Raw genomic sequence first — 288,358 nt, forward strand, 5'->3', positions numbered from 1 at the left:
CTTAATCGGTGTTATCTTCCCAATATATTTTCCTTCAAAAAAGGCAGCAGCATCATTTCTCTGAATCCTACTTTTACCAAACCTGGAAGTATCTTAAGAGAAGCTAATTTTCTGGAAGCATCTTTATCCTTCAAGGAAAAATGTCACATACCTTTTTGTCTTTGCATTCACTAAAAGTAAGTATGATCTAATTCGGGTTGGAAGCAAATACATCTTCTAAGACAGACGGAACTAGAGCTAAGCTTACATATTCCATAAAAAGAATGGAAGCAGTCTTTAACAAAGCAAACTGATAGCAGTTAAATACCTTATGCTAACAAAATAAGTGTTTAAATTAAAAAAGAAAGAAAAGTTTTGCAATTGTTTCCTAAGGTCAGGTGTTAATTATATTGTGATTTATTGATAAAAATTGATAAAAATTGTATTTTTTTCTCTAAAGCTCTGCACAGTTTGATGAGTTTTCCCCACAATTTGATTTATTTCTTAAACTGATGATTAAATGATACCTGACACTTCCATTTCTTCTTGAGATTAATGGCATGCCATTAATTGACTAATCAATAAATTAATTAAGGAATCAATTAAAATGGCATATAAATACAAAACTTCTATTCTGTTTAGTGAGTAATATGGTCTGGTTTTAAGCCGACAATAATGTTAGCCTCAATTTTGGGATAGCTAAAAGAGAGATTCAAATCATGAAGACAAGCTCTGATATTACTATACTTACAGGAATACCAATAATTTGAAGTGATTGAAGGAGGTAATTAGAGTCAGGAGAATTTTTAACATAGATAAACAGCATTGTTGTTAGTAAGGCTTAAACTATTTCCAAATATGAAAACATTTTAATATTTATTAATAAATAATCACTTTAAAAAGTCTATGACTTAACAGGGAGCTATTCTGACTTCTCCAAGATGTTAAATATTTGAAGTGTGAAGTTCCAACTTTTATTTTGGAAAAATTCAAATGGTATTAGTCATTTTGTCACTATATAATTAAAACCAACTGACTTATTTCACTTAGCATAACATTTTCCAGTTCCATCCATGTTGTCACAAAAGGTAGGAGTTCCTTCTTTCTTTCCTTTTTTATAAATGCAGATTGATTTTATTTATTTATTTTTTAAACGTCAAAATCCATTATAAAATATTAAAAAATTTAAATCTATTATAAAGTCTCAGCAATTAAAACAACATGACACCAGCACAGAAATAATCAAGTAGATCAATGAAATATAATGAGCATTGTAGAAACAAACATATATATCTGTCTAACAATGTAATGTATAATTGAACTGATCTTTCAAATAAATGGGGAAAATAAGGCTTATTCAACAAATAAGGTGCATGGACCACTATTACTTGAAATAAAACAAATATAGAGCCCTATTTCACACATTATACAAAAAAATATCGAGGTGAGTTAAAAATCAATATGTAAAATATGAGGAGTTTTAGGAGAAAATACAAAATAATATTTTTCTTACCCTGAAATAACATATTCAAACCCAGAAGCTATAAAGCAAAATATTGACAATAGGACTAAATTAAACATTTAAGACTATATAGTAATATACATATAAAAAAAAGGTAAAGGACAAGTAATAGAATAGGAATAGCTTTTTTTTTTTTAGGGAAAATGTTGTACAAACATTTAATCAAAAAATGGATAAAGAGTACCTTAAAGTCATTTAAAGCTTTTTAAAAATAATAGAAATAGGCAAGAAATATACACAAATAAGTTTAGTTTCAACAAATAATAAAGTAACAAAATAACATATCATTGTCACAATCAGATTAATAAGTATTAAAAATATTGGTAATATCAAGTATTAGCAACTCTGAAAGGAACTGGATATTCATAGACTCTTTTTCTTCACCTTCTTAAAGCAGTCCCTTTAGCATATCTTGCAGTGCTGGTTTGGTGGAGGTGTATTCTTTTAGCCTTCTTTTGTCTGGGAAACTCCTTATTTCACCTTCCATTTTAATTCAGAGTCTTGCTGGGTAGAGCAGTCTTGGTTGCAGACCTTTGCTTTTCATGACCTGGAATATTTCTTGTCATTCCCTTTTGGCTTAGAGTGTTTCTGCTGAGAAGTCAGCTGCTAGCCATACCAGGGCTCCCTTATATGTTACTACCCCTTCCTCCCTTGCTCGCTTTAGGATTCTCTGTCTTTGATATTTGCCATTTTAATGATGATGTGTCTTCGGGTGGGCCTCATTGGGTTTCTCTTGAATGGGACCCTCTGTGCTTCCTGGACTTGTGTGACTTTTTCTCTCCTCCAATTAGGGAAGTTTTCCATCATTACTTTTGCAAACAGGTTCTCTATCTCTTGCTCCTCCTCTTCTCCTTCTGGTATCCCTATTATGCAGATATCATTATGTTTCAGGTTGTCCTGCATTTCCCTAAAAGCCTCTTCATCCTCTTTGAGTCTTTTTTCATTTTCTTGCTCTTTCTGGGAGCTCTTTCCTATCTTATCCTCTAGTTCATTGATTCAATTCTCTGCTTCTCATCTGTAAGTGGAATCTATTCAACAAAATAAAGTAATGTACAAAATAAACCACAGCCATGGAAACATGGAGCAGACTGAAAGTGACCAGAGGAGATGGAGAAGGAGGACAATGGTGGAAAGAAGGGGAAGGGATTAGAGAAAGAACATGTATGAATGACCCACGGACATGGACGATAGGGTGGGAATTGACTGTGGGAGTCAAGGGTTGGGGGGTGATAGGGTGGGTGGAGGAGGGCAAAGGGGGGAAACTGAGACAACTGTAATAGAATAAACGTGATTTAAAAAATAAGTATTTGTTTAACCAGGAAAAAAATGTAGATAAAGTTAAAACCACATGGAATTAGCTAGAAAGAACAGAGTTTGAAGACTGGAATGGAGAGTGAGGTAAGAATTTTCCTTGGAAGGTAACTTTTTAAATTTAACTAAAACATTCCAAGCTATCACCATCATAATTTAAATGGAAGATCCCAAATTTGCCATATTTTGGTGCTTCGGAGTACTTTTTAGCATAATGACAGACCAATGATATTTGCCAAGAATAAAACGAGGGAGTAGGAAAGGAGAACTTCATCAGTCTCTAAATGAAGCGCCATTCCAGTGCCAGAGAATGGCAAGTCAACACCCAGTTGTACTTTCTAGTAAGCAAGTCATGACATTTCAGCAGCAAGGCAGCTTTAGCTGAAAGAAATGTCCTTTCTCAAAAGGCCAACAGCACGGTCCCAGGTTAGGCTGTATGACCATCAAAGGATTCGAAGGTAAAGCTCTGAAAATGTGACCTAGAGTGCTTCAGCGCACTCCCCAGACTACTGCCACAGTAAAGCATTCCTGGACCATTAGAAAGTGAGGGAAGCAATTCACCAGCGTAGCTGACAAAATTCCCCATCTACTTCCATAGAGCCCTGCAAAGAAAGACGCTTCACCTTCACTTTGTATTTTCTGGCAGCTCTGAGTTTATCTCTACATTATAAAGAAGTTATCATGAATGTAAATTAATGGCATCATGTTCCACAGATTGAGAAAGGAATTTAGAAAAGAGGTACCCCTCTAAAAAGGTTGGAATTTCTTCTTTCTTCAAACCAAGCTCTATTTCTATGCATATGCATATTTTGGGCATATTGTCTTACCACTCCATATTATGGTTTTAGCATATGTCTAAATTATTCACTAGTATGCATAAATTTTAATTAAATAGACAGTTGCTTTTAATATTAGACTTAATTTCAATGTAACATAAATCTTGGTCAAGTAAATATGTTCAGACATTTATGGCAGATTCTGCCACATAGGCTTAAAGCTTCTTGAGCTCTGTTTTGTGGGAGTGTAGCATCTGCTTACTATCAAGAGACAAGGGAATGCATTTTATGATGACTGCTTCCTGGAGAGATAAATAGAGGGAAAAACTTAATTTTTCAACATCCATTCTTTTAAATATAATATTAGCAGCACTTTTACAACTAATGATTTGGTTTTACAATGATAACTTGGAGCTGGGGGAAATGTATTTCCTTTACAACCACTTAAAAGTAGCCGATCGCCCTGTTCAGATATCTTTTGGTGTTGGGATGGCTTTTCAATCTATTCCCAAGGTAAAACTGATTTAAAGGCACTTGAAATGGCCACACCTTTTCTAACATGTCTGATTCCTAAGTCTAAATCTAAGTACTGCTTTATAGCATTGTCATGCACACACAAAAAAAGTTAATTTTGTTACTTTCAGAATTAAACCAAATCAAGTTTTTCCTACCTAAAAAGGTCTGAGCTCAGCATCTAATTAGCAGAAAGCTGTTCTTTGGTGGTCTCCTGGGCAAGTATAGGGATATATCCAAGCATTTAAAATGAGGTCATCTGGTATACAGATCTTTGGTTCAGTTCATTACTAAAATTTAGTCACTGGAATCATGGATTCTAATCCTAGGATAACTTTTAACCTCTCAAGAATAATTTATGTTTTTTGTGGATTGCACTTGGGCAATATTCTTCTCCTGACTTATTGTACATTAAGGGATGCTATGTGTAACTGTACAACACACATTTTTTTATTTTAATATTTTAGCTGAAAACATTGTTAATTGCATAATGACTTCTTTAAACTAATATTTATAAAGTGTGTAGTATGATACCAAGCACTTTTTCCACATTACCTCATTTAAACATCTCAACAATGCTGTGAAAAAAAGCACTTTTATACTCATTTTCCAGTAGAAAACAAAAGCTTAGAAAGATCAAAAGACTTTCTCATGCTCAGAAGCTAGGAAATAAAAGAATCAAGACTTGAACCCAGTTGTCCTGATCTTTCTCCCCTTATGCCCTGCCACCCAGCATCCCCACTCCCTCAGGTAATTCCCCCACCATTGTTCATGTCCATGGGTCATGCCTATAAGTTCTTTGTCTACTCCAATTCCTGTACTGTACTTTATATCCCCATGGCTATTCTGTTACTATCTATTTGTACTTCTTAATGCCCTCACCTTAATCAATAGAATATAATAAAAATAAATAAAAATAAAAACAAAAATAAAAACTTTAAAAAACATTAACCCAGGTCGATCTGATGCCAAAGCCAACTGTTCAGTATACGAGATCCTCATGGGAAATCTATCTTGGCCTTAGGCATCCAAGGAGATGGCAGATAAGGAAACCACAAATCTACATTTGTTCCCTTACTAATTTGACCACTACTAAAAAAAAAATTCATTGTTTTTCTTTGTAATTACCCTTAGGGAAATGTCAAGCTATTAGGGGAAAATACAAAGTGAAAAGTTTTAAAAACTACAAAATTCTAATACCCAGAAACAACTTATTTCCTGAAAATCAGCTCCGAAAGAGTAAAGTAACTGATAGTAATCAATGTTGGTGAGGGAGAGATAAGACAGATACATTCATATCATGCTAGTGCAAGATAAAATAGAAGAAATCTTTCTGGAAAGCCATTTGGCATTTGGCAGCTAACAAGAGTTTTTAAAAGTCTGTCCCTTTGACTTAGCAATAGCACTTCAGGGACCCTGTCCTAAACAATCAGGAAAAGCAACAAAAATTCATAGAGTCTATAACTTATGTTATAAATGTATAAACAATACTTATTTATAAAGAATAAAAATTAAAACAACATAGACACCCAAAATTAGACAAAATTTTAAATTATGATACCTAACAACAAAACTCAGACTTAATTAGAAATCAAATTACTTCTTATATAATTTAAGTGAATAAAGCAGGCCATAATATAATAATTATTATGTAATAGTATTATTTTAATAAAATTATTTACTGCAACAATAAATATTAGGACATTGACATCACTATTAATATTAGTAATTAATATTAACATAGCAATGATATTATCAGTAAATATATTATTCAAATAATACTGATGTTATATGTATATGTTGATGTTAATATGTTGCTATTGACATTACTATATTGATCAAATATTGATATGTTGATATTCTATTTATATTGGTTTCATAATATCTAACAGTAAGTTGAGTTCTTCCCCACTGTGCCAGACCCTGTGTTAAAACCTCTTTTTTCATCCTTACCCAAGGATATGTTTATTGATTTTAGAGAGAGTGCCAGGGCGGAGGGAAGGGAGAGAGAGAGAGACATTGATCTGTTACCTCTCATACACACCTCAACTGGGGTTCAAATATGCAACTCAGGTATGTGCCCTGATCAGAAATCAAACCTACAACCTTTTTGGTGTCCAGGACAATGCTTCAACCAACTGTTCCACCCAGCCTGGCCCTGTGTTAAAAATTTCTATTTAGCATTTAATTTAATTTTTATAACAATAAGTACTCTTATTGTTTTTTTTAACTTTAAAACCTATTTCAGAATAACTTCTCACAGAGAATTTACAAGAATACTACAAAGTTCTCTATCCTTTACTTGGATTTACTGAGTAACATTTTGCCACATTGCTTTATCTTTCTCTCTTTCTGCTTCTCTGTCTCTAAACATACACATACATTTCCTGAATATCTTGGTAAACTGCATACATCATGCCTCTTTACTCCCGAGTAAATTTCCTTAGAACAAGACCATTGTTTTGATTCTTTGAGAGTAAGTATATATACACCACCTCATCAAACCTCCACCTACTGTTATAATATATTTGTTTAAATCAGTTATTATTTATTTTAATTTTTCAATTACAGTGTATTTTCAATATTATTTTGCATTGGTTTCAAGTGAATAGCATAGTGCTTAGACAGTCATGTACTTTGCATAGTGTTACCCCCAATTTTTCCATTACCCAAATGACAGCATACATAGTTATTGTAATATTACTGACTATATTCCTGACTGTAATATACTGACTATAAAGTATATGCTATACTTTGCATCCCTGTGACTATTTTTTAACTATGAATCTGTACTTCTTAATCCCTTGTACTTCTTTCTTTCAGTCCCCTCACCTCCTCCCCTCTGGCAACTACCAGTTTGTTCTCTATGTCTGAGTCTGTTTTAATTTTGTTTATTCATTTACTTTGTTCTTCAGATTCCACATATAAGTGAAATCATATGGTATTTCTGTTTCTCTGACTGACTTATTTCACTAAGCATAGAAAATAGAAATTAAAACCACAATGAGCCGTCACCTCACATCTGTCAGAATGGCTACCATCAATAAATGCACAAATGACAAGTGTTGGCCAAGATGTGGAGAAAATGGAACCTTCCTGCACTGTTGGTGGGAATGCAGATTGGTACAGCAGGTATGGAAAACAGTACAGAGTTTTCTAAAAAATTTAAAAATAGAACTGCCTTATGACCCAGGAATTCCACTTCTGGAGATTTAACCAAAGAAACCCAAAACACTAATTTGAAAGAATTTATGCACCCCTGTGTTCCTTGCACCATTATTAACAATAGCCAAAATATGGAAGCAACTAAAGTCCATTAATAGACAAGTGGATAAAAAAAGTGCTAATACATATATACAATGAAATATTACTCAGTCATAAAAAAGATAAAATCTTACAATGTGTGACAGCATGAATGGACCTAGAGGGTATTATAAATCAGTTATTATTACAATGGTCACAAAATGGTGATCTACCTCTATGATTCCTGGCTTCCTCTTTTAATGAAGAGATTTTTTAATTTAGTTAATTGTTTTATTGTTTATTATCATTATGAACTCATAATTTCTACTTTAGTGAGTTATAATCAATTCAGATATTATATATTTTCTTTTTTTCATAGGTCCTGTAATGGTTAATTTGTTTATTTACTTGCTGGGTCACAGGCTGCCCATATATTTGGGCATGTATTATTCTGGGTATTTCTGTGAGGGAGTTTTTTAATGAGATTAACATTTAAATCAATAGACTGAGTAGAGCAGACTGCCCTCCGAACTCTGGGTGGGCCACATCCAATCAGTTGAAGGCTTAATAGAACAAAAATGCTGACCCTTCCCCAAGAAAGGAGAATTCTTGAGGAGAATCAAGATGGCAAAGGAGTGAGTCACACTGACCTCCTCCCAGGAACAACCTGGAATTACAACTAAATTGTGGAGAAATCACCTGGAACAAACAACTGAACAACAGCGAGCGAGAAGCCTTGTAACCTTGGAGACAGGAAAATCAGCTTTAGCTCAACCTAACTGGTAAGGAGTGCAGTACAGGCTCAAGAAAGCGGGCAGAGCACCCACGGGTGGCAGCACAAGAAGGATACTGAAACAGCCACTTGGATCCCCCTGAGAAGAGCAGGGTCTAAACCAAGAGCGGGGTCTAAACCAAAAGTGGGGATCTCCAGCCCACAGCACCAGAGCCCAAAAGATACACAGAAAACAGCCAGCTGCGAAAAGTGGCAGGGTTGCTCTCTGCCAGAGACTGGCAGCTGAAGACTCAAAGAACCATATAAAGGGCCAACACGTACATTTTTATTTGCAGCCACTTACCCTGGTCTCTGGCAAAGGTGGGAGCAGAGTGGGCTGGAGATGCCTGAGGAAAGACTGGGAAAGGAGGCTTTGGGGAGAGAACTGAGAGAGTAGCTGGTGGGATCCCACTGCTGACTCTTCCCCCATATGGCAGCATCCATCTTGCTCAGGCAGAGACCACACCCCCTTAGCGTCAGAGGACCTATAGAGGAATCGCCCCTAGGTGGAATTCCACCCCCCCTCCCCCCGTGCTGTCTAAGCTGCCTGCTGAGTGCAGAGTGGCAGCCACAGATGGTAAATCCCTGACTAAAGGGGGCACAGAGAGGTCTAGAACACTTGAGGAGAGACTGGGGATGGAGGTTTTGGGGAGAGAATGCAGAGTAGCTGGCGGGATCCCAGTGCAGACTCCTCCCCAATATGGCAGTAGCATGAGAGAACCCAATAACCCCGCCCCCATGAGGGTCTCCTCCCCACCCTGAGCTTGTCTAAGGTGACCTGCTGAGTGCAGAGTGAATAGATTAACAGCTGAAGGAGACAGCCACAAACTGAAGATTCCTGGAAGTCTCGAATAGACTGCCTAAGTTCAGACAAGGATGACACCTGACATCATCAGAAGCAGAACCAGAAAGTAAAAACAACGGTCTTCAACCATAGAAATTCACACCACAAAGTCAGAAAATCAAGACAGATCAACTTAAGAAGCAGAAGCAAAAGAGGAGAGTCTCACACATAATGGGAAGACAAAGAAACACCCCCCCCCCAGTTGAAGGGAAAGGAGGAACCCCCACAAAAAGAACTATATGAAATAGAGGCAAGTAAACTATTAGATATTGAGTTCAAACAGCGGTTCTAAGGAAGCTCAACGAGCCCAGTGAGCTCAGAGAGAATGACCAAAAACTACAGGGAAACTATGAGGAACTAAGTGCAAACTATATCAGCATGAAAAAGGACATAGAAACCATCAATAAGAGACAAGAGGACATGACGAATACCATTTCTGAATTGAAGAACACAGTAGAAGGAGGAATCAAAAGCAGGCGAGATGAAGCTGAGGACCGAATCAGCAAGCTGGAGGACAAGGTAGAAAAAAGCTCCCAGAAAGAGCAAGAAAATGAAAAAAGACTCAAAAAGAATGAAGAGGCATTGAGGGAAATTCAGGACAACCTGAAACATAATGATACCTGCATACTAGGGATACCAGAAGGAGAAGAGGATGAGGAAGGGATAGAGAACCTGTATGAAAAAGTAATGATGGAAAACTTTCCTAATTGGAAGAGAGAAAAAGTCACACAAGTCCAGGAAGCACAAAAGGTCCCATTCAAGAGGAACACAATGAGACCCACTCCAAGACACATCATCCTTAAAATGGCAAATATCAAAGACAAACAGAGAATCCTAAAGCAAGCAAGGGAGAAAGAGGTAGTAACATAAGGGAGCCCCAATATGGCTAGCAGCTGACTTCTCAACAGAAACACTCTAAGCCAAAAGGGAATGACAAATATTTCAGGTCATGAAAAGCAAAGGTCTACAGCCAAGACTGTCCTTCCCAGCCAGGATGTCAATTAAAATGGAAGGCGAAATAAGGAGTTTCCCAGACAAAAGAAGGCTAAAAGAATACACCTCCACCAAACCAGTACTGCAAAATATGCTAAAGGGACTGCTTTAAGATGAAGAACAAGTTTCTATGAATACCCAGTTCCTTTCAGAGTTGCTAATACTTGATATTACCAATATTTTTAATACTCATTAATCTGAGACAATGATGTTATTTTAATTGTTACTTTATTATTTGTTGAAACTAAACTTGTTTGTGTATATTTCTTGCCTATTTCTATTTTTTTTAAAAGCTTTAAATGACTTTTTGGTATTCTTTATCCATTTATTGACTAAAGGTTTGTAGAACTTTTTTCCCTAAAATAAACAAACAAAAAAAACTATTAACCCTTTTTTTGATGTGTTGCAAATACTTTCCTATTCTATTCCTTGTCCTTTAACTTTCTTTATATGTATGTTACTATATAGTCTTAAATGTTTAATATAGTCATATTGTCAATATTTAGTTTATAGCTTCTGAGTTTGAATATTTTACTTCAGGTCATGAAAAATATTAGTTCTATTTTCTTCTAAAACTCCTTAGATTCTACATATTGATTTTTAACTCACCTGAATATTTCTTGTGTAATGTGTGAAACAGGGCTCTATATGTGTTTTATTTCAAGTAATAGTGGTCCATGCACCTTATTTGTTAAATAAGCCTTATTTTCCTCATTGATTTGAAATATCAACTTAATCATATATTATATTGTTAGATATATACATTTGTCTCTGGAATGCTCATTATATTTCATTGATCTACTTGATTATTTCTGTGCTGGTGTCACGTTGATTTAATTGCTGAGACTTTATAATGGTTTTAAATTTTTTAATATTGTATCATTAACTTTGACATTTAAAAAATAAAATCGATCTACATGAAAGAAAGAAAGAGAGAGAGAAAGAGGGAGGGAGGAAGGAAGGAAGGAAGGAAGAAAGGAAGGAAGGAAGGAAGGAAGAAAAGAAAGCAAGAAAGAGAGAGATGGAACTCCTACCATTTGCAACAACATGGATGGGACTGGAGAATATTAAGCTAAGTGAAATAAGCAAGTCAGTGAAAGACAAATACCATATGATCTCACCTACTAGTGGACTCTATTCAACAAAATAAACTAATGAACAAAATAAACCACAGGCATGGAAACATGGAGCAGACTGAAAGTGACCAGAGGGGATGGGGAAAGAGGACAATGGGGGAAAGAAGGGGAAGGGACTAGACAAAGAACATGTATGAATGACCCATGGACACGGACAACGGAGTGGGAATTGACTGTGGGAGTGGGGACTGGGGGTGGGATGGTGGAGGTGGATAAAGGGGTAAAAATTGAGACAACTGTAATAGAATAAACAGATTTATATATTTTTAACAAATAAAAAGAAAAATGTAAAAAAAGAAAAAGAAAGGAGAATTATTCCTGCCTGATGAATATTTTTTCATATGTTTAATCACTATTTTTATATTTTTGGTGAGTTATTCTTTATGTCTTTCACTTATTTTTTTCTATCAAGTTACTATTATCAACCCTATTTAACATATGAGATAACAGACTAAGAGAAGAGAAGTAACCCAGCACCATACATGCAGGAACTGCTAGAGCTGAAATTGGATATTAACCCTAAAGAAGGAAGCATAACACACACACACACACACACACACACACACACACACACACATCTTTTTAAGATAACTCAAGTAAATTTTTATTGTTATTTAGATCTTTAGACTTAACTCTCCAAATTTTCTGTCATAATAAACATATATTATTGTGATCATTAAGAGAGGAAATGAAGTAAGGTTTAAAAACAACAAGAACAAAAGAAAGTAAAAGAAAAACCAGCTGCTCCTGTAGTCACAACAACTTGCAACAATCTGCCAACATAATCTGTACCTTGAAGGTGGGAGCAGCCAAGCACACAAGCTGCCAGCTGCCAGAGGCTATAGGAGTTTGCCATATTTGTTTTAATTTCAAGTGAAAACGTAAAAACAAGGAGAAATAAGAAGAAAATATTGATAAGGTAGCATTTCAGAAGACTAATACTGCATACTGAAACCAAGAAGCAAATGGACCATGATAGGTTCATTGATGACTTAATGATAGGTACATTGGTGATAGGTTCTCTAAAATTGGTGACTTAAGATTCATAAGAGAAATGAGAGGGGAGGAAGCTCACCCACGAGACATTAATCTTAGAGACTATTTCAGGCTCTCAGATGCAACTAGGATGAAGTTTTCAACACAGAGAAGAATGTAGAAGCAATGCAACCAAACTTCCACCTCAGAAAACTGAAGAATGGCAAAGTCTGTGGAGGTGAGCTATAAATTAGTTTTTCTGCTAAGCCATGGTTGTCAGTCCTAAGAGCAAATTAACATCACCAGGGGACATTTAAAGCAAGTGGATACCTGGGCCCTGACTTTAGAAAATGAAATCAGAATCCCAGAAGTAGAATGCTGGCATCTAGTTAAGAATCAGAGGTGTAGCCAATGTACAAGAGGCATCTTCTTGGAAGTTTTCAAATTTTCTAGTGAGGATAAGAGAAAGAGATCAGCGCTATATTTAACTCAACAGGTCTCCATCAGTACATATAAAAAGATTATGTTACCATGATCTTCATCATTATTACTGCCCATCACCATCATTGTGGATCCTGTATAGTGAATAGTACGCCCCAGATCCTATGCCAGGTACTTTATACTCTTTACATATCCTAATATTCATGGCAACTCCTCAGGGTAGATAGTATTATTTTTATTTTAGAGTTGATGAAACTAAAGTGCAGATGGATTAAAATATATACTTAAGTTTAGTCTTGGCATATTTTCCATCCAACTCAGTTTTGTAATTGTACCGCATTGTTCACATTTATCAACATCACCGCTATACTTACTCTATAATACAGCTATTCCACTTCTAGATATACAAGTATACCCAAGAGAATTCAGTACCTGTATCCCAAAAAAAAAAAAAGATTTATACAAGACTATTCATAGTAACCATGGCAACTCTATTCATAATAGCCCCAGAGTAGAAACAACACAAATGTTCATTAGCAGATTAAAGGATAAAAAAATTGTGAGATAACCACATCAAGCAATACTACTTAGCTATTAAAAAGAAGTGACTTTCAAACTAATATACAAAACAACATGGATGGATTTGAAGAACATTTCATTGAACAAAAGAAGGCACATAAAAGAGCATATACTGTATGATTCCATATACATGAATTTTTAAAGACAAAATTAATCAATAGTGCTGAATTAGAATAGTGGTTATACTGTTCAGGGGGGGCAGATATGTGGTCACATAATTGTATACATATGTAAAAATTTGTTGAGTTATACATTTGAGATCTGTGCATTTTATGATATATAAAAGAGACCTCCGTCGAGCACAGTAATTTTAAAATAAATTTGAAAAAGCTTACCCAAGGCTACAAAGCCAGTGGTTGAGCCAAAATCAGAACCTTAAGCTTGTCTGAGACAAAGCCTATGATCTATAAATAGGGCATATTGTTCCCCTAAATGTATATTAATTGTCCCTATTCAAGTACCGTAGTAACTCAACAGAACTGAAAATAGCCCAAATGCTTAACCTTAGGAGGATAATTGTGTTATTCCCACATAATAAAATATAATTTAGCTGCTAAATGATGATTTTAAAACAATAAAAACAAATGGTTCTTATATAGTATATGTGAAATAAAGCAGGATAGATGAGAGCATTAAAAATTCCTAATTTGTTACAACTGAAGGATTGTGGGTGATTTTTTTTTCATTCACTATCCATTATTGTTACAATACTGTCTTAACAATGAATTACAAAGGGTCCTTTAAATCATTATGTCATATTTCCAGTGAAATAAACCTAACAGTTCTTACCTAGAATAGCCAAAACCCTATTATACTATCTAGAATTATGCTAGGGATGAATGGGGCTGTCAAATGTCTCTTATACCTCCAGGAACTAGTTTCTTGGATGGGACCAATTTTTGAGCCAGTCTCTCTAATTTGGGAGTTAACTATGATATGCTATGATATGTAATTATATGAAATTAAAAGTAAAAACAAAGAAATAAGAATCAAAATGTTAAAAGGGCTATTCAAAAGGTCTCCAGTATATTATATATAAATATAAAATTTTAATAAGTAATACCAGTATGTCATTATTTATCGCTTGTAATTGTAGGCAGAAGACAAGGTCAATTATTCTTTTTTTTAATATGAGCTCATTTTTTTATGTTTTATCAAGAGAAGCATAGCATATCTGTATTATTGATTTAAAACAATGGTGTACATTTGGTTAAATATGGCAGGTTGAACACATACTTTTCTCTGCTTCTTTCCCAAATCATATAAAAATGTCAATAAAAAATTAAAAAGACACAGGTTTGCTCAGCCAAACAGAATACCTGTAGTAAGATAACAGCAGATGAGTCTATCAACTGATGGATAAACAAAATGTGGCATACCCATACAATAAAGTATTATTCAGCCATAAAAACATATGAATAATAGAAGCATTATAGAGGGTATAGTAGTGCAGCCTCCAAAATTGCTGAATTAGCTAACAAATGCCTAGCTTACTGATAATCATCACAATTATTATTTACTTATTGAGTTAGCTCTGGCAAGCATTATATATGTTTTAATGATTTTACTAGAAAACATGCTATAATAAAACTAGGAACCAGTAAATATTTCTCCTGCTATACAAGTGAAATTATCCTTCTTATAGTTAAATTAGTAACAACTCCCTATTATGAAAAATACAAGGAGGAGCAAAAATAACCTGCTCAGTCAGTAGGTCTTGCACACAAATTGAAAGAATCACTAGCAGAATTTATGAAATATAGAGTCCTTGAGTCACAAATTTTAAAAGTTCTTTCTGATAGGGACAACAACAAAAACTATCAAAAGATTATAATTTGATCTCCATGTAGCATAAGCTTGAGTCATGTATGCAATTACACAGACAGTGTCAGAGACCTTTTAGACATGATGATGGATGTGATCTTGGCTCACAGTCTTTTTCATGACATACAGGGTTCCCTTGCTTCTAGATGCTTGTACTCTCCTAATTGTTTTGCCATTCAGTGAGAAAGGGTACACTCTGTTTTTAAAAACTTAACTAAGGTAGGACCGACTGAATACCTGAATGAGGGATATCCAGACTCTTTCCCACCCCACAGAATTTCATGTAATAGTTGGTGTTTGGGGGCACTAAGTACTGCTAGCTTTGACGGAATATGGGTGCATATTTTTCATTACAAAACAGGGTCTGTGAACAAACTGAGTTAGAAAACATAAAAAATAAAATGTAGACTTGCCAAAAATCCCCACTTCTTCACTCAAAATGTATTTATGTATGTACATATGCATGTCCACCTTCTTCCAGAAGGAATTTAATGTATCCTTGACATTTCTCCATCTGTACAAAACAATTCATCCTAAGTTCTTTCCACAAACTGCAAATATTTACTTGTATCTCCAACCAAGGGAAATGTGACAATAATATCTAAATCTTCTAGAAGTTTACTGTCTTGGGAGAAAATGTTTTGTCTTTCTAAATAAAGAAATGCAAAGAATGGAAAAATTTGGAGATGTGGAGAATGTTGGAAACATTGGCTACTACTGTGAGAAGAACCTTTGAAGAAATTGGAAATTAATAAGAGCTGTCATTAGATTGATACAAGACCCTTACAAAATTTTTAAAAATATTTTATTTATTTTTAGAGCGAGGGGGAGAGAGGGAGAATGAGAGGGAGAGGAACATCGATGCGAGAGAGAATCACTGACTGGTTCACTGTCATGTGTACTCCGACCGGACGCTGAACTCACAACCCATGTATGTGCCCTGACCAGGAATCAAACCAAAAGGCTGCTGCCTTTTGTTTTGCAGGACGACATCCAGGCAACTGAACCCCACCAGTCAGGGCAAGACCATTACAAGTGTAATGTGTAGAATCTATTTCCAAATTAAATATACTATGGATTCTACATATGATTAGATCATAACTATCTTATGCTTCAAAAAAAATAAGGGGTTTAAAGAAAATAATCCCTGGGAGTTAGTAAATATTTATGGGAGAACTTCAGACCTCCAAAGGCTATGGAAATGGTGGTTTACAAGTCTGTATCTTTAAGGAGTGAAGGAGAATCAGCTAATATTTGGGTTTAGTGGAATACAAAAAAAATACACTAAGGTATGTACATACATATGATCTACTGAGGAAAATAGGGACGACCAGGAGAGGGTGGGAAGATCTAGAGACCATGAACTGGTGCTGGGATCTGCTACGCTGGATGATAGGATAGGTGCCATGGTTCACAGTCCTCTTTTTGTCCCCTTGCCTACACTCAAGAGCCCTTTGTAACTGTCCCGCAATCCTGTGATGTGGGCCTGGAACCTTCGACTGCATGCGTCCTCTGTGCCCTGTCTTCTGAGACAGCAGTGCTGGTCAGTTAATGGAGAATGTTGGCTGGTTTCTTCTGCCTTTTGGCAAGTCTTGGGAATTTGGTTCCATCCTTTAATTTTTGTGTGGAGTTGGGGTCTTCTTTCTGTCTTCTGATTGCATTTAGTGGAATTCAACATTTGAAAAAGACTATGACACCAATCACATAGGGGACTTCTAGGTGCAGCTCACGGAAGAGACTGACTTTTGATTTTTCTTTCTTTTCCTTCTAAGTTTTTAAATTATTTTTTAAACTATCACCCAAAGATATATTTATTGATTTTAGAGAGAGAGGAAGGGAGAGAGAAACATTGACCACTTGCCTCCTGTATGCGCCCCAACCAGGAATCAAACCCACAACCTAAGTATGTGCACTAAAACCTTCTTTCTTACCTACTTAAAAAAAAATCAACTACTGAAACAGGCACACATCAGGAATGGGACCTCCAAGGACAGATTAGGACAGGGCAAGAGGGAGAATGGGGACCAGGGTTTCTTTCCAAAGCTTGCAGGCTATCTACCTGCATGTTGTAAGGACTCCAGAGTAACCCCAAACACCATGATTCAGGGACCATAGACTGGCTTATTAGGAGAATTCAGGACATCAGCCCTTGCTCATCAGCCATCTTCCCACCTCAGGTATCCCTGAGCCAAGGCTCCTTGTTTTGTTAGGGCTGTTTTGTGAGCAAAGCTGTTGTCTGATGACAATTAGAAAAAGAGACAGAAGGAAGAAAACACTAAAGAAAAACATAGTAAATTTTTTTCAAATCCCCATATAAAACAGTGACAAATCTTCTGAAATGGGACAAAGCAGTTGATGCCAACTGCTGTGGGAAGGAGAGGGAAGGGGGAAAAAAACCATGGAACCATCCAGAGAAAATAGCATTAAGTAAGATGTTTTCCTACCATCAATTGCTAAGTTAACAACCCAACTGCTAACCAAACAGCAGAAGCAGTTTCTAAGAAAGACTGACTAATAAACCAAAGAAAAAGAATAAAAAAGAGAGATGAAATATAACTATATGGGCTCCTCCAATTCTTTGCCCCATGGTTTCTTTTAGTCCATGGAGTGAAATACAAGACATTTTAATAAGGTTCAACTGAGCTTCCTGCCTGTTAAAACCTCACGGCCTTCACCAGAACTTAAGAAATCCTCCAAAACATTTGGCCTCTCTGAGGGTTTCAGACAGGCTGTAAAGCAAACCACGTATCCTATTTCATATTCAGTCACAACTCACATAGATCTTTCACAGGTGTTAAATCTTAGTATTTTAGAAACTTCTGACCAGAAACAGTCTTTTAGACATGTTGCCTGGGGTCAGGATAGAGTGCCCACTCCCTGTCCAGCTACTTGCTCCAATTTGTTTTAAATGTCTCAGGGGATGTAATTTTTTTTTAATCCTCTACTTTGAGATATTTATGCCATCAGGAAGAACCCACTGCCAGGGGATTCTCTGTAATGCTTGCTGTCCGCTCTTAATATTCTAATACTTTTCTCAGAGACAGAGATTCCCCACCAGGGAAGAGGAAGGAAACCAAACAACGTGGCCACAGATTTTGGAAAGAACATAGAAACTGGGGGCCAAAATATGCTTGTGAGTAAATGTGTTGGGTTTTCTCCTTGTTCTCTATGTGCCTGACACTGAGGCCCTCCTGCATCAGATCTTCTCACCTTCCTACTCTGTGCGGCATTGTTCTGTGTATTCCTGTTCGCCACCCAAATGTAAATACAACATGTACTCTTATCACATGTGTACTGACATACCTAGCAAAGAGCAACTGAAATTCCTTTATTATGGCCAAGAAATGACCATCTGGGTTTTGCTGTGTGATTTTTGGTTTCTAGAAATAGAAAGAATGACTCATGTTGGAATAAATATCCTTTCATGGGGCCAGGCACCAGAATGGCGCACTGGTTACCCAAAAGTTAAAAAGAGCCGCCCATTGTTCTGGCTGGAAAGATGTCAGCAGCTGTTTGGACTGTCCCAGCCCTCGAGCTCTGACTCTTCAGACAGATGGGCCAGGATCTTCTCAAATCACCAACACTCCGGCCTGGCTTCGTGCATCAGTGAGGCAACAGAAGCGAAAAGATTAGGTTTCCAACATCCCTTCGCCACCAAATCCCCAGCCTGCCTGGACTGTGACTACACTTTGTTCATTTGTTCCTGTTGAGAAAGTATCAAAGGCCACTTAGCACTGGGGGCAGGATCCCTTCTCCTCTTCCCCTCTCAGAACTTCATTCCTTCGGTGAGCTGCGCCTCAGCCACAGAATCTTCCTCCCTCATTCCTACAGGATCATTCTTGTCGGCATCCTCCACATTCAAGTGTCGCCCAGTTCACCACATGTATACAACAAACCCGCCTTGCCCTCACATGCTCTGAGCCCCCAACCTCAGCAGCTGCAGCTCTCGGAGAGGTTGCCTGCAACCCTTCACTGCACTTCCTCACCTCCGCGTCTCTCCAGCCTTCTCCACATCACTGGAAGTCACCAAAGCCCTTCCTTCTGTCAAGTCCAATGAACAATTATCTTCCGGAAAAACCACTTTCTCCTCCATGACACATTCCTTTGCCCCCTTGTCCTCTCTTCTGTTTCTCCTCCTGCCTCCAGGCCATCCCCAAGTCTCCTTCGCTGGCCCATCTCTTCCACCTGAAACTCCAGTTGTCGGAGTGGCTCAGGGCTCCATCCTATGCCCATTCTTTCTGACTCTATACCTTGTACATTGGTGATTCCATTCAGTCTGTGACTTTAAATAAATATGCTGACAACTCCTAAATTTCTTTCTTTAGTCCTGATCCTCTGGGCTTCAGAATCATTTACAACAACCCTCTAACATTTCCACTAGTATCGGAGATACGGTAAACTTAAGCCCTACAAAAGAGAACTCTGATTCTCCAATTCTTCTCCCAACACTTAGTCAACCAAGTTACTCCCCAGCCTTTCCTCTCTGAGTAAATACTCCCCCATCTTCCCAGTTTCTCAAGCCTTTCTTTCCAGCTGCCCATGTGTAACTCAACACCATGTCAGGTTGATTCAATATTTAAAATCTGTCAAATTCTTTCCATCCTATAGCCTATAAGTGGCCTTCCTACATCTATTCCTGTTTCCTCCAATCCATTGTCCACATATCAACCAGGCTAATCTTCTTTTAAAATATGACTAAGCCAGTCCCTGTTTCCCATTGTATTTTGCATGGAATCTAAAGGCCTTCATGTTGTGGTCCCATCTCTCTCTCCACTCTCCCCTCACGCCCTGCACTGCAGCCCCACTGCAACTTGGATCCTGTGGGCTGACTGCCCAGGCCCCCGATGTGCCTCCCTGCCCTGCCTCCCTGTCCTGCATGACAAGAAGCTAAGAACTACACTTCCCAAGTACCCCTTGCAGCTACCAGCATGTGATTCAGCCATGCCAATCACAAGCAGTTGTGAGAGATTTGACTGTGGTCCTCAGTTAAGAAGGGGAGAGGCAGAGGATGAGGCACCCGTTTCACCGTTGCAGACTGGGCCAGACTCAGCCTGGCGCTGTGGTCACTGGCTCCAAATTTGGTGGTTTCCTGCAGCAGCAGCAGCAGTTCTCCCAATCACAGAAGAGAAGAAACAACAAGGAGCAGGAGGTTCTGCCTAGACTCTAAGCGCGAAACCTTCTCCTCCAGCCCCTTCAGTGATTTTGTAAACCACTAAGTACCTAATAAGTCCCTTCTTCCTTAAACCAGCTAAGGAGGTGTCTGTTATCTGCAACTGACCCCTAACAGATGGATAGGCCAACTTTTTGTTATTTCACTGCATCAAAATTATGGTTTAAAATGTGAGTTTTTGGATCATCCTGCCTGAATTTGGAGCTCCAGTCCAACACTTAGATATTATATGACTTCTGATAAATTACTTAATCTCTCTAGCTTCTGTTTTCTCATTTGTAGAACAAGAACAGAAATAGCATCTACCTCAGAGGGCATTTGAGGATAAAATGATATAGTACTGGTAAAGTGCTTGGTAGCTGGCACATAATGGGTTCACAAAATGTTCACTTTTATAATTACTACAATTATTATCATTATTCCCTTACTCTGGGCCTTAAAATTTCTCTTTCCTGTGTCGGCAATGTTTTTCTGCCCGCTCTGCACTCAATTAACTCCTATTCATTCTTCAAGCTTCAAGGTACAAATCACTTCCTCAAAATTTACTTTCTGTCCCAATTTAATTATGTCTACCCTCTTGGCTTTCTCTCATAATGGCATTTTTCCCTCTTTAAGCACTCTTCAAAAATTTCAATTATATATGTGTGTTTCTGTTTGTGTATTGAATTTTAACCTTCCGCATGAAGGTATGAGCTCCATGAAGACAGCAGCGGTGACTGCGCATGCCCCATCGCACAGGCGGCGCCCAGCATTCTGCTCGACACATGAATGAGATCAGTAAATGTTTCTTCAATGAAGAGCCCAGTTATCTGGTGGCAAATGTAACAAAAATTGTTGAACACGTGAAGCGCTGTGTCACCAACAAGTTCTAATATATGGAACCCAGGCCTGCTTTGGCATAAAACAGCCTAAAATGAGTTTGGAAATGTATCCGTAAACTTTCTTTATAACATTAAGTGATAATTGATAGCACTCTACTGTTTCCTCAGCACTTTTAGATATATTAATTCTTTTTATCCTTACCATAATTCAATAATTATTTTATCCCATCTTACAGAAAAAGGAAATGCAGTCGCCAAGGTGTCTGCAACATGTCCAACATCACGCAAGTAGGAAGCAGCACATTTCATGCATCACTGATTGCTAAACATGAGTTCCAACCATGGCTTTGCCACTTCCTTACTGTGTGACTATGTAAGTTCATCTGTCTGAGTTGGTTTCTCACCTGCGAAGAGGAAGGAGTACATGTGTTGTTGAGATGATATGTTCATCTGAAACGTACATTGGGTAATTAGCAGATCATTCACATGCTATCATCATCCTCATCATCATCAGCATTATTAAATCATTCACTTTTACTCAGCAAAGGCTGAATCAGACTTGGATTTAAGATTGCTGATACCTTAGAGTGCATGTTAATCAAAGCTGCAGCATGAATTACCCCCCCAATTTTATTAAGAGTGAGATGTAATATCACACATATCAGGCACAGACACACAAGTCTAGCTTTCCTGTGAGCTTGCTCCATCTCTGCAACCAGATTGTATCTCTTTGATTGAAGAGACTAGAGCCTCCTTTTTCTAGAATTCTTTGGACATAGGTTTTGATTATTTGTCAGTGGATTAGTAATAACCAAAAAAAAACTATGAGCAAGGAAGTCCAAAAAGCCTCAAGAAATTGACCTACTTCAGAAACATTTCTACCAGGCAGATGATTCAAATCAGAGCCAAAGGCTCCTGGCTCCATACTCAGAACTTTTTTAAAACTTAGGACAGACAAACCAAATAGCCCTGCATCCTGCTTCTGGAAGGAAATCAACTCTCTAATGAGTAGACTGTTAGGCAGAATGCCACAAACAACAGTCCTGGTTTTTGTTCTTGTTTGAGTTGACCTGGTCAGGACATCGCAGAGCAGGTATGACCCTGTCCCAGGGAACTCAGTGAAGTGAGGAGGACAGATGTCAATGATTAGGAGGCTGGGTGACAGCGGTGAGACCTGAGGTTTATGTTTTCATCATAAACCCTAGATGCTATCTGCCATAACCACAAGTAAATTATATATAACCAATGCTTTCCACAGGGTTATAAGGGTTCCCAATCTCTCCTCGGGCTATGGCTTCAACATCTTGAATATCTACATTAATCAGGATCCCTGGTTTTAATCCTATGAGATTGACCACATCATTTCCTGTTTGCAGCTCAGCCGAACACAATGGCTGGGATTCAGAGCTCTGTCTCTCCCACAGCAGCAAGTCTTGTTTTGACTACTCCTCTCCTTGAGGTCCCTGGCCATTGTGTTTTTACAGTGACAAGTGAAACGTCTTTCTCATATTAGAAAGGTTGCTCAGATATGGGGGAGGCACTAAAAAAACAGTGAATTTGTGGCCAAACTGTAAGTGACAAGAAACCAAGTTTATTATTAAATCAGTCTCTGTAGTATTGCTTCAGAACTTCATGTCTTAATCATAAAAATAACACCTGCTATGCTGGAGAAACAGCTAATATGTCTTGAAATAATATAGCCAATATTTATTTAACTTACCCTTTGGCAAGCACTGTGCTAAATTTTGGAGAAATTAACTCCTTAATCTTACCATAACCACATAAAGTAGGTACTATAATAATCCCCATTTCACAGATGAAAAATAGAGGCTCAGAGAAGTCAAGCTACCATTCTGAGGTTACACAGCTAGTTAGCAACAGAAGGAATAGTCAAACTCAGATCAACCTGCCTGAAAGCCATCCTTACTGTAGTTCTATACAAGGTCCTTTTGCTCCCCTAGGTCACCTATCCCTAAGGTCAGCTCTAAAGGGATCGCGTTCCTCTTGTCTTTTCATCCTTCAGGTGTCAGCTTAGAAGTCTGCTCCTCCAGAAGCCTCCTTGATGTCCCACCTGCTTTAGGCTCCCTCACATACACCTATCACACTCAATATCTCTTCGTTACAACATCTGATCGTTCCCGCTAGACTGGGGACTCACCGAGGGCAGGGGCCAAGCCTGTTTTGTTCACAGTTAGAACTCCAGTGGGTAAGAGAGTGTCTTGAGCCTCACAGGTGCTCAAGAAATGTTTGTGGGACATGTGGGTTCCTGAATAAAAATGACATCCCACAACAGTTCTTTCTATAATGTGAAAGTAGAGGATCTCACTCCATCTCTTCAGAACTTCCTTTGTCCTGGGAATTAGAGAAGCAGGTAAAGCTGGAGGCATGCTTTTTGCAAACGCTGTCATCCCCTACTAATGCTGATCCTTTGATTTTAAGGAGCTCCAGTTTGTCCGTGGCATGTGAAAACCAGCTATGTCCTACACACACCGCACAGTAACTCTGTTCTGGCTCTCTCACAGTGGCAGCAGCGGGAAGGAAGTTTGGTGTCCTAACACACATTCACAAAGGTCAGTTTTTAGGGCGTTAACCATCATGTTGCTGTCAGGAATGATAACTGCATAAGAAGACAGCTCTAGGAAAAAGCATGGTTTTGCCTATTTACAGTGAAGCGGAATCAGTTACAGGATGTGTGGGACCCAGTGCAAAATGAGCATATGGGTTTGCTTGTTCACAAATTATTAAGAATTTCAAGACAGTGGCAGCAAAGCATTAAACCAAACATGGAGCCTGTCTAAGCACAGGTCCCTGAACAAATGCACAGGTCATATACCTACAAAGGCTGTCTTGTGACTGACACTTGCAGAACTCTTACTAAGTTCTTCACTCATTATTTATATTATTTCATTTCATCCTCATGACAGCTGCATGGGGCAGATACTTTACAAACTAGACATTTTGGCACCAAGGGTTTTTTCCTAACTGAACAGTGGGAAGGGACTAACAGTAAGGGTAGACGAGGAAGAGAGAGAGAAGATGGAGACAAGGTGCCAGAGATATCCCTGTGCCACTCCGACCAGCCCCAAATCAAAACTCAGCTTGACCTTTCTTTCTCTCTTCCTTGACCTTTGATAGGAAAAAACAGATTAAACAGAGTTAAAGCTATCAGATAGTTTAACCCAAGGAAATAATTATTAGCCCAGCATAGACGATAGTAAGTATTATCAATCCACTCCCTCTATTTTTCAAGAAGCAGGCCCACTGAAAGTCACAAGCACTCTCCCCAGCGGCTGGACCCGCCTCTTCTCATCAGCCTTTTACGATGCGGGTAAACGTCACTCCTCACAGTTCTCTACGGCCATCATGGCATTAGGCGTGGATTCTTGAAAACTGGATGAATAGAAATGAAGAAAACACAAACCACTTCTCTCTGGCCACCATGTCACTCTTCACACAGCTGCATGGCCTCCCTCTTTCTCAGCCAGAAGGTGAACAGTGGGTCTGAGCAGGGCGGGGAGGGCACTCGCCTTTCCAGGGCACTGCACCTTTCATTAAAAGCTCTAGATTTGGCAGGAAAAGCCCTTAAGTATTTGAAAAAATAAGGACTATTTCAAAACAAGTCCCAGTCTCATTTGTGATGAGATGTACATAGATTCATAAGTTTAGACTAAAGAATAGTCACTAATAAAAGACACAGAGTACTACCCAAGATCTCTAAAAGTTGTGCATTGGCCTGAACTGGAATCCTATATTCGTAAGCCCGAGAAGAGCTAGCCATCCACTACCGTGTTGCTCCGTCGCCTGTAGAATACTTTCAGTAAAAGACTTCTAGGCTACTTTTTTCATTGCAAAATATTACCGTTACCCTTTAGGTTAAAAAGTGATTAGAAAGGAAAGAGTCCCACAAAGATAACAACCCTGACTTCACTGCTTCCTGGCTTTATGACTTGGGGCAAGTTCTTTCACCGCTGTAACCCTTAGTTTCCTCACCTATAAAAATGATATAATAATTAAAATAGCATAATACCTCCAAGGAGTATCATTGGGATTAAATAAGATAATTATGTAATGTATTTTGCCATGTATAACGCACCTTTTTTTGCCTACATTTTTGAGGGGAAAAACAAGGTTGCACATTATACATGGGTAATACTAATTTCATATCTATATAAATGTTTCTAATTCTTTTATTTCTGCTTATACATTAAAAGTGTAACTTTAGAAAGCAGTAACAATATCTGTATGCAAAATAATAACCTGGAATATGATCATCGGTTTTGTTCTAAATATAAATAAATAATTGAATTTAAAAATTAAAATGAAAGTTTTCTTTCTGGAAGCCTGGGCCAAAAACATGGGTGCGCATTATACAGAGAAGCGCATTATACACAGCAAAATACAGTAAAACACATAGTACAGTAGCGAGTAGGTAAAAAGCACTGGTCAACAGTTATCTATTGCTATCATAACCATGACATTAAGGCTTCAACTTACAGTTTCAAGGTTGATTAATTGTCCCAAAGGCAATTCATCTCTCACTGTTACCATATCCTGTTGCCTAGGACCCAGAAAAGAGTCTGTCAATATTAGACATTTAATACATATTTAGTGAATAAATGATTCACTAAAAGTAAGTGTTTTTACAACACTAGATTTCAAGCTTAACTGAGATTGGGACCAAGAATTACCCATCCATCCATTTATTCAAAACAAATTCATTAGATTTCTATTGTGTTCCAGGTACTACACCCTGTAGTATCTATTTCAGACAAAGTTGGTCATGAACACAATTTTATTTAAGAGAAGACCTCTTGATCCTGGCTCTAAAACGCAACTGCAACACAATGTTAGTCCACACTTTCAAAAGCCTTGCTGGGGTCTTTTACATGTAGCCCATGATTCTCTGGAATTCTTCATTCCTGAGAAACCAAAACTCTGCAAAGAGGTCTATGAAATAATTTGTTTTTTCCAGGAAACGTAGCCCTTGAGTTAGGCACTGCTGTACCAAAAGTAAATGGATGCTATTTGAAGATAGGGATGTTTGGGAGGAGAGGGGAGGAGAGGAGAGGGGAAGGAAGGGGAGGGAAAAGTTTCACAAAAGGCAGCGTATTGTGGTGTAAGAAACACAGACTTCAGAATCAAAACTCTGGACACAGATCCATATTCTGATGCTTCCTGGTTATGTGACCTGGGCACAACTCACATGCTCTTGGAATGTGCATTTCTGCTATAAAAAACAAAACGTAGATACTAGTACTGAGGATGTAGGGCAGTGTTTTTGAAAACGCTAGTTGCTACCCTTCAGCAAGTCGTAACATCAGTTTCAGTTACAACCACTATTTTAACAAAATGGAGTGGTATAGCATATGAAATATCAAGAGTGCATCATATTTCATAAGGATAAGTATTATTTCATGAAATGTTTGCTTTAATTTTCTATATGTATATAATTACATATTATATGTACATTCTATGTACATATACATAATATTAAATGTATTTCTTGCTAAGGGTCACAGGCAAAAGTTTTAAAATAATTCTTGTAGGTATTACAAAGAGGGTGTGTATATAAAAGTATCTAGCATGTAGAGGTGTTCTGTTATTAGTAATTTCCTATCAAGGAGAAACTACCAGATTTCGACAAATTTGTTATAAAATCACAATTTGTTACGGACCGAATGTTTGTGTCCTCTCCCCTCAAATTCATGTATTGAAAACTAACCCCCAGTGTGATGGTGTTAGGAGATGGGGCTTTGGGGACGTAATTAGGTCATGAGAACTCCACCTTCAAGAATGGGATCAGTGTCCTCAGAAAAGGAACCCTAGGCAGCTCGTGCTCATGCTCGCGGGCTCGCGCTCTCTCTCTCTCTCTCTCTCCATTATGGGAAGATACAAGAAAAGAAATGACAGTCTGCAACCCAGAACAGTGCTCTCAAAAGAACCCAACCATGCTGGCCCCCCGAGCTCAGACTTCCAGCCTCCAGGACTCCGAGAAATACAGTTCTGTTGTTTATAAGCCACCAGTCTGTGGTGCTTTGTCGTAGCAGCCCAAATGGGCTGAGATACTATTTTTACGTACATGCCCAGAGTTTCTCACTTTCTTCCTGTTTAGCACAAGCTGAAACTTTTAGCATTTTGCTAAAACTAGTTTCTTTGAGATATGATACATCAAATTTTTGGAAAGACCACTTGAAGAGTATTTAGGAGGTAAGTTTATAGAATGAAGCGCCTTGCTTTAAGAAAATGTCCCTGTCATTTACTGTGGATGATTGTTAAGAGAAAATCAGCTCTTGTCAGCTTGTCTTGCCTAATTTTCTGGATGTTAGCTTTTTTCCTTTGAAAAGAAAACCAATATTCATAGTATAAAGGGAGTTTCCTGAGCCTTTCTACAGACCAGACTCCGTAATAAGCCCTTTTTTTTACAACCCTTTGAGGCAAGGTACTGTTTTTGCCTTTGTACTCGCGGAGAAACTGAAATTCAGAGGAGCTAAGTAATTTGCCCAACATCATTCAGCAAGTGTGTAATGGAGCCAGGATTGAGGCACAGGTCAGAACCAAATCAAATACTATGCGTTTCTTATTCACCAAGTAATGACCATAACCCTGCAGTTCTCAAAGCAATCCATTATTCCCTTTTACTCTTAGAGGAAGATGGCTTTTGCCCACGAGAGTGAGGAAGGGATTCCACTGGAGGCCAGACTTCTGTCTACAGGCTTATTTGCACCGATAGTGGAATTATTTCTTCTCAAAAACAACCTACCAGTATGCCCATGAAGAGCTGCTGGGGATCTCATTTACTCCTGATCACAGGAAGACTCTTTACTTTCTCAGCCCTCTCATCCTCTTTATGAATGAAGTGAGAAATTTCCACCTTACTCCCCAACTAAAATATTCAACTGAGATTTAAAGTATGGAGAAATCAAAGACCCCCACATACACATATACATCATGCCTCCGCTATGAGCTCTTCTCAAGGCGCTACTGCCAAGGGGCATAAAGAAAGTCAGCCACAGTTACCTCACATTTGACAAGGGTTTGAGTGGGCTGTCTTTTCCGGACAAAAGCCAGGCCAGGCAGTGCCCAGAATGGAAATGTCTGTAAAAACCTGTGTCATGAAAATAAAGTGTTCTTATCACTGAAATGTTAAGGGATTAGAAAAAAAAAAAAAAGAGAATCCTGACTTAGCTCAAAATACCAAGAAAACAAAACACTGTAGAATTCTGAAACAGTTCAGGATGGAGCACTGCCATAAATAAATCATTGCATCAGGCTGACCCCATACTATGTCTAGATCTAAGGGGAAAAACAAGAACTTACCAGCAGAGTCAGGTCCATTTGATATCTTCAATAGGAAGGGGATGAAGTTTATCTCCTTAACCTCTCATCTGCACTTTTTCTGGTCATAGATAGTTTTGACTTCAAGATTTCTTTTCTCTTCCTTCTATCAAAGCTAACTCTCAAAGAAAGAATATCTGCATATTTGTTTCCATTAAGTAAAAATTAATGAGATGGCTCAATATGGCACTTATTCTAGGGGCTTCTGCCTCATAACCAGAGAAAAATACAGTGGTTATGGATTTTTAATTGCCTCTGATTGTGTTCCTTTATGGAGAAGCTAGTTTTTCTTCCTGGCCCCCTTTCACCATGAAGATAATTAAGCCAGGAGGCAGGGAAGAAGAAAGAAATAACAGAGGCAAAGCCCCAGTCAGTCAGAGAGGAGAAGCACGAAAACACCCATCCTTTCTAGATGAAGGCCTAGTTAGAATATGAAGGGAAGGTGCGAAACTTAGGCTCCAGATGTCTTCTCCTCTTCTGCCAGTGACAGTAAAGAGGAGGTGACTTCAGAAACATGCAGAACACTGGGGCTGCTGGCTCATCTCACTCAAACATTGTGTTGGGGGGACCATGGGCCCAGAAAAGAACCACATCCTCCACAGCTATGCATAATATCTAACATAGTGCAGGAAAAAGGGGAGGCTCGGTTGAGGCCTCAGTACACTCGTACAGACCCAGGCATAAAGAGACTGTTTAAATTATTATACCAGCTGAATTTTCTGTTGGGTTGGCCATAAGAAGGTATCAATAATCATCACTTTTGACCTACAGCAATCTTGAATAGTTCTACCTGAAAAAATGGAGTGAGGGTTCATAATGAAAATGAGGTTAGTTAAACTACATTTCATTTCTTTGTACACATGTATAGCAAGAGTAAGTGATTAAACTGGCTACATAAAGGAAAGGTACAGAGGATGTCTTTGGTCCACTTCTCCCAATCCACTTTCCCCTCCTCTCTACCGGCTCTGCTGCCAGGGAAACTGACCCGTATGGGCTATGTCACCGGGCACCTGCCCTCTGGCTTTCTGTAGGCAACATAGGCAGAAAGATGACAGTATTTATTCCCATTCCCCTTTCTTAAAGGTCATTTAGCTCTGTGCCTCCACTATAGGTCACTGGTTGGCCACATTTCCTACAAGACTCTCTTCTGTGTAACCTTGCCCTCCGTTTAGCCCTTCACACTTGGTATAAGCTCTTTCTCTGCTGTTATTAGCCCCGCCCTGAGTCCTGGACTGCCCCTTGTAGTTCTCTTATACTCTGCTCAACTTTGTAAATTATCCTAATTTCAGCATGTCATCTGAATCTTGCTGGGACTTAAATTGATACTAAAAGGGGAACTAAAATATTTTAAGTGATGCCTCCGTATCAAGCATTGAGTTAGGCATTTTACATGTATCACCTCATTCCCTCTTCATAACAGACCAGTGAGGCAAGTATTATTATCCCCACTTCTTACATGAGAAAACTGAGGCTCAATGCATTTAGGTCACTTGCCCAAGGACACAGAACAAGTGAATGAATGTGACTGGTTCTAAAGCTCATGTTCTTGCCTCTATTTCCAAATAAACTCCCAAGGCAGGTGAAGAAAGTGATGTCTGAACTTTCAGGATGAAATTTTGCTGAGTGTACAATGATAGAAATGGAAGAGCATTCTAATATGAAGGAACTGTGTGTACGATGGATGAGAAAATACCCTGAGTTGTTTGTAGTCTAGGCAAATACCTGTGACTTGGAGTCCTATGTGTCCTTGTGTCCTTGTCATATAGTCAAATCTGAAAACGATCAGCAAGTGCCAAGGGTCTGCTGCCATTCCGTGTGAGTGGGCTGTAGAACGTGCCCAGCAGTGTGGTGAGGCGAGCATGGGCTGGAGGAGATCAGGAGGAGCCTGTGTGCCACGGTGGAGACGGCGAACATGGCTGCGGATCAGCTGGGGTGTGGTTGCAAGCAACAGGAACCAAGCTGGCTGACAGAAGCAGACAAGGAATCTGTCAGAAGGCTATGCGGGAGCTCCAAGGGTGACAAAGAGCTGAAGAACCACCACAGAGTGCCAGGCCCATGACAGTGGGGACGTATCTGTCTTATTTTACACAAAATCCCCTTGGACCACAAATAATGCCCAAAAAATATTTATTGAATGAATGAATCCAGGCTCCAGGGAAACTGAAACAAACACTGCTCAGGTCTGGAAGAGAAGATAAGAGACTGTCTCTTCTGGGTGCAATGCACCCATGAATGAGCTCCAACCATTTTCAGCTTCTGGGTTCCTTTTCTCAACATGCAATTTCCCATGAGAGATCAATATATTGGCCTTACATCACATGCCCCCTCTTTGTCTAACAGAGGTCCGGTGCTTTAACTCACAGTCCCATAAAAGATATGTGATAAAAGAGAGATAATTCTCCAAAGCAAAATCAGGAACCTGTTATTAGAAGTAGGGAAAATGGATACTGGATTACAATTGCAAAGACAGCCCTCATACCCATCCCAGTTGGAACAGGTTTATTGAGGAGCATGAACATTCACAGTACAAACAGGACAGAGGTTAATTTCTTTCCGTAGAGGCCCCCTGACTGTGTTGAGCTCTTTCCCCACTAAGCTATGGATCCCTTAGTGACATCTAGGACAGATTCTCTACCTCTTCAATCACTTTCCCTTATTAGAATATCTTTTCAGTCTTTAAGGCTTACTCCTATTCTCTTTACTCCAATTCCTAATCTCAAACTTAACACAAGTTTGGATTTAATTCAAAAAAATGTTTATATGAGGCTTCCACTGTGATAAACAATGAGAACTCAGAGATGACTAAGGCACTATTAGCATCCTATGATAACTTGGGGTAGCTGAAAAAGACAGGCAGGAAACAATAAAAAAAATCTGGCCACAGAAACTATGTTCAACATGCAGAGTTTGGGTAGGGAAAGTGGAATGATTAGCTCCTTAGAAGGGAGCCAAGGGGTCAGAGGGGCCAGCTCTGGAAGTAGTAACATCTGTGCTGAATGACCAGAGATTAGTCAGGCATTCACACAGAGAAAGACATTCCAGGCAGGGCTGGTCAGGAAAACAAAACCACTCTGGGCATTAAGTTCAAATAACTTCACAGAACAGCTAAAAAAAAAAAAAAGAAGAAGAAGAAGGAACAATGTTTCAGAAGCCAGTTTGAGAGAATACAGGGATAGTCCTCATGTAATTAATTCTTTTATTGACTCAAAAGCCTAGCAAAGCAATGCTCAAAGAAGGCACTTCAGCAGGGATCCCAGGGGAAGGAAAATTCCCGTGCGTTGTTTTCAGGTAACCTCGCCCAACTCAAGACAAGACACGGAGAATCTCAAAGCCCTAGCCTCTTTCTCTTTCACATTAACAACTCCTCTTAATTTTGCTTTCAGAAGACAAACCACAATAAATAAAAGTGCTCTCTGGTGAGCGCCAGGAAGGCACTTGTTCAAGCTCATTTCAAAATATAAAGAGCATTTGGCTCCTGTGGCCCCATGACCTAAGCCAAGAGTAGGGAGAGTTTCTTCTGCTCTTTTTCAAAACCATTTCCATTCATCTGGGTGCTAAGGTGCTCAGGGTGATAGGTGAAGAATGTTCGCCTAATATGTCACATGGTTAAGTGCTTAAATAGCTTTCAAAAACCCTTTCCAATCTAATTAGTTGATCATAGCTAAGATGATTTATGAGAAGTAATTTTCCAAATTATATATTTCCTTGGTTACATACAATCCTCATTAATGAATACTTATGGATGATTCTCACATCATCTACTAGATATAATAACTACGAAATTTATTAGACCTTAACACTAATAATGTCTTATTTCTTTTTATGTGACAACAAAGATTATAACAATATCATTTTTTGAGAATTAGAATCTTCATTTATTGTATTTTGTTATTGTGGGCACTTACATGCATTTGAGCTGTTTCTTGTCTGTCTTCTCCCAATAGAATGTAGTCTTGGGGAGAAGGGGTCTTTTCTCCTGTTAATATATCTCTAGTACTTGGAACAGTACCTGGACCATAATAGAAGCTTAATAAACACCTGTAATTCAGCTAAAGAACAGTTATGGTAGAAATATAAGAGATTGGGCTATAGAGTCAGGATCATGACCCAAATCCTAATCCCACCATTAACTAATAAACTGTGTAAATTTGGATAAGGAAATAGTATCTGGGAGCCTCTGTTTTTCCATCTTTACTGTGGGTAATATGTTTCACTAGATAATTTCTTGTTATGTAAAATAATGTACAGAAAATGCTAGTAGAAGATCAATAAAAACTAAAGGACCCGAAAACTTAAGCAGTGCTAAAATTACTATTACCTAAATACAGCTCCAAGGTATGGTAACCTAATAACTTACCATGACTAAAATACCAATTTATATTGTGACATAACAGTAGATCTCAAACTTTGATGTGCCCTAGCCTCTTCTTAAATGCAGATTCCTGAGTTCTGCCCATGAAGATGTGCACTCATTAGGACTGGTATGAAACCTGGGACCCTGCATTTCTAACACGCACCTTGGTCATTTGATGTAGATGATCTATGGACCGCACGTGGGGGAAAAAAATAACAAACACAACCAACTAAGGTTAGCAGCATAATTTAACCTGAAAAAAATTAGAATAAGAGGTTTATAGCTCCATAGTCAACGTCCACCCTAAAATAAGAAGGGCCAAACAAGCAGGAGAGTTTGCACCGGCACCCTGCCCTGCCCCCAACTCATAGGGTTGGAGGATTGCAGTCAAATGCCAAGATTGTTCTAAGAATGAGGACACCTGTGCTGCTGGGGCTATAACTGACCTAAAAACGTTGCTAAGTGTTTTGAAGTTTAAAAAGCCCAAATGCATTTTTCTCTCCCTCTCCCTGTGCAACCGCTACCACAGACCAGTCTTAAAGCCATGTTTACTTCAAAATAAATCTAATCCATATGTTTGTCTTGTTTAGACATGAGTCAAAAATGTTTTTAGTGTTAATTTGTAAGCAAAAGAAACCCTTTACCATGAAAAGAGCTAAGAGGAATTAGTCTACCTTTGCTAAATGACAATAAATATTCAGAATTAAAGAATAGGGGTTAAAAATGGAGAAGAAGGAAGAAAAAGGTAGCAATTCAAAAGCAAGTAAAAAGTATTTTTCTAGTGGTGCTTAATGTTTAATTCAGTTCAAAGTCAATGTTCTCAACTTTGAACTGAACAATTTACTGCTCTCTCGTACCCACCCTTCCACTACGGCTCTATAAAAAGGGCACATTTTAACCAAGAGTGAATTAGTTTTGGTACCTCATCAAAATAGTTGTATTGCTTTAAACTATTTTTGAAATAAACTTTTTCATGCAAGAGACTTGTCTTTAACCACAAGCAAGTCATAATGCTATTTCTGTTTATTTCTTGAAAATAAGCCAAATATATTAGGGAAGTAGGCCATCTGTACTGCCCTGTAGATCTGAATTTATTTTTTTCTTTTTTCTGTTTAAATTATTTTATTGAATTTATTGGCGTGACACCGATTAACAAAACTGTACAGGTTTCAGATGCACAATCCCGCAACACACCGTCTGCGCACTGTACTGCATGGCCTCCGCCCCAAGTCGAGTCTCCTTCATCACCATTTATCCCCCATACCCTCCTCCGCCTCCCCACACCCACCTCCCAGTAATCACTATGCTATTGTCTGTATCCATGGGTATTTTTCTCTTTTTTTCTTTTTTGCTCAATCCCACCACCCCCAAACTCCCACCCAGCCCAAAGGTCTGACTTTAGTCACTGCTTTTATATAGTTCTTTTCACAATTGAAGATGAATCATGAGTTTTCTGGCCCAAAGACAACTGAAGTATCTTTGTCACCGGGGAGAGAGAATGGCTACTTGCCCATTGCCCTAAATGGTACTCTATCCTCCACGAGATTTTAGGAGCTGAGGAGAGAGCAGCACGGATCTGCCGAATCCTAGAAGAGAAGAAAAGCCTGTATGCTGTTTTATTTTCCAGGCTGCCAGGAGGAGGCAGGGCAATGCAGTGGGGACAGCACAGGTTTGCACACCTGAGGTGCTAGGTTGAAATCTTTCCTCCTGCCTACCAGTGTCCTTGAGTGAGACTCTTAATCTCTTCCAGGTTCATCTATAATACAGGGTTGACGATACCTTATATGGTTATTCTAAGTGATACAACAGATAACAGATGTAAAGCTTAGAATAGTGACACACCAAGGCGGGTACTGAGATGAGACTTACACCTAAGTGCAGGTAAAAAGAAGGTGAATTATCTACAGAGAATTTTAAAACAATAATAAAACTGGGTAGAAGTTGACCTGCTTTTTACTATTAGAATACACAAACAATTCTTGCTCTGGCTGGTGTGGCTCAGTGGATTAAGTGCTAGCCTGTGAAGCGAGAGGTCGCCAGTTTGATCCCCAGCCAGAGCTGATGCCTGGGTTGCAGGCCAGGTCCCCAGTTGGAGGTGTGTGGCAATCATTGCCATTTTTCTCACACATCAATGTTTCCCCCACCATCTTTCTTCTTCCATTCCCCTCTCACTAAAAGTAAATAAAAAATAAAATCATTGAAAAAAATACATGAACAATTCTACATTAACGCGGTAATTAAATACTTCTCCCACCAGAGAAGCCAGCTCTCACCATTCCACACCTTGGTGCAGAGCTGGCTTAGTGACTGGTGCACAGTATGTCCTCCAGAAATGCTGGTTCTGTTTTTGGTGAAAATGGGGGAAATCCAGGTGAAAACAGAAGCAATATAAGAGAGGAGCCTTTAAGTATAGATCCTACAATAGCTCAACTACACCCCAGTTACAGACAGTGACAAATGACATTTATGGGATATTACAAAAATGATTTCTGTAATCCAAGTGTTGATTGACTTTACATGTTGTCTCTATTTTCACCTTACACTTCATCTCTTCTACAATAAACAGACTTCCACCCACAGGCATTATTAGTAAGCCATATGGATTTTATGATTTCTCAGTGGAGATGGACATAGTTTATATCACACACAAAATATTTCTCTCCAAAAATTACCATTATACATCTCCATTTCTCCAGAGTTCTCCTCAGCTGCCAACCAAAGAGTCACCTCTCTTTATACCCTTTCCCACGGAGACTCCAAACCTCCTCAAGCTGCAGCCATGGCTCACGGGTCCTCCTCGGGGCCTCTCTGTATCTCTCCCATTTTAACCAGAGCAATTTAGGTCCGTATCAGATCCTTTGTATGATCTTCAAGTGTGAAAAAGACCAGCAAACATCAGCTCCTTCAGTCACCATGTGTTGAATTCAGTTAATATTTATAACAAACACAATACCTAACTCTTTTCTTGTTCATATGTGAAGTATTTTTACATTCTGCCTTTGTGATCATTGACATCTAGAGCTAACCTGCCCAACAGAAAAGGAGAGGAAAAAGTCACATCATTAACTTTATAACAAATCACCCAGTTGGGTTTTAATTAAGAAAATTCAAAACATCAAATTAAAATAGTTTCACAGCTGCTAAGTAGCATATTGGTACTGACTCAATTTCCTGTTCTTCAAACTTATCCTCTCAAAAGACACCCCCAAGAAAAACTAAAAATGCAAGCCTAATAAATCATTGCTTTTATTTTTTAAAGAGGAAAAAACCTCACAAAAAAATACATATTGATGAAACAGAAGTAGCATAGTAATAGAGCAGAAGAAAAGATCAAGTAATCATGAAAAGGTCTAGCCTTCTCATTTTACAAAGCCAGAGTTCATGGTTGCAAACAGTAAAAGTTACATAAGCAGAAAAATTATTTATAGGAAAACTATTGGATAGCCCCTAGAAGCAATGTGAAGATTAAAAAACAAAGCTGAAAAATAGGGAGGCACCAAGAGAGGTAGCCAGTTGAGACACCGCCAACATCATTACAAAGGAACTGCCTTGGACTTTACCACTGGGGCACCAACACTGGACACTCTTCGTCATACCACCGCCTCTAACCGCCACGACCAGGTAAATGATCACTGGCTGCGCCCGCGTCTCTGTGCCATGCCTTCAACAGTCAAAGTCCCAGGCGGGAGTGCCTCAACTGGAGCAATCCCAGGTCACGTCCCTATGAGGCAATAACTTCCTCACCCTAACAGGTTACATATGCGTGAATGCCAAAGGGGCCCCTGCAGGGGTCCCAGGCTGCCGTCAGAGTCCCCAGGGTAGGGAGCAAGAGCTGTGTTACATGGGCCCAGGTGAACTGTTCTCATGTTGTACCTGCAAGAAGCTGATCAAAGCTCACACGACTCTGGTCATCTTATTCTAACAGTGGCCAAGAAGACCAAGAGGATTTAAAGTGTGAACAATAAGACCCCATATTTTTTAGGACTTTGTTTCCCACCCTTTGACACACATGTCTCTCTCCTGGCGCATAAGTGTCTTACCAGAACATCCAGGGCACCCCCTGCTTCCCCTCCTCAGGTCTTACCAGCGTGATGTCATCAGTGTAGGGGACCGATATAACGTCCTGCTGAAGAGGGAAAATTGCCTAGGCCCAAGTGCCCACTCACTATAAAGTGTCATAAAGGCATGATGCTGGTATCACTGGAGGCACTGTATCTGAAGTTTATTCCAGGTGAAAGCAAACGTGTCCTGATATTTTATGTTCATGGAATGTTGGGAAGAAACGCCAGTTCAGTTGTTAAATCCAGGGGCCCAGGCAGGGTAGTCAATCTGTTTCAGGTTATATTTAGAAACAGCAGTTGAAGTTATCTCCTAATCAAGATTAAGAAAATCTAGACTTAGTCTCTCAAGTCCTTCTGTCTTCAGCATTGTCCAAACAGGAAGTTCAAAATGGGGATGTGGTAAGACCGCCCCACCTCTTTCACATCCTTGATGGTGGTTCTAATACCTGTGGTTCCCCAAGGGATGTAGTATTGCTTTTAAGTTATTTATTATAGGGAAGTGAAATACCACACGCTTTCTCCTTTTGCTCAAGACCATAATCGCCTTTATTTTAAGTCTGGGAGCCAAAGTGAGGATTCTGCTATTTGCTAAGGATAGTTACTTAAACTACCACAGGGAAACTAGAAAATTAACCATGAGATATAATCAGGGTCCCCCTGAGTCCACTGGGAGATGTCCTGGTTAAAAATCCATGTATCGTCCAAGTACGGGTTTCACAAACTCCCACTGGCATTCTGTGTCTCGGGTTCCAGTATTGTTTCAAAGTTGTGTTCAGTAATTTTTAAAATTTGAGGTATTTGCCTCTTCTCAATGTGCAGGAACCATGGAAAATGTCTGCAGGTCCCTCTGCAGATGATTAAGAGAAATAGTCCCCATGTATATCTGGGATGTTATTGAGAGTTTCTTCCTCAAGTATACCTGCCTCCTTTTCAAAGAGTTCTGAGTCTATGAAGTGACTCCTCCTAAAGATTAAGGAACAGTAACAATTTTCTATATCATTGGTTCAACTCAGGCAAAGTTCTAAACTAAACCAGGCCTAAAGTTTTTAATTATAGCAAGCCGAACTTCGTAGACTAACTTTCAATTTAAATGTTTAGGACTCTGTGATCAAATATCCACATTAAAAGCCCACTGTTGAAATGAAAACCAAATAAGAAAAAGAACATGATATTTCATTCCTAAGTACTTCCTCAAGCCATACTAAAAACAAAGGCCATTATCTTACAATACTATTCATTATCACATCTAACAAAATTAACAATAGTTCCTTATTATCATCCAATACCTAGTTAATCTTAAAATTTCCTTTGCCTATGTCCTAATTACCTTTTTACAGTGAGTTTATTATATTGTATTATATTACATTGAAATATATTATATCTTATATTAAAATGCATTATATAGGCTTCTGGGTTGAGTTCAGAGAGGTAGAGAGCTAGAAAAGGCATCACTCATACCCCTACAACAAGAAAAAAGCTGAACTGCAAGTTATCAGCTTTCCCTGAACCCACTGGACAACTGAGGTCACACAGCAAATAAGTACTGTGAAATCCGGGAGTGACAGGCGCCAGGAGAAAAGCCATGTACGTCAGTAAAAAGCTTCAGCTAGACACCCAAAGAATAAAATAGATATCTATGAGCCCCTAGTGATGCAAATAGATGATTGAATACATAAGTAAATGAGGAAAAGGGACAGCTCTTCCTTACAGAAGAATTCCGAGTAATAAATGCAGGATGAATGATAGAGTTAATCATCATAGAACACCACAATAATAATAAGTACGGATAAAATTCACTAATGAATGGAAAACGATGACAAAACTCTTACAGGGAAATGGGATATTCACACAGCCTCCAAGCATCTTGCTGAAAATATTTGTTAATTACTGTGGTGGTTCTAACATTTGCAGAAATTCTTGGAGAATTTGCCCTCCAGGACAGATTGGTAAGTGCCACTTGAGAACAAGCTGCACTTAGTAACTTCTAAAGAACAGACTATGGAAAGGGTGATATGATATGAACCTTACAGTGGGGCAACCTGGAAGCACCACCTTATCCAAATGACCAAAGTTAACATCAACAGTAAGAAGTTGACATAACACAATGAGGAAAGCACTTTCCCTCTGTGGTGCCTTTTCCAAAAATCCATAACTCCAGTCTAGTCACCGAACAAGCCCAAACTGAGAGATTCTATACAATACCTGATCAATACTATTCAAAAACATCAAGATCACTAAAAAAAAACAAAAACAAAACAAACAAACAAAAAAAAAAACACCCCTAAGGGAAAACTAAGAAGCTCTCATAGGTTGGAAAAAACTACGAAGACAGGACAACTAAATGCAACATAGTATCCTGGAAGCAAGAAGGAATATTAGGTGTGGAAAGTCCAGGGACATCTAAATAAAGTCAGTAACTTGGCTAGTGGCATTGTACCAAAGTAAATTTCCTAGTTTTTATACCTACACCATGATTATGTAAGATGTTCAAACTAGAGCACGTGCTCAAGGTTGCGATGGCCAAACAGCGCCCATTGGTCTGTCCATGCTCCCGGACCCGGAAGAGCTGGGCCAGTGAGCAAAAGCGCTGGGGCCTGCGTCAGAGGCCATGTAGAAATAGTCAAATAGGTCTTCAAAACACAGTTTTATCCACATAATAACAAAAAACATGACTTTATTACTCCTCAAATGCTAAATGGTGGGTGTTTTATATACTCCAGTAATAACTTCAATAATACTGAGTTTTTCAAAATATGGCAAGATCACAGGAGGCCCTACTGGGTTTTGCTGGCCCTTTCAACAACTAAAAGCAACAGATCCCACATCAGTTTTTATAAGTATTAACAACAAAAAGAATTAGAAAATGGACATGGACAAAAGGAAGAAAATGAAAATGATCGCTGGTAAATATTTTTCATTTTTTTCTCACTCCATTTAAGTTATTAAACTTTGGCTAAATATGAATCATAGGCAGAATACAATGTTTTAATGGTCAGTGGATTGACAGCTACAGCATTTCAAATGGTTAACTATAATAACAACCAAAATAAGGCTTCTAAGAGAAGAAATAAAATTCATAGAAAAAAACTTCACTGCTAAATACCTAATTAAGCCACTTAATGAGCTCTCAGACCCTCTCAAAGGGCATCTTTGCACAATATCCCTTATTCACATTTACTCCACCCTAACCCAGGAAATTCCACACCAGAGAAGAGTCACTAAAGAATTAAAAATTTTTTTAAAGAATTTATAACAAATTGCTACATGCTGAGTTACTATACTAAATCAGATCATTGACTCTCAGCTGCTTCCACAAGCTAAATCCCAAATAAACATTTGGTGACTCATAAGTAAAAGGCTAAGGAAGTCAAGAAAGAAACCCATGACTGGCTTTTGGCTGCACAGCTTGAAATATTCAAGGGGAAAGGAGGATCACATCAGTATTTCTCTATCAGAATATGGTGGAAAATTAATATATGTAAGACTATATGTATGCACTCTGTTTTGACCTTCAAAATAAAGATTGATTTTTCTTAATTGCAAGATAACTATTTTTTCTAATCCTCACCCAAGGATAAACTTCCATTGATTTTAGAGAGATTGGAGGAGATAGAGAAACACTGATGTGAGAGAGAAACATTGATTGGTATCCTCACATACACACCCCAACCAGAGATTGAGCCCTCAACCTAGGCATGTGCTCTGACCTAGGATCAAACCCGCAACCTCTTTGGTGTATGGGATGACACTCCACCAACTGAGCCATTCATCCAGGACACAAGATAACTATTAATGTCAATAGTAATGAATGTATAAAAAATAGAAACACAAGACAAGGCATATGTATAAGGGAAGCTTACACAAAGAGTGTCTCCATGGAGGTGCATCCTTGGAAGCACATGCTCTGTTGAACAAATCATGACAAATTGTTTATGCTATCTAGACCAATTTCAGGTACAGTGGATAGAGAGAGAGGGTGATGAGACTCAACTGGCCACACATGATCCCCAAGTAATATAACCTCATACACCTTATGTTAGAGGTAGTCATAGAAGTTAATCATTTCAATGACCCAATTGAGGAATCCACTTAATAAACCCTTATTCACATATTCATAGAAGTCTCTGGAAGAAAGAAAATGTATGTTAAGGTTTAGCCTAGTGAAAAGAGCTTAAGATAGAGAAAGTAGAGCTCTTTTCCTATTTCCCCTGAGGAAACCAGCAGCGAATGGTTATATAAATAAGATTCACAGAGAAAGATTTTTACAAAAAAATGGAACACCATTCAGTCCTGTGAAAAGATAAAGACAGTGAACTTCAAGATTTGCCCATAAACCACCTCAAGATACAGTCAGTTTTCTAAATACCCACGGAAGCTCACAAAAGGAAAAATTTAACTAAAAAACCACCTTATTCTTTTTCATTTTATTTAAATTATAAAGCAGAAAACTGTTCCAAAAGGGCAAATGTGAAATAGGCTACTGAGGGAATGCAGCTAAACTCACTCATCCTGGAGATGTTTAAAAACTGGACTAGTTTAGCCTGAAGGTATGAACGGCTGCAGGACTTCTGCCAAACCCCGCGTCTGGCATCACACACACTACAGCAGAGTCCTCACAGAGTCTTTCCTGTGCCTAGGGGGAAATTCAGGAAGTCCAGTAACGGCAGAGGTCAAAGTTAAGGAGTCTAAGAATGCTGCAGCATAGCCAAGGACCTCAGAGTGTATTAATAGTTTTTAAGGATGGAGGACAGAGAAAAAGAAAGGACTCTGGTGAAGGCTCAAATTCTTCCCAAACATTTCTGTAAACTTTAGTATTCCTTTCCTGTTAGGTCTGAGGTTTGATTTTAATTTATCTACAAACAAATTGATTAGCCTGTTGCTGTTGCATGGATGCTGGCAGAAGAAACAAGATCTCTGGGTGAGAGACAAAGGACTTACTCATGGCACAGCAAGCAGCCTGAGCATCAGTGTGTTTACATCAGCTGCACTTGCCCTCCCAGTCCACAGAGGTCCTGTGGAGGGCTAGATGGATGCCCACACAGAGTGGGTGGCCCTGTAGGAGAGACACACTGAGCCTGGAGAACTCACCATTTCATAGGAAACAATAAGCGAGCCTGCTCTTTGTCCCAGGGAGAGACATACTTCATTCCCCAAGGTTGTTAACTGCAAACACAATCCTGAGAAATGACCTGGGTGTAAAGCAATGTTGACCTTGCATTGTCGGTGTACTCGGCAATGTACAGAATATCTATGGAAAACTGTCTCTCCTATCATTTCCTTTCATTCTCCAATTCTCTTACCTAACCCCCCTTTTTCTCTTGAGAATATAGGGGAAACCCCAGCAAATGGACTCAGACACTTCCTCTAGCCTAGCTCATCACATCATTGAAGTCTGTAGCAAAGGTTCTTATGCCAAAGGTTCTTATACCAACTCAGAGGTTCCTATACCATTTCAGATTCAGAGAAATAACTATGATTTCTCACAGGATATTTTCTATGACCACTCAGGCAGAAAGATGGCTGTTTCTCCTACTCCTGGCTTCCTCAAAGACTAGCTGCCCATAGGCCTGGCTGGGTGGCTCAATTGGCTGGAGCATTGTCCCATGCACTGAAAGATTGAAGGTTTGATTCCCAGTGGGGGCACATAACTAGGTTGCATGTTTGATCCTCAGTCATGGTGCACATGGGAGGCAACCAGTCGTTTCTCTCTCGCACTGGTGTTTCTCTCTCTCTCTTTCTCTCTCTCTCCCTTCCTCTCTCTCTAAAATCAATAAACATATCCCCAGATGAGGAATTTAAAAAAAAAAAGAATAGCTGAACACAGTTTTAATCTGCTCTTTCTTCTCTCTCCTGTTGCCTCCACAGGACTAGAAACATCTTACACTACACCATACACAGGACCCCCCTGCCTCCAAATACCCGTTTTCTCAGTTCTATTACTCATCAAACACTGGGAAAGATGTATTTCAGCAAACAAAATATTGACTTATTAAAGCATTATAGTTCTACTTGAGAATCAACAGAGACCTGACACATCCCATCTTCTGCCTGTTTTACGTTTATAAAACTGTGCAACAGCCATGACCAATCAGGTGTCTACATCTTGGGTCATGGAAAATTCCCACCCACCAGCCACACCACCCTCTTTTTCTTCGACCAGGAAAACATAATAAATGCAAGTAAAAGTGATGTCATTATAGAGAAAAAATTGAATTCATTCTCATCCGTATAGTTAGAAAGCAAATCATTTGCTGGCTTGACCACTTAACTACTGCTGATGTTATTCCCACCTTGCCACCAACCCTGCTCACAGCTGATAGCGGGCTCCACAGGGGAGATCACTGACCTGCTGTTAAGAACTATTGAAACCGTTACAGGGTAGCCATTATAAGGGTCCACAAAAAACTCTTTTTTACTGAATCAGTTTGGGTCTCAGTATTTTTAGTTTAATTTGGAGAAAGTACCTATAAACTAACTGAGATATTTCTAAGTTTTGGGGTCATTTCAAGTATTACTAAGAGAAGGGTTTGATTCTATTGTCTTAGTCACACACACACCCATCATCTTGTGTAACCCTTACAGTTGAAAGAGTTTGTCACATTTGCTTGGCTTCTCAATCAACCAGACACTTATGCAGTGCTTGTGGGAGGCAGAATAGGGGTAGGCCCTCTTACACAATGTTTTTGAAAAAAGTTTTTTCAGCAAATAATAGGGCCACTGTTTCTTCTTGCGCTATATTCGGAAGCTCCTAAATTTAGTCACTCAGCCACCAAAAAGGTAGTCTCTGTGCCCAGAGGTACAAGGTACATAGACCAATTGGCTGTCTCTTTCTCCCTCTCTCTCAGTGTCTAATGTTCTTTCATCTCTCCGATTATAATATCTCCAGATCACACTCATTACCTACAGGTCAGGTAGAGGGAGAAGAACCTCCTTAAGGGCTGCAGGAGCTTAGGCTGCCATTTATCAGGATTGTACCACAAGCAGACCCTATGCCACGTGTTCTATCTGCTTGGATTCCTTTAACTATTTCTTTAATGACCATCCTCTGAATGCTTTGCCCGTGGACCTGACTATCAACCGCCGAAGCCCACTCTCTGTCCATAAACTATGCTATAAAAAGGTCAAAGGCCGCCTAAGGGCTATTTTCTAGGTCCTGAACCTCAAGGAAATCATTCTCTACCTGTCCTTTCTGCTAAGGCTCAAACAAAAAAATACAACTTTAAATTACATAGACAGAAAGTTTGGTAGACAAGTTGATAATGATCCACTGAAACAGGCAGCTGGGAAAGAGTAGACCCTCCATCCTTAAGAGCACTTATAAAGACAACAGCAAGTGCCCATCTTAAAGAAAAGAATTTCATCTTAAATTGCTTAGGAAAAACATGATAAATCTTACCTCTTTCAAGGTCAACTTCTGTAAAGGGAAAAATTGAATCAAGGAACTACTAATCACTAGCATTTAATATAGTGCTTTTTGGTGCCAGACGTTATTCTAGTGCTTCATACAATATTTGGTAAGAAAACTAAGATCAGGAAAAGCAGAGCACAGTTTTTAACTTGGAAAAATAAACATTTTCCTCAAACTACTTTTATACTACAAATAAAACTCTTTCACAAAAACCATCCAAATAATACTTCAGCTCCATGGAGAGTTAAAAAATGGTGGGGTAGGGGGAGAAAAGGGAAAATAATTAGCAAAAGAGGAAAGGGGGGCGGCCGTGGGGAGGGCGAGAAGCGAGAGTGTGGGGGGACGAATGTTTAATGGTGGTGGAAGGAAGGAAACAAAAGGAAGAACCAGAAGGAGAGAACAGGAAAAAAAACTGAGAAGCAAATAGATAAAAAGAGAAAACAAGGGAAAGAAAACCCTAGTAAGATTATTTTTACATCACACTCCGCTATTCAGTTAGGTTGTGAGTAGATGTAGGCCAAGATATCAATAAATTACTTCCTTTTATGACGCTTAGTTAACTGTTTAACCCACTGTTCACAGGTCTCCAATATCTCTTAAGTTTTCTGAATCTTGGCTCCAACCAGTGTAACCACAGTACCTACTGAGCAAAATTATCCTTCAGGCCACTCTGCAGGTAGCCAGGGACTATTGCTTCCACACCGAACAAAATCAAAATAAAACACAAATTAACCCTTGAAGTCCAAAACAATTTTACCATCTGAGGAAGCAGACTGGGCTACATGATTTATACTTCAGTTCCATGCCAAAAAGTAAAATTCAGTAACATCTCACTAGAAGCATTCTCAACTGAGAAAGTGCGTCTTTGGCTGGACTCTAGGTTTCCTCCCTCTCGAGCAATCCTTTGCTGCATCTGTTTCTCCAGCCAGTCATCGCCTATTTATCTTCCTTCTACTCAATAAGTTCTGTTGGCCAGTCTCATCACATCCTTAAAGAGATTCTCTGGAGTGTTCACCACATCATAACAGCACGTAAAGCGCCTCTCCTAGCCTCCTTCATCCTAGCTTTCCATCAGCGCTATTTTCCAACCCAGCTCAAGTGATTGAGGAGTAGTAGCACATTTTTCAAATGAAGTTGAAAATTTTCCAGTTCCCTAAGTCTCTGCAGGCAACCTAGGGATTTGTATAACACAAAATGGAACTTTGAAAGCAGAGTGAGGCTGTTTTGGAATAGTCAGAAAGTCACCAGATGTTGCTGTTACAGAGAATATAAAGTGCTTTCTTCTAAATGTGCAAGTGATTAGATCTTGGGTAACTACTCTATCATTATAGTAATGTGGATATTTTTTCTTACAAAGTTGCATTTTTCCTGCTCAAAGTCTCTTTTGACTAAATGAATTTCGTATGTGTAATCAAAGCATTATACATGTCATTGTACTTGAAGTTAATTTGAACAATTTCTGTTAAAATTTACCCACATGGTAAAACACTCTTTGAAAAGAATTTCATGAAAGGGACCTTTAAAGTTATTATTTTAAACATAATCATCCATCTTTACTTTAGTGGCAATATTTTTTCTCTTGGACTAAATGGGTATTTTAAGGCACAACATGTTTCTTTATCAATGTAAGAATAACCTTTTGTTTCTTAAGCAATAACTAGAAGGTTTTATAGTACTGCATAGAGAAATTTTAAAACTTCAAACCTCTTATAAGAAAAGGAGTTTTTTAAATATGATTAATAGTGAAAAATTGGAGATAGTGTCAATAATATTCATTCATTTATTCATCCAACAAATATCTCATGATGCCCCAATCCCCTTCAAAGTGGGCACCTGGAGACCTCGCACAATTCTCCCAGTCGCCATCAGCTGCCCCATCATATCTTCCTGAATCTCCTCGGTGGTCTGAAATCTCTTTCCTTTCAAAGGTGATTTTAATTTTGGGAAAAGCCAAAAGTTGCAGGGCACCAAATCTGGGCTGTAGCAGGGCTGAGTCACCTGGGTGATTTGATGTTTCTCAAAAAACCGTTGCACAAAACGTGATGCATGAGCAGGCATGTTGTCGTGATGAAGCTATCAATCACCAGTTGCCTAGAGCTGTGGGCTCCTAAATCATCTGAATAGTTTCCATAGAAGAATGTTCAAGCTTAATGCAAAATATTATGCAGATTCATTGCTTTACTTGTTCATTTTGAATGCCACGGCCACACGGTACAAATGCTCACTCAACAGAGTTTACCTCCCCCACTGACTAGTACAGTGAAATTATCATTGTTCACGTATGTGCATTCCAGTTCACTCGCCTTGGCTTCCAGGTTACATTGAGTCATGCAAACCATTCTCATTATATTAAGAATGTCGGGACTTTTTCTGGACAGACCTCATATATATAGTACTATGAGAGCTAACATTTACTCAGATTTTACTATAGGTGGGCATTCTTTTAAGTACTTCATATAAGTTATTTCATTTTATCCTCACTACAACTCTGGGCAGAGTTTGGGGTTAATATCGTTATTAACCCCATTTTAAAGATGAGGGAATGGGGATTGAGGTACAGCGAAATTAATTAGTTTGCCTAAAGTCACACAGCTTATTAGTGACAGAACTGGCTTTTAAACCCAGGTATTTTGGATCTGGAGATGCACACTTTGATCAGCACACTGTTCGACTCATGTGCTCTTGGACTCACACTGTGTGCTTTCAAACGCAGGCTAAGCTACTAGTCAGTCATCTGTTCTTGAGGAAGTTATTTAACCTCCCTAAACCTCAGCATCTTTCATTCTAAAATGGAGAAAACACAGTTAACCTGTCGCACAGTATTAACATGTGGATTGAGTGAGAAAATCCACATAAAGTATTTAGCACAGTGCCTGCCACACAGTGAGTATTCAATAGGTGTTCATCATCCTCACCTTTTTCTTCTTCCTCAAATTCTGGAAGAATATATGTCCAAACATTAACAATGATAATCTCTGTGAAGTATAATTACAAAACACTTTTTTTCTATAATATATATGTATTAGATGATTAACAAACTATTGGATAAAAAGTAAAATTCACAGTTCTCAGTTGTCACTTACTATAAATATAATAATTTCTGTAAACACAGGACTAACAATGCTAAATTTTCATCAAGCGTATCCTGTATATCAGGAACCATTTTGGGTGAAGAAAACATGAAAATGAATAAGAAACAGAGCAAGCTCTGACAGAGCTTACAGTGTAGTAGGCAGGCAAAATGTGAAGGGAGAGCTGTAGTACAAGGGAATAATTTAAAAGACACATGTGCACAATGGTATATAAGCCCAGGAGAGACTGGGAACCTGCCCAGCAAGCAAGAGAAGGCTTCATGCTGGAGGGGAGGGAGTGGGAGTCCCCTGGGATCAGGAAACCGTGTCCCAGCTTCTCAGAGGAAATAAATTATAACTAAATAGCAGATTCTCAAATAAGGTTTTTCATTATAACATTGATGAGATGCTGTAAGAACTTATCTTTTGTTTATATCAATTAACCTATAGTAAAACTGGTTTTGTTACATGTTGTTTCACTTAGAGTCACAGAACCTATCAACAATGTTAATTAAGGACTCACTATAACATGATAGAAATGTCAGAAGTAATGAAATCAGCTGCATAAATTGTGAACCATAAGTCACACTTCTGTTTATGTAAGACTTAAAACTTACCAGTACCGTATCTAAAGACTCTGCACACTCCCCTAGCAATGAAACCACCTCTCATCATGCTTATAGGTGACCCGTTAGCTTGAGTTCTAAGGATGAATAGGAACTTTCTTCTCTAATATGAAAAGGTTGGCATGCTTGATTAAAATCTAAGGATGAAGTCTGATTACCAGTGGAGAAAGTCGACTTTGAATGTTACTTGGATGCTGTTGCTCATATAATGTTATTCTTCTAATTCTTGAAGAGAGGATGTTTATCTTCAATAAAACAAACAAAATTTTCATATTCTCCCAATGAAATAGACACAAAAATCGCCTAAGTTGTCAGCTGAGCATCTCTCATACTGACAAGAGTTAGAACTACAGTAAAGACCCGATACAAACACTAAGACAAATGGGAACACACCCAAAAATAAAAAATGTAGAAGTCTTGAACATGTCATTTACACACACCAAAAAAAAAAGTACAAATGGGTAATAACATAAAAATATTGCAATACTCCTCACTAATAGAAGAAATGCAAATTAAAACAACAATGAAGCACGATTATTTTCTATCACATTGAAGGATACTTTAAAAAGTATAACAGCCAGTAGTAGTGTTTAGGAAAACTTGACAGAACAGTTTGATAATATGCATTCATAAATATGCATACCCTTTGATCCCACATTTGTACTTCTGGGAAGGTAGTATAGGGAAATAGATAAGAATATACACAAAATTTATGACAAAGATGTTCACTACAAAGTTATTCAAGAACCTAAAATTTAGAAACAGTCTAAATGCCCAAAAATCAGTGATTAGTTGAATAAATTATATCATTTTTTAACTTTTTATTTTGAAATAATTTTAGACTTATTGAAAAGGTATTTTAGCAGTACAAAGAGGTCTTTTAATAACTTTGGAACAAATTCAAATGGAAATTACATAACCTAGGCAGGCATTTTGGTGGGCGTTTTCTAAGTGGCCAAGGGGAACTTGTCTATCAATTCTGGACCTTTGGGTGCACTTCTGTGCACCAAAAACCCAAGCTCAGAAACCCAGCAGCCACATTGACCGTGAGCAGGCGGATGTAGGGCTGGCGGCCTCCAGACTGCTTACGGCTCAGCTAACACAGCAGTGCCGATTCCCCATCCTCTGGGACGGTGCCCCCTGGAGAGGAATGTGATCAAACAATGTCAAGATACAGATTGTTGACAGTACAACCCAAAAGATTGACAAGCAATGCACAGGAAAACTTTAGAATTGACTGCCACTCAGAATTTGGAAAAATTTAACAAAGAAAGTAGCATTACAATGGCACACTATAGGCTCATAAAAATGAGTCCGTTCAGATGAACATCCTTGGCTTTTGTCAAAGGGCTCCAAGAGTCATAGAACAAGAAAATATCGAGATCTCATCAAAATATCTTATGTCTTTTTTGGATATCTGTGTCCAGTCACAATTTTTCCCTTGGCTTACAAAGCGCCCGTCACAGTTCAGTCAATGTCCGTGTAGATGTAGCGCCCACTCTCACCTTGTTATCGCTCCCACAATGCCTCCATATTACGTAGATCCTAAATAAGTGTTTGCTGCATTGATGAATAAATGATGCCACATTTTTATTTCCTTTGGAAATCCTAGTGAACTTCTCCATGGAAAGTTAGTTTCTGAGAAAAGGTCCTAAAGATAAATGCAAACAAAGGGCTCTAATTTCCTTTAACAGAAAAAGGAAAATAAATTTTTCTTCTCAAGTTCCTAGATGAGAATAAATCATATTTCACCAGGTCAGGCAAGGTGAATCCATTTATTGGTAGCTATGAAACAAATACTTGCAGTTCTCTTAGATTCAATCAGTCCACGATTCCTACCTCCTATACCTTTATTTCCAAACCTAATATCTGAGTGGTGTTGACCCCCCTCATTCACCCTAATGACCTTGGAAGTCAATTTTTCAGGATAATACAATTTAGCATGATCTAAACTGTAATGAAATAGTGAGAAGGGAGGCACATGATATAATCAGCTTGGGTTTCACAAATCTAAGAAATATCTTGCCCTCATTTGAATAACCAGCTTAGTTAGTTTCTCCTCATTTGCTTATTCTGTTCTGGATTGAAATTCAGTCCACATTCTGATGTGCTTTCATTTCAATAATTCTAACTCTATACTAGAACGTAGAAGTCCTGATTTTTCAACTGCCTTCCTACTGTTTAAAAAATTTATAGAAGTGGAAGTGGAAGGGAGGGAGGGACAGGAAGAGGGGGAGGGGAGGGAAGAAAGAAAGAAAGAAAACAAGAAAACAAACAAGCAAGAAAAGAAGGGAGAAAGAATGAATTCAATTCCTTAAATAAAAGGAAACAGCTAATCTTCTTAAATGTTTAAGTGAATATATAAATTACAGGTAACTCCCACCATAAACACAGCTGCACTATCTCGTCTCCTGACATTAAAGACAAACACTCTTCTGTCAGAATCTCAGGAAAAGCAGCAGAAGTCAGCCTTTGTATGGAGCAAAGTAAAACACTCCTGTTGGCATCCCCAGAATGCAGTGCGTTTGAAGACAAGGGCAAACAAAATCCTCCCTCCCTTCCACTCTGTCTGGCTTTAAGATAAGTAGGAACGTTTCCTTTAAACAGCTTCTACATGAAAGGCAAGGCTTTCCAGCTGGAATGGAAGCCTGTGTGTCAATGACAAACACATGCACTGAATGTCAACAATACAACAGTTTGAAACATTACAGGAAGTTCCTCAAATGACTCTGTTCGCTGGAGGCCTGGCTGGCCGTGCTGTTGAGATAGATGTCCCTACAGGGAGCCACAGGCTCAGCTCTGGAGCTGGGCCCCGTATCAGAAGAGACTGGACTGAGCTAGAATAAAGAGACAACAAAGTAACTCCTTCTTAAATAGCCCAGATAATTTCAAAGCACCTATGGGCAAATAAAATAAAATATTTTGTATGTATTTTTAATGGACTATGGTTTTGACATCTCTAAATGGAATAGCTGAAAATAGGAAGGAGGGGGAACAGAGGAAAGAAGAGGAGAGAGGTAAAGAAGAGGAGGTAATTCTACCAAATCTTGGGTTAGAATCACAGAATTTTAGATCCAGATGGAACATTAATGATGTAACCCAGTGGTTCTTAAGCCTAGCTGCACCTCAGAATCACCTGGGGAGCTTAAGAAAAGATGAACAAGATGGATAGATAGATATAGATATAGATATAGATATAGATATAGATATAGATATAGATAAAGAGAGAGACAGAGACACCCCATTCCTCACCCTCAATACTCTGAGGAACTTGAGCTAGGGTAGGGCTAGGAAAACATGGGTGTATTCTAAGTTCTCAGGCAGAAGATTCTCTAGTAATGTCAGAGTTGATAAACCCTTATTACACACATACACAGAAAAATGTGTGTTCAGGGCCAGAACACCAGAGGTAGGGTGCTATGGAATCACAGACAAGAAACCTCTAACCCAGTTTGACAGGCTAGAAGGAAGCTGTGACATGCTGCTTTAATTGAACCTCAGACAAATTGTCAGTCAAAGAAGAGAGAGGCAGAAATAAAACTGCACAGGTAGGCGAGGCATATATATTAACTTGCTAAGGAGTCTGGCAGTTATCCAAACACATGTGGGAATGATTCCAGGACTTGAAACATGGAATGTCATATACATCTGCTGTGTTTGCCCACCAAGGCTCTCTTTTCCCCTTCAGCAGAAGGAAAAAAAACAAAACAAAACAAACAGTCATGGGGCTTGGGTTGGGTTGACTGTCCTCCAAGACATAAGGGATATGGAGGTATAATCCAGGTCTGCTCAAACAGAGGCCTCATGGCTCCAGCATCAGTGATTGATTCACGAATAGACCTGGGACTCTCCTTGGGACCATTCTGCCAAAACCCTGTGGGGAAGATGTTCTATTTTTGCTGAGTTATACAGCTGGTAGCGTCTGAGTCCTGGGCTGCCAGTGACAAGCAGTGGGTATATTTGAAACTCTTTGTCAAACTGGGCCTTTAATCAGACCCATCTCTTGGATTTCCAAGTAATGTGGGTCAATAAATTGCCAGATTTATTTAATAAAATTTGAGTTCGGTTCCCTCACTTGCAAACAAAAATACCTAACTGATACAGGAGCACTACTCCTGTATTTTAGGAAAACCAAACTAGTTGCTAGGTGGAGAACGCCGCACTGTTTCAGAGGTGACTGCAGCAACCCAGGTGAGAAATAATGAGGACCTGACCTAGGCCGGGGTGGTAAGGATGGAGAGTGAGAGGGGTTGTGGGGGGAGAGAGAGAAAGAAAGACGGGGAGAAAGGAGGGGGGAGGAGGGGGGAGAGACTTATTACCTTAAGCAACTATAAATTAATACCCAAAAATAAAAGAATCAAGATGCCCATAGATCTCATTTCAAAAACATAGAGGGAAAGACCATTCATGCCTGTCCTTAGATAAATCTAACAGAAAACTAATTGACAGCAGTATTAGGCATTTATAAAACAAAAAGCCAGCTTGATATGGGAATACGTTATTTAAATTTCTGAGGTGTTCCGAGAAACCTTTTTCACTGAAACACAAGCAATTATCCATGACTGACACAATTAGAAAGCCTAATACAATGACTCAGAGAGACACCAAGAGATCTAAGACTGTGAATCAAGAAGATAATATCAGTTTGGGGGCCCTGACAACCAAATATCCAATTTTAGATAGTAAGTTCCTACAAGCTCAATGGGCTCACTGTACCGATCAAGATGTAAAGAAGTTGCCCTGAGGCTGACAGGAATAATAAAACACTGCAACATCGTACATATTTGCAGGAAATGTTTCTTCGACATGAGCCAAGCCATCTCCATCGGTGTTTGATCATCAGTGTAGAGCATTCGATGTGATTTATGGAGAAAAACCCAAAAGAAGTTACTCTTCTCATCTAGTTTCCTCCATGCATCTTCTGGAATTTAGTAACATAATGTCAGCCACTTTCTGGATAGGAACAATAATCTCTGACAAACTGAAGATGTGTTCACGGTATAATGGTGCATTACAGAAAATAAACAAAAACCTCTGAGTTTAGCTAGATCCATCAGGTTTGTGTTGTGCAGCTGAGGTAACTGAATATTATTTTTTTGATTGGCTTTATTATCTCTTTTTTAAGTATTTTATTGATTGTTATTACAGTTTTTCCAATTTTACCCCTTTGCCCCTCTCCACCCAGTACCCTCCTCCCTCCAGCAATCCCTCCTTAGTTCATGCCCATGGGTTATGCATATATCAGCAAGTTCTTTGGCTTCTCCATTATTTAAACTATTCTTAACATCCCCCTGTCTATTTTGTACCTACCAATTATGCTTTTTAATCCCTGCACCTTTTCCCCCATTCTCCTCCCTCCCCCTCCCAACTGATAACCCTCCAAATGATCTCCATAGCAATGATTCTGTTCCTTGTCTAGTAGTTTGCTTAGTTTTGGTTTTTTTAGATTCAGTATTTGATAGTTGTGAATTTGTTGTCTTTTTAATGTTCATAGTTTTGATCTTCTTTTTCTTAAACAAGTTCCTTTAACATTTCATGTAATAATGGCTTGCTGATGATGAACTCTTTAGCTTTACCTTGTCTGGGAATCACTTTATCTGCCCTCCCACTCTCAATGATAACTTTACTGGATAGAGTAATCTAGGTTGTAGGTCCTTGCTCTCCATCACTTTAAATACTTCTTGCCAGCCCCTTCTAGCCTGCAAAGTTTCTTTTGAGAAATCAGCTGACAGTCTTATGGGAACTCCTTTGCAGGTAACTCTCTGCTTATCTCTTGGTGCCTTTAAGGTTCTCGCTTTATCTTTAACCTTTGGCATTTTAATCCTGATGTGTCGTGGTGTGGTCCTCTTTGGATCCATCTTGTTTAGGACTCTGTGTGCTTCCTGCATTTGTATGTCTGTTTCCTTCTCCAAATTTCTTTAATTATTTTTTCAAATAAGTGTTCAACTTCTTGCTCTTCCTCTTCTCCTTCTGCCATCCCAATAATTCAGATGCTGGTACATTTAAAGTTGTCCCAGAGTCTTCTTATACTATCCTCGTTTTTTTGAATTCTTGATTCTTCTTTCTGTTCTGGCTGAAGGTTTATTTCTTCCTTATGTTCCAAATCATTGATTTGAATCCTGGCTTCCTTCCCTTCACTGTTGATTTTCTGTAGATTTTGTTTATTCACTTAGTGTAACCTTCATTTCTTCCATTATATTGTTAGTGTAATCAGTGAGTTCTTTGAGCATCCTGATGAGCAGTGTTTTAAACTCTGCATCTGATAGGTTGGCTATCTCCATTTCATTTAGTTCTTTTTCTGGAGTTTCATTATGGTCTTTCACTTGGGCCATATTTCTTTGTCTCCTCAATTTGACCACTTCCCTGTGTTTGTTTCTGTGTATTAGGTAGAGCTGCTTCGAGTCCCTGTCTTGTAGACAGGACCTATTGTAGAAAAGACACCTGTAAATTGTGTGGACGGAGCCTTAGGTAATCACCAGGATGGGGCAACCCACTCTACTGCTTTGTGCTCTGTGGGGGGAGGATTCGGAGAGGGAACTGTACCACTGCCTGGCTTCTGGAGGTTTTCCTGGCACTCGCCCCATTTCTAGTAACTTCACCTATTACCCATATGAAATTGGCACCCTTCCAGCTGTTGCCCTGGTGTTGAATCCCAGAGTGGGTGTGTATGCATATGTTTTAAGACTGCAAGGGCCCCTTTAGTGGAATTTCCTGAAAATCCAGTGGTTTCACCAGCTGCCCAACCACCACTGATTTTTATAGCCAGAAGTTATGGGGATTTATCTTCCCCACACTGGCCTCCTGGGCTTTGCGATCTGGCCCAGGGCTGGGCTCACTCACTCCCAAGGTAACCATCCTGATTTTTACCCCCCACACGTGAATGTGGCACGGCCCATGCCAGACTGCTGTGACTGCCACCCTTCCCCACCACACCAGGTCACCTCGCCTCTCCGCCCCATCTCTGCATCTCCGCCCCTCCTACCTGTCTGGCTGAATGTGGCTTCCTTATATCCTTAGTTGTTAAACTTCCATACAGTTCAACTTTCTGACAATTCTGGTGTTCCTTGTTTTGTGATTTAGTTGTATTTTTTTTTTTTTGTGGTTGTACAAGGAGGAGAAGCATGTCTACTTATCTGGTTTTATTATCTCTTATTTTATAATTGCATTGCATTCTGAAAGTCTTAGTTCTTCTATTAATTTTTAGATTCCACATGCAATGATCATGAATCAGAATCCTTTACCAGGTTCATAGAAACCCCAGCATAGACAACCGTAAGGCAGCTGCCTCCAACCTTTCTTCTAGAGTAGGAATCCCACTCACGTCTCTATCAAGCAACTTATCTGCCTCAGTTTAAACACTTCCAAAGATGAGACTCTCTCCCATTCACCCTATATTCTGAGTCTTACTTTGACATTTTGCCTTTGTAGAACAAACTCTATCCCTTAGATACTTTGCAGAAAACATTCATTCTCTCCAAGAGGCTGCCAAGTAAATTCATACTCTTTAAATCTCCCCTAGCACATAAGATCAGCTTGCTCTTATCACAGGTATAATTTGAAATATACAGCCAGATACCCTCAAATTGCTGAGGCAGATCCATCCAAGTCCCCACTTCCCAAATGAACCACAGTTCCTTGCAGCTTTCTCTGGAAATCCCCACTGTGAACTGCTGGGAAAACTGCCTGTGTCTGTAGCTTCTCCCAGTCACCCTAGGTTGAAATTTATTTTCTACCTGCTTAACACCACATTCCAAGTGCCAGAATCAGTAAATTTACCTCTTCACTATAGATTCTTAAAGAAATACTGATGCTTCATACTTTTCATCTTAATTCTCGTAGAATTCACAGAGGCATTGGTTGTTCGCCAGGGTCAGAGATGACTTGATAATCACTTAGTGCTTTGGTTCTTCCACTTCTGTGGAGTCCTTTGAGAGCCTATGAACTTTACAGCCTTTCTTGCCAGAAAAATGCACAGACCTCACATGTGATTTTAGAGAGTCAAGGGGGAGGGCCACAGGTAAAAACTGCTGATCCAGGACAAGTTTTACACTTGAAAGAAGAAAAATAAGGAACAGGGGAGACAAATTACTTGTTCAAGATCTTAGAGCTTAATAGTGGCAAAGCCTATATTATTAGCCCCTGGGTCTCTTGATTCCTGGTTTGGAGCCCATTTTACCATTTCATGTCATTGTTTCCTATGTTGGAGCCTAAATTATTATTAAAAATAAGGCAGATTCTGGAACTGCAATTCAGTTACAACAAAGGCCTCCGCCGACCCTATGAGGAACTCTGGAGGTGTGGTGGCCAGGCATAGCTGTCCTGAGTTGAGGAAGGTTGGAGGGTGAGATGAAAGGCCCAGGCCCATATATTCCCATATTGACCAGTCAACAGATGTGGGCTGCACAGAAGACCTGTGACCTTGGGCCAGGAAGATGTCATCCAGACCTCAGCTGAGAGTCACCAGGCATCAATATTCCCAGCAGGAGAGTGGAATGAGTGCCCCTGTCCTACGGAGACGGGAAGGGGGGCCAGGCACCATAGCATCCACTGCAGTGGTCAGAGCCTCCTCTTCCTTCTCAAATAACCCTCAAAATTTTAAGGTAACATCTTCCTCTCTTTAAGAACTAAAATCAGCCCATAGATCAACAAAAGCAGGAAAAAAATGTAGCTACCGTGCCCCAAACATATCCGAGCTAGACTGAGGACTCCTCTAAACATTGTAATGACGATTGACCTTGACAAAATCAGAGAAATCCATTTCTGAAAATAGTCTCTGGGGCATCCCAAAAGTAATGGGATGAAATTGATCGAGCAGTGCACTTTTTCGCTTTATAGCCTTTGCATTTGTCATACAAATTATAATGAATGCTTATGTCTTGATTTACATTTCGGCCTTCCCACTATTTGCAGCTCTTGCCATGTTTACATGCACCATCTGGAAGAACTAATGAGCCAAGGCATGCCAGAAATTATAACTTGCTTTGACTAAACCTAGAAGATTTTTACTGGCAATAAAATGATTTTGCTTTTTTTCTTTTCTGGATTTGCAAGGGGATTGAAACATGAATTTCACTGAGATCAGGCAGAAATATGCAAGGCTAATTTTAATAGAATGAACCTGAAGGCATCTGGTATTCCTAATCCATTCAGAATAATTTAGTCATGACAGCAATAGTCTCATGATAGAAAGCCTCTTCTGACATTGAAATTCTTTAAAACGATCACCTAGTCTATACGCAAATATTGCAGTAGGTCGCAGTGGGCGTAAGAGGAACACACAGGACTTGGACTCTGGCCTCTCGTGGGCCTGGGCCCAGCCCTGGCACTTACCACAGTTATGGCTCTGGGAAAGTTATTTAACCTCTTTAGATATTAGGTGCTTGTATACAAAATAAGGATAATAATGGAAACAACATAACGGGGTTATTGTGAGAATTAAATGAGATAATACAAGTAAATTACATTGAGCTATTAGGGCATGACACTAAAGAAGCACTCAATGATCATTAGTAATTATTGTTTCCTGTCTTTAGAGTGTTTACAAAAATAAAAACTCTTCTTTCAAAGCAATTTAGTCCCTCTTGGGTCAAAGCTACCCTGGGTAGAGAGTAACTAAAGAAAACATAAATGAATTAAATACATCCATAATTCAATCCCATGACAGAGTGTGAAGGTCTTCTCATTCTATCAAAGTAAGTCTAATGTACTCCAGGAGATGTAAGTGGATATACAGATGTGGCCAGCTGCTTGGGAGACATTTCACACTCTTGTCTTCCTACAAGTTAAATTTAGAAAAGGAAATTCGTGACTGTTCTAATCATTTCTGTTGCCATAGCAAACATCGCCCCCACTGGCAAAGGGAAAAAATGAGGCAAATATTTAGGACTATCCACTTATTCTAAAAAGATGTTGTTAGAGTTCTTGAAAGGCTCTTCTAAAAATAACACTTAGCATGTTAACAATAAATTTTCATGGTTTGTGTAAAGTAGTATTTGTTATTTATAGTTATAACACTAACATTGCATATTGTAAAAAATACATTAAATTTTTTAAGACAATGACAAAAATCACCCAAATCCCAGTTTAAAAACTTAACATATTGATGGGTTTCCTTCTTGTTTCTTTCCTTTGCAAAAACAGCATTTTTCCAGAATTGTGATCATACTATTTAGTAGTTGACCCTGCTTTTTTAATTGAATAATCCTATAAACACTTTTTAGTGTCTTTACCCTTTTTTTGAAGATGTGATTTTTAACAATATGTACTATCCTTTTACATAGATTCATTCTATGAGTTGTTTTTAACTTTTTACTCAAAAATGAAGCTGCAATAAACATCTTTGCACATTAATCTTTGTCCAAGTCTTTGATTTTTTAAAAGATAGATACCTTACCTAGAGGTGGAATTACTGCAAAGACTTAATTTTAAGCCAATTACTGCCCATCAATTGCTTTCCAGAAAGATGATACCCACTTACATTCTCATGAGCAATGCCTGCGCGTCCACCTTACCAGCCCTTTGCCCACACCAGGTTTCAAAACTTCTAATATTTTAGAAATTTTAATTATCTAAATTAAAATTTGAAAGTTCATGATGAATGGATCAAACTTAATTACATTATCTATTATGATGAGCCTTGTGATTGAATTATTTGTGGATTCCTTTATCTGTCGCCTCAGCCACTATTTTATGAAGCTCTGGAGGGCAGCAAAGCGTTTTGTGCACCTCCTGTGCCACCTAATACGGTGTCTGTACACACTGCATGCTCAACAATTATTTGTGGGATGGAAATGACTGTGCCATCAAGCCTTCATGAGGATTTCAGCCCATATTGTGAAAGAAGGACATATAGATTACAAACCCCAGAAATACCTCCCTCCCCAACACCATAATCTTATTTGGACAAGAGAAAAATAAAAGCAAACAATGGGAAAACAGCTCTACGGTGACAACACTGGCACATTTTACGCTGGAGCAACAGCTTTCAAACTTTTTTTGGCCATAGCTACAAGAAAAACATTTACATCATGACTGAACAGAGAAAGAGAGAGATAATTAAAATAAATATTGCGCTCTTATTTTACTACCTGTGATATGCTCTACTATTTTCTATTTCATCTTAATTTTTAAAGAATGTTCATCACAACTCACCAAATAATTTCACAATATATGGTTTGGAAAGCAGTTTGGTAGAGCAAGATCAGAACTGGCCACCGGCTGCAAGGCAGCCTCCGGGGCGTCAGCTCCATCCTTGCCAGGGGGTGGGAGACCTTCCTGGACTCTCCACGGCCCCAGCCCGCAGGAGCAAGCCCCGAGGCCACAGAGGTGGTCTCCCGGTGTGCCCGTGCCTCCTTAGACCACAGATCCAGGCATCAGCTGGTAACCTGTCCTGCCACGGCAGTCTGGCAGTTAATTCAAGGCAGTCAATGAGGACAACTCTTCAATAATTAAATGTAAAACTTGTGTAATGAGAATGGATGGCAACTTATAATCAACTGAAAAGTTGAAAACCCTTCGGAAAGAGCCGTGGTTTTCACATCAAGTCCTCAAATTCAGTTAATTAGTTTGCTCTAGAAATCAGAGCAACTCTGAAGTCTGAGACTCCAGCTTTATCAGATTCCAAATGTCAGCTTCCATCACAGGTTGCTGAACGCCACAATGCTCCTCACAGTTCCCAGAAACTGCCCTCTTTCTTCTTAGAAGCTCTAACAACCATTTTCTGATTCTGACATTGATAAGCAGTCCGTTAACTCCACTTCTTATTTTCAGACACTGCAGTTCCAAATTATGACATTTCTGATGTAGGCTACAAAGGAGGCACTTCCTAATGGGACAAAGGGAGAAATGGCAAAGATGCATAAGGATGCAAGACCTTCAACATCCTTCACGAACACCTCAAGTCTAACTCTTCATGCCAACAGGTAAAGCTCTAAATTGATGCAAAAGGTAAAGGCATCATTTTGCCATTGTGATACTGTAAATCAGCTCCTGGGGATAAAGCTTTAAAATAAATATGCAAGGGGAAAAAAAGAGTTTAGTGAAATCTACTCAACAAAAGGCAAGGATCCAAGTAAACCTACATGTTTTCTTTTACTCACACTTAGTTGAATAGCTGTGTCCCAGGACCCCGCATTAAAAGCTTTATAAGCATTACCTCATTTAAGTTTCATAATTTTATGAGATCAAGCTCACTTTTCAGATGGAGGAAATGAGACATCTTAACTGTAAATAACTCGTCAGTGGAAAAGGACAGTTGTGCCCTAGCATTCATTATCCTCTTTTTTCCCGGGACAAACATCTGAGTTTAGCTGAGCACATAGCCATCTGACTAAAGAAAACATTTCCCAACTTCTTTGTACGGCCATCGTCTCAGCCCAGTTTGCTATAACAAAATACCATAGACTGCGTGGCTTAAACCACAAAAATTTATATCTCACAGTTTTGGAGAATGGCAAGTCCAAGATCAAGGTGATCACCAATTCTGTTTCTGGTAAGAACCCCCGTTCTGGCTTGCAGATGGCTGTCTTCTTATTGTACCCTCACAGAGTGGAGACAGAGAGTAACCTCTCTGGCCTCTTCTTATAAAGACCCTAATTCAAGCATGAGCTCTGCCTCCTAACCTTGTCTAAACCTAATTAACTTCCAAAGGCCACCTCCTAATACCATCACCTTGAGGCTTAGGGCTCAGCATATGAATGTGGGGGTGGGGAGGGGTACAAACATTCAGTTTTTAACAGCTATGAAATTTAAGTCCTGGTCAATGGGCTGTGTGTTAAAGTCACACGTGTGACTTCTATATTGTTCTCTTAAAGGGGCTTGCCCTCAGTTCTGTTTTTCCCTTCCCACCCACTGGAATATAAATTTGGCAGTGGGAGCTGGAACAACCATCTCAGACCACAAAACAGAATATGTTGAAGATGGCAGAACAACAAGAAACTGGATACCATGAATCGTCACACCAGCTCTAGAGCATGCGCTGTGTTATACGTGAGGCACATGCTTCTCTCCTGTAGAGGCCGCTCCATTTTTTTCCTTTGCTGCAATAGCCAAATGGTTATCATAACTGAGGCATTATCCAGGTCGCATCACCGATAAATATTTAAACCCAAATCTGTGTGACTCTGAAGCCCAGTCTCTTCCTGGCCATGCAGTACTGCCTGCAAAATCCAAAAGGAGCAAGTATGCCAGAAGTAGGTCAAGCTAGCATCCAGAGAAGGTACTAAATGAAAATAAAATTCAGGTCTTCAATGCCTCAAGGAAGCCTGCACCACCCGCATCAGAAGCTCAGGCCTCTTGATCTTGAATGAAAATACCAATAAACAGCAGGAAGGACAACGGGGAGTTTCACAAACATCACTATACAAGCACAATTCCAGACAAGGGCAGATAAGGGCTGAATTCAGGTCCCAGTGAGAAACAACCAGTGTAAACAACCTGTGGAGATAGCAGCATGTCAGTGATGTTTCCCAGCTGAAGTCTCCTGCGGCAGAGCCAAGGTTCTTTGGTTGTGGTCACCTCTCACACTGCTCCCCAAAGGCATTTCTAAAGCCCCTCTCCCAGTAGCACCCTGGGGCCCAACGGTGGAGTGTCATCAGGCCAAAATCTACACTTTGAAGGAATCATTAAGATCAATTCTGACCCAAACGTCAGAACACAGGGCCACATGTCACAGCCAAGCAACAAGGCTTCCAAACTGCATCAGTCCAGCTGTTTGTCCCTGTGGAAGAATGTAGGCCAGAATGGTTTCCAGCCTGCCTGGGGGCAGAAACAGAAATCCAACACCCCAGGGAAATTGTAAACAAAGAAAGGAAGAACTGTTCATTACAGCCACTGAAGTCTTTTAATATCAGGCTCCAAGTATGTCAAGCACACCAAACAAATTTAGCTTCACCACCTGTTCCGGAAAAGAAACACCCATGCCAAAATCCCCCCAAAACCACATAGATATTCTCAGTGTGGATAAGCTGGGAGTTGTTTCAAATATGTTCTATATTAGAGTTTGTAAACTGGGCACTTGATGTACACCACATGGCTGCTGTGGAGGGCATACAAAGTTTTCCTCCTGTGCCTTAAAAAAATCACATTCCTTTGTGCCGCAGTTATTAGAGAAAATTTGACAAAATGGTAGGAAGTCCTAAAAAAAAAAAAAAACCCTACCCACCTTGGGTATGACCTCTGAGTTGGGGTCATGGGGAACAAAGAAAGAAGCCTGTAATCTTAAAGGGAAAAAGACACATACTTGAAAAACTCCATTATTGAAGAGATATGCCGGAAAGCATGGTTAATTGTCCAAACAGTGAGCTAAATAGTAACTGATAAAGCACAGATGTGTAAGTACGTCAGTGCCAAGAGGTATAAAATGCCATGTAATAAGCAGGTAACAGAAAAAAATAAGAACCCAGTTAAGCTGCACAAAAGGGTCCAAAAAATAAAGGTAGGGCAAAACCCAATGTATAGTTCCACTCAACGTTTATTCGCGGAGCAACTTCTGTGCTTTCTGATAGAATGAATGAGATAACGTCTGTAAGTGTTTAGGAGAACATTCACTCACCTACAAAACTTCCAACACATGCTGTTACTGTGACTGCTGCTGAGATAAAACTATGCTCCCAGGTATGTTGTACCACCCACGAACCCGTTGAACGCCTAGCCTTCCCTTAAGACCCAACTCAAAACTCGCACTGGAAGCCTCCCTCCTCCATCACTTCCCTTCCCACAGTGTTCAGAGTTACTCTGCCAGCATTCCCAACACACAGTCTTACATACACAAATCCTCTCCTATGAATTCAGGAGTAATTTAAAATTACAGTCCATAGACTTTTCATGGAGGCATCCGACATTGAATTTGAAGCATGCTTGAAGAATGCATGTGCCTAAGTGCTAGGAGTAAAGGAGTCAGGGAACCCGACTGGCAGAAAGCCCCGAATGTTCCCCACCTCACCAGCCTATGGATGCACATGGGGGTCTTACTAATATGAGGGGCTCAGTGTTGAGAGCACCAGCCCATCCATGCTGCTCAGGCAGGAATCCAATCTCTTGCAAAGTTCCTCCAATCACTTCCGCAGTTCTCCAGAGAACATCTCACAAGCCAGTTCTCACCCCCACTGCCCTTTCTCCTTGCTAAACCCCAGCCCCCCCCTTCCTTTATGACACCTCTGCCTCAACAGCAATGCTGTGGAACTAGGACAGCCCTTTGCCCGGGCCCAGATTTAGCACGAAAATTCTGGGACTATCTCTCGAGAAGTAGGAAGAGAAAGCAAGCTCCCTGTCCACCATGTGCCACTCTAGGTGCTGGTCTGGGGCTGACGGTGGGAGCCAAGCTAAAGGGCCAGGCAGGTGAAATGGGTTTTCCAGGTAACGCACGTGCAGCCGATTCTCCCCCTTTCTCCCGGGAGTGTCCATGGGTAATCAGAGTAGCAGAGTCGGAATGGGAACAAGTATCAGCCCCAGAACCCTCAAAGCCCTCTTGTAGGGTCTGAATTAGGACTGCAGGTCTCTTCTTCCTCCACAGGAAACTCTCTCTCACCCCCACCCCCCTCCCCAGGGATTTTCTTTTTATCAGCTAGGCCCTTGAGACACAGCACCCATGGACTGTTAACCAATAGTTTGTAAAAATGTGGAGACCTAACACAAACCAAAAAAGGTATTTATTTGTTACAAAATATTTTTTAACCTGTAAAATGAAATATTTAACTAAAATGTTTTCCAAATGTAACATTACATCAACTCAGATGATATATCCATGTTAAGGACATTTATCCTAGAACATGAGTACATTTTTATTTGTTAGGATGGTATGGGATGGGTTTCCCAAAAGTAAGAGCTCTGAGAGCCTGTGAAGGTCAAAACAATCCATCAGAAGGTCAAAATAGGCTATTCCTCCCCGTAATCTGGTTCCTCAGACTATCTCAAGCCCCTCGGTCTGCCAGACTTGCTTAAAAAGACAAGTACACTTCAATACTTAAAAAAAAAAATTGCTATAGAAATATTTGAATATACGCAAAAGAATAGAGCAAGCAGAAGAAACTTCCTCCATAAGATGAAGTAAGTGGTGGTGGCTTCACTGGCACCAGCACCGTCATTGGGACTTCAACCTGATATACTGTATTTTGCCATGTATAATGCACACTTTTTTGCCCAGATTTTTTGAGGGAAAAATAAGGATGCCCATTATACATGGGTATAATGATTACATACCATGGGTATAATAATCCCATGTAAAATGCACATAAAACCACAGTGCACATTATACATGGCAAAATCCAGTAATAAGCTGCATAAACCTGCTCCTCTTGAAAAGGAAGTTTTTCACTGTGGTACATTTACACAATGGAATACTATGCAGCAAGAAGAAAGAAGGAGCTCCTATCCTTCACGACAGCGTGGATGGGACTGGAGAGTGTTATGCTGAGTGGAATAAGCCAGGTGGTGGAAGACAAATACCATATGATCTCACCTGCAAGTGGAACCTAATCAACAAAACACACAAGTGAGCAAAATAGAACCAGAGACATGAAAATAAAGAACAAACTGACAGTGACCAGAGGGGTGGGGGGAGGGGGATTGTGGGGGAAAGAAGGGGAAGGGTCAAGTCAAAGAACATGCATAGAGGACCCAGGGACAGAGTCAATGGGATGGGGGCGGGGGCGGGACTGAGGGTGGGAGGTGAGCGGTGGGTGGGGCCCGGGAGAGTAATGGGGGCGGGGAATGGGGACAGCCGTAATTGCGCAGCAATAAAAATATTTCAAAAATAAAAAGTTACTGGAATAAATTGTTATGGCAAAAAAGTTTTTAAATAAATTTCATTTCAAGGGGCAACTGGCAACTGAGCAGACGTAATGAGACAAAAATGTTACAGAGTCCACAGATATTTTTATTTTAATCCATGTTATACAAAACAAATTAATCTGAAGTTCCCTAAAAATTTTGTCCCTTTACATTGTTCTCATTGAGAAAGTAAAAAATTGTTTTCCCTCTTTCTGCTGAGAAGGACCTATAAGCATTGTGTAATCAAATGAAAACCTCTGCAACACTGAAATGTATTCATAGTTAAACAATTTCATCATTTTTTTGTTCTTTGTTTATAGTCATGTCTGGCACCTTCTTCCTCTCTGTTAGACAAAGTTCAGTCTCTTCTACCTTGAGCTCAATCAAGGTTAACCCTAACTGCCCTCAGTCGTCAATATTCCCCAAGAAATAATAGTCTACCATGGATCTCACCCCCTTTAATTCCTCCCCTTCAGTCAACCCATCCCCACAAATGCCAGCCAAGTGTGAGCTTTGCCCAAACCCTTCTCCCCACCTAACATGCCCGGCCTCTCTTCCTTGGACGCAGCTGAAGTTCCACCTCCCTCTCATAGGTTCAGGTGGATCAAACCATAACAATCTTCCCTTCTCCAAAACCCTGTAACATTGAGCTGTACCCCACAATGTCATCGTTAAATTTAGGCACTTTCACATTATCTAAAAATTTCTTTTGTGTCTTATTCCACTACTCAGATTCTCAGCACCCCTGAAGGACCCGTGACTCACGCCTCTTTTCCACCCGGCATGGTGCTGAGCACCCGGCAGCCACGCAGTGCTTGCTATGTTAAACTGCTTTGAAATGTTAGGTCTAAAGTGGGATCTGTCATTTCAGCTACTTGCACACTCACGAAATGGGATTTGATAGCTTCATAAATCTATATGTAGAAATTTAGATGGGTGATGTCGTGACAGTACAGTAGAGCAGCATCCTTTCGTCACAGTCGATCTGAGACCTGTCCATTTAAATAAATTACCATTGACATTTTGACCAATTCATTGACTGGAACCAAGGAGGGCTATACTAAAGTATGAGCTGATACCATCGTGTTTGTCCAGTGAGCAAACGCTGAGCTGTCCCTTTTGTTCTCCATATCAACATAGGCTAACCTGCTCCTAGCATTCTATCCAATGTGCTTCAAAAAGCGAGAAGAGAAGGGAAACAGGCATTTTGTAACCTGACTTACCATTAGGTAACAAAGTAGAAAAAAGTTGATTATTTAAAGTTTACCATACCTTCCTTGGAATGGCATATTCTCTGGAAGATACTTCAATAAACACTTGGAATATAAATTGAGACCTTGAGGATCTAACGTTCAGGGAAGAGCTTCAAACTGCTGTGAGGGAAACAAAAGAATTTCTTTGTTGTTTCAGAATGAGTGGGGGAGGGGAGGGCAGAAGATGAGCAGAGCCAGGAGCATACGCTGGGAATGGGCCCTTTCCCCCTTTTCCATGCGGAAAAACCCTTGCCCTTTTCTAAAAACCAAAAGATGACCCCAAGAGGATTTTAGAAAATTTAATATGGACTTTTTCGGTTTGTATACTTACTATGTGAAATGTGACCCCTATTCCATATGTCACCAAAACTTCTCCAAAATTATTCAATTCATTCTCTGCACAATTCTTTATAAAATGCTATCTCTATACAACCCAGTCTCTTCTCAACTCAGTCTCTACTTTGCTCAGTTTCTACCCAAATCAAATTCTTCCCAACTCAAGCTACACTCAGTTAAAACCTTTCTCAATTCAAAATTTGAATCAGCTCAAACTAAATCTAATTCAAACTCTACTTAAGTAACTCTGTTCAACTGAGTTCCCTGAACTAAATTTAACAGCTTATAGACACTTTGTGTGAGTGTAGTTCTCTTGTGGGTTTGTGTTTTTTTAATCTGAAGAGGTCTGCATTTCACATCTAAGCTGCAGCAGCAGCGTGGGCCAAAGGAAAACATGAACGCAGTTGTCGCAGGAGATAGTCAGGACACGACTTCGCTGTGAATTTGCAGAAATCCTGCAGAGGCTGTATTTCAGGCTGTGGTTTCCAGGCGTTCCAGTCAACTCCTGGGCATTAGAGGAGCAAGGTCTCCTAGACGATGTGGCATTTACACACACTGTTGACAACTTTGAATGTACATATAAAGACTACGTAAAAGTCAGAAAAATCCTTCAGAATGGTTCAACTACAAGGTAATATTCAATGTCTATGTTTCTGGGAAAATTATCCCTAGCTCAGAAATGCAGTCGCCCCCCCTTGCCCTTGGGGGGAACATTCCAAGACCCTCGGTGAAACCACGGACAGTACCGAAGCCTATCCATACCATGTTTTGTCCTATACATACATACCTATGATAAAGTATAATTTATAACTAGGCACGTAAGAGATTAGTGATAATAACTAATAATAAAACAGAATGACTATAACAGTATATTGTAATAAATTATGTGAATATGATCTCTCATTCTCAAAATATCTTACTGTGCTGTACTCGCCCTTCTGATGATGATAATGTGAGGTGATACAATGCCTGTGTGACAAGATAGATGTGGCTCTCAGAACAGCATGCAATTTAAAATGTATGAATTGCTTATTCCTGAACCTTTCCATTTAGTAGTGAAACCATGGGGGGGATGGCTACTGTAACTCTTCACACCAAGAGAAGTAGAAGCCACCCATGCATCATCTGTGATCGCCATGCAATGCCACTGGTGCAACATCTGAAAAACAAAGAACTCAGAACCCAGGCAGGACCCTGAAGGCAGGAAGGCACAGGCTGGACAGCCGGACACGGCCACCGAGCAGGTAGAAAGGGAAGTCATTATCAGGTATCAGGTAGTCAGGGACAGGCATTTTACAAAGTACACGGTGGATAGCAAACCTCCTCAGGAATCGCAATCATGAAATATTTTTATTTAAAGGGCTTTTAAAGGGTACAACTGGCATAACAGGGCAAAATGGAGTCCTGGCCCTGTAGCTCAGTTGGTTAGAGCGTCACCCTGATACACCAAGTTGCAGGTTCAACCCTTGGTCAGGGTACATACAGGAAGGAATCAACCAGTGAGTACATGGATAGGTGGAACAACAAATCAATCACTCTCTCTCAACATAAATAAATACATAATTTTTTAGAAAGAATGAAATGAAGAACTGTAAATTTCCACACCTTTGAAATGCCATTGAAATAAATCAAATTAATTGTGAATTAAATGTGCACAAACACACGAGAACAAAGAAACAAAGAGAAGGAGACAACAGCCCCGAGACGCTAACAAATTTTCAAAGATGGAAGGCAGGCAGGGAGTACGACCAGCACTAGCGAAGGGGAAGACTCCAGTACCTAAGACAGAGAAAAATGATTTTTTAAAAAAGCAAAGCCAAATCTCGCGCAGCACCATGGCAAAGCTCAGGAGTAGACACACCAGGAACAAGAAAGAGGGATGAGACCTAGGAAAGAAAATCTGTATATAAAGTAGGGAATGATCAAGTCCTAAGGACTCTTTTCCTCAATTCCTTGTAACCATGCCATTGGCCTTCTCTCCATCACTTAGGAGACTGGAAATTTAGTATCTAGGGGAAAATTAATTGGACCAGAGAAACTCAAAGGTACCAGGTAGTGAAGAGTTGGACTGAAGCTCAGAACTTAACATAGGGGATGAAGGAAAGCCTTCATAGTAAATATTAGGCCGACATTCCATTTTGCTGCTGCTGGGAATCATATGCCCTGTAGGAAGGATGTCAGCACATTCTTGTCTAAGGATATTCAACAGCATGAGAGGGGGAAACACTCTAAAGTCTCTCAGTGAAAATGTCAAATCACAGCCCAAAGTCCACACACTCTCCCACCAGATTCCAATTCACTTTTAAATGATTATTGCTTTATGGGAAGATAGAACATGATTCCCAAACATTCAAAGTTAGTAGTCTTACACTACTTGACTTTAAGACCTATAATGAGCTGCAGAAATGTTTGCGTATAGAACCATGAAACAGAAATGGACTCACATATATATGGTCCATTAACTTTTGACAAACAGACAAGTTTACTCACTAAGGAAAGAATAGTCTTATCAACAAATAGTGCTGGAACAATAGAATGTCCCTATGGATAAAAATTAACCTCATACTATGAATAAAACTAACTCATAAAATACAAAACTATAAAACTTCTAGGAGAAAACCGAAGAAAATTCTACTACCTTAGAGAAGGAGTGGGCAAAGATTTTTCTTACACAAAACATAAATTTAAAAAAATAAAAGCAACCTTAAAGGAAACTGATAATATGTTTGAAGTTGCATTTTTATTTCTTCTTTTTGGAAGAGTCATTAATAAATGAAAAGGTCAGCCACAATTTGGGAAAAAACATACAAAGAACTTGTACTCTCCAATAAGGCAAACGACCACTTTAAAAAAAAATAGCAAAATATTTTCATAGGAAATTCTAAAAGGAAGATATACGAATGACAAATAAGCCTATGAAAATATTTTGAATATCATAAGTTATCAGGAAATTGCAAATTAAATTCTCAGTGAGATACTGCTACATACTCTGGAGAGTGGCTGAAATTTAAAAAAGTAACAATGCAAAGGGCGGACAAGGACACCGAGCGCCCAGAACTCTCCCGCATGGCGGGGCGGGGGGCGCGGGCGGGGCTCTAAAATGACGCAGCCACACGCCAGTGCAACATGCACTTTCTAAAGTGAACCCTACACTTACTGTAGAACCCAGCAATGGCTCCCCTAAGCATTTCCTCCAGATAAACAAAAACATACATCCATACCAAAGCTTGTATGTGAACTTGATTACAATTCTGTTCCTAATATCTCCAGGCTGGAATGTCTTAATCACCCGAACGTCCATAGGTAAATAGATAAGTGCAAGTGGCATATTTACATATTACTCAGCAATAAAAAGGAATAGAGATAAGTACAGCAACAAGTATGCATCTCAAAAATCTTATGATGAACAAAAGAAACTAAACATAAAAGACTACATAGTGTATGATTCCATTTATATGAAATTCTAGAAAAGGCAAAACTAATCCACAGTGACAAAGAAAATCAGTGACTGCCTAGACTGGGAGGGACAGGCCGACCGCAAAGGAATACGAAGGAATCCGGCGGGGAGGAAATTTTATAAACCTGGACTGTAGTGGTAGTTACCCGGGGGTCTATATTTGTCAAAACTCATCAAACTGTACATTTCACAATAGGTGCATTTAATTGTATGGAAATTATATTAACAAAATTGCTTTTTAAAAATCTCTTGACTCCACCTCTTCCTCCAACTATTCCTCCATCCTCTGCTCCTTCACGGCTCTCCTCTCAGAAAGGGTCATCTGTACTCGTGAACTATTGCCTCTCTGCCCATTTTTTAGTCCATTTCAAATCAGGCTTATGACCACACCACCAAAGACATTGTTAGATCACTAATGACCTCAAATTCCTAACTTCACTATCAGTTTCATACAATCCTCACTTCCATGATACACTTAGACACACCGTTCTTTCTTCCTGGTTCTCCTCTTACCTCACTAGCTTTCCCTCATTTGTCTGCTTTACTGGTTTCTCCTTGTCTTTCCAGCCTCTAGGTGGAATTTCCCCATGCTTAGTAATCTTCTGTTCTCTCTCTACACTCATTTGCTAGCTAATCTCACTCAACCCTGGCTCTGTATATTACACATAAACTAATGATTCCCAAAACTGCGTCTTTACCTCAGACTTCTCCCTTAGCTCCAGACTCACAGCAACTGTCATTTGACACTGCACTTGGATGACTTAGAGCTATCTCCAACTCCAAGCACGTATAGTAGGCTGAATGTTGGTCTGCAGCGATACCCAGGTTCTAATTTCTGGCACCAGGAAATGTTTGTATGGCAAAAGAAATTTTGCAGATGTTAAGGACCTTAAGATGGGGAGAGTATCTTGATTATCCAAATTGGCCCTCAGTGTAATTAAAAATGTCCTTATAAGAAGGAACTAGAAGGAGAGTTGATTACAAAAGAAAAAGGCAATGACATATTGACTAACGATGACTAAAGTAAGATGCGAGGCTGCTGACCCTGAGGATGGGGGAAGGGCCGCAAGCCCAGGCCAGTACGGAACACAGTCCTAGGAGCTGGCCAGGTCATGGAAACGGGTTTTCCCTGAGAGTCTTTGGAAGGAGCACATGCCACTCCGCACTCACCTTGATTTCAGCCAGTAAAAGGGATGTTGGACTTCTGACCTCCAGAACTGTCAGAGAGTAAACTTCTGTTGTTTTAAGTCACAAAGTATGTGGTCTTATGTTCTAGCAGCAATAGCGAACTGATATAATGTCCTAAAGTGAACTCCCAGACTCTCCCCTCCGAACTCCCCCATCATTCTCATTCTCAGTAAAGGGCTCGAGCCCAATATTCTTGGATACACATTCTGTGAGAGCAGAGGCAGTGTTATGCCTTACTGTATCTCTAAGCATAAAATAATACCAGACACATAGTAGGTATTTAAAAACCACCTATTGAATAACTAATTGAATAAATGCAGTAACAGACTATAAGGTCAAAGGTTAAAGGTAAATAGTGCATCCATGAAACATGAATGAAAAATGTAGTATTAAGTATCAAAAATCAAAACTGAAATTTGGTAATCACAAAAAAGAGGTTTTGAAGTCGAAAATATCTTTGCTGAAAATTTTAAAAATTCAACATAAGGGTTGGAAGCCTAGAATGAAAAAGGAGAGGATGATAGAATAGAAGATAAGAAAATCAGGATTGATTCCTAATTCTAATCCAAAATTAAAATTGAGACCCATGATCCAACTAACAGAAGTTCTTGACAGAGAGAACAGAGAAAAGAGAAGGAAAAAACTTGCTAAAAATTTTCCAAAACTGAAGTGCATGGTCTTCACGTTGAAAAAACCTGCATGTGCATATAAAAATGAATTATAAAGGAACATTACCATGAAATTTTACAATACTGAACATAAACAGAAAATTTCTAAGGGATTGTACACATTTAACAACAATAATAACAACAATCTGCTTACAAACAAAATGGTATTGGAATAACACCTGATTCTTAACAACAAAATTAGATTAACTTGATAAAAGAATAGAATTTTTCTTATAAAGAAAGGTAAATATGTTAGGTGAAAATGTATTAATTAACTCAATGGGGAAAACCCATTCACAATGTACACAAATATCAAATCATTACATTATACGTTTTAAATATCTTACACTTTTGTCAATTATATCTCGATAAAGCTGGAGAGAATAAAAACCTAGACTATCAAAGACAGTGAACAAGGCCTTCAAAATCCTGGTAGATGGGAATAGAATTCTGTATCAGTTACACTACTAATTAATCAAGATGGGATGTAGAATAAAGACTTTTTCACTGCCCAAAAACTCAAAAAATGTGGCTCTCAAATTGGGCCGTGCTTCAGAAAACCAAGGGGTGGACAGGGCAGGGACCCAGGAAACAGGGTGTCTGGGGCTGGAGACGTCCCACCATGAGCCCCGAGCTGCAGGCCAGGAGGAAAACTCCCCAGGACGGGGCCTGAGTCAGAGGGCAGGGAGGAAGTGGACCCATGGACTTTGTGTGAAATTGGTTTGAGTGTTTAAAAAAATTGACAAATATTTGACAAACTTGTTTGAGCATTAGAAAACAAGTTATTAATAAAATTATTAATGCATACAATGAAAAATAAGGCAATTTTAACATCAAGATTAAAAGGTAAAGAAGAAAAGAAATGCAATTGTCAAGCATTACTTGATTCTGAAGTGAGCAACTTGTGTGGACATTATAAAATAAATGCTGATCACTGAGTTAATTAAAAAAACTTGTATATAGCCCTGGCTGGCATGGCTCAGTGGATTGAGCGCCGGCCTATGAATCAAAGGGTCACCTGTTCAATTTCAAGTGCAGGGCACATGCCTGGGTTGCAGGCCTGGTCCCCAGTAGAGGGCCCATGAGATGCACCCACACACATTGATGTTTCCCTCCCTTTCTTTCTTGCTCCCTTCCCCTTTCTAAAAGTAAAGAAATAAAATATATTTTTTTTAAATTGTATATAACTAGATTATGAGGAAGGGCCCAGGAGCAGGGAAAGCAACCGGACAAGAGGAGAAAGAAAGGTAGCTGAAGCCTCATTGGCTATAAAAGGATAATGTATAAAACTGGGGGGAAACATAAAATATCAGTGTAAGCATATTAGTTAGAAATAAGTACTAAAAGAAACAGCTAAAAGAATGTAATGTAATCACTTTCAGAGAGGCAAGGACGGGGGTGTGAGGAATGGGACAAAGGCCTGCTATTTTTCTCTGTAAGTTTTTCATCCTATTTCATTATGTTAATATATGTACATGTATTACTTTGATACATTAATTAATGCTGAAGTAAAAATGAATAAAACTAAATGAAAGGCTTGAGTAATTATAGATATAAAGAAAGAGAAATTCAACCCACTCCTATAAGGCCAATTAATCTATAAGAAAGGAGGCAAGATTATACAATGGAGTAATAACAGTCTCTTCAATAAATGGTATTAGGAAATCTGGACAGACATATGAAAAAGATGACACTAGGCCATTCTCTTACACCATATATAATAAGAAGCTCAATATGGATTAAAGACTTAAACATAGGACCCAAAACCATAAAACCTCTTGAAAAAAGCAGGCAGTAAACTCTTTGACATTGTTCTTAGTAATATTTTTTTAATATATCCCATCAAGCAAGAAAAACAATAGAAAAATAAACAAGTGGGACTACGTCAAGCTAAAAAGTTTTTGCACAGCAACGGAAACCATCAACAAAATGGAAAACCACGTACTGAATGGGAGAACAAGACAGTTAAAGGAGAAAGTGATGTTAAGGGTTAGATGATCCAAAGAAAAATTCCCATGGGAAGTAAAATTTTCACTGGTGGACCAGACTTCTGGAGGGGTCACAGCAAGAAAACGGAGTGCATTTATTTTCTAAGTAAGAAGCCTGAGTAAGTGGCAACAATTAGTCAAGGTGTGAACTCAGAGGAAGAGTGGTCTTAAGTTAGTGTGAGGCCTGTGTTGTTATTCCAGGCAAGTCCAGGTACCAGATGTGCCAGTGTTACGTACCAACTTCTCCGTTTCATAAAGCAATCAACTCTCACATATTCTTGTTAAAGAGAATGAATCCTGATCAATATGCTCAGTTTTTAAATGTCTTTGTTTTCAATTAGCAGTCCACCCCGTTTCTAAAAACATTCTCCTTCTCAATGTTTTTAATGATGAAGATCACTACTTAAAATCTTAACATTATCATCATCTTGCAAAAAAGAAACATTCCGTACCAACTTTGAAAATGGAACCTTGATTTCCCCTCATTCTTTGAAAACTAAAAAATAAAGAAGAGCCTTTTTTTCTTTTTTCTTTTTTTTTTTTTGTATTTTCCGATCCTCCAGCATGTGAGGGCTGCAAAGTGGAATCACTTAAATGGCAACTCATTGTTTTCTCTCACAAAACAATAACAGTGGGAACATTTTTTGACTCCAAGGGAGCAAATGTTTCTAATTAGTGGCAAGATCGGCTGAGGTAGCTGCTCAGGGCGTCTGCGCCCCTCATTAGGCATACTGCCCTGTTGAGCGAAGCAACATGGCCTGAGTTCTCTTTGTGACGGTTGCCACCTACTGAAAACATGCAGTACTACAGCCGGCTTCAAGGGGCGGAGGAATGACGGGGGGAATAGGGAAAAGGCAAGTAATGATCCTGGGACGGGGTGAGGCTTCGGTGCCAAAAGAAGAGCAGAAGGCGTCATGGCGCTGACTTGGCACGGTACTGCTATAGATATAGAGGGGTCAGGTTGGAAGGTCATGTGGAACAGGTACTTACTGGGCCTGAAGGAGTCAGTCGGGATTAGCAAAGGAATGAGGGTAATAAGTGAAGTGAAGAAGGAGTTTGGAGACAGACACAGAGGTGGAAAAAAAAAAACCATGAGAACAGGATCCAGTGAGGAAATGAGTCTAGCTGTGGAAGAGTGTTTGTCCTGGGAATTTGTAGAAAATGAAATTGGATACTGAGGGCCTTGGGTGGGTGGGGTAGGATTTTTCCCCCAAAACAAAAAGAAACCCCTGAAGATTTATCAAGACCTAAGCAAATGACTTTCAATTAAGAACACTGTGGTGATCACTTTACAATATGTGTGTACAATATATCAGATCATCGTGTTATACAACTTAAAATTTATAAAAGGTTATTTGTCAAGTATACCTCAATAGAGCTGGGAAGTACATATATGTGAATAACAAAAGCATTTTTTTAAAGAACCAGTGGACTATTAAAACAGTTCAACTATAAATTACTGTATAGGTGGTAAAACTCTTAACTTTTTGGAAATTGCCTCAAAGGAAATTATTCAGAGTAAATATGGCCATAATAATATGACAGGTAAAATATTGATCCTAACACCGCCCGGGGCCACTACCCTCTGCCCAGCACAAAGAGCGACAGCACTTGTGGCTACCCCCCATATCTGTCAATATCAAAGCCCCGACCTGCCCCCAAACACAATGAAGCCCCATTCTGTCCACACATGCACCTGTGCCTCCATAAAAGCAATCCACCCACGTGTCTACTGTATTCATTTGTTCCAAATACATTAAGTGAGCCCCAACTGTATTCCTGGTATCGCCATTAACGGAACAAAGATAAGGGAGACGTGGGTCCCTTCTCTCATAGTACTTAGGGTCCAGCGAAGCTAGAATAACTACATAATGCTAGTATACAGTAAAGAGTACTCTAAATTCAAGGCTATGAGAAACTAAGAGAGACAACTGAGCTACTCTCAGGGTGGAAAGAGATACATAAGGAGACTCGTATTGAGAAAACAGTATTTGGTCAACATAGATATTTATGGCCGCAGTAGTGTCCACTGCTGCCACAAGGGGGCAGGCAGGAGCACAGGGTTTGGAAATGAGAACACTGTTAACCATTTCATAATATATAGGTACAGTATATATCAGCTCTATTTTTCTGGACATCACTTTAATTCTTAGTCCCAGTTTGCTCATGTATAAAATGGGGAAATAGTGGAAATTAAGTGATAAACTCCACAGAAAGAGCTTAGCACAATGACTAGAACTTAGTATACCTACACTAAATGTTAGTGGTTATTTTGGTACTATGAATCCTCTCTGCTTTTATGTTGGGGTGTGGAGAATGAAGAAGGAGAGGGAAAGGAAGATTTGCACTTAAAGACTGAAACTGCTTCCTGCAAGTTATATGTAATATGTTATTAACTTTTAGATTCCAGACAGATCATAGGATCCATTATAATACAGAAGCAAACAAAAACTAGTAATACTATTAGGCTATTAGGACTCTCTCTTGGCTATCTTGCTGGAAATTGAACCATTATGTTTAATATCATTTATCTGGGAGTATGTGTTCTAATCCAAACCAAATTAAGCGAAACTCCCTTTAAACACAAGACATCTATAAATGGTAACTGTCCATTCTTTCACACAGAAGTACTCTGTGGATATGAGCAATGTTTTCATATACAATGGAAAGTGGCTGAAAGATGGGGTAATGCCTTCCAAAGGCTGTTAGCTATTTACCTGGAAAGCATCACAGGCATACCATGGGCCACGTCCTCATCACACCTGGAAACAGTCACGGAAATTACACAGTTTAGCCAGTGACAGGTAAATGCACCTGGGGGCTAAAGCCTTAATCAGTTTTCTTTCCTTTGTCCCATTAAAGTGCTGCCCCTAATGAAGCGGACTTTTTTCTCCCCTATGCCTTTTGTTATGTACACAGGACCCACCTATGCTGTAAAAAACAAAAACAAAAAACAAAAAAACCTAAAACAAGCAATTTGGAGAGTTTCTGATCACTCCACCTGTTTGAATATTTGTGTAATTCAGGCAGATATCTAATTTGACTTTTTAAAATAAACTTCCATGGATAGTCTACATAAATTGAAGTCTGGGGTATTAAAATGTTTTAACTCTGCTCAGAATTATTCACAAACATGTGAGAAAAATCTATGCATCTACAGAAAAGATTGGAGGAAAATGTATTTAAAGTGTATAAAAACTGGTTGGCTTCCTACTTTTAATATTTCCCCTATTTTTCAAATTTTCTTCAATGGGTGTTTAATTTTAACATAAAAAGAAAAACTTTATCTACATAGGGCAAAAAAGAAAGAAAAGGCATATAATGAACCAAAAACATGAAAATCCTTAGAGCTGGGGGAAAGGATATGCATTTCCCACAACTCTCAATAATTCCTCCTTATATTCAAACATCATAGAAATGCCAGAGGAACTGGGGTTCATGTTTTTATTTTTTTAATTGTATTTTCTGGTAGCAATCTAATTCACTAACTATCAATTCCCAGAAAACTATTTCAGTGACTTGCCAACCTGACGTAGAGCAAATCGGTTTTCTAAATAAATAAATAAACCTAAAAACCTAAAGCTGCATTGCTGAATTGTTTAAGAAATTTGTGTTATAAATAGCCATACTGGCAGGGAGCACACACAAATTCCATCTCTCCGCATCTCCTGAATTTAATTGTTTATTATTTACCTGAAGAGTTCAGTGATTTCGAATACCATTAAAGTGTTTAATTTCACAAGGGCTCCTAAGAAAGTAGCTCTTTTTCTTACTTTGACACTGAAACAATACACAGGATTGGATTCTCAAATCAGAGATCTTGGCCCACGTTAGGTTTTATGGAACAGGCAGGGAGAGATCCAGACCTGCAACCTCACTTGCATCATTTTGCAATTTAACATATGCAGTAATCATTTTCACAAAAGAAAGCTGTTTCTGTCATCAAACATCTCCTTTTTTATAATCCTATGGTTACATATTATAGCTGTTGGTTCACAAACTGGCCCTCAAACACGGAGAGCAGGAAGAGATGAAAGAAAGAAGCAGACCACCCCAGATGGGTAAGTGGCGGGGTCAAGAAGCAAGGAAGCTTTCATACGGGACTTGCCTCCAGCAGCTGCGAGATCAGTGAGTCTCTGCACCTGCCCTACAGAATCTTAGAAGTTTATACAGAGGCCTCACCTGGGCTCAGTCACAGGTACCATCCAGTCTCTACAACACTTCGCTTTCTCAATGCTGTGTCTTTGAACCGCCTCCGGCTATGGGAACAGTGGGCTGAATGACATCCAGGGACAAGGAGCCCGTGAGGAGCCTCTGACCAAGACCAAGCCCCCAGGTCAGCTGGCGGTCATGTCCTCTCTATGACCTCCCCCAAAACATCTCATGTGACTTTTATCCAGGGAGCCATGGCCCATAAATCCATAGATTCCTCATCTATCCACCATGATCAGTTCTAGACAGATGAGATACATTCTGCTATGCTGAAAATATTCCACAATTAAAGCCATTAATGTGTTTGCTAAGGGGCATTTATAAGGAGATTTGACCAAGTCATCTTTCTTTCCAGTGAGTCTCTCAGTGAAAGGAAAAAAATGGATTGCAGGCCTGGTGTTATCACTTTCCTTTCAAGCCCACACAAAAAAGATTTTATATGTTTTTATTTGCTTCTTTTATTAAAAGCTTTTTTTATCATTTCAAAATAAGACTTGAAGCAAAAAAGGACAAATAAGCAAAATAAGACTTTAAATCAACATAATTCCCCATCCAGAGATTACCATTAGTAGGTTATTGTATATCTTTTTCATTTTTTTAATAAATGCATAGTATTAATGAAGTGGCTGCAGGCTAATGGTCCTTGAGACACATTAATCAGAAACAAGAAAAGACGATTGATTTCTGGGACAGATGTGAAGAGCTCCTCAAAACTTCTCCACAGCAAAACTGTAACTAACAAAATTTCTTAAAATAATTCTTACTAAGCCTCTAGAAATTCTCCTAAGGGCACACAGCCCTTAAAGAGCCCTTACAGAAATAATTTATTCAATAAAATCTACTAAATTTCAGTAAAACGACAAAAAATTGGTGGCACTTCCCCTGCCCGGAGCCCAGCATGATGCAAGTATTAATCCAGGCTGGGCCGCTGGGCAGCTGGGAACACGGGGCGCCATTCCGGACTCTCAGGCGGGGCTACGGCATCAACCCCTGACCCCCCACCCCGCCGCGTACCCAACCCCGGGAAGATCAGGCCACCAGCATTTTTCACCCCCCGCCCCCAGCTTCAGTTTGCAGAAGCTCTATTCCAGGCAAGCATAGCTGAGAGGTCCAGGGCTACCTTTCCCCACATCTCATAGGACAGAAGCTCTGTCCCAGGCACAACAGGAGAATACTGGGGCCCAAATCCCCTTCACCGCAATCTACCTGTGAGCAGAGATTTCATGCTAGGAGAAGCAAGCTGGGAAGACCATGGCTATACCCCCTCTCAACACACTGCATGTCAAGCAAGAGGGGCATTCTGAAAGGAATGGACTGTCATCCCTGCCTCAAGCTTTAGAGCAGTGGCACGGAGAATTTGTCCAGCGGGAGAGAGAAGGCATAAGAACAGAGAGCTTTGAATCCCTCCTCAAAGGAATGATTCTATTTGAAAAGGGTGTGAGAAAGTTTAAGCCTGAAGGCACTATTGAAAACAGTGAAAATTTTGGTGGTAAGCAATAAAGGAGGCTGGTAGCTTTACAAGAATAAGCTAAATTGTAGACCAATAGAAGTTTAACAGGGAGAGCTAGGTGAAAAACAGCTTGAACAACCTTCCTGGTTGTTTAAAACAGACCTCAAAGACAAGTCTCAAAAGTAGTCAGGTAGCTCAATTGGTTAGAGTATTGTCCCAATATGCCAAGGTTGTGGGTTCAATCCCTAGTTAGGACACCTACAAGAATGAACGAATGAATGTATAAATAAAAATATTTTTCAAAAGAGAGTAGCCTCAAAGACTTTTATTCCTGCAAAAGGGCCCAAATTTAAATAGAAAAGTCTGCCGAGCAATTTATGTCCCAGGGCATTGTTAAAAAATAATAGAACAGCCAGCTGGAAATTAGTAGGTACTAATAGCTGGGTGTGATACCAACAGAGGTGGACAAGCTCATAGAGAGAACAGGGAAAGAGAAAATCAAAGCAAGCCCTGCCACAGCCACCGTTATTCCAGGTGACCGTGAGCATGCCCGTGGCTGCACCCTCTAAAGCGCCACAGCAGAAGCTTTATCCTGGGGGGCAGAGAGGGGAAGGACTTCCAGCCAAGTCACTGAACAGATAAAAAGTAAATGACACAAGAAAGTAACTTAAATCCATAGGGACAGGAGGAAAGAATAAGAAAGGATATACAAAAAGGTTAATATAACAAGCACTATGGGTGAAGGGTTAAAAGTCCTTCTCTATGAAAACTGGCCCTTCGTTTAACATTCTCGCACTCTCTCCTGGAGACCTGATGAAGGTGGCGCGGAGCCTGGTGTCATGGGGGAAACACAGCCCTGGGGAGCAGGCGCCTCTCTTTGGCCTCTTGCCCTGTCACAGGAAGTGAGTAACAGCTGAATTGTTATTCTCAGTTTGGCTCATTGTCTTAAAGAGATCACCTGACCATCTAATTGATCAACAGGTGGAACGTTCACGGAAACTAAGAGTCTTAATCCATTCAGGCTGCTATCATATAGATACCATACATAGAATAGGTAGCTGATACGTAGAAATTTATTCTCACAGTTCTGGAGGCTGGGGAGTCCAAGATCAAGGTGCTGGCAGACGATGTCTGGTCAAAGTTCACTTCCTAAACTACCATCATTTTTGCTGTAACCTCACATGGGAAAAGGGGCCAGAGAGCTTTCTCAGCCTTCTTTTAAAAGGGTACTAATTCCACGCATGTGGGCTCTGCTTTCATAACCTAATCACTACCCCAAGTCCCTAGCTCCTAATACTATCACCTGGGGAGGAATTTTGCAGGGACACAAGTATTCAGTCTATCAGCATTAAGCCACATTGACAATTATAAAGATGGCCGTTGGTTGATCAGTTGCATCGGAATCGAGAGAGACTATAAATGAACTATGAAGACCTGATTGGACAATGTAGCTGTGGATCTGAGTGAGATGGTGACTCTTGTACCTGGAATGTTCCTTGGAGACCTGGAAGCCTATCAAGGTGTTACGAGAAATATTTAGCTACTCTGAGATACGCAGCTTCCAAGCCATGGCAGCTCTTGCCCAGCCAGGTATTTCTCCCGTCCCTGTGCCAGAGCGTGCCGCTGGGAGGACTCGAGAAGGATTGCCTGATGCTGCCCCACAGATGAACTGTGCCTCCTGCCTGACACCCTCCCCAGCAACCTGGGCCAAAAGTATCCTCTGATAGTCTGTCTGAGTTTCAATGTTTAATGACTCTAACAAGGCCCCCTGGTGGACATTGCAGACACACAAGCATGTGTTTCCCTATTACTTTACAAGAAGTAAATCATAACATATAGACTGCTTTTATCTTTTAAAATATCATGGCCATCTTTCTGGTATTAAATGCTCTGCATTACTTGCAAAAACTGTATAATATGCACTGAATGAATATACCATAATTTACTAGGTGTTGGACATAAAGGTTTTTTCCAGTTTCTTGCTTTTTCAAACCACACTTTAAAAAAACAGGCATGATACCAAATAGTTTAATATATCCATAATTATTCCTGTGGAACCTGAGAAAGTACATGCCTACTAAGAAGGGCTCCTGGTGGTTAACGGAGCTTAAATAAAAATAAAAATAAAAGTTAAAAAACTCAGAACCTAACAGCCATTTCTATACAGGGGCCTCTCAGGCAACCTGCACTTCAGGGAGAAGCCTGCGCTGAACTGCCTGACTGCACTGTGTTCCTGCCATCTGAGCCAGCCCTTTGAAAGAATGGAATCCTATTTCAATCAACAGGACTGAGGCATTCCCCACCCAATAGGAGCTGCACAGCTACAGCCAATCAGAGTGGCTCTATTCTGACAAATCAGGATAGTTCTTTTTGGACCAATCAAACTGCAAAGATTTGGAGACCTCATTTGCATGAGGAGAGACCAACTGGGGGCCAAGGGTAAGGACTTCGAGCCATATAAGCCAGCTCCCCTCTGGCTTGGGGAACGCACTTTCCCTTTCCACAGAATGCTGAGGACTGTAGACTCTGCTTCCCTGGCTAGACCTAAAACACTGACCTCTTGCTGCTGCAGAGCAGAACAGAGAGGTAGACCAGACAAGAATGGAGCAGAGCAAAGTGGAGCAGACCAGAGCAGAGCAGAGCTGAGCTGCCCAGGCAAAGATGGGCCTGGCCCCCGGGCCACCTCACAGTTGTGTTGTGTCACAGTTGAGCTGTTGGCACTGAATAACGTTTCCTTCTTCACCACACCCCAGACTGGGGGTTCCTTTTGGCATTGAATTTGCGCCAGTGACCGTTGGTTGACATTCCAAAGATATGTTCCTAGAAATGAGAAAGTCATATTTATTCTGCCTGAATTCAGGCTAGTCTTGTAACAAAAACCCTCTATGACTATTTCTATGAGGGGAACACTCTTTTTTCAGCTCTTCAATTCACTAGGTCAAGGCCTTACCCATATCTATTTTTCAACTATCTAGTACTATACTTACAATATTAACTAGGTAGTAAATATTATTTTCCAGAAACTTTCCATTCAATAAATCCATTTGATCAAGGCAAATATACTGCTTAATAGCTTTATAAATGTAACAGCTATGGTTTGGGGGCTAGAGTTAAAGGAATAAAATGAGTTTCTAGCCTATAGATTTCTTTTTTCTTCCCAGCAATATTGCAACTTCCCAGAAACCAGAAGTTTCCCTGGTTTCTGAAGCATGTTTATAAACCACTTCTAAAAATTGGAAGTAATTTATGACTGACTGTTCTGTACAATACAGCTGTGTATCCATATGGCCCTGGTGCTTTATTACCTGATATGTCTTGTAGGGCACTCTTTGAAAATTTCTTTTCATCCACAGAGCTTATTTAATTTCCCTTTGCATCTGGCCTCAATAATTCCAAAACGCTATTTCATCCTCATGGAAAACAAAATAAATCCCATAATCCAATGTGCTATCTTCCAGGGGTCATGTTTATAAGGTCCATAAATCAAGGAGAAGATTTGAAAAGGATCGTCCTTAAATTCTATTTAGAATTTGTTCATTCTGTGCATGAGCAGAACTTTTCCTGGCATTGAGGTTGGCTTTTGTCCCAAGTGGGGATATGCCTTTTGAGAATCAGAGATCTATCTGCAAAGAAGCTGCCAACATCCTACAAAAACTCCTTCTCAAAAACAAGACTGTTTCTAAGAAATTACTCAATATTTCAAGGGGCAACACGAGTCAATACTTTAATAAGCATTTATCAGGGTTTCTCTGACTTTAGACCTAATAGTAATGAGCAAATAATGATTGTCTTGGGTTCCCACCAGGCTCATATGGAGGAACATCCTGGAAAGAGCGGGAATCCTGAGCCAACGTCACTGGCAGGTGTATCAGAGAGGACCACTGTGCAAGTCCTAGTACAGGCCCCTGAGATGGCCTTTGAAGACCCTCATTCCCACACGCCATGGCATCTGAGACTCGAGGGCACAAGCATGAGAGAGGCAAAGGGGTGAAACTACTCTTAATGTCTTATGTATATTCAAATAAGGGGAGCCCCATATCCATTGTGAATGCAAAAGGCAGTATACTTGTGAAATGGCATAACATGGATATTGAACTCAGGCAAAACCTAAGAAAATAGCACTGATTACCTTGGCGAGGTGGCAGCGCCAAGTGAGAAAGTGGGGGAAAGACAGTGATCTGCTGGGGTCCCTCCACCATCCACATCCCCAACAGTGACACCAGATTATCACTTAGTCTTCATACCTGGCAAGTGAAGTGATCCTCTCACAAAGCAGGTGCATTGCCTGAGTTTAGGAAGATGTGGAGAGGCGTATTCCCTACATGGCTCTATAGCGCAATGTTGCCTATATTAAAGTAAACCTTAACCACCAGATTAAGAGCCACCTGTTTGAGGTTTGTTTTTAGTTTTATTAAATTACAAGGAAAAGAAGTTTGGAAGGTCTATATATTTTATAGTGTTCTCTTCAACTCAAAGCATTTAACTAAATAGCTAATAATGCCTACCATTATTTAAGGCTTACCCTATTCCAGACACAGTTGTAAGTACACATTAAAAAACATCTCCTTTACTAAATATCAGAACTAATAGAGTGTGAGTTAAGTAGTATAAGACTGTAAGATTCACCTTTACATTTCCTTTTGAAAAAGAACTAATTTCTTATACATCTTTGCATCTTCAAGACTGTGTTGGGCATAGAGTGGCCATTCAATAAATATAAAACTAAATGATTTAAAGGTATAACTATTTTAAACAGTCAAAATTCCTCCAAAGAGAAGAGTCTTGCAATTTTGTAATTCAGTGTTTATTTTTCATAATGTAAATGACATCATAGAAAAGTTATATCCCATACATATTACTCTATGTGCTTGTAATACGACATTTCAGAGTTCAAAAATCAAAGCTTCAACCTGTTCCAGAAGAGGCATTTGTGTTTGCTTCCTTGCTAAGGGTGGACTTACAAAACTTCCCTGCAGTAGAAATAATCCCCAAAGTATATTCCACAGAACAGCAGTTCTACAGGTCACTAGTAGACACTGTGTAAAATCAACTAAAGCATAATATCGGTTCTGTGGTCAGATAGGAGTGGGTAATATGAAGCTGAGGAAAGTTAAACTAGTTTTTTTGCTGGACTACATATCGAAATCTTTACTGCCATATGAACATTATAACGCTCCCAAAAGAGGATGTGGCCTGTGACCTTTCTCAAATTCATGCGCATGGAACTGTTTTTTCACGATACTGCTCGGGAAGTGATGATGCTATTTTGCTGCAACCACTTTGGAGGCACGGGGCCAGGTCAGCCGGCCTCTGCGCCTCTGTCCCCAGAGGCATTCTTCGGGCTCCGCTCTTCTACCTGTCCATCCACTCTCAGGAGCTGGGAGGCTTCCGCTTGTAGCCTAGCATATTCGGAGAAGAAAAGGCAAAAACCACGTTCCAGAATTGTAATTTCTTGAGCACCAATTGCTACTGATGCAACTAAGAAATGGCTTTGGCAAAGATGACAGGGGAACTCAGGCCAGGGGACAAAGAGGAGAGGACCTAGAGGAGAGGCAGCAAAGAGGAAATGAAGACAGCAAAGGAACACACGGGGAGGAGTCTGCCGTTAAGACAAACGATTAACACCTGTCTTCCACAGACCACCACGATCCCAGCGCTGAGTTAGGTTCACGCCCTCAGGGAGGGGGTGTCCCTGCAGGCTCGCTCGCGCCCCGCGGCCTGAGGAGCCGCCCTGCGCTCTGCCCTCCGCCTCCCAGCCTGGGCGCCGCCCCAAGCGAGGCCAGCGAAACACCGAGCCAATCTTTGCCATCACTGTGACGAATGCTTAACGTTTCTCACTAGCAGGGCGTCTGCTATTTTGAATGTATACTATACCATTTACTAAAACGATTTGACCTTGGCAAAAACAAAAATACACAAAGGTCGAGCAGTGGCCAGAAACCATGTTTATGTGGTTTTAGAATCTCAGACTCACAGATGTGCAGAGTGTAAGGACCTTAGAGCTTGTTTTGGCGACTGTCCTGTAAGTGGGCCCTAAAGAAGAGTGCTTTTATTTGTTTTTTTTTCTTTTTAAAATTTATTTTCAATTACAGTTGACATACAATATTATAGTAGTTTCAGATGTACAACAGTGACAACTAACATCATTCTTTTTAAATTTTTTAATTTGAAAAATTTTTTAAATTGCAGTTTACATCGAATATTGTTGTGTAAGTTTCAGGTGTACAGCAGAATTAGACAATCATATTTTACAAAGTGCTAAAGATTCGTGCTTTTAGCAACAATGCTCTTTATCTGAAGATCGTTAAAGGTAAATAAACCACTAACTCACCTGTTCACCGTGTCTTCAAATCAGAACGGAAAGCCTAGATAACTTCTTGGAGCCTGTCACCTGTTACTGAAATACTTGCACTGGCCCTAACAGAAGCAAGCTGGGGAATTGGGGATGCAGCCTGCAATGGTGACATCTAGTGGCTCCTCTGACCTACTGCACCTCTTTAAGGCCAAAAATAAGGCCTTATTTTTGGTGACAGCATCAAGGTATTACATGAATTCTGGAAAAGGACCCCAGAAATGTCAAAATTTAACCACCTCCACTCTAATCTTATATTGCTCACTATATTAAAAACTGACAAAAAGAACTATTGTGATATAAATCCTTGTTTCTACATGGGAAGTAGGTAGAGAAATATATTATTTTGACTGCAATGAGTACGGCCTGTCTCCAAGTGATGTTTTAGGTGAGATTTGTTTTCCATGGTCTGCCCCTCAGTACCCTTCACCCCCACACTCCACAAATGCGTGGCAGCCAGGTGACGCTGACTGTATCCCCATAGCACAACATTAAAAATGAAAGGGACAATAAGCATCCTCTCCTGAGAATCCTGGAACTAGGAGAATAAAAAATAATGTCATTTATCTGGGAAGTTGAAGGTGAAAGTATCCCGTGAAGTAGAGGGGTAGTCAAAATGAGCCTTGTAGGCAACAAAGTCCTGAGGCATCAGGGTCTACGAAGATGCAGGGAAACTGGCCGGAGAGGAAAGAAGAGACCCAATGTGCCAAGAGAGGCCACGGAGCATAAGGGAAAGAAAGGGAACTCAGCGTAGAGGAGACAGGACAGAGGTTGCTGTCCTTGGTTTCTGCCCTTCAATGGACTTAATTGTTCTTCAATTTTAAAAAAAGTATATATCACAGAAATAACTTGAGCAATTTCCTAGGCACAAAAAAGTCACAATTTCCCTTAATTAAAATATCACCTTTCTTACAAATCTGAATTGCTCTTATGGTGCATTATTTCCTAAGTACTCTTGTTGCCTGTTTTCCTTATTTCCCTCCAATGCTCAACAGGCCTGAGAGAGAGAGGTCTTCTTGCCTGGAACTGTGAGATGCTGGACACTTTGCTTTCCTATCGTTGTATTCAAGACTTGGCCATCTGAGACAAATATCACCTAAGGATTCCTTGGCCCTTTACTCGGAACGCACCCATTCATTCTGCATCGGTCCTCGTTTAGGGTCACGGTGACCACATCCAAGCCTGCTGTCCATCTTCCCTGCCTCACCCTGCCCAACTTGCTCTCCCTGTATTGCCAATGTCCTCCCAGGAACCTAAGCCAAATACTTAGAGGAGTCATTCTAGGTCATGTCTGGCTCTCATGTCCCATATCCAGTCTGGCGTCACTAAGTCTGTTTAATTTGGAATTGCAGAAACATAAATCTTAGCCACTGCTATAGACAAAATGTTTGTGTCCCCCCCAAAATTCAGATGTTAAAACCCAACCCCCAATGTGATAGCATTTGGAGGTGGGACATTTAGAAGATACCTAGGTTATGAGAATGGAATCCTCAGCAATGGGACCAGTGCCCTTGCCAGAGAGACCTAGAGAGCTCCCTCACCCGCTCCATCATGTGAGGACACAGCAGAGAGACTCCATCCACAAACCAAGAAGCGGGTCCTCACTATACACAGAATTTGCCAGCACCTTGATCTTGTATTTCCCAGCCTCCACCGCTATAAGAAATGAATTTCTGTTGTTTATAAGCCACCTAGTCTATGTTATTCTGTTACGGCCGATGGAAAAAAAAACAAAGAAAACCACAAACCAGCTTTGTGTAGTTTTCTCACAAATTGCTTCATTCCTTTGGCCTTAAAGAGAAATACTTCTTAGAGAGTTGACAGAATAAATCTAATCAGTTCTACCACCTTTACTGACAACGAAGACCAATGAGCCTATTTTGTTCCTATTGTAAACGGATACAGCTATAAATCAAGATTGTCTTAAGTCAGCATTTATTTATCCAACAAATAATTTGACTAAATAATATGTGTCAGGCACTCTGCTGGGCATCAAGATAAGAAATACGATTCAAATAATTCATGTTTTAAAGAGACATACTTTCGAGTTAATGACAGTTAAATGGTATGCATGCTATAATAAGTGTCCTGATAAAAATATCAGGTAATAGAAAAAGAAACGATGAATGTTGCCTAAGGAATGGAGTGAGAAAAGGGTGTGAACCTTCAGAATCAAATAGATATCACAAAAAGTGTTAGGAGTATAACTTGGGTCTGCTGTTATAAAATGAGAAGGAAAAATACCCTAGCACATGATTTACATGTAAATGATGTGACTGCACATAAAATGTAAGTAAACATTATCTCCCAGCTTCTCAGCACCACCCCGACAAGAGCAGTAACAACACAGGGAAAAGATGAGGAGTGGCTTGCCCAAGAGGAAGGCGGTGAGGCCAGCCATTCTTGAAATTCTTCCATCAAGACGACCAGGAAGCAAGGTGGATGGGTCATGTGCGGAACTGTCCCCAAGCGCTGTACCCACCGACCTGTGCCACAGCCACCGCCACACAGCCTCGGTGCTTGCCACCCATCATCATAACGGGAGGGCCTGCACACCTTGTAGGGACGCAGGAAAACCGTGCATGAGGTATGCAGAGGACTCTTCCTCACCAACCAAAGTAAAAGAGAACAAATGAATTGAGAATTTTTCCACGGACCAGAGCTAAAAGGGACAAATCACCACCATCACGCTGTATTTGTCCTTCTTGGGCAGGTTTGTGTCCCAATGGACACCAAGGCAAAAGGACATAGCATATCGCACCGCGAGCATTTTCACAGACAGCATGCTGGGCTCCCCGTTCTCGCCCCAGCTTCAAGGCCACCCCAGTAGGATGGCGGCCATACTGTTACCTGAATCATCCGCCCTCCTTCCCACCCCTCCAGCCAGGTTCTTCATTACGCTTTTAAAGATCGCAGTCTTTAAAAAGTCCCCAGAACAAGATCAAAAAACAGTCCTTCAGCATTTTTTAGTATTTAGTGAGCATCCTAAAAGGAGAATCCAGAGATGAGAAAGAGGGAGTGGCAAGGCCTTGAAAGCCTCCTTCATTTGGCGTGCAACACCGCACCTGAGGTGTATTAAATGACTTTCAACCTCACCTCTGGAGACGCGGGGCCCCCCTTTGGGGGAGTCATTGTCCTCCTTTGGGGCGGGAATAGGACAATTAGCATAGTGATATGGAATTTGAATATAAAATAAATTGTGCTGAATCTCACATATGGTGTCCTAAAAATGTCCAAAATTATGTCATCCAAAGCGGGGGGAAGGGGGACTGCAATTAGATAGATGAGGAAGAGGCAGTTGAGAAACAGATTAATGATGCCTTTGACACAATCAGCCTGAGAGGAATATTGGTTTCCATGACGACCAAACCACTTAACCTAAATTAACAAAGCTGTTAAAAAAAGAAAAACTTAAAAGATGGGGAGGGGAAAACCCAGCACATCCTCTTTTGGGAAATTAAGTAGCCTGTCCCATCAGCGCCTGCGAGAGGTGAGTACTAACCACATCTCCGCAGGGTGTGTATCTCACACTTTCCACTTCCCAGTAATTAGTTTTCAGAAGGAGTCCAGAGATGTTGAGAAATTGAAACTAATTAGTGCAGTTTTTTCATAGAACAGCCTTATTATTCTGATGCAGCCTTAGCTAGACGGCAAGAACTAGGAATAGACAAAGGCTGCTTCTTGCTTTTCCCAAACTTTGCGTTGATGTCCACACCTGCCATGTTCGCATCTTCCTGGAACCACTTTGTCAGAATTAGGCAGATGAGGCAGAATTCTGGAATTGTTTGTAGCACAGAATAATTGCTTTTACAATGAAACACATAGACCATTCATGATGAGGCAATGTTCAAATCAAATAATAAAGTGTTTATGCATAATTTGATGTCCTCCATGTAAGGAAAGGAATGGTCCTTCCCTGAGTCGCTTTTAAGATGCTGCAGAACTAGTCCCAAAATGTCCCAGGCCTCAGGCGAGCTTGTCTGAGTCGCAGTGGACATGGCCGCAGGTGCTAACAGGGAGAGGGGAGTGGAGAGGGAGCAGTGCCGTCTACACTGCTTATTCCAACACCACTCCGCCACTTCGGCTGAGCCTGAAGATGGCTGGGCAAAGGGGACTTCTGTTGGACCTGCCTCTGGGTTGTCTCAGTTAAAAATGTCTGGTATGGCCCTGACCGCTGTGGCTCAGTGGGTTGGGCCTCGTCTTGCAGGCTGAAAGGTTGCAGGTTCAATTCCCAGTCAGGGCACATGCCTGGGTTGCAGGCAAAGTCCCTGCATATTTCTCTCCCTCTCTCCCTCCCTTCTCCTCACTCTAAAAGTAAATAAAATCTTTTTCAAAAATGTCTAGTATGATAGCCTACTGGCAACCAAAACAAGAAAGAACATAGAAAGCTTAATGATATTGAGAGCACTTTCAAATTCTAGCATTTCTCGTGATATTTTCTGTTGATTTTATAAAAAATATATACATAGAATATCATAATCAATTAAATTATGTTAAACCCTTGTTAATAAAGTATATTAAATTGTATGAAAATTACATTAGGGCTTTAAAAAATAAAACTCAATTTTCTATCAAATTAAATTTTTATAATTCAATCTAAAAGGTAGGAAACATGCACACTGGAATTTTAAGAAAATCAGTAGCATAGCGCATATCCACACAGCCCCCACACACATATCTTCTATTTTACAAGCCGATTATAAATTTGACTCCCATTTTGCTTCCACGACTGTGGATCAGAAAAAAATCTCTTCATCTGTGGACAGTACTGCTAATCTGGTAGAAGATAAAGTACCTCATAGTTTAAATTTTGCCTTTCACTTTTCACACGCTACTGTTGACTTTTATTTATTCCTATATGAATCACTGGTCTCATTTATTTTCTGTTAGTGCCTTAAGAGTTTTTTTAATAACTAATACTGATATTTTAAAACATTAAGACTATTAATCTTATTCCTGCCATGTTTGTGAAAAAGTAGTCCAGATTATTTTGTTTTAATATTTATTTTTAGAGAGAGGGGAAGAGAGCCACAGAAACATCGATGTGTGAGAGACACATCGATTGGTTGACTCTTGCACACTCCCAACTGGGCACCTGGCCCATAATCCCAGCATGTGTCCTGACTGGGAATCAAACCTGCGACCTTTCTCTTTGCAGGACAACGCCCAACTTTCTGGTCAGGCCTAGATTATTACTTTTTGATTTTATGATGTGTTTTGACATAAAAAGTTTTTTTAATTTTTGTGTGGTAAAGTCTATTGATATTTTCCCTTAGGATTTTACTTTTCACTTCTATGTGTAGAAACTTTGCAATCCTTAAAGCAGTTTGGTATTCATGCAGATTTAATGTAATGACTTAGTTCATCTAGGATTTATTTTGATGTATGAATCTAACTTGATATTTTTTGAGATACAATTCACGTAACATAAAATTCACTTTTTGAAAGTGTGCAATTTAGTGATTTTTAGTATATACGCATTACTGTGCAACCATTACCACTACCTAATCCCAAAGCATTTTCCTTATCCCACAAAGAAACCCTATATCTATTAGAAGTCAACAAACCCCCCCTTCCTCCCACTTCCATTTTTCCGCCAGCCTCTGGTAACCACTGAGCCACTTTCTGTCTGTTCTGGACACTGCATAGTAATAGAATCACACAAGACATGGCTTTTGTGTATGGCTTCTTTCACTTAGCATAGTATTTTCAGGATTCATCCATGGTGTAGCATGTATCAGTACTTCATTCTTCTCCTGCCTGAGTAACAGTCTATTGTATCGGTGTGCCCCATTTTACCCATTCATCCATGGAGGGACATTTGGGTCATTTCTGCTTTTTGACTACTGTCAATAATGCTGCTATAAACATTCTTGTACAAGTTTCTGTGCGGACATATGTTTTTAATTCTCTTGGGCATATGCCTAGGAGTGAAGCCTCAAAACTTCTGTTTCATAATATCTTTCCCATTGATTTGTCATTCTTTCTTCATCATACATTTAAATTTGTATTTATTAAAGAATTGGTTTCAGGCTCTCTAATCTTTTTCCACTGTCCTGTCGCTTTTTTGGTAAATATCGAACATTTTCAACTTTAGTAGGCTTGTGTTTTATTAGCTCATGGGGCAAGTCACCTTTAATTTTTCCTTTCTTAATTTCTCAACTATTGTTGCCTCCTTATTTTTCACTATCAAATTCAGAATTATTTTGTCATGTGCACTGTCAGTTTGATTGGGCGCGGGAAATTAATTTGCAATGTGTTATCTTTCTTTCTATACACCACAAACATGGTAAATCTGTAAATGGCCATTTTTATTCTTTTGATTTTGCATAATTGCCTACTAATTTAAAACGCTTCTTGTCTCAGTAGGTGTATAGTCATTCATACTCAGCATTATTTGAACAATTGGGTATACAAAACAAAATATATCATCAAGACGAGAGCGTACATGTGCTTAACAACAAAAATAGCAGCCACTGCAATCATCAATCACCTGCACTGGACACAGTCAAAGGCCCAAACCCATGGACTTAAGGATGGGATGAAAGGCCCTAGAAAGCTCCCAGCTTTTCTTCTATGCATCACTCACTGCCTGTAAAGATCAGAAGCACAACTCAGCTTTGTAAATGTGTCTCACAAGGTTTGAGTTCTGTGAAATTCTGTGTTCAGGGCTCTTGTTAAATAAATCTGTGAAAAACAACCCAGAACAAGGAAGCACCACCTCAGTCAGTGTTGCAGCTCCAGTACAACCACCAGCTCTCACTGTGAACTGCCCGTGCCATTCTGTGGCTGCATGTCCAACAACGGCAGGAAAGGAAGTAGCTTTAGTTTCATCCTCAGGTCCTCCCCAAGGAGCTACTGCCAGATGAGAAAAAATCAGCTGGAGAGTTAGAGACTGCTCACCACATTCCGGGGCGAACCGACAACAGGCAGGAATGAAAGGACAGCCAGCAGCTGGCGGCTGCTGGGGGCCATCTGGAGAAAGAGGCTGCTGGTTTGGAACAGGAGACTGTTTCCCTTGGACTAAGCTTCATAGACTCTTCCTTCAGACAGCAAAAGATTGTTCCAATAAATCAAGAAACCAACATTATAATGAAAGAGGTGAGAAAGGAAAAGATAAAATCAAATCTATCATGCTTACTACAATTTTGGAAGATTTCTAGTGTTACTTTTGGGGGAAATTAAAATGGAGCATCAAATGTTCATGGAAAAATCAGGGAAATATGGAAAGTTCATCTGGGAGGAAAAATGGAAGAACTATTAAGTTTGTGCTTCCCTGTGGCTTCGGCGTTGAATAAGAGAGAGCCATAAAAATGGATTCTAAGCCTAGGAGAGTCTATTGACCTGGCATTGGCTTATTGCGTGATAACCAAAGGCAGACACGGGGCTTTAACATCAATCACTGGGAATCTGTGCTCCCTTGATTCTTACATTCTACACAATGACATACCCAACAGTGACTATGCAGCCATGGATTTTGTTCACCAAAATCTTGGATACTTTGAGTAAACTAAGTCTAGGGCCACACAGCTCATCTAGAAAGATAAGGAGGCACCCTGGAGGCAGAGAGAGGTGCACCAATCTGAAACAAACACCCCCGGCCCCACCCCGGCTCCTGCCACCTCGCCTCTGGTTAGACAGCAATAATAAAGACAGCACTGGTGCCTCTTCCCCGCTGCGCTTTCCCCCATCAAAAAAGACTTGTGCAAGTTAAGATGTGAAAAGCTGAGAACCACCACACTAAGCCCCACTGTGACCAGTACTCCACATACAAATTGCTAAATGTTGGAGGAACAGATTCTAGTCCTGAAAATGAATGAAACCAGATGTCTAAAGGAACATCACATCCATAACTGTGTTCATGGTGCAGATGAGAGGAAACTTCTCAGAAGTTTCCAGACATAAGGCTTCATTCCAAGAGCCACAGTTTCAGTGACAGGATACATCATGCAGCTATTTTTAACAGAAGCATTTATCTTTCTGCCAGCTAGTCAGTAAGTCAGCTTTTGAGGTCACACTTCGCTTCATTTGGCCTTAGGAAGATCACCTGGTGAAGAAAGGGCGCAGGAAGAATGTATCCTGTTCTCATTAGATAGAAGTTATGCATAAACCTCCCAAGAGTTAGAAAAGAATCATCCCCCACAGCACTAAAATGTCAGAAAATACACATTTTATACAAGATTAATGAACACCATAAATATTTACATGGTCTGTTCATGGATCTAACTTATAGGAGGAATATAGAAAAGTGACGGAAACTGTACAAATACTTAGTAAAGGGAGATTTTCTAAATAATTATGTTATCATCGTTTTTAAAAAATACACTTTCCTGAATAAAGGATTCCAAGTCTTTTCAGAGAAGCCATTTTCTGGACAAAAGGAATAGTGTTTAGCTCCATCCCTACATAGGTTTCGTTATTACCATTTTTATCTCCATGTTCACCCAGAGTTTGCCAAAACTCAAGAGTTTGTTGTAAATCCACACCTTTACAGTCAATATTTGACAGACGAAGCAAGCACATACAATGGGCTAAAGACTGTTTATTCAATACATGGTGTTGGGAAATTTGGACAGATATGTGCAGAAAAATAAAACTAGGCCAACTTCTTACACCACACACCAGAATGAATTCAAATTGGATCAAAGGCTTAAATGTTAGACCCAAAACCACAAAAATCCTAGAAGGAAACAGGCAGCAAAATCTCAGGCATTGCTCACAGCATCTTTTTACTGGATATATCTCCCAGGCAAGGGAAACAAAAGAAAAAAATAAATAGGACTACATCAAATTAAAAAGTTTTTGCACAGAAAAGGAAATGATCAACAAAATAAAATGACAATCCACAGAATGGGAGAATATATTCACCAATACATCTGATGAGGGGTTAATATCCAAAATTTATAAAGTACTTAGGAAACTCAACACCAAACAAAACAAACAACCCAATTAAAAAGTGAGCAAAGGATGTGAATAAACACTTCTTCAGAGGACATACAGATTGCCAATAGACAAATGAAAAGATGCTCAACATCACTAATCATCAGAGTAATGCAAATTAAAACCACAATGAGATATTATCTACAGCTGTCAGAATGGCTACCATCAATAAATCCACAAACAAGTGCTGGTGAGGATGTGGAGAAAGGGGAACCCTTGTGCACTGTTGGTGGGAATGCAGGCTGGTGCAGCCACTGTGGAAAGCAGTATGGCAATACCTCAAAAAAATTAGAAATGGATCTGCCTTTTGACTCAGTGACCCCACATCTGGCAATTTATCTGAAGGAACCCAAAACACTAATTTGAAAGAACATAAGCACCGCTATGTTCGTTGCAGTGTTATTTTCAATCACCAAGACATGGAAGTAGCCCAAGTGTCCATCAATAGATGAACAGATAAAACAACTAGGGGACACTTACACAATGGAAAACTATGCAGCCGTAAAAAAGAAAATTTTACCCTTTGCAACAGCATGGATGGACCTGGAGAACATGATGCTAAGTGAAATAAGCCAGTCAAAGAAAGACAAACACCGTATGATTTCACTTATATGTGGAATCTAATGAACAAACTGAACTAAAGAGGAAAATGGGGACAGACTCACAGATGGAGAGCAGGACGTCAGCCAGGGGAGGGGGTGTTGGTGAGGGGGCGGACGGATTGAGCCAGAAGGAAAAAGCGCTTGTGGACGTGGACAACAGCGCGGTGACTGCTGGGGGAGGGGGTATTAGGGGACTAAACAGTAATGGGAAAAAATACAATAAAGTTTAAAAATTAAAAAATAAAACTATCACTAGTTTACTAACATAAACTGTTAAGTGAAGAAAAAAAGAAAAAGGAAATGGGAACTTTCAGGACTAGAATGAGCTCTTCTTATTTTCCATTTAATATTTGGGTAGGAACAATTCTTGGAAATGATCACAAACGCAATAATTACTGGCTTAATTCTAAATAGATTTGCCGTCAGTTCTTTTCATGTTATTTTTGGCATGCCTGCTGTAGCAGTGGCATGCCGTAATGTTGATATAACTGGTTTCTCAGAAAACAAGATTTGTGACAATTTGCTGCCTTCTGCTACAGAGACAATCTGAGCCTTTCAAAGTGGGGCTAAAAATGCACACAAATCTTCCCCTCACAGCTGCTTCTTGTTTAAGAGTGTCAAATTTTCTTAATTAAAATTTCAGATTATATGCTTGGCTTTTTTCCCCCAAAAAGCTCAAATGACACTCTACCTCTTAGATATGTGGGAGTCTGCAAACTGTTTTATACGAAGAGCTCATTTTTAAATTTGTGCTTAACATTATTCATCTATAGCCCACATTCCTGCCCATGGATTCCACAGGGCACATTTTACCCTTTACCCGTTTAATCCAGTCCCCCTCCGGTCTTTCTTTGTACCCTAGCTCACGTCGGTGCCTTTACTTTCAACTGAAAGAGTTGTAACTAGTATGTTTCCAAAAGCTGCTTGTTCCAAAAAACAAAAGACAAACGTGAAAGCAGGGAAGACGTCGGGAAAGCCATGGTGGGTCCAGCCCTAATGGGATGTGGCAGAGACACGCTGTTGACCACACCGATCTCCTCTTCTCCCCGAGCCCACCACTTGGCCTGCATTTTTCTGCCCCTTTTGCCATTAGGCCAAGCAAGCGGACTGAGCTTGAACCAGTGGAATGTGAGCAGATGATACGCATCGCCTCCCTCACACAGCCCTTCAGCAACTTGATGCAGAACAGCGGAGACCTTCACAGCTATACACTGAAGATGGCAGAACCACAAGACTGAAAGAACCTGTTACTGAAACACGATATGAAAAGCCACCCCCAGGCAGGAGCAGCCGGTTTGTGACAGATGTTAGTTTACCCTACTTCATATAAGGGATGAGAGGGGGAAAGCATTTTATGCTGGATTAGCCCTTTGTGGTTTTTGCATCCCTTCTCCTTTGATCCTCCTTAGAACTGAATAAGGTTGTGGAATTGTCCCCGCTTTACAGAGGATTAGGCAAAGGCCAAAGAAGTTGCTGGAAAGGGGGAGTCACACCCCGCTGCCTGGCCAAGTTCAGCCTCAGATTCAGACCTCCTGACTTCAAGAGACCAAATTTTTTTCCACTGTGTTACAAGGAATGCTGAAAATTCCTCTTTAAACTAAACCTATTAGCAGCTCATTGAAATCTTAGAACTATTAAATAGATTATAAAAAGATGAACAAGAAGGCACCCCTCCCTCAGGAAACCTGTACAGCCCATTTATCTCTTCATGTCCACTGCTCAGCCAAGAACACGGCATAAAGAAGGGCCATCAAAGGTTTGCCTATGGAAGTTTGTTTAAAAAAAAAAAAAGTATTACCAGGAAACAAAACTTCAGGTGTACGTTGCACTGCAATTAAAGATCAGCAAAATAGATATGTACAACTTACACACACAGACACACCAGAATAAGACTGTAATTCCATCAAGTGTAATTTATTTAAATAAAAATTCAATCGCATGTTGTAGATAAACCAGTTGTAGCAATATGAAAATACAGAATTGAGACTACCTGGCAACCTAAATATGCATCTAATAATGCAGGGTATTCTGTAATACAACAAATGAAAAAAAAAAAAAAACACTGATTTTCAAGTCAAGATGATTTATTTGCACTTAAAAATACAACTTCTAAGATGATATCTGTTTTCAAAAATGTCTTAATGTTAAAAATAGGCTCCAGGGATTGTTACCTTCAGGGTGAAAATTTGATCTCACATCAGCATTAGCTTTCCAATCATAGCTGATAACACTAACACAAAATCAGCAAGTGAATCCTCACTGGGAACCAGCTTTATATTAAAAATATCAGAGTTTCACAGTTTTCTTCTTCCTTCTTGACTTATATTGATAAAATGCTTTTACAGCTACAATCTATTTCACTTTCTGGTACCAGTTCCAATGTCTACTTGATCAGCAGATGGATGCTACTAACACATTCATCTTATATAGAACTCACACATCTTCAATTTCTAAAAGTATCTTGCTCTGTAAAATTGTGATGGCTGGCAGTGGAAAAGAAAGAAGACTAAGTTCAAATGTAATGAGAAAAAGTGAAACAAAGTGCTGGCAATTTTTACTAATAATACATTGAATTATAAAGCACATACAGGTTGCTTTGATGACTCAACAGGAAACCATACATCCATTCACAAAGCACAGTGGTCTCTAACTATTTTGGTTTAATTAAAAAAAAAGTGAAAAATAAACATTACCAAAGAATTTCAAAACCTCCCTACATAACAAGGTAACATAAGGGTTCTTAGGTGACTAGATCACAAGACAGGTATTTTGTTTGTGTGTTTTAAGGCAAAGAAAAATTCCCAAGTAAAATACCTACAAAATAAATTTGCTTTGGAAATAAATTTCATTAATAAAATAATACTTCTCACTTATTAAGTACATATATTTTGCTTTTACCTATGATTTAGAAACTTACATCAAAACCTCAAGAGTTCTTATGAACATGTGCAAATAAATATTTTAAAACACTAGTATATAAGTAAGTCAGCTGGTATTCATTCAGGTATTTGAATGTCAATAGTTAGCAAAGGGGAAAAAAATAAACTACTTAGTTATAAAAATTTCCTCTAACACATCATGAGAATGCAAAAGTGTTGAGAATTAAGTAATTTTTCTGGACAGCACATATCAGTGAGATACATGTGTTCTTCTGTAAATCTTGGTTAAACAGAAACCAATAGGTTTCTAAGGTTTCTGTTTTTTAAGACATTAAGTAAATGGCCTAAGATTTCTAATGTTTACCATAATCTCTCTTTTCATGTAAATCATTTTCATAAAAAAGCAAATAAAAAACAAATCACTGTAGAGAAAACAACTGTCTACTATGAATAATAAAACCACTTCAGAAAAAAAGTGAGTTAATGAAATCATTTAAACTCATTTGCTATGCGCAAAATTGCCACCTGAACACTTGACTCCAATAAAGATAAGAATGAATTAAAATGTCTTTTGCACAGTAAAGGAAACCATCAAAATAGAAAGACAGCCCACTGAATGGGAGAACACATTCATTAATGATCCATCCAAAATTTATAAAGAACTTATAAAATTCAATACCAAAAATACAATCTAATTAAAAAATGAGCAAAGGACCTGAATAGACACTTCTCCAAAGAGGACATACAGATGGCCAATAGACATATGAAAAGATGCTCAATGTCACTAAAATTCAGAGGAATGCAAATTAACACCACAATGAGATACTATCTTATTCCTGTCAGAATGGCTACCATCAATAAATCCACAAACAAGTGCTGTTGAGGACGTGGAGAAAGGGGAACCCTTGTGTACTGTTGATGGGAATGCAGACCGGTGCAGCCACTGTGGAAAGCAATACCTCAAAAAATTAAAAACTGAACTGCCTTATGACCCAGAGATTCCACTTCTGGGGATATATCCAAAGAAACCCAAAACAATGACTTGAGAGAATAGATGCACCTCTATGTTCATTGCAGCATTATTTACAATAGCCAAGGTTTGGATGCAGCCCAAGTGCCCATTCAGTAGATGTGTGTGGGGCGAGGGAACAACTGTGGAACATGTACACAATGGAATGCTACTCAGCCATAAAAAAGCACGGACGGACCTGGGCAGCATTATGCTAAGTGAAATAAGCCAGTCAGAGGAAGACAATGACCATATGATTTCACTCCTATGCGGACTCTAATGAACAAAATAAACTAACAAACAAAGCAGAAACAGACTCAGAGAAAACAACAGACTGACTGCTGTCAGTGGGGAGAAGGGTTGGGGACCTAGGTGGTAAAGGTGAAGGGACTAAGCAAAAAAAAAAGAACAAAAACAAAAGTAACACCTCATAGATACAGGCAACAGTATGGTAATTACCAGAGGGAAAGGGGAGGCAAAGAAAGATGTAAGAGGGTACAGGGAGGATAAATGGTGATGAAAGGGGACTTCACCCAGGGTGATGAACACACAGTACAAAATACAGATGACATGTTATAAAACTGTACACCTGAAACCTATAATTTTTTAACCAATGTCACCCCAATAAATTTAATTTTTTAAAAAATGCCTGCATGATTTCCAAAGCAAGGAGTCATCCCTTTTAATTGAGACCTTCCAGCATTTCAAATAATGTAAATCCTTTAAAACTGAAATGATAAGTAATATTCTTTAATGTGTTCATTTTATCCAACTTCTCTGGCTATCAGTTGTGTTGCACTGAGACCACCATTTTTTTTCCTAAGTGGTGCCAAACAAGCTACCTAAATAATTAAAAGCAATATACTAGAAAATATTAAGTAGCAATAAAACAAAAGTTCCCACCCTGATAAGCTGCTGGGAACTGCCCTGCCTGGTTTCAGGAACTGTAGCCTCGCTGACAGGTGAGAGGGCCCCAAGGCTGGAGCTGAGCAAGGAGGCCTTGGGAAAACAGGCCACAGAGGAGACAAAACCTGTCCCCCTGCAAAACCTGGCCCTGGAGGATGGCTGGTTAGTCAATGACGGCAGGGGCAACCTAAGACAGGCACAGTCGCTTACGGGCCATCAGGGAAGGACTTGGGGGGACATGGAGAAGGGGCAAAAGACCCTCACCCCTCAGCTTTGACGTGGCCAGAATACTCATTCCATCTGAAAGAAGTCTCCTCATCTCCTGGCTGCTCTGCTCCCCTCACCCGACTCAGGCTTGAAACAACGCTAAAGGCAGGTACAGCCCTGATCTGGATCAGGCGGTTCCTGGGGGCAATTAGGCCTGGAAAAGGAATGCATCAAATCCTATGAAACCTGCTTTGCTAAGAATGCCCTCGAGTTAAATGAGTACTGGTGTGTGGAGTTCGAGCATAGGATGAGTTTATTTTTGCAGGTTTTAGGGAGCCACCCTACCAGACCCTGAGCTGAGGCAAATTTCTGTAAATACAGCCTTTAGGCATTGACTGATAAGCTTTGCATGCAGGCTGTATACCCCTGCGCATGTTGTCCTCAATAAAAGCCACTTCAGGAAAAGGGCTCGGGGTCTTCTCCACTGGAGGGAATCACTACCTCCTCTCCTGACAGGCAAATCGTGTCTGGGACAGTTTATTTCTTCATCTGTGGCAACTGGGAAGATTCTGCAGGGCAGAGCCCCACTCGATAAGCCAGCATCCCTTACGCTCATCTTTTAAATTATGTGTTTCCAAGAACTACTGGATTGCCATACAAAGGTATATTGTATATTAATATGCAAAAGTCTTAGTGAAGCTTGGTGTACAAGTATCTTGAGTTTTCCCATTAAATACCCAATTTGTAGGTATCTGTATGGATTCTTTGTTAGTTAGCTACAGTGGGGTGGCTGCTTTGGTTTTTCCATGCCAAGCCATGTTACAGGATCACTGTGCTGACACATTTGTAACTGGACAGAAGGAGGGGTGGACTTCCTCTGAAGTTAGACCCATAGGTCCCTTTGGATGGGTCAGACCAAGAACCTGCTCAGTCTCCTCAATCCATTAAATAGTCCTTGCACCAATTCTTTCTGCACTTACAACATTATAAAGAGACTGGCATGGACTTCGGCACCGTCAAGGTCAGATAGCAAACGCCCAACACAGGAGGTATTTTCCCCCATGGTAACTTCTGATTTGTCCTTTTTACTATGTTTCAATTTCAACACTCTGATGCAACTAAATCTAACAGAAGATGTATAAAAGACAAAACTACCAACAATGAGAAGCAGGAATAGGGTGTCCCAACAAGCACTTTGACAAATAAAGAAAAAATATGTAAATAATTGGTCTGGGGGAGGAAAAACAATCTGGAGAATATCCTGCACTTCTTCTGAAAGAATAGTATAAAGTATTGTCTAATATTTATAAGCTGTTTCCTATTTATTTTTCTGAGTATTTGATCAAAATGTCTAAAGAGATTAAAAATGTCAAATATATGTATGCATTTCACTTAGTTATTATACACATTAGAAATAACAGTAGGTAGCAAAGGCATAAAATATATAACCCTAAATAAACTTTTGCCAGGTTATTCTGTAAGTGGCTAACTAGTGCCTAAAAGTCTTTAATTAGTAATATTAATCTAGCTGACTCAATGATGAAACTGATAATATAAAAATATTGAAAGGTCAAGGGATTGAAAACGTTATTTTAATCATAAAATCTACTAAAATCTCAAAGGTAAGAGTCACTTCCTCTACAACTCTGTTTGTGCTGTTGCATCTGAAAAAGCAAAGAATGTCTTTAAAATCAAATTAAAAAAGTGATCTTAAAAAATAAATTCTCTTAGTTTAGTACATAAGCAGCCCTGGGGGGTAGGGAAAGAATAATGTTCAAATGTGCTGATGACCTTGATCATCTAAAGAACATGATGAAATGAAAGTTTATGGGCACTGAAATGGGAAAAACAAATCCCACCAATATGTATTTGAACCACAGTTGACAATGCAGCTACGGTGCCTGGGTGATCATAGTTGTCAGCAAGTAAAAGCCAGAACCCCAGACAGTACACTAGTAGGAAACCCCTAAACAGAACTGCAGCGTGTGCAAACGAGTGCTCCCTGACACTCAGCATCATTCCAACATGTGCCACCAGCCATGCATCAAGCGCTGCGACGCCACGCACAGCCAGTGGCTGCCATACTGGACAGGGCAGGACTGAGGAGAAACAACACTGTTTAGAGATTAGGAAGGATGAGATAATTTCCCCAGATCCTTTCCAGGCCGTGTGGACTACAATATCTTGGGCATAAAATGATCACTGGAGTCTTCATTAATTCATTTTAATTAAATGTATCTGAATTTATGATTTATAAATATGGAGAGAACAGGAACCAAAATATGAAAAAAAAAAATCAATGAATAAGTACTTTCAGAAACTTTTCCAGTTGGTCACAAAGACCTTTTTTAAAATTGTTATGTTTAATGTACAAAGGAAGAAAAACATCTATTTGAAAACATCAACAGAGTCACGTTAAAGAAATGGATGAGAATTAGTACCATACTGAGTGTTAGTAGGAGGGACTATCAGTGTGCATCACAAGGTAACAACCTCTGAAAGCAGCTTCAAAAGAGAAAATACTTTTCTCTGACAGGGGGCAGCTTTCATCTTTACACACACCCCACTGGTCTGAAGCCCTAATTTGAAACCCTAATCAAAGACTGATACAGTGTTTTAACCTCAAAATGAAATCATTAGCTTCCAGGCCAGGTACAAATGGACAATCACACAGCTCTGCTAAACTACAGCTTGGCAAAACAGAAGGTTATACCATTGGATTGTTTCAATGATTTAATATCTTCTTTGAAGCTGATTGATCTGGAATTCATCTTCCTACAGTTTGGACCTACTCACAGAAGAGACAGGGAATCAATGGACTCCGTTTTCCAGTGAAACTTGGGATCTTCTTGTATCGAGAGGAAGCATAGAAACATTAAAATATATGTCCATAAGAGAGCTGATGTAGTGAATCTTCCATTAGAGGTCAGGCAGAAGCCATGCCTTCATTGTCACCATCCTACAAAGCAGAGCCTGTTTGAGTCTTAAATTTATACAGCACCAATCAGAACTCTGGTTCTCAATTTTTTTTAAAAAAGGCAATTATACCAAGAACTACACAAACTGTCAGACACATTGGCAGCCCAACGCTACCACATATGCCCCTCAAAACATTAGATAAAACATTGTCACTTCAGTACTCATTCTACACAGAACACCCTGCGTCACAAAATAACTCCAAAAATACAAGATGAGCTCATGTTACAAGAAACCGATGTCACCACAATATCTTAAACATGGCAGGAAACAGATTAATATTTGTAGCATTAGTGATATTAACAGCACTTAAAAATCTACTGGCTAGGTTATCCATATTACCAGTCAACTATAAAAAGAATAGGAAGTAATAAAAAATAAGAAAAATAAGTAATATTTTAAACAGATATGAATTATTTTTGTTTCTTTATAATGCAGAGCTAAAATAAAATAAAAATAACCACTATTAGCTTAACTTTTTTTCATTTCATACCAGAAAGAGAATTTTACTGGTTTTTGCTCTTACTTGCAGCTTCTCACAAAAGCAATGTGGGTGTTTGTACTTTAAAAAAATAATGCTACCAAAGCTCTTCTAAATAATTTATAAACTTTTTTCCAAGTTCTATAAAAAATAATTATTAAACATATTTTCCACTACTTGTTGTACTGACAGTTTATTTTATTTTCTCTTTTGTCTGCACCTACAGTAAAGTTACATAATTTACAATAGCTCACATTGAGATCTTCACCATACCATCTGAAGGGGTGGTATTCTGACTCAACTTGTATTAATATCTCCCATTGGAAATACATCCTCAGCACTGGTCAAGAGTTAACACCTTAAAGAAACCAAGGCAAACACCTACTGGGGACAGGTTTGTGTAACAGGGAATAAATTCATAATCTGGGCTACTGTCAGGGCCAAATACGTGAGCAAACTGAAAGGTGAATGACTTGCTGGCATGCGGAGGAACTATTAACTACAAGATGGGCTCCTGATTCCCCATCTGGGGCTATTTCTGTTAAACTGCACATGCTCCCATGGCAAGTTAGTCTTCAAAATAGAGGCAGAAATAGGACAAAGCCCTGATTCATTGATTCACAAATTTTTTCCCCTCCTTCTGGATGCAAACTGGTCCTTCGTCACAAAACATACGTATTTGGAGGGTTGGGGGTAGATACAGTGATGACTGCAAACTAAAAAACATACTCAAAGTGGGAGTGATTCAGATTAAACGTTTAACATTGTCTGTTGAAAATAAACACCTAAAATACTGAGAGTTATAAAACTGAAGGAGACCTTGGCAATCATACATCCTTCTCCCGCGTCACAGATCAGGAGGGTGCGGTGATGCAGACAGCTGGGCCCCATCAAGGTCACTCCAGTGACTGCTAACCGGCCGCAGAGCCAGGGCCGCGGAGCCAGGGCCACAGAGTCAGGCTCTCCTCCACTCAGTGTCCTGATGCGCTTCCAAATTAAAGGACCAAACACAGTCCAGATATTTACAAGGAACCGTCACAGTGCTAGAGAGATTAGAAAATTAGACCTCGCTCACCAACATCATGAGTGTAAAAATTATTGATATTTTACATATTTAAAGCAGCAGGAACTTTGCTTCCTCTAAGAAAAATAATCAATGTATATATATTTTAGGCTCTTGTTGCTAAGGATAATGTCTAAAATATAACTTTTTCTTCCCTTTACATAGACACTTTTTAAAATTTTGTTATTATAATAGACTTAATAAGTACATTCAAAAACAAGATAGTCTCTCAATAATGTCATCACTTTTAACGTACAAGAAGAATTAAAAAAACATTAACAATATGTCACCACCTTTGCTAGACACGTGTCTTTCCAACCTATTAACTACACTACCCCATCCCCATTCACACACACTGCCTGTCTTTTTCCGGAGTCTTCAGAAGGTTATTAAGCTCTTCTGATATAACTGATTTTATTTCCCCTCTGAAATTTAAATACTAGGCAACAAAATAACTCTGAAGTTTAACCGACCAACAGATCTAAAAATGGCTCAACTTGTAAGCCATGTGCTAATTAAACAATATTAATTTCCATACTAAAAAAAATAAATAATCTAATTAGACTTTATTGTACCTTTGAGTCCTTTAAAAGACTTCTTTACTCTCCAATTTAAGTCTAATATGAAATTCTTGGAGAGGCAAAATATAAGAATTTTCTAGGTAGTACTGAACATTATTCCATAGGGAAAAACAAAAAAACATTCACATAGAACAACAGCGCACCACACAAATTATAGAAAATATTGATAATAAAATTAATTTTTATCTCTCATTCATAAGATCACTTTTCCACTTTAATACAAGGTCTAATCTATAGCAGATGTTGGTGTTAATGGAGACGAAATTCCGTCCTTCACGTTCTCATCAGTCTGAGGAAAGTTTTTTCCAGAGGTGAAGAGCAGCCTGAATTCTGAAGTGTAGTCTAGACTCCATGGAGTAATCTTTGTAGTTGTTTCTAAAGACAATAATAACAAAATCGTAACGTCAAAATTTCTTGTATGCCAGAGCACCACCACCATCCACTCTTCCTCTCATTTTCATTCCTTACTTCCTTTCAAACTTGAATATGTGTAACCCTGGATACTGTTAAAATGTAGATTATGTTCTGTGAGGGGAGGAGGACGGCAATATTCTTTAAGTCTAGACGCTTCCTGGTGATTACCTAAAAGTCAGAGTTTGCATACCTAGGTTCTACCTAATTACCAAGCCATTCACAAACACAGCAAGGTTATGAGGAGGGGTTAACAATTTTGTGAGCTATTCTTAAAAAGGTGACCTCCTTTTCTAAACTGGAAATGTTAAAGCACCCTCATATAAACATGATGAAAGTGATATCAAGCACAACGCTCCCCAAAATTATCTTGAATATCCCATAAAACCACCACCACTATAAAGACAATAGGATTACTTGGTGATACCAAAATCACTCACTCCAATTTTCACAGGCAAATATCAATGGTTTGGCCAGTAATTATTGTGTGACAATGTTAGGAAGGGTCAGGCCATTAAAATCCACAGGTGACTTAAAAACTTTACTTAAATCATTCATGGCTTCTCTTTGCTAGAATTGTCAAGAATGACCCAAATGGAATGGCTTCGACTTTGGGCTCCTGCTTTCACACACTGCTTTGGCCCATGGGTGAGCTGCACCTTCTTTCTTTGCAGCGATATTTCTTTCTTTCTATAGCCCTTCATTTTCTACAGGTCGGAGTAGTACTTACTGCTAACCTTGAAAAGGATTATTTTTAATAATAAGGGTTGTTATTCAGAAGCTAAATCAACATCTTACTAGAGTTTACCAAAGGAGTTAATTCAGTGTTTTCCTAAAGTCTGGCCACTAATTTTGGCAACTTTGCAATGGGAAACTGCAGACAACTGACAGTCTTAAACTATTGTGAAGTCTGTTTGGGGCATCGTCAGTACTGGCTTCAGTTAGCGGTGACTTTTGATCACCGCTGATCTTGTTTTCTCAGCAGTGAATTTAGTCTAGTCTTTTATTTTCACCATTATAAATTTGCCTTACTGTGCATTGCTTAAGTAACACTAAATATGACCAAATAACAAATACTTGGAATGACAGTATTTAGGGTTCCTAATCTTCCATGAGGTACATTTGATGACACATACATGTCAGTTGAAGTATGAGTCATTATCGCTCTCAACAAATTAACTTTAAAAGTAATTTGCTCTTTTATCTCCCGTTAAGAAGAAAAAGGAGGCAGAGGAGGAAAAGTAGAAGAGGCAGGAGGGCAAAAAGGAGAAGAAGGAGAGGTGAAAATAAAAGAGGGTGACTTTCTTGGCTCCACCATGCCCCTGAAGCATCTGCCCCATTACTATGTTTTATTCACAGCACAACATCCTGAGTTTCCTAAAGTAGCTGGCTCTGCTTTCTCATCTCACTTGTCAAAGTCACCACTGATCTTCAGGTGGCCAAGTTCACTTCTCTAGTCTCAGTTTGCTTGACCTCTCAGCGGCCACCTTGACAACTGACCACTCTCTTCTTTTGAAACACCTTGTTCACTTGACTTTCCTGGATCTTGTTCTGACTCAGTGCTATTTCTTCCTGCTCTCATTGTTTGTTCTACTTAAAATGATAGCATGTCCCAAAGCTCTGTGCTAGACCCCCCTTCTCTCTGTCTCTCTTTAGTTGTTTCCCAAAATAACCTCGTCCAGTATCATGGCTTCAAATATCACTATGCCTGTGCTGGTGACTCTGAAATCCGCACATTTGGCCTTTACCTTTCCAATGAACTCTAGGCTTCCACAGCTGCTGCCGACTCTGTCTCCATGAGGATACCTAGTAGTCATCTCAAGATATCATGGTTCAAACTGAAGTATGTTTTTCTCTGTCCCCAAACCTGTTCCTCTAAGTATTCCTCATCTAAGTAAAAAGCTTCAATACCAATCTAAAGGCTCAACTCCCTAGTCTAGATGGTAGTTAACTGTGGCGGCAGCCAGGAACGTTCCCCAGGCACTCTTCACCTGGCTCGCCCCCGGACTGGCTTTAATTATGCGAATATCAACTACAATATCACCTCCTCAAGGACACCTTCCAGAATCAACCCAATCTACAGCAACAGCCAAGTGCTCTGTGTCAGACTGTAAATGTCGGCAAAGCACAAAGCACTGCTGTGCTTTTTTTTTTTCTTTTTTTAAATTCAATACCTCCCTCCAACTAAGAGAGCAGGAGCATTGCTATTTGTGTGCAGTTGTCTGTCTAGAGGCTTTACTAGTGCCTGGCACATAAGAGGTGCTCAGTGAATACTTGCTGAATTTGAGTAAATGAACAAACCAATGAACCACTAAGTTATTTACAGCCTAGAGCTAAAAATTGCATTCTTTATCCACTGCAAGAAGTGTTCAAGGCAAACAGACCATAGGGTCTTGGGCCCTGCTAACAGAGCCATGACCACAAGTCTGTGAGCCACTGTCTTGCAGAAATGATAAAGTGCTTTGAAATTGCCACAGTAAACAAAAAGCAGAGAGAGGTGCGAGAAGATTCAAAGGGCTTTTTCAAATCGGTGGGCCTTCATGGAAAGGAGAAATATGGTTGAACACACCAAACATCAGCAAATTATTATCAAAATTATGGCTAAATCTGGAAACATCTATCTATCTATCTATCTATCTACCTATCTACCTATCTATCTATCTACCTATCTATTGTCTTCTATGGCTGCTTTTAATACAATGGAGTAGCTGCAATGGAGACCTTATACTGTAAAGCCAAAAATACTTTCTGTAAGGGTACAGAAAGTGTTTGCCGACCTCTGATCTAGAATAGATTAAACTACATATCTGTCATACAGAAGCCCACAATCCTAACGTCTGTAAAGGGTCACAGGGTCAGGCATTCGGGAGGCTGAAAACAGCACAATTATAGCAGAAGGCATGGGCATAAACTGAGCATAACTTAGCAAAGGTAACATTATTACTAACTTTCATTAATGTTTTAACTTTTGGGCGTGTATGTGCTGCCCCTATCGTCGTAACGCTGCTGGCCTTCCTGACTCCATGGCGATCCAGAGAAAGTGGTCCCCTCACTCACCTCGCAGTTTCCAGGGCCTTCAGGGCCTTGTCCATGTCCCCTTGGCTTTTGTACAAACACGCCAACTCAAACAGAGTAAATGGCACTAGGTAGTGGTCAAACTTCAGTAGCTTTTCACTAAAAGAATGAATGAAAAGCAATTGAGTCTTAATAGTGTCAACAGTAAAAATAAAGGAAAAGAAAGAAAAGCAAGTCTTAACAAAACAAGAAACGTATCATTCTTTTTCAACATATATAGTCCCCCATTCCTCATAAAACAGGTGCTTAGCAGCACTACTATCAGAGAAAAGCAGTTATTTTTCAAAGTTTATTCAAAGGACTTAATAAACTATGGCAATAAATCATGTGCTTTTAATATAGTAATCTCTTATTTTATTCCTTAGTGGATATTGAACCAGCACTGAGGATTGTTTACTGCCCCTTAAGTATATGAATACATGCAGGTCTTCAAAGATTAATCCTGAAAAGGACAAGGCCTTCCTCCTGAACATAAATGTGTTCTATTGAAAAAATAAGAATGCTATATTATTGTTTTGCTAAGGTTCACTTCACTTTGTTATTGTTAAGTCTTAAAATGCTAAAAAAATGTCAGTAAAGAAGTGGTCAACAGCCCTGGCTAGTGTGGCTCAGTGGATTGAGTGCCAGCCTGCGAACTAAAGGGTTGCCGGCTTGATGCCCAGTCAGGGCACGTGCCGGGGTTGTGGGGCAGGTCCCCAGTAGGGGGCGTGGGAGAGGCAACCACACACTGATGTTTCTCTTCCTCTTTCTCCTTTCCCCTCTCTCTAAAAATAAATTTTAAAAGTCTTTTAAAAAAACAGTTGTCAATATTTCTGTTTTCAGCAATAATATAAAAGCTCTCTGATGACAAAACATCTAGAAACACTAGAAAAATATGAACCACACTTTTTTCAAATGCATAGTTCAGCTCACATGAACATAAGAAAAATTCTAAAACTGAAAACGAAATGAAAGCAGAACTCTGAGTGTGTGGACGATGCCCAGCCAGTTCCAGGGGCCACTTCAGTCTGAACCACCCAGGGCTTTGTGTTTCAGTGGCCAAGACGGAGATGAGGCCTTGGGGCCACACAGGACAAGGAGTCAGGACTGAGACTGTACATGAGCTAAGTCCCTTGAAAGGCTGTTCCAGGAAACACCCAGTCCCTGGCACAGGAGGAAAACACGGGCAGTTTGCTGTTTGGCCTGTGCTCTAGGTGGGAAGTGAAAACACATTCACTGGGAAATTAATAACTACTAGGCCTGTCCTCATGTGGATTTGCAATTTAAATTTACATCCCCAGAGGATCCAAGAACCTCTAAGCAATAAATTGAACATGAATGTGGTTCTTGGCTGAAAAGTCTTTGGGGAACCTGGCAGAAAGAAGAGCAAATGACTTTAGTGAGACTCTTCCTCATTCCTAGACTCCTAGGAGCCTCAAGATAAAATGTCAATGAAGAAAAACTCAAAATCCAAAATTATAAAACGTAAAAGCAAACAATTCACTATTGATAAAAAAAAAAATAGCACAAATTGGCAATCCTTTTTAATAATCCTTTTGATCCTTACAAAAACACCAATAAAACAGAACTCAATGGATAGTTCTTTAACATGTTTCCTAAAAATTTTAAGTATATTACTTATTTGGGAAATAAACATGGTCTTTTTCCTCCTCTTATAAGAACACCAGTCCTACAGCCTCAGGAAGGAGATGCGTGCCATCAGGGGTGGAAAAGCACATGATGTGGAACAGAGGCTGTCAGCTGGCAATCTGGGGCTGGGAGCTAGTCGGCCTACGGTGCTTTAAAAAAAAAATTGAACTATATTTAAACATCAGAAGATGCTACACAGAACCCATATTCCAGGGTTTTCATGGAAAATTGTAGGGATTGCTGCTACTGTGCCTACACCGTACAGAGCAGTAATCAGTGAGCGGTAAGGAGTGGCTGCCTTCTTCGGAGAGAACACAGGATCCCCTGCGTCTCCAGTGCCCGCCAAGCCCTTGCTCCCGCCACCGCCTGGTGAGGTTTCTCGTCTAGCCCCTGCAGACGCCTGCAGTTATGATTCCAGATACAGAGAAGAGAGCCAGGCAGCAGGACCCTGACTCAACTCTGTTTAGTAAAGGAGCCGGACATTACCATCAAAGCAATCAGGGGAAAAAATATCAAAAATTAAAAGAAAAAAAAACTCGTATATACAGGAGAAAAGCCTCTTGCCAAATGAGAAGCAGTGGTAGTGTTCACCCCATGTCTTTCTCCACTGCCAAATTATTACCACAATGACAGCAAGTCTCTTTACTCAACTCTGAATCCCTAGGATACAGTACAGTCTCTGGCACAGACTGAGTGTTCAAATACCTGTGGAATAAATAAATGGAAATACAAATACAGAAATCAAAAAAGCATCCGAAGTTCAGTACCTTGTTGACAGAATTTGGTTAGACACCTGTTAGCTTGGCCATAAATTTAGTTTTGGGTGTCACCTTTAAACATCAAGTGGAAATGCACAGAGCCATGTTCCACTTAAGATTATAATCTTGTTCTCAAACAACAGAGAAGACACCACTGGATTCTGTCTCTGGTAACCCCAAGTAAAAGGGCAGCAGCGAGAGAAATTACTGTCCACAGTAATTCCCCAGAAGCCACAGTGTGCACTCAGGTTGGTTTCCCTGCTCGTTTTTACCTCTGGATAATGTGATTGAAACACAATTCCGCTTGCAAGGGCCGCTGTAAGTTCTTCAGGCAGCATCCTTTCAGCAGCTTCACCAAGCATTCATCATCTACCGCATAATCGCTGAAGTCTTATAGCAAAACAAACAAAAATCACACACAAAAACAAAAATACTTTTTTAAAACCCTAATTAAGAAGCGAGAGCTGATAATAGCTATTAGGTTTCAGAGGGATTGCTTAAAATTAAGGAAAGTATTTTTAGCATTTGCTATGCCTCACTAAATGAAATACAATAAAATTATTTTAAATGAATAGAATACTGAATTACTACATTAGTTTAGTACACCATTTTATTAAGGGTTCACTTCATCCACTTAAAAATTTTTTTCAGGGGCTCATATTCTGAGTTATGTGGCCTTAGTAAGACAGCAGAATATCTGAACTTTAAATAAAGTAAGAGCTTTATTAATTCTATAAAAGTAAAGCCATGAGGAGCAAGAAGGCTGGCTCCTCCTGTGGTTCTGGCTCCTAACTGTGTTGGCTTCATGCGGATGAGGATAGCACTTCCATATGGAGAAGCAGATGGCCTTCTACCCATTAAAAATTCAGGAAGCAGAGTACCCTCTCCACATCATTATGTTTATAACTTATCAATTCTCCCCAGCTATGTTCTTTTGGGAGGAAATTATATCATACAATGAGGCAAAATGGTTCTGAAGTACATGCAGGTACCTCAGGTCCTCACACACTTCTAACTGCTTGGGGCTAATGGAAAGGTTTTCCTTTCACCACTTTTTCCCTTTGGAAAATGACTCTCTTTCTCCTACAGCCCAAGGCTGTGGGATATGAAACAGAAGGAGCCATAATATGTGTGACATCTATGTGACAAAAGGTAGCCATTTCACATCAACCACTTTTGAATTTGGGGGTTTTTGCAAGTTAGGTGCAACTAAGAAGTCATTCCAAGACAGACTGGTAATTTCCACACTTCAGGCTGTGACAACACGGGGGAGTGGGGGCAGGGAGAGGGGAGGCCCTAAAACCAATCTAATGAGGCCCCGGGAGACCCGCATGTTGGAAGCCTCCTGTTTTCAGAACAAACCTCAGACATCGCCACTAGCACATGCTGGTGTTTCAGTAAACTGCTTGTCTATGGGAGGTTAACGATGCTAGAAGAAGGTCACTTTATTCTAGGTGTCAAAAACAGCTGATATTCACCTCTCACTTCCAGCCCCTCTCTGGTCATTCACCAAGAAAAATCACAGATATCAACACCACATTACCTTTCTTATTACTTAAGGGCCACTTTCTCCACCAAAAGAAAAAAAAATCTATTTATGCTTCTATTCATGGATGCTTATTGAAATACTCGTTCAAGAAGCAATGTCTTTTCAGGCCTAGAACCGAACCCTTAGGGTCCATGCTGGATGCTAGTTTTTAGTATCATTTTGGTGCATTTTATTGAGTTCTGTGTAGGAGTCCCTGATAGGCTGTGCTATCACAAAACTCTGGCACTTAGTGAGCAATGATTTTGCTGAGAAGAGCTGACATAGCACTACACAAAGCTTCAGTACCAATAAAGCCGCACTTAGCTTCTATTCAGATTGTGAGTTAGGAAAATGGAAAATAGATCCAAAAACACCAATATTCCTCCAAAAACTTAGAAAGCAAAACCATTAATCCTTCAGACTAAGGAGCACTATTTGTCAGATGATTATTTTCTCTTAAAATGTGAATGTTTATCATGATTCTCCAGCTCATGGGTGACTTCACGGATGAACATTTCAACAGTTCCATTTTACATTCCACGAAAGCATATTTTCATCACAAAAGATCTGCACTTAATAATGAAACAGAGGGTAGATGGAAGGTAAAGAAGTTTGAGGTCCACACTACAAAAATATCTACAGTGAACATTTTAGAAGCTAGTTGAAACACACCAAAGAAATATATTGAAAATAAATTTAGAAAGTGAAAAGCCATAAAATAAATAGCACTTTCCCTTTTATGTAACTCTGATTAGGTTTGCTATACAATTTCACTAAGCAAATTAACCACAACAAAGAGTCAAAAAAGAGCTACTGTACTAACTCCTTGCTACATGTTGGAATTTAGTTAGATTTCAAATGAAACGCTAATGGAATTAATGGCAAACACTGACTCCAGTCACATCACACCAAGTATTTTTCTCTCTTCAAACAGCATTTCTCCCTTGGTGTCCGTGACCAGCCTCTCAGAACTATGGCACTGTCAGAATAGAACGTCAATTGTACACTTTGCTGTCCTTTACTTTAAGATACCCGTCAAAGGTGGAAGCAAAAACACATTCAATTCCTAATAATAACGGGCTGGGGAAGATGAGGTAACTTCAGGTTTACAACTTAACTCCATTTTCCATGTTTGTATTTTCCCCCCCTCATTCTGAAGGATAGAAACCTAATCACTCAAAGGTCATAGCAGTTGGGTGGGTGGACAGGGAGAGGGATGTGTGTGTTGGGTAATCTTCCTGCATGAAGCGATGGACCTGGAAGAGATCATCATCATAAATCTCATGTGTAACGTCTGGCAAAGAGGATCTTCAGAAAAGAAACCAAGTTTTTTTTACCGAGGAGAAGACATACAAAGACAGAATTTTATGAAGTGCAGTGTGTATTTCTGAGCTTCCCCTGGCCCCGCTTAAACATCTCTTAAGCCCATCATCTCAACATGACACTAAAAGAGGAAGGAAAGGATGGAGACAGTATCTTGGTTTTCTGACCCTCTATTGCATTTTACATGCATCGTCGGATACATGTATTACCCCTTTAATTTTCCCCCAACCAATGGAGGGGCAAAATAAACTCATGGGTGGGGCAAAGGTCCCACTCAAACAGAGAAAACCCAATGACCTTCAGACTTCTTGATATACAAAGGCCCAGCTCTGGTGTGCCTATTAGTCTACACCAAAAGGATGGACATTCAAATATCAGAATTCATTCTACTAAATCCAAAGCCTTTTCTTTGTAGAAAAAAAGCAGCAAGCTGGCTTACTTTTCTGGGAGAAAGAATACACTACAAATATTTTCACTTAATAAAAAGGGGTGTTCCTTTACTTCCCAGTTTTCACATATCTACTTATTTAAAAAATATTCATTTTCTATTTAGTTTGTAGATATTTGGGAATTAATCATAAATAATTTCCTTAATAGCAAAAACAAATGTTTTCTCTGCTTATTATAATTCTCTATCTAGCAGAGAAATCTAACATTATCCAAACAAGCAAATTAATGAAAGGTGGTCAAATTAATTAACAAAAATGAATACTAATAAATTTGCTCAAAAGCCCAAATGGATTTTATAGAAGCACCTTTTGTTAAATCTCATTTTTAAGGTGAACTTTCATTTAAATTCAAAATGATGTGACTTTATGTTTATTTTTCACTCAAAAGAAAATATTTTTTCTTTTTGAAATTAGTTCACGTGAAAAATTGTAAAGGTCACCACCATTAGGGTGACTACTATCAAAACAAAAACAAAACAGAAAATAACAAGTGTTGGCAAAGATGTAGAGAAATTGGAACATTTGTGCACTGTTGGTGGGAATGTAAAACGGTGTAGCCGCCATAGAAAACAGTATGGTAGTTCCTCAAAAAATAAAAAAAAGAAATGCCATGTGGCCCAGTATTTCCACTTCTAGGCATACATCTAAAAGAATTGAAAGCAGGATCTCAAAAAATATCTGCATACCCGTATTCATAGAAATGTTATTCACAATAGCCAAAAGGTAGAAGTAACCCAAATGTATATCGATGGATAAATGGATAAACAAAATGTGGTATATAATGCAGCATTTAAAAAGAAGGAAGTTCTGACATGGTACAACATGGATATACCTTGAGGACATTATTCTAAGTGAAATAGGCCACTTATATGAAGACTCTGGAGTAATCAAATTCACAGTAGCAAAAAGTAAAATGGTGGTTGCCAGGGGTTAGAGGTAGGGGAAATGGGGAGTTATTGTTTAATGGGTATAAAAAAGCTCTGGAGACTGGTTGTACAACCATGTGAACATACTCAACACTCCTGAACTGTATAATAAAAATAGTTAACATGGTAAATTTTATGTGCGTCTTACACTCGCCTGGTCTCCCTGTGACCACCAGTTTGTAATGGCCAAATGGCTACCGTGGGGGAGGGTCTGCGGCCTCAGAGCAGCATTGTTCCTTGTTCTATTGGATTCTTTAACTATCCAGCCTGAAACCTCAACCTTGCTAGCAGATAAGCCCACTGATTAAGCTTTCATTCTTTCATGTTTCTTCTCCTGACTGATGGGAATCTAAAGATAGAATTATTTTAAATACGGAAAGCAGCCTAAATGCCCAATAATACTGAAGGAGTTGACTAAACTATAATATATTACCTCCATGGAGATCTATGAAGCTTTTGAAACTATTGTAAGGGTTGTTTAGCAACAATTAAAAAGTTTATGGTAAAAATAGAACTATCACATGATCTGGAAATTCTACTCTAAGTATCTATCCAAATAAAATGATAACAATAAATCCTAGATATATGACCCCATGTTCATTGCATCATTATTTACAATAGCAAAGATGTGGAAATAGCCTGTGTTCATCAATGGATGAACCAATAAAGAAAATGTGACACACACAATGGAATATTGTCCAGCCATAAAAAAAGAATTAAATCTTGCTATTTGTAACAATATAGACAGACTTTGAGGGCATTATGCTAAGTGAAATAAGTCAGATAAAGACAAATGCTGTATGATCTCACTTATATGTAGAATCAAAAACAAAAAGTCCATGCTCAGACACAGAGAACAGATTGAGGGTTGCCAGGGGTAGGGGTGAACAAAATGGATGAAGGGGATGAAAGGAACAAGCTTCCAGTTATAAAATAAGTCAGTCATGCCCTGACCGGTGTGACTTGGTTGGATATCATGTCCTGCAATGTGAAAGGTCACCAGTTTGATTCCCACTCAGGGCACATGCCTGGGATGCGGATGCAGTCCCAGTTGGGGCACATGCGCCAGGCAACTGATCGATATTTCTCTCACATATCGATGTTTCTCTCCCTCTCTTTCTCCCTCCCTTCCCCTCTTGCTAAAAATAAATTAATAAAATCTTTTTTAAAACGTATTTTAAAAAATAAGTCATGGGGATGTGATGTAAACATGGTTACTATAGTTAATATTACTGTAGTGCATATTTGAAAGTTGCTAAGAGATCTCTTAAAAGTTCTCATCAAAATATCTGTGGTGACAGATATTAATTAGACTTCCTGTGATGATCATCTTGCAATGAACACAAATATCAAATTATGATGCTGTACACCTAAAACTACTATGTCAATTATACCGCAATTTTAAAAAATGTTTATGATGTATTAAAAAAAAAAACAAACAACTAGGCTACTAGGCTAGTATATGTCCAGGTACACTATGATTAACACTATAAAAATAAGGCTAGGATGGAATACACAAAAATTGTAAGTTAATTGTGTTGCAGCAAAAATACGGATGACTTTGTTCACGTCTATCAATTATAATTATATGTTTAATTTTTTTAAATTGCAAAGAGAAACCTCATGAAACGTTTCAGTCTCACACTGCAGCTTCAACTACAAAAATGATCCAAATGAGGTCCTCATGGCGGGACCCGCAGTCACTAACGCAGTCCCCACGGGGCCAGGGCACTGAGGGCGCAGCCAGCGCCCCTCCACTGCCCATTTTTTTCCAGTGAAGAAAAATGAGTTAACTGTTAGAGCTTCCCCCGACTCTCCCTGAATTTTTACGTCCTTTACCATGTTTATCACCACAGAAGTTTTCATTTTACTTTTGCCGTTAGAACATTCCAGAGGATAAGACCATTATCTTGGCATGTTACCTAAATGATTTGGAGGTTAACATTTATGGCATGGTTTATCAAAAGAGAAAGCCTCTGTTTAAGATAAAGAATTACAAAATGTCAGAGCGAGAAAGTTTGGGTATTATCTGGTCCCACACCACTTCCACTGTAAAAGAGACCTGAGGCCTGGAGTGACAGGTGCGTTCTCCCGAGTCTCGCAACGGCAAGGCTGGAGCTTTAAGCCTAGATCTCCTGATCTGCCTTCTACCAACAAGGCCCGCTGCTTCCAAAAGGAACCTCCAAGTGAACTGGAGACGGGCCTCTAGTACAACCAAAAGTAATGAATAAAAAAATTAAATTGTGGTAAGATTTCAACTTGAACACAATTCTCTGTGTCTGCAAAAACATGATCGTCATTAGAGAGCAAAAGGAGGTATGCAAAGAGGCACAAACTAAAATCAGAAATGCACACTTTCCTTGTGATGCTCTAAAACTTGATGCCTTCTCCCCTTCACCTTTTTTTTGGTAATAGATTTATTACCATGTACTTCTCATACCATGTAATTCCACCATTTAAAGATACAACTCAGTATATTAGAGTTGTACAACCATCACACAATCAATCTTAGAACATTTTCATCATCCTCAAAAGAATATCACCCCCACCCCAGTTCCCCATCCCTAGGCAACCACTAATTTACTTTCTGTCTTTAAAGATTTACGTAGGATCAGTATTTCATAAAATGGAATCTTATAACACACAGTCTTCTCAACCGGTTTCCTTCACTCAGCCTAATGTCTCCAGGGTTCATCCATGTGCGCGTGTATCACTCCTCCTCCATCCCGGCTGCAATCATCCAGACACCGGCAGCCCAAGCTCTTCGGTCCTTATCATGCACACAAGGTAACACAGGAAGATGTGCACAGGGACAGAATGGGAGAGTGATAATGGTAAAGATTTCCAGGCGTTTACTTTTCATACTTACTTTCATTTTGTAAAGTTGCCTCAGCTTTTTCAATAGTTACTAACAGATTTTCAGAAAGGTCTTTTCTTTTGCTCACTATTGGAAAACCATTCCAGGCATACATCATTTCCTAATGAGACAGAATGAAAATCGATTTGCAATTATGTGAGGTTATTCAATGTCCTTTATGACAACAAAACTACAAATGTGCTTTCGCTTGACTGCTAGGAACTCATTGGGAGTTTAGTGACAAAATTTCCCCCTTGTTCATTTTATTATACGCCTTTTGCCTTTTATACTGTGAAGTAATTCAATATATTCTATAGTATGTTTTTATTAAAAAATTAATTTATTCATTCATTTAACAAATATTTATTAAGTATCTGCCAGTAGTCAATCCTTTTGGAAGATAATTGATCACAGATACATAAATAAATATAATATGTTAAACTGATACCATGAACAATTCTATTTAATATAAATTTTTATGTTTAAGTAAAGAGAAAACATTTTAAAATATCTGCCAATTATTTACATAAATTGTTTCCAAGGATACCACTAGAAATGAGCATAGGAATATTTTACTGGGCTCAGGTTCTTTTATACCATTACAACATGTCACAGTCCAGTAACACAATCCAATATACAGAAAATGTATTCATTTGAAGGCCATATGGCTGAATGACAGCCCCTGAAAATGTAGACTAATGATTTATCACTGCAGATTACATTTAATAGGCTAAAAGAAGAAAAAATTTTGGACCAAAATAAGTGTGTTTTTGCTTGAAAATTTTTTTCTAATTTTCCTGGAAGTGTAGTTCATATTTTTAATGGCATGCAATAAGCAGAGTAATTAGTATACTCTAGGAAATAATTCTGAAAATATAATAAAGATATTATTTGAACAATGTCTTACAGGGAAGCAGTGGAAACCAGGAAAAAGCATTTGGGTAGAGTGACAACAAAGTCATCTTTACTTCACAGCACTGAAAGCTACTACAATTACCACACTCTACCTTTTATTTTACATCTAACAGTTTCTTGTTGCTAACAGCATAATGACTCAATTCAATAACTAAGGGAATATTTATTTCAATTAATGATCTTCTCTACATTTTATTTTTATTGATGAAATATTTTATCAGAAGAAAGCAAGTTAATACCTGAGGTTTTATGAAAAATACAATTTTGGTAAAATTCCTAGTTACCACAACTCAAGCCAATTGAACACTGTTAGATCTAGAGAGATAAGTGTAGTAAGTTAACCTTCCTTAAGACCCTTAATAACCAAAGCAGGATATAATTGACATGTAAGTTCTAGGGCAGAGAGAAGACTGTGGTGCTCTAGATGGTTTTCAGGAAAGTTCTGTGACACAGAAAGAAAAGGTTTCCAAGCACAAATCAGTGATAGAAATGAATCAGAAATGGAGCTAAAAGCTCTAATTGGTCAAATAGCAGCAGGCTTCCGAAATAGCTGGGAAAAAGGGATATTTGGTCCTTTTTGTGATTTTCTTATTTTTATTGGTGCTCAGACATGATTATGGAGTGGACCTATTTTGTCGGCCACAGGCACAGAATAACCTGCCCTGGTGGTAGTGCGCCCCGAGACTGTCTGTCTCATGTGGGGAGCGCTTGGGCCTGGGTACTAGCTGCAGGCCCACCCCTGTCGCCTGGTAAGGGCTGCAGTTTTCTTTCTCATAGCACCTACGAAGGGCCCCTATAGTTCAATGAGCGAACAATAAACAGCCCAATGAAAAATTACGGAAGTATATGAACAATTCACAATAGAAGAAAAATGAAAAGGCACATAAAAAGATGTTCAACTGCACTGATAGGGAAATGCAAATTAAAACAGTAAAACACTGTTGGTAGAAATTTAAATTGGTTCAGCCTTTTGGAGGGCAATCTGGCAGTGTCAAAATATTAAATGCATATACCCTATAACCAGGAGTTCCATTTCTAGAAGGCTTTCCCAGATAATTATATGCCCACGCACAAAAAGAATGAAAAAGAATATGCACTGTAGCATGTTTAAAATAGTAAAAACTGGAAAAAGCTGTACAATTTTCAATGGGAAATAACTAAATAAACTCTAATATACAAAAAGATAAAAATTTTTAAAAATCAGGAGAGCCCAGCGGAGGACTACGGAGGTCAGCTGGCAATAGAGAGCTTTCTTGTGCTATCTGACTACTTATGCAAATCTAAAGCCCCAACGAGCCACATATGCACTTCTTTTTCAAGAAGTCTTCATTAAGAAAATTTAAGTTGAAATTATGGTCTTTATGAAGTCTATTCTACATAACAAAAATTTAAGTTGAAATTATGGTCTTTATGAAGTCTATTCTACATAACCTAACAATTACAAATATGAGACCCAGCAGTGCATTGTCAGATAGAGCAGCCACCAGCCTCTCAGGGAAACGTGGTTCGTCCGAACTGAGAGGAACTCTAAGAGTGAAACATATACCACGTTTCAAAGAATTAGGACAATATAAAAGGATGCAAAATATCTCATTAAACTTTTGTTGATTACATGTTCAAACAACAACATTCTGCATATACTGGTTTAAACAAAATACATCCTTTCAATCATTCTCATGTTTCCTGTTCCTTTTTAATTTTTTACCTTTTCATTTTTAATGTGGCCTCTTAGAAAAGATAAAATTACACATGTGGCTTGCATTATAATTCAACTCAACTTCAATTAAGTCAACTCACCTCATTCTGCCTGAATTTCCTTATCTATAAAATGGGGTTACAAAGAGGAACTACACTATGGAGTTACTGTAAGAATTAAATAATATATTTTTAAATAGTCTTTATCATAGTGTATGGAATATATCGACTAGTCAAAAAAATGAGCTGTATTATTTATTATTTAATTATTAATTATGAATGTTCACCTTATAGACACACAATGGTTTTTAATGGAGCTAAACTTCAGAAGGAAAGTTTGGTGTGCTCCCTGCTTCTATGAATAGACAATTTACTTCTAGAATGCAAACAGCAAATAAAATAAAGGCAGATACCAGGGCCGGCAACACAAGCTTCACAGGTGCAGGCAACGAGGGGGAGTAACGTCGAGCCTTCCTCACAGCAAACTTCTCCGTAGGAATAGACTTCCCCGCAATTCTCTGCTTCAAGCTATCCACCTGTCTGTGAAGAGCCCCAGCGAAAGCCATTAGAACACAGACATGCGTTACCCCTGTGGTGTTCACACTGTGTTCCCCAGACCAGCAGCATCAGCATCACCTGCAAACCTGTTCCAAATACAAGTTTTCACACTCCCCCAAAACCTAGTGAATCAGCAACCCCGAGGGGTGGGCCCCGCAGTCTGGAGTTCCCTGAGCCTGCCAGGAGGTTCTGATGATGCTCAAGTTTGAACACTACTAACTGACATATATTTCCTTCTACTTAACTTAGCCGATGTCTTGATCTATCAAACACAGAAAAGGAAGTCTAGATATAAAATTGGAAATTTCCATAAGTAAGCAGGAAAACATTCAGAGTATTTACTTACATCATGAATACTGAGAGAGAGGTAAGAGAGTATGCTGGTACACTGTCTGTGCTCATTTGCAAGTTTGACAGAGATCAATAAAATAATGTGGGTCAAAGGATAACTGCCCCTTAATGTATGATTTGAGAAAATGTTTCCTAAGCATGGGTGACTTTGAAAATAATCAGCTAAGGACAGACACCGTGTTTACAAACTTCCTTTCAAAATTCTAAGTAATTACAATTATAAAACACACAAGCACATAAAAAGGAGAGTAGGATGGGGAGATTACATGTTCCTAGAGTGCTTTCTTATAGTACATGAATTTGTAAATGCATCTAACACGTTGCTGAGAAAGAATTCATGAAAAGAAAAAGATAATACAAGAGAAAAGATATTCCAAAAATATGAGGACAAGGTTGTGCTAGGTAACTTCTGGGCACAATTTGGGGATATGATTTTTAACTGGAATGCCCACGATTTGGTGTTCATTAACCTCGGTGGAAGAGGCAATGGAAATGTAAGGTTGAGAGAAGGGGCCAGAAGTATGCCCTGGACACTCAACCACTCGGTTTAATGATCACAGAGTGTGTATGAAGAAAGTGTTCATTGGGGACTCTCCTGTCATTGTCCCAACAAATTAGATGCTATCACACTGCAGACCTTAGGCTTTCTCTTGAAAATTCGATTGCTTACATGTTTCACTGAAGTTGTTTTGATACCAAAAAAAAAAAAAAGGATCCTGAAGTGGAGAAAACAGAAGGTGATGTAAAAGATTTCAATGTATCTTAATATCCCATTCCATCACATGAGTAGTTTGTGTGAAATGAGAAAGTGCATTTGACCAGTAAGAGCACATTATCATACCATGGCTTCTACTGATGTTCATGTAGTTAGTAAACACGGTCCTGTTTTGACAAAGAGCTTTTAAAAAGAAGACCAAAAAAATGTTTCTGGTCATACCTTCAAATTTGTTCTGATAAGTCTGAGGGTTCACCTAAGACCTTATTTCTCATAACGTGGTCACAGAAAATTATATTCCATTTAAATAGTTTTGTCATCAATTATGTTTGAAGAATGTAGTGGGGTTTCTCCACTCCTTACCTCTCTCATCTCCACTGGTTCTCTGCTTTTTACCACAGCTGCCCACCCTTACAGTCCTAGACCACTTCATCACTTGTACCTTTCCTCCCTTAAAGCATACATTCAAGCATACCTTCCTGTGAACATCCATCTCCTCATTCTAACTTGGCTGTCTAATAAGACCTCCGTCTGCCTGCCCTTCAAGCTTCTCCCAGTCCCTTCATATTGCTGCTGAGACTGCCCTGTCCTTAACTCCCTTGTCCACTGCCTCAATGCGGCGCTAATCTGGCAGAAACCCAACCCTGAATGAAGCTCACTGTCCATTGTCGTTTCACCTACACTGAGAGCAGATCGTTGTAACTATAAATTCATTAGAACCAATTTCAAATGGGCCCTCACACTGCCACCTGTCATTCCCCCACCATGTCTCTCAGCACGTTACTGTCCCACTCTGTAACAATGACCTCAAACATTCTCCATCCCGCTCAGATCTCCAGCCTTTTCCCTTCTTCACTCTCAATAGAAAATCCTGCCTCCTGCATCATAAAGGAAAACAGAAGCTCTGAGGTAGGAAGACCTCCATCTCCTAACACCACCCATGAGCTTTGCACATTCTCTACCCCTTCCCTTCCGATATGTCAGTGCCTTGGGTTCTGTCTCCTCTTGCCTTCTCAGGAGCCTTACAAATATCAGTCATTCCATTTCTCACTTGCATGTGCAACTTCTCTATCTCAGCTGGATCCTTCCTAGTGGTTTTCAGAGTGCTCAGATCTCTCCCATTAAAATGCACTTTGACATTAAATCTCCCTCGAACTCTCTCCCCACCCCCCCAACTTCCTCTTTCTCTCCCTCTCCCTCTCCCTCCCCTTTATAATTCAAAGTTGTCCAGGGATGTATTTATGCTCAATTATCATTCATTCTATAGCCAACTCCAATGGGGTTTCCACTTCCATTCTATTACCTATCAGCTCGTGTTAGGGTTACCAATAAATAATCTCTGTGTCACTAAATACACACTTTGTCTTATTTTTAAATGGAATTCTTGTTCTGTGGGACATTTTTGAGTAATCTTTGAAAATTCTTTCCCTTTGACCCATATGTAGAAAAATGTAGCATCATGTCCTGTCAAATATCAACTTTGTTTTAGTTCTTTAAGTGTGTGGTGCTTCTTCCGGCAACAGGTTCTGACAAGGGGTCCGGCAACAGACCCCTCACATGCTGCTCCTGTGGTCTGAACCTGCATCATGACACTGGCCCACTGCCTCTGCAGCCTCTACTCCGCTTCCCACCTCGTCTCAGCCGTCATTCCTTCTACACTCTTATACATACCTCTTCTCCCTTCAGGGAATGAGGGGGCAGTGGGTAGTGGTCCCAATCACTGAGAGAAAGAACACTAGATTTCAAGGGAAGGCTGAACACGATGGGTTTAAAGTGTTTTGACATATCCAAGTAAAGGTGCAAATGGGAGGTAGATCTAGGGGTTTGGAGCTCAGTCATGAGGTCTAAACTAAAGATATAAATTTGGCTGGGGTGAGATTTCCTAATGTGGAGACTGACCTTTGAAATAAAAAGCATCAATATTTAATAGCTGGTTAAAGTAGGATGGGTCTACAAAGATACTAAGAAGAAATGATGAGAGAAGTATGAGGGAAAAAATCAGTCATGTATTGTAATTTTGCAATTATTTGTGTGATTATTTCACTATGTCTAGTTCCACTACAAGATTATAAACTCTACAAGGACAGAAGCCATGCCTATTCATTCAGCACCTAACAGTACTCTTCACACAGTACATGCTCAACAAAAAGGTTACGGATGGATGGATGGATGGATGGATGGATGGATGGATGGATGGATGGATACTGGTCTAAACAAAGTTGAACAGATTACTTCACAGAAGAGCTTCTCAGAATCTTTGACATACTAATGAAAACTAAGGATATGTTATACCGTGTTTCTCAAGTTTATCTGATCACAGAATACCTTTGATTCACAACAATAATTAACACCTTTTACTAACAATACCATTTTAGGAAACTGTTCAAAATGCAGTAGCAAAGCCCCAATAACAAAACAAAAAATAATGTGTTCTTAAAATTCCCAGTCACACCAGCAAATCTGCAAAATCCTGCTAAAAGGATGACATTTGACTCTTAGCTAATTGTTATTTTTTCAGAGTTCTTGTATTAAATAAGTAGATGAAGAAATATGAAGGGGAAGCATGGGAGAGCACTAAAGAAAAAGAAATAAGATGTATTTGTGTGCTCCTCTATATTTTCAAAGTCTTGGTTACAGAAATAGTGTATTGCTTACCTGAATAAAGTTACCACGTTCTCATTAGTTGCTACCACTTCCTCCTCCGGAAGCATACTCAAAATTGAGGCTTTCAAGAATACATATGTTGCCTTGAGGAAGAGAAAAAAATCATATAGTTACAGAAGATCTCTAGGTACGTGATATTTCCGCTCTGCCGTCAGGAATGACCTACAAATCTTCCAGATATATTATTTAAGAGGCATAAAAGAAATAAAAGAAAATGAAGTCTTATATTGCCTGTTCCACATGAGATGAACACTTTTCACTTAATTCTGACCATTTTCCTGTTACACAACTATACTTTTCATGGGCGAGAAAACGGATAAAATGAATAAGAGATCATTATCTTGCTCCTCCCAACTTTTGACAAATGGATAAGAATCAATGTTAATTATTTTGAAAACCTTTGTAATCAGGGCACTGGAAAGTCAAAAAAAATTATCAAAGCTATTGATAGTTAATAACTTTTAAATATAAGTACAGCTGATCTTCAGAGATAAAGCCTCTGTTGAAAAGGACTCTGAATGGATTTTCAAGTATGCAGTGCTGAGGACAGTGTTTATAAACAAGAGGTACTAACTGTACATTTCCTCCTTTGACAGACCTCTAAGTTGAGAAAATCATGTTGATATCATACTATTACACAAACAGTCCTAATAAATCCTGTATACTTATTAGCAAATAGATGACATTAATAAAAAGCACTGCACTTTACCTTGGACCATTTACTCTCTTTGCAAAGCAGGTCTGAATAGTAATATGCCTTCATCCAGTTTTGTTGGTATATATTAATCCACATCAGCTCCCAGTAACAGAGATGGTGAAACTGTTTCCATTCTTCTTGAACTGAAATGCATTTTCGAAATATCTCTTGTGCCTATAAGTCAATTGCATAAAGCTGATCATCCAGATATTATACAAGTAGATAATAACCTAATGGGAAAATACATAAAATACTTTGTACAAAATCATCACTCATTAAACCACTCAATATGATGCTATGTTTCTTTCTTTACGTGCAATGATACAGTTAATTTCTGCCTCTTTGGTTAACTTTATTAGGGGGTAGTGAAACTTTATAATGTGGGAATAGAGATGTTATAATATGTAGAAATAAAATGTAGAAGTAAGATATAAAATGTAGAAATCCTTTAAGAAAAGACTGATGATAAACGTCAGAAGTTTCAGACGGTAAAATATACCTTAAACAAAATTAAAGGCAATGAAAATTACAGGCAATGAACAGGCTGGGAGATGATATCACCACCTACATAACTGGCAAAAAATTAACCTTTATCATACAACGATTTTTATCAAATCTTCTAGAAAAAGACAAAAAACTCAATGGGAAAATTGTCAAAGATGAATAGGCAAATTAGAAAGTTACACAAGTAATAAATATACATATGAAAACATCTGCAAACTGAAAAATATAAACTTAAAAAATAGGTTATCATTTTTCAGTCAAGGTAGTGGCAAAAATAAAACAGATAATGTCCAGAGTGGACAAAGAGCACTGGAAACAAGTTTTCTTATATCTTTATAAAAGTTTAAGTGGAGCAATTTTAACAGGGCAATCTGTCAGAATTTATCAAAACGTAAACATCTTTGACCTAAAAATCCTAATGACCAGAATGGCATACACACGCATGCACACATACACATCTATGCACAAAAACACACACATCATCATGTTTATGACAGCACTGTTTATGGCGGCCAAACCCCTACCAATGGTGGACTGCTTTAACAAGTACAGTGCATCCACCCCAAGTAATGGAGCCCAGACATCAAAACAAATGAGTGAAATTTAGATACATCTGGAAAGAAATCCAAGGTGTATTGTAAGTAGAAAGAAAGAAATAAAACAAAGGAAAATACATGTTTGACCTCCATTTGTACAGAAGAAAATTGTTTTTGAGGATATTTATATAAAAGGCTTTTCATCTTCTTAAGGGAATTAGTGGATAGTTTCCTTTGATGAGAAGCATACATGTAATACGGTGAAGTTGCCTCTTATGCAGGGCCAGACTCCAAAGTCAATAAATAATATGGGGATGGGTAATAGTCAAGTCTTTTGAAAAACCCCTTAAATGGTCCATCTGTATTTTGTATACTCTACTGTGAATTGTTTCATGTACTTTATGTGCAGACTATAACCAGTAATCTACTACATTTAATAGAATAAACATACAAAATTTAAGTTTGGCTTTTTAATTACGGATTTTTTCTTTGTTTCTGTCAAGTGCATATAGCCAAACTTACTTATGTTGAATGAGTATGTGATGCTACTCTACCATACAGACAGCTCCCCAAATGACCCCCGCCCCCGTAAATTACCTTTTCTACATTCCCTTTCAGCAGCTCTATTCGGGCATGATAAAACAACATGAGTGAGCCCTGTGAAGGAAGGAAGAACACTGTTCAATAGTCAAACCCAGTCGATTGATTATGGTTGAAACAAGCGCTTGAAGTTCTAGGCGTACATTTGGAAACTGCTGGAGGAAGGGTGCGAGGAGACTCTCTGCTTCCACAAGGTTCACCTCTCCTGTACCTAGAAATTTAACAGAAGAGCCTCAGTCTTCATGAAACGTAGTAGATACTTATCATTAATTCTCCAAATTTCATTAAAGTATAGCAAAGGCATATTCATGAAAAAGATGAAAACTGTTAATTTGTCATTTTTACATTTGGAAAACAAAGTAAGTCTCATCTGCGACTTCCATTTTAGGGAGGCTCTAAGACAGACTAATTCTTAAGAATGGAAGCGGCTGTCTTCGGTTCCTCATTGGAATTGCTGGTTTTAATAGCAATATTATCTTATTTTAACCCAAAATTCAATGTAAAAAGAAATCTAATATGATGATGCTAAAATAGATCACCTTAAACAAGTTTCACAGAATTATTTAGCTAAGAACAGATAAAAATTTCAAAGAAACCTTCCCCGTGACAAATGTTACTATGACAAATGTCACTATTTTCCATCTTTACTTATAAATACATAAGTAAATAAATAAACCTATAGATTACTAGTGCTCACTTATTTTTCTAAATTTTTACTTACTCAGATAAAAGATAATCAACTGTCAATAACATAAAGAGAATCCAGTACTTACCAAGTATTAGGGAGATGTAAGTATGAAAAGATAATATAGTTAAGCAGCACAGTGGAGACCTCATGCTTTTTCCTGAGGCACCTTCTCGTAGCTGCAGGAGGCCCAGTTCCTGAGGGAATTAAACGCATTTTAGAATGTGAAGACCATGACTGAAAATTCATATTTCGAAGCTTTAAAATGCTAGTTCATTTATCCCCTCCCTCCATGAAGATGAGTTTATTTTTCAAGAGCTTAGAAGAGTCGGAATTCCTAACTGGGCATAAAAACAATCTTACAAATTCTTTTATATCACGTGATTCTAGGGAGAAAAGAAAAGCAGAGCTCACTTTATAGAAATGCTATATTTCTCTGATATAAATATGAATTTATTAAAAATTGAGGATCTAAGTGGAAGGCACTATGGTGGGTATGAACAAATATGGTCCTATGTCTTCAAAGAGCTTTCCATCAAATAGAGAAGACAGTATATGAACACATCATTTTATTAGAATACAGTGAGTGCCACATGAAAAATGAATAGTCAAGGGGAAGAGTAATCATTAAATACAGAATCTAAATAAATAGAACATATCGTGTAGAGATCAGCATAAACACATAATAGCTTATGAAGAACCTGGATTTGTAAAATAAATTAGGGAAAAAATTACAGGTTCTTGTACCTGTTTTCATACATTTCTTAAAACCTGCTCTTATAACTAACAGGGATAGCTTTTACAACAAGGCGACTCTGATAACAGCATATTGATTATTAAGATTAATAAATGTTATACACTACAAAAATAACCACACTGAAATACAATAAGCAACACTCATGTGAACAAATTTCCTTGCTTAGTTTTATAGTGAAGCTTGTAAAAACAAGGAAACCCAAAATAATGCAACTACACATGATCCATATGAGTGTTAAAATGTTAGATTTAGAAATCTAGCCAATTTCCTGGTTTTAAAGGAGACTCTAGGGATGCAAAAATGTTAAGGAAGCAAATTTGAACCATACAAGTACATTAAATGTCCAACAAGGTAAGCAAAAGGAGGTTCACAGTTGTAACTACATGAAACACAGGGTTTATTCTTGTATTATTATTATGTTACTGTAGTTACTGTATTCTTTTCCATAGAAACAACTATAAACCTACTTTTGCCCCACTCTTTATCAGTAAAATAAAATTTTAATCCCAGATTTTAGGTAACAAAGACAAAAAATTTTAACTTTCAGTAGAAAAATCATCTCTTATCTCCTGAAAAATATGATCAAGGACCAATGGTTTTTTATTGTCCTGCAAACAAATTGCCAACAATTGTCACATTAGTCATGAGTACATGTTGCATTACTCTAATATTCAATAAATAATGTATCTTTGCTGTCAAAATTAAAATAAAATTATATATGTACCCTATTTCCAGAAAATCCTATAAATTCTAGTAGTCTGATAATCCGTGCTGGTAAAAGGGACAGCATCTGTAAGAAAAAAAAACACGAATGTACTCACATGTTAAGTGTATCTAACTGTAGGTAAATGTTAAACTCCAAACAAAAAGTTTTAATGATTCACTAATATAAAAAATTAGAAGCAACTTTAAATCACTAGACATGTCTCAATCATAACATATAGCACATGTTGTAATAACTTCTTGTAAGTTCATTTAGCTAAGACAATAACCTGGAAAAAAAAGAAGTTTAAAAAAGACAAGCCTGGCCTTTTCAGCATGCCCTAAAGAATTCTTGCTCCTTTCATGTGTCATGATAAAACGATGAGAAGGCAATTCCTCGGTGCCCACCTTTCCAACAAGGTTTCTTTTAGCATCCTCTTGCAGAAAGCAAAGCCTGCTGTGTCCGCGTGACATGCAGCACCACCTCGAGTGGCCAGTTGCAGCACCACAGCCCCCTCGGAGACCTCCCTGAAGAGTCGTGGGAAAGGGAAATCATCCCCGTGCGCCATGCTGAGCCCTGTGCCTGGCTGTTCGCTTTGCTCAGGGCGGGGGGCGGGGTGGCCGCGGCGGGGGGGAATGGCCACGTGTGTGATTATATACCAACTCATGGGCTGTAGCCAATGGTGTGGTTGGATGGTCAGGGATTTGGAAAGAACATGATGGGAAAATTGATGACAAGAAGCTCTGGGGACGAGGTGTGTGGAGAGGCCTCTCTGAATGGGCAAAAAACATGAAGATATTTGTGTCCCCTCTGAATGCTCACTAAAGGCTTACCTCAGCACAGGAGTATTTTAATAATCAAGTAGACAGGGTGGCCCATTCTGTGGACAGTAGTCAGTCTCTTTGCTCAGCCACCTCTGTCAGCAACCAATGGGCTCACGAACAAAGTGGCCACAGTGGCATACGCTCTCACGCATATAACTCCCTTCACCAGTTTATCTTCTCAAGAATTCCAGTCCAATCTTAATAAAATTTCAAAATGTCTACTATATCACAATTTTGACAGATATCTACTCAAATGCTTCGTCTCTCCCAGAGCATCAAAACTGTTCCCCAAGTTGTATCACTCCTTCACCTATTTTCAATTCCAGAGCCACCATTACTATGGCAAGGTCTCAGATGTGAAATGAAACTGGATTCCAAGATCCTTGCTACCAAAAAGTGTTACTAGTCTGTTCAGAGTGCTGTATGCTTCCCTTGCTGTACAATCCACAACTATTCTGAGCATGTGCAGGACTTCACAGCACATACCGACCAAAGCCCCCACTGGCTCACAGCAAAAGAAAACTGATCCCACTCTAGCCACTTAGCAACCAAACCCAGACAGGGGTTCAGGATGAGGTTCAAATGCAGTACAGAAGGCACTCAAAACCTATGATCCTTTTGCAAAAGATTCTGGTTGATATGTAACTATTTACTTACCAAATTAAAGGCCCCTATTCCAAGTTTGACACCCCCTTCAAACTCATAGAAGAACTGTTGCTCAGTTTTGTTCTTCTGAATTATATGCAGGAGAGAAAGGCATTCTCTGGATTGAAGAAAAAAGTTATAGGGTAAGTTTACTATGACTCTGAAAACAATTAAGTCAAATCTCATGCTACATACCATAAAGTAATTATCATTAGCCAAAATATGAAAGAAAATTTAAATGGATGTTGCTGTGCTGACTTTTGCTCTTAAGGCTACTGGGTAATTATCATTAAGGAAAACAACACACCCATTTCTCACTGTTCATCAGGACCAATCCTTCTGGGCTTAAAGCAAGAGAGGGTTCAAACACCAGCACATATGCTCCGGAGACACGGGACTGCAGCACTGGGATCTCACCATCTCCCAGTAATGTGGCGAAGGGGACTTCCTAGGTGTGGTCCGTTCCTCAGCTGCCATGCACACATTAGATGCCCTAACTTCCACCAAGTAACTGAGATGCTACTGACAAAAAATACGAATTTCAGTGTGATTGCCACGGTCTCAAGCAGACCAAATGAAGTAGAGATTGTGACTAGGAAAGACTGAAAGAGGAAAGCAAATTCCATCGCAACGGCCCCATTTGTCCTCATTTTATCCTGTTCCATCCAAGCAAATCTTTTCTCACTTTAATACCTTTCCTATGCATTTCTCCCTTTCCCTTCACATCTTCAAAACAGAAATGCAAATTAAACACAATGACAAATATATAAAAATTAATAATAACCAGGAACTGCTTATCAAATTTACAAATACATATTTTTTAGATTTTATTTGTTTTTTATTTTTAGAGAGAGAGGATGGGAGGGAGAGAGAAACATCAACATGCAAGAGAAACCGATCACTTGCCTTTCCCACCACCTGACCCACGATCCAGGCATGTGCCCCTGCGGGGAATCTCATCAGCGGCCTTTTAGTTCACAGGCCAGCACTCAATCCCTGAGCCACGCCAGCCAGGGCAACAAATATATTTTTAAACGTATTAAGAAATAACCAGATATTATAGATCATCTGGTGTGATGTAATTATACAGCATGCACCCTCATTTATGGCATATTCAAGCCAAATGTATTTAACCTGAATCTAGTGATCCTGTAGCTCTTACTTCTAGTTTACAGGAAATATAAAGGGCTATGAACTGAATTATGTACCCCTCTCCCCCAATGCGTATGCTGACACTCTAACCATCCAGTGTGACTGTATTTGGAAACAGAGATTTTAGGGGGTAATTGAAGTTAAGTGAGGTTATAATCTGGTTAAGTGGTATCTTAATCTGGTAAGAAAGGTGGCCTTATAAGAAGAGGAAGAAAAAGAAGTAACACTCTCTCTGCCTTGTGAGGACACAGTGAGAAGGTGACTGTCAGCAAGCCAAGGAGAGAGTCTGCTCCAGAACCTGATCATGGACTTCCAATAAATTTCTGTTGTTTAAGCCATCCAGTCTCTGGTATTTTGTAATGGCAGCCTGAGCTCAAACAAGGAACAGGTTAGAGGAGAGCTCAAGGACGCCACCACACAAATCTGTGGATATACTGCAGGATAACTGGATTGGGCTTTTCAACAGCTGTCATAAATATAGAGTCTTTTAAAATAAAATATTACTTAATGGACACAAACATCAGCTGTGCACGAGACAGTCTTGGGTTGAATCCTGGTGCAAACATACCATCAGGAAAAGAAATTTGGGGCCAACTATAAAATTTAAAGATGAACTAGGTATTACATGAATGAAGATTTACTGACATGAAGTAAAGACCGTTAACTCAAAAAAGCAGTTTACAAAAGAGTATGTACAGTGTGATCTCATTTTGGTTAAAAAATACATATATCTTTAGATTTGTATAAAATTATTCTTTAAAACATATACTAAGGTGTTAACAACTGCAATCGCTGACTGGTAAGAGAATACAGGGGTGGGTGGGTGGGGGGGGTGTATGTGTGTGTGTTTTAATATTTACTTATCTACATTTTCCTATTTTCTAAAATATATATGCCACTTTTGTGATAATAAAGCATTATTTTAATTATGAAAGGAAAAAACTAGGGCTTGCAAAGGTAAGAACAAATAGATACATTCACCTATGTCTGATAAAATGTTATAGGGCAGGGGTTGGCTCACTATTGGGATATAGCTTCACCCATTAATTTACTTATTGTCCATGGCTGTTTAAACATGTCAGTCATAGAGTTGAGTAGTTGCAACAGAAATCTTATGTCCCCACAAGTATGAAACACTTGCTATCTGGTCCTTTAAGAAAAAGTTTACCAATAGAATTATTCTTCAGAATGATTTTGTAGTATATATCAAAAATCTTAAACAAATGCGTATCTTTGACCCAGCAAATCCAATTTTATTCTAAGGAAATAGCATGGATGCACACAAAACCTTACTTATAAAGAGAGGTACTGTACTACTTATGTATAATGAAATTTCATAAACAAACTAAACAGGCAACACCAGGAAATTAGTTAAGAATACAGGTGCATCAATGCACACATTTATATATACACATGTAGTACATTCACATAATGGAATACTATGCAGTCGTTAAAAGCCACGATAAATTAAAAGTATTTTATGACCTAAAATTTTCTGATATAAAGTAAAAACAAAAATTTAAAAATGAAAGCATGTAATTTCGTTATATAAAAAGATAATTACATATGCTTAGATACATGCATAAAAATCCAAATGTCAAAACATCAAAAGGATGGCAGAGTTCTTCCATTTTTAATCAAAATGTAAATGTTCTATTTGCTGTAATTAATGATTGTTACAGAATTTTCAAACAAAATGGAGACAGCATAAGTGTCCCTACAAAACCACCCTGCAAAGACTTAGTCACTATTAACAGCCTCATACATGAACTTCTAGATGTTTTCATGCTTTATTAAGAAAGCAATTTTAAAAGACACAAGTGGGATCATAGAGTATACACTGTTCTATAGGTTATATTAACAAGTTACCATGAAAATGCATGAAAGCTACCTTTTTCTCTTATATATTTCATTGATTATGCTATTACAGTTGTCCCAGTTTTCCCTCTTTGCCCTCCTCCACCCCCTCCACCCAGCACACCCAATTCCCTCCTGCAATGCCCCTAGTTCATGTCCCTGGGTAATGCATTAAGTCCTTTGGCTACACCATTTCCTATACTGTTATTAACATCCCCTTGTCTATTCTGTACCTACCAGTTTGTACTTAGTCCCTCAACCTTTTCCCCCATTCCCCCTTTCCCCCTCCCAGCTGATAACCCTCCAAATGATCTCCATATCTACGATTCTATTCCTGGTTTGCTTGTTTGCTAAGTATGTTTTTTAGATTCAGTTGTTGATAGTTGTGAGTTTGTTGCCATTTTAATGTTCATAGTTTTGATCTTCTTTTCCTTAAATAAGTTCTTTAAACTTTTCATGTAATAATGGCTTGGTGATGATGAACTCCTTTAACTTTACCTCGTCTGGGAAGGACTTTATCTGCCCTTCATTTCTAAATGATAGCTTTGCTGGATACAGTAATCTTGGTTATAGGTCCCTGTTCTTCATCACTTTGAATATTCTTGCCAGTCCCTTCTTGCCTGCAAAGTTTCTTCTGAGAATCAGCTGGCAGTCTTACAGGTACTCCTTTGTAGGTAACTCTCTGCTTTTCTCTTGCTGCTCTGAAGATTCTCTCTTTATATTTAACCTTAGGCACTTTAATTCTGATGTGTCTTGGAGTGTGGTCCTCTTTGGATCCAACTTGTTTGGGACTCTCTGTGCTTCCTGGACTTGTATGTCTATTTCCTTCACCAAATTAGGGGTTTTCTTTCATTACTTTTTTAAATAAGTGTTCAATTCCTTGCTCTTCCTCTTCTCCTTCTGGCACTCCTATGATTAGAATGTTGGTATATTTGAAGTTGTCCCAGAGGCTCCTTAGCATATCCTTATTATTTTGCACTATTTTTTCTTCTTCTTGTTCTGATTGAATGTTTTTTTCCTTTCTTATGTTCCAAACCATTGATTTGATTCTCAGTTTCATCCACTCCACTGTTGGTTCCCTGTAAAGTATTCTCTATTCACTTACTATAACTTTCATTTCTGCCTGAGTCTTTTTTATGCTGTTGAAGTACCCAAAGAGTTCCTCGAGCACCCTGATAACCAGTTTTGAATTCTGCATCTGATAGAGATAGATTGCATTATCTCCATTTTTTTTTAGTTCTTTATCTGAAGTTTTGTTCTGTTCTTTCATTTGGGCCATGTTTCTTTGTCTCCTCATTTTGGCAGCCTCCCTGTGCTTGTTTCTATGTATTAGGTAGAGCTGCTTTGACTCCCTGTCATAGTAGCATGGTCTATTGTAGAAAAACACACTGGTAAGTTGGATGGGGCAGAGCCTTAGGTAATCGCTAGGGCAGGGCAACCTGTGTGAACCAGATTGATGGAGTCTCAGATATGGTGTTGCCACTCTGTGGCTCTCTGTGAGGGAGAGCTCAGAAAAGGGACGATGGACGCTGCCTGGCCTCTGGGGTTATATCCAGAAGGAAGCTCTACCTCCACAATTGCCCTGATGCCAGACACTTCAGTTCCTCCCTGTATGTCACTGGTACCCTTCTAGCTGCTGGGTCCCAGAGGAAGTAAGTCTCTGTAAGTCCTAAGTCCGTTGCGGGCCCTTTAAGAGGAGAAGGCTGAGAATCCTGCAGTCTCTTCTGATGTCCCAACCCCTTCCGGTTTTCACAGCCAGAAGTTATGGGGACTTATCTTCCTGGCACTGGAACCCTGGGCTGGGTGGTCTCATGTGGGGCTGGGATCCCTCACTCCCGATGTAGCCCTCCCAATTTTTATCCACCACACCTGGGTGGGGGACTGCCCATTCCACATCTCTGCAGTGTCTGAGTGTCTGTGTCTCTGCATCTCTGCGTCTCTGCCTCTTCTACATCTGGATGAATGTGCCCTCTTCAATTCCTTGGCTGTCAGATTTCCATACAGCTCGACTTCCTGACAATTCTGGGTGACAGTTGTTTTGTAGTTTAGTTTTAATTTTTGCTGTGGTTGTGCAAGAAAGCAAGCCATGTTTACCTACACCTCCATCTTGACCAGAAGTCAGCAATCTGAAAGCTACCTTATTCTTTAACAAGTGCATATTATTCCATTCTATAAAATAATTTGTTTTACCAAGTTCCTACTCTTAAATATTTATTTTCAAATTTTCCACATTATAAACCATGCTGCTCAGAGTGTTCCCATACATTCATCAAGTATTTTTCCTATGCCTTTTCCTATAGTACTATAACTATAGTTAACACTATCCTAATTATCCTTAGGATAAACTCTTAGAAAATGAACTTCTGAGATCAAAGGTGATGCACATTCTTGATTTTGATATATACTGCCAGGACTTCCTCCAGAAAAATCCCCACCAACCTATGAGTGTCTCACACTGCCATCTGCCGTCAATCACTAACATCACTTTTCATTTGTGTTTTTTATTATGGTGTACTTTGTCATGATGAAAATTTAAATGTTTATGTGGTGAAGTCAATCATTTATAATTTCTGATTTTATGTCATGCTTAAGAAGGCTTCTGAAATTGGCACCATGGACTAATGATAAGATGTACTGAGAAGGACACAACATCCCTTCTCTGGTATTCTTGCCATAGATGCAAAACCTGAATTTAAGCATGAAGAAACATAAGACAGGTCTACATTGAGAGATGTTCCACAAATTAACTGCCCAATATTCTTCAAAAAATATTAAGGTCATGAAAGACAAAGAAAGACTGAAACTCTCCCAGATTAAGAGAGACTGAGGAGACATAACAACTACATGAAACATCCAGAATCCTGGTTTGAATGTGGACCAGAAAAAGGGCATTGGTGGGACAGTTAGAGAAAATTGAGTGAAATCAATAGAGTGGTTAATAATATTAAGTCAATGTTAATTTCTTGATTTTAATAATTATACTGCAGTTCCATAGATGTTAATTTTTGTAAATCTGAGTGAAGAATATCTGAAAATTGTTTATAAAAGTTCTAAAGTTATTTTAAAGCAAAAAATTAAAAAATAAAACAGAAGTTTAAAGGCCTTTCTACTTCAGGGCTATAAAAAATACTTTCCTTTGTTCTTTTAGTACTCTTATTAAAAATATTCTAATGTTAAATCTATATCAATTTATTTTTATATAGTCTTTTTTTCCAAAATGAAGACCAATTTTCCCAAAACCATTATTACAGTACTCATCTTTCTCCACTGTTTTGAAAGAGATCTGTGTACATACAGGAATTCAGTATATTGTAGTACACACAAGTGTGTGTATGTACATATGTGCACACAATGTATCTGGTTTAAAACCCTACATTCCATTCCACTGACATATGTGCCTGTGCTACTAAGAGTATTTTAATTTCTTCAGTTTTTTTTTAAGTTTTGATGACAAGAAGCAATCAATTCTAACATTCTTTTATATATCCTAAAAATATTTTGAAAGGAAAACTAAACAGCATGTCAGGATCCCAAAATCCATCCCTCTCCAGGATTTCTGAATGGAATATAATGTTATAAAATCACTTGGGATAAAAGTTCATCTTAAAATACTAAATACTGGCTCTGCTTCCACTAATGGAGATCTGCTTCTAATAATGGCACAGTGGTTTATATTAGGTTAACCCTCCCACAGATAACAATTATTAAACTCTAGGAAAAATTCAGAATATTTTAAATATGTTTGCAGGCACTGGAAAATGAAAAAAAAAGTAGCCAGAAGCTAGGGAAAGAGTTGACTTTCTTAACAGAACACCTGAGTGGGCTTTATATTTATATGACTAGTTATCTGAAAGTACTCCTCAGTCTGCTCAATGTATGGTGCCAAGATCTTATACAGGAATTCACAGTCTTACTGGCTTAAAAAGTAAATTTTCAGATAGAGGAAAACCACATAAGAGAGAAACACCAGCTCCACTCAAACTCCTGGCTGACCCGTGAACTATGTGAGCACTGAGGAGACTCAAAGAAAAGCAGAAACAAGACAGAAAAAATAATGTAACCAAGATTTCAGGTGCTGCCCACTACTAGAGAGTAAGGGTTTGCAGTCTGTCTAGTCAAGTTAAATGCTTCCTAGAACAAAAATCAGCACACTTTTTAGAAAGGTAACAGAGCCTACAGTCCCTACAATGTATCAATATCTAGTGTACAATTAGAAAATTACTTACATGAGAATATAAAAATATGACATATAGTCAAGAGAAAAAGCAGGCAATAGATACGAACCCCATGATGGCCCAGATGTTGAGATAATATCCAATCAGGAAAAAATCAATTTTTTAAATGAGCAGCACCTAGATGACCTATTAAACAAAATCAGGCTAACAATGTAATTCCAGTCTCAGAATGAGAAGCATAAGAATGGAGCAGAAAACAATATTTGAAGAAATAATGGCCACAAATTTGTCAAAGTCACACTTATGCACTTCATAGCCAAGTTGCTAAGAACCAATGATACGAAAGAGCCTTCAAAGCAGCCAGGGAGGGAAATAATAATACAAATAACAGCTGACTTCTAATCAGAAACAAGAGACCATAATACAATGGATTGACAGTTTTAAGGGGTAAAAGGGAAAAAAAAAATCCTTGTAACTCAGAATACTATACTGAGCAAAACACATCCTTCAAAAATGAAGGCAAAGATAAAAACATTTTCAAATAATTGAAACAAAGAGAACTGTTTTTGAAGGCAAACATACAGTACTAGAAATACTAAAAGAAATTCTTCAGTCTGAAAGTATACAGAAATGAGTGAAGAACATGAAAAATGGTAGATAGATGGGTAATAAAGAAGACAAAACATAAGACTGTTTAAAGCAAAAAATTTGGCACTACATTGTGGGGTTTAAAATATACATACATATACTATAATAAAAATAGTATAAAAGACAACAGGTGGTAAATGAAACTACATTTTTGCAAAGTTCTTATATTTTATGTGCAAAGGTACAATATTAACCCTAAGTTGATAGTGATAAGAAGAATATTGTAATAACCAGAGCAACCATTAAAAAATTAAAGATTGCTATATAACTAAGAAAATAGAGGGATTATACTGAAATATATATGTATGCATATATTTTTAATTTATTAAAGCAAAACAAGGTGAGAAACAAATGAGGCAAAGAGAAAAAAACAAAATGGTAGTCACTAGTGCAAATGTAGTGTCATAGAGAATAACAAAGCAAGATACAACTATGTACATCTACAAGAAATGTAATTTAAATATAAAAAGATATGTTTAAAGTAAAAACAATATATGCAAGCAAACACTAATCATTAAAAAAGCATGAATAGATGTATTAATATCAGACAACACAGATTTCAAGACAAGGAATATTATAAGGATCCAAGCAGGGATATTTCATAATCATAAAAAGGTTAATTTATTAGAAAGATGAGGCAAGTAAAATATATATAAGCCTAAAAACAAATGTTTTAAGTATATAAAGCAAATGCTGATATAACCAAAGATTCTAGAGAAATAAATGACTCCAGAATCAGAGTTGGAGATTTTTAACATTGTAAGTAAATGATAAAACGACGAGATAAAAATCAGAAAGGATATAGAAGATATGAAAACCACCACTGTCTACCTTAACTGAATATTTGAATCACTGCAGAAAATTCTATTGGGCAATGCTACTCTAGAGGCTGGACCAAAGACGTACCTGTCATTTTAAATTTAGATATTGTTTTCAGAAGAGGGACACTAAGTTTATCTCATCATAAACTGTCAGTCATTTTTCAGCTATTTTCCTTTAAAATTGCATTTAAACTTAAATTCTGTTGTCCTATAGCATTGAATACAGACTCAGTAAGCCAAAAATCAAGTGTATGTTTACCAATGCCAAATATAAAAAAACCTAGTCATACTTAATGAGAATTCTGAAGTACTAAGTGGTACATAGTATAGGAATCCTTTAAAAACCCATGACTGTGGTCAAAAAGGAACAAACTTCCAATTATAAGATTTAAAAAGCCCATATCTTAATTTTTAACTTACTTATATATTTGGTAACTTGTTCTAATTTTGAGTCCACCTTTGATGAAGTTGATCATATTTTCATCCTGAAAACAATTCAATTAAATAATTAGATCATTTAGTAAGAGTTTCTTAAACTTTCCCCACAGTTACGTAGTTGTATAATTAAACAAGATTCATTCTTTAGAGTACATAATTTTTTAATTAAAACATTCTTGTTTTACATTTTAAAAATTTTCTTGTCATTTTTCTTCAAAGTTAGAGGACAACAAAAAGGAAACATTTTTAAAATCCTTGAATTACTTTAAGGAAGTAATTAAAGAAATAATCCTCACCAATTAAGAGCCATATACGTTAGTCCAAATTTACTTTAATAAGCATTATCATCTACTGAGCAACTTTTTTCTGGAATCTAAAATGGTCGGCTTTACTAATATGCTCCTAAGGCCTAGCTTTCCTGTCCCTGTCCAGATGTACTCCAGTAAATAGGATTACAGTTCTTTTTTCCCAGGATATTTTAGCAGGCACAGTCTATTTGACATTGTGAATTTCATTTACATACATTTCCACACTAAAAATACCTGTTCTGGATTCTAAATTTGTTGTCACTAATATGACAACACTTCTCTTGCCTAATGGTCATCAACCATAAAATTGAGGCAATTGGCCTAAATGAATACTATTTTCAGGGTTAGGATTTCAAAACAGTCTCTTATTAAAGTATATCAAATAACTGCTTGAAGGAAGTTACTACAGGGTGGGACAAAAGAAGACTTACAGTTGTTTGTATGGAAAATAATACGATAATTAATAAATACTAATACAAGAATAAACTCTGTTTCACATATTCATAACTGTAAACCTACTTTTGCCCCACCCTCTATAATAGATGATGCAAATGGAGATGATCCCATGTTTCACATTTCTAGAATATTTTTCTAATCTCTTAATATCAGAAAGGTGCTCTGGTGTTTACTTCCTGTGCGCTTGAATATCCTTCTGAAGCAAAACAAAAACTGATTTAGGTTTGCAAGTTTCATTAATTACTTAAATATTTAATATTTCAATTATTAAAAGAACCAACAAGTACAAAATTCACTATGCAATTTAAATTTTTATCTTCATATTTTAAGGAATTTTATGATTGCACAAGTTGCAATAATGGCCAGGAAAGAATTTCCTAAAGTAGATTAAAATATGCCTCAAATAAGAATATCTCATTTCATGATTCACCAAACAGCGGCACCTGAATGTAAAATTAGATGAAAGCAATGCAACATGCTAAGGGACGGGGGAAAGCATACGGATGGAGACATGCAGCCCAGGATGTCACGAGAGCACAAAAGTGGGAGAGCCGGCGAGGCATGAGGAATACACAAAAGTATCCTGGAAGTATCAGTGCCTAAAGCACACACACATTAAAAAAGAAAAGAAAAGAAAAGAGTAGGAAGTGGCCTGGTGAAGAAAGGCAAAGCAGATGTAAATTCTGCAAGCAAAGGAAAACAGGTGGGAGGACAAGGAAGCATTTACAGATCACGGTGTGCTTCACGGTCTGTGCTGTGTAACTCAGCATGGTTGCACAATCTACAGCAAAGAGGGGAACGACTAAGGAGTATGAAAGCCCCCTTTGCCATGCCACTCAAGTATGCAACAAACCTGCCGCCAGAGGACATCTGCGAGAGGGGAGTCGGGAATTTAGGGGAAGATACAAACTTAGTGTGAAAAAGCCTCCCCTGTTTCTAATACAGAACCACTGCTTTAGTCCATGAGAGCTACTAAATGCTGAAGCAGAGAAATGGCAAGGTGAGGTTCTCATCTTTGAGAGAGTGTTCATTTGCACAATGGATGATGAGCTGCAGGTAAGAGAAATTAGAGACAGATGTTAAAATCCATTTGGTTGCTGTGCAGTCTGGAGAAGAGCTGATGAGCACTTTTTCTAGAACAATTACATTCAGAAGGAAGAGGAAGAGATGGAGCTGCTAAATCTTCCAAAGGTAAAGGAAGCATGACCGTGAAGCTGACTGAATGTGGAGGGATGAGGAAGAGGAGCGCCATGGGTATCCCCCGGATCTTTAGGTACAAGGCCCCGAGCGTAAAATAAGCCTTCAAATCGCAGATTTGATTGTCAAATCCCTACTTGGGAAACACATGACAAAAAACTGAATGCTCTGTGACTAGCATGTTTACTCAGGCAGTAAGACTTGTTTTCAATCAGCCTTCATAATATGTTGGGTTTTAGGAAACCGGGTCATAGACCAGATTGATCCGATTTTACTAAACCAAAACCCAACCTAAGAGGTCAACTTCCAGAAAAAAGAGAAAAGCATCTCTCAACACAATGTGAAACATTGAGATAGAGAAGGATTTTCCATTTTACAGTTGAATTTCTACCCTTTTACAATCTCCACCCCACGCTGCCCCATTGCATCCATCACTGCCACCCACGTGGCCATGATGTTAAAATCCATGCTTTTTGGAAGGACTGGAAGATACAATAATAGGCAAGGTACTGTTGAAACAGTTCCTGGAGAGGTGAAATTAAAATACCCCATGAGAAAAGAATTCATGGTTTCTTAGTGGCTTCTTAAAAATGCTCACCTACAGGAAGAACTAAAACAAGACAGGGGAATGAGTGTAGGAGGAGGAAGAAAAATAAAATCTGAAGTATACATGAAAAGTATGGCTCTATGCATGCAGAACTGAGCTTTGCTGAAGCATGTGGTAAAAGAAGGAAATGGCCAAGGAAGCCTCTTCTGCTGCTGTGTGCAGCGCTCTACCAATAACAGCGAGCACAGAGAGAAAGAGAAGCTCAGTTTTCATACAGAGAAGATTCCTGAAATTAGGGGTGGTACTTGCAAGGGTTTCTTTAAAAGGCAGTGCTTCCCAGTAGACTGAAGTCTGAAACAGACTCTAAGTACATTTGAATAAGAATAGGCTCCCTGAAATCTTTTTTCAGCCCAAATTTATCAGAATAACAGATATCTTTCATTTCAGCTCTAAGTCAAAAACTGAAACACTGACATAGGAAGAGCCCCACTTTTCCCATGTACTGGCAGGCTTCCCCAGCAATACCGATCTAAGGCAAAGGTTCATTACCTGCACAAACGTGAGTGCTGCTTTCTGTAGGAGACACTCGGCATAACAGATTTCGGCATGCATTTCCTCTATTAAAAACAAATAAAGTCATATTAAGGACAATCCCACGTCCATGGTGATTGCTCCAAGATGTTTCGAAAAGACTGGTAGATAAAACGAGCCCAAGAGAGACGCAAAAACCGAGATTGCTCTGATGTTTCCATAAAGCAGAATGATGACCTCAGTTCTCAGTCTCTCAGCAAGATTTTCCCAGGATGTGCAAAATGCTTCAGGAAAGTCATCTTACGGTCCCATTCAAGTGTAACGGCAAGGAACTGGGCAATTGGTGACAGAGACTCAAACTCAGCTCACAAGAGGAAACCAAAATTTAAATGCATTTTTTAAAAAAAGAAAACCACTCATTTTTAACAGTTATATGCAAGTTTAACACAGTTATAAAGATTGAAAAAACTTACTTATATTTGTGAATTCTAGCTTCTAAAATACAAAGGTATGATAATCATGGTAATGATTAGACACGTTATTAATCTGCAGATAAAACAGCAATTATCTAGAGTTCTGTGAAAAAGAACTGTCATGAACACACAAGTCATGGCTCCTCACACACAGAAGACGACGTGAAAAGTGCACTAGCACAGTTTTCGGCTGTTCTGATCGCTGAGACACCTGGCAAGGCACAAAGCCCTGACAAACGGTGCCTGGGCAGCGCTGGGCATCCCACGGACATGGGGCACTTCAGAACCATGGCTATCTTCCTGGACAATCCACTACACTAGCAGAGACTGGGGAGAAGGGGGAATCACTGCATTTTGCATTAAAACATCAGAAGATTCCTGTTTTATCCATTAGAAACAAACTGGAGCTTTATTTAAGTAAATGAGCTTGGGGTATTTAACAGCCTGGGTGTGGGAAAGGCTCTGCCATGTATTCAGCTAGAGGACCTCGAGGAAAGCTACCCTCCCTACCTCAGCTGGTTTCCTCATTTACAAGGACTGGCTATAATGTGTCTACTTTACACTGAAGAACCACTTGAAGTGCTGCAGGTAGAGCTCCCTAGTCAGAGAAGCAGTTGATACATGCTAGCTACTTGCACTTAGATCATAGCCCTTGGTCCAGGTCATGCTTTCTTAGCAAAAGCTCAGAAAGCAGAACTTTTTTTTCTTTTTACTCAACTGAAAATTAGGGTATTTCTACACTAGTACAAATGCTGATGAAACAAACTAGATAAGACCTAGTGTTTTATTTCTTTCATTTACATATCAGAATCCCTCAACCCTACACACGCACGCACGCACGCACGCACGCATACACGCACGCCTGCCTGCCCATCCGCCCGCCCACTGGTTCTCACAAATTGGTTCAACTTCCTATCATGCTCCTATTCCACAGACTGAACTGACAAAAAGGCCACTATGCAGCTAGGCTCCTCCAAGAGCAAGGATACCGATGGGGCCACACCTGAGGAATTACGGCCTCTGTTCATTCTGGGGGCATCAGCAGGGTCTCAGTCCTTCCAAACACCTCAACTCAACGTGTGCTTTTGGATCTTTCCAGTGTATTCAGTAGGATAAAAACTGGTAACTTCTGTACAGAGTCCCCTGAATATCCTCTTCCTAAATACCTTTGGAACAAGTAGGAATTATTAGGAATTATGCACTTCAAAAACCTGCTCAGGAACACAGGTTGCTGGCTTGGAGCAGGTGCCAAGGGGACAGGACCAGCACAGGCATGGCCTGGAGCAAGGAAAACGCGCATCACCTGCGGGTGTGCCTTGCAAGGGCTTAAGCACAAGGTAAAAAGGGAGGAGTGGCCAGTGAGTCTGGAAATGTACTTGGGGCTAAATTATGGACAACCTTGAATGTCAAGAGTCTAGCCTTGATTCAGTAGGCAACAGTGAGTCCCTGCAGAGATCTGAGTATAAGGGTGAAGGACAACAATTCCAAGAGCAGCTGAAGGATGTAAGCAGAAAGCAGAGATAAAGGCAAGGAGTTTGAACCTTATGTACATATTCTTCTTATTAAATGCCTCACATCTTAAGCACTGTATATAAGTACATATTCTTAAAGGCAATTTGAAAGCCATTTAGGGCAATATGCCAGCCACAAGACAATGAGTGTGTTCCACATTAAACCAACGAAAAGTTTAAATAAGTATATTCACTCCTGCACACAACCAGCCACTCAAGGATGTAAATGAAAATTACCAAGAGGAGCTCTGGTTGGTGTGGCTCAGTGGACTGAGTGCTAGTCTGCAAACAAAAAAGTCGCTGATTTGATGCTCAGTCATGGCACATGTCTGGGCTTCAAGCCGCCTCGCCACGTCCCCAGGTGGGGCTGTGTGGGAGGCGACCAGTCAGTGTTTCTCTCTCACATCAATGTTGCTCTCCCTTCCTTTCTCCCTCCCTTCCCCTCTCTAAAAATAAGTAAATAAACTCTTAAAAAAAAAGAAAAGAAAATTACCAAGAGAAAAAACAAATCATAAACCAAAGCTACAATGTTTTGACATGCTCCCTTGGACACAAAGTCTGTTTGGGTTGATGTGGCAGCTGAATTCATTAGGAATAAAATGCAACTTAATTTATTAAGGTCTTATTTCCTCACAGTTCCTTAGTTCACTGAAGGAAATATCTTCATTTTGCACTGAAATGTTGGCTAAGCATGCCTTTAGATATATAAAAGTCTAAATAAACCTATATTTCAGAATAGTCTATAGTTACATTAATTTATTTTTATTATTTTTAATTAACTTCCTTTTTAGAGCAGTTTAAGGCTCACAGCAAAATTGAGTGCATGGTACAGAGATTTCCCATATACCCTCTAACCCCAAACATGCACAGCTTCTCCAACATCAGCACATCCCACTTATTAACATCTGTGATACATTTGTTGCAATTGGCAAACCTCCACTGATACCATCGCCCAAAGTCCACAGTTTACTTTAGGTTTCACACTTGGCCTTGCACATTCTCTGTGTTTGGATAAGTGTACAATGACGTGTATCTACCACCGCGGTATCACACAGAGCATTTCACTGCTCTGAAAACCTCCCCCACTCTACTGTTCATCCCTCTCTGTGATCCCCTGGCAACCACTAATCTTTTTACTGTCACCACAGGTTTGCTTTTTCCAGAATGTTATATACTTGGAATCATACAGCATATAGCCTTTCCAGATTGGTGTCTTCCACTTAGCAAAATGCATCTAAGGTCCCTCCATGTCTTTTCCTAGCTTGACAGCTCTTTTTTAGTGCTAAATAATATTCCCTTGTATGGATGTATATTTATTCATTCATGTACTGGAGGACATCTTAGCTGCTTACAAGTTTTGGCATTTATGAATAAAGCTGCTATAAATATTCATTTGCAGGTTTTCCTATGGACATATGTTTCACTCTTTGAGTAAATATTAAGGAGAGCGATTACTGATTGTATGTTTCATAAGAGACTATCAAACTACCCTCCAAAGTGGCTGCACCATTTTGCATTCCCATCAGCCATGAAGGAGAGTTCCTGCTGTTCTACATCCTTGCCAACATTTCCTGTTGCAATGACCCACATTTTGGACATTCTAATAGATATGCAGTAGGATCTCATTGCTGTTTATTTTTTTAATATGTAGTATAAAGTACTTTTCTACCTATTCCAGATTTTCTAAAGTGTTTGTCCAAAGATATAAAAAGATAAGGACACAGTACCATCTATTTTCAGGATGTCTAAGAGAAATAAGTCAACATTTCCCTCATCTATATGAGACACAGTCTGAGCCCGTCTCTACGTGTGCACTGAGAAAGCCTGGGGTACCGTGGAAAGAACTATGGCTTAGGGAAAGGCAGACCAGGTTTAAACCTGCTCTGCTAGGCGTGTAATCATGGGCCATGTGTTCAGTCTTCTAAACGTTAGTTCCTAGCCCATAAAAAGAAGGTTACACAGATTCGATTGAATAATGTTAAGAAAAGCATCAAAAACAATGTCTGATGCACAGACATAATGGGGCATTATTACGATTACTTTTTGAATTATTATTATTATTTATACTTACATTAAAAATACCATGTTATTGTTCCCAAAACTAAGGTAAAAAAAAATCTCAAATGTAAGCCTTCACATTGCAAAGAAAAGGGGAAGCAGGGGGCAATAGGCTACTGGAGGGAAACCACACAGAGAAAAACAGAAAGGAGACTATAAATGAAAGAGTCAAATTTCTGTGGAGCCCATTTAATTTGCTACTTTAGTAGACTTTAGGACAACTGGGGCCAATTTACATCAATGGCACAAAGTTAAAAAATGTGAAGGCATATTTTACCCAAAATCAAGGGGTAAAGATCTTTCTTATGGGTTCTTACAGGTCATTTTCTGAGAAAAAGAAGGTGGGCATCAGCTGCCTGGAGTGACCCATGGAATGCCATTCTGTTCTATAATGGTTCAAGGGCCAACATCATACCCTTTTGGAACAGGTCCCATAGTCCTCTGCTGTAGTCAGTATCCTAGGCTCACATCAGGCAAACGTTCCCAAGCTCCTCTAGCAAAATAAAACTTCATAATAAAACAGGTAAAAACTGTGTCTGGCATACACTGGAAGACTGGGAATGCCTCTGCCGGCAGTATCCAGAATTGCTCTTGCCTTAATCAGCCACAGCTACTTCTCCTATTCTGTGGTACCTCTTCCAGAGAGTAAATTTGACAATGACAACACGTGCAGAAATTCTTCTTGGATGGCAGAAGCTTTATTCAGAATGGCCACATCTGAGGAACATATTTTTTCTTCTGCAGGATATCTGGATAATCAATTTTGACTAGAGTGCAACACCTATGCAACAAGGCTGATCATGGAACTTCTGCCCTGGTCTCAGTGGGAACACGCAGCAACTGACGACAAAAAGAGTCATCCCCACTCCATCCATCTGATCAAGGTGCTAGAGCCTTTCCTGGATTCCTAAATATTTCCTGAATGTCCACAAACCAAACATTTTCCATATATGAAACATTATCAATATTTTTTAAGGTATCAAAATTAATTTTACCTTGGAAAAAAATTTAATAGCATGAAGAAAAATAGTAGCTTTCATACATGGATGGTAGGAATATAAATTGACCCAACTCTGTAGAGAAAACATAGGCAGTACCTATCAATATTATCGATTTTTAAATCTTAAGTCCCAGTAATTCCACTTTCAGGACTCTATCCTCTGAAACACTTACCAAGAATGCACAAAGATATGGGTACAAGACCTTTAGGACAGCATTATTTATAACAGTGACAAAGTAAAAATAATGCAACTGTCCTTCAATAGAGAAAAAGCAAGTAATTTATGCTACCTCATCCTACAGAATACTACACCATAGCTATTAAATAGAATGAAGTACAAGTAGTATGTACTGGCATGGGAAAATGTCAGTATCAAAAAAAAAATCACGCCGTAGAACAATATATATAATGTGATTATATGCTTGCCAAAATGAAAAATACATGAACAACTACAAAAACCCCATGTGTGCCTTGTGTGTGTGTTTATATATGTACAGAAAAGTCTGCAAGGCTTCAAAACCAGCTACTACCAATGGTTACTTCTGGACAGTATGATGAGAAAGAGAAAAAGACATCCCATTTACTTTATATGATACACTTAAGTATTGAATTTTATGATCATGATCACATTTCAATTTTTCAAAGAGAAAATAATCTTTTAAATGACTCTTACCTTCAGTCATCTGTTCCAATGATCCTCTAGAAAGAAAACTTGAGAAAGATTCTACAACTGTGCATTTTTTCCTGTATCTGCATAGAATAAGCAGAAGGGAAGGAAATGGAAAGAAAAATAACAATAAATTAGCCTGAGCTCATTTTCAGTTGACATCCTCTTCAGACACAATCACACCAAAGAGTCACCAAGGCAGAGCTCAGCACTGAAGCCTGCAGGGCAGAGACCGCCCCTCCGGCCCTGCCTCCCCTCTCGGGCCCTGGGCTGCCATGCTCTGGGCACTCAACCCCTGCTCACTGAACATGCGAGCGGACAGGCCCAGCCCAAAGAGCGAACACCAACCCTGCCAAGCAGCTTCCCTGATTTCTATGGCTGGAATCAATGTTTCTGTGGTAAGATCCACCATGGGGTACAGAATGAAATTCAGAGTTCAATAGTCAAAAGTTGTCTTCATTTGTGGGGCTGGCAACATAATTACCTGAGTATATAATTGCACAATGTTAAAATTCACCAACGTTAGCTAACAGCTTTTGTTCGAGTCTTCCTATACACACAGAGCAAAGATTAAAATAAAGCTGAAAATCTATCTCATTTTCACCAACCAAAGTGTTCAACTATATTCTTTTCAAACAAATAAAATATTCTCTTCTGAATTTGCAGCAGGAAGAACGTGTCCTGACCTCCTGGTTCGGGGCCCGGTGCCTAAACTCGCCCCCCTGACATCTCCTTCGGCCCTTCTCGCTGCAGTTCAGCCGACCAAAAAGGAAAAGTGGATGGCATAGATGCCAATTTACAGTACAAACAAGAATTGTACTGTAATTCCTAATAGGAAATTTTTGTCTCTATTACATAAAACTACATGAGGCCAAGAAAGGTTTGAAGCTCGAGTCCTTTTCTACAACAGTGGCCAACTTCAAACAGAGCTCTCCGTTGGGCAAGCCGCATTCATTTTATCACACATACAGAAAGGTTTACAGTCATATCTCAAGTATTTAATTACTCAGTTCATACTTTTGGCAGGTTTGTAAGGCGTCCCTCATGGCAGAAATGCCATTTTGGATGTCCTGTTGCTCGAAGGTCATGATGGCCTGCAATACCACAATGGTACTGTAGCCCAAGGCATGGTACATGCTGTCCTTAGCCCTGGGGGCAACACAGAGAATTAGCACATTTTAATTCAACTGAAAAGCATTCAGGTCTTGTCTGATCGTAATCAAGAAAAATTCCAATAAATACATGTCTTGACTTCCACAGTGATATTTACTCCTTTACCATAGTCACTGAAGTAATAAGGCTGTAAAGGACAGGTCCTAAAACACCTGAGAATCAAGGACTCTCCAATTTAAACCCACCCAGGCAGCACAGAACATTCCAGGTTGGAAGAGAATGAGACAAGATGCTTTTCCCTGTTTCAGCACAAGAGGGCGGCCTGCGAATTCATTTCCCAGAAAACGTTGCAAAGCAAACCGCTTTTCCCCTGTTGAATAAGGGGCAATGTGCTGTCTTTAACTCTAATGTAAGTGCTACAATAAAAGCCACTGGAAATACATTTTGTGACAGACGGATTCTGATGTTTTTTGAAAAATAAAGGCTCATTTAAAACTGTCCCCTCTTCTCCCCCAGCCAGAGGTCAAGAGAAAAGCAAGATTTTCACAATAAAGGTAGGCTGGTAGCAAAGGGCCCTTACAAAAGTACATTTTAAATTGCATATCTAATCTAATCCCATTATCTGAGATTCCTGATTAAAGTTCTTGGTAATTCAAGTTACCAAGTTATCAGTGAGAATCATTAGATTCTTAAGGAGGTCAATTAGTCCTAATGTATGGCAGATATCCCAGATTCCCAAGTTGTGAAAAAAACCTCACCATTACTTTTCTCAAAACTTCTTAAATAATGTTAATTATTTATAAGATTTAAAATGCTAATGCACAATTTCATTTTTAATTCAAATATAATCACAACAGCCTGCTGCCATGCAAAACAAATGCAAGCGACTGTATTTTTTTTCCCTCATGGAAAAAGTCTAAAAGGACCCGTCTAGAAGGACCGCAAGTAATGACAGCCCAAAGTTAACCAGTAATTGTGGTTTTGAACCTCATATTTAAACCAAAAGTTCTTCCAAGAGGAAAAAAAGGTATTCAAGTAAGAAAAAAGTATATGTTTATAAGTGAAACATACATAAAGATCAGAGACTACATAGCTCCACTAAATACAATACTAAAACCTTTATTTTTATTCCATATTATGTCCAGTGGGGTGTCAGTGGCAGAGAAAAGGAGACCTGTTTGACTAAAAAACGGTGCAGACGGGAAAGTAGGCTGAGTGAGGACAGGCAAAGGAAAAAAGACAGAGAGGAAGACAGAGGGAGGTAGAGACACAAGATGGAGAGATGGAGAAGTCATTGGGGAAGAAGTCAGGAGACAGGCAAGGTAGAGGCTTCGAGAAAAGTGTTAGAGACAACACCGGACAATTTCCTTAAGCTATGGGCTTCACCATCTATTTTAACATATGTTCCTAACCTCTGAAATGCTAAGCGACCGAGGTCTTCTAAATCTTAATAGAAATACCAAAGCAGCTCCTCAGTAGGTAAATTAATTTCTAAGATTCAAAGGCAAGGACCAGAATCACATTACCCTATTGATGGCTCAAACGAATGAGATTCCCATTTTTGTGCCCAGCTGACCTTCTAGAAAATTATTATATGAAATCTAAGCTTCGCCTAAGTAGGTCACTGTGCATAAAGGCACAATGTAAGAGTAGGCAGTCCTGTCAAGCTGTAGTCACACTGTGAGGCTGGGGACTGCAGTCAAAGTAAGGCCTAATAAGAAGGTTGAGCACAGGTTTTGCTACCACATTTAAAAATTAACAGGTACTATTAACTGACACAAGTTATTAACTTGTTTATCACAAAAACAGAGAGTTCCAATAACATTTATAATTTTTTAGACTTTGAGATTACCATATTCTAGTTCTTCCTATATCCATTTTGAAGGAAATTTTTCTCAATTACATTTAAGCTTAAGAGGAATATCCATAAAAAAAAAATAATTCACTGAAGAAAGCAAAATAGAACTCTACAAAACTACATAAATGACATAAATTACATTATTTAAACATGTATAGAAATTAAAATATGAGAAAGAATAAGAAACCTTCTACTTATTAAAGTTGAAAGGCAGATTTAATTGAATATTAAAACTAACCAATGGTAAGGGGTCTCAACCAAATATTTATGTGGAAATACAGATAAATTAACTGACAAGAATGACATAAAAGACAGTCATCAAACATAGCTGAAAAAAATATAATTTTACCTAAAAGACATAAAGTTAATTACCATGGTTGAAGCAATTCTAAGGCATCTGTAAATCTGTTACTTAGAAATAATTTCAATGCCACTTCACATTCTTCCAGGCCATTCTTGAGATCCAACTTGGTTGATGCTGACCTAAAGATACAGAAAAAAATATATAGAATTTCTACAGCTTTTACTATCAGCAAGTTGTCACAGGGAGAGAGAGAGAGAGAGAGAGAGAGAGAGAGAGTGTGTGTGTGTGTGTATGTGTGTGTGTGTGTGTACACATACTTGGAGACAAACAGAGAGGCTGTAATGCTAACTATGCCTCTTATTAGCAGAGTCTTGAACCTCCGAGAGCTGTCATTTCTTTTCTGTAAAATGGTACCACCACCCCCTATTTCATGGGGCTATTGTAAGGGTGGAATAAATGACAAATAATGCTCAGAGCAGCAGTGAATAAGTGATTGTTAGCCCCTATCCCACCTCTCTATCACTCCAAAGACCACAAGTATAACTACCCTTATTCATGGGGGAAGCCGAAGTTATTTTGTTTTAGTTTGGTTATAAAAGGGGAAAAATGTGCTTTAGTGGAAAAATGAATTGTCTAGAGGAGACCCCTCCAGGTTACTTGCTTTTGATTTTGATTTTTGATGGGAGCTATCTTACAACTCTGTGAACTGTAAGTAAAAGATAGCAATACAAAATAACTGTTGTCCATTGGCATGTCAGTTCAGTCCTGGCCAGGAGAGGGTCAAGTGACTTCCATCCAGGTAGAAGGAGCTAATTTGCACATTTGACACTCCTTTATTACATAAAATTTGTGTTGTTTTCATTTCTCCTTTAAATCTGTTATAACATTTGCCTAGTTCCTTCATTGATTAATGAGTTAAGCTTTTAAAATGTGTTCATTTCTACATTTCTATGAGTCATGATTTTATCCTTTTTTTGAAAATTAAGTTAATTATTTGATTGATAGAAATTTTGTTCTTTAAAACTAGAGCCATCTCTAAAATGTTTTTGTAATAATTTTAATAGGAGTATATTTCAATAAGTATTTCAGTAAGTAAATGAGCAATGTGATTTATTTAAAAGTACTTAAAATTTAATTTCCATGCCTCCAACCTCTACAAATTCATTCTTTCAAGCATGAAAACAAAATCTCACTAGTTACTCATCTAACAGAAATGGGCTTTGAAGATTCTACTGGGAATGACCCTCTGCCCCTAGAACTCCTAATGGCTGGCACCTTCCTGTTATTCAGATCTTAGCTCAAGAAGCACCAACTTGGAACAGCCTCATGGACCCCGCCCCATCCTGCCTCACTGTTTTTCACTCCATACCACTTATTACCATCCAAAGTATCCCGTGCTGAATTTGTGGACACGTTTGCCTTTGTCTTCCTTCGCTCCCTATGACATAAACGCAAGAAGGTTGTTCTAGTCACTCCTCTGCCCGCGGTGCCTTCAGTGGTATCTAGAACATCACACATACTCAGTAAATACTGTTGAGCAGGTAGATGGCTGGGTGGCTGGTTAGGTAAATCTGATCTGGGTAAAAAACAGAAAATCCCTCATGCCTAGAGCTTGAAGGCACCTCTCTGCTTGAAGGTGTGGAATTGAGACAAGATTGGTGGAGGGGTGGCTGAAGAGCTAAAAATTTGTGATGGTTCATTTTCTGTGTCAACTTGACTGGGCTAAGGGATGTCCAGACAGCTGGTAACAGACTATTTCTAGATGTGTCTGTGAGGGTGCTTCTAAGTGATTAGCTGTTGAATTGGCGAACTGGGTAAGGCAGATGGCTCTCCCCGATGTGGGTGGGCATCTTCCAATCCATGGAGGGCCTGACTACAACAAAAAGCAGAGGATGAGTGACTTGGGGCTCTCCTGTGCTCATGGCTCTCGAGCCTTCAGACTGAAGCGAACTGCACGACAGGCTTTCCCGGTTCTGCAGCTTGCAGACAGCAGGCCATGGAACTCCTAGGCCTCCTTGGTCACATGAGCCAAGTCCCAAGATAAATCTCCTCATCTCTGTATCCTATTGGTCCTGATTCTCTGGAGAACCATGAATAATGCAGAACTGCCTTGCCCTTAAGTAAAGAGGCCAAATAAGAAGGCGAGGAGTTGACAAACCTCTCTAGGGAAGACTTATCATGAGAAAATTTCTTGATACCTCCCTTCAGTCCATCACCATATTTGGTCAGTGTTACTTCCTGAATATCTCTTGGATTTATCTTTTTTCACCTCCACTACCCAGTCCTACTTAGCCATCATTTGCTGTCTTGTCTCTACAATCACATTTTACCCCATTCCTACCCCACCCTTCACCCCAATCAAATCTCTACTTAGAATTCATTCAACTAGTATTTATGGAGATCTAACTATGTGCCAGGTGCCCTTCTTGGGGCTTGGGATACAAAATGAACAAGAAACACAGGACCTGGGGCTCTAAAGTGGCCTTTGTTCTCCTGTAGGAAGTGCAGACTTAAACAAGAAGACCAGCAGCTACTATCACCTCAGGCTGGCTAAACAATCTGGGAGAGAAACTGGTTTGGGAAAGTGGGTGGGATGAGGCCCAACATTTATGCAGATGGTCACGGAAAGGTCTGAAAGGGGGACCTCCAAGTGCTGTAATATGGATCCAGCCATGGGAATACCTCGGTTGAGGGAAGAGGGGGAGATTCTAAGCAGGGAATGTGGTGAGCAAGACAGAGAAGGGGAGAAAATGAGGACAGAAAGCAGGCAGAAACCAGAAAAAATAATGGCAGAGAGGAAGGGTTTTACGTTAAAAACAAAGAGAAATTTTTAGCTCAGAAATCTCCACTCCCTTTCTAATCACCCCTTCAACTATTAGGTTTTCCAGTTTTACCTCTCACCTGTTCTCTTAATCTTCACTCCCACCAGGTCTTGGGTTACAGCTCATCTTTTATTACAGGGAAATGGGCTCTGAAAAGATACCAGTCCCCTTGCCAAACAAACAATCCCCTCTGCATCTCAGCTGGCCGCACCATCACCTGGGAGGATGCATGTAAATGCCCCAGCTTACCGGGGTAAACCAAAGTGGGAGCTCAGCACCTCCAAACGCTGTAAACTCCACCTTTCTAAGTGGTTTACTAAGATGCCCACATGAAAGTAAGACACTCCCCACTACACACACACACACACACACACACACACACACACACACACAAAACCAGCACAACGATGTGTTTTACACGGAAGAACTAAGAGAACAAGTTGAACCTCAGCCAGAACTTCTCAAACATCTCTTGGAGTCAGTTCTTTCCATTTCCATTGCTATCACATTAACTGAGACTCTTATTACTTCAAGTCTGAATTCTGAAATAGTCTCCAAGAATGCCTTCCTGACTATTCTGGCTTTGATTCAGTGGTTCTCAGACTTCAGCATGTATTAGAGTTACCTCAAGGGTTTATTATAAAAAGAGTTCCTGACTCAGTAGGCCTGGGGTGGGCCCAACAAGTTCCCAAATAATACTAATTTTGCTTTAATTCATCCTGGGTACCACTCTCACACTACTCTTTCTAAAACAGATACTGCAGCCTTAGGTAAAGAACCTAAAATCGTTGCCCGTATCTACCAGAGGAAGTTCAAACACTTCTGCCCAGCCCCACCACCCCTGTCTAATCAGATTAGAGTAAAGAGCATGGCTATTTAAAAAAAACCATGTACCTTGCAAGAGGTTCATCAACATGGCATCCTCAAGCCCAACACGACAGGATGGCAATTCCTGGACTGGAAACTGGAAGTCAGCATTGCCATTCTCTAGCCATGTGACCTTCAGAAAGTCACTTAACTTCCCTGACCCCGATGCCTCACCCTTGAAAGGCCCTCCCATTTCACAATGTGTACAGGAGAAACAAAGGCATAAAGGTCATATTCCTTATAAGACAGTTAACATGTCAGAAGTTTATTATTCATTTCAATTTGAGGGTATGTGTGTGGTGAGGGAAGAGGAAGGCTATTACGAATCAAGACAGCAGAGGGAAAGAGGAATTTTAGGTTCTTTGCAAAGTGCATCCAGAGAAAGTTCCTGCTTTACTCAGGAGCCCAGGAGCCCCTTTGCCCCAAGAACCACAATCAAAGATCTTCTGTATATACTGACTCCACTCAAACTGTGATTCTAAGTATCCAGATCTCAAACTCCCAATAGCATTTTCAATTATTGACCTGGACGTTTTGTTTTTACCCTCTGAGAACTCACAATTTATACTGACTTATATTGGGTAGAGAGGTACCTGATGACCTTTTTCTCGTCTTCCCAAATTATTTTCGTGTTACTTTTATGATGAAAAACTGATTTATATAAATATTACACCCAAAAGTAATGTTTTAAAGAAAAACAATGAGAAAAGCCCTATCTGCACCATTTCCCAGCTCTATAACCCAGAACAACCACATTACCTCTCTAAGTTTGTTTCCTCCTCTGTGAGCTGGGGATAGTCAAGCCTGCTATTACTACTTTACAAGGCAGTTATAAAGACCAGGTAAGCTCATGGAAATAAACTGTGAGAACTGTTTATATTGAGGCACTAGTATAATTCTCCAGGAATGTCAAACTGCCCAGCCTCACCTGATAAGAACAAAAACACACTCATATTTTCTGGCCTGGAAAAGTATCTCTGCACTTTGCTCATAATCTGATGACCTACTTTCACCATATGTGATTTACAAGCCCTATTGACTAAAAGGAAGAGAGGGGATCTTAATGATTTGTATTAAAATGAATAGAACTCTACAAAACCAATATATAATAATGCAATACCTCTGAGTTCCTCTAAATTATTCCTTACATTTTCAGTAGCCTCCTTTATTTGACAAAATCAATTATTTAAAATAATTGTATGCTCAAGTGAAGAGCTATTAACATCTTAGAACTGTACAAAAGCATCTCTAATATGAACTTATCTTAAATCCACCTTCATGTAACAAGCTCAATAGTAATCAGATTTTCAACTAAGGATAGGAGAGCACTATAAACATTGATGGAAGTTGAATACATTTCAGTAGCTAGAAAGGAAACTTGTAGATGAGTTAGAAGGTAACAACTGTGAGGGAAGAACATATCTTCCTACTTCTCAGATTTACCTGAGGGAAATTTAGTGGATTAACACTCCTGGACTCTCCTCTCTTTTCATTCCTTCCCCCGAAAAGAGTTTTCTGGCTGGTTTACCGGAAAGAAAAATTGGGCATGAGTGGCCCAGCCCTTTTCCATAGGGAAAGAGGGCTCACCATAGCCTGTGCTCTCCATGACAGTGAGCTCAGTAGGGCAGGCTCCACCCCATCACCATCACCACCACCATTCTCACAAGGAAAGCCTGCAATTTAGGGCCTAAATTTCATTCAGAGTGTGTCCAAAGCCCATTTCTCCATGCATCTAAGTTGCATCCTTCAAGATAGTCTTTAAAAATAATAAGGCTGAGAGCTTGTCTCTATAGATCTGACCCCTCCACCAGTATCTCAACTGGTTCTAGAGTTAGGCCAAAAAGAGACAGTCCTTCAAAGCAAAGAGCTAAACACAGGATTTGTAGGCACAGAATGGTAGCAGGATTAATTTACTCTTCAGAGACTTTTATTGACATATGCAGGAGTATCCAGAGTTCTCTTTCAGGCAAATCCAATATCCTATCTGTACTGAGAACTACACATTTCCCTCTCAAGAGCCCCAGGCCAATATGCCTCAGGTCAATCGATTCAGCTGTGTGGAGTTCAGAGGTTCAGAAGTACCATTAGCTGGACAACCAGGCCACAGAGACTCCTGGTACAACTTCTTGTTAATGACTCAAAGAGAGGAAGAACCCAATTAAGTTCACAATGTATTGTGCACTGTGTTAGATGGTGAGACTTGTAGACAAGTAACTTAACCTCTCCAAGTCTGTTTCCTCAACTGTAAAAAGAATATGAGGACATGACAATTCCTACTCAACAAGTATTAACATTGCTGTCTGTTACGAGAAGTACAAAAGATAGCACAAGGTAAAAATGTGTCTAATAATGAACTAAATGAATGAGGTAAATACTATTATTTTTGAAAAGAATAAAAGTGACTAGACTCTCCTCATGTGAATTATGTGCTTGTCCTTCGGACCCAAATAGGAAAGCAGAGTTCTGACCCAGGGCCACCACTCTGGTGCCACAGTACCTCATGCCATGTCTATTTCTTTCATAAAAATCACTTGGTCTACAAAACCAGAATATGATACACCAAATTCATTTAAACTACTTGTGCTTTTATGCCTTTTCTGCCTAATACCATTATAATGAGCTGCTCTTTAATATCTCATTGATATGGTAATAATTTAGCATTGCCCAATAAGTCTCTAATAAGATTAACTTATTTTGAAATGGCTCCTGTTTGGTGGTAACTATCCCTGGTTTATCCTAGTTGTGAAGATGCTGGACACCCATAAGCAACAAAGCACAAGTGCCATGGGCTAATGCCAAATGTGTTAGGAAGATGCATGGAGAAGGAATAAAATGTAGACAAAGCAAGGTAAGATACATACAAAAACCCTACCTCAGCTCCTCTGAGCTCAGTCCACTGTTTTCCTTCTTAAACTAGGAGAAACTAGGAGAGCTTTCCAAAAGGGAAAGGTATAGATGTCTTAACTGCATGAAAAATATACCTAGCACCCTTTTAAGACAAAGAAGGAGGTCAAGGAAAGCTAAGTTAAATTCTATAATAATGTCTGGGCATTTCTTATTTCTTTCTTTCTTTTTTTTTTTTTTTTGTCTATTTTTCTTTAATTGTGGTGCAATACACATAACATAAAATTTACCAGTTTAACCATTTTAAGTGTACAGTTCAATAGTGTTAATTATATTTATATTGTTCTACAAGCAATCTCTAGAACTCTTTCATCTTGCTAATAGAAACTCTATACCTATTAAATAACAACTCCTCCTATCCTTCATTCTTTACTAACCAAGCCAAGAGAAAGGGTCCCCTCTTCTCTCACAACCTCCCAGTCAAAATTTGGCCCCAGCCTTAATGATTTAGCCATTGGAAAACCTTATCTCACTAAGCAGTCTCTGGAACTCGGCCTCCTGGGGGAGTAGGACTCCTCTCATAATTCTGGGATTTTCCCAGCCTCACTAGGTAACTGAAACTCCCAATGGTTGGTGTCACATTGAGCTGACAATCCAGCTTGGTTAATGAAGAATTTAAAAATCTATAAAAAGTTTGTTCTCCATTCCTTTAATCCTGAGACCTCCGAGCCTTGTTATCCTTCCTGCTTTTAATGACTTTCTCAAGTAGACAAAATACACTGTATCTAAGAGATTTTAAAGTGGGAAACCATGTCATTATAACATTTCCCATGGAAAAAATTCATATTTGAAGACCAAAGATGTCTCTCAAATAATAAAGAGATGTGTTACAAGGAGGGGGTGATGGGGAAGCTCTGAGCCAAAGTGGAAAGTCTTTCCTCATTTTTCCAAAAGTAACCTTAACAGAGCTGCTACATCAACTAACATGCAACAGATTGGAAGTCATGAAACAAAACCTACAAATGGCTGAAACTTTGTGTCATGGTGCCCTGTAAAAACACTATCATTAACTCAAACTCAAAGAATATTAGAGTTGCAAGGCATTGGGATCCTTCTAAGAGAAAGCTCTCTCTTGGCTCTTTCATGTTGAAGAATAAAAGAAAATGATAGTTGCAAAACTCTGTTAAGATTAAATAAATGAGAGGGATTATAACCATGGAGGCAAATGTGTTCATGAAAGGTGTACTGGCCTGGAAATGAGAGAGAGCATCAAGTTCCAATTCAACTTGATGCCTGGCTATGGCACCTTGGGTGTGTCATTTGATATCCAGGATTTCTCCTTTCTTAAAAAGTGAAGAGGAGCTATCAAGATGGTGAAAGAGTGATTGGAGGTCACACTGGCCTCCTCCCAGGACCAACCTGGAATTACAACTAAATTGTGGAGAAATCACCTGGGACAAACCACTGAACAACAGCAAGAGAGGAGCCTTAAAACCTCAGACAAACAGAAGAATCAGCTTTAGAACAACGTAACTGGTAAGGAGTATAGTAGAGACTCGAGAAGGCAAGTGGGGCACCCATGTGCATCAGTACCAGAAGGATATTAAAACGGCCAGTTGGGTCCCGCTGAGAAGAGCAGGGTCTAAACCATGAGTGGGGATCTCCAGCCTACAGCACCAGAGCCCAAAAAGTACACAGATAACAACCAGGTGAGAAGAGCAGCAGGGTTGCTCTCTGTCAGAGACAGGCGACTGGAGACTCATAGAGCCATTTAAAGGGCCAATGCATAAGTTTTTGTTTGCAGCCACTTACCCTGAGCTCCGGCAAAGGCTGGGGCAGAGTGGGCTAGAGACTCCTGAGGAGAGTCTGGAGACTGAGACTTTGGGGAGAGAGCAGAGAGAGCAGCCAGTGGGATCCCAGTCCTAACTCATCCCCAATGCGGTAGCAGCCTTCTTGCTCAGGTAGACCACTCCCCTGAGTGGCAACAGCGTGAGAGGACACGATAGCCCCGTCCCCAGGAGGGACTCCTCACCCTGAGCTGTCTAAGTCAGCCTGCTGAGTGCAGAGTGACTAGATTAACAGCTGAAGGAGACAGCCACAGACAGTAGATTCCTGGAAGTCTCAAACAGACTGCCAAGGTCAGACAGCGTCAATATCTGACATCATCAAAGGCAGATCCAGAATGAAAAAAAAAACCAAAAAACAGCAGTCTCCTACCACAGAAGTTCACACCACAAAGTCAGGAAATAAAGACAGATCAATTTAAGAAGCAGAAGGAAAAAGAAGAGTCTCATACATAATGGGAAGACAAAGAAACACTCCCCCCAGTCGAAGGAAAAGGAGGATTCCCCAGAAAGAGAAATAAATGAAATTAAGGCAAGTGAACTACCAGATATTGAGTTCCAAACAATGGTTCTAAGGAAGCTCAATGAGCTCAGTGAGCTCAGAGAAAATTACCAAAAACTACAGGGAAACCACGAGGAACTTACTGCAAACTATATCAGCATGAAAAAGGACACAGAAACTATCAATAAGAGACAAGAGGAAATGAAGAATACGATTTCTGAATTGAGGAACACACTAGAAGGAATCAAAAGCAGGTGAGATGAAGCAGAGGACCGAATCAGCGAGCTGGAGGACAAGGTAGAAAAAAGCTCCCAGAAAGAGCAAGAAAATGAAAAAAAAACTCAAAAAGAATGAAGAGGCATTGAGGGAAATGCAGGACAACCTGAAATGTAATAATATCCATCTAATGGGGATACCAGAAGAAGAGGAGCAAGGGATAGAGAACCTGTTTGAAAAAGTAATGATGGAAAACTTCCCTAATTGGAGAAGAGAAAAAGTCACACAAGTCCAGGAAGCACAGAGGGTCCCATTCAAGAGGAACCCAATAAGGCCGACTCCAAGACAAATCACCATTAAAATGGCAAACACCAAAGACAAACAGAGAATCCTAAAGGCAGCAATGGAGAAAGAGGTAGTAACATATAAGGGAGCCCCGGTACAGCTAATTTCTCACCAGAAAACACTACAAGTCAGAAGGGAATGGCAGAAGTCATGAAAAGCAAAGGCCTGAATCCAAGACTGCTCTACCCAGTAAGGCTCTCAATTAAAATGGAAGGCAAAATAAGGAATTTCCCAGACAAAAGAAAGCTAAAAGAATACACCTCAAGCAAACCAGCACTGCAAGATATGCTAAAGGGGCTGCTTTAAGAAGATGAAGAAAATTTAATTGTTACTTTATTATTTGAGAAAACTAAACCTGTTTTTGTATATGTCTTGCTATTTCTATTATTCTTAAAAAGCTTTAAATGACTTTTTAGTATTCTTTATCCATTTCTTGACTAAATATTTGTAGAATTTTTTCCCTAAGAAAAAACCAAAAACTATCAACCCTCTTTTAGATGTGTTGCAAATACTTTCCTATTCTATTATTTGTCCTTTAACTTTTTTTATATGCATATTATAATATAGTTCTAAATGTTTAACATAGTCATATTGTCAATATTTTACTTTATAGCTTCTGAATTTGAATATTTTACTTCAGGATAAGAAAAATATTACTTTTTATTTCTCCCTAAGACTCCTTAGATTTGACATATTGATTTTTAACACACCTTAATATTTTTTGTATAATGTGTGAAATGGGGCTCTATATTTGTTTTATTTCAAGTAATAGTGGGCCATGCACTTTATTTGATGAATAAGCCTATTTTCCCCATTGATCTGAAATATCAATTTAATCTATATTACAGTGTTAGACAGATATATACATTTGTTTCTCGAATGCTCATTTTATTTCATTGATCTACTTGATTATTTCTGTGCTGGTGTCATGTTGTTTTAATTGCTGAGACTTTGTAATGGATTTAAATGTTTTAGTATTTTATAATGGATTTTGACATTTAAAAAACAAATAAATAAAATCAATCTGCAATTTAAAAAAATAGTGAGCAAAACACTCTTTGGACTGCCTCACAACTTTGAGCTGAGGAGTAAGTACACTCGGTGTCTGTGGAATGAGTTGTCACAGGAGTGATACATTAGGCAGGATGCTGTTTTGTTCTATGCAGCCTAACTACCCACATACTTGTCCAAATCTGAAGATTTGTTCCACTTTAGAGATGTCCTTTTAGGATGTTCCAGCATACCGTTACAACTGCTTGTTTTTACAAATGCACTAAAAGACCTGTTGATTAAAAGGCAGAGTAGGAATTTTTATTATTTATTATTTTAAAATAAAAAGGTTATGAAATCTATGCCTCTAAATAATTTCTTACATTTTCCTCCATTTCTTCATTTACGTATCTGTTTGTTTTTTAATAGAATTATCTTTCATTGAATGAAAGTTAACATTCAATATTATCTATAACTTTCAGGTATACAAGCACATTTATATAATGTGGTTAGACATTTATATAACCTATCAAGTTTTAAGTCTAGTATCCACATGATACCATACATAGTTATTTCATTGACTACATTCCCGATACTGTACTTTATATCCCCATGACTATTTTGTAAGTGCCAATTTGTATTTTTTAATCCCTTTATCTTATTCATCCAGTCCCCAACTGTCCTCCCATTTGGCAACCATCAGTGTGTTCTCTTTATTTGAGTCTGTTTCTGTTTTGTTTGTTAATTTTTTAGATTTCACACATAAGCAAAATCATATAGTATTCGTCTTTCTCTGACTTATTTCACTTAGCATAACTCCTTCTGGGTCCATCCATGTTGTCAAAAATGGTAAGATTTCTTTTATGGCCAAGTAATATTCCATTTCATATGTGTCTCACTTCTTTATCCAATTGTGTATCAAAGGACTGCTTCCCCATCTTGGCTATTGTAAATAACGCTGAGGTGAACACAGGAGTGCATACATCTTTTAGAATTAGTGTTTTGGATTTCATTGGATAAATACCCAGAATGGGGTTGCTGGGTCATATGATAGTTCTATTTTTAAATTTTTGAGAAAGTTTTATACTGTTTTCTACAGTAGCTGCACCAATCGGCATTCCTACCAACAGATCAAAAGGGTTCCCTCTTCTCCACATCCTCACCAACACTTTTTTGTTAATTTACTGATGATAATCATTCTGTCAGGTGTGACGTGATATCTCATTGTGGTTTTAATTTGCATTTCTCTGCTGATTAGGACATTGAGAATCTTTTCATGTCTATTAGCCACCTGTAGGTCCTCTTTGGAGAAGTGTCTATTCAGTTTCTCTGCCTATTTTTTAATTGGATTGTTTGTATTTTTGGTGTTAAGTTTATGAGTTCCTTATATATTTTGGATATTAACTCCTCTTGGATATATCATGGTGAATATCTTCTCCCATTCAGTAGGTTGTCTTTTCCAGTTGTTGAAGGTTTCTTTTATTGTGCAAAAACTTTTTAGTTTGACTTCCGGTCAAGATAGAGGCATAGGTAGACATGCTTTGCCTATTTGCACAACCATAAAAAGAATTACAATCAGATCTCAAAAACAACACCCAAAACTATCAGAAAATCGAGCTGAATGGAAGCCTGACAACCAAGGATTTAAAGAAGCCCCATTCAGCCAGGGGGTAGGAGCGGCAGAGTCGCAGAGATGGGGCGGACAGGTGGTGCAGGGAGGCAGCAGTGGAACTGACAGTCCCATATCATGTGTTGTGGATAAAAGTGGGGATGGATACCTTGGAAGCAAGCAATCCCAGCCCCAGGCCAGACCGCACAGCCCAGACTTTCATACCAGCAAGATAAACCTCTATTATCTCTGGCTGTAAAGACCAGTAGGGGTTGGGGTGGCAGAAAAAACTGCTGGATTTTCACTGCTTAAAGGTCTATACAGCTTAGAACATATGCAAACCCCATGGCAGTGGTTGCAAGGGGCCAATCGCATATAGTAGGTGAGTGAGGTGACTGGAAACAGGGCCAGTGCTGGGCAGGCCTCCAGAAGCCAGGCAGTGGCAGTGTCCCTTCTTTGATCCTCCCTTCACACACAGAGCCACAAAGTGGTGAAGGGAGTTGCCCCACCCTGGCAATTACTTAAGGCTCCGTCCCGCACAGTTTACAGGTACCTTTTCTAAATAGGCTATGCTACTAAGACAGGGAGTAAAAGCAGCTCTACCTAATACACATAAAAAAACATGAGGAGGCCACCAAATTGAGGAGACAAAGAAATATGGCCCAAATGAATGAAGAGAATGGAGCACCAGGAAAAAAAATTAATTAAACAGAGATAACCAACCATCAGATGCAGAGTTCAAAACACTGGTAATCAGGATGCTCAGAAAAATTGAGTGCAGCCACAAAATAAAGGAAGAAATGAAGGATACACTAAGTGAAATAAAGAAAAATAAACAGGAAATCAACAGTGAAGGGAAAGAAGACTGCAGACAAATCAATGATTTGGAACAAAAGGAAGAAATAAATATTCAACCAGAACAGAAAGAAGAAACAAGAATTCAAAAAGCAAGGAGAGGCTTAGAAACCTCTGGGACAACTTTAAATGTACCAATATCTGAATCATAGGGATGCCAGACGGAGTAGAGGAAGACCAAGGAATTGAAAACTTATTTGAAATAATAATGAAAGAAAACTTCCCTAATTGGATGAAGGAAATAGACATAAGTCCAGGAAGTACAGAGAGTCCCAAACAGGTTGGGCCCAAAGAAGAATACACGAAGACACATCATAATTATAATGCCAAAGGTTAAATATAAAGAGAGAATCTTAAAAACACCAAGAGAAAAACAGAGAGTTACCTATAAAGGAGTCCCCATAAGACTATCAACTGCTTTCTCAAAAGTTTCTTTTGCAAGAAGGCAAGAAGGGACTAGCAAGAAGCATTCAAAGTGATAAAAAGCAAGGACCTGCAACCAAGATTATTCTATGCAACAAAGCTATCCTTTAGAATGGAAGGGCAGAGAAAGTGCTTCCCAGACAAGGTAAAGCTAAAGGAATTCATCATCACCAAGCCATTATTACATGAAATGTTAAAGGGACTTATTTAAGAAAAAGATTAAAACTATGAATATTAAAAAGGACAACAAATACACAACTATCAAAAACTGAATCTAAAAAAAAAACTAAGATGGAGGGATGTGGAGGTGGGTGTGGCAGGGGAAAGTGGTGGCGGGAAAATGGAGACAAATGTATTTGAACAATAAAAAAACAAGATAAAAATAAAAACAAAAAACAAACTAAGCAAACAAGTAGAACAGGAACAGAATCACAGATATGGAGATCATTTGGAGGGTTATCAGATGGGAGGGGGAAGGAAGAGAACGGGAAAATGTGCATGGATCAAGAAGCATAATTGGTAGGTACAAAATAGACAGGGGAGTATTAAGAATAGTATAGGAAATGGAGAAGCCAAAGAACTTAAATGTATGATCCATGGACAAGAACTAAGTGGGCGGCGCGGGGCCGGGGAGCGGAGAATTCATGATGTGAAGGGAGATATTGGGTCAAAGGGGACAAAAGGGGAAAAATTGGGACAACTGTGATAGCATAATCAATAAAATATACTAAAAAAACACTTTTTAGTTTGATGTATTCCCATTTGTTCATTTTCCCTTCTGTTTCCCTGGCCCATGGAGACATATCAAAAAAAAAAAAGAAGATATTACTAAGAGCAATGTCAGAGAGTTTATTGTCTATGTTTTCTTCTACGAGTTTTGTGGTTTCAGGCCTTATATTTAAGTACTTAATCCATTTTGAGTTTATTCTTGTATATGGTGTAAGAAAGTAGTCATTTCATTTTTTTTGCACGAATCTGTCCAATTTTCCCAACACCATTTTTTGAAGAGACTGTCTTTACCCCATTGTATATTCTTCCCTCCTTTGTCATAGATTAATTGATCATAAAGGCATGCGTTTATTTCTGGATTCTCCATTTTGTTCCATTGATCTATATGTCTGTTTTTATGCCAATACTATGCTGTTTTGACTACTATTGCCTTGTAGTACAGTTTGTAAACAGGTAGCATGATACCTCTGACTTTGTTCTTCTTTCCCAAGATGGCCTTGGCTATTTTCCAACATTTCTGTCTGGGAGAAAGCTGCCTTTTCAGTCCTTGGTGCTTTTCGAGCTGCTGCGCCAGTGCTGGAGCTAGAGTGAGTGGGTCCATCAGCAGGTAAATCCATGCACAGGCCCTTTAAGAGTAATGCCTGGGACTCCAACCACCTTTCCTCTTAACAGGATGGACAGGATCCCTGCTAATTTTCACAGTGAGACATTGTGGTGACTCCTCTTCCCAGCACTGGTGGTCCAGGTTGGGGAGCACAATGTGGGTCTGAAACACCTCACTATTCAGGGGGAACCTCCACTGCCAAGATATCCCTGCTGATTCTTAACCACCACATCTTGGGATAGAAGCAACCTGTTTTTGCATCCACATCTCCTACTAATCTCAACTTGGTTTCTTCTTTATATCCTTAATTAACAGTATTTTGCCGTGAATAATGTGCACTTTTTTGCCCAAATTTTTGATAGAAAAATAAAGATGTGCAATATACACGGGTGCTGCTATACATGGGATTCCGTATCTATATAAATGTCTTTCTTTTATTTATGCTTATACATTAAAAGTGTAACTCTAGAAAGCAATAACAATGTCTGTATGCAAAATAATACCCTGGAATACGATAATCGGTTTTGCTGAACTCCCAAAAAACTTGCATCAAAAGCAGTTTTGGCCAACGATTCAAGGAAATGAACCAAAGAAGGAAATGTTGTTATCCACAGGGTAAGATAGATGATGCTAATTGTTATATCCACCTGGTAAGATAGGTGATGAGAGTTGTTATCCACTTGATAAGATAGGTGATACTGACTTAATTATCACAGAACAACATTACTCTTCATACACTTTAGATGAGAGAAATTACTAGAAAATCCCTTGGAAAATGTTAAAATGGTTTTCATACACTGCAAGTTTTACACCAAAAGATATTAAATGTGCTAAAAAGCATGGCAGCAGAGCTGCCAAGAGGCACTTGGGACCTCCTCCCACAAGGGTGTCATTAGATTATGGGGCAACAGGAAGAAAAGCTTCTTAAATGCCAAGGCAGAGGAGGCAATGCGAGGGGAACCTCCCAAGTGGCTGGAGGTGGAGCAGGAGGAGAAGACGTAGACTGTGGAGCAGTGTCAGGCTGGGATCTCTATTTCAACCAAGATGACACAAGAAGAAGGTAAAAGGATTGCACGCATAAAAAACATTGATGATTTCTCAGGGACACCTAAATGGTACTTTAACTTTATGAAGAGAGAAGGTTTGAGTATGAGGACATGAGCAAAACCTGCCCAAAAACTTCCATCAGCCTATGAGAATCAAGTTTTGGAATTTCACTCTTATGTTATCAATCTTTGACTCATTTACAATTTTGAGCTGTCCCAAATCACCAATATGGATGAGGACCCCCTCACATTTGATGTGCCATCCAATGGAACTGTGGATGTCAAAGGAGCAAAGCCCATGGCTGTTAAAACTAGTGGTCATGAGAAAACGCATTTAACTGTTGTTCTAGCCTGCTGTGCAGATGGGACAAAGCTACCACCTATGATTACCTTTAAAAGAAAAACGTTTCCAAAAGAAAAGATTCCAAGTGGCGTTATTGTCCACATGCATGAAAAAGGATCGATGAGTGAAGAAGGCATGAAAATCTGGTTTAACAAAGCCTGGTCAGGAGGCCTGGAGGATTACTTAAAAAAACAGTTTTGCTTGGTTTTGGTCACTTCAAAGCCCATGTTACACAAAGTGCAAAAGCAATCACAGCAGACTTGAAAACCCAACTTGCCGTGATACCTGGTGGGCTAACCAGCCAACTGCAGTCTCTCGATGTGTGTCAGTAAGCAAACCCTTTAAAGCACCAAAGAAGACAGAGTGAACATAGCGGATGCAGTCAGCTGGTAATGATTTAACAGCTACAGGCAGAATTAAGAAAACATCCATCATCCAGGTTTGAGACTGGATCCTAAAATCGTAGAATGGTATCAAGAAGGAAGTGGTTGTGAAATCATTTAAAAAATGCGGCATCAGCAATGCTATGGATGGAACCGAAGACAATGATATTTACCAGGATGAGGAAAGTGACTCTTCAGAAGACCTTGGTAATGTATAAATTGAAGATGACACTTCTGATGTTGGCAGTCACAAAGAGTTCCCAGCCTTTTGTGATGTGTATCATAAATTTGTTACCAGTATATAAAAGTTCTTGTACCTTGCATCTGTTCTTGTGTTTTGTAATTATGTTACATAAAATTTCTTATATAATATGTTCAAAAATAAATGCTAAAACTCCTTTATAATACAAAAAACAAGTATCTAAATATAAATAAATAAATAATTGAATTAAAAAATTAAAACAAAAGCTTTTTTTCCTGAAAGTTTGGACCAAAAACATGGGTGCACATTATACACGGTAAAATATGGTATGTGAATTCCGTTTGGCTACTCTTCAGGTGCTTCTCCAGGGTGCCGGTTCTATAACTTGTAATTCTGATGTGGTTGTGGGAGAATGTGAGCACAGTGTTCACCTCTGTTGCCATCTTGACGAGACCTTCCTTTATATTTCTTTAACCTCTTCTTCTCTGATCCCTTCTCAACTCAGAAACACACACAAATCTTATTTATTTCTACTTAATGTTATACCAGCAAAAAAAGGTAACTGTCTTTCACTGTTGTTTTCTCTCTTAACACACAACTCCTGCCACTCTTTTTCTTCATAGGCAAGAGCTTCAAAAAGGAGTTGACACTCTTTCCTTACTTCCCCACCTCCCATTCCTCTTCAACCCCCACAACCTGGCTCCTGGCCCAACTTGCTTTAGTTTGAAACCCTCCAAACTAAAGGTCTCAGATTCCTAACTGCATATGCAGGATACTTTTCAACCTATACACATGCAGACCTCTGCAACAACGGGCTCTATTGACCAAATTCTAGAATTCTCCCCCTCCCCTAAGCCCCTTGCGCACCCTGCAACCACCGTCTCATGGATCCTTCTTCTCTCACACACATCTCGGCCGTGCTTGCTGAAACTCTCCTTCTCTCACCCATCCCTTCAGGGACTATTCCCAGAGTTCCTTGCTCCATTCTCTTCTCAGTTGTTTCGCCCTCTATTGGAAATAGCATTTGCAGTTCATGACTTGAAAAACTACATATATGCTTAAGATTCCCAGTCTACATATCCAGTTCGCAGTTCTCTTTATCACTGCTTTCAGTAAGTTTTTACCTATTTTATTACAGCTTTCAAACTTTGTGATACAAATGTTGATGTAGTAGTTATCTAGGAAACTGTTGATAAGTTAGAGCATAACTCTGAAAGAGGGACACATAATTCTGAAGAATCCTCAGAATTCCACGAACAGGGACATATGGAATAAAATAGTAATGTGGAAAATAAGTGCTTTCAGATCCTTAGAAGTTATTTTCACGTTCACCTCCATTCCTCAGTTTGCAAATTATTGCACTCCTTTCTTACATCAACGAACTGCCAAGTCCATGAGTATTATGAACACACCCATACATAGCTAAAATTTCAAATGCAAAAATCAAAAATGCTGAAGATCTCCTGTATAATTTAAAGCTTAATAAACCTGTAGGATAGATGAAAAGCACTTTCTCATGGTACTAAAAAATAGCTTTAACAGAGTTGCCTTAATAACAGATAAAGGAATAGCCTACATGTTTAAAAGGAAACAACTGGTTAATTCCAGAATAGACAGGAGAGGAGCAGTATGTAGCAATTAAATGTGTTATTATAAAAAACATACTAATGGACCCCGGCTGGTGTGGCTCAGTGGATTAAGTGCCAGCCTGCGAACCAAAGGGTCACCAGTTCAATTCCCAGTCTGGGCACGTGCCTGCGTTGCGGGCCAGATCCCCACGAGAGGGCACACAAGAGGCAACCACACATTGATGTTTCTCTTCGTCTCTTCTCCATCCCTTCCTCTCTCTGAAAATAAATAAAATCTTTAAAAAAAAACTAATGGAAAGAAAAAAATCTCATGATTTAGTAAGTTTTAAAAAGCAGTTTACTAAATATTGTATTTATTATGATCTGAGTTAAGCAAAAAAATTAATATCTCTATATATGAAAGGGAAAAAAAAATATATATATACCTAAAAAATAGTTACAATAGTTACGGTGATAGTAATACATATTTTATTATGTGATTTTTCTGTATTTCTTGAATTTTCTACAATGAAATTTTTAAATTAATGTTTAAGTCAAGAGTCAAGATTATAAGAAGACGATAAGTAAAAAATAATAATAATGATACAATATCAACTGAAAACTCTATGGTTATATCCATCTCAAGAAACACATGCCTAGGAAAAAGACTGGAATGAAATATACCAAAATTCTAACGATCTGTGTTGAAGTGGACATAATTACAGTTTACGTTTCTCCTTTCCTCCATTTTCCCCAATGCTTGGCAATGTGGTTATATTATTTTATTTAAAAAGTAATGGTTAAAAATTTTTAAGATAAAAAGGACGCAAAAGGAGCTGTGCCCCAAAAGGTGACTTTAGTTTTGTTTCTGCTTTCATTTAACAGTGAAACCTATTCACTGCGTCCTCAACCTTTCCTGATATGGAAAATGGGCACTCGACCTGCCTGGGCCTCTCCCCTTCCCACCAATCCATAAAACACAGAGCCCTGTTCTAACATCCACATCACAGTTCACCAAAGGGTTAAACTGGCCTCCCCAGGAAGGCTCCCACACCCTTTCTGACCTGCTCACATTAGATGATCTGTGCTGTCCAGAGGCCTGTTTTGTATCAAGTGATGCCAAGTGACGGCTGCTTGTCGCCATATCTGCACGAAAAGGCCTGTTGATAAAAAAGACAGAGTGGGGTTTTTATTTCCTTGTCTTACAGGAAAAGGCCACATAAATTTAAATCCACAAGTCCTTAATTATTTGGTACACCTCACCTTCATTTCTTACCAATTTGGAAAACCAAGCAACAAAAGTCTCCTCAGTTACATGGTGAACATTCCTAAAATACAGCCCCAATAAAATAAACTTATTTTTCTTTTACTCTAGTACACACACAAAAAAGAAATTAACTGAAATCACTCCCCATGGCTCTCCACCCCAAGACAGCATTGTATCTTGCATATATCCTTCCAGATCATTTCCCAAGTAAATCTATACATATCTTTTTATTTTATTAAAATGAAATATTAAGTAGAAGAGAAAATAGTTTTCCTTGACCCTCTCAGGGTCCCTGGCAAGGTCTGGAAAGTAAAGTGACAAACATATATTAACGAGAAAACCATATAAGTTGTATTGAATTTTAACATGTGCATGGGAGCCTTCACAAGCAAATGAAGACCCAAAGAAGTCAACAGAGCAGAGAGCTTTTATACCTTTTTGACAAAGAAACAATAAATTTGTGAATAATTGGCAAGACAAGGAGTTGGACTAGGGGTAGTGAATGGTGAAGAAGTAGCTAGGAAACTAAGGATTATTTTAATAAGGTTTGTTTGCAGATTCAATGGGCTGATAGGTGTCTATTTCCATTAAAAGAATTTATTTCCTGCCTTTATACAGAAACGGAGAGCTTTCTCTGCCTTTTATTGCTTCTCAATTGCCTTCAACTTAAAATAATTTTTATGTCAAAGAGGCATATTTTGGGGTGACATATTCTGGTTTCCTTCATTATAACCTTAGTTTATCCTGAATCTTCTCAACAGAGTTGCTTTATTGTAGTTACTGTCTGCACAACATTCTACTCAATGGAAGTAACAAAGCTTATTACCCAATCCTCATTTGGGGGCACAAAGGCTGTACCCAATGTTTTGTGACTACAAATAATACTGTAATAAACTCTTTTATGCACTTATGCCTGATTATTTCCTAAGAATTCCTCAATAAAAGGGTATGTATTTTGTTTTTGTTCTGTTTTTTTAAGATTTTATTTATTTTTTAGAGAGGGTAAGGGTGAAAGAGAAACATGGATGTGTGAAATATCAATCGGTTGCCTCTCACATACCCACAACGGGGGACCTGGCCCACAACCCAGGTATGTGCCCTGACCGGAAATCTAACCTCTAACCAGGACCTTTTGCTTTGGGAGAGGATGCCCAACCCACTAAGCTACATCAGTCGAGGCAAAGGCGTGTATTTTGTAAGGTATCTTAGTTGTAATAAACTGCTTCATTTCCATTATATACGAAGCAGGGCAAAGGTAGATTTACAGTTGCTCATGTGAAAAAAAGACATGTAGGTTTTAGTTATTACAATAGCTTTACTAACTGTGTTTCTCTCACAACTGTAAACCTACTTTTGCCCCCCTGTACATACCTCTGTGCTGAAGTGACAGGGAGGAGCTCCACACCAATCTGGTTTACAGAATCTTAAGCCACTTTATTGACACAGAGCCATTCAAAAGAAGGAAACTTCCAGAGTTTAAGAATAAGCTCACCTTGTATTGTAACAAAATCCAATCTCCTTCTGCTTCCATTCACCTTAAGAGTATTCATCCCATAAAGAAAGCTTATTGACTATCCATTTAGAGAAGCTTTATTTTTTAATTCTAAAATATATAATCCCTCAATTAAGTGGAGTCTGATTATATTCCACCTTTCAAACTTCCCAGTACCCTCTAATATTTTACATTCAACAATCATCTTATCCTGAAGAGATCAAGTTTCCTAAATTTTATACGTCAGGTTAGAGGAAAATCAAGGCTCTTCTTATAAGAGTGGTTGGGTGGGTCTACTTTATTCAATGTCTTTTTAGGGGTGGAGAGGACTGATATTATTTTACCTTCACTCTTAGTTATGAATTTTAGAATAAGTTGTTATGAAATTACCAAAAAAAAAGTCCTATCATGGTTTTTATTGGGATTTCATTACATTTTTAGCAAACCTTGCAGAGAATTATCTTGTCTGTTTCACTCCTGAGCATAACAAAGATGTTATACTGAGATGTTAGAAGAAATGCATTTTTAGCTAGTGAAAATACTATTTGGTTGATAGATGCTAATGAAAACGACGCATCGTATTTCAATTACAGGTACTAGTGTGCTGGAAAATGTCTGTATTTTCCCGTTTTTACTGTTCTAACTTTTTTTAAGTTTCTAAAAAGCTTTATTGAGATATAATTCAGAGAAGACACAATTTGCTCATGTAACATATACAATCAATAGTTTTTAATATGTTCATACTCATAGCACTGTACAACTATCACTACAATCTAATTTTTAAAATATTTTGTCACCCAAAAGGAAACCCTGTATTCATCCATTAGCAGTCATTCCCCATAGTTGTAGGCAACTACTAATCTACTTTTTGTATCTACAGATTTGCCTATACCTGTTTTTTTCACTTAGCGTAATGTTTTCAAGATTCATTCATGTTGTTGCATGTATCGGTACTTTATTTTATTGCCAAATACTATTTTATTATATGACTATAACACATTTGGTTTATCTTTTCATTACTTGATGCATATATGGATTAGTTCCACTTTTTGGCTATTATGAATAATGCTTCTATTAACATTAATGTACAAGTTCTTGTATGGAAATATATTTCATTTTTCTTGGGCATATACCTAAGAGTGGAATTGCTGAGTCAAATGGTAACTCTATGTCTGACATTTTGAAAAATTGCCAGACCATTGTTCAAAGTGGCTGTGTGATTTACAATCCTACCAGGAACATACGAGAGTTCCCATTTCTCCACATCTAGGCCAATGCTCATTATTATCCATCTTACTGATGCAATGGTATCTCATTGTGGTTTTGCCTTGCATTTGTCTATTGACTAATGATATTGAGCTTCTGTTTAGGTACTTAATGGCTATTTTTGTATCTCCTTTGGAGAAATGTCTACTCAGGTTATTTGGCCATTTGTTAATTAGGTTATTTGTCTTTTTATGTTTGTGTTTTTATACTGCTCTAATTTTTAGTCACAACATAGAATTGTTTTTAAATGAAAAGCTTATGGCTATCTTTATTTATACTTTTTCTCTTACTGAAATCATAACCAGCAGAATCAATTCAAATTTAATTTCTCTAGTAAATTCAACACAATGTGCTATGTTTCTGCATGATGAAAAGCCAGCCCAGTTGGAAAAGAAAAAAATGAAGTAAAATTTCAAAAATTAACAAAAAGACAATATCCCTCAAGCTCTTTCATCAAAGTTAAAAATCTCTCCTTAACAAAAGAGAAAGAGTAACTGGATATAGGTCAATGTTATCCTACGAGAGGCATCATTTCTATAATCTGCAATCTGAATGGTGTCCACTGGAGTTATGAACACAAGACTCCAGTGTATACCACCACCAGATTCCTAGGAAATCTACTGCTTAATATCATTGACCGTATGATCAGCTTGTCTTTCTCTCTAAAGAAAACTGTTCACCAGACCAAATTCTGCCCAATGGGCAATTCCTTCAAATAGCCATTCTCACAGCCACTGGTTAGAGAGGAGAGGTGCTGCCGTTGCCACACAGAGAGCAAGAGCAGCCCAGGAATTAACAGGCACTCCCCACATACCTCTGACTGTCAATTTCAACCCAGGTCTGTCACTAGTGCTGTCAGAACCCAAGGAAAGGAATTCAACATTTTCTCGCCGTTCTCATCCTGTTCCTTCAGAGGGTAAGATCTAAAAAGCTGAAAAAGGCCAAAGGGCAAGCCCCAGCAAATGACATAATTCTTCTATTTAATGAGATACTCTTGAATTTACAAACTAGATAACGTGCCCCTAAATAACCTATGCTTAGACTTATTACAAAGACATACTCAATCAAAACTATGAATCTTCATATTGTCTGTAGGGCTTGGATGATTTTTATATTCTTTGTGCTTGTCTATGTTGTTTTTTCATATTTCAAAAATGATCATACACTATTTTTAATAATTGGGGAAAGTTAAGTCATATATATTTGAACAATTTAAGTTCAAATTCATGAAGGGAATATTGAAATATTAATTTAAGGAAGCACCCTCTGAGCATCCTTTTATACTACACATAACTTAAAATAGTTCTGAAAAATATGCAAGAACAAACAGTATAATATTTAGTCCTTTCTAAGTGAAGAAGTCAGAATACATCACTACCCCATGTGTTTCCAATGTGATTTTAGACATTTTAGAACTCTTGTAAATCCTCACTACTTTGAAGAAGTTATTTCTTAAATGTTACAATTTTTCTAATGTTGCCTTATTTCCTCTATATATAACACACTTCAATGTTATTTTAAGCTTTGAATCTAAAACAGTTGTAATTCTATATTCCTGAATTGCCTCCAAACGTATAACTTTATATATACATTTATGATCTTGACCTGATTTGTAATGTATCTACCTTTGCTAAAAATAAACCATGATTTATTTTTATTGAAAGGAGCTGGCCCTCACAGGAGAGCGGTCGCAGCCATCAGCAGGCACTCTCAGGAGTTCTCCACACCAGCCGCACTGGCAGCTTTGGCAGTTCGGGAAATGGAATACACAGAGCCTGTGTGCATGACAGAGAGCAAGTGTTCTCCCAGCCCATGGTGCAAGATGGCGAGGGACAGGTCCATCGAAATAGATGGGTTTATAACTACTTAAACAGCTTCATGCCAAGTATTTCCCTTTACCCTGTTCACTTTTACATTTTTATCAGAAACTGGGATTAGATGGAAAAAACAAGCCAATCAACTCTGCAGAAAAAATTAAGCTGGGAATGGACCATAATTTAAAAGGATAATGTACTAAATGGATCAGTTAAATTTCGTAAACTAAAGCTTAATTTTCACTCATAAACGTTTAGGAAACACCATGTTACAGGCAGTGTATCAGGTTCTAGACACATGAAACCATACAGTTCATGTTCTTAAAGATGATCTATGAGTGAGGATAAATTATAAATTTTAAATTATTCACAAATTTTTACTACCACATTGCTAAGTAACATCATTTTTATCCTGCTTTAATTATAAGTTCCTGAATTTGGATCAAAAGTCCAACTAACAACAGAATAAAAAAAAGATGTGACTTAGCAACATGGCAGTAGAAAGTTGTAAATTATTTAAATGTGAACTTATATACGTAATAGGATATTAACCCTGAGCTGTATTAATAGATGTATAATATCTAAATAGGAGAGTGTGATAGTCTGTCCTAAGTTTCTTTTAATTGGTTTTTTCCAAACACATAATTCATCTCCCCATCAAAATGTAAACTCCTTGAAGGCAGCATTGTATCACAGCTCCTAGCAAAGCTGGGGCAATGTCAGAAAGCTATCTGTCAAGTCTCTTCATAGGCAGATCTGTGCCTTACTGGAAATCTTCAGTAAGACTGTGCTGACTGACAGACTGAATAAATGACAAAAGAGCGAATGGTGGATGGCAATGATTTATTTTTTTATAGGAAGGAACTGGCCCTCACTCTTGTCTCGTCAGATCAACCACCTTGACTATCTGAAATTCTAGGCATGCTGTTCTAAGACAATCAACGATTGGAAATGCAACTAGAAGCCAACAACCATGAAGAAAAAAGACTCAAAGCTAGTTCAAAGAAAAAAGAGCTCAAGGAAGTGGAGAAGTTTCACTTGAAAGAAGGAAGATTTGGAGGAAAGAAGAGAAAAGAACATGAAAGTTATTTCCAGACATTTCCCTCTCTTATTCAACCTTCTAAACTACCTTCTCTGGAGCTGCTACTCCCAAATGACTCTGAAGAATACATAATAATGTGTATATAGAGAGAGAATAATAAAACAAATGTGGCAAAATGTTAACAATGGATTAAGGGCATATATTAAGTTCTCCGTACTATTCATGCACTTTTCCACAAGTTTACAATTACTGCAAAGTAAGGAAATGTGTTTAAAAGACAGGTTAAATGACCTGGTAGCAAAGGGCAGAGACAGGGATCAAATGAGTAGTCACTGGACCTCACACACTGGACTAGCCAATGCCAGGAGGGAATGCTAAGCCCTCAGGGTCATGGACACACCAAGTCCAGCCATCTGGGTACTTGGGTGGCAAAGGCAGTGGAACCAAACACAATGAGTCCGCTGCTTGGGTTGTTCTATTCAAGAACAAGACATAGTCATCATTACGCAGTTTTATTTATTTTCAGCAAGGAGGTCACATCTAGAGTTCTGTCTACTCAAAGGGAGGCTTAACCATTGCTTATACTCAATATTCAGTTAATTACATATTGATTTCTTCTTTGTAGTTGGCTAAACCTATCCAATTGGGTGTTTGGTCAAGCTCATCCAGTTACAGGTGCATCTGCAAAACACTGTGCTACACTTTAACATTGAGCAAGAATACCGATTAGTAAAAACTGCTCAGACCTTGAGACCCTTGTCCTATGCAACAGCAGCAAGGACAGAGGTCAATGCAAAATCAGCTAGATAGAGCAATCAACCAGAGAGCAATAGCCAGAGTGATGTTCCATTGCACACACGGCTTTCTCCTGCACCCAGATGCCACCTGGGAAGATGGAGAAGGGGTGGACACCTTTGAGAAGGGAGATGTAGGCCTGATGCAGAGTTTAAAGATTTACTTGACTGGGCACTTGCCCCTCCCACTCTCCCAAGAAAACCTGAGTCACTCCAAAAGAGACTGAAATTTGAGCAGATGATGGCACCTTTAATTGACAATGTTTTTCTCACCTATCCTCAATGGGAATGAGAGTTCCAGAGCCATTGAAAACAACTGAAAAGAATGAAAGTTAATTTTCATATAAAATATAGTGTATGTCAGACCCCACTAAGAAAATGGAGGGTAGAAATTACAATTTCTCCAGAAAAAAGAAACTATCTAGCAGATACTGTTTCTGTTGCTCACAGACAGCAAATCACTGACACAGTGAAAACTAAAACCAGAGCCTGTGTCCCAACAAATTCTTTCCTTAGGCAAAGCAAATTGTACTCTTCACATTATTCAAAACAAACAACAGAAAGTTAGGTTGGCAAGAGATAGGTATAGCTCCAAATATAATGCTATTATGCTACGTGAACTAAGCCAGGAGGTGAGAGACAACTACCATATGATGTCACGTATAAGTGGAACCTAATCAGCAAAACAAACAAGCAAGAAAAATATAACCAGCAATATTGAAAGAAAAACAAACTGACAGTAATCAGAGGGGAGGAGGGAGGAGGTTAAGGGGGAAAAGAAGGGGAAGGGTCAAGTCAAGGAACATGTATAAAGGATCCATGGACAAAGCCAAAGTGGGGAAGGGTTGAAGGTGTGGCGGGGGGGGGGCGGTAAGGAGGGGGTCCGGGGAAAGTCGTAGCAGGAAAATGGAGACGAATGTATTGGAACAATAAAAATTTTTTTTTTTAAAAAAAGAGTTATGTACAGCTCCAGTTTCATTTCACTGCTTTGCTAATTTTTTTTAATAAAAAATAAAAACCCTTCCCTATTAGAGGACTCTCTTGTTTCTAACAGAAATCTTCTCACTTATTAACTGTTTTCACCACCCTACAGTAGTGTGATTTCGGAGAAAGCATGCTGGGACACAAGGCAGAACACTGGGTTTCTATCCTAGGTGTGCCCACCACTGGCAAGCAGTATGACTTTGGACCATTCATTCACTTTTCTGGGCCTATGTGTTCTCATCTGTAAAAACACAGAAAGGATACAAATCATAGAAACATACAATGGTGGTTGCCAGGGGCTGGGGAAGAAGCGGTAGTGGGAAGTTAGTGCTTAATGGGTATAGAGTTTCAGATTTACAAGGTGAAGAGTTATGGAGATGGATGGTGGTGATGATTGCACAACATTAGGAATATATTTAATACCTCTGAACGGTACATTTAAAAATAGTTAAGATGATTAAGTTTATGTTGTGTTTTTTATCACAATAAAAAAAATTGGAGGATAAAGCACCCGCACGCGCACACATGACAGAGGAGGAATAATGTTACTGGTAGATGAGCCCGTGCCTCACCTGCCTCTTCTCACCGGGCCGAGGCATCCAATGCTCGGCAGACAGTGCCGACCTGCAGGCAGGAGGGGGTGCCTCTCTGCAGACAGGGCAAGGAGGCCAGAGGCTCAACTGACTGCGCACCAGCCCACAGGCGGCAGGAACGCTGGTGGACACCTCAAGTGGCAGGCACTTCCTCCCCCAGTGGGAGCAGTGATTGGGCCCAGCTGCAGCAGAGCTTTCACCCAGAGACAGGGGAGCGACTGCAGTGCCCCAAGGGCGCAAGGGCAGAGAAGCTGGGAAGCCTCAAAATGTGGCACAGTCAGGGGAGTCTCCCCCACCAGCGAGGATGGCAGCACGGGGAGGTTCTTACACTGAGTCTATGAAAGCTGGAAATATGAATAGAGAGGGCCCAAGAGCGCATGGAAAGATGGAAAGATGAATGGATGGGGCCCCAATGCACTAGGAGCTAGAGGGATGAATGGATAGCATGCAAGGGCTCCAAAAGCTAGAAAAGGAATTAGATAAGGGGGAAAAGCCCTTGCTCCTGGCTTTCCAGCACCAGATTGGGGATGAGACCAAGGGAAGGCAGGCACATGCACCGCAGGAGTCAGAATGGTGGGAAGGGGAGGTGCGGGACCAAGGAGGCCTCTCAGTCTAGCCTGGAGAAAGAAGTTGAGAGGTGGATCCACCCAAAGCTCAGGAAAATTTAGGAAGTTAATTGGTCTTTCTAAAAAAAGCACCTGAGCCCTGGTTCCTGTGGCTTGATTGCTTGGGCATCACCCTGCAAACCAAAAGGTCATGGGTTCGATTCCCAGTCAGGGCACATGACTTGGGTTGTGGATTTGGGTCCTTGGTCAGGGCACGCACAGGTGGCAACCAATCAATGTTTCTCTTGCACACCTATGTTTCTCTACCTCTTTCCCCCTCTCTTACCCTCTCCTAAAATCAATTTTAAAAAACCACACCGGGCCCATCCCACACACCAACTGGATTATCCCCAAGCAAACAAAGAAAGGCACTCTGTTGCTCGTGGCTCACTGCTCAGGAACTGCTCTCTCTTGCTCATCGCTCACTGCTCTCAGGTCCTGTACACAGACAATGCACTGGCCTATCCTCTCCATAAGCCACGTGGCCTTACCAACCACATGGCCCATGGCCTCCAAGATGTAGTCGGTATCTCTCTTGCTCTGTCTCTCACTGACCTGGTGCAGCATTCAGTGGTATGTTCGCATGCTCACCTGTTCGAGGGCACATGACCTTGCTGCCCTAGCACATGTGGCCATGGCCATGTTGCCTCCACACACAGCCCCCAGGAGGGAGCCTGAAGCTGGGCAGCAGCTCGGAACAAGCTAAGGTACCCGGATGACCACTTAGCAGCTACCTTGACCTCCAAAGGACAGTACTCTTAAGTGGACCAGAAACTCTAGGCACTGTATTTGGTTCTGGTCTTCTTGAGGATAGCTGGGTTTTGTCTGGATTTTGCGGACGAGAAGAGCTTTGAGAAAGGGAGTCCTCCATTTTCAAAGATGGTGCAACACCCAAATAAAACCTTTTCTCCTTTTGCACAGCACCCACCTCACAAGTGTGGCTTTTGTGGTAACAGGCAGCCAACCCCCATTTTTATTCAGTAACAATAACAATGCCTACCTAAGAGGGACACTATGAGGAGGAAATTTGTTCTGTTTTATAAAATCACTTTTTGGACTGAAGGATCACATAAACGTGGTGCTGATGTTGTTGAACAGTTAAGTGACTGAGGCCAAGAACTCCCCTTTAGACAGACCATTATATCCCTGCTACTCGGCAGGTCAGCATTTCCTGCGGTCACAGGGCAGAGGCCACCTAAGCAGCCCTCTGCCATTTTCATTACGTCCCTCAAAGGACAGATACAGAGCAAATACAGGTTTTCAGTGTGATACCAAGTAGGGAAAGCTGCTTATCATTTCTTTTAAAACATCACAACCTAAAACAAAGGGAACCAAAAAACGAAGGTTTTAAATATCAATGCTAAAAATAAGTTTTCCTTTCATTTGGTTCTCAAAGGCTACTCAAGTAATTTTTTCAATCTAGATAATGTGTCTCTCCTCTGAGTTCCTTGGTCAGAATTTAAAACTCATTACAGTATAATTATTGGATTACTTTTTAGTTGTGGTGAATCAATTATGAGCCTTTTAAGAAGAGGAGCTCTCTGGCTTAGCTGAAAAACATTCAATAATATTTTGATAAATGAATGGCATTTCCATTGATTCTATATTAGCCCATTTGTGCCAAATATAGTCATAATACTTGGCACTTTATGTCACACATGTAGATCGCGGAAAGTACCCATGAATATATAATCATAAAGTCGTCTATTCACAAATAAGCAGCCTCCAGTAAATACAAGGGCTTTTCCTTACTATACGGTCAGACTAACAAGAAGGGGAAGCATACAAACATAAATACTCAAGCATATAAATACTCAAGTAATTAAGTGCCAAAGTTTAATTTCCTTTCAATCATCATTGTGTGGCAGTTTTCATAGTTGGTATGCTGTATTTATTCAGCCCATGAAAACAAAGAGACACACAAAATGGTTTTGCTATATAAGGATGCTATTGCTCAGAACACAAAACAACAAAATACCTAAGCTAACATTTAAGAGGGGTGATGGCATGCAAATGCTATACAGGGCCTGGTTTGCTGGATCCTGAAAAGGCTTGACATTTGTTTCACCCACTAAGAAGATAATGACTATAGCCCCACAAGGGAAATTCAAGTCTTGGTCCCATACTGCCCCTCTTTCTAAAACAGTCACCTATAATGACTTGAAATAAGATATTCCGTAACACACTAACCTAAAACAATCACTGAAGAATCCATTCATATCACTTGAATGGTCACTAAAGACTTTTCACAGCTACAGACTAATGAAATATCAAAAGAAAAGTAGCCCATGCATGAAATTCATATCAAACTCATGCTCGTGTCCTTTCCCATATATGCAGCCCTGAGCTTTTGACATATGGTATAAATGTAGTGTTAAAAAGTGTAAAGCGAGTACAAAACGTTAGGAAGACTTCTGGGCATGAGGTCCAAATAAACTAAGCATTTTTCATGACACACGTGTCCTGGAGAGCTCTGTAGATTTTCTTTAAGAAGGAGGTGGAGGGGAGGGGCTGCCTACACGCACACCCTGCAGTCCGCCTGTGGCTACTGAACACAATACAGCAGCTGGAGCACAGATCTGCCAACCGTTAGCACAATGGGGTCACAGTTAGCAAACTGAGGGGCCTTGGGCACCTGATCTAACTTTTGTGCACCTCATCTTGCTCTTCTATAACAGGAGAGTGACAAGACCAATTAACAGAGTTGTGGAAGATACAAAGCCAGACTTACCATAGGTACTGGGCCTGGCACAGAAGACATTTTTAAAAGATTCTAATTTACCTCTTCTCTACTAAGATATGAAAATGATGACAAAACAAAAAAGCACTAAACCTCCCTCCCTGCTTTGTTCAGGAAACCACATGGAGCCTCAAGATGTGCTATCTCATGAAAAGTCTCGGAGCCTTCTGCCAATCAAACAAGAAATGTGATGCATAAAAAGAGATATTAAAAACTGCACAAGTTGTAAGTGGGTCATTTCCCATACAAATTTGTTTACATGTCACTCGGTTGGAAATCAAAACATTTTCTATAAAAATAAATATTTAAAAAAATATATATGCATGTGTGTTGTGTGTATAGATGCATATAGATATACACATGTGTCAAATTCTCAACCTAAGCCATAAAAGCCTATTTAAGCTCTAAATTATTAATATTTTGGTCAGAGTGTTAGAAACAGGAGCAAGGTGTCATATTATAGGGCTGAGGCACACCTCCCCTCTACCAACCCCCGCACTGTGGCCAGGGAGTCCTCTCTAAACACAAATCCATGTAATTGTCATGATGAAAACACTTCTGTGGCCTGTCACTTCCTGTGCCACAGTTCCCTGACAAGGACCCTTAGCATCTGTCTTCCTTTGACTAGTCTATCCTTACTCACACTCCAGGCCTCCCAAGCTTCTTGGCGAACACGGAAGAGGTGGTAGTGAAGAGGGTCAGAGTATGTTACCCCAGAATATGCCATTTTGACAGAAAGACTCTTTTGAGCTGAAGGCAACTGGCTCTCTGTCCTACCCCCTTCTGTCTAAAAGCAGGGCACAGCCCTGGTCAGCATGGCTTAGTTGGTTGGACACATGCCTGAGAGCCGAAATGTTGCCATTTCAATTCCCAGTGAGGGCACAGGCCTGGGTTGCGGGTTCAGTCCCCCATCAGGCTGGGCACGAGCAAGAGGCAACCACTCGGTATTTCTCTCTCACGTCGATGTTTCTCCCTCCCTTCTCCTATCTCAAAAATAAAAACATAAATAAATAAATAAATAAATAAATATTTTTAAAGTAGGGTATAAATTTCTCTTTGTATGGGTGTCCCCCTCTCCCCTAGCAAAAAGAAAATGACCCCAGAGATAACTCTTATCACCTGGAAAGGATTTTTATTTGCATAACAAACCTTACTAAACAATCCCTATTTAGCACACAGTTCCTTGCCACCTTCCCATAACCTACCCTACCCAGAAGCCAAAAACCCTTTTCTTTCATATAACCTCTTCTCCAGGCTTCATCATCCCTTGTTAAGATGGTATAAAAGCCTCAAATTCTAATCATCTCCTTGAGGAACATTTTTTTGTGAACTCTGTGTACATACATAATTAATCTTGCTTTTCCTTTCCTTTGCTAATCTGTCTTTTGTCCTCTTAACTTGGAGGGCCCCAAGCAATTAACCTAAGAGGGTAAAGGAGAAAGTTTTTCCTTTCCTACAATGGCCTCTCACATCTCAGGGCCTCTGCACTTACTAACTACCCCTCCTGCTAGACCCTTTTGTGCAGCAAACATCTGCCTAAATTCAGACATCTCCTCCTTCAGGAAGCCCTAGGAGGTCGGAATCTCCCCAGTCTCTGCCCATCACCCAGGGTTAGGGTGGTCTCCCCTGCAGAACCCTGACCACCTCCATATCACAGTGTTTAATCCCACTACGTCCAAAAGACAGAATTTCTTGTCTGAATTCCCCAACAAACTGTAAGCACCTAAATAAATATTAATTCATAAGCCAATTTGCTTTGTTTTTTTAAAAAAAAAGAAAAGTCTTAACTAGTTCACTCTCAAGTAGCAACCATCAGGCAGCACAGGGAGGCCTCTAAATTGGGGCTGCAGGGGCTGCTGCTTCAGAACCAAAACCAACCAAACACATTACAGATTCAGGCTCTTGTTGCTACTATTTTGATTTGGCTTGGTTTGGTTTATTTGGTTGGTTGATTTCAGTCTGTTGTTTGCTTTCTGTTCTGTTTTTGGTGTCTTAGTGTCTTCTAGGTACTGTAATTGAATGTACGGTGGCTAGAAAATCAAGAAACCATTTTAACTACTGCATGACCTCTTGATATATATATATATGTATATATATATACACACACACAAGTATATATATAGCCTATCACATGCTTATTGAACTAATTATATGATTTCCAAAATCTCTTTACAATACAAGCATTCTAAGGATTGGTGGCTTTAGAAGATCTGGGACAAAATTAGTTGCAAGTATTTGTTATGTACTGTGTATGTCTGGCCACAAAGTACTATACTTCTACAGTTGAAAGATTACCATAATTGTGATGAAATAATTAGGTAGTTTTTGAATGCTCCCTCACTTGCTAAAAATATCTGCTCCACGAGGGCAGATATAATATCTTGTTCAGCATAATAGCCAAGAGCTTGGCAAAAGCTTGGCAACACATGGAAACATTTGTTGAGTGAATGAATAAGTGAATGAATGAATGAATGAATGAATGACTACACAGTTTTGCAAGTTTAGATAAGGCAGAATTTACAATTTTTAGGGATCTTTTCTAACTAAATTGAAAGTTGATGCATTTAAGTATGACAAAATATCTAAAAATAAATACAGCAGATGTTTCATCTCTGGGTGGTAGAGAGTTTCTTTTTAAAATCCTTGATTCACTTTCTGCTGCAGGAAATCCACCAAAATAATGACATCCATAAAGCGCATATACTATGTCACCCTAAATAAAACATATTCTGTATCTACAAAGACGACTGTTACCAGTTGGTGTTTAAAAGTATTTGACTATGGTCTCTGAACATATTGACTTTTAGAAATTGCTTTAGCTAATGTGATTTTAAGATAAAGAAATGAGATCATTAACTAAATGATGTGAATCAGTTCACTAAAATAATAAGACTTTCATTTAACAAAGGCAAATCAAGAACATATGTGGGTTATGGTGGGAACCATACTTTAATCTCTATCTTTACAAAATTTTCAAAATTGATTCAATAACTCAGCAAGGTCACAGTTCTAGCCTCCAGTGAATTCCAGTGGGGGAAAGTGGGACATGATGACTAAGGACAAATGTTTAGACTAAAGGGTCTGCGTCACCAGAAAGAAAATGGCACAGATTCAAATGCACAACTAGAAAAGGGTGACCGTGCAAAGCTCTCTTTCTGGTAACTCCCATTTACTGTAATCTTGCTACAAAGAGACAGGCTGAAGCTGACACAGCAAGGCGAGGGGTGAAGCCTGTTCTGAGAGCATGACCCTGCACTTAATCTTTCTTTAAGGTTTTAGTCACCCTAGCAAAACAAAACCTATAATGAAGCCCGCAAAGTACATAAGGCAAACACAGTGAACGCAAAGTGAGTCACTGTAATCCTTCCATTGTTGTGCAGCACCCCCTCCACTCCACCCCACCCCCACGTGCACACCTTGCAGCAACAATAAACCAGCCATGGCATCCTGGACACTGCAGCCTCTGCAGCAGTAAGATTTGCTATTTTCTCTGATTTCAGCACTCACTCTTAGGGGGGTAAAAGGGGGAAGGGGTGGGGAGAGGAAAACCCTGGCAAGTTTGGCAAGAAGGCTTTAATGAAGAAAATGTCAATTAACAAAAACTGCAGGTCTCCAGTGAAATTTAACTCCAATTTTTAAAATTGGCATCGTTTTCCTTGAATTAAATCCTCACAGATCTGAAGAGAACACTGTAATCGTACCCCCAGGAACAGCTAAATAAATGCAACATACTCACAGATTTAGACCAGCTGTAACTTTGGAGGAATGAATCTAGCCCCACCGTGAAGATGCCTTTCCCTCTCTTGTACCAGATTTTTTTTAAGCCAATAAAAAAAAGAGGCAGTCCTCAATTTTAAAGTCAGCAAAAATCCTCAATTTCTGTTTTATTTCTTGGTCTCCATTGAGACTCGCAATTACCAGGCATGAGAAAAGAAGTTGCCGAGGCTGCTGACAGCATCCCAGGGCTTCTCAGAGCAGAATTTAAGACATGTCAGTTAAAGTGGCAGGTCCGCTCACTGCCTGCCCGCTCACTGCCTGCCCGTAGCTGATGCTTCTGCAGGAAAGGATGACGGGAGATTTTTTCCCCCAATCTCTGCTGCAGCCTAATGCTAATCCATCATTGTGTAATTGTCCTAGGGAAACAAGAAATAAAAATACAAACAGCCTGGATTTATAAAAACCTACAGGGCCTTTTAAAGATTTTTCAAATAATCCAGGGAATTACCTACATCAAAAGAAGGGCCCATTGCAGAATACAGTGAGTTTCCTTTGTTTCAAGGGAAATGAAGAGCAGGCAGATGCCCCCAGGTTAGACTTGGGTTTCATATCCCATGGGCTTTTTAAAACATGAAATAAGGGGAAATCACATTCTCTAAAGTTTTCAGTCTAACAGGTTAAATGCACAAAAGTTAAATTAGTGAAGTGAATTAAATACACATGACATAGTCACACAAATACCATTGGAAACAACACTTTGAAGTTAATATTAGATAAACAGTATTTGAGCTGGTATTGATGAAATTTTTTTTTAAGTAAAGACATGGTCAGTGACTTGGCAATTTTCTTATGTTGCCTTAAGGGCTCTTGCGCATACTGGAACTAAACCATTTTTTTTTTTTAATGTTGGGGCTCACCATTTTATCTGATTATAAAAGTTTTAGGTAATGTGTTCTGATATTTCCTGATTATAAAATAATAAATTCCTTGGAGAGACCTGAAAACCATGAAGACAATTAAAACCAGCCATAATCTAATAACCCAGAGATAACCACTGTTAATATTTTGTAGTATTTACTTCATCTTCTTCCTCCATATATATACATGCACTTATTTTAAGAGAGAGGAAGGGAGAGAGAAAAAGAAATGTTGATTTTTGTTGTTTCACTTATTTATGTATTTATTGGTTGACTTTTGCATGTGCCTTGACCAGGAATCAGACCCACAACCTTGGCATATCAGGATGATGCTCTTCCCAACTGAGTTCCCCTGCCAGGGTTACATGCATTTTTCTTTAATTCTATTATTGTATATTACTTTTACACACAACATATTATGAAAAATGTGAGCCATTGTTAACCACCTTTTTTCCTAAAAGTGCTCAAAAGAGCGTATGACAGTCAGCATGTATTTGTGTGGCTACCATGTGCGGGGTATGGGGATACAGCAGTGAGCAGAGCACACAGGGTCCCTGCTGCCATGGAACTTCCAGCAGGAAAGCCAGATATTTACCAAATTAGAGCAAATATGATAGCTACTATACTTCAAAGGAGAACAACAGGACACTTTAGAAATATATGAGACCTGGTCTTGCAAAGGTCAGTGTTTCTCAAGAAAGGAAAAGAGAATGGCAAGGACAACTGTGAAACTGTTAGTACAGTACACTCCACATCTATATTTTCTCATCAACATAAATATATTTTGTCTAATACTCTTTTTCATATTTCAAGTGGCTCTAAGCCCAGCTATATTTCTGTGAATAATGTGCAATATGAAAATGAATTGATCTAACTTGTATTTGAACAAAACCTTTGAGAAATTACAAAAGGTAATACACCCAGGTAATTTCAGACAACCATGAAACAGTGAGTGAAGTATTTCCAAGAGATCTTCAACCTAAAATTAACACAGCCATGCTCAGTTGTTTCATAAAGGCTAAAAGACTCCTTTGAGAATACTGGAAGCAATATGACAATTTGACATGGATTTTTGACATGATCACCTTGATGCAATCTAAAAAAGAAAAAAAAAAATCAAACATCCAAAATAGTTTATGTAAATCATCTGCCCTCATGTAGGAGAAATATAACTCCACCTCCCAAAAAAAGTAACTTTACAGTAGAAAAACCTGACAAACACAATTTCTTCCAGGTGATCAAGACCAACATCAACAGTGATAAACAATGGTGATAGTAGGTACCCTTGATATGATGTAAACAAAATGGCACTTTATCTCTCTGCTCTTTCTCCAAAACCCTGGAACCCTAGTCATACCATGAGTCGAACACCAGACAAATTCCAAAAAGGGCATCTTACAAAATACATGGCTAGCACTCCTTAAAACTTTTAAAAAGAAAAAGAAAATTTAAAAAAACTTGAGAAACAGTCACAGCCAAATAGGTAAAAAAATAAGTAAATCTAAATAAAGTCTAAACTTTAATTGGTGATAATGTATTAATACGGGTTCACTGATTATAATAAATTATGATCTAGGTAACTCTGGACTCTCTTTTCAACTTTTCTGTAAATCTAAAACTGTTCTAAAAAAAATAAAGTCTGTTTTTTAATCCTTTTTCCAAAATTAAAAGTAATTTTATTTTTTCTGATTAGTAAAATATATTCCATAAAAATGTTGACAATAAAAAAATATGTAAAGGGCGCCTTTTTAAAATTATAAACACCCTGTAACCCCACCATGCTGACTGAGATATCCAATACCAAACAATATAATTGCGTATGTGTGTGTATTGCTCTACTATATATGCTGTTTTTAAGCTGCATTAGACTGAATAATGCCCCCCCCCAAAAAAAAAATCCAGGTCCTAATGCCTGAAACCTATGAATATTACCCCATATGAGAGAAGAGATTCCACTGGTATAACTAAGAATCTTGAGATGGGGAGATTATCCTGCATTATCTGAGTGGTCCCTACAAGCAATCAATCACAAGCATCCTTATAACAGGGAGGCACAGAGAAGGCAAAAGGTGATATATCCATGAAAACAGACTAATTTGAAAATACTGTGCTGCTGCTGGCTTTGAAGTCAGAGGAAGGGGCCACGAGCCTGGGAAAAGAAGTACAGCTCTGGAGGCTGGAAATAGGAAAGAAAATGGATTCCTAGACTCTCCCCAGGGAGCATGGTCATGGGACGCCTTGGTTTTGAGTCAGTGAAACCCATTGCAGACTTCTGACCTCCAAAGCTGTAAGAGAATAAATTTGTGTTTTTTAAGCCACCACGTTTGTGATAATTTGATACGGCAGCTATAGGAAACTAATACAGTAGCCTTCCTGACCTGTATTTCTTTTCAGTTATCCAAATATATCCTTTCGACAATTTTTCCATCAAAATGTTCTCTTTCTTGATCTGGTTTTGTTTGTTTGTATTTGTTGTTGTTGTTGTTGTTGTTAACCCTCTTTCATTGATGCTCAAGTTTTTCCCCCAGTTAATTCTCTTTTAACTGGGCTGACAAGGGTTTTGTCAAAATGGTCAAAACTATCTTTTTTTTCCTGTTAGTGTCAGGCTTAAAACACAATTTCCAACCCAAAGAATACAGAATTATTTGCCTTCATTTGTTTTTAATATTTAAACAATAAAATCTTCAACATTTTTCCTTTATTACTTAAAAATTATGCAAAGTCCTACACATCCCCACACGTGTCCCTCTACCCTTCAGCCCCTGGACCAACATCAACACCAAGGCTCTCCCCACAAACTGCCTCAATGCCTGATGTGGAAAATATGCTCAAGAAACACTTGTTAAACCACACAACGTAGGCATGCTCACCTTATCCCTCGGCTGATGACGTGGGTCTCAGAAATGAGGAAGTGGCCAAGGATTACAGTCAATCTTACTTCTCAAATAGTTGTTAATTTGACAAAAACTTTCACTTTCTTTTATGTTTTTACTTTAATTTTTTAAATGCTCATACCTTGAGGTAGCCATTGTAAGACTGCATGAAAATTGTATCAAAATCTCTTACAGCTTGAGAGGAATAGTGGCTTTACAAAAACAGCAATGCTCCCAAGATGATGCTGTACATTAAGTAATTGGCATCTGTATAACCTATATATCTGCTTTACATGTTGCAGTTTTACAAAATGCTTTCAATAAAAAATTTCATTGATTAAAGACATAAGTTACAAAATAATTTTTAACTTACTCTGAATTGTCAGAAAAGTCACCCTTATACTATTTTATTCATTTCTACTGAAAACATATGTATCTAAATAATATAATTGTACTGAGACAATGAGAATGTTCTTTCCAAATATATATGCTTTTAGTAGTTGATCGTAAAATTAATTTTCTTGTAACAACTACACATAATTATTTTAATCAAAGCAAACAATACATTTTGGTATGATGTTTTTTAACTGGTGCCAAATTCTTAAAATAACAAAAAAAATTTCTTAAATCATTGGGGGATTTGACACAGAACTTTATACAAACATACACACGCAAAATTTTTTAACTGCGTAAAAATAAGGGCAAAAAAGTCTAGCAGAAAAATTTCATAATACCAAAATAAGTAGAAACCACAGCTTATAACTGTATTGCCTACAGGGCAGAATAAAACTATGCTATACCCGTAAAAATGCTAATTGATCAGAAATACACGGAGCTTTAAGATTCTGAGTTCTAGTTATAAACATTTTGCTTACAGGCAATAAAAAATAAATACTCCTTGCTGGTTTGAATACTTTCACTCTGGATAATAAAAATAAAATAAATATCATAGAAATTTCACAAAAAATAAAAGTAATACATAAATCCCCAAATACCACTTCAGTTTTAAGCAATTTCAGAGTCCTTTAGATTTGTTAGAGGCTATTAAGTCTTCATACTATTTTTTATATGTATATGATATATGATACTGAAATACACATTTTTCATGAATGTACCTAATCCAAATTTCACTCCATCTTTCAAAAATTCTACCCATGATGTTCTAAAAAAAGATGACGCAAATGGGGAGGAGTGGGAAGAAGAGGAGAAAGGAGGAACCAGAAAGATTGGTTAATTTTCAAAACATAAGCAATGGAGAAATTTGACACATTTCAAAAGGCAAAGCTCCCAAGTAGTATGTGCTTTTTGGAATTTATTGTTCATTTTGGGCTATTTTTCTCAAAAGATGGATGAAGGTATCACGAAACAAGGCAGAAAAAGAAAATAATAGAAAGTTAACAAAAGGCAGTGAAGTTCACTATATGCTTAAGACTCTGACAATGTGTTTACATAAACTTCAGATGAAAAGTGAGCCAGCCCATAGTTGAGAAATAGCAAAGGAGACACCCACAATCCTGAAGTGTTTACTAGGCCCAAACAATTGGACATTACCTAATTATGTATATATTTGGGCTGACTCACACAACTAGCTGTAATCACTTTTTTTTTAAATACACATCCCAAAAGATCCTTTGACTCACTCTCCCTTTGAACAATCACAGCAATTATTATTGTGCCCTATACTTGGTAAGGTCTCAAAAAATGATGACTGGATTTTTTTAATGCACTATAAATCATTGCAGTCTACTTTGATTACCCATCTGTATTTTCTGATTAGTACATTCACTCAACAAATATGTATTGAGGGCTTAGATGCAGGATACGTCAGGAGTAACAGCATAGACCAGTCCTATCCTTAAGGAACTTAGAGCACCAAGGAACAGATGGTCAAAAAACAAGTAACAATTAACTACAAAACAAAAAGTGAAGAAAACAAATGGGAGCCAAGATAAAAATGTGGAAGAAGTAACCTGTTTAAGAGAAGTCATTAAAAAAGGTGGGAGAATATCCCAACTGAGAGCTGAGGATAATCAAAAGAGGACCAGGGAGAAGTGGGAGGAAGTCACTGCAGTCAGAGACTCCCACATGCACTAATCTAGGCAGCAAAGGGTTCCGTACACACAAAAACTACAAGCCTGTGGCTAGAGGGCCGTGAATGAGGGTAAGAGTTGCCCTAAACAGGTGGATGCAGTATGTGGGGGCCTGACCACCCCAAGCCTGGTGGACTGAGGCAGATTGGGGTCTTTATACTCAGAGACATGCAAATCATGGGCAGATTTCAAGCAAGGGATTGGCAGCATCCAATTTAATTTCAAAAAAGATCACTCTGCCTGATTGAAACATACATGCTGCTAATAAATAATACAAGACAACTGGGGAAATTCAAACACTGACAGAAGAGTTGATGAATATTGTTAATTTTTTGAGGTGTGATGACAGTCTTGTGATATTTTTAAAAAGATCTTCTAGATTTGCATACTATTACAGATTTAAATAATGCCATTTGAGATATTGATTATAGTTTTATATCAGTATTATTTTCCTGACCTTAATATCTGAATGGTAATTATGTTAAGAGGTCTTTGTTTCAAGGAAGTACATACAAAAATATTTAAAGAGAGAACTAAATTATAATGTCTAAGGTATGACTCCAAATAACCTTTGGGTGGATTATAGATGAAATGAGATGGGCTTTGAGTTGACAAATGTGTAAGATGAGTAATGAATATAGGAGATCAGGTTACTACCCTTGCTACTTTATTTTAGTATATTTAAAATTTTCATATATTATTTTATATTGTATATTTAAAATTTTTCATATTAAACTTCTTTTGAAAATAAGATAATTTTGACTTTTGTGTCGAGAATAAGCAGGGTGCAGTTGGAATGGTAGAAGGGAAGTGAACAAAGGAAGCAAAAAATCATATTAGGCTGCTACTAAAGTAATCTAGGCAAAATCGGAAAGTACCCTGAGCTAATGTAATAGACAGGGGAGGGAGAAAAGTGAACAGATGGGAAAAATATTTTGGAGTTAGAAATCAGCAGACTTGGTAATATGGAAGATAAAGAAAAGGGGAAAAAATCAAAGATGTCTTCACAAGTTGTAGCATAGGGAAACACAGCTCACCTCCTCCCACAATCACATTAAAATTACAACTAAACTATAGAACAACCATCACTCAGAACCATCAAAAATCAAGCTGAGCCCTGGCTGGTATGGATTTGCTCAGTGGATTGAGCAAAGGCCTGTGAACCAAAGGGTCGCCGGTTCAATTCCCAGTGCAGGGCACATGCTTGGGTTGCAGGCCTGGTCCCCGGTAGGGGGCGCATGAGATGCAACCACACACTGATGTTTCTCTCCTTCTCTTTCTCCCTTCCTTCCCCTCTCTAAAAATAAATAAATAAATTTTTTAAGAAAAAGAAAGAAAGAAATCAAGCTGAATGGAAGTCCTACAACTACAGAATTAAAGAAGCCAGATCGAGACTGGTAGGAGGGGTGGAGGTGCAAAAAGGGCTGGTCTCACAGCCACATGTGGCAGATAACAATTTTAAAGGACAGCTCAGGAGTGAGGGGTATGAGCCCCACACCAGTCCCCCAGCCAGATTTCCAGTGCTAGCAAAATAAGTCCCCATAACTTCTGGCTGTAAAAACCAGTATGGATTGAGCCTACAGGAGACAGAAACATCTGGAGTCCCAGGCAGCTCCTCTTAAAGAGCTCATACATAGACTTACTTGGACTCACAGCCCCTAAGTTCCACAATGGGGTCAGCAGATTGAAAGACATCAGAGACATATGGGGAGAAACTGAATTGTCCGCCATCAAGGTGAGAGCAGTGGAGCAGCTTTCTCCCAGAGAGAAATGCTGGCAGAACCATTGTTCCTTTTCTGAGCCCTCCCCGCACAGAGCTACAGAGCCAGAAGGTAGGCGCCATACCTGAGTCTCCATCCACCTGATTCACACTGTTTGCCCCACCCTGGTGATTCCCTGAGGCCCTGCCCCACCCAATTTATGAGCCCACCCAATCTGTTTCCAGTGGTTTTTTCCATACCAATGGTTGTCTTGGCCCATGCTTTAGATTTTCCTAAATTCTCTCAAACAAAAAGCATCTGGCTTCATCAAGCCCCATACCTCTTACTAAGTTGCCCCAGGCCCCACACCAGCAGCAGCTAGCCTTGGTTCACAGATTGGCCTCGCCTGGGCACCTCCAAGCCCAGGACAAGTAGCAGCCATCTGCAGATTGCTTTGTAGCTTATGCTGTGTGACCCTGACACAACACAGGCACAGCTGACCTTGGACGTGCCAACAGAAATCAAAGTTCAACTATAAGAGGAGGGTGTACATGGCCCACACAGTGGCGCACCTTGAGTACCCAGCTTGAGTAATAGGGTAGGCTGTGCCACTGGACCCTACAGGACACCTACTGCATTAAATGACACTACCAAGACTGGGAAATGTAGCAGCTCTACCTAATACATAGAAACAAACACAAGGAGGGCGACAAAATGAGGAGACAAAGAAACATGGCCCAAATGAAATCACAGAACAAAACCCCAGAAAAAAATAATAAACAACGTGGAGACAAGCAATCTACTATTGGGTTGTTCAAAAATCCCATTTGGTATTTTACATAAGATGGTTCTAGTAGTGCTAGTTGTCTTCAACCTCATACAACAATTTTGTTAGATTGTATTGTGACAGATGTCATATTAGCATGCATTAAAAAAAAATCAAAATTGGTGAATTTTTGTGTAGCCATTTTAATATTGAAGATGGAATAAAATAAACATTTCTAGCATATTATGCTTTATCATTTCAAGAAAGGTAAAAATGCAACTGAAACACACAAAAAAGATTTGTGCAGCATATGGAGAAGGTGCTGTCACTGACTGATGTGTCAAAAGTGGCTTGCCAAGTTTTGTGGGGAGATTTCCTGCTGGATGATGCTCCACAGTCAGGAAGACCAGTTGAGGTTGATACTGATCAAAGCCAGACATTAACTGAAAATAATCAATGGTATGCCACACAGGAGATAGCCGACATACTCAAAATATCCAAATCAATAATGTTATTAGAGAATGTGAAAAATGTGTCTTTTATTTTATGGAAAAAAAACCCGTATGAACTTTTTCTCTACCCAATAAATGCAGAGTTCAAAACACTGGTTATAAGAATGCTCAGTGAACTTTAGTGAGAACCTCAACAGCATAAAAACAATCCAGTCAGAAACAAAGGATACACTAATTGAAATAAAGAACAATTTACAGAGAATCAGCAGTAGAATAGATAAAGCCAAAAATCAGATCGACAATTTGGCATACAAGGAAACAAAAAACAAGCAGTCAGAACAGCAAGACAAAAACATAAACAAAAAGTAAATGAAGATAGTGTTAAGGAGCCTCTGGGACAACTTCAAGCTTACCAACATAAACATAATGGGGGTGCCGGAAGGAGAAGAGAGCAACAAATTGGAAACATATTTGAAAAAAATAGTGACAGAAAATTTCCCTAATTTGATGAAGGAAAGAGATATACAAGTCCAGGAAGCATAGAGATTCCCACACAAGATAAACCCAAAGAGGTCCACACCAACACACATCATAATTAAAATGCCAAAAGTTAAAGACAAAGAGAGAATTAAAAGCAGCAAGAGAAAAGCAGTTACCTACAAGGAAGCTCCCATAAAACTGTCAGCTTATTTTTCAAAAGAAACTTTCCAGGCTAGAAGAGATTGGCAAGAAATATTCCAAGTGTTGAAATGCAAGGACCTACAACCAAGATTACTCTACCCAGCAAAGCTGTTATTTAGAACTGAAGGACTGATAAAGAGCTTCCCAGACAATAAAAAGCTAAAGAAGTTCATCACCCCAAATGTTAAAGGGTCTTCTTTAAGAAGATGACCAAAAATATGAACAATAAGATGACAACAAATATATATATATATCAACAATTGAGTCTAAAAATCAAAATAAATGAGCAGAACAGAAACAGAATTATAGATAGAGAGAAAGTTTTGATGGTTGCCAGATGAGAGAGGGGTCAGAGGGATAGGTAAAAAAGGTGAAGGAATTAAAAAGTATATATTAGGCCCTGGGTGGTATGGTTCAGTGGATTCAGTGCCAACCTTTGGACTGAAAGGTTGCCGGTTTGATTCCCAGTCAGGACACATGCCTGGGTTGCAGGCCAAGTCCCCAGTTAGGGGCATGTGAGAGGCAACTGACTGATATATCTCTCACACACTGGTGTCTCTCTCTCTCTTTCTTCTCCCTTCCCCTCTCTCTAAAAGTAAATAAATAAAATCTTTTAAAAAAAATAGAAATAGAAATTGGTGACCACTGAATAGTCATAGGGATGTAAAGTACATAGGGAATACAAAACATATCAAAGAACATATATGCATGACCCATGTGCATGGAAAATGGAGTGGGGATTACCTGAGGGAATCAGGGTGGGCTGAGTGGAGGGGGGCAATGAGGGGAAAATTGGGGCAACTGTAGTAGCGTAAACAATAAATTATAATTAAGAAAAGAGGGGATTTCCGGCCAAGATGGAGGCATAGGTAGGTACACTTTGTCTCCTCACACAACCAAAAGGAAGACAACAACAAATTAAAAAAAAAAAAAAAAAAAAAAAACAGAACTGCCAGAAAAATCAAAACTGTATGGAAGCCCGACAACCAAGGCGCTAAATAAGAAACATTTATCCAGACTGGTAGGAAGGGTGGAGTCGGGCAGCTGGGGAGGAGAGGATGGGTGGCAAGGTGGCAGTTGGCACACCAGGTGGTCCCACATTTGCATGCAGATAAACCGGGAGGAAGAGCTGGGGAGAGAGACAGACAGTGCAATCCAGGGTTCCAATGAGGGAAAAGAAAGCCTCAAAACCTCTGGAGGTAAAAACCTGTGGGTGTTGGGGCAGCAGGAGAAACTACCAGCCTCAAAGGAGAGTCCGCTGGAGAGACCTACTGGGTCCTAGAATGTACACAACCTCACCCACCTGGCAATCAGCACCAGAAGGGTCCAATTTGCTTGTGAGTAGCAGGCGAAGAGACTGAAATCTGGCCAAGAGCTGAGCTAGTGACATTGCTCCCTCTTGGACCTCGCCACCAACACACACACACAGCATCACAACGCAGTGACCTGGGTTGCCCTGCCCTGGCGAATACCTAAGGCTGCGCCCCTTTACAATGTAACAGGTGCACTGAGACAAAGAAATATGGCCCAACTGAAAGAACAGATCAAAGCTCCAAAAATAAAACTAAGCAATGAAGAGATAGCCAATCTATCAGACGCAGAGTTCAAAACACTGGTAAGCTGGATGCTCACTGAGTTGGTTGAGTATGGTCGCAAAATGGAGGAAAAAAATGAAGGCTATGTAAAGTAAAATAAAGGAAAATATACAGGGAACCAACAGTAAAGGGAAGGAACCCGGGACTCAAATCAACAACTGGGAGCAGAAGGAAGAGATAAACATTCAACCAGAACAGAGTGAAGAAACAAGAATTCAAAAAAATGAGGAGAGGCTTAGGAGCCTCTGGGACAACTTTAAACATTCCAACATCTGAATCATAGGAGGTGCCAGAAGGAGAAGAGGAGGAATAAGAAATTGAAAACTTATTTGAAAAAATAATGAAGGAGAACTTCCCCAATCTGGCCAAGGAGATCCAGGAAGCTCAGAGAGTCCCAAAAATGTTGGACCCAAGAAAGCACACACCAAGGCACATCATAATTACATTACTCAAGATTAAAGACAAGGAGAGAATCTTAAAAGCAGCAAGAGAAAAGGAGAGTTACCTACAAAGGAGTTCCCATAAGACTACTGGCTGATTTCTCAAACGAAACCTTACAGGCAAGAAGGGGCTAGAATGAAGCATTAAAAGTCATGAAAGGCAAGGACCTGTATCCAAGATTACTCCATCCAGCAAAGCTATCATTTAGAATGGAAGGGCAGATAAAGGGCTTCCCAGATAAGGTCAAGTTAAAGGAGTTCATCATCATGAAGCCCTTACTGTATGAAATGTTAAAGGGACTTATCTAAGAAAAAGAAGAAGATCAAAAACTATGAACAGTAAAATGATAACAGACTCACAACTATCAACAACTGAACCTAAAAAAAAACAAAAACTAAGCAAACAACTAGAACAGGAACAGAATCATAGAAATGGAGCTCAGAGGGGAGGGGGGAAAATGGGATAAAAGGTATAGGGAATAAGCAGCATACATAGTAGGTACAAAATAGACAGGGGGAGGTTGAGAATAGTATAGGAAATGGAGAAGCCAAAGAACTCATATATGTGACCCATGGACAAGAACTAAGGGTTGCGGAGGGAGGAGGCACAGGGAATGCTGGAGGGAGGGGCAGTGCAGGGTAGAGGGGAATAAAAGGGAGAAAAGAAATGAGACTGCTATAATAGCATAATCAATAAAATGTATTTTTTTTTAAAAAAAAAAGACAAGATGTGTGGAAACCTTGCAGAGATGGAGAACACTGGGAGAGGAAAATGTTTCAAATGAATGAGGGAGGTAGATATCAAGAGTTCTGTTGGGAACATATTTTTTTAATTTTATTTATTTTTAGAGATTGGGGAAGGGAGGGAGAAAGAGAGGGAGAGAAGCCTTGACATGAGAGAAAAGCATCGACTGGTTGCCTCTCGTATGCACCCTGACCAGGGACTGAACCTGCAAGTCAGGCGTGTGCTGGACCTGGAATCAAACCAGAGACATTTCGCTTTGCAGGGTGATGCCCAAACAACTGTGTCACATGGGTCAGGGCAATTTCAAACCTACTAATTAATACATTTTTGAAACATCCAAATGGGTGATCAAATAAGCATGATTGGGCCTACTTGCCATTACAGCTATCAAAATAATCCCAGACCGAGCAGCACAGAGCAGTTCCAAGTCCAGAAGGTCACTGACGGAGGAGGTGAGAAAGTCAGCACTGAAAGCAGGGTCCTTCTGGCTCTCAGCAACCTGGGCATTGCTACCCAGGTCTGAGTGACAGAGAAACTCCTGAGCCCACAGTAACGGCAACCACAATGGCAAAGGCCCTACCTGCAGGGATTCATAGATCATTCATTTTGCCACTGCCAACACCAAGTCTTCCACTTCTACTGGGCTCCTTTGTAAGTTGTGAAAATAGGACAAAAAGGTCACCAAGACTCTTTCCTTCAAATTATGAAATCTTGTTACTCCTCATAGTGAAAGGGAGCACATATACAATACACACACTTTTAACAAAAAACATGCATCCCCATTCTCTCAGTGGCCTTATGTATAAAACTGCTCACTTTGAAACTTAAAATACAACAGTAGCCCATCAAAACAGACCTAACAGCACAAAATAAACTACACAGAAAAGATATTCAATAAAGGGAAGACACTGGGGGTACTCGTCACTCTGGGCTTTTTAGAGAACATTTATTTCCAGTTACTATATTTCACTGACTTTATGACACAGATTTTTTCATTATGTAATATCCCTGAAACTAGACGATATCTTAAAATTGCAGGCAACTTTGATTGACATAAATCAAAGTTCTTGGGGAAAAGATCTGCCAATTACCTGAGAGGATCACAAGTCTGATCCACTTAAAATTAAGTTACCTGCATCAAGCTGTTTGGGACACAGTGGTAACTAAGATTCCGACCACAAACCTGCTTCTGATTCAAATTTTTAGACTGTTATGAAGTTACACATAGACTTCCTATAGGACCTATCATTTCCACTCCTAGGTATGTATGCCAGAGAACTGCAAATATACGTCAACACAAAGACCTGTACACAATTATTTGTAGCAGCATTATTCACAATAGTCAAAAACTGTTGACAAACTGAATGTCCATGAACTTATGAGTGGATAAGCAAAATGTGGCATATCCACACACTTGAATATCATTATCCATAAAAAAAAGAATGAAGTTCTGATACATGGTACAATATGGATGAACCTCAAAAGCCAGGCACAAAAGAATATGTATGATTCTAATTTTATGAACTGTCTATAGAGACAGAAATTAGGTTAGTGGTTGCCTTGGGGTGGGTGTGGAAAAAGAGAGTGACTGTAAAGGAGCACAAGGTTTCTTTTTGAGAGATAAAATGTTTTAAAATTAGATTGTAGTGATGGTTGTATGATTCTGAAAATATATAAAACTTCAATGAACTATAAACTTAAAACAAGAATTATGGGATATAAATTAATAATACAACAGAAATTTTTTTTTAATTCTCAGGTCAGAGAAACTCATGAGCAGTTTCTTCTCCCTTACCTAGAACTACAATTGAAATACACATTTCCTTACTCTGTCTTCCTGCATGGCAGTTTTATTTTTCCCTTTCCTTATGAAAGTTTTCCTAAAACATTCTCTACCGTATGTTTTCCTAACTTACTGGTATATAAGATAATGGTGTCAATGGCATCTCTTTTTTAAAAAATCACACTGGAGGTGAGGGATGGGAGTTGTGAAGAAGGTCCCTCTCCTGACCTGAGCAGTATCTATTTTGGTTACCTACACAGGGACCTTGGGCCAAAAAACAAAAGATCAGAGAAAAATGATAATAAATCCAATTCTGCCTATAGTTAGTTATTCTTTATAATTTAACCACTATGAATAAAAATATTAACCAGATGTTTTTCAACTACCATTCACAGATTTTCACCCTAAATAACCTTAAAACAGACCAACTATTGCATCATAAGTAATTGATCTAAGCTGATAGGGGTGGGGGTTGGGGGTGGGGACCTGGCCTTGAAAGCTTGATCTCATTATAATCTACAATTTATGGTTCACAAGAGAAGGTGTGAAGAAGGAATAAGTCCATAAGAAATGCTGTACTACAGAATAATTTTATTTTTATTTGTAACCTTCTTATCACCTGCCTACAAATGTCACCTTATCACCTTTTTCAAATTCTAGTAAGGACAAATTCACCATAGTTCTTGCTCAAAAATACATTCGTCTTCACTGCATTCACACTGTCTCAGGACTGGATTAAACATGTCCAAATGTGTATGTTAGGATAAATTCAAAAATTTAGTAACATGCTATAGAATATAAGAGATCACTTCTGAGAAAATATTAAACCTGCATCTGTTCTAACAGTCTTTGAACATAAATTTAATGTCTTCTCTTACTCTCTACTTCCTTTCTGAGTTGACAGAAAGAAAATCTTGATTAACTAGTACCCAACCAGCCCCCCAGTTAATTAGATTTTTGTGTCGTCATCTACTGTGGTTTTTATGAGAAAGAGGTTCATTGAAAACACTATCGAATCACAATGATTCAAAATGCTTAGCCTACTCTCTACACTCAGTGGAGGCAAGGAATCCTTGGCGAACCAATTTCACTTTGTCCATGAGTCTCAAGTAACCCTGGTAGTCCCACAAAACCCCAAACCAATGTCAGCTGCTCCAATATCCCAACCAGAAAGAGCTCTCTTTGGAACCCCTGGGCATTTTATTTATTCTTCACAGGTCTATCAGAGTTAACTTATGAACATACTTAATTTACACTCACCACTACATTGTCAAAGATGGTAGTCGTGCACAAACACTGAGAAACTGAGAAAGGATAACCCATCAACACAGCACCAAGAAGCACAGATCAGCATGGAATTGTTAAATAAAAATGTCAAGGACAAAAGCACAGCTAGTCTTATGGCAAATTGCTATATAGTTCATGAGATGGGTATAATTTACAAGTCACCCCCTCTGCCAGGCAAGTCAAAAAGTTCATAACTATTTTAATTTTTAAAAAGATCATGTTCAATGTGTCACTGTTTTAAAAAAAAAAATCTCATTTTCCCTCCAGTTCTAAATGTTTGTATGGTTTACCAGTTTGCAAACATAGCAACTTTCCAAAATATTCAGTTAAAATAACCAGTGGTTACCACAAAAATCCAGAAGTAGGAAAATCTGCATCTGCAGTGGTAAATCTATTAAGCGGAAAGAGAGAGTAGGAAATATTTTTCTTTTGTGGAAACAATTTAAGGCCTTCTTCATCTGTTAGCTGCATCTTCTCATTAGAAATTCAGGACAAAATTTTCCCAGGAAGAAATTAATCATCAGTTGGCAAGAGGACCCAATCCTGCTGCAGAGAGTTTGAAACATTGCTATTTGTGCTAGAAACACAAAACCAAAATGTGTGGTTCACTCAGCAAAATAAAAAAGAGCTCTACTGAGTTTAGCGGCTAATGGCTCACAAAGGGAATGTTATGGCATCACAAATTTAGAAGAAATGAAAGAAAAATATTGGCAAATCCTAAAATTAGAACAAACTAAAAGTTCATAAACACACACAAAAAAAAAACCTGAAGAATTTTACAATTAACATGTATTTCAAATCAGAGAAAACATACATAATTTTTTCTTTAAAATACTGAACAGATTACTTCTGCAACATTTTTATTTCACAAAAAAAAAGTTAGTACTGTCAGAGACACAAATACAGGAACACCACACTCTGTGTTGGAGAAATACAAGGAACTACCCAACTGAGCTTTCCCTGTGGATGAATGTAGCCTACTAACTTTCAAAATGTTATCTAACAACATTTTTAGTCATTCTGAAGCTGAAGTTTTTTAACATGCGATGCGTCTCTACCTTCTTTAATGGGATATGCTGGATATAACTTCATTTTACCTGTTCCCAGTGTCGCAGAGACAGCATTATGAAAGTGTTTGTCTCAGTGGAGACTGACAGCAATGGGGTGGGGGAAGCAGTGAGGTATCAATATACACTGAGCACCCATGATGTGCCTTACTCTCATAATCACATTTAAACTTCATTTTTATCTTCCAAAAAAAATGTATGAGAAGATAAAGAACCTGAGACGCAAGAGAAACTGGTCACAGGCCGTCCAGCCAGGAATTGGTGGCTGGAACTGGAGCTCAAGTGCACGTGTCAAGTCCAAGGACTTGCTTCCCTGAAGGTACCTCTAGTTGTATGAACCTAAGCAAAATAAAACCACATCGCTGTGCTTTTGAGTTCTGTGACTGTATGTCATATTTTCTTTCATCTTTCACTGACATTTTTTGCCACTATCAACACGCACTTGACATACTGCTCAGAACTCTGACAAAATTAAGCCACAAAGCTTATTAGAATCAAGTCAGAACTATTATAGACAGACTCTGATGGAGGCCTCTGCTACAAGTAAAGGACAAGATTTTTAAAGCATGGACCCTAATATATACTTTGCTGTCCTCCTGGCTTTGGGCTCTATTTCAAGTAGGTGAGGTTCTCTATTAGGTCAAGCTTTGCTATAACGTGTTACTACAACCACAGTGAGGGGAGTATTTACCAGGGACATTTTGGCAACACTGAAAAAGGAATACAAAACTTTATGAGGCAATCTAAAAGGACACAAGAAAAAATGCACATCAGAAACGTAGAACAGCAAGAAAATTCTAAAACCTTTGGACTTGCTAAATTAAGCAGGACAGAAAGTTAAAATTAGAAGACAAAAGAAAATGTTGGCAATGGCAGATAAATATAGCCCAAGAGAGGCTGAAAGAAGCAGTGAATGGAAAAGAAAATGTTAAATAACTAAAAAGTGAGGGAGCATTAATGAATTATTGTTTTCAGAATGAGAAAAATGATAAAATGGTTGACATTACAGTAAAAGAAGCCAGGACACAAGGCTTCCAGAATTCTGCACTTAAAGTTCAAGAAGGGCTTCTGACAGTCACAAATCAAAAACATCTCCCTCACAGGGTCATTTTTGAATGCTGTTCTTCTGATAACCAGTCATACTAATAGTGAAACATATAAAAGAGTTGAACAAAGTAGTTTTGTGCCAACACAGACATGTAGATCAAAGGAACGAAACAGAAAGCCCAGAAACAGAGTAGCATTGTTATTTTAATGAAATGATCTGATAAAGGAGCCATCATACATAAATTTTCTTTCCTTCACAAACCTAGCATAATGGTGTTGGAAGAGTGGGCTAGCAAGTTTAGGGTTTGTGGGAGATAGGGATCTAAATTTAAATTAACTTCAGTTGGGTTGAGTTCAGGGTTTTGCTTTGCTTTTTAGTTCTGTCTGCCCTTACTGATCTTCTCCCTGCCGGGTATGTCCATTTCTGAGGGGTGCGTTGAAGTCACCAGCTTTGATAGCAAGCTCATCGATTTCTCCTCACAGCTCTATCAGTTTTTGCCTCACATAGTCTGATGCTCTATTAGATGCATACACATTAAGAAGCGTTCAATCTTCCTGGAGAATTGATTCTTCTGTCATTAGGTAATGCCTTTCTTGATCCCTGGTAACTTTTCCTTACTTTTGCAGTCTGTTCTCTGAAGTTAATAGAGCTGTTATTACTGCTTTCTTTCAATTAGTATTAGCATGGCATATTTGTCTCCATCCATTTACTGTTAATCTATATGTATATTTATATTTAAAGTGAATTCCTTAGAAACAACTTAGTTGGGTCATGATTTTTATCCACTCTTACAATCTCTTTTAATTGGCACATTTAGACCATTGACATTCAAAGTGATTATTGATATATTTGGATTAATGTCTACTATACTAATTGCAATTTTCTACTTGTGGTCATTGTTCTTTTTTCCTATTTTTGTTTTCCACTCCTTTCTTGCCTTTTGAGATTTTAATTGAACATTTTGCATTATTCCATTTTCTCTGTTCTTAGCATATCAGTGATATTCAGGGATTTTGTTTTGTTTTGTTTGTTTAACATTTTTAGCAATTGCCCTAGTTTATAATACACATGCACAACCAACCCAAGACCGCTTGCAAATATACTATATACTTCAAAGGTATAATAATAACAAAATCATCCTAATTCCTCCCTCCCATCCCTAGCATCATTGTCGTCTTTAATTTCACTAACATATAAACATAAGTATGTATATATGCATAAGACATACATAATCAAGTACATTGTTGGTATTATTATTTTGAACAGTTATTTGTTAGATCAATTAAAAATAAGAAAAGCCGTAACTGTTGTGGCTCAGTGGGTTGGGCATCATCCTGCAAACCTAAAGGTCGCCAGTTTGACTCCTGGTCAGGGAACATGCCTGGGTTGCAGGCCAGGTTCCCAGCTGGGGTCGTGGGAGAGGCAACTGATCCATGTTTCTCTTCCATATCAATGTTTCTCTCCCTCCCATTCTCCCTCCCTTCCTCTCTCTATAAAGATACATAAATAAATAAATTTGTTTAAAAAAAAAGTTTTGATTTTACTTTCATTTATTCCTTCTTTGATGCTCTTCCTTTCTTCATATAGATACAAGTTTCTGACCTATACTACTTACCTTCTCTCTAAAGAACTTTTTTAAGTACTTCTTGAAAGGCATGTGTACTAGGTACAAATTCCCTCAATTTTTATTCATCTGAGAAAATCTTTATTTCTCCTTCATCTTGAATTTCACAGACTATAGAATTCTAGGTTGGTATTTCATTTTTCTCAATACTCTATTTCACTCCACTCACTTTTGCTTGCATGGTTTCTGAGAAGTTAGGTGTATTTCTTATCTTTGCTCCTCTAAAGGGAAGCTGTTTTTTTTTTTCCTGTGCCTTCTTTCAGGATTTTTTCTTTACCTTTGATTTTCCATAGTTTGAAGATGATATGCCTAAGTATTGTTTTTTTGTTTTTTGTTTTTGTATTTACCCTGCTTGTTCTCTGGATTTCCTGGAGCCGCAATTTTTTTTTTTTTTTAATCTGACATTAAGTGGGGAAATTCTTAGTCATTCTTATTTCAAATATTTCTTCTGTTCCTTTCTCTTTCTTTTTCTTCTGCTGTTCCCATTACACATGTATTACTGCTTTTGTATGTAGTTGTCCCACAGACCTTAGATACTCTGTTCTGTTGTAGCAGTCTTAGTTCTCTTTGCTTCTCAGTTTTTGAGAAATCTATTGACATACTGCCTAGCTTAAGAGTCTTTCCTCAGCCATGTTCAGTCTACTTATAAGCCCACCAAGGCATTCTTTATTTGTTACAGTGTTTCATTACCTCTAGCTTTTCTTTTTATTTCTTTCTTAGGATCTCTCTGTTTACATTGCCCATCTGTTCTTGCATGCTGTCTAGTTTATCAATTAGAGCTCTTACCACATTACTCATAGTTGTTTTAAATTCCCAGTCTAACTCCAAACCCTTGTCACAGGCTGTTTACTTTGTCTCTTCAAATTGTTTTTTCCTCTTGGTATACTGTTTAATTTTTTTTGGGGGGGGGGGGGGGCGTAGCTGGACATGAGGAACAGAGTAAAAGAAACGCTGTAATAGGCCTGTAGTAATGTGTAATGAGGTGTGGGGGGAGAGGAAGCGTTCCATAGTCCTTAAGTGAGCCTGTGCCTCTGGGCTCTGAACTCCACCAACACAGCTCCGTTATTTTTCTTCCCCCACAGTACAGACAGGGTGGCTGCAGTGAGCTGGAGTTGGGTATCCCCCTTACCAGGTCAGTGAGGCTCTAACAGTACCCTAGCAGGTAGGTTCCAGTTAACTAGCTTCCCCTGAGAACAAGTGTTGTCAAGAATAGTATACTCTGGCATATTCCAAAACAGTTCCTTTTCACCTCCTCTACCAGAAGCCTGAGGAGACTCTCTCCTCTATTTCATATGGGAACATGGTCAAGCTTCTGGAGGTAAATTTCGCAGCATTACTTGGTGCACCACTCCCCACCCCCATGACTAGGTTCCTCTGATGTTTTTAACTCTCGCCGTTGCCCACCCTGAGCCTCCCACCATTCATCAGTCACGGGTCAGGTTTCCAAGCCTGGCCCCGGTTCCTGCAGCGGCTTCTGCCCCAGTCTCTGATCTGGGAAGCAGTGACTCCCTGTATTCACCGGCTCTCCAGTCTTGGGGGTAGCAATGCGCCCTGTGTCTTCCCCTTTCTTATGGATCCAGAATGAATTGTGGATATTTCAGTCTGCTCGGCTTTTTACTTGTCACAACACCGTGACAACTTCCAAGCTCCTTACATGTGAAACCCGAAACTGGATGTCAGGTTCAGAATTTTGTTTGTTTGTTCCTCTATCATTTGATTTCTTAAAAAACTAATAGATGTTAAAAATAGCTGACAGGGCCTTACAGGCCCCAAGGTAATGTCACTGCCAGTCTAAGGTGGCCAGTGAAAGCTGAGAGAAACACAAGTGCTAATGCGTGCTCTGGTCGCAGCAGTTGCGTCTGACCTATTTTCGTCCGTTAGGCCGGAACCCCTTTCGGGTGTGTGTCTCATGTTCTAGCTTCCAGCTGGGAACGGCAGGGCCGCCACGAGTGAACTCCAGGTCCCAGCCCACCGCCGGGTCCTTTTGCACCTCCGAGTCTGCGGTCTCCTATTACAGCCCCAGCTCAGTTCCTGCCACCCAGAGTGGGGCAGAAACAGCAGAGCGGAATTATTATAAGATTTCTGGACGGCAGGTAATATGCTCACCTTAAAAGTGACCTTTTAAAAATAGTATCACATAAACAGATTACCTTCCAAGGAGTACAGTATGAAAAAAAAGGCAAAAAAAGAGTAACTTTACAGTGGAGAAACCTAACAAACACCATCTCTAGCCAGGCGATCAAGCTGAACACCGTCGTCAGCCCTGCCGGCACCATACACCTTCGGTGGGACGCGATGAGAGTGGCACTTCCCGTCTGTGGTCTTCTTCCCCAAAACACGTGACCTCAGTCCAATCATGAGAAGAAGAAAAAAAAGACAAAGCCCACCTGAGGGACATTCTACAAATACCTGTCCAGTACTGCTCAAAATTGTTAAAGTCATAAAGAACAAGGGACGTCTGAGAAATGGTCACAACCAAGAGGGGCCTAAGGAGACACGAGGACTAAGTGTTTGTGGTGTCCTGAAGGAGATGCTGTGACAGAAAAGGAAAGTAGGTAAAAACTGAAAAAATCTGAATAAAGTATGGACTTTAGATAATACTAGTACATCCACACTGGATTATTAATTGTGACCAATGTACCATGCTAATGTAAAAAGATAAAAATGGGGAAAACTAGTAAGGGTAGACCGAAACTCTCCTTAAAATAAATCTTCACAGTAATTCTAAAAGTCTGAAACTGTTCCAAAGTAAAAAGGTTATTTTTTACATTAATCACAATTAAGGTTTTTTAATATCACATAAAACAGTCAACAACATAAACATTAAAACCATTGGACAATAAAAAACTTGTAACTCTAACACATAGAAAAATTGCAATTAGGTGAAAAGACTTGTAAATATGACAAAAGATTAAAATATATATATCTTAAACATCATAAGTATATAAGAAAAACATTGAGAAAAAAATTAAACAGGGAAAAGACTATTCATAGAAATGGAAATGCAATGTACCAAACAAACAATAATAAATATTCTTAAAACTAAAACAATTAGGTATCATTTAAGTAGCGAAACTGTTTCAAATAATAGTGATAGTGATGCTACATTTTAAGCCATTCCACTTACACATATTGGTAGCCACATAAACTTACTTAAAAATACCTCTTTTGAAAACGCTATGGACTGAATTGTGCCCCCTTCAAAAAATTCACATTGAAGCCCTAACCCCCAAAGCGATGGTATCTGGAGACGAGGACTTCAGGAGATATTTAGGTTTAGATAAGATCCTGAGGATGGGCCCTTTGGATGGGATTAGCACCTTTCTAAGAGATACCGGAGAGCTAGTGTGTTTTCTCCCCATCTCTTTCCCTCTCTCCTAATATGAAGTCATTTAAAATCAATACAAAACTGTGTAGGCTTATAAAATTAAGTACAACCAAAAGCAAAAATCTACAATATGAGGTTAACCATGTAAGTAAATATGAGCAAGATGTACAGGAGTCTCCTGCTCTTTCCAAGTTCACCTTATGCTTCTTCACCTTTACAAAAGACCTACATTAGTACCTGTTTTCACTATGAAAAGAAAAAAAGGGGATTTTCACTTTTTTAAGAAAGGCAAAAAGTGAAAAAAGCATTCAGATTTGTTGTGCAGTAAGCCCTAACAGACAGCGTGCACTCTGAGCAGGTTCCTTTGCCAGGAACCACACTCAACAACTCAGCTTTACACTGCCGTTCTCTGAACTGTGTCTGTGAGCATCTGTGCTTCATCTCAACTTATTTTGTGCATTCCTGCTTATACTACATATATATCAGTATTATTTTAATGTTTAGTATATTTATATGTTATTTGGTATGATTATTTTTAAGGCCTGGGAATTCTCAAAATTTTTTCCACATACAATTCAAGGTCTGTCTGGAAAAAGGTGAGCCACGTTAATATAATGAGAATAGTTTGCACAATATCAATGTAACCTGACAGCTAAGGAGAGTGGACTGGCACACGCATGTATGAAAAATGATGACTTCACTGTACTTTTCAGTGGGAGCAGTAGACACCATGAGTGACTATGTGTACTGAGTGGCTGTCATGTTCAAAATTACTGAGCAAGTAGAGCAACGAATCTGCATCCAATTTTGCATTAAGCTTGAACATTCCTCTGCAGAAGCTATTTGGATGGTTCAGAAGGCCACAGCTATGGGCAACTGGTGATTGGCAGCTCAATCACAACAACATGCCCACCCATTCATCACGTCTCTTGCAGAGTATTTTTGGCAAAACATCACATCACCCAGGTGACTCAGCCCCTCTACAGCCCAGATTTGGTGCCCTGCAACTTCTGGCTTTTCACAAAACTAAAATCACCTTTGAAAAGCAAGAGATTTCAGACAATCAAGGAGATTCAGGAAAATACAACGGAGCAGCTGATAGCAACTGGGAGAACTATGAGGTCCCAAGGTGCCTACTCTGAAGGGGGCTGAGGCATCATTGTCCTATGTACAATGTTTCTTGTATTTTGTATGCTCTTCAATAAATGTCTCTATTTTTCATGGTACATAGCTGGATACTTTCTGGACGGGCCCCTTAAATTAATGGTAATTGCTTCCTCACTTTACACCTTTTTGACTTACAAAAGGTTCCATAGCACCACTCTACTTTCAGATTAATAGGGGGAACTTGTAAACAGTTAGCTCTAAACAAAATTTTATCTGCTGGAAAACTTCTTTTATTTTAAATTAATATTATAAGAAATAATACTTAAAAATATGATCGATAGTAACTTTAGGTAGATCCGTTCTTAGGCATAACCATATCCTAACTCTTGAATTACAGAAAAGTGGCTTCTTTCTCATAGTGGTCACTAATCTCAAAAAAATTTACATTCTCTATAAGAGACCATCAATTTTTATTTATTATGTTACTACTTACACAGAGATGGTTTCCAAGGCATCTTCAAAAATGTCCTGAGGGGGAACAAAAAATACAATGAGTTTCTCCAGAATCAAGAACTCTAAATGTAAACAAGAAAATGAGTGTGTGGGTGTGGGTGTGGGAGGGGGTGGGCGTGGGAGGACAGTTTTTGTGGGATGCAGTTGAATCACTCAAATCTCGTAATGAAATGTCTTTCAGAGAAGGCAAGCATATAAATTAAAGTGAGGTTTAATTTTTTAAAAGACGGGTAAAATACTTGGCTAGCAATCAAACTGGGTAATCGGAAAGAGTGTGACTTCTTTAACGGAGTTATGTTTTACTCCCCAGTTTTATTCATCCCAGAAGAAGAGTAAAACAAATAACAAGATTGCCCTGGCCTGTGTGGCTCAACTGGTTGGGCGTCATCCAGCAAACCAAATGGTTGCAGGTTCAATTCCTGGTTGGGGCACATGCCTTGGGTTGCAGGTTTGGCCCTCAGCTAAGGCACGTGCAAGGGGCAGCCAAGCCATGTTTCTCTCCCTCTCCCTCTCCCGCCCTTCCCCTCTCTCAAAAATCAATCAGGTCCTCAAGTAAGGGTAAAAATTTAAAAAAAAAAAATTACAGGATTTACCCAATTTAGTCTTCTTTTCTTCTGTGGCTAGCCAAGTTAGCATCCTGTGGACCTTTATTTCACATCTAGCTTCAATACCCTCCTAGCAAGTCTTCCTGTCACCAGCCTATCCTCCAGTTTAATCTGTAAATCTGTGCCACATAGGACAGCCCTTGAGGAACATGCCAGTGACCCATTCAAAAGCTACAAAAGGAGAAAAGCCCAAACCCAAATACACACACACATTTATATCCACTCACAAATCCACACATGCACCCCACACTCTTATACACTGAGACTCAGACACTGACCATCTCACACATAAATTACAATCATACACACACACACACACACACACACACACACACACACACACTCACAAATTCAAACATATGCAAAGCTCCCTCATAGCTGCAAAATCCAAATCCAGGCTCCTTATCCAGGTATCTGAGACCCACCCTAACCTTGCTGAATTGTCACAGTGTCCTCTCACGTCTCCTCCGCCTTCGACAGAGCCCAAGCACAGGGACTGCACTGGTCTATGCGTTCCCGTGCTCGGCATTCTTCATTCAGTTCCTCACACAACAGCCATAATTATTCTTTTCTTCTCTTTCTTTTCTTTTAATGAGCTCATACTGATACCATTAGTATGTGGCTAGAAAAGGAGAGCAAAGGGAGCTAGACACTGAGCTTAATAAACTGGGGAACATAAGCCCGTTTGCTTCACCAGGAAGATACAGCTTTTCACACTCCAGAGGAACACAGCACTGAGCTCCACCAAAGGGATTAACACTCCTGGCTTCCCCACCCCAGTACCAGACTGCCAGGTGGGAGCAGGGGAAGGAAGGTGCATTACAGGAGTCAAAAGGGTGCAGGGGATGGGCTGGACCAAAACAGTCTGTCAGTCTAGCCTGGGGAAAGAAGGGATTAGTTGGGAGGTAAGCCCACCCATGGCCCACAAAAGGCTGGGAAACTGATTCATCATTTTGAGAAAGCACCTGGTCCATCCCAAACCCAAGCTCCTGGTGATAACCCCAGGGGAACAAAGAACTCTCCCTCCTGCCCGCCTGGTGATGAGTTCACCCCAATCATTCAAGTGCTCCTTCGCCTGGGAGCACGTGACCATGTGGGTCTAACAGCTACTGGGTGCACAGCAGATGGCGTGGACTCCAAAAGAACTAAGACTCTCTCTTACTACACAGTAACGCACTCGCCCGTGTGCTCAAGTGTTCTCTCCACAGCCATCTGGCCTTGGCAGCTGCGTGGCCAGCAGCACATGGACTCCAGCACTGGAGCAGCCGGGAACAAGCTAAGCTACCTGGACACGGACTGAGATCGCTTAGCAGCTGCCTGCAGATTCCAAAGGACTAAGCTTTAGTAAGAAGCAAAAACTCTGAAAAAGAAAAAAAAAAGTAGCAAAAGCTCTGGCCACAGGCCTTTGTGTTGGCCCTACTGAAGGCACAGTTGGACTTCTTCCATGGCAAGAGAAAGGGAGATGGGCCAATGGAAACCCAGGGGGCAGCTTCCATTCCCACACAAATAAGCCATGCCACACACCGCAGTCTCCCACGGGTGGCTCCTTAGAATGCTTTCCTTGTGATCCCAAGAAAGAGCCTAGTTTCCACCAAGAGCTTTCCACCAATACCATTCTACTGCTCTACACCTCTCAAAGAGCTTTCCACCGCACTAAGAATACCCAAACTCCTTCCCGTGATCTAGGAAACCCTAAATGACCCTGCCCACCTCCCCACCCACCTGCCCCCTTCCTCACTCCACATCAGGCACAGGTTGGACCTTCTTTTCCTTGAACAAGGCAAACTCATCCACACCCCTCCAGTCACTCTCTCTTTCACAGAATGCTCTTCATGCAACTCTTCCCGGGGCTGACTCATTCTCATCCTTCTGTTTTCAGCTCAGAAAGCCACCTTCTCAAGGAGAATGGCTCTGATAACCCTAATTAAAATTACTAAAAATAGCAGTTTACTTAGTTTTTCATCATCTGATTTATTTCATTCATCATCTTATCATAATCTCTAATCGCCTTATTATTTGGCTACAGCCTGTCTCCATCAGGACACGTTCTTGTTTATTATGTTTACAGAAAACTTGCCAGGGGTTGGCAGAGAGGTGTTCAATAAATACACGTTCCCTAATGAATAATAAATTGAGTATGGGCTGTCAAGGCACTGATCATATCACCTTAATGAGAGCTATGATATAAACATGAGGAAACAGGGTTTCAGAACTTTTCCCTTATGTGGCCATTAATATTGAAGAATGTTTAAGTTACACCACACTCTGCATTTAGGCAGGACAGGAAAAAGTTGTATAAATACTAAAAAAAATAATAACAACAACATTACAAGTAGTGGCAGAACTGAGTTTAGAATTGGGGATCCCTGATCTGTTAACCTACATTAATGCTGTGCTCTGCAAGGGAGGGAGGTAGAGGCAGCAGCAATTCCATCTTATACTCCCTCTCCTGGAGCAGCATCAGAAACTCATATACTAGCTACTGGCAGAAATATGAGCTAGTGCTGAAGTAAAATATCGTAAGCCAAAAGTTAGAAAACGCTTCTCTGGCCTTTTTAAAAATTTCTAACTAGGAAAAGGCTCCTTCCTCCAAATCTAAAGCCTCAAGAGGCTCTTGATATCACAGCTTTTGCCATACGGAATCACAAGTCAATGTCCCATGGGCCAGCACACAGGCTATCATGCAAGGAGGTTGTGGAGCAGGGCGGAGTCTGCTGCAGAAACCCCAGTCCACCTGTAGCAGTCAGTCTCCTGTGCCAGACACCAGCTCCCAGTCCCTCTGGCATCGCTGTTAACCCCACCTGGGCTAGCCTTTACTGAGCACGGAGAAAGGTGGAGAGCGGGCTCCTGGAAGGCTCCTGAGCATCTGCCCCCTCCTCACAAACCTCAACCCAGAGCAGCGCACTCAGCAGGCGCTGAAATGCTGAGTGGGTTTCAGAAAGAACAACTTGGAAGTCAGCTCTCCATTTAAAAGAATAGGCTGATACTTAACACTTAAATAAGAAATAATCCCATCACAACCCTCAGAAAAAGAAAAAGAACATCAAGAAATCATCTTTAATTAAGTAACTTCTCTCCATTTTTTCATAAGCAGAGAGGGTTCTCTAAATAAAGCACACTATACAATGTGGTGACCATAGCTAACAATGCTGCATTGTATATTTAAAAGTTACTGAGATTAGATCTTAAAAGTTCTCACCAGAAAAGAAAAAAAAAAAACCCTAAATATGGGAGGTGATGGATGTGTTAACTCTATCATGCTAATCACTTTGAAATAATACGTATCTCAAATCATGGTGTTGTACACCTTTAATTTATACAATGTTTTATGTTAATTACCTCAATAAAGCTGGGAAATATTTTAAGTAAAAAATGTTAATATCTATATTTTCTACTTAGATGAAAATTAAATATACTCCCCCCATTAATAATGCAAAAACTCCACGGCGCTCCAGGACATTATTGTAACAAACTGGAGATGAGGACGACAGAAACTGTCGGGGGAGCAGAGGGAGGGAAGGAACTTTGTCTATAAAGGCCAAAGGTGAAACTGTTTTTCATTTTAAGAAAAGGAAAGGTAAAGAGCAGAGCTAAAATATGCCAGGAACTTTACAAAAGTTATCTCATTTGTTCCTCCCAATTTACAGCAAGTAAATCTAGTCATAATTTACCTGCCCAATATTACAAAGCTGCTAAAGAATTAGAATTTCCTCAACTCCAAAGTAGTTTTTAAATGCTAATGAAACGACCTAATACTTGGATCTGAGGCAGTCAGCAGGAGCCGGTTGGAGGCTGGGATTGGAGAGGAGTGGGCATGTTGCAACATTGTTGGAACAGGCCCTCCCAAGGATTATTTCATTCTCTAGGAGAATGTACTTGTGTTTGCCTTTGCTGTTTACTATCCGATTAGAACCCAGACACAGTGAGTTTACATGTTAATGGTTATAGTTATATTGCCCTATAGAACTATCCAGTTTTTTTGTATAGCCTAGCAATCTTAATCTTTCTTCCCCCCTACCCCCTAGGCCTACAAATACCCAGTTCCTACAAATACCCAGTTCCTCAAATACCCTTTGGGGTTTGGTGGGGGGCGCGGGGTGGGGGGGTTAATTTATTTATTTATTGAGTAGGGAAAGGAGGGAGGGAGAGAAACATCAATGTGTGGTCGCCTCTCACACGCCCCCTACTGGGGACCTGGCCTGCAACCCAGGTCTGTGCCTGTGCCCTAGAATGGGAATCGAACCGGCAACCCTTTGGTTCACAAGCCGGCACTCAATCCACTGAGCCACACCAGCCAGGGCTCAAATACCCTCTGAATCAGTTTACCATCTCACCGGTTTCCACTTTGATGAACTATTATTTAATAAAATCTCGGCATGTTCATTTTATATCTTTATCAGAGCCATATTTCTAATTTTTCAAAATTATACTTTGACATTAATAGTGACAACATACTCTCTCCCTGGGACCTGCAAATACAACTTCCCAGCTCCTTAGTGAAACTGATGTGGATCTACCTCGGGGATGAAATGTCAGAAGTCAAAGACTCATATCTTCTATACCAAAAACCCCAGAACAAATGGCTTCCTTTTCTTCTGACTCTCTAGGTCCCAACACGCAGCTCAAATTCTATCCCTTCTTGCTGCTGCTTCAGGAAGCTCCTTTCCTCTGTGGGTTCCCCTCAGGACCTCTAGGTTTGGATCTTAATCTGCAGTGGACTACTAATCTGCAGGCTCCCATCCAGCACTAAGTATGCCCACATATATTCACCATATAGCCTAACTATAATTTTCTATCTCTGGTCTCTCTGCTTCTCCATATTCACCATCAGCTTCCCAGTACTTCTCAGTGTTGGCTGCCATTTCCCCAGCTATAACCATAAAACGTTTTCCCTTAAACCTTCCAGTACTGGGTAAGCATACCACATGGACTCCAGCTGAAACATATACAGGCAGAGAAGCATCCAGAGTCCTTTCAGTTTAAGGAAAGTAAGACAGGAAAGCTCATGCTGCTGACCAGTAAGACTGCTCATAGGAAAGCTTCAGTGCTTAGTTCTTCCTCTGAGGGCAGCTGCCTTTGCCTCCCTCATTCCCATGCTGAAGCCAAACAACCTTGAGGAGCTACTTCCCTTGGGCACAGTACGATGAATGTTTAACTGACCACGCCTGGTTCCTGATCATACATTGCCTCAGAATGGTACCTTTTTCAACAGCTTATCTTGACCTCCTGGCTGTAGTCAAGGGCTCTCATACTCCTGAATCCACTTTATAACCCAACACAGTACTTTGCACTTCATAGACTCTTAACAAATAACTGTCAGCTGACTGGCTGGCTGAGTACCCTGGTCTTGAGATGGATACTCTTTACTCTGAACAGTTCCATTTTAACAAATGGGTTAGCCCTGTTAGGTGAAAGATTCCATGGAGGACCTTCCAGATGCAAAGCTAGCCCTCCAGGGCTTGCTCCCTGCTGAGTGGGGAGCCTGCCCCCAGATGGATGGAGGACCCCGGTCACAGAAATGGACACAGATGTGAGGAAAGGGGATGGGGCTCCTGTATCAATTATTAAAGCTTTTCTGAACCATTTTCATGTTAACTGGTTAACTTGGTCATATGGAGTATAAAAATGCATGTAAGTGCATTTAAATGACAGCAGGTTCTTAATAAATGTTTAACTTAAGAATCTTAAATATGAATCCTAAATAAGAATCTTGAGGAGTTACTCCCCTTAAATAATGAAGATACTAGTAACAAAAATGATGACATTATTTTTATCACAAAGGGGGAGAGGCAAAGAATAAAGATGATATCACAGGGACATAAAGTACAGGATAGGAAATATAGTCAATAATATCATAATAACTATGTATGGTGCCAGCTGGGTAATGCAAAAAAAAAAAAAAAGGATAAAGATGACAAATTATGGTATTAACAGTAATAATTTAAATAGTCTGTAAAATTTCCAAAAAGACCAAATAGATTTATAAACTTTTCAGGTCTCCCCATCTGAATTTTAATTCACTCTGGTATGAAAATATATGGCAAATATTACTCCAAGAAGGAAGAGGAAGTAGCAAGGAACATAACAACAATTAAAACTAAGTCCCGCAGACCCAAAAAGTCAACTCACTTCTCTGGACCCTCTTCCTCTCTCACCTCCTCCTCCTCCTCTGCCTTTTCTTCCATTTCTCCCTCTCTCATGTGGACGTCTTCATGGGGTCTGTGAGCTGGTGTTTTCACATTCTCATCTAACTTTGTTCTTTAAGAAGGGATGACAAAGTTTGATGGGGGACTGTAGACACCTGCCTCCTCAATGATTATCACCCCTCACCCCATAGCACCAGACCCTCCTCACTAGAGCTTTCAGCCAACATTCCATTCTATTGACTAGTGACGCTGTGTGTTTGGTTCTGTGGGGTCAAAGAACCCTACAGCCGCTGAGAACTCGAACAAGTCACAGATTCCACACCTGGCTCTAGGGCACATTATTTCAAGGAAGATGAGACATAGGAGAGTGCCCCAGCTTCCCACAGGACTAGGCAGGGATTAAGAGCCATGGATATTGAAGTCTTAAGACTGCAAACACTCCTCTGCATGGCCTTCATGCCTGATGAACCAGGTATTCAAAATGGGCCCGGCCAGAGTGGCTCAGTTGGTTGGAGCATCGTCCTGTAAACTGAAAGGCCACGGGTCCGATTCCCTGGTCTGACTCCCCTTCAGGGCACATGCCTAGACTGCAGGTTTGGTCTTGGTCAGGGCGCATATGACAGGCGATCGATCGATGTTTCTCTCTCAAATTGGTATCTCTCTCCCTCTCTCTCTCTCCCTCTCTTCCCCTCTCTCTAAAGTCCATAAGCATGCCCTCAGATGGGGATAAAAAAGAAATATTCAAAATGGGAAACCAGACTGACATCAGTTGTTATACGTCATCATTATCATAGTGACACACCAGGAAGATTCCTCAAATACTGGATGTAAATCTTTTCATACGTAAAAAGAGAGGGCGCACTGCTACTTAAGGGAATCACATGAGAAACACATAAACTTAAATTATATCATTCCCCACTATAACTTCAATAAAATATTGATTTTTCTAAATCAAGATTAACTTAAAATGCATCTTTATGTGTGTCCATGAAGTGACTTTTAGAAGACTGGGCAAAGAACTTTTTAAAAAATCTATATTTGCCCTGCGTTGATCCGTCAGGAATAACTTTTCATTCTGCTCACATCTGCCATCCACACCTCTCTGCTGTTTCAATCTATTTGTCAAGCTTAAAAAGCAGCCCATGGCCTTCTGGAGCATTTAAACTCCCCAACTGGATCCTGAGTGCTCCACCAATTACATTTTATATGTAATGCTACATTTTATTTTTAATTTCTTATTGTGTGATGGAGTGTCAGTGGCCTGAGTCTCTCTGAAGACAAATGTAAAACTCTGCTTCAGCATCTTCATTACTGGGTCTGCAGGGTGCAAACACCACTCCTACCTCCCCTCAAAGGATTAACATCAAAGCATGTTCTCTGTGAAACCTTAACTGACCCACAAAGCTCTTAGTCAAAAGGAAGGAAAGCCAATTGGGGCCCACACAATAGAGACAACTCACACTCAAAGTCCCCACATGGCCCCTGCAGGGAGCAAACTACAACCCTCTCAGTGTTTAAAAAGATCAGGCTATGGGCATAAATTCTCAAATACAGCAGACAGAAAAATAGAACATGGCACAGAGTTTACCTTCTGAATCTGCCCAGAAGATCGGCAAAATCTAATTTTGGGGGGATACACTTAGTAAAAAAACTGGAGGTTTTCAAACATTATTCAAATATAGTTTCTTAATTTTTAAAACTACAAGCCATAAAATTAGCTGCCAGAAGAAAAATTTGTGCCTTAGAATTTTTATTTTAAACATTCATCCTTTGAGATTGAAAATAATTTGACACACTCTCCAAATACAACTTTAATATAGTTCTATAGTTGCTTTTCTCCAGGGAAGTGCTCTAATATTACCCCCAAAAATTCTGTATTTTTTCTCAAAGCTTCTTATTTACCAAAAATCACATATCTGATAGTGCAAATTAGGTATGCAGAGGAACAGTCATTTCACTAGAAAGGATTACACTGAGCACATAAACACATTTTACTAAGCAACTATTACGAGTTGGTGAGTTAGGTTTTATTCAATGATACACTCAAACATTACAGTAATAATGTAGTACATTTTCAACATAGTACAGTTGGAAGTACACCTTTAGGCCTAAAGCTTTGATTTAGACCTCTCCGGGTCTGAATCAGGTCTACCCCTGACCCTCAGTGGGTCTCGCCCTTTTCATCCTCCACTTCCTGATATACAGAATGGGGATTTCCACCACCTCCCAAATTTTTGTGAGGATGCTAATGGGATAATGCCTATAACAAGCCTGACTCAAAACAGGCTCAATAAATAAAATTCCATAGGATAATAAATTCTCAGATGTGGGGTGAATCAGCGGACTCATGGAGCCACGATCCCCTGCTATACTCTTTCACACTGAAAATTCTGCATCTCCTCTTGCAAAAGAGAAAAGAGGCCAAATGTGGGAATATTTATAGCAAATAGGTACTCAAAAATGTTAACTGCCTTTACTTCTCCTACCTTAAAATGCCTTCACCGCTGATTTTTTAAGGCCCAGACCCTTCTTACTCAGTGGGTTACCCAGCACGATAAACAGAACTTATGGGCACAGAGCCCAGGGCCTCAGCTCAATGGGGAGCAGAGTGACCTGGCTCAGCCTTCTTACAGGTAAAGCAGATGGGTTGGCACAGGTACCATCCTCTACTCCAAATCCTGAATTCTCTGAATTAAACAGAAATCCTCCCCAATAAGGAAGCTGTCCATCACATGTGCTAAAATAAAATCCTCAGAAAAGGCTGGCAATCAGAGGGACTGCTGAATTATTCAGATTTAGAGTCATATCAGTGATACTAACTTGATCCTTGACAGGTAGTGTGTTAAATACCATGCAAAACAGTTCACAAAGTGATTCTTTGGAATTCCCAACAACTTCCAGCCAAGCACAGAGGAACCATGAGAATTAAAAAGAAACCACCAGATGTCACTCTCACAAAAAAACTATAACTAAATTAGACAGTTTTGCTTTAGTTTCCACTAACACATAGATTCATGTGTTTAAAAAAATGAAATGATTAACTTTATGAAGGAGGGGAAAATTTCCCTTCCTGTATTTTGTTATAAATATGGAATTGAGTTTCAACTTAAGGCAGGGATTAAGTTCTGTGGTCAATACTTAGGAGGAAAATCATATAGTCAAAAGTAACACTGAACAAATACTTTAAGCTGTCATTAAAATAGAATACAAATGGTTTTGGATATAACCTCATAGAGAAATGGATATGTACAAACATGAAACCTGTATAGTGATGTATGGTTGTTATCTAAAGTACACATGCAAAACAAGATTTTTACAATTGTGCGTTAAATTTTTTAACATAAATGAACAAATTATTTTACTACCCTGTACATATTCCAGTGCTACTATTTTTATGGTTGTAAAGTGAACCTTGGCAATCACTTAATACGTCAAGCAATTCTGTCCTCTAGTGCCAACCCTACATAGTCTGTAATTAGCAGGGGAATATGTAGGGCATACCATTTCTGCAGGATAATTTTACACAAAACAGACAGCAGCAAACAGAACCAAGATACGGTTTTAAACTGTTTTCTTTGGAAACGATCACTAGTAAAGTTATTTTAAAATTAAAATGAACAGAGTTTATAGCTTCTTCCTATGAATAAACAGATATAGGTTCCGTTTATTAACACCCAAGCACTATGATGGACGCTTAGATGTTTATTTCTAATTAAAAAACAAACATAAAAAGTAAGCATTTCACCTCTACTATTACTACTACTACTGTGGTCTGATGATAATAATAACAAAAAATAATAACAACTGGTAACCCAATTGAGTGCCAAAACTGCTCTAAACCCTTACATTCATTAACTCGCTCAATCTTCATAATGACCCTATAAAATAACACTGTTATATCCAAATAAGGAAACTAAGACTCATAAAGATTTAATTAACTTACCTATCATCCCATAGATGAACCTCAGTTTTTCCAACTGTACAACTGGAATAATATCACTTGATTTACCACATTGTTGTATGTTTAAATGAGATAATGTATTTAATGCCCCAGCATAGTGTTAACAAAACTAACAGGCAATTTCTTTTGTTATCAACAAAGTGGTCTCAGAGCTAACAGGCTGTAGTGCAGCCTATGGATGAGCAAAAAGAAACCTCTTGCACCATCTTGTTTGATCCTCAAACTTTCCAGTTATCACAGAAAACTGGCAGAGACAGCATTCCCTTACTTGTAGCTCTGCTCCAAAGTGAATGTCTTAAAAAGAGAATACAGAATCTTGTCTCTTACGTGAGTGCTTGGTAGAGGCAGTTCCCAAAATCTAAGGCTACATACAAAGGCAACCTCAAACTGAGAAAGCCCTCAATGCAGGAAAGACAAGGTAAGGGGACTTGAGCTCACATGCTCAGAATCAGCCTGCCTGGGTTCAAATCCCAGTTTCACCACTCACTAGCTTTATGATCTTGGGCTGTTTTTCTTCTTTGTGCCTCAGTTCTTCATCTCAGAGGTATGTCCACAGATGAAATGACATGTGAAAAGCACATAAAACAAAGCACTGGGTACAAAACATTAGTAATTACCACTTTCATTGCTAAGACTTAAATCCCCTAGGGGCACTGGTGAGCACTCAGTGCTGCAGGCTGGAGAAGGCGGGGTAGCAGACAGAGCACAACACTTGGCTCTAAAGAATCTGCCTCCCTTGGCTGACACATGCCAGTGCCCCCAAACAGATCCGTCCACCACCAGAGGTCAGCAAGCGACACCCCATGGCCCACACCCAGCCTGCTGCCTGTTTTTGTAAATAAAGTTTTACTGGAACACTGTCACACGCCACACTTAAACATTGTCTGGGGCTGCTCTCCTGCCACAACCCCAGAACTGCGTAGTTGCAACTGGCCTTTTCCATAAAAAGTTTGCCTACCTTTGCACAAATGGATGAAACACTGAATTTTCTTCCCTAACCCAACTGGATGTTTTGAGAATAGAGGGAGAAGCATATGTGAATAATCTATAAAATAGGAATTTATTTTTAAAAATACACAGCCTTCAACCTTTAACTTGAAGGGTGAAATAATGCTAAGAAAATGGTATAGAGTCCCACCGTCAGATTCATCACTTCTTAACTCTGTGTGGCCTTGGGTAAGTCACTTAGTTTCTCTAAGATTCATATTCATTACTGTAAAATAAAGATAACAATAATACCAAACTTGTGGGGTTAAAAGAATTAAATGAGAATTAAATTAAATTATATGTAGGGTTGGCCATGGTGACTGGTCCATGGTAAGTACTCAATCATGTGAGCTCTCCCTAAATTATTACTTTCATAGTTATTACTTCAGGGAAAAGTTGTATGTCCAAACACTGGGCCACTCAGGCAGTACTTCCTTCTCAGAGCATCTGCCCTCATGGGAGTGACAGGCACCAGCAAAGCAGAGGTGCCGAGAACTACATTCTTTTCTTTGGGGGTGCATTTATTGCATGTAAATTAAGCCTTGATAAAGTTGGTTTTTAAAAGAATCTGGAAAAAATAAGCATTGAAAAACAAATATGAAGTATTAAAAATATGGATGTTGATGATACCATAATAATGGCTAACACTCTATAGTGCTCTCGTGTGCCAGGCCACATGTTCCATCAGGCATATCCGTGAGCACCAAGCACAGAAGCTGTCCATGGCAGCTGCAGCAACAATGCTGCTTCAGAAAATGAATAAATAACAAATTAATAGATCCAGAAACACACTAACGTACCTTAATGGGCAGAAAATTATTGTCCAGAGTATATAAAGAACCTACTGGGCAATAATAAATAGACAACCAAAAAGAACAACAGAGACGGGGTGTAAAGAGACAGTGCACCAAAGAAGAAATCCAACAGCCAATAAATTTGGAAACGTGCACGTAAAAAAGTGGTATTATACTGTCCATGGGATCAGCAAAACTTTATAAGACTGATAATATACCTATAATTGGCAGAGATGCTAGAAAGTGAACATAAACTGTTGCCTCTGTCTACTTAGAAGTCAGTCTGGCATTATCTATAAAAAAACGTATGTGCTATATATATTTACACAGCAATATTGCTTCTAGGATCCTATACATTAAAATACTTACACACATGCATAAGGATCAATCTATTATAATACATATCGTTTGGGGTAAAAAATTAGAAACTGCACAAATGATCTTCAATAGGGAAGTAGTTAAATAAATTATTGTATAACTATATTACCCAATTCTCTTTAGTCATTATAAACAGAATTAAGCAAATAATGGAAACATCTATAAGATATGTTAAATGAAAAGCCTAGGCCTAGAAAAGGCATATGGTCTAAGATCCCATTTATATTAATAAAAACTCTTAATGCTGATTTCTCCAGGAGAGGGAAGAAGGAAATGGTAAAGGAAGAGATCATGTTTGGCTTCTGAATGATTTAAATCTTTTACCACAATAATGCTTTCATGTATTACTCATTTAATGTTTTAACAAAAAAAGAATGAACAATTTGAACAATATAAAAAGCTTAAAGTATTACTTCGAGAAAAGCAGATCCAATATACCTCAAGCATGTAAGAAAGGTGACATTTCAACTGAATTTATTTTATCACCCAAATCCCTTCATGCCCCATATAAATGAAGAGCACTTTGAGTTCCTATCAGTAAAACTTAAAAGAAAAACATCTTTTAAAAAATCGTTTCATTTAGAAATAATTTCAAACTGAAAGAGAAGTTACCAGAATGAGAACAGTACAAAGAACACCAAGTCATTTATCCAGATTCATCTATTGTTAACATTTTGGCCCATCTGCATTATAATCTGCTCTTTCCTCTCCCTTCCCATCTCTCTTACCCTTTTCCATACAGCTACTTAAATAATATTTTTTTTTTAAACCACTGGGGAGTAAATTACAGGTATTGTGTCCCTTTATCTCTAAATACTTCAGCATGTGTTTCCTAAAAATAAGGATATTCTCTCATATAACCATAGTTCAGTTATCCACTTCAGTAAATTTAACTACTTTAAACTATTGTCCATATTCCAATTTTGTCTATTAACCCAACAATCTTTCCTTAAAGCATTTTCCCCCTTGCAGCACAGGAGCTAACCTCAGGCCCTACACTGCACTTAGTTGCCACGTCTCCTTGGCCTCCTTTAATCTGGAACTTTTCCACAGCCATTCTTTGTCTTTAATGACACTAACATTTTTTTAAGAATACAGTCCTCTTCTCCTTTTTTTAAAAATAGAACCTTCTTTAATTAAAGTTCCTCCATTGTTTCTGCATGATTAGATTCAGGTTATACTACTAGCGAAGGGACACTGTGTCCTTGTCAGGTCATTTATATCTGGAGGCAGAGATATCCAGCCCCCACTGGTGATGTTAATTTTGACTATCTGGTCAAAGTGTTGTCCAATTTCTCCACTTCATAGTTACTATTTTTGTCTTGCAAATAATAAGGAATCTGTGGTGAGACAGTCAAAGGCCAGGTAAATATCATGCTCCTCACCCAAATCTGCCCTAGAATCAGCACTTCTGATGATGGCTGCCTGACTTCAGTCTTTACCGTGACAGCTCAAAACTGACTTTCCAACTCCAGCACCCCGCCCTCCGCCCCCACCCCCACACCTTTATCAGTCGGCCTTTGGCATTCTACAGAAAGTGAAAGCCCCCCAGTCTCCCCCACTTATCTATCCAGTTATATCATCAATATGGATTTCAAGGATTCCTATTTTTTTAAATGGTCTATAATACATTACTGTCCTTAATTATTTTCATGCTCAAATTGTCACAAATTTGGCCTAGGCCCCTTTTAAATTTCTCACTATCCCTGAGCAAATTCTAATAATAGAACCTGATTATTATGAAAATTCTGTTTGCCAAAGAATCTTACAAGGTTAAGGCATATCTAAACTTCAGCAATAAGACTCAATTATTTTTCTGATTCCCCTAATGAAAACTGAGATATGTAGCCACTGACTTACAAACTTGACCCACCAATATGCATTACACAATTTACTTAATTAAAATAAGAGTGTAGTGAAAATAAAGAACTGCCAACATTAAGCAGAAATAGCTAGAGACAATTAGAGACAACAAAACAAGTCAGCTGTAATACAGTTTTTCTCAATCGCAACAGAAATTTGAGGAACTTTAGCATAATTCACAGAGACAGGAGCTCCTGTGAACCTAACAGATTTGTAGCTGTAGCGGAAGTGGGTTGACTCAGTGAGAATTAGGTTACACCCTTTAAGATATACCTGTGGGAGATCCAGAAGGCTGAGGTCATTTACCTGCCCCCTTCTGACTTTTCTTGCCATCAAACAAGGCTGAGGAAACTAGGGTTGTTTCAACAGCAGTGCCGCAGCATCCATTCTCCACCTCCCTGCATACAAAAAACAGCGGCGGAGGAAGCGTCTCGATTTCAGCTTCCGGATCCCTGAATCACAGTTACTGCAAAGTGCTGTGAATTCTCATTTGTAGAATCACCAGCCACAGAATATGAGCACCTCCCCTAGTGGGTCTGTTCTGGATGGGACTGGGGGTCATTCCTGGAGGCCCAGCCTAGAACCACTCCTTCTGCCTCTCCGTGCATTTTGTAAACACCTAATTCCCTTCTTAAACTCTGCTGATTTAAACTACCTGCAGCAGTTTCAGCTTCCTGCACTGAAACCTGATGGAGACAGATGACAGAGAAAAAAAATAAACAAGTTAATATAGAGTGTGATCACACCTAAGGGGAAATAAACAGGATGCGTAATAGAGAAAAGACTGACTTTGAAGATGGAACCTGAGGACAGCCACACTTGGAACCTGATCTTTAAAGGACGGACGGAAAGTTGAGAAAGAGCCAGTCATGTGAAGGGCTGAGGAGGCCTGCCAGGCTGGGGAAACAGCTCTGCAGGGGCTCTACGGTGGGAATGAACTGGGCACGTCCAGGAAACCTGCCGGCAGCTGGGTGACTACAGCAGAGGGAACAAGGAGAAGAAGGGCAGGAAATGTACTGGAGAAGACAGGCAAAAGCCAGACCACGTTGCCCACAGGAAGTAGTGTGGGTTTTATTCTAAATGTTACAGAAAGCCACTAACCAGAGTTAAGCAGGGGAGTCCCCTCTATGGATGTCTGTACATGAGCACTTAAGCTACAGAATGAAGAGTGGACTGCAGAAGGCAGAGGGGGCTGGTAAGCTAGTTAGGCTGCTCTCCCAGGACCTCGAGCGTGAGACGGCGCAGTCGTGGATTGTGGAGCTGGTAGGGAAGATGGACAGAAGGAAGCTGTATGCAGTAAAAAGCCATGTTCTGCAGGTGGTTTCAACAAGACTAGCTCATGACAGATGTGGAGGGGGAAAAAAAGTTCTATTGAGGGGAACAGAAAGGGAGAATGAGGCAAGGGGAGAGCTTTTTTTGGTTGAGCAATGCTATTTTAAATTGTCCCCCCAAAGCCTCGTGTTTGCTCTTGAAATAATTATGGGAAGGACTATTGTCTCCAAATTGCCACAAAGGAAATGTAATGCTTTACAGTCTTTAACAAAGATAGGAATTCACTTGTCCCTCAGCAGAGCCTAATCTACTGTCAAGTGAAACCTACTTCCCTGGACCTGCAAACCTAAAGTTCTAACTTGGACCAGGCTTGTGCATATCACAAAGCAGACTCTTACATAAGTTAAAATGTAACTTTACATAACCACATGAACCACAAAGGGAAGTAAAAGCAGGTAAAGTTTAAGAAAAAAAGATTCTTTCTAAGCTAGTAGATTTTACTTTTTAAATTTCAAATATAATTAGCTATATGATTAGACTTGAGGAGCCTCACACCCTAGTAAAGCCATCCCTAGTATTTATGAAACCAGAAGAGGTTTGCTTTATGTCTGATGAAGAAGAACTCCATGACTCTCAATTTCTCTATTTTGAAAAGTTGGGAGGAAAACCAAGTGTCATTGTTACTAAATAAGCACATTATTAGAAATGTGAATACTTCAGGCTTCTGGAAGCATTAAGTGTATGAATAGATTATAATCATCCTCATTTTGTGAGCGCTCCCCCGCTAGGCTGAGTTATTTCACTTAGCCCCACTGCAGGAGTCAGGAAGCTGTGGCTCCAAGTGCCCTGCCCTTGGTTACCTGTCTTGAGCCAGTTCTCCCAAAGGACACCTACCACTGTTTGTATTTTTAAAACAAAACCTCCCTCCCCAAACTAGCTCTTAAATTAATATCAGCAAATGAATATTTAAAATCAAGATGTTCAATATAGCTAGTTGCAGCATTTGATACACTCTTACTATGACTCTTTCCTGCCCTGTAAAATGCTAGCCATCTGAATATACTGATACAAAGCAAAATATATACATAGTTGCTACTCAAATTAATGGTTGCAACGAAGCATTTATAATATGGCAGGCACCAGGTGCCAGGGCTACACAAAGGGACTCTATCAGGTGGGCATCAGAATCCCCATTTGACTGATGAGAGAATGAAGTTCACAGAGAAATTAAGTAACTTGTTCAAAGTCACAATGCCAGCAAGTGGCAGAACCCAATGCTTGCTGATGAATACGAACACTCTTCTGCTTAAACAGATGGCCCTAAGAGCCCATATTTACCACTCGCTTTGGTGGTAAGTGGTTTCCCCTCTTCCTTCAGGGAGGGAAAGGTTTAAGAACTGCAAATTTGCAGAGCTGACCCAGCTGGAGGCCTAGGATTAGCCTGAAAAGTATCTTTATTGTCAGCTGTCAACATCCTACATCCTTAATAATAGTGCTAAGAGACAACATTTGCACTCCACATGCTAAACACGTTATAGGGCTTTAATCCTCACCGAAACCCTCAGAAGAAGGTTCTGTTATCTCCAATTACAGATGAAGAAACTGAAACTTAGAGATATTAATTTATCCAAGGTTGTATATGAAGGAACACATATATCCATCTGACTACAGAACTTGTGTGATACCACTTCATGGAACGCGCCAAATAGATTTATATTTTCCCCCAGTTTTTGATGCTTACATGAGTATTAAAGAAATAGCGAATTCATAAGGCTTACAACACTTTATAAACAAACTTACATATAGCCCTAGAAATCACCTAGCACATGGGTCAGCAAACATTTTCCATGAAGGACCAATAACTATTTAGGCCATGCAGGCCATACGATCTGTGTCCCTACTACTCAGTGCTGCCACTGCAGTGCGAAAGCAGCCATAGGCAACATCTAAATGAACAGGCATCACTGTGTTCCACTACAACTTTATTTACAAAAATAGGCAGGAGGGAGGCAGGCCACATTTGGCCTTCCTGTGAAGTATACTGTCCCCTGACTCAGTGGAAAGGCCTCCGTATGTAGAGTTAGAGCACTTGGCTGATAACCCTGATTCTGTGCTTGGGCCAGCTGAGTGACCTTGGGCCCATCACTTCCTGACTGTTCCTAGGATGGGTACTTCTGCAGAATTTTCTTCTCAATTGACTGAAAAAAATCAGGTGAAACCATATTTGGATACACTAAAACATTTGTGGCAGATTCTTCATCAAACCCATAAGAACAGTAAGAGCAATACCTTAATATAAAGCATAAGGGAAAAGAGAAGTGGCTTTTGAGTACTTCTGTGTGCCAGGTTCTTTGTAAAATTGAATCTTAGTTCACCCTCATCGTCAAATATTCCCGTTTTATTAATGAAGAGCATTAGACTAGTCAACTAGCACACCCAAGGTCACACAGTAAATGAGAAGCCAGGATCTGAACCCAAGCTGGCCACCCCTCAGAAGCGCAATACTGCTCTGTGCTAGGGCTATTAATACTTGGTTATTGATTTTGCACAAACGATGACACAGGAGTGCTTCTGAGAGAGGGCTCTGGAGTTAGGCTTCATTCCTTCATTCTCTCTTCAGGACTCTCTCACTCTGTCATTTATCTTGCCCGCCTCCTCTGAAAAAGATCATACCCCAGTTGGCCTGAAAAACAATGTGAGAATCTGAGGTTTGTTTCCTTTAGTTTTAAGTGGAAGGATTGTGACTCATGAGCAGAAAAAAAGACCAGGAACCCAAGAACTCTAGGAGAAAAGGGTCTAAGGAAACAGGAAAGGGAAAAAGGAAGATTGAGGCACCCCTCAGAGAAACCCTGACTGGTCCTGCTGATCACACCACAGGGGTAGTGGGTCAGAGTGCTTCTGTATTTTAAAACTTACCCAAGGGTAAGAGTCTATGTGATGAAACATAAGCCTATGGAATTACGCAAACATGTCTGACTCATCTGTCTTCTTAACCACTGCATTGCAGTGTACAGTCATTAGTTAAGTCTATACTTTGGAAATGCAGTTGGGAAAGGAGAAAGCAAAACCAAAGAAATGTTACCATCATTGCTTCCTTTATCAAAAGAGAGAGAGAGAGAGAGAGAGAGAGAGAGCGCGCGCGCACCCTGGCTGGTATGGCTCTGTACTGAGCGCCAGCCTGCAAAGCTAACGGTCGCTGGTTCAATCCCAGGTCAGGGCATGTGCCTCAGTTGTGGGCCAGGTCCCCTGTGGGGGGTGTGCAAGAGGCAACAACACTTTAATGTTTCTCTCCCTCTCTTTCTCCCTCCCTTCCTCTCTAAAAATAAATAAAATCTTTTTTAAAAAAAAGAGAAAGAAAGAAAAGCAAACACATTCCACAAATATGGGAGTATACATGGGGTTGGTTCTCTGCTGTCCAAAAAAAAAAAAAAACCCAAAAAAAAAAACACCCAAACTCCTTAGCTAAGGGTTCAAGGTTTATCTCAACCTGCTGGAACACACACAGCACTGCTCTCCTGCCTCAACCCCCTAATTCTTGCACACTCTGCTCCAGCGCACCAGCCTCCTTCATGCTTCATCCACGCCTGAGCATGTTTCCTCTGCTGCTGCCTCTGTCTCCTGGAATGAAGGTGTGATCCATTCCATCACCGCCTGCTGAAATTCCACCCCTCAGAGTCCAGATCAAATGTCACCTTCTAGATCACAGACGTCAAAAGTGAGAAGAACTTCAGAAACAGATCATTATATCAATTCCTTCGCATCACCTATAAGGAAACCAAGGCCCACACGGGTTAAGTCACACAGCTGCGCAGCTGCACACTGAGTCCTGACCTGGGTGGGGACATGCCCTAACCAGGATGCCTCAGTGGCAGCCCTGTGAAAGCTCTCTTCTTCTAGGAGCACCAGGGCGGCTTACGGCCTCTCTGGACTCTGCCCTGCACTTCAGAATAGAGTTGTTTATTGGTGTCCACATTCCTGACCATCTGCTGCAGATGGGCCATAACCATTCATCACCCATCATGTTATCCCAGTAGCTACCCTTGCGTACTCTGGGCCTTCAGTGAGCTGTTAACAGTCGCTGGACAGACAAAACAAAACACCAGAAAACCATGTGCCTCTCCACCTCTGGTGTAGTCTCCCTCCAACTCGCCACCATGCACTGCCAGAGAGAGCTACCTACCTACAGTGCTGATCTCTCCACATTTCTCCTCAGCTTAAAACTTCAAATACACACACTGTGATAGCCACATTTTGGCATGAAAGATGTGGAATGGCCCTTCCAGCCTTCCAGTATTGTTCCTTGTCACTCAGAGTACTGCAAGCTCTCCCTCACCTCCATATCCTATTATGCTTGCTAGTTCCTCTCCCTGAGAGAAACTTCAAGCATTCCTCCATGTCCAACTCTTTTCTAAGGACTAGTTATCCTGCAAGACCGAGAATTTCTTTAAAAAAAGAAAAAAGGCTTTTTCCAGGAAACCATCCCTGACTACCCATCTCCCCCAGTGAGGTGTCCTCCTCTGGGCTCCCAAAGCACCCTGGGGTCCCTCCTCAGCAGTTCCCAGCATGGAGTATTACTCCTATTTGTCTACACATCTGTCCCCATCCCCAATTAGGCCACAACTTAGGATGAGAGCTACACTTGCTTCTCCAGGACCTCCCACAAAATCCAACACATTAAGTTCATTAAAATCAATAATTCTTCTTACTTACTAGCTACATACACTCAGACCCAACAAATAAATACATATGATATATATTATTTCACAAAAATATTTAAAAACATGTAGGAGATATATATGTCAGAATAATATCAGCAATACATTCAAGGGGACATGTCCCCAGATCTCAGCAGAAAAACATTTACTACATACCCACAGTCTTTAAATAAAGAACTTAAGATGAATAATGGCATGATGAATGGCCAGGCATTCAGCACCTCAGGTGTGGAGACCTAACCAATTCAGCCAACTAGGCAGAGTGGCTCTGAGTACATGACCAATTTCCACTAAGCACATGTGGAAGAGGAGAGCACTGGGGATCAACAAAGGCTTGACAAAGGAAAAATCTCCCCAGGAAGCCTCACAAGTACCCAAAGAGTCCCCAGGTACTCAACCTCTGGTAAGTGAGCACAGTGGCTTCAGGAGACCCCCTTGAGATGGCCGCTGGGGCACCTGCAACTGGGGGCGAGGGAGCTGTCAACAGACGGCTGGATGGAAACCCTGAGCCTCACAGAATTCACAATATCAGATTCATACTGCAGATAATTAGTAACAGCATCCAAGGGCAGGGAACTAAGTAAGATAAGAAGGTAAATCAGCTGACTCAAGGAAGAACTAATGCCTGCCTAGAGAAGCATACATGCATCACTGGACTTGAAAGAAAGGAAGAGTGTTTCCAGGCATGGAAGGAGAGAAGGGGAAAATATGGGCATCCCAAAAACAGATGGGATTTCAAGAAATTCAAGATTGAACACTTCAGGAAAACTGCCCATTTGTTAAACTGAGCAGGAGTTGAGGCCGATGGTAAGCTGATATTATTTTCCTCTCTCTAACCTGCACGATCAATTATAAACACTTTTTTGATTTCACCCACCCATAAAAAATGGTCATGCTCCCTCACTGAGTCACAATGAGCCACAGGGCTGAGTCTCTTCTGCGCGAGGTCTGTCCCCATCCTCTACACCCAACTAAAAAGGTGACAGGATTAAACCATCTGCTTCTCCTAAGGCAACAGCACCACCACCCAGCCACACAAGAATCGCTGAACAGCTAGCTCCTCCCCGCTTGCTTCCTTCCCTCTCCTTGCAATGGACTCTCAGAAGCTGCCCCAGGCCAATCCCTCCTCTGTGTTCTCACTGAGAAGTCCCTTCACTCTGGCCTCCTCTGCAATTCCACAGCCTCCGCTCCACTCCAGTCCTGACCGCCTCCCACATTAACTGTTAAAACAGCCTCTTGCCCTTCCTGCTGCCACCTCTACAGTCCGTGTCTGGCCACATCAACTTGGCCTGATTTATCTTCCTAAAATAAATAACCTATCACATTTTCCTCATTAAAAAACCTCCATCACAAGGATGTAAAGTACAGCATAGGGAATATAGTCAATAATACTGTAATTACTATCTATGGCGCCAGGTGGGTACTGGAAATATCAGGGGGAACACTCTGTAAAGTTTATGACTGTCTAACCACTATGCTGTACATCTGAAACTAATACAAAATAATACTGAATTTAAAAAATAAATATACTTTCAATTCAAAGAAAAGAAAAAAAAGATTCCCCCATTTTTAGGAGCTATAACCCCAGACTCCTTAGCATGACATTCCAGACACTGTACCACATGATCCAAACTGGCCTGGCAGCTCAGCCCTCACCAGCTCTCCTCCTCTGGCTGAATGCCCTGCTGAGCCCAGGTGTGCTCTCATTCCCACCCATCTCAACGCCACCCAGGCCAGAGCCTTAGCCCACTTGCTCCTCCCAGCACAATCCTGCTCACCCTTCAAGCCCCTAAATACCATCTGTTCTTTCAAGTCTTTGCCAGCCCCTCAATTAGGATGGTCAACCATCGCTTTTTGCACCTGCTGTCCTAGGGCGATTACTGAAAGCACGCCATTTACTCTCCAATGTCCTTTTATGACGAAAAATTATATGGGCCTCTTACCTAAAAGCTACCCTGGCCCAAAGAGAGAAGTAGCTATTTGTGTAACTGTGTCTTTTGCTATCGACTGTTCCTCCAGGACAATAATGCTGTCTTACCTCAGTGTGTACTTCCAGCAGCTAAAGACTACTAGCACCTTAAGACGTGCTCAAGGAACACTGGTGGAATGAAAGGGTGAAGCAATTCTAAAAAAAATTGTAGCAATCAATCTGATCTAAATTTCACCTAAAATTCCAAAGAAAAAGTTTTCTAAATCAGAATTAGACCTTAAAAATCATGAACCAAAAAAGCAGTTCATGGAAACATTTGTCACATAAGCCATTTCCTTCCCTAATCCAGTGTTTCTCAACTTTTTCTCATTATTGTCCCCTAAGAAGCCTTTTTAGACTTTTCCTAACTATACTCCCCCATGAAATTTTAATAGCAGAGATATATCTGTACTTTATACAAAAATGAACACATACAGTTTATACTTTTTGTTCAATAATGGATTTGAATGACTAAATAAAAATTTTAAGTTAAATTAAAATTTTAAAACGATTAACATTTAACTTTATAACTGTATTTACTAACTTTCAATGGAATTTTAATATAAAATATATCAATTTACATATGCAAATTACCCATTTCTGCCTAATAGAAATTAAACCAAATTTTTAAGACATTCAAAACCTGTTATTTTTCCAGAGAAGATAAAACAATTAAAAATTATCTTATTAAAAGTTATTTTAATGAAGTTAACTTTTGTTTCATATGAGAAAATAATTTTTAACTAGCTGCTAGATATTCATTCAGATATTGCCAATATTGTCTCTTTTTAGTATTTCTTGACATAATTATTGGTGGACTGAATAATTTTAATAGGATTAAATTAAAAAATATAAACAAACTATTTTTATCTGATTCTCAAATCCCAAATCTACAAAAGCACAGAGGGCCAAACATAAGCAACAAAGGCAGCTAACGGTAGCCAATAAGTATGAGGAGTTCACCAAGAGAGATACAATTCCAAGATCAAGCAACTGATGGTCCCTCCAACCACAGTTATTTATTTGCCATAGGTATGTAGTGTTGACCTTGCATAATTTCTGTTTACCTTTCATGAAACTGATGTCATGTTGCTTCTGTAACTCCCAAGAAAACACAATGAGGTAAATCTAAATGTTAAGAAATAAGAATTTGTTAACCAAGCCTTGAAGGACCACACACCATTGTAAAATCTAAGATGTTTTGGTCCCCCTCCAGAACCAATGTTTGCCTCCCTTGAGGTTATAAGTTCTGACCTCTGTAGTCTCACATTTATCCTCCTGGAAAAGAAAAATTAAAAAAACATCAATTTACCAAAGATAACACCATATCCCAACCCTGGCTGGTGTGGCTTAGTGGATTGAGTGCCAGCCTGCGAAAAGGGTCACCAATTCGATTACCTAGTCTAAGGCACATCCTGGGTGGTGGGGCAGGTCCCTAGTAGGGGGCATGCAAGAGGCAACCACATACTGTTTCTCTCCCTTTCTCCCTCCTTTCCCCTCTCTAAAAATAAATAAGTAAAATCTTTTTAAAAAATAAATAAACACCATATCCCACAGCTACCATGAGAGCTCTTATACTACAATCATCTCTTTGGTTACCTTGGAAAAAAAAGGGATCCCCATATTCTTAGCCCTTCTCCCAAAATGAAGCCCCGCTCCTCTCCAAAAGCACAGACTTTTAGAGCTGGAAGAATACTTAGGGCTCATGCAAACACTCCTTTATATGAGGAAACTTAAAAGAGCCCTAACAGATTGAGAGGCATGCTCAAAGTCACCAGTTACGGACAAGGTACTTGTCTGCCGGGTTCACTGTTGTGTCTCCAGGCTAGCACCAGGCTTGGCACATAAGATATTCAGATGTTTGCACACATAATGGATGAATGGCTATGGAGCAAATTAGTAACAGAGCTGAGAGCCCAGTTCACCTAATTTCTAAGCTACTACTTTTCCAACTACACCACTTTGCACTTTGTACTACTTTTCCAATTATACCCTTTTACATCTCTGGAATAGCAAAGAGTGGCCACAAAGGCTATCGAATATATATTAAGCATTAAACTTCCCAACTGAAATAAGCTATTTTAGTCCACATAACCTGTAAAGTTGAAGAGCATGGTCTTGTTCACTCACATGTAAGGCACTTCGGCCCACTGAAAGTTAGGGACTTTCTACAAATCAGGGCACTCAGTCTATAAAGATACCCATTCTAACTTGCTTACCTTGCCTTGAGCTCTTTTCTCAAGTTCTTGTACACGTTGTATCTCCCTACCCAGACAAGAACCCTAGAGAGCCAAAACTGTGACTTCCCTTTCTAAGGCAACTACCAAGTTTGAGCAGAGAGCAAACGTTTAACAAATGTTGGTAAAATTTACACCAAAGGAAATGGTGCACCATGAGGTACACTCTTCTTCAGTCATTCATTCAACAAATAGGTATTCTCAAGTATCTGCCAGGCACTATGCTGCTCTGAAATCTAGCTTCCCCCACAGCATTAGGTCTTCTCTCTAGCTAATGCACCTCAAGACATCAGTTCATCTTGCTGGCAATGGGCATAGCTAGCTTGGCCACAAGTCTCAATATGCCCAGGACAGTCCCAGTTTACACCTATTGTCCCAGTGTTAATTATTAATAGCATCCTCTTTCTCTCTCAAAAATACCCTGGTCTAGACAATTATATAGTCCTAGGTGTAGCAATTTTTTTTTCCAACAAGCAAACTAGGGATTCAACATTTCACTCCACATTTACTAGCTACTCCTGGTCTTGTCTCCTAATTTATAACATGGGCATAATACTGATTAAACTAAACACAGGGAAGCAACTGAGGAAAAGGCTGGAACATCAGATGGAGACCACACTGCCCAGAGCCTTGCATGCCAGGTACATGGACACTTAATTCAGTATACAACAGGGAGCCATAAAAGCTTTGGAGAACTAGAGCTGAATGTATGGTCAAAGCACCATGAAAGTGTTACTACCTTTATTACAGAGAAGAATTAAGAAATGAAAAACAGCTGGATCTGTGACAACCAAAACGAGAACCTAAAGCTATGAAGATAGTCATAGATGAAAACAGCAATAAATGTAATATTTCATCATTTGTTCTTTCAGGTAGTTCTAAAGTTTCAACAATAAATAGATGCAGTTGAGCAAGCTCTAGTTCACTGGTCTGTGGTCTTGGTGCCTTAATTGCAAGGCACAAGCTGTAAGGAAGGTTCTGGACCACCCATTTTCCCCTCTTGTCTGCCAGTCGTGTAAAGGAGCTGTAGTTCGGTTTTTGTTTTATTTTCATTTTAAGGGCTACATTTAAAACAGTGTTGTTCATTGTCAGGAGTTTCCCGACATTGAGGAAATGGATGGGAATCTTAAGCCGCCTTCTCCAGATCTTCCACTATTGCATCATTTTAAACTAAGCTTCTCAGGCGGCGACTTGCAAAATTCAAGGCAGGTAAAATGGCAGCAGCCCCAGCAGCAGCTGTGGGTACTGCTGCGCTGCCGCGGGCCTCAACTTCAAGCTCAAGAGAGAGCGCCTCGCCGGAGCTGCCAAGTGCTGAAAAGAAAAGCCGACAAATCAACAGGTCCAGCGCGCCCGCCCGAAGGTGCCCAGACTGGGGCGGGCCGGCCAGAGGAGGAAGTGGCTAATTAAACACTGCTGAGACGATAGGATGCCCGTTCTCATAGCGCCTTCTCTCTAGACCACCGACCCTGGGGACCTGCTCGGGAAAGGCCCGGGCCCAGTGGATGGAGGGGACAGCACCAACTCCGGGGCGGCTGCGGCGGTTCCCTCAAGCTCCGGCCCCCTCGGCAGCCCCTGCCCTGCCAGCCTGTGCAGACACCCCTGGGGCTCCTTCCTTCTCTGGTTGTCCCCCACTCTCATAGACTGTAAACCTTTCGGTTCTGACACCAGGAGATTTCCGTAGAAGGTGAGATTCCCAGCTCGAGACACGACTATACAAACGCCGGATGGCCAGTGTCGGGACTTCGGGGTCAGACTTCATAAAGCCTGGAGTCGCTGAAGAGGCTCCGAACAGCTCAGTGCTGCGGGACCTGAGCTACCCGGCCCTCGCACCCATCCCGCAGAACGGACAAAGTATCCTCCATCCCCATAACGCCCCGAACCTTGGCGCCGCCTCCGCTCCGAGCGCCGCGCAGACCCTCCTCACTCACGCGCAACAAACCTCCCAAGGACGGGTACACCCACCCGCAGCCCTAGCCTCTTCCTCCAGGAGAGGGGCTGCCTGTCCCAAACTGGGACCAAGTGGGCGGTACCTTGGCCATCCCCCCGGGGATCCAGGGGCAGTGCCCGCAATCCCCACCGGCCAGTACCTCGTCCGCTTCCAGCTCTGCTCCGTTGCCTACGAGCGCCATGTTCCTGCTCCGCTTTCCGCCACCCAAAAACCAAGCAGGGAGCTTAGAGAGAACCTCGTTTTTCCGTTCCCGGCTCAGACCAGAGCCAGTGTGGGAGGAAGAGGGCAGCCCCGCCCTCCCTCCGGATCTCGGGCGGGGCCAGACCCCAGCTAAAGCGCTTTCCCCGCCCCTGGCGCCCGCAGACCTGCCTAGCATCCATTTCCCCTAGGGACGCGGGGCCGCCCTCCTCGCCGTAAGCTCCGCCCCGCACAGGCCTCGCCCCGCCCTCCCACGAGGCTCAGACTGGTTCAGCCAACCAGATTCCTGCAACGAGTCTCTGCCCCTGGCCGGCATCCGCCTTGGACCCGCGTGGGCGGGGTCATCCAGTGGGCGGAGTCACCTCGCACCACGGGACTTTGCGGGTTGGCACACTCTGGTAAGGTACCTGAAGGTCCCGCCTTCCACCACTCTGCAGAGGGCTTTTGCCTGCCTAGAGCCAAGAGAGTGCCGGGCTGACAAGGCCTAGGTCAAAACCGTGTTACCCCTGAGGCTTAGGAAGCATCCATCTGATCCTAGGGCTGGTGCCAGTCTTCCCTCGCAGGTGGACACCGCATCTCACAGATGGTATGGCCAGAGTGTCTCCTGTCATTGTCACCAACCACCTAGAGGTTTTTGTCATACCACCTTGCCCAGACACTTAACTAGATCAGTCAAGGTCATCATCTTCAGACACAGGGACGCTGCGTTTGCTTCTGTGTATGTTTGAAAGCTAAAAGAAAAACCAAGGCACATGTTTATACTACTTACTGCTTCTCTACCTTTCCTCCCACTACCTTGTCACCTTTATGTCCCCCCCAGCGTCCCGCATGGACTGCTTTGTCACCCCAAACATATGTGTATAATTTGTGCTTAAACTATAAGCTCTGTGAGTGTAGGGATGCTGCCTGTCTACTTCAAAGCTGCATACCCAGCTCCTAGAACAGTGCCCTGCACGTCGTAGTACGTGCTCAACAAATATTCGTTGCCTGAGTTTAGATATTGATTCTTGCTTCTGACATAAAATAATCGAACTATTCAACTGGTAGATTAAAAAGTATATGGGGGGGGGTGATGTCAAGCTTTATTTTACATACCATAAAATTCACCAAGTTTGTGTGTAATTGGATGGCAAATATTTACAAAACATCATCCCAATCATAATATAGAAAACCCAAAAATTTCCCTGTGCTCTCTGCTGTCAATTACCTATCCTCTGTCCTTGGCCTCTGGCAACCACTCATCTGCTTTCTACCACCATCATTTGCTTGTTCTAGGATTTCTCATGTAAATAAAATCATAGAGTGTGTGGTGTTTTGTGTCTGTTCATCAAAGACTAATGGTCATCGAGTGATAATTATAAAAATAGCTAGTATTTATTGAGTACTTTCTATGTGCCAGGAATATGCTAAGCCCCTTGCCTATACTGCATTATCTCATTTATCCTTCGTAAGCCTATGAAGTAGGTACTGTCAACTTACAGGTGAGTAAACCAAGGCTCAGCAAGTTTAAGTAACTTGCATGAGTTCAAGTAGACGTTAAGGAAGTAGGAATGCCAGAATCTGAACTTCAGCAGTCTGTCTGGAGGGTGTGGCTGGTAACCACCGCTCCGCACTTCCTCTGGGCACCCTCCCTCCCTTTCTCCCTGTGTTTCAGTAGAGCAACTGTCTGCACATGTCTATTATACATATTTCCAGTGAGTCATCTTTGTATCCTTTAAACTTGATCTACAATTTTAATGAGTCACTATGTACTTTTTTACTAGAAAAATAAAATCATTCCTACCCAATAAACAACCCAAAAATATGGGTTAGATTGTAGTAATGTTTGCACAGCTCCATGAATTTACTACAAATCATGAATTATATACTTACAGTAGGTGAATTTTATGGTTATGTACATTATATCTCAATAAAGCCTTTTTAAAAACTGGTTAACACACCTTCTGGGCATCCTTGGAATCAGAATAATGGAGCTAGAAGGGACCTAGAGATCATTTAATTCCAATATCCCTGAAAGTGTCCCCTCCTCCCCACAGTCTCTCCTGTTTATACTTCACTTCTGAGGCCAGATTTCCTGTCTGGGTCCGAATTCCACTCTGTGTTACTCATGCAGGATTCCATTTTATAAAGTTCATTTGTTCTTAAATTAGTATCACATCTTTCTGATGTGAAACCATTTCATTGGTGGCTTCTGCCTCCCCCATATGCTTTGTTATTACCTTACTTATGAATTTCAACTCTTCAAATTTTGAAGACATACAAAAGAACTTGGCTCTAATTAGTGTCATACATATGTTATAATGAGAATCAAGTCTAACTTTTCAAAAACCTGTTCTTATAGATGAAGTTTGGTGTGTTATTCCTTTTAAGGCCATGGATCAAATCTGAAGCCCTGTATGTTTCAAATTCATATCACTAGATGAGCAACACCCATATTTCTGAGGAAGCCAATTATAAGCACTGAATGAATAAATGTGTTCTAGTCTACTCAAATTTGCTTTGTTCCTGGCAAATCCCAACTTTCTGTTCCTGCACATGTGTGATTTTACATCATGAATCACAAATATAAAACAGCTTTTTTCAAAGAAAATTAGGATGGATTCACTTTTATAACAGAATTTCCTTTGCCAATTTGTTGATAACAAACATTGTAGATTACTCAGATATTCCATTTCCCAGAAGTAACTAGCATGGGGATTAGGCAAGAGCAGTGTCTGAATTTTCTTACTTTGAAGGCACATGTACTGGGAGCTGTTGGATTTCAAAATAAATCTTATATTGCAGACTCTAATATTCTTGAACATGTTATGAATGCAGTTTTTTGTTAATACTTTATTTAAATAAAAATTGCATTTTTCCTTTCCCCTCTCTCTAAAAAAAATAAGGAAAAATCTTAAAAAAAATAAAAATAAAAAATCCCTGGCTGGTGCGGTTCAGTGGATTGAGCGCCAGCCTATGAACCAAAGAGCCACTGGTTTGATTCCCAGTCAGTGCGCATGCCTGGGTTGCAGGCCAGGTCCCCAGTAGAGGGTGTGCAAGAGGCAATCACACATTGATGTTTCCCTCCCTCTCTTTCTTCCTCACTTTCCCTTTCTCTAAAAATAAATAAATAAAAATATTTTTTAAAAATTGCTTTTTTATCATTTGTGTAGTGGAGGGAGAATGGCTTTGCTTTTACATATGAAAATTTTCAGATGCTCCTATCCATAAAATAAGCGCTCATTGTACATCATGCATTTGTCAATGGCTTCATCTCATATTCATGTCTTAGCTCCTCAATAACTTCCCCTTCTAAAATAGCCCCTCCCTATCAATCCTATGCTCCTGTCCTCCTGATGCCTTCATAGTACTTATCACTATCTGACACTGTCTTGTTCATTTATTTGTTTATGTGTTTATGGTCTAACTCCCTAAACAACACCCCCTCACACAGACACACACACACACACACACACACACACACACACACACACACACACACTATAATGTAAGTTCCTTGAGGGAAAGAACTTTGTGTTTTGTGTTTACAACAAAACCATAGTTCCCAACATGTAATGAATATTTAATAAATGGATATTGAGTAAATGAATGAAAGTATTAAAAAATGCATGATATACAAAGCATTTTGTTGAAACCTTGGAATGCCAATACTTTAGCATAATGATTTTTTTTTTTAATGTAGAAAACCAGCTTTGGCCAAGTGCCTCAGATGTGAGAGCATCATCTCGTAAACCAAAAGGCTGCAGGTTTGACCCCTGGTCAGGGCACATACCTAGGTTGTGGGTTTGATCCCCAGTAAGGGCCCCTATGGGAGACAACCAACCAATAATCAATCAATCACTCTCTCTCTACCTATCTCTCTGTCCCTCTCTTTCTCTCCCTTCCTCTCTCTCTAAAATCAATGGACATATCCTTGGGTGAGAATTTTTAAAAAGTAGAAAACCGGTAATAATGATGGAGATTAAAGAACATAAATTACATAAAGTCTAGAAAGTAAATACTATTTTTTTTTAGAGTAACGTGACAAGCATGATGACTATCTTTAATGCCTACTTATTTTTGCAGAATTATACAAAGAGTTAAGCACTTAGAAGTCCCTCAATGACCTAGTGGGGATTAATTCATACCCCTGAGAGATATTTAAATGCTAAGGGGAAAAAAAAACATCATTTAGTGGAAGCTGAAATCCTCCCTTAAGGCTATCCCTGTTTAGGCATTTGGAGCTGGATAAACATTTATTTTGCCCTGTTTATCAGTTCTTTGTTCACTTTGTTTCAAATACAGATATACAATCTTTTCAATCACCTTAGTACTTTTTACTATACACTTTAAATTAGATTAACCCCATTTTTATAGATGAAGAAAGTGAGACCCAGAGAAGAGAAAAGCAAAACAACGAGTAACTTTAACAGTATAAGACTTCAGAGTATAGTGTTGAGGATTTAAAAATAAGAATAAATAAGCAGTCTATAGTAGAGGCTACTCATTGCCAACTCCTGTTTATTCTTTCTTTGCTGCATTAATAAGAGAGCCTAGTTTTATATTCGGTAGCATTGTGCCCACCTGAAAGACTACATTTTCAAGGACTCCTTTACAACTAAGAATGACCAACGTAACTAAATTCTGGCCAACAAAATGTTTGATTTTCAAGAAGGCTATTTAAACAGAAATGACTCAACAGAGTTGTTGCCTTTTTGCCTTTCTCCCTCTCCTCCTTCCCACAGCCTGAAACAGACGAGTTGGTTGGAGCTCCTGACACCCTATTGGGCCCTAAAGTAATACTTTGAGAATAGAAGCCAAATTAGAATATTGGAACAAAAAGAGAGAAGGAATCTGGATTCCTTTAACTGTGGAGTTACCCCACAAGTACCTGACTACCAACTTCAGATTTCTATTATATGAATGGTAAATCAATTACTATTTTTGTTTAAGTCACTGTTGTACTGAGATTTCAGTGACATACAAACAAGCCTAAATCTAAGTGTGTGCATATATAATTAAGTGTGCTAGATGTTCTGGGTTACCATATACTGTCCCACTTGCTGCAGCCAAAGAGTTTAGAACTTCTGATCAGTATTGGATTGGAGTAGATGACTTGGAGCAGTTTTGCAATTCTTGTATAACTTCTCTCCTGAGGGCACTTCCCCAAAGTCCTCTTTCTCTGAGTTCTGTTGTACCTTCTTTTCCCCACACATTGCTAGGTCTTTTATTGTTCTGCAGTCCAAACTGTCTCCACATTCTGAAGAATACTAGCACCTTTTTAAAAATGACATTCTTGTTGTATTTCATAAATACTTTCAGTAAACCAATAATTCATTTTGGCCACCTTCAGCATTCTATTCTCATAGCCTCTTTTTGGCCTAGTATTTACTACATTCCTGATTGGGCACTCTGGGTTTATGTCAGGCAGTTCTTACACTCACCTAGAGGAGTCACAGATGCAAACCCTCTCCCTAAAATTTACAAATAGGAACTTCTATATTGCAAAATCTGTTTGGCTCGGCACTACAATGAGTGTCTCTAAAGCAATGGTTCACAAACAAGCATGCATCAGAATCACCTTCAGAGGCTGCTAAAACACAGATTGCTGGTCCCATCCCCCCGAGTTTCTGATTAGATAGGTATGGCCTGCTTATTGCCGTAGCTGCTGCTGCTAATTCAAGAACCATGCCTTGAGAACCACAGCTCTAAGTCGTATTAAGTAACTTGAGTCCCTGGAATGCAAGCAGCCTACCAGCCAGATATAGCCCATCAATTAAGAGTTTGGGATGCAAAACTAGAAAAGTGTTCTTGGGTTGCTACTTAGCACGCAAGGTCTAACATTAACATTCCACCTAAATGAAAATCCGTGACAGTTTTATCCCTGACATTTTTCCAATAATAATCTAAGCGGTAAGAATATATCTTTATTTTCCATAAATGACTCAATAAAATAACTTACATTTCATTTTCAATAATTTATATTTTTGTCCAATGACCAATGTTAAAAAAGAATAGCTCCTCACTGTTCCAAGTGAGCCTGACTATAGCACAGACACTGGATTACCAGTAATAGCTTCATCTCCTAGCTCTTTGAGATCTGGATTTGTGAGCTTGAACAATTCACTTCAATACTTTCAGCTATTTTTGTGTGCGTGCATGTCAAGTATAGAATGGGGGTTTAAAAGTATGTAACTATCTCTAAGACTACAATCCTGGGATTCTAATAGTCAAACTGAAGAAAGCTCTTCTTGACTTATTAAGACCCAGACTGGTTTGTGGTGACTGGAAGAAGCCAAGTAGATGACTTTACATGTTCCCAAATTCCTGGATAGCTCAAGTGATTTCCCTAAAACATGTCATACTCGCTAACATGTGAGGGGAGAAAAAGACTTTTAAAGTGAAATAATGTATGCTATGCTATCGACTTTACACTAATTGTATTATGTCCTCTCTTTCTCATGTTTCCAGCTGACTTGGCATTCCCCATTGGTTGCTCAACAGAAAGCTTATCAGAGGCAACACAGTGAAATTTCTGTACATCTGAACTGTTCTGTTGTATCCTAAACACTTTCACAACAACCCCATGAGCTAGCCAGGGTTTACATCTTATAGATGAGAAAGCCAAAGTTTCAAGATATTAAATGACTTGCCCAAAATCATTACTCAGTGGGGATAAACCACATGGTAAGGCCCTTTTCTGAAAGGTATTTTATAAAGGATATAACCACAGCCTGAATGATTTTTTTTTTAGAGAGATTAAGAAAGGCTTAAATAACCTAAATCTGCCTCAGTACAACAAACATACCCCAGAAATTTGTGGGCTCCCCTACTGCTCACTCCCCCTCACCCCACTGGCTGTTTGTTTTGTCATTATCAGGCCATTCCAAGTCCTTTAGAGACATAGGCACTTGGTGAAGTCAAAATGTATTTTCCTGGCACTGTTCATGCAAAAGGGATCTATAAAAATCATAGATGTCAAACTGAAGAATGTGAAATAAGTCCAGAGAAGTCCCAACTACAGGTAAAAATTCTCAACCAAAAAAAAAAAAAAAAAGGCCCTACCTGAAGGTATTGAGGAGAGACTCAAAGAAGGTAGATTCTGAAGGCAGTTGGGGTCTCTAGAGAGAGAACTCTGATTTTATTCTGTTTGATAGCATCAGCCTGAGGGTGGCCTATGCAGTCTAATTGATTGAAAGAACCCAAGGCAAGAGAAAAGGGCAACCACAGCAGCTGGAAATTGAGAAGAGATATCCAGGAAAGGGAAGGGGTGGAAGGGCTTCAAATTCTATGGGTATAAACTCTTGCCCAAATCTCTGACTGACGCTAAAACATGCACATGTGAGACTGACTCAAAGCAGCCCAGTTAACACTGAAAGGGCCCAACTGAAATTTCAGCAGTCCAACACAGGGGAGAGTGTTTGCTGTTTGTATTCAGCCAAATTAACTGATTAATAATAATAATAATAATACTCTTTAGAAAATCTAAAATAAAATCTAACTCAAATGCTGGCATATCTTGATTCCAAAAACTGTTTTCCCAGCTGCTGCACTTTAGTTCTTCACACATTTTTTAAGTAATTTCTTTTCAAGCATTGCAGGTGGGAATGAGAAAATTAGCACATTTTTCTTGAAAAGTATGGCAACAAAGATCAAGCATTTAAAATTTTGCACAACTTTTGATCCAATAATCTTCCCTAGGATGTTATCTTTATTCTTTAAGTATATTTTATTGATTACGCTAATACAGTGGTCCCAATTTCTCCTCCCTTTTTACCCCTCCACTCAATACCCCTTCTTCCAGGAATCCCCCGCTTCGCTCACGTCCATGAATTGTACATATCAGTTCTTTGGCTTCTCCATTTCCTGTACTATTCTTAACATTCCCATGCCTATTTCGTACATACCAATTATGATCTTAATCCCTGCACCTTTTCCCCCATTCTCCCTCTTCCCCTACCCACTGATAACCCTCTATGTGATCTCCCTTTCTATAATTCCATTCCTGTTCTAGTTGTTTGTTTAGTTTGTTTTTGTTTTTGTTTAGATTCAGTTGTTGATTGTTGTGAGTTTGTTGTCATTTTAATGTCCATAGTTTGGATCTTCTTTTTCTTAAATAAGTCCCTTTAACATTTCATATAATAAAGTCTTGGTAATGATGAACTCCTTTAATTTTACTTTGTCTGGGAAACACTTTATCTGCCCTTCCATTCTGAATGATAGCTTTGCTGGATACAGTAATCTTGGTTGTAGGTCCTTGCTTTTCATCACTTTGAGTACTTCTTACCAGTCCCTTCTTGCCTGCAAAGTTTCTTTTGAGAAATCAGCTGATAGTCTTATGGGAACTCCTTTGTAGATAACTCTCTGCTTTTTTCATGTTGCTTTTAAGATTCCCCCTTTGTCTTTAACGTTTGACATTTTAATTACGCTGTTTCTTCTTGTGTTCCTCTTTGGGTCCAACTTTTTTGGGACTCTGCACTTCCTGAACTTAGGTCTATTTCCTTACCAAATTAGAGAAGTTTTCTTTCATTATTATTTCGAATGTTTTCAATTTCTTGCTCTTCCTCTTCTCCTTCTGGCAGCCCTTATTCATGTGTTGGCACATTTGGAGATGTCCTAGAGTCTTCTTATTCTCTCCTTGTTTTTTTTTTTTTGAATTCTTGTGTCTTCATTCTGTTCTGGTTGACTGTTTATTTCTTCCTTATGTTCCAATTAATTGATTTGAACCCTGGCTTCCTTCCCTTCACTGTGGGTTCCCTGTGGATTTTTCTTCATTTCACTTAGTGTAGCCTTCATTTTTTCCCTTATGTGTTTGCTCTACTCAATGATTTCTCTGATCATCCTTATCACCAGTTTCGAACTCTGCATCTGATTGGTTGGAATCATTTAGTTCTTGTTCTATAGTCTTGATCTGTTCTTTCATTTGGGCCATATTTCTTTGTCACCTCTATTTGGCAGCCCCCTTGTGTTTGTTTCTGTGTATTAAGCAGAGCTGCTTAGACTCCCTGTCTTGGTACACCTTTCATTGTAAGGTGTGGAGACTTAGGAATTCGCCAGGGTGGGGCAACCTGTTTCAATGCTTTGTGGTGCTGTATGTGGGGGAGGGGCCAGAAAGGGGACAATGTCACTTGCTCAGCTCTCTCCCTGTTTCCAGTCACTTTCCCTACTTCCCCCCCTTCCTGTACGCCACTGGCACCCTTCTAGTTGCTTCCCTGGTGCTGATTCCCAGAGAGTGGGTTGGTTTGTGAATGTTCTTGGACAGTGTGTGTCCTTTAAATGGACTCTCCTGAGAATCCGGTTGGCAGTTTCTTCTGCTGCCCCAATCCACACTGGTTTTACAGCCAAAAGTTATGAGGCTTTATTTCTCTGGTGCTGGAGCCCTGGGCTGTGTAGTCTGGCCTAGGGCTGGGTTCACTTGCTTCCCAGGTGTCCCTTCTCATTTTTATCTGCCACACATGAATGTGGGACTACCTGCTCTGCTGACTACCTTGGCCACTGCTTCACTGCCACCGCTTCACCTCTGCCACTGCATCCTCTCTACCCCTTCTACCCACCTGGTTGAATATCTCTCTTCTGTAAGTCCTTGGTTATTGGACTTCCATACAGTTCAATTTTCTGGCAGTTCTGGTTGTTTCTTCTTTTAAGGTTAGTTGTGATCCTTCTCATAGTTGTATGAGGAGGTGAAGCTTGTGTACCTATGCCTCCATCTTGGCCAGAAGTCCCTAGGATCTTATCTTTAGAGATAAGCAGACTAGCATGCAAAGATGTATGTGCAAACTCTTTAACTGTAGCATTGTTTTTAATTTTTCAAATTGTGTATTAACTATCCAATAGGCAAAGATCCAAAAGTTTGATAAAACACTATGTTGGAAATAATTTTTTATAAAAATAGCAACACTAGCTATTTTCTGAGTGGTAGGGTTTACTGTATTTTTTACTTTATTCTTCATGCATTTCTCTATTGTTTACATTATTTTACAAAGAACTTATATTACTTTTAAAATTAGAAAAAATAATAATATTGTTTATTCTCATCATTCATGGTAGTTACGTTCCATAAATTTGCCACAAACACTTAATTAGCAAATGGGGGAAATAAAAGGTTAGTTTCCTGCAAGCTTCTGGTCATATTTTTCTGTCAATTGGTCAATGCATAGCCTTGACTTATATGTGTTTTTATTTAAAAATATATTTTTATTTAATATATAGTTGACTCATTAACACTGAATTCACAACAGCACCATATTCATGCTCAAACAAAGTTTATCTATGCACATATTTATTATGTAAGGCACAGCACAGCCTTCTTGTACTTAGGAACTAGACAGCACTTCTACACTATATTTGAGGGATGTTTTAAGCAGTAAATTCACCAAAAAAAAGCACAAAAGTGTGGAAAACATGAAACTAAATAGCTACAAAAAGGACACTGGTTTACAGCATAAAAGTGAAACAAGAGGGCAGAGCATCACCTTAATTGACCTCAGCTGGGAACATAGTGTTGGATGACTCAGATTTTCCACTACATTGCACACTATGATTTAGAACATCTAACAGGTAACATTAAAATACTATATTGTAATTTTAGAATGTCAGAAAGGTAAAAACATGACTCTAATACAAATATTTCATGGACATATGCTGAAAATATATTTAATTTGTTAATAAAGGAACCAAAAGAACAATGATGCTGGCTCAAAGAAGAATAGGAGAGACCTCAAAAGCCACAAGTATTGATTTGGAAGTTACAATAACTTTTAGCAAGTAGGTGAATTCAAAACACCAAATCTATAAATAATGATCACTAACTAGATAGCTATTTTCACCATTTGAAATTATAATACAAAAACTTTTTTTTAATCACTTACATAAATTTTACTTCAGGTATTGGCCTCTGAGCTTTAGAAGAGAGGGATGATTTCTCGTTCTTCCCTAGACACCCAGGAGCTAACTAAGTGCCTATGGTAAGTGCTTAATAAGTGTCCTTTCTCACTGTCACCCACTTCTCTGAATGACAAACTTCAGGGCATACAACTCAATCCTGAAATGAAGTTCTGCTGTTTGGAGATCACCAGGTGGAAGCATGGGCCACTAGAGGTAACATTTGTTATTGTTTTTAGGTACCAAGCATCTAAAACTCTGACTGTATTCAGAGAACTCCCACCTATATGGCAAAGTTTACCTCTTGCTTGAAAATCCCAAAATGCCAGACTTGTTTCCTCTGCCTCCTTTGTTGTTTTGCTACATGCAAACTACATGCTAGGATGCAAACTATGACCTAGTTTCCACCAATGAATTCAAAGCTTTTAACTACACTCACACGACCCATCATGCCCATGTGTAGTAAGCTTCTAAAATTAGCCAAAGCTTTGTGACTCTGGATTACTTTTACATTATCAGCAAAATGTTACCAACTGTGAAATCAAACTATATATATGGTTTTCTTTCCTTTCCTATTGTTGGGCTGTGCATGTGTGTGTGTTTACGTGTGCGTGCATGCACAAGAATATGCATGTTTATATTTTCTTTTGGTTTTTGTCTCATGTATCAAAGCCTTGGAGACTTGCCATCTTCCACGATGGGATGAAGCTCCCAAATCAGCCATTTTACCTTTCACATCACTCCTCCCAATGAGCTATTCCTTTGGAGAGTTTCTGGCTTCAGGAACTTGAGTGAAGCAGTAAAAGGCATGAAGTAATGTGGGAAGAGAATCAACACCTGTAGATTTTATCTACCTGTTACTGCGATGGAGGCCTCTGGAGAAATTGAAATGGACACTGATTTTTGGTTCCTCCACAGTTTGTGAACGGCAACGGGATTTATTGGAAAACCATCTCCTCCACTCGGTTGCAAGGGATTCAAGGACTTAGGCTGCCTATTATTGATTATTGTCTGTCTCCGCAGCACCCAGCAGTGTGAGGGACTACAGGGTAATGGACTGTGACTCCAAGTTGTTCAATCCGAGACGAAACATAAAACTGGTACATGACTAACCAAAATATAACACAGGGCATACAGACAAAAGGGTTTTGGTATTTAAAAGAAGGAAGCAATTTCATCCAGCTGAATGGACAAGAAATCTTTTCTAAGGAAGTAGCTTTAAGAGAAGGAAAAGAGGGTGGAGTGGTTCTAGGGTCAGGAAATGGCAGACAGAGAAACTACAATAAAAGACAAAAAAAGTGACTTTTTTTTCCTTTATCTTAATCACCAGAAAAGGAGAGAACATTCTTTGTTTGGAAAAACACTTTTGTAAGCTACTAGAATTAAGGATGAGAACATCAAATATATGACCCAAGCAAATATTGTAACCTCCTGGGTGAGACAAGGGAGGGAACCTGACACATAGCTAGGTTAGGGTTTGCCCTCATATTACACTGGAATACACTAAGCATTTTGGGAAATGGCAAGGAGTTCAAAGGTGATGAAATGTGGGTATTGCCTAGGTATGTCAGGGAAGACGGCCTAAAAATATACGGTGGGTCTATTTCATAAAATATAAAATGCTGTAATATAAAATTTGGACGGTTTTTTTTTTTAAAGATTTTATTTGTTTCTTTTTAGAGAAAAGAGAACAGAGAGAGGAAGAGAGGGACAGAAACATCAATGTGGGGTTGCCTCTCATGTGCCCCAACTGGGAATCGAACTGGTAGCCTTTTAGTTTGCAGGCCAGCGCTCAATCCACTGAGCCATACCAGCCAGGGTTTGTTGTTGTTTTTTTAAGATATGTCCTATATAAACTTTTCCTAGTTAACCTTCAATGGTAATATTTTGCAAAACTAGAGTATAAAGTCACAACCAGGATATCAGCATTGGTACAATTTAATGATATTCAGATTGTCCTAGTTTTATTTGCATGTGTATGTGTGTATTTTGTTTGATACAATGTTATCACATGTGGTAGGTTTGTGGATCCATCACCACAGTCAAGGTATTGAAAAGTTCCAGCACCACAAGGAAACCTCATGTAGTCTTTTTATAACTACACCACCTTCCTGCCATGCCACATAGCCCTGACTAACCCCTAACAATCAGTAATCTGTTCTCCATTTCTAAAATCTTCTCGTTTCAGAAATGTTACATAAGTGAGATTGTACAATATGTAATTTTGGAGGATTGAGTCTTTTCACACAATGTAATTTCCTCATGATACACACAAATTCTTGCATGTATCAATCCATTGTTCAGTTGTTGCTAAACAATATTCCAGGGAATGTGTGCACCATCTTTTGTTTCATCATTCATCTGTTGAAGGACATCTGGGTTGTTTCATATTCTGGCCATCACAGATAAAGTTACTCTGAACATTTGTGTACACATTTTTTGTGAACATAAGTTATCATTTATCTAGGTAAAATGCAGAAGAGTACAATAGCTGAGTCATGTATCAACAGTAATTGAATGTTTAGTTTTATAAGAAATGACAATTGGGTCACATTATATTTGCAGAGCAGAGTGAAGGATCCACTGTCTCCACACCCTCACCAACATTTGAGTGACCATATATTTTTAGTTCAGCTATTCTGACAGGTATATAGTCATAACTCATTGTAATTTTTATTTGCATTCACCTAATGACTAATGATGTTGAACATCTTTTTATGAGTCTATTTGCCCTATATATTTATTATTTGGTGAAATATCTGTTCCTGCTTTTCCCCATTTTCTAATTGAGTTGTTTATATCTTTACCCTTGGGTTCTGACAGTATTCTAGATACATGTCCCTTGTTGGATATGAAGTTTATATGTAATATTTCCTATTCTATGGCTTGTCTCTTTACTCTCGTCACATGAGCTTTCACATAATAAAATTTGTAATTTTGATGAGTTCAGATTGCCCAATTTTCTTATCATGGATCATCTAAGAAAACTTTGCCCAGCCCTAGATCCTGAAGACATCCCCCAAAGAGTTTTATAGTTTAACATTTAAGTTTATGACCCATTCTGAGTTAATTTTTGTATTAGATTGAATTTTGTCTAACTCAAGTTTTATTTTTTGACTATGGCTGTCCCATAGTTCCAGCCCCATTCATTGAAAAAGACTACCATTCCCAATATTTATATCAGACAAAATAGATTTTAAAACAAAAGCTATAATAAGAAGCAAAGAAGGAATTACAAATAAGGACAATACTTATATCAGACAAAATAGACTTTAAAACAAGGTCTAACATAAGAGGCAAAGAAGGATAAAATAACCAATCTAATAAGATGACATAACCCTTGTAAACATTTATGTACACAATATAGGAGCACCTGAATATATAAAGCAAATCTTGATGGACATAGAAAGATTCACAGCAGTACAGTCATAGAAGAGGATTTTAACACCTTATTGACATCAATGGAAAGATCTTCCATGCCATGGCCAGTGTGGTTCTCTTGGTTGGAGTATCATCCCATAATCAAAAGGTCACTAGTTTAATTCCCAGTCAGGGCACATGCCTAGGTTGCTGGTTCAATCCCTGGTTAGGACGCACGTGGTAGCCAGCCAATCTCACATCAATGTTTCTCTCCCTCTCTCTCTCTATCTCTCTCCAACCCCCCGCCCCGCCCCTCATCTCTGCTTCCCCTATTCTGGTCTGAGAATAAAATTAACTTAAAAAAAATTCTTCCAAACAGAAAATCAACAATGAAACAGTGGCCTTAAATGACACACTAGACCAGATGGATTTAATTGATATTTTTAGAGCATTTCACCCCCCAAAAAAGCAGAATATACATTCTTTTCAACTGGACAAGGAACACTTTCTAAGATAGACCACGTGGACACAAAAAATTCTCAATAAATTTTAGAAGATTGAAATTATAAGCATCTTCTCCAACCACAATGGTATGAAACTAAAAATCAATTATAAGAAAAAAATGAAAAACACAAAAACACTTGGAGGCTAAATAACATGTTACTAAACAATAATGGTATTAACAATGAGGTCAAGGGAAAAAAATTTAAAATACCTTGAACAAATGAAAATGAGAAAACAGCTGTCCAAAATATATGGGAAACAGAGAAAGCAGTCATAAGAGAGAAATTCATAGCATTGCAGTCCTACCTCAAGATATAAGAAAAATCTCAAATAAACAATTCAACTTTACACTTAAATAAACTATAAAAAATAGAAACAAAGTCCAAAATGAATAGAAAAAAGAAAATAATAAATATCAGAGTAGAAAGAAACAGAGTCTAAAAAAATACAAAATATCAATTTTGAAACCATGATTACCTTGAAAAGATAAAAAGACTAACAAACTTTTAACCAGACTCATTAAGAAAGAAAGAGAGAGGAACCAAATAAATAAAAACAGAAATGAAAGAGAAGTAACAACTGACACCACAGAAATATAAAAGATTGTAAGAAAATATTATTAATAACTATATGTCAACAATTTGGACAATCTGGAAGAAATGGATAAATTCCTAGAAACATGTAATCTTCCCAAACTGAATCAAAAAGAATCAGAAAATCTGGACAGACCTATTACAACTAATGAAATCAAAGCAGTAATCAAAAAACTTGCAACAAACAAAACTCCTGGGTCAGAGACTTCACAGGTAAATGTTACCAAATATTCAAGAAGAACTAACACCTATCCTTCTCCAACTATTCTAAAAAACTCAAGAAGAGGAAAGACTTTCGAGCTCCTTATTTTTTTAAAAAACACTATATTTATTAATGTAGTTTTTTTCTTTATTTTTTTATTTATGCTATTATAGTTCTTTTTACTAGGCCAGAATTTTCCTAATTTGAAAACCAGATAAAGACAGTACAAAGAAAGAACATTATAGGCCAATATCCTTGATGATTACACATGCAAAAATCTCCAAAAAATAATAGCAAACCATATCCAGCAATACATTAGAAAGATCACACACCTTAACCAAATGGGGTTTTTTCCAGGGATGCAACGTTGGTACAATATCTGCAAATAAATTAATGTGATAACCACATAAACAAAAATGAAAGATAAAAATCAAAAGATCATATCAATAGATGCAGAAAAGGCACTTCATAAAACTCAGCACCCACTTAGAATAAAAACTTTCAGCAAAGTGGGAAAGGAGAGAGTATATTTCAACATAATGGAGAATATTCAACATATATAACAAACCCATGATCAAAATCATACTCAATGGGCAAAATCTAGAAGCTTTCCCTTAAGACTGGGAACAAGGCAGAGATGTCTGCATTCACCACTCTTATTCAAAATAGTACTGGAAGTCCTAGCCACAGACATCAGACAAAAAGAAGAAACAGAAGTCATGCAAATTGGAACAGAAGAAGTAAAACTGTCATTGTTTGCAGATATATAATACTGTATATAATACTCTATAATACTGTATATAGAGAACCCTAAAGATTCCACTGATAAATGAATTCAGTAAAGCAGCAGGACACAAAATAAATATCCAGAATCAGTTGCATTTTATATACAAATAATGAACTACCAGAAGGGAAACTAACTTCCAATCAAAATGGCAATATAAGTAAACACAGCTTGCCTCCTCACACAACCACATCAAAATTACAACTAAACTATAGAACAAATATCATTGAGAACCATCATAAATCAAGGTGAATGGAAGTCCTACAACTACTGAATTAAAATAAAAAACACATTGAAACAAGGAATGGGTTGGCTCCACACCCAAAGGTGGTGGATAAAAATCGGGAGGGATATCTCAGGAGAAAGGGTTACAGTCTCATACAAGGCCTCCAAGCCCAGGGTTTCAGTGCCAGGAAGGTAAGTCTCCATAACTTCTGGCTGCAAAAACTAGAAAGGATTGAGGCTGTGAAAGAGAAACTTATGGAGTCCCTAGCAGTTCCTATTAAAGGGCCTACATACAGACTTACTCACATCCATTCCCTCTGAGCTCCAACACAAGGGCAACCAACTGCAAGGCCTCAGAGACATACAGTGAGAAACTGATTTGTCTGGCATTACAGCAAGGGCTGGTTGGGCAGCTTTCTCCCAGAAAGAAGTGGTGGCAGAAGCCATTGTTCCTTTTCTGAGCCTTCCCCCCAGATACATAGAGCCAGTAGGTGGGTGCCATATCTGTGACTCCATCAACCTGGTTTACACTGATTGCCTTAGTGATTCCCTGAGGCCCTGCCCTACCAACTTTCAAGCCCACCCAAGCTGTTTCCAGTGTTTTTTTCCATACCAATGACTTTTCTTGGCCCATGCTTCAGGCATTCCTAAAATCTCTCAAACAAGCAGCACCTAGCTTCGGTGAGCCCATTACCTCTCACTAAGTTGCCACAGGCTCAGCACTAGCAGCAGCCAGCCTTGCCTCACAGCTTTGCCTCACCTGGGCACCCTCAAGCCCAACACAAGTAGCAGCCATCTGCAGACCACTTTGTAGCTTATGTTATGTGACCACAGACAGATCACAGGTGGTGACTGGTGGCTGACCTTGGACATGCCAACAGCAATTGAGGTTTAACTACAACAGAAGGGTACACACAGCCCACACAGTGGGTGCACCTTGAGTACCAGCTTGGGTAATAAGGGCGGCTGTGCTACTGGACCTTCCAGGACACTTACTACATGAGGCCACTCTACCACGCCTGAGAGACATAGCAGCTTTACCTAATACATAGAAACAAACACCAGGAGGCTGACAAAATGAGGAGACAAAGAAACATGGCCCAAATGATCAAAACCACAGGGAAAAAAAAGCTAACAAAATGGAGATAAGAAATCTTCTTGATGCAGAGTTCAAAGCACCGATTATAAGGATGCTCAAAGAACTCAGTGGTAACCTAAACAGCATAAAAAAGTTCCAGTCAGAAATGAAGGATACACTAAGTGAAACAAAGAACAATGTCCAGGGAATCAACAGTAGAGAGGATGAATCTGAGAATAAAATCAGTGATTTGAAATATATGGAAGCAGAAAACAACCAATCAGAAAAGCAAAAAGGTAAAGGTACCCCCAAAATGAAGATACTGTAAGGAGCCTCTGGGGCAACTTTAAGCATACAAACATTCACATCATAAGGGTGGCAGAAGGAGGAAGGAGAGAGAAAGAAATAAAAAATGTATTTAAAAAAATGACAGAAAACTTTGTTAACTTGGTGAAGGAAATAGACACACAAGTCCAGCAAGCACCAAGAATTCCAATAAGATGAATCCAAAGAAACTCACACCAAGACTCATCATAATTAAAATGCCAAAGCTTAAATACAAAGAGAGAATCTAAAAGCAGCAAGAGAAAAATAGTTGCCTACAGAGGAGTTCCCATGAGACTGTCAGCTGATTTCTCAAAAGAAGCTTTGCAGGCAAGAGGGATTGGCAAGAAATATTCAAAGTGATGAAAGCAAGGACCTACAACCAAGGTTACTCTACCCAGCAAAATTATCATTTAGAATCAGTGAATAGATAAAGAGCTTCCCAGGCAAGAAAAAACTAAAGCAGTTCATCACCACCAAACAAGTATTATATGAAATGTTAAAGCATCTTCATTAAAAAGAGGTAGAAGATAAAAAAAATGTGAATAATAAAATGGCAATAAATACATATTTATCAACAACTGAATCTAAAAAAATAAACAAGCATAACAGAAATAGAATCATATATACACAATGTTTTCATGGTTGCCAGATGGGTGGGATTCAGGGGGATGCACAAAAAAAGTGAAGGGATTAAGAAGCACAAATTGGTAGCTACAGAATAGTCATGGGGATGTAGAGTACAGCATAGGGAATAGAGTAGTCAAAAAAAAAATATGCATGACCCCTGGACACGGACAATGGTGTGGAGATTGCCTGATGGGGTGGAGATGGGGTGCTTGGTGGAGTGGAGTAAAGGGGGAAAAGTTGGGACAACTGTAATAGCATAAACAATAAAATGTAATTTACAGAAAAGAAAGAGAAACTAAGAAAATAATACCATTTACAATTGCTTCAAAAAGAATAAAATACCAAGGAATAAATCTAACCAAGGATGTAAAAGCACTGTACTTGGAAAATTATAAGAAATTGAAAAAAAGAAATGGGAGAAGATACAAACAAGTGGGAGCATATACCGTGTTCATCAATAGGAAGAATTAACATCATTAAAATATCCATACTACTCAAAGCAATCTGTAGATTTAATGCAATTCCTATCAAGGTACCAATGACATATTTCACAAAACTAGAACAAATATTCCAAAAATTTATATGGAAACACACACACACACACACACACACACACAACAAATAACCACAGCAATCTTGAGTAGAACAAAGTTGGAGGAATCATGCTGATATCAAACTACACTATAAGGCCATAGTCATCAAAACAGCATGATACTGGCATAAAAACAGAAGTATAGATTTTTGGAACAGAAGAAAGAGCCCAGAAACAAACCCATGACTTTATGGTTAATTAATATTTGACAAAGGAGGCAAGAGTATATAATGGAGTAATGACAGTCTCTTCAATAAATGGTGTTCATAAAATTGGACAGGCACATGCAAAAAAATGAAACTAGACCATCTACTTACACCTTCCACAAGAATAAACTCAAAATGAACTAAAAACTATAAGGCTGAAAACCAAAAATATCTAAAAAAAATACATAGGCAGTGAAATATTAGGCATTTTCACAGTAATTTTTTTCCTATATATCACATAGGGCAGGGGAAACAAAAAAAAAAAAAAGAAATGGGACTCTTTTCATACTAACTAAAAATTTTTAGTCATACTAACTAAAAATTTTTTGCACAGCAAAGGAAACCATAAGCAAAATGAAAAGACAACCCACTGAATGGAAGAACATATTTGCCAATGATACATAGGCTAAGGGGTCAATATTAAAAATGTATAAAGAATTTATACAACTTACCACCAAAAAAATGCAATTTTAAAAAATGGACACTTCTCCAAAGAGGACATACAGATGACCAATAGATATATGAAAATATGTTCAATGTCACTAATCATCAGAGAAATGCAGATTAAAATCCCAATGAGATATCACCTCACACCTTTCAGAATGGCTATCATCAATATATCACGAAACTAGTTTTGCAAAGATGTGGAGAAAAGGGAAGCCTCATGCACTGTTGGTAAGAATGCAGATTGGTGCAGCCACTGTGGAAAGCAGTATGAAGTTTCCTCAAAAAATTAAAAATGGAGCTGCCTTATGGCCCAGCAATTCCATTTCTGGGAATCTATCCAAAGAAACCCAAAACACTAATTTGAAAGAATATGTGCACTTCTATGTTCATTGCAGCATTATTTACAAGAGCCAAAATTTGGAAGCAGCCCTAGTGCCCATCTATAGATGAGTGGATAAAAAAACTGTGGTCCATTTGCACATTGGGATACCACTTGGCTTTAAAAATAAAGAGAGGAAGGAAGAAGGAGGAAATTTTACCTTTTGCAACAGCATGATGGACCTGGAGAGTATTATGCTAAGTGAAATAGGCCAGCCAGTCAGAGAAGACAAATACCATATGATGTCACTATATGTGGAATCAAATGAACAAAATAAACAAAAAAGAAATAGATATAGAGGACAGGCTGACATCAGTCAAGAGAGGAGGGAGGTAGGGGGCTGGGTGAAACAGGTGAAGGGATTAAGCAAACATAAAAAATTTTTTAGACACAGACAACATTCTGGTGATTACCAGAGGGAAAAAGGGTGGGGGAAGGTTGGAGAGGGTAAAGGGTGAATAAATGATGATGGAGAGAGACGACTTTGGGTGGTGAACACACAATACAATATACAGATGATGTTTTATGGAATTGTACATTTGAAACCTGTATAATTTTTTTAACCAATGTCACCCCAATAAATTCAAGTTAAATTTTTTTTAAAGATTTATTTATTTATTTTTAGAGAGGGTGAAGGGAGGGAGAAAGAGAGGAAGCGATACATCAGTGTGTGGTTGCCTCTCGTGGTCCCCCTGCTGGGAACCTGGTGTGCAACCCAGGCATGTGCCCTGACTGGGAATCAAACAGGTGACCCTTTGTTTCTCAGGCTGGCACTCAATCCACTGAGCCGCACCAGCCAGGGCAAAAAAATTTTTCATTAGATGAGTGGATAAAAAAAATGTGGTGATACATAAATACAATGAAATATTAGCCATAAAAAAGAATAAAATCTTAATATTTGCAACAACCTAGGTGAACCTAAAGGATACTATGCTAAGTGAAATAAGTCAGTCAGAGAAAGACAAATACCATATGATTTCACTTATATGTGAAATCCAAAAAACAGTATAAATGAACAAAAAAATTGAAACAGGCTTATAGACATAGTGAACAGGCTGATGGTTGCTAAGTGATGGGGCAGTTGGGGAACTAGATGAAGAAGGTGAAGGCATTGAGAAGTACGCATTGGTACTTACAAAATAGTCATGAGCATTTCAAGTACAGCATAGGAAATGTAGGCAATAATATTTTGATGACTAGGTATGGCAATAATATTTTGATGACTATGTATGATGTCAGGTGGGTACTGGAAATATTGCAAGGAACAGGTTGTAAAATATAGGATTGTCTAACCACTCTGCTATACAACTGAGACTGATACAAAATGATATTGAATATGAACTGAAATTGAAAAAAAATTAAATAAAAATAAATAAGTGAAAAGTCTACCCTTCCTCCATTGAATTGCTTTTGCATCTTTGTCAAAAATCAGTTCGGCATATTTGTTTGGGTCTATTTGAGTTCTCTGCTTTGTTCCATTGATGTGTGTATATCCTTTCATCAATATCACATTGTCTTCATAACTGTATATATACTAAGATTGAATATGAGCTACAGTGATTCCTCCTACTTTAACTATTTTAGAGCCTATGCCTATCCATACCTTGCTAGGATTTTGATAGCAATTGCATTAAACCTATAGACCAATTTAGGGAGAATTGACATCTTTACTATGTTAATTCTTCCAATCCATAGGACAGTATATCTCTCCATTTATTTAGGTCTTCTTTGATTTTTTAAGTCAGTTTTTTAGTATTTAGCATAAAGATTTTCTACCTTTTTTGTTAGGTATATACCTAAGTATTTCATTTTCTTTGGAGCACTTGTAAACAGCTTTACATTTTTAATTTCAGTTTATGTGTGTTTATTGTTAGTATATGGAAATGCTACTGACTTTTGTGTGTCAATCCTCTGACCTTGCTGAACTTGCTTATTAGGTCTAGGATGCTTTTATCATCAAATTTTTGGAATTTTCTATGTAGATGATCATGTTGTCTGCAGATAGAGACAGGTTTATCTCTTCTTTTCTAAACGGTGTGCCTTTTACTTATTCTTGCTTACTGCAGTAGCTAGAACTTACAGGACTATATTGAATAAGAATAGTAAGAGCTGACATAGCTTTGTTTCCAATCCTAGAGGGAGAGAATATTTAGTCTTTCACCATGAAATAAGATCTTAGCTGTGGGCTTTTTGTAAATGCTGTTTATCAGGTAAAGATAATTCCCCTTCATTTCCAACTTGCCAAGACTTTTATCATAAGTAGATTTTATTTTTATCAAATGCTTTTCCTGCATTGATTAATACGATTATATGATTTTTTTTCTTCGTTAGCTTGTTGATAATAGTAGATGATTGACTTCAAATGTCTAGCCAGCTTTGCATACCTGGAGTAAGTCCCACTTGGTCACGGTGTATAACCCTTTTTATACATTGCTGGTCCACACACTTTTGAAATTCAGACAGGCCTCATCCTTAGCTCTTCCCTCTTCCTCTCCCACTCACTGCCCCAGTAGCGTAATTTTTACCAGCATTTCTACCACTATCCTTCTAGTCAAAGTGCCTATTCTTTCTCACCTGTTATACCTCAACAGCCTCTTAACTGGCCCCTGCATTAACTTTTGCTTCCTTCTAACCAATTTCTATTACAGTAGTCAAAGATAATTTCATAACATAAATCTCATTTTGATGCTTCTCTTCTTAAAATCCTTGAATGGCTTCTCACCACTCTTAAGTTAAAGCCCACATCCTTAGTGTATGTAGCTTATGACGCCCAACGTGATGCAGTCTCTCTAACTCTTACACCTACTACAAGCCTCTCTCTGTTCTTCAGCACACAAGCGTTCTCTATCACCCCAGACTCATCTGCCACAGCCTTGGGGCCTTTGTGTGTTATGCCCATGCGTTCCTTCCCCATCCTTTGTCAGGAGGACTCAACTGACAAATCATTTTTCCAGGAAAACTTTCCCAGCCCCTCTGATTTGGTCGGGTCCCTGTTATTCTCTGTCATAACCTCCTTTTCCTTCATAGCATTTAACACAGTTTGTGGGTATATATTTACTTGTATAATTATTTAATTAATATTAGTCTCTTCTGATACTGTAAAAGCTTCACGACAGGAACTGTAACTGTTTTGCTCAACAAATATATTTTGAATTAGTAAATTAAATCAACTGTCCTACTTAGTTTATTAACATAAGTTTACTGAACATCACATTTAACTTACCAGGAGAACAATAATTAATTTAAGAGAATGGAGAAGAGGAGAGCAAATGCTTATTAAGTACATATTAATTCAACCAAAAACTAATTTTTATGTACTATGTCGTGTAATTTTATGAGAGGTAAAGGTGTTTTCTGTTAATTTAATTTATAAAAGATTTCTTAAATAACTAGGTCAAGTCATCTCTAGGTGGTAGGATTCAAAATAATTTTTATTTTCTTTATATTTCTCTGTTCTTTGTCAAAGTTTGTAAAGGAAGCACATATTACTTTTTAAATATATTAATGAAAAGAATTTAATTCATTAATATATTAATAAGCAGGGTATCCCTGGAAAATGCCCAAGCTTTATTCACCTTTCCTCAATATATGCAATCAAAAACAAAATTTAAAATATATAAGTAAAAATGATATTTTAAATGTTAGTTCTTGAAGAAATATTAAATATTATGAATTTAGATTATATCCTTAGTGATCATTTGTGTCAAATATATTATGCTTGAATTATATGACATGAAATAAACACTACCTTCCCACTCAGAAACACCTTTATAAGAGCACACTAAAAAAGCTGTTAGCTGCGATTCATTCTGAGGATTAAGATGGGCTGATAGCCTTGTTGAGTCAATCAAGAGACTTAATGTTCATTTTATATTATCTGCACTATATTTATATTATTTACTTAAGCACATATGTTTATTTTTTTCAAAAATCCATTTGAAGATTATTAAAAAAAAAAACAAATGACATGGGTCTTGTGACCTTCCCCAACTCTTCCTCTTGTCACACACATTCATCAACAAACACAGAAACACACAAACAGCCGGACTGGTGTGGCTCAGTGGAAAGGTTGCTATGTTTCTCTCTCACACATGGATGTTTCTCTCCCTCTCTTTCTCTCTCCCCACTCTCTAAAAATAAATAACATTTTTTTTTAAAAACACACAAACATTGCAGCTCAGTTGGAGCAGTTCCATTATATATGCCAACTTCAGAAATAATACGTACCTTCTGCTTCTCAAGAAGACAGTAACAAGTCTCAGATTTATCCATCTACCTGAAATGACTAAAAATTAGTGTGTGTGAAAATAATGATTTTCAGACATTGTTCATCAGGCAGGGCAAGATAGTGGTCCCTGAGAGACAGAAAACAAACCAAGCCTTGTCATTGCCCGAGCTTACTACCTGAAAAGAGTTTCCAGGCTGCAACTTAGGGTGAGGGAAACTAGATGAAGCCCAACCATCTTCCTGAATCGAGGAGACAGGCAGAAGCACAGGAAGGCCAAGGGAACTAGAGTTGACAGAGCAGAGTACTAGAGAGGAGAGAGCTACAGGAAGAGAGAAATCTGGAAATCTTCAGAAAAGCCTCCAGTCCTCAGCTAATTAACTATCAGCACATTGGTGATTAAAAAGAACAAGCTGGGAGATCACACAGTGGTGGTAATACGGATACAGACTAGATATCATGTTACACCAGAGAAGAAGATCTCATAATTCATAGGATATCAAGTAGAGTACTCAGGAGGGAATTACTTCAGAAGTGGAGCAGAATTAGCCCTTGACCAAGTGCTGCTCTGGTCCTGCTTAGAAAGCTTAAAAGCAAGGCCCATAAGTATACCAATGTTTCCAAATAACATAACTGTGTCCCAGAAAAATGTTCAGCAATACTTACGTGAGTACTGAAATATATAACACTCAACAAGATTAAATATACAACATCTGGCATTCAATTGAAAATTATCAGGCATGCAAAGAAATAGGGAAAAAATGACCATAATGAGAAGGAGACACATCAATCAACAGATACTGATTCAGAAAGTACATAATGATATTTATAGGCAAGAACATTACAACAGTTATTATTTGAAGAACTCTACTAAAGGCAGCTGCTATGGTCTGAATGTCAGTGTCTCCTCAACATCTGTATGTTGAAATCCCGTTGCCCAATGTGGTGGTATTTGGAGGTGCCCTTTGGGAGGTGCTTAAGTCACAAAGGCAGAGCCCTCTCAATGGAATTAGTGTTCTTGTTAAAGAGATCTCACAGAGCCTCCTTGGCCCTTCTGCCATGGGGGAAATTTGCAACCCACAAAAAGGCCCTCACCCACCCATGCTGACACCCAGACCTCAGACTTCCAACCTCCATAAATGTGGAAAATAAATTTCTGTCGTTTATAAGGCAGCCTGAATAGACTAGTAAGACAGCAGCCCTTAAGGGTCTTTGACTTTAATACACACACATTGCTAAAGCATCTGCCTGGATTTAGTCTCCCTACTTAAACAGGCCAATGATGATTTCAAACTGTTGTCTGATATAATCACCTAGAAGTTAGTCACTGTAGAGCTTCAATCTTAGGCAAGGTGTCTGGGAAGGTTTCTTGCCTTCACTTATGGTGTCTGCATAGAAACCCCTTCCCCAGGTTTTATCATGATCACATTCCTGTCCCTATCTTTTGCCCGAAGGAACCACAGACCTCACAGTGCCTAACATCCGGAGCCCTGAGTCCCCCAACTCCTCCTACCCCACCCTGCCATGCTCTGGGAAGTCCATCCAGCATCGCTTTGCTGAGCCCAATGTCTCCATTTCACCTTCCTGCCTTTCCTACCCTCACAGGTGTCCCTGAGCCTCTATCTCATTCCCAGCTGCCTGTTTCCAAGAAAAGAATCCCCTATATCAACTTCATTATTTTTTAGGTCTCTGGGAATGTAATGTCCTTTATAACATTTGAGTCTGGTACTTGACTTTCAAGCACTCAAGTTGGAAGCACGTTTCTAAGAACACGTTATGAACAAAAGTAGAGACTGCCTGTACCAGAAATGAAAAAAACTGCCCAAGGGTTGCATAATAAGGGTCACACTGTGAGTTTGTTTATCAAAGGATGCCTGAATATATCAGAAATAAATTAACCTAGCTGTAGAAGAAAAAAATTCCTGAACATTATTTTTAATGTTTACTGGCCACTCCAATTTGTTTTTCTAAGGAAGGTTTGGAATGAGCAAAGTGTGACTAAAGGAGTGGTTTCAAAAGTGTTTGGGGTGTCCCTCTGACCAATGCACTCACAAAATACCAACACATTTGCAAAATCTTAGCCAGGAAACATAGAATGCCATACACACGCACAAAATTTACACATTCATGCCTTCCTTTTGCTGTTCTGATTTTCACACAGCTCTGTGGGTAGAATTTGTAATACATTGCTCTGAGCAATCCCTTGGGGAAAAAAGGAAAAATACAATCACCACTCTGCAAGAGTAGGAGTTTGGCTGCTGATTCAGATTTAGTCACCCTCCCTGAAGAGAGAGCTCAGTGCTCATCATAAATGGCAAGGCAGTACGTTTTGTCTGCACTGAGTAAACCCAAGCCCCCTGTTAGAATCCCAGTGGAAGCAGCTAGCAGTATTACACATGCGGTCTGGGCCAGGTGTAGTAGCCAATTTTGTGGCAGGTGTGGTGAAGGAGACTGAAGCTCAGTCCTTACCCTCAAGGCTCCTGTAAAATCTTAGGGGCAAAAGGGGAAGGGGAAAAGCCCAGTGGACCCTCCCCTAAAGGTCTGCTTGGTATATGGATACAGACTAGATATCATTTGAAAATAGCTTGAGTTGGAACCATACAAATGGTAATATACAGGATTTCATTTTAAAGATAAGGACAACGGGGCCAATGTGGAAGTTTGTCACAAGTCACGTTGGGTTCTCAGGTGGAGCAGTGATGTTCTTTGCAATAGCTACCTTAAAAATAACCAACCATTGTTCAGGTGGTTTCTGCCCCATGCAGCGCCTGGATCATTAGAGAGCCATGGGCTTCTGTGATTCTGGGCAGCGGCAGGGGCCGGAACTTGCAGGTGGGGAAAGGGATTGTCATCAACCTGAATTCATAACAGGAACATAGGACTGATAATTTGCATCATACCTGTTAGAGGTACCCACTGTGTCAGAGAGGAACATTGTCTTAAGCACTTTCTTTCCTGCATAAGAAAACAAAGATTGGCCTACTTCCCGGTGTCTTCTCTTTCCCAGCTCCTTGCATGCCCTTAAAATTGCTTTGGAAGTAAAGATGTTCTTACAGGGAGCTCTGTGAATATATGAGAAGTGGCCATAGCCATAAAGTCAACAAGTGAAATTTCAATAGTCCCTTTCTAACACCAATTTACACTCTCTATTCAGTCTTGAAGGCCTCTATAATCTGCTCTTACTTCCCAGCAGCTACTACCTCTCAGGATAATGTCCTGAATCACCGAGACACACCAAATCCGAACCTGGGAACTTCCACCCAAAGTGTCCCCTTCTCCCGGAAAGACCTCTTCCCCCCGGCTACTCTATACTTCCTTCAGTTGCCCTTACTCAGCAATACAAAATATCTATGTTCTAGAGAATGCAGCATCAGTCAGCCATCCAATATTTCTCCAAACCTACTTTAAAAAGTGATGTTTAGGGAGAGCTAGAGTTGATCCATTTAACAATAGCTGCCATTTATTGAGCCTCACCTTTACCAGGCACTATGCTGAGTCCCTACCGGCATTATCACACTTCAACCTCACAATAACCCTTCAAGTTTTCCTGATCTTCATATGTTTTCCTTTTTATTAATATTTTATAACATTATAAATGGACTCAAATAATTTGTAGAAAAAGGAGAATAAACAATTTAAAATTAAACACAAGTCATATTTTCTTCATCAGTTTAAAAACAACCAATCATTAGACCATGAAGGAATCTCACAGATCACCTAACCCTCTCAGTGCACACATCCTGACTTATCAGTTGTTGCTCTTTCTAAGCTCCATGGATGATTCTGATGCCAGAATTGTGAACAGTAACTCACTCCAATTATCTTGTTTTATAAGAAATTAGAAGGAGAAAGATGTTGCTAACGTTAACTGTCTACCGTGCTGCCACCTGACTTAACAAAGGAGACCTGAAAGCAAGGATGTCGGGATTTTCCCAAAGTGACATACCTACATCGTAACAGAACCAATGTTAGGACCCATGTTTCTTAAGTCCTGGCCCCAAATTCTTTCTCCTATCTAAGTAAAAACAAATTCCTTAGCTAGCATAAGCCTTTCACAGAGATGATCACATTTAATTTTTGAAAGAAAAATAAATCACAAAAGTGGTTCTATTATTATTACTATTTTGTGCAAATGAAGAAAGTTGAGGCCACTGCAAATATAATCAGCCTAAAGTCAGTTTGCTAGTACACAGTGAATGCAGGACTTCAATCCAAGGTTTTTGCTCGGTTGTTTGTTGTTTGGTTTTTTTTTTTTAATTTTAGGGCTAAGCTTTAATAGCATTTGAAAGTTTGAACTCTTGCACTTTAAACAAATACAGCTTTAAAGTTACTGACTGGTTCAAAATGGTTTTACAGAAAAATTAATCTGTAACAAGAAGTTGGCATTGAGTTCAAAGGTAACAACCATTTTTTGAGCAAAGCATCCATGTTACAGAAATAAAGAGTTCATCCACCTGGGGCTAGCAGAACCCAACACTAGACACTGAGAATTGCAGTGGAGAAAGACTGGCTATTTTTAAGCCATGCGGCTGTAAAGTATAGTATAGGAAATGGAGTAGCAAAAGTACTTAAGTAAACCCATGGACATGAACAATGATGGGACATGAATCGACTGAAGGAGTCGTGGATGCTGGGAGTAGGGGATAAAGGGGGAAAAATCAGGACAACTATAATAAATAATCAATAAAATATAATTTTTTAAAAAAAGATTGGCTATTTTATTGATGAATGACACCATTTAGGAGAATGGGAAATTAATGCTCAAAAGGTCAAACTCTCCAATGGTGTGTAGGTTACAGATTATAAAAGACAAAAATCACATGTCACTCTGGGTAGGGGTTCGGGGTGGTGCGGGAAGCTGACTGGTTGGAGGTGAGGATAATAAATCATTTCTTCAGGTCTTGAGGACAGTTCTCAGGTCTGTTCTAGTGTCCCGCTATCCAGTTCCATGGGAAAGTAGCCAAGGGGTTGTTGAACCTTAGGGCTCAGGGGCTGAAACATAACTTTTGTCAGATGTTATCTTTAGTGTACCAGAGGTCTGGACAGTGTGGCCATTAGTTAGGTCCAGGTTATTGTCTTCTGCTGCCTTCTGCTTCTCTCTTCTCCTTCAGTTTCTGAGTTATGCCTAGCAGCCCTAAAATCAAACCCAGTTCCCACCTGGATGATGGGATTGTTGAGACAATGGTGTTGCACTTCAGGATACCACTTTGCATGCGTATTTTCAAAAGATTCAGGACTTGCCAGAGAAAAGCAAACTAGACTGTATCTGTTTGCAGATAGGATACGGGGTATTTAATCTGTCATTATCTTTGAAGGGGTGTAGAACACACCTCCCCAAGATGTGCCGCTTTGGCAAGTGTATTATTATGAGCTAAAGGCAACTGAGACCCTGGGGGCTCACAAGAAACTTTTACTTCTCCCTTAAGGAGGTAGGAGATAGTCAGGAAGGAGGAAACTCCGGAGGTGCCCCAGGGCTAAGATAAAGAACATCGATAAAGGACAGAGACTTTGTTCTGAGATAAAGAGCTGAGACCCTGTTCTAAGACTGGTAGTTCTTGCTTTCTGGAAAACCGTTGAATCCTAGTGAATCAGGGATGCACCTGCGTAAAAGATGTTACCTGACCCCTGCTTCATTATACTAGTATTATAAGAAATTAGCACTACGGGACCTCTCCCTTCCTGGTGGCCAATCAAGGAAATCATGGGAGACCACATGCACAGTAATTTAAAGTAATATAACTACTTTTACATGCGCAATAAAAGCACACCAAAACTAGCCAGGAGAGACCCACCCTAAAAGAATAAAATCTCTCTAGCCTCTGAGGTCAAGCTGTTAGGCTCTGCTCAGCTTAGCTCTGCTCTGCTCAGAGTTGGCCCTTTCCCATGTTCTGTGTGGCTTAATAAATCTGCTTTCTCTCGCCTTCTGTGTGTTATAAACTCTGTGTGTTCAGTTCAATTTTTTTGTCCGTGATCACCAAGAACCTGGTTACCTGTGCCAACCTGTGGCATTAGGAATTTAAATTTTAGACCTTGCCCAGAATGAGTGATTACCAGAGATAACTTTTTATTACCTTAGATAGGGTAGAGCAAACATCTAATTACTGAACATCTGCTTTTCTTACCATCTTACAGTGACCTTCCTCCCCTCTGAATCCTCAGACGCCTTATCTCCTCCTGAGCTCGGAATGCCATAAAAACCTGATTTTAACTCTCTCTTTCTAACCTCTCATGTATGTAGGGCCTTTGACTCTCTCATGTGTGGACAAAAAAGGGACTCTCTAATAAACTTGATTTAAAATAATCTCACAAGTTGATTTGATGATAAATTCCTAACAGGGCAAGTCATGGCAGGTAGCCATGCCCCAGGGCCATAAAAAGATTCATCTTTGCCTTAAGCAAGCCCTGTCCATTGTTCTTGTGCATCGAGGTTAACATACCTTTGAAATGCCAGCGTAATTCCCCTTTTTGAAACCCCCTCAGAGGCATAACCACCCTCAAGGGAACATATAATGTTGCTAACTAGCCTGTACCTTGCTTTCTCTCACCTTCCTGTAATCTTCTTTATGTTCCCTCCGAAATTCCACCTGTTTAAAAGAAACTGCTCAACTGTCATTCTCCAGAGCAGTTGAGATCGTGCTTCCCAGCATGTCATCAGTTTCGCTCAAATAAACTCAAAAATTCTCTTCAGGTTTGGAGTTCTTACATAAACACATATGTGGAGTTCCCATGCATACATATATAATTAAATGTAGTTATTTTCCTCTGGTTAATCTGTCTGATTATATTTAGTTAATAGACTAGCTGAAAGAAACTACAAGGATAAAGGAAAGTCTCTTCCTCCCCTGCGTCTTCTTGTCCAGCTACATCCATAGGCCCAGATTCACTTGTTTTCTTTCTACCATAATGTTAACACAACACAGACAGGGTCCCCCAAAGGGGATTTGTAATGGGATCCAGAAATTAGGGTGACCGAGAAAAATATAGAATACTCTCCCCTCCCCCACCCCCGCCATGGGGGATGGGAGACAGGGAGCAGGGCCATTGAGAGTTACTTTGCATGTCAATAACAGGACAGCGTCATACTTCATATGCAAAGATAGTTATTTTGCGTATCTCCAAGGCTAACCAGGAAGGTTTGCATAACTTTAACACTGGAGGGAACTGGGAAGCAGCTCCCTACCCTCTTCCCGGGTTGCAGCTCCTGCTGAAGGAGTCAGCAATGGTGTTGCAGGGGAGGATTCGCGCAGTGTGGCAGCCATGCTAGAGGCTTTTTGACCACGCCGCTTAGGAAACAGGATGTAACTGGGAAGGGGAGACAGGGCCTGCGGGAGACAAAGCGACCCAGACTCTGGGGAACAATGGGAATACCACGTAGGAAGAAAAGGGGAGAAAGGACTCTTGCTAGTGGGCCTTGAGAAGGTGCCACAAGATTCTGGATTAAGAACTGGAGATGTGGCAACGCAGCAGATGGTGCTGGGAACAGTGAGGCCTGCCTAGCTGAGCTCTGGACTTCTGTACTTTTTCTTCTGAAGGACGGTACCCCCGGCGAAGGCAGGATTGTATGTGTTGGTGGGTGTTTTAAAGGGATTTTGAGATTTAAGGATGACATTTAGCCATTAATCAAAACCTGTATAACTTTTGAATTAATAGTTCCTTTCCTTTTCACCAAACTCCGCCATTGAGAGCCATGATTTCAAGGGCGGCGGGCAAAGGACCTACAACCGAGGGACCCCCGGGGAAGGGGGGTGTCATTTAGGAAATAGCATCTGGACAACCCCCTCCCCCGCCCCCAACAGGTCCATTATTCAGTAACAGTAACACTAGAAGAATAGTTGTCAAAGACAATGGGGATTTATTCTTCAGAAAATGCATTGGTTTGTGTTACTGAGAAGTATGCAAGTTTACCTACAACTTTGTCTCCTTCCCCCCACATACTTGATGGCCTGATTCTGGGCCTCAGAAGTGAAGCTCTGGGTTCCAGAATCATCGCAGGCCACCTCATCCTCTGCAAACTGGAAGCCAAAGCCCAGTACTGACCACCACCCAAACCTCCAGATTTTTAATTTTTGCATTCTGTGCCCCACACTTAATGGCTTCCTTCTTTGACTACAACTGAGCAGATTGCATGCACTTTCCTTGACTTCCCTTTGATGCTTCATTACATGTTGCATCTATCGCAACTCCATTTGCAGTACATAGGTTCTGGAATCAGATGGCCCTTGGTTTTAATCCTATCTCTTTTGCCACTTGCTAGTTTTAAGACTTCAGGCAATAACAATAATTACTAACATTTATTGAGTACTTAGTATGTTCCAGTTATGCTAAGAGCTTGATATGTATTAACTCATTTAATCTTCAAGAAGGGAGGTAAAATTGCCCTCACTGATGTGGCTCAGTTGGTTGAGCATCATCCTGCAAAGCAAAAGGTCACCAGTCAGGGCACCGAATCCCAGTCAGGGCACATGCCTGGGTTGCAGGTTTGGTCCCCTGTGGGGCCTTGTGCATCAGGGAAACGATCAGTATTTCTTTCTTGCATCAATGTTTCTCTCCTTCTCTATCTCTGTCCTTTGCCTTCTCTCTAGAATCAATAAAAGAAAAACTTTTTTTTAGAAAAAGAAAGGAGGTAAACTCAATTAACATTTCCATTTTGTGGAATAAAGAATTAGGAGAATCAGTTTTCTTATGTGTAAAGTGGTGACAGTCACATGTACTTTACCAGGTTAGCCTAAGATGACATAGAGAAAATGCCAAGCTTTATGCCTAGGACATAGGAATACCTTTGTCACCATTCATCTCTCCCCCTTTCACCTTTCCTCCTTGAGCACAAAGACCACCTCTCTGCTGCTTGTGCTTTCCCCTGCAGTCGGCGGCAGTGGTGAGCATGTAGCAGAGTTTATCAACAGTCAGTTTAATGGATTATCAATGGTCAATTTGATAGCTTGATACTCTCCTCTAATTTCAGCTTAACTTTTTCACCAAAGATACCAAATATACAGATACTGACCTTTGTCATTTTCTCTGATTGCCACTAGTTAGGCAACAAACACAGCTGGTGAAACAACTAAACTTCATGGGTAACGACTGCAGCTTGATATGTTCCATTATCATGTCTTGTATGCAACTGACTATGAAAAACTCACAAGTGAGCTGGATAATGAAAAGATGCAAACAGGATGTAACTCAGTGCTTTGTCACCCTGGCCACAAAAAGAATCACTGGGGAAGCTCCTTAAAAATATTGATGCCTCCAGAGATTCTGGTCTTTAGTGAGGCCCAGGAAATGAAAAATGCTTAAGTTCTGCAGATGAGTCATATATGGCAGGGTTTCAAATAACTGATTTACCTATATACATAAATGTGAAATCCATACCAGCCAGTCGAATTATGTAGAGTGAAAAATCTGTGTCCCTGCATGTGGTACCATTTAGACTAGAACCAAATATTACAACATTGTGCAGTAACTGCAAAGGAAAACTGAAAAAAACTTGATCTAGACTAGGGTCAGCAGATACAGGGCTGCCTCTCCCCGTGCCCACAGTCACATCGGTCTTCCCTACTCAGTCATGCTCTTTGCAGGCCTTCCCGTGAGAGCAACTTAGTTATCTCATAATATATTATTGCCTATTATAAGCACACTCTTAAAGAGCTACTATAAAGATAGTATTAGTCCAGTAAACCTTGATCAATAACTTAACTGTATGCTAAGAGTTGATTTGCTATAGCAAAAAAGATGAGTAACGGGTCATGTGTGCCCTCATGAACTCAGTCTATCAGAGCTGAGAGAACGTGGAATGTGCTTTTGTCAAATGTGTACACAGTGCTATTAGAACAAAGAGAACAAAGCAACTATCTATGCCTGGGAGAATCAGGAAAGACAAGGAGAGTTGTCAACTGTGTTAAACCATAAAACACTGAGTAGGAGAAACTCAATAGGCTGCCTTGAACTGAAAGGGCACTCCACTGAGGGAACATGTACTAACAGTGATATATGAAGCAGCTGTTATGTTTAGGTCCTTAAGTGATACATTAGCATGATTGTAACCTAGAGCAAGCATGAGGGACTGACTGAAGGTCGGGCTGCAAAGAGAGGTATTAGGGCCTTTGCGTGGCATTTTGGTGTTCGGATGGCAGTCACATCACTGTCCAACAGAAGCTTGTGATGATAGAAATTAAAGGGTAGTTCAAGCAAAAAAGGTTTTGGGCATTCCAAGAGTAGATTCAAAGGAAAGGTCTTTGGACCTATAACAAAAGTTTAAGAAGTCAATGTATGCTTATATGTTTTAATTTAAATAAAATGTCTAAATTCTGCTTGGGGTGGGAGGAGGGGAATGGTTAATGATTCTCAACTTTAACAAAATTTTTGTGTTCATACACCAATCACCAATCCAGAAAGCTTCTTTTAAATTCCTCAACTTAGGATGTAGGGATCCTATTTCTGCCAATGCACCTACCCAGTAATACAGTTTAGTACCACTTAAAAGGAAAGCCAAGACCTACCACTTCAGCATTAAACATCTCACTCTTCATCCACACTTCCCAGAATGGTGTTCAGTCCTTAGACGATCTTCATTTCCAACCTTCCAGCTACCAAACAAGATCCTTGTTTCCAGGATTTGTCATTGTCTTAAGCTTCAGCCTCAGTGTTCTATCTCGTTTCTCTAGCTGCAAACTTGACTTCACTTGACAGAGGTTCTTTCTCCACTTAGCTTTGTGGTCATGGGAAAACACCCCTTCTGCTTAAAAAAAATTTTTTTTATTTTTTTTAACCCTCACAGAATATGTTCATTGATTTTGAAAGAGGGAGAGACAGACATCTACATGAGAGAAACAATCGGTTGCCTACATAGGTTCCCCGACCAGGGAGCAAACTTACAACCTAGGGACGTGCCCTGACCGAGGATCAGGCCCACAACCTTTTGGTATATGGGACAGCATTCCAACCAACCGAGCCACCCAGCCAGGGCGCCCTTCCTGCTGAGTGGGATTGAGATCCGCCTGTCCCAGGGCCACCCTCATGTGTGGTGATCCCAACAAGCTAGCTCCAGCTTCTGAAGAAGGTCAGGGAAAAAGGAAAAAGGAAATCTAGGCTGGTGCCCAGGTTTCTGTCACAGATAATTAGGTAGATGGAGACAATAGCAGACAATGGCTCCGCAAAGAGGAAATATAGGAGGCCAGATTTGGGGAACAAGATAATGAGTTTTTTTAGCTATATTAATTTTGAAGTGCTTTGTATCTTCTTCCCAAACTTCGTACAAGAATCATGTACAAAACCTGATGTATGCAGCCCAGTCTCACTAGGAAGCCTTTTATCCCTCCTATTTATATCTCATTTACCTTTGTCACTGCACTCACAAACTTTTGTGTGAGCTGAAGGGGGGCCAGCACTTTGTCTTTAATTTTGAATCCCTCTACCAGCCAAAGTATGAAATACATAGCATGAAGTAAATAAAGTGTGGTGTGTATAAATGAAGATTGAACTGGTCATGGTTAAGAGATCAGAAGTGTAGAGGTTGGGTTTAGATAATGAAGAAAAAGGATGCCTTTTCAGTACAAGGGAAAAAGAAAAGGTAAGTTATACAGAAGTTGTCCCCAAATAGCCAACTTTATTTTTCAGCCTTACCAAATGAAGTTAGGGTCCATAAGCCACTTTTATTAGAAAAGTCCCAAATTGATTAAGCATACATTGATGAAGCTGAGTCAGAGACAAATTACTTTTGATCTGCTTTGAATTGATAAGCTGGATGAGTACAATACTTACTCCATTATTAGCATTGAACGGATATTTAATCTTGCATTTAGGAAACTCACACTTGATAATTGCTGAATGAATGGAAAAAAAAAAGCTTTGTGGATGCTGTAAGGATATGGACACTAATGGCAGGAAGTCAGGAGATAAACATTTTCAAGTTAAATAGATTTACTTTAACCACTTCCAAGTGTTTACTTCTCTCATTATGACCCCTAAGAGTTGAGTGTGAACCAGTGTTTTAATAATTTACTAAAATCTTAAGGAGTCATTTAAATTTTAACAGGATAAGACCCATTAGATGTTAGTAGATCATTTTTTATTTACAAATACAAATAAAGAACAAGATGTAATACTCCCATCTATTCTGGGAACTTCAGAAATACCCGTAACACTCTGTTACCCTTTCCACTTGGACAAAGGGATTTTTAAACAGCCTTTTCTTATACTTTTGCTTTGATTATGTTTTCTTTGGGTACTCTGATTTGGTTCAAATTCTTCCTGCCCGTGCTCCAGTTCAGACAAAAAGGGCAAGAACTTAGTTTACAAGATAATAAGAGTGCATATTCAACAGAAAAGTCAACCCACCTGTTCTCAGCTGCTGCAGGTTGCAACTATGGAAACAAGTGAACCGGTGGATACAAACAAACCACTGTGCTCTGCTCAGTAACAAAAACTCCCTTCACAATTAATACCTTTCACTGGGTACTTTGTCGTTTTAATACCTCTAAATGTCATTATCAAGTGGATTAAACATTGCTCTTCTCTCTTAGGTTATTAAAAATTAAAATTACTTTTTTCTTATTACAAACCCTATATTTTGCATTATAGAAAAATCTGAAAATGCAGATGAGTAAAAAAGGAAAGAAAATTACTCCTGAGGTAACTGGACTGCCTGCTAATAGGTCAGTTGGGACTTGAATGATTATATAAAAAGCTGAGAAAAAACATAGAGCAGTAACTTTTACTCTCACAGTATATATCACTGATTAGCAAATTTTTCAAATTTGCAACATCTTTTTTTCAAATGAGTCTTAAATAGAATATTAGTATGTAAAACAGATTTTAAAAATAGAGGGTGGTGACCTGAAGCCCAAGGCTTTGGCCCACAACCCTCAAATTGAGTCCTAAAGCACCTCTTGTCATCTTAGAGTTCTTCAGAGCAAAGTTAAAAAATCCATTGGAATTTACTATTCCAGACCTTTATCCTATGGAAATTTAAAATATATATATAAAGTAATAAAAATTAATACTTATATGGATCAACTTATAAAAAGAGGATCATATAAAGAATATATTTTGCCCTGGCTGGGTGGCTTAGCTGATTGGAGTGTTGTCATGTACACCAAAAGTTTGTGGGTTCAATCCCTGGTCTGGGCACATACCCAGGTCGCAGGTTGCAGGTTGCTCTCCAGTCAAGGTACATATGGGAGGCAACCAATCAGTGTTATTCTCTCATATCAATGTTTCTCACTCTCTTTCTCTCCTTCAGTCTTTCTCTCTCTCTTTTCAAAAAAGAAAAATCAATACACACATTCTTAAGGGAGGATTAAAAAAATGCCTGAGTTTCCAATAGTATTTAAAAAAAGAATGAATTTTTATAATCTATTTTCATTTCAAAACATTATAAATCATGAACAGCTTTCCCACATCAAGATATTCCCTTCTACAGAATCAATTTAAATAGCTCTATAGTACTCCATTGTTTCGATTTATTATATTTAACCAATCCCCAGCTATTAGGCATAGCATTTGTTCCAGTTTTTCCCTATTTTTAAACAACAATGTAACTGACATCCTGGTAAATAGTTAAATTGCATATCTTCCTTATTAATCCCTGAAGATTCACTTTTTAACAGGCTTTTTAAAGTATATAAGCCTTGCCCTGGCCAGTGTGGCTCAGCTGGTTGGAGCATCGTCCTGTAGACCAAAAGGCTGCAGGTTTGATTCCCAGCCAGGGCACAGGCCCAGGTTGTAGGTTTGATCCCCAGTCAGGGTGCTTACGAGAAAGCAACTGATCAATGTTCTCTCACGCATTGATGTTTCTCTCTCTTTCACTCTCTCTCTCTCCATTTCTCTCTCTCTAAAAGCAATGAAGAAATGTCCTCGGGTAAGGACAAACAAAAAGTACATAAGTGTCTGTAAAACACTCACACTGACAAGCACTGTTTTGATGAACCTATAGATGTGCCCTGGAGTAGTGTTCCTGCCCAAGAAGGGCACAGACTGAAGAGACAGGGATAGAGAAGAATTGCTGACTGGTATAGACAGAAATGTTTGCCTGGAAACACTGGGGATAAAGATCCAGCAGCGAGTTTGTGCCTGAAATATATTCTTTCTCACCGTCAAGGAATATACCAGTGGTTAAGAGATATCCAAATGAGTGCTCATCTTTTCCAGAATTTAGCAATTTGGCCCTGGCCAGATAGCTCAGTTAGCTAGAACATTGTCCCAATATGCCAAAGTTGCAGATTAGAATCCCCAGTCAGTGTGTTACCATGGTATTTAACCAGATATTTATAAAAGAAAGCGGAGCAAAGAGAAGTAGACATTGAGTTTTTAAAAGGGGGGAGCATGACCTTGTTCGCTTCACCAGGAAGCTACAACTTTAGACTCCAGGGGACCACCACATTGTGCTCTGCCAAGGGGATTAACACTCCTCCCTCTCCCACTCCAGTACCAGATTTTTGGCAGGTGGAGGGGGAGGTGTTTGTCCTGATGCCTGTCAGTCTGATTAGGGGGTGTGGACCTATCCATGCTCCCAAAAGCCTGGAAAGTTCATTGGTCATTTTGATAAGGTAGCTGGTCAGTCCCAAGCCCAAACTAATATAATCTCAGGGAAACAAAGAATCTCTCTCTCTCTCCCTTTCTTACCCGATGACCTGAACTGACGCAGTGCACTCGCCTGTTCTCTCAGGGCCACGTGGCTGCTAGGGCCACATGACCTTGTGGGCCCTACATGCAGGCTCCAGGAGGGAGCCTGAACACCGCAGTACAGCAGTGGACTATAGCTGGAAACACACTAAGCCAGCCAATGCTCAGCTGGTCTCTAATATGGAACAGAAACGCTGGACACTGGGTTTTGTCTTGGCGTTGCTGAAGATAAGGTTGGACCTTGAATATCCAATAAATGTTCAAAGAATATTAGTCAAAGTGATTGTTTTAGGAGACAATACACTATTTTTCACGTCATCACTGTTCCACATATACTTTGAATAACAATTCTTCTTCAAAATAACTCCCTTCAGATTTTATTTCATAGCTTCAATTCAGTTTTTTAAAAGATTTTATTTAGGCTCTCTGCTCCTCCTGTTCGACAGGCAGCCGCGTCTTCCTGTGCGGTGCCAGCCACAACCCTGAGACACGATGCTGAAGGTCGGAGTGAACAGATTTGGCCGCATTGGGCACCTGGTCACCAGGGTTGCTTTTTACTCTGGCAAAGTGGATGTTGTCGCCATCAATGATCCCTATATTGACCTCAGCTACATGGTCTACATGTTCCAGTGTGATTCTACTCACGGCAAGTTCAAAGGCACAGTCAAGGCTGAGAACGGGAAGCTTATCATCAACAGAAAGTCCATCATCTTCCAGGAGCGAGATCCCACCAACATCAAATGGGGCGATGCTGGTGCTGAGTATGTTGTGGAGTCCACTGGTGTCTTCACTACCATGGAGAAGGCTGGGGCTCACTTGAAGGGAGGAGCCAAGAGGGTCCTCATCTCTGCCCCTTCTGCCAATGCCCCCATGTTTGTGATGGATGTGAACCACAAGTATGACAACTCCATGAAGATTGTCAGCAATGCCTCCTGCACCACCAACTGCTTGGCCCCCCTGGCCAAAGGCCTCCATGACAACTTTGGCATTGTGGAGGGACTCATGACCACAGTCCACGCCATCACTGCCACCCAGAAGACCGTGGATGGCCCCTCTGGGAAGCTGTGGCGTGATGACCGAGGGGCTGCCCAGAACACCCTCCCTGCTTCTACTGGTGCTGCCAAGGCTGCGGGCAAGGTCATCCCTGAGCTGAATGGGAAGCTCACTGGCATGGCCGTCCATGTCCCCACCCCTACGTGTTGGTTGTGGATCTGACCTGATGCCTGGAAAAAGCTGCCAAATGCAATGACATCAAGAAGGTAGTGAGGCAGGCATCAGAGGGCCCCCTCAAGGGCATCCTGGGCTATGCCGAGGACCAGGCTGTCTCCTGTGACTTTAACAGTGACACCCACTCCTCCACCTTCAATGCCGGGGCTGGCATTACCCTCGATGACCACTTTGTCAGGCTCATTTCCTGGTATGACAATGAATTTGGCTACAGCAACAGGGTGGTTGGCGTAGTGGGCCACATGGCCTCCAAGGAGTAAGAGCCCCCTGGACCACCAGCCCTAGTGTCAGGAAGAGAGACCCTCAGCTGCTGGGGAGTCCTTGCTCCAAATTGGTCTCCCAACACACTGAGAATCTCCTGACCTTGTTTCCATCTTAGACCCCCTGAAGAGGGGAGGGGCTTAGAGACCCCTGCCTTGTCATGTACCATCAATGAAGTTCACTGTACCACCTCACCAAAAAAAATTTTTTATTTATTTACTTGTTAGAAAGAGGGGAAAGGAGGGAGAAAGAAAGGGAGAGAAAGATCAATGTATGAGAAATACATCAATTGGTTGCCTTTTGCATGCCCCCAACCAGCACCTGTCCCACAACCCAGGCATGTGCCCTGGCTGAGAATTGAACCTGCAGACTTTTGGCTCTCAGGCCAGTACTCAATCCACAGAACCATACCAGCCAGGGCCAATTCACTTTTAGAAAGTCAAAAGTCACTCATAGCTGACTTTAGAAAATCCTGGAAAGATGCAAAACATTTTCAGAGAAGCCACACTATGAGCCAGGATGCCACTGTTTACTTTTTGGGGATTTTATTGTTTTGTTCGTTTGTTTGTTTGTGTGCAATACTGGCTTCAAGTCAGAAAACAATCATTGAGTTGATCAGACAAGATGGTTGGATTACTTGTGATACAGAATGAATTCCTAATTGTCAAAGAAACTCTTCAACATGGATTCTGAGTATGATTTTGACAACTTAGGGGTTTGGGGTGGCATTCTGCTACAGACTTTGATATGTTTTTTACATGTCATGGCAGAAAACCCAAGCTTACTTCCAACTGGAAGAAAGAAAGGTTACCAAACAAAAGGACCCATGGCAGGGGGCGCCCAGATGCTATTACCAAGAAGACACCCTCCTCACCCAGGACCCCTTGGTTGTGGGTCCTTTGCCCCGCCCTTGGAATTATGGCTCTGAATGGCAGAGTCTGGTGAGAAGGAAAAGGAACTATTTATTCAAAAGTTATATAGGTTTGATTAATGGCTAAATGTCACCCTTAAACCTCAAAATCCCTTCAAAACAACCACCAGCACACACACCGTCCTGCCTTCCCCTCTTTGCCCAGTTAGACCAGTCAGGCCGGTCCGGGGCTCAGCCAGGCAGGCCTCTCGCGGGTCTCAGCACCATCTGCTGCGTCGCCGCGATCTCCAGCTCTTAATCCGTAACCATGTGGCACCTTCTCATGGCCCATGAGCAAGAGTCCTTTCTCCCCCCTTTCTTCCCACGTGGTCTTCACAAACTGTTCCCCAGAGTCTGTGTCCCTTTCTCTCTCCTGCAGGCCCCTGTCTCTCCTCTTTCTCTCTCAGTTCCATTCTGTATTAAGTCTTTTAAACCTTCCTGATTAGCTTTGGTGATACGCCAAATAATCCTTTTTGCAAATGAGGAACGAAGCTATCCTGTTATTGACATGCAAACTGACTTCTCAATGACCCTGCTCAAGGATCCCATCCCCCATGGCAGCCCGCCCTGGGGTGGGGAGAATATATTTTTCTTGGACACCCCAACCTCTGGACCCCATTACAAAATACCCTTTGCAGATGGGGGCCCCTGGCTGTGCCCCATGAAAGAAAGAAAGAAAGAAAGAAAGAGAGAGGGAGGGAGGGAGGGAGGGAGGGAGGGAGGAAGGAAGGAAGGAAGGAAGGAAGGCAGGCAGGCAGGAAGGCTAAAACTCTTTTTTGCCAGTTTCCTTTAAAATAAGAGAAGAACAGTCTTGACTACTTGTCACTCAGCTGAGTGCTCAAATCTTCACAGAAATATTTTTCCATTCAAATTTTCTTTCTAGAAAATAAAGTTTCTTTAATTAAATCTAGCTTTTGGTTCATTTTAAAATATAATTATTTAGTGCTCACTCTTGTAGGAAAAAAAATCTTTTTCTTCTATGCTTTTAGGTGTAATGAGGTTTAGCAAATTAAAATGGAAAAAAAAGACAGATTAACAGGAGGAAAGGGTTTATTACATATGCATATGGAGACTTAACAGAAATGAAATGAAAATCCCAAAGAAGTAGTCAGTCCAGGACACTTACACACCATTTTAACCAAGGGCAATAAATTTGCGAAGTGGCAAAACCAAGGAAAAGGGTTGTTGGCTTCTAGGGGCAGTAAATTGCGGAAAAGTAAATATATGGGGAAATTAATGGAAGATAAGTGTTATTTTAGTGAGGTTGGTTTGTGCAGGCCCATCTTGGTGCCCACTTTCCATCTTCTTACGGCCATAAAGTTCCCCTGGGTGAGGGGTTTCTGGCAGTCCTCATTTCTTAGAAATTTCTGCTTTTAGTCAAGTAAGTGAAGCTCCAAGCAGGCTTCTTTGATTCTCAGCTGTCTTCAGCTCAAATTAAATACGCCAAAGCAGCATAGTTTGAGGGCATATACTCAGATCACCTTCCTTCTCATAACTAAACATCTATTTAAGTAAACTAAATCTCTAGTGAATGGCTTGCCACAAATATCATAGACATCTTTCCCATTATCCTTTTTTTATTTTTATTCACATCATTCTTTTAAAAAGAAATTCCCTATAGTCGTTCAATTATTTATGTTGGTTACAAACCTTTGCTTTTATCTTATTTTTTTTCTTTTAAATTGTCAAATGTCTAACTTGCAGATAATTTTACACAGAATTATATATTGCTTAATTCAAATATCAGTTACTCATGGAATTCAATCACTCATGTCAATTACACATGTTTATTCAACATAAGAGCTAAAACAACTCTAAGCAATCTATAGTGACCACACCTCCTTAATTTCCACATACCCGGTGGGAAGCTTATTTGTTTAGAGACAAACCTTCAGCTGGGATATTCCAAACTGTGTTAACACTTCTTAACAGCCTTTATTAACTTTCAAAATATCTTTATTCAACTTTATTCCTATTAGATAATATTATGGGACAAAAATAGCTATGAAGGTTAAAATAACAAGTCTAGCCTAGAGTGAATTTGCATATAGCAAATCAGTTTATAAACAAAGTTTAGTAGAAGCAACAGCTCCTAATTACAATTATTGCTTGTCTAGGGACGTTTTTCAGAATGGGAAGTGACTATACAGCTGCTCTTTAGTTGTAATTAATTAGTAAATATGTGTACCTGGAGAATGGTAAAGAAGAGAACAAAATTTTTAAGTCAAACTTTTAATTTTTTTATTTTTTTCTTAATTTAAAAAAAAATTATTTATTTTTAGATAAAGGGGAAGGGAGGGAGAAAAAGAGGGAGACAAACATCAATGTGTGGTTGCCTCTTGCGTGTCCCCTGCTGGGGACCTGGCCTACAACCCAGGCATGTGCCCTGACTGGGAATCGAACTGGCAACACTTTGTTTCACAGGGCAGCATTCAATCCAGAGCCACACCAGGCAGGGCTATAAGTTAAATTTTCAAGTCAAAAGGCCTACAAAAATATTTTTTAAAAATCTTGAAAAAGGAAATCAGGGTAGTGGTTGTCTCTGTAGGGGAGGAGGATTACATAACGAGCTTCAGACTCATCCTTAACTTATGTATTTCAAGCGTAGTGAATAGAAAGAAGAGGAAGAAGAGAGCAGTGTTTGTTAAGAAGATTTAAAACAAAAGCCCAAGATAAGCCCAAAAGAGATTCTGATTTAATTAGTTGAGGTTGGAACTGGAGCTTTTTAAAAGAAAGGGCAGCCCAAGTTGAAATAACTCACAGAATAGAAGAGCTGTTAACTTACAAAGGAGAAAAACTGGTTAATAGTGCCATCATTTAAAGCCATGCCGGCCCTGGCTAGTGAGGCTCAGTGGATTGATCAGCAGCCTGGGAACCAAAATGTTGAAGGTTGCTGGTTCAAATACTGGTCAGGGCACATTCCTAGATTGTAGGCCAGGTCCCCCATTGAGGGCATGCAGAAGGCAACCAATTGATGTTTTTCACACACCTCACACTTTGAAGTTTCTCTCCCCTTCTCCCTCCTCTCTCTCTAAAAGTAAATAAACAAAATCTAAAAAAAATAATAAAAAATAAAAGTCATTTTAACCACCTGTCACTTATGCAAAACCAAAAGCAATCAATATGATGTTTGTTTTCCCCTGTACTATTTTATTATTTTTTTAATTTTATTTTTTATTTCACCATTTATCCCCCCATACCTTCTTCCACCTCCACCCTCCCAGTATTATTTTAAGTAACGTGGCACATCAGCGCATAGAAAACTCCCTAATTACTTTTCTATTTTATTGTATGTTTGAATATATGTATCAATGTATTTAGCCAATCTGCTATTGATAGATCTTTGTTTTCTACCCTTTACTTTTGCAAATAATGATGCAATAATGAGCCTTGAATGGACATCTTCCCCCCCACACATCCCCCACAGGAATATTTGTACCCTCACAGGAATATTTGTAGCTTAAATTTCTAGAACTTAACAGGCTCAGTCAAAGGCTATATGTGACCGTACATGTTAGTTATTTTGGCAGGTGTTACCAAATCCTGCCCACATGCATTGTATTACTTTACACTCCTACCAGCAGTGTATGAGAACACCATTCCCACACAGCTGCACCCACAGAATACATTATTGAACTGGAGTTTTGCTAATCTTTCAGGTGTTCACATTCTTTGTTCATTCTTTTGTTGGATTACTAGTCTTTGTCTTCTCGATTTCTAGGAGCTCTTTTTTCTTTCTTTTTTTTAATTTATTGATTTGAAAGACAGAGAGAGAAACATTGATTAGTTATTCCACTTACGCAGGCACTCATTGATTGATTCCTGTATGTTCCCAGGCTGGGGATCAAACCTACAACTTTAGCCTATCTGGATGATGTTCTAACAAACTGAGCTACCTAACCAGGGCTCTAGAAGCTCTTTATATACTTGGAAGGCCTGCTCATTATCTCTAATATGAGTTGCAAATGTTATTCCCCAGTTGTCTGTCATCAAAACTAAAATATTTGCAACAAAATAAACTTAATGAAATTTGGGGGAAGGAGCTGAATTAAATTTATAATCTACCTAGGGAGAATTAAGATATTTATAATGCTGAATCTTCCCATCAAGAACATTATCTGTCCTGCTATTTTTTAAATTTTCTTTTCTATCTTTAAGAATTTTTTAATGTTTTTTTCATGGGTCTTTCGCATTTTTTGTTTACTTTATTCCTATTTTAATTTTATTATTGTTGTTGTTGTTCCTGTTATAAATGGGATTGTTCTTCCTTTGTCTGATTATGACAACATATATGTAAAGCTATTAAGTCTACAATCATTTTATCTGCAAATAGTAATAATTTTACTTTCTCCTTTACAATTTTTACACCCTTAAGTTCTGTCTCTTGTCTAATTGCATTACCTAAAATCTCCAGCACCCTGTCAAATAACAGTAGTAAAGATGGACATCATTTATCTTGTTTCTGACATAATTGGAAATGCTTTTAAGTTCTGTCACTAAACATGATGTTGGGTTTTGAGCTGAGATGTCTATTTTACCATGTTAAGGAAATATCTACCCATATTTATGTTATTCAGTACTTTTATCAAGCATAGTTATTGAATTTGATCAATACATTCTTAGCAACTTGAAGACAATTATATGATTATTCTCAAACAATTAATATGATGAAATATATTAATATATTTCCAATATTGATATTTCTAGATAAATCCTAGCCCTTATTTTATCTCCTCCTGCTTCACACCATTGCCTCCATAAGTTCTTTTTAAAATTATATTTTATTATGTTATTACAGTTGTCCTCATTTTTCCCCCATTTCCCCTCTCAATCCAGCAGGCCCTACTCCTTCAAGCAATTCCCCCACCATTGTTCATGTCCATGGGCCATGGGTATAAGTTCTTTAGCTACTCCATTTCCTATACTGTACTTTATTTACATCTATCAGGCTATTTTGTAACTACCTATTTATACTTCTTATATACCCCTCACCTCTTCCCCCATTCCACCAACACTCCTCCCATCTGGCAGCCATCAAAACCCTCTCCATATCAATGATTCTGCCACTCTCTTTATTTGCTTAGCTTGTTTTTTAGATTCAATTGTTGACAGGTATGTGTTGATTGCCATTTTATTTTTCATAGTTTTCTTAAATAAGTCCCTTTAACATTTCATCTAATAATGGTTTGATGAGGATGAACTCTTAGTTTTTTCCTTATCTGGGAAGCTCTTTAACTGCCTTTCTATTATAAATGATATCCTTTCTGCTAGAGCAACTGTGGCGGTAGGTCCCTGCTTTTCATGACTGAATATTTCTTGCTAATCCCTTCTAGCATGCAAGGTTTCCTTTGAGAAATCAGCTGAGAGCCTTGTGGGAATTCCCCTGTAAGTAACTAACTTCTTTCTCTTGCTGCTTTTAAGATTCTCTCTTGATTTTTAACCTTTGGCATCTTAATTATGATGAATCTTAGAGTGGGCCTCTTTGCATTCATCTTGTTTGAAACTATATGTGCTTCCTGGACTTGCACGTCTATTTCCTTCACCAAATTAGGGAACTTTTCTTTCTTTATTTTTTCAAAGAGATTTCCAATTTCCTGCTCTTTCCTTTCTCTTTCTGGAACCCCTCTAATGCAAATGTTTGAATGCTTGAAGTTGTCCCAGAGGCTGCTTATACAATCCTCATTTTTATGGCATCTTTTTTCTTCTTGTTATTCTGATTGGTAGTTTTTCACTTCCTTATGTTTCGACTCATTGATTTGATTCTCAGGTTCATACACTCTACCCTTGATTCTCTGTAAATTGTTCTTTAGTTCATTTAGTGTATCCTTTGTTTCTGACTGGATCTTTCTTATGCTATTGAGGCCCTCACTCAGTTCCTTAAGCATCCTTATAGACAGTGTTTTGAACTCCATGACCGATAATTGCTTATCTCCATTTTGTTTAATTCTTTTTCTGGAGTTTTGACTTATTCTTTTATTTGGGCTATGTTTCTTTGTCTCCTATTTTGGCAGCCTCCCTGTGTTTGTTTCTATGTATTAGGTAAAGCTGCTATGACTCCAGGTCTTGGTAGTGTGGCCTAATGTAGTAGGTGTCTGGTAGGGTCCAATGCCAAAGCCTCCGTTTTCATATAAGCTGGGTTTTCAAGGTGTGCCCTTCGTGTGGGCTGAGAACACCCTCCTCTTGTATTTGAGCCTTGATTGCTGTTGGCAGGTCCATGAGGGGGATTTACCCAGGCCAGTCAGCTCCAAGGACTGTTGTCAACACTGACCAATAACCTCTGCCCTCCATGAAGGATCAGCTGCTCAGGGGCAGAGTGGTAGTGCTCCAACATGGTCTGTGGCTGTCCACTGGGTGCACAGGCTCTGGGGTTTCCCAGGTGGTGTGGGCCAAGGTCAGCCCCCACCTGTGTTCTGCTCGGGGCCTCCTTGTATGAGCTGTAAAGCAATTGTGCATGGCTGCTACTTGTGCTGGGCTTGGAAGTTCCCAGGAAAAGCCAAGCTGCAAATCCAGACGGGTTGCTGCTACTGTTGGGCTTGGGGCTGGCAGCTCAGTGAGGCTGGCTGTTACTTGTTTGATAGGATTTAGGAAGTTGTAAAACAGAGCCAAGCCTAGCCATCCATATGAAAAAGCAGTTTGGTTGGGCAGATCAATTGGGTGGGATGGAGCCTGAGGGGATCTCCAGAGCAGGGCAAACAGTGTTAGCCAAGATGATGGAGTCTCAGATATGGCACCCACCTGCCAGCTCTGTAGCTTTGTGGGAGAGGGTTCAGAAAAGGGACAATGGTCTCTGATTACCTTTCTGTCTGGAAGAAAGCTGTCCCCCAGCTCCTGCCTGATGCCAGGCACTTCAGTTCCTCCCTGCATGACACTGGTGCCTGTGGCGGATACCCTGGTGCTAGAGCTCAGAGGGAGTGAGTCCGAGTAAATCCAATTCTGGGTTCTTTAAAGGGAACTGCTTGGGACTCCAGAAGTTTCTTTTACCAACTCAATCTCCACCGGTTTTTGCAGCCAGAGGTTGTGGGACTTATCTTCCTGGCACTGGAACCCTGGGCTGGGAGGCCTGGTGTGGAGCTGGAACTCCTCACTCCCGAGGTGTCTCACCTGAATTTTTAAAAATATTTTATTTATTTACTTTTAGATGGGGAGAGGGAGTAAGAAACAAAGAGAAACAATTGATACACAAGAGAAACATCGATTGGTTGCCTCTCCCACTCTCCCAGCTGGGGACCTGGCCCACAACCCAGGCATGTGCCCTGACTAGAAATGGAACCAGCAACCTTTTGGTCTGCAGGCTGGCACTCAGTTCACTGAGCCACACCAGCCAGGTCCCTCTTGAGTTTTTGTCCACTACACGTGGATGTGGGACGAGCCCTCCCACGTCTCCGCCCCCACCACCAGTCTGGATGGATGTGGTTTCTTTAATTCCATTGTTGTCAGGCTTCCATTCAACTCAATTTCCAACAGTTCTGAGCAATGATTGTTCTCTATTTCAGTTGTAATTTTGATGTTGTTGTGCAAGGAGGAGATCCATGTTTACCTATGCCTCCATCTTCACCAGAAGTCCCTCCATAAGTTCTTATAGCACTGCTTTTGGGTCTTCCTTTAAAGAGGTAGATTTTTAAATTCATAGCAAAATGTTCGGTTACTGTTTCTATTATTAATTTTTTGTTGCATCCTCTCTGATTAGTTTTGTTACTCATTTTCACTGTTTTTACTTCAGCATCTTGGTATTTGTGTCATGCCAGCTCCCTTTTCATTACTCATTATGGAATGACTTGAGTTTTTCTGGCCCAGCTAATTGCAGTACTTACTTTTAGAGCGTTCATGTTTGCGAGCAGTTTCTGAAATTGACTGTCTTTGGGCCATTGTGCTATTTCTCACGTGTCTTTCTTGTAGGCCATGAAACTTGCACCCCTCTCCAACTTTTTCCTTTAATGTCATGCATTTCCTATTTACAGAGACTAAAACATAAATTGCTATGTTTACATAAATAAACCTATTTTTTCATTGACAGGATGCCCATATAATTGTTTTCATTTTTTAATGATTTGATGGTGGGTGGGGAACAGTATACAAATATTGTTTTCTTTTACAAAGTAGAAGTAGATTCTCTGGTTGTTCTAAGTTTTTTTCCAAGTATACTCACAAAATATAAGCACATACACAGGGTTTTTTTTTTTTTAAACCAATAAACAGACAAGAGTATAGTCATTATCAGAAGGAAATGGGAGTGGGAAGAGGCAGGAAATGGTAAAAAGGGGATAAATGGTGATGAAAGGAGGCTTGGCTTGGGGTAATGAACACACAATACAATAAACAGATGATGTATTACACAATTGTACACTTTAAATCTATGTAATTTTATTAAGCAATATAATCCCAATAAATTCAATAAATGAATAAATATGAAATTATTGCATACATTCTGGGTGTTTTAGCTTATTTTTCTTACTTAACAAACCATGGCCCCCTTTCTGTGTTAATAAATATAGACCTATAGTTTTTTATAGGGCAGGCATTCAAATGAGTCATTGCAATGCTCCCTCTCAGGAATCGAACCCTAATTCCCCACCACCTGTGGTCACCATGGTAGGCACGGCAACTACCATTGAATGTTGATAGGGCAGATATTCTAGACCTATAGCTTTTTAATGGACATACATCACTTATCTCACCAATCTCCTATTGGTGGTCATTTAGGTTATTTCTCATTTTTCTCTCTAATAAGCAGTACTTCCACAAATGTCCTATGCTCTTATCTAATTGTTTTCTTATTATTCACTAAGTAAAAATCACTAGGTCAAAGAATATAGCTATTTTAAAAGAAAATTGCTGTTTATTAAAATCAACTTCGATTAAGCCTAAATATAATCTAACAATTATATGTTGACTTTTTTGCTACATTAAATAATTATAAAATGATCTTCTCAAATAATCTATAAATAAATCTCAAATAAATAAGAATTTCTAGTTCACAGAAAATTTTTGTTACTCCAGAAAAAATTTTTGTTTTATGTTATAGTTCATCAAGTACTTCTGTCTCCCCGAAAAAAGCAGAGATTTATTAGAATTAATTTCTTTACCATATCTTCCAACAGGATAAAAGGTTACAAGAATGAACATAAAATGACTGTTGTTTTTAAAGTCAGGTTCATTGAGGTTTAATTTGCCTACAATAAAATTACCCTATTTAATGTATAGAGCCATGAATTTTGACAAATGCATAAAGTCATGTAATCACAATCAAGATAGAGAAAAATTCTATCACCCTAACTGAGGGGGGCACCCTGTCCCGCAGAGTTCCTCCAGCTACCGCGGATGAGGAAATAAGTCATTCCAGACACTCTCA

At 39.3% G+C, this 288,358-nt stretch overlaps 1 protein-coding gene and 1 pseudogene across 1 annotated transcript; one reads left to right on the forward strand and one right to left on the reverse strand.

The window, feature by feature from the left end:
- Positions 1-103,358: 103,358 nt before the first annotated feature.
- On the reverse strand, positions 103,359-237,765 carry TTC39B (tetratricopeptide repeat domain 39B). Its single transcript, XM_054583176.1, is given in 21 exon segments — positions 103,359-105,444; positions 108,538-108,654; positions 111,215-111,332; positions 118,038-118,146; positions 121,049-121,175; positions 124,915-125,006; positions 125,633-125,794; positions 127,258-127,317; positions 127,404-127,471; positions 128,034-128,142; positions 129,427-129,492; positions 130,887-130,992; positions 139,948-140,012; positions 143,023-143,090; positions 148,720-148,796; positions 149,731-149,862; positions 152,057-152,167; positions 171,245-171,340; positions 210,491-210,525; positions 237,525-237,719; positions 237,721-237,765. Coding segments are annotated over 21 exon segments (2,049 nt in total). The 3' UTR covers positions 103,359-105,353.
- Positions 237,766-277,103: 39,338 nt separating this feature from the next.
- On the forward strand, positions 277,104-278,098 carry LOC129078450 (glyceraldehyde-3-phosphate dehydrogenase-like; annotated as a pseudogene).
- The last annotated feature ends 10,260 nt before the right edge of the window (positions 278,099-288,358 follow it).

The sequence above is a fragment of the Pteronotus mesoamericanus genome, unplaced genomic scaffold (assembly GCF_021234165.1).
Source record: "Pteronotus mesoamericanus isolate MK-2021 breed Mesoamerican mustached bat unplaced genomic scaffold, CSHL_Meso_final contig_73, whole genome shotgun sequence".
Taxonomy (NCBI): domain Eukaryota; kingdom Metazoa; phylum Chordata; class Mammalia; order Chiroptera; family Mormoopidae; genus Pteronotus; species Pteronotus mesoamericanus.